The following is a 248,020-nucleotide window of genomic DNA, read 5'->3' as shown; positions in this document are numbered from 1 at the left end:
CATGTCTCTTAAGAAATGGTTCCCAAAAAAATTCAAATGCAAAAGCTAAAAAGGTTTGAATTGAAAAATTCAAGGTCACTAATCTTCAAAGACCCAAAAAGATATGGGTACCTAAATCAACTTGAATTTTATTTTGTAGGGTTTAAAGAAGGATAAGTGGTTCTTGGATAGTTGATACTCAAGACACATGACCAGGGATGAATCCAAGTTTGTTTTCCTTACAAAGAGAAAGAGAGAATATGTCACATTTGGAGACAATGCAAAAGGAAGAATCATTGGCCAAGGCAACATTGGTAATGACACATCCTCTCTTATTGAAAGTGTTTTATTAGTGAATGCTTTAAAACATAACCTTTTAAGCATTAGTCAACTTTGTGACAAAGGCTTTAAAGTGATTTTTGAAGCATCTCATTGCATCATCAAGGATATTCAAAATGATAAAACCATCTTCATGGGCCATAGATGTGATAATGTTTATGCTATAAATATTTCAAAATATGATGGTCATGATAGATGTTTTTCAAGCACGCATGATCAAAGTTGGTTGTGGCATAGGAGGTTCAGACATGCTAACATGGACCTCATTTCCCAACTCAACAAAGATGAACTTGTTAGAGGTCTTCCCAAAATAAATTTTCAAAAAGACAAAGTTTGTGAAGCTTGTCAAATGAGAAAGCAAATCAAAAACTCTTTCAAAAACAAAAATTTCATTTCAACAACTAGGCCTCTTAAGTTGTTGCATATGGATTTATTTGGTCCCTCTAGGACACCAAGCCTTGGAGGAAAATCTTATGCATATGTTATTGTGGATGACTTCTCTAAATACACATGGATTTTGTTTTTAAGTCAAAAGAATGAAGCCTTTTATGAGTTTTCAAAGTTTTGCAATAAGGCTCAAAATAAAAAAGGTTTTACAATTACTTGTATAAGAAATGATCATAAGAGAGAATTTGAAAATATTGATTTTGAAGAATATTGCAATGAGCATGGTATTAACCATAATTTTTCGGCTCCTAGAACTCCTCAACAAAATAGAGTAGTTGAAAGGAAAAATAGAACTCTTCAAGAAATGGCTAGAACCATGCTAAATGAAAACAATTTACCAAAATATTTTTGGGCCGAAGTGATTAACACTTCTTGTTATGTTTAAATAGAATATTATTGAGGTTCATTCTTAAGAAAACTCCTTATGAGCTTTGGAAAAACAAAAAACTCAACATTAGTTATTTCAAAGTTTTTGAGTGCAAATGTTTTATATTAAACACTAAAGACAATCTTCGAAAATTTGATGCAAAATCGGATGTTGTAATTTTTCTTGGTTACTCAACTCCAAGTAAAGCCTTTAGAGTTTTTAACAAAAGAACCATGGTTGTAGAGGAGTCCATCCATGTTATTTTTTATGAATCTAACAATTCTCTTCAAGAAAGAAAGAGTTTTGATGATGATTTAGGTTTGGAGACATCCATGGGAAAATTACAAATTGAAGATAGAAGGCAACAAGAAAAAATTGGAGAGGATCCCAAGAAAAAAGAATCACCATTGGCACTACTTCCTCCTCAACAAGAAAAAGGTGAATCAAGCTAAGACCTTCCTAAAGATTGAAAGTTTGTCATCAACCACCCACAATATCAAATTATAAGTAATCCATCTAATAGGGTAAGAACTAAATCATCTCTTAGAAATATTTGCAATAATCTTGCTTTTATCTCTCAAATTGAACCTAAAAATATAAATGACGCTCTAGTTGATGAAAATTGGATGATTGTTATGCAAGAAGAGTTAAATCAATTTGAAAGAAATGAAGTATGAGAATTAGTGTCAAAACCTTCAAATCAAAGTGTTATTAGAACTAGATGGGTCTTTAGAAATAAAATGGATGAAAATGACATAATTGTTAGAAATAAAGCAAGATTGGTAGCCCAAGGTTTTAATCAAGAAGAAGGGATAGATTATGAAGAAACCTTTGCCCCCGTAACTAGATTGGAAGCCATTAGGATGCTACTTGCTTTTGCATGTTTTAAAGACTTTATTTTATATCAAATGGATGTGAAAAGTGTTTTCTTAAATGGCTTTATAAATGAAGAAGTATATGTTGAACAATCACCCGATTTTCAAAGTTTTAACTTTCCTAACCATGTTTTTAAACTTAAAAAGACACGTTATGGTTTGAAACAAGCACCTAGAGCATGGTATGAAAGGTTGAGTAAATTTCTTTTGAAAAAGGGTTTTAAAATGGGAAAAATTGACACAACTCTTTTCATAAAGACCAAAGAAAATGACATGCTCTTAGTGCAAATATATATTGATGATATTATTTTTGGAGCTACTAATGCCTCTATTTGTGAAGAATTTTCTAAGTACATGCATAGTGAGTTTGAAATGAGCATGACGGGAGAACTCAACTTCTTCCTTGGACTTTAAATCAAACAACTAAAAGAAGGAACTTTCATCAATCAAGCAAAATATATAAGAGATCTTCTCAAAAGATTCAACATGGAAGAAGCCAAAACAATGAAGACTCCAATGAGTTCATCCATCAAGCTTGATAAGGATGAGAAAGGTAAATCCATTTACTCAACTATGTATAGAGGCATGATAGGTTCTTTGCTATATTTGACCGCTAGTAGACCCGACATCATGTATAGTGTATGCTTGTGTGCTAGATTTCAATCTTGTCATAAAGAATCTCAGTTAAGTGTCGTAAAACAAATTCTTAGATACTTGAAAGGGACAATGGACATAGGCTTATGGTATCCCAAGAGTGATAACTTTGAATTAATTAGATTTTCGAATGCCGATTTTGCCGATTGTAAGGTTGAAAGAAAAAACATTAGTGACACTTGTCATTTCCTAGGACACTCATTTATTTCATGGCATAGTAAGAAGCAAAATTCGGTAGCTTTATCAATGGCAGAAGCCGAATACATAGTAGCCAGTTTATGTTGTGCACAAATTCTTTGGATGAAACAAACACTTAGTAATTTTAATTTGTCTTTTGAGCATATTCCTATTAAATGTGATAACACTAGTGCCATAAATATTTCAAAAAATCTCGTGCAACACTCTAGGACTAAGCATATAGAGATTAGATATCATTTTCTTAGAGACCATGCACAAAAGGGTGACATTACACTTCAATTTGTAAGCACAAAAGATCAACTTGCCGATATATTTACAAAACCTCTAAGTGAAGAACAATTTGTTGATATTAGAAGACAACTAGGAGTGATTTCTTTATGATCTAATGATTACTTAATGAATTCTTGATGAATATACCTTCTGATTGCATGAATTTCACGTCATATGCATCATATAGACATATACTTAGATAAATGGTCAATTTTTGACCAAAAATCAAAATTCCCTTGGCATTGAGCATAAAAAATTAGGGATTTCAACTGAAAAGGGTAGGGGAGAATCACGAGACAAGAAAATGCACAAAAGGAGAAAAGTCAAATTGCATTGATCGTTGACCAAGCGGTCAACCAGATCAGGACCGGTCGACTGGTTTATCGGGGCTAGGAATTTAAAAAGCCCCTCACTCTTCGTTTTCTCCATTGTTCTCCTCCATTTCTTAAGAGCTCTTCACATTTCTGCTTCCAAAGACTAGTTTGAGCAAGTTTTTAGACCGATTGCAGGCCTTGTAGTGGATTTTTGGGACGATTGGAGGCTAGGGTTTCGGCTTTGGAGTGTTTTCACGCTTCACAGTCCACTTTTTTTCCATTTTCGCACACCTAGGGCTTTTGATTGGGTTCGTTTTCTCTTCATTATGCTTGTATCTTTCTCTACCAGCCTCGTCTCCTTCATTTTGATTCTTCTGATGGCTCATATGAGAGAGACGGTTGTCTCTAGGGCATAGGGCAAGCGCCCTACTGAGCCGTCTTAACCTGCTTAGAATGAGGCTCGTTGAAAGGTGAGGTTTAACACGACTCTCTTCAATTCCGTATAGGATTATCGAAGGTTCAAGCAGAAGTTCGTTGAGAAGAAAGTGGTTTCAGGGAGAAGTATCAATTTCTCTCAACTGCAGCATTTCAGGTTTGAGGGCCTCTTTAGTCGGATGGGTTGGCTGCCAATAGTGACGATTTCGGAGTCAATTTTCCCCACTTTAGTGTGTGCTTTCTATTCAAGAGTGACATATGGATTTGGTGGACCTATTATTTCCACCATTAAAGGTGTTGAGATCCAACTGGACCCGGAAAGCATCTACCGCATTTTCGACATTGCTCCAATTGGACTCAGGGTGTATGAGTCCAAGGCTTGGCCCACTGTGGCGGGTTTCGAGCCTAGAGAGGCTATTCAAAGGATGTGTGGACTTGCAGACGCCTAGGAGATAGGCAAACCATCGGCACATAGTCTGACCGTGATCAGTCGAGTCCTTCACCACATGATCTGCTCCATCCTGCTGCCACGAGGCGGGCACCGAGATGAGGTCTCCTACCTTGAGGCATTCCTTGTGGACTCTATTCTGACGGGGAAACGGATTCACGTGGGATATCTGATGATGATGCACATGATTTCATGATGCGAGAGCTCAACCCACGTACTCCCCTATGGCCGCTTCCTCATCAGATAATTCAAGGATGTCAGGGTCGATTTGAGCAGGGAGACAGATTTTGAGGCCTCTAGTATTTATGACACTTATGATGAGCAGTCCTTGGGGCGGATGAAATTTGAGAAGGCCCCCGATGGCTCTTGGATTAGAAGAGTAGAGCGACCACCAGCACTGGTCGGGGACAGGGGCAGGTGCATCCCAGAGTAGAGAATGAGACCGAGATCCAAAAGATGGAGGGTGGGTTAGACCCTCAGAGAGGCTTTGAGTAGAAAGAGCCCGAGCTTGACATTCCTCCACTCCTGTATGAGGGTGTTTAGATTGAGGCCACATTCCCTAAGTCGATAATGTTTGAGCTGGCTTACACAGTGGGACCATCTTCTTAGCCATCCTTCACCGAGCCTTCTCACACCGAGACAGCACCTCATTAGGCACCTCACACTCCTGATCATGCGTCTTGGATGGATTTATCTACTCAGATTAGCTCACTTGGCACTCGCATGGAGGAGCTTGCAGTAGTCAGTGAAACTTGATTCTACTCTATGGAGGATTGCATGGATCAGTATCAAACTAACTTCACTTCTCAGTTTGAGTATCTGCAGTAGAGATTTGAGCGTATGGAGGATCGCATAGATCAGCAGCAAGCTGCATTTGATCATCTCCAGTAGAGGATTGAACGCATTGAGAGTCGTTAGGAGAGTCAGCATGAGGAGATGATGGCTTACCTCCGCTCTGTGTTTCCACCTTCACCTCCTCAGCCTTGATTTCATTGAGACCCCCTTCATTTATTTTTTATGTTGCCAAAGAGCGAGAGATATCTAGGATCTAGGAGACCTACATGCATATCATTGTCATATCTATTTGGTTAGCTTATATGTTTATGTATTTGACTTTACTATATATATATATATATATATATATATATATGATATGCTATTTTCATGATTTACATTGTTTCCTATTGAAAATTCGCATGTCTTGATTATCTTGGTTTTACATTCATAAATTTTGATTGATTGATCCATGATTGGTTTGAGGGGGATATTTTTCTTCTCCTAGATAACCAAGGTCTGTCATCATCAAAAAGTGGGAGATTGTTAGCCCAAAAGTTCTCCTAATCAGGTTTTGATGATAACAAATCATGGTTAAGTGACTAATTGGTTTGATTGGTAAAGAATTTCAGGTATAAATTCGAAAATTCATTAAAAGACCAAATGGATACAAGATCGAGACTTTCGGAAGACTTTTAATCATAGGAAACAAATGTAAGATGAATGCATGGGTGTACTTAGGGTTTACATATCTTTTTATGCATCTTTGGAAATTTCGGTTTGTTCTTTAAAGTTGCAATTTCATTAAAACCCGAGTTTTATCAAATGTACCTTAGGTAAAACGTTTCAAAATTGACATATTAATTTACCTAAAGACCTTGCTTAAATGTTAGAAAAGAAAAAAAATGAAAAAAAAATAGGTTTTCAAGGCTAAAAGGCTTAACTAGTTGAGGGTCTAGGCAACCGGCTCAACCGGTTGAGGAATCGGTCGACCGATTGCCCTTGTCCGGTCGAGAAGTGTCAAAAACACTCTCTCTCATTCAATAGCTTTCCTTTCCAGGTTGAGGTTCCCTATTTCCTGGTTGAGGTCCGGTCGAGGCAATAATAACCTGCCAAAACATTAAATACTCCAACGGCTAATAAACCGATCAACCCCCAGCTCGACCAGTTGAGGCTGTCTTTTTCTTTTCTTGGCTCCTGAGCTTAGAAACCTATAAATTGAGAGCTCCACTTCATTTATGACATAAAGAACACTTGTTCTTGCCTTAAAAGCTTTCATTTCCTTCTTTGTGCATTCAATCTTTACTTGCATATCCTTTAGTGCACCCTTGTGAGTCATCCTAACTTTGTTTTGTATTTGAACTATCATTGAGTTAGGTTGAGGGATTCATTTTTGTAAAAACTAAGTGTTAAAGCCTTTAAGAGGTTTGAATCTTGAAGAGATTGTGTAAGAGTCCATTGGAACCAAAATTCAAGTGTAAGAAAATTAGAAGCTTAGTTGAAGCTTCAAGTTAGTGAAACACTCACTCGGTTAGAAGATTGAGGAGAGTGGACGTAGGTAAAAAATTGTCGAACCACTTAAATTTGTTGTGTTAAAAAAGTTTTTGAAAAACCCAATTCACCCCCCTTGGGTGTTTTTCGCATTTAAGCATAACTTTTATTTTCTCAATAACAATATTTCGAAAAATATTTTTCAATTAATCTTTCCTTCATCAACTATTTCAATAAATGCATTTGTTAACATAAATTAGTTAAAACAATGACAACATAGAATTAGTTTCTACATAACTATATGCACAAATCATGTGTATTAAAAATATGTGAAGATATATATAAGTAAATCAATTTTAAAGTAGAACCCAAAAGAAAGGGAAAAAAATGAACAAAACCATTTTTAGGGCAAATTAAAAGTGATAAAATGAGAAGTAAAAAGCCCACATAAGATTTTGTATTTATTTTAATAGTTATTAAAATTCTAAAAGTTAAAAAAAAAAAAAAAAAAATTTAAGGGTCGGAATAGGATGGATATAAGAATTTCCAAATGCAACTTTTGATTGGGATGTTTTTTAATTTTCTTCCTGGACATATCCATATAGCCAAACACATCAAATTTGGAGTTATTTTAGAACCCACTGTATATCTAGATTAAAAAAAAAAAAAAAATAGTTAGTTAGTGCAAAAGTCTATTTTTTCCCTTCGCAGATAGAGACGTCTACCGTTGGAATCATCTACTTTCATGGAGTCATAGAATGGTCCCGGACTCGAAAGGGCTACTCGTTGCATCTCGTTCACAGATACGCTGAGGCGACACGAGTCACAAGGTGATAAGTTGAAGTCGATGAAAATTAGATCAACAACATTACAATGGCCTTTGCGTGTGAAGCATCAAAACCCTAGACCCACTCCCCCTGATTTTTTTTTTTTTTTTAATTAAGCTCTGATAAATGGTAGATAAAGACGCGACCCCCTTGCGTACAATATTAAAATTGACAGATTATCTGCTAGGCGGTGGGGCCTTCTCGCACGTTCGGCTCAGCATAAATCGGGAAAGCTGATCATGCTGGATTTTTATCCAAACCATACAATCTTTTTCTCGAATAGGTAACCTGCAGAACATTTTTTTTTAGTTCGATGATTTCTTCGACTTGATATAACGCAAAAATTGTTAGATAAAGTAGTTGATTAACTGTCTTTTTCGTATCAGAGACTTGAAGAACCGAGCTTGATCAGGAATTCTTACAATGGGTCGCATCTTCTGGTCTTTTTGATGGAGATCAACCCACATAACGTGTGGCCCTGTGGGCACTCAGTTTTGTATTTAAGAGGGATGGTTCATAGACCACCATGTGAAGAACCAGGAGCATAGTGTCATGGGTGATAATATAATTCTGACTTTCATAATATCTTGCTTCAATGATTTGTGCAGGGAAGAAGATTTTCCTTATGAAAATGATTTAAGTGGTGCATATTCGTATCAAAAACTGAATATTCCATTAGGCTTTATTATGCGAACTAATAGTCTGATAGAGTTTGACAGTTTGACTAGCTGTTGGATCTTACTTCCTAGTTATCAACACTGGAAATGTATAATTTGTGAATCCTCGTCTGGTTTTACTATTGTTCATCTTCTTACAAATGGGTGAACCAGTTTGATATGTACAGATGAGTTGTTGGATGATATAAATGCTCTACGAAATCATCTTGTGCCTTCACTGAGATGGTTATTGGTGTCTCTTCATTTGCTTGGAGTGGTGTAGCCAAAGGGGTCTACCGCAAATGTAAGTGAAAACCCAGTACGTATATTCGGATCAAAAACGAATATTCATCCTGCGTTTGGCATATAAAGCTTTCGGAGCTGGGATTTTACAATTCTGTGGAGGGTTGATGTTTGGAGGCTGGATTAAATATTGAATTGAGAGAAGGAGATGGGAATTGGATGGAACTATGCTGGTTTTGTTCTTCTTGTGGTTTTTCTCTTGGATGCTGGAGACTTTTGTGATGGTGGGGTGACAAGTAGTTTTGTTAGAACAAAAAACATATCTGCTGATATGCCATTAGACAGCGATGTGTTCCAAGTGCCTCCTGGTTATAATGCCCCTCAACAGGTGTGTTTTCGGTGCCATGAATTTGTTTCAAAATTATGTTTTCTTATCATTTGATTTTGGACACGGTTGATCTTAAACTGCAGAAACACTTTAGGCACGACCCCTAATTCAAAAAATAAATAAATAAACAAAGAAAATGAATGCTAGACTGTTCTGATTTCAAAAGAAACAAGAAGCTGAAATTGAAGGCAATTTGTTGTTTGTTTGTTTCTCCTCTCTCATCTCTCTCTACCTTTTTTAGTTTGTAATGGAACTAGGCCCTTCATTGCTAGAGGTTAACAAAAATTTTGAGATTAAAAGCTTTAATATGTTTTTCACTAACCAACAGAGCTTCAAGGTTTTTTTTTGGTCATGTTTGCTGTGTTTTTCACTTTCATAACCTCACTGGGATGCCGCAGTTTGTAATTTTTATGGTTTTCCTCTTTGATGCGGTAGATGTATGCTTGTTTTCTGACTTCTTAATGTTGCTTTTGAAGGTTCACATAACACAAGGGGATTATGAGGGGAATGCCGTGCTTGTGTCTTGGACCACTCCAGATGAGCCAGGTTCAAGTACTGTTCTTTACTGGGCTGAAAATAGCAAGACCAAGAGTCATGCCAAGGGCATTGTTCTTACCTACAAGTACTTCAATTACACTTCTGGATACATACATCACTGCACCATCAAGAACTTGACGGTGTGTGCAGATTGTCATCTTACAGCCTTAATATATTTTCACATGATCAATTTAATTTCATAGTTTGCAGTTTTTAGTTAAAAAAAAAAAAATTAATTTGCAGTTTGACACAAAATATTACTATGAGGTTGGAATTGGGAATTCTACACGACAATTCTGGTTTGTAACTCCTCCCAGAGCTGGCCCTGATGTTCCCTACACTTTTGGTCTCATAGGTATTTTTTTTTTCCCATAAATTTGTTGTATATGTATATTTGATATGATCATTGTAGTTTGTGACTGTATTTTGCTTTCAAATAAAGGTAGTTCATGGTTATACAAACTCTTCCCATTTTGGATTTACTAAAATCATTATTTGGATACAACTTTGGTCCTAAAATGCCATCAGATATGCTAGATTGCAGAATTTAACCAGGCAAATGCATGTTTTCCAAGAGAATTTTACAATTACACACTCTTTCGTTTGAACACATGTGCACTATATTTGTGTTTTATGACCTTACCATGATCTCATTCTATGTGGCATTGTGAGCAGGGGATCTTGGTCAAACTTACCATTCAAATAGAACACTTACTCACTATGAGTTAAGCCCAATTAAAGGACAGACAGTATTGTATGTTGGGGACCTGTCGTATGCTGATGACTATCCATTCCATGACAACGTCAGATGGGATACATGGGGAAGATTTACAGAGAGAAGTGCTGCTTATCAACCTTGGATTTGGACTGCAGGAAATCACGAAATAGATTTTGCTCCTGATCTTGTAAGCATTGTGTCTCCCGTTCCCTATTGTTAAGCAGTATTTCTTTTTTCTGTGCTTTTGACTTGAAAGCTTTTCTAATTGTGACCTTGGTGCTTTCGGATTGTCTTCAATCAACAAGCTTTACCATGGTTCTGATTTGAACTCCCATGTCAATTATAAAATATATGCTTGCAAGAGTCCAGCCATGATTATATTTGTGTATACCCCCTGTATACATGCGGCTTTTTAGCCTTTTCTAATATATTCTGATCGTTTATCTATCAAAAAAAAAAAAAAAAAGAGTCCAGCCATGATTATACCTTTCAAATTTACCAAATCTTGGTGATTTTTGCAGGGTGAATCCAAGCCATTTAAGCCTTATACAAACCGTTACCATGTGCCATTTTTAGCATCAGCTAGTACATCTCCATTATGGTACTCAATCAAGAGAGCTTCAGCATATATCATTGTCATGTCATCTTACTCTGCATATGGTAAGAATTTGTAGATTTCAATTGTCTGCCTTACATGGTATAAATCACATGGCAAGGAAAGTAGTTAGTGCACCAGAATGTGCATGAAATGAGATACAATTCTGAAGTGGTTTGTGTGTTATAAATGTCAAAGCAGCAAGACAGTCATGATGATTGAGATTAGTGATCACAATCATATTTGCTACTGCTACATGTCAAGGGAAGTGCTCCATGTGAAGCACTAACTAGAAGATTTTTTTGTGGTGCTTAATGACTTGTTTTGATTGGAAAGATGCTATTGGGAATTAAATAATATTTTAGTAACTTGAATATGTTATGGATCGCACTCTTTAGCAAATTAGCTTTGGGAAAAATGTTTCTTGCCGAACATCAACGCATCAGAGTCCATAAGTCAAAAGCACATGTAGGAAGCTGTAGAAACATTACTTGCTTGTTTATTGTGGTTAACATGAAAGTATGAAAATATGCTGAAAATCTACTTGATTCTTTTACTTGCAGACAAATACACTCCTCAATACAAATGGCTTGCAAATGAGCTACTCAAAGTGAACAGGACTGAAACACCATGGCTTATTGTTCTTATTCATTGTCCAATATATAATAGCTACATACATCATTATATGGAAGGGGAAACCATGAGAGTGATGTATGAGGCATGGTTTGTGGAATACAAAATTGATGTTGTCTTTGCTGGTCATGTTCATGCCTACGAACGATCGGTAAGTGTGTATTCTCTTGGAAACTAACTTTGTTGGATTCAAAGCAAGAGTTTCTTTGGTTAATATAAAATTTTGAACCTTAATCTCTAGTTTCTCTAATGGATCTAAATGTTAGTGTCTTATTAGCTTTTGAAGTTCATATTCACTTCTCTCTAATGATCCAGCCATCCAGGTTCATAGTTCTTGTTGTCTACTCTGTCTTCCTCTCTCTCCTCTATGTTGCCCTTCTCTACAGGGACTGGGGACTGGTCAGGAATGCTTATTTTCTGTATTTCTAGCCATGCTAAAAACATGATCCACATGATATTAGCATTTGGCAACCCCATGTGCTTCCTAGTTGAAAATTATATGTCGAGTTTCTGGGCTCCAAATAATAGATTTGACTTACAGCTCTATTTAGTGGCTTAAGTTTGGGTTTATAGGTTAGTCCTGTCTTGCTTGAGCATTTTACTGCTTTTACATAGTTCTCTGCACATCTTTGGGGATAGAAGTGAGAATTCTCCTAACATTCTTCAACTAACCAAAATACCTTTCCATTATCTTAAATTCATAATTCCATAGCTATACACTTGTCATTGTCCTTGAAGCAGCTTCCTAGACTGTCTTAGCAATTCTTCAACAAGCACATTATCCTATATGTTCATCATTTTGCCTTGAAGCAGCTTCATAACACTACCCTGTGCTGGGTGAACATTGCATTTTTATTTTTTTGCAAAAGGGTTTTCAACTGAGGTTTGAACCGCAAATTGTACAGACAAACTGTGATTTTGTTAATGAGGCAATCTAGTTCAAGCATTAACCTTCCATGAGAAAATGACTTCTATTGAAACACAAGGTGCCCAAGTGTTTTGAGTTGCTCGAAACAATATATAATCATATACTCATAGTACTATTATTTATTTATATCCAAATGATTTTGCATCTCAGGAACGCATATCCAACATTGCTTACGATATCGTAAATGGGAACTGCACTCCCATACCTAACGAATCTGCTCCTGTTTACATAACCATTGGAGATGGAGGAAATCAGGAAGGATTGGCGACTGGGTACCACCTATTAGTCCTTGTTGCTTTTATCTGCTCCACTAGTTGAAACCATGATATAAATTCTCTAATTTTGAGGTATTGAAATTTCCAACTGCTAACTGGCTCTTATTTTGCAGCATGACAGAGCCGCAGCCAAGCTACTCAGCTTATCGTGAAGCCAGTTTTGGTCATGGCATTCTGGATATTAAAAACAGAACCCATGCTTATTTTGGTTGGAATCGTAATCAGGACGCATATGCTGTAGAAGCTGATTCAGTATGGCTTCAAAACAGATACTGGACCTCTTCAGAAAAATCCTCTATAGCCTCATCATGATCAAGAACAAGTCAGTTAACTCATATGGAAAATTCTTGCTTCCATCTCAAATCAAATGTTCACTGTCCCATTTGGTATCTTCCCATTGTATCTGCAATTCCTCAAATGTCTCTTGCATTCATTCTAAAGAAAGGAAGAATTTTGTATGGGTTCAATCTAGTGAATATATCGGCCAATTCTGAACTCCACTATAGAGGAAAAAAAATCAATGTGGGCCGAAGTCCAAATCATCATTTCTACACCACAGTCTAAGTAGAGATCAGTGGATTCATGATAAGTTCTTTGCACCAAAATAAACAAATCTACAAACAACCAATAAATTATTGTTTAATTATTCCCCTGCTAATCGAAGGAGCTACAAACTTTGAGTTGAAGTAATGATATAATTGAATTATCAGAACTACTTCCCTTTAAGAATTCCTTAAACAAATCAGCCACCCATTTTTTAGAACAGCTTCCATCTTTCCCCATCTTTTTTTAAATCATCTTAGGACCTCTCCTTACTATTTTTTAGACATGAAAAACGAAAAGAAAAGACAATGTTATATATCCAAAACCTCAGTTATGATATCCCTTCTCTCCCCGTTCACACCCACCTCATTGATCACTACGTGGCCATTTGGGGGGCTTTAGGCAGTATCTCGAAACAAAGCTTTACTGTAGCTGTCCCTCGAGAGTTTTTTTATTATTATAAAAAAACCCTGGAGAGGTTTATTTGGTTTACCCTTCAAAACTTTATGGCTGCAGCCGAATTCAATCACAAGGGAGGGAGAGAGAGAGAGAGAGAGAGAGAGAGAGAGAGGAATATGAAGCAAGAAGGAATTAAGTAAACGATCCGACATACTTGGAGGTAGCGATCCCACGTTGTGCTGGAGTGGAGTAAATGATGATGCCCACGTTTTATTGCAGAACAATACTCCAAAGTGGAAAGCGTAATTGATGATTGGGGGGCAATTGACACAACACCCACAGAGAAAGCACCGGAAGTTTGGCTCCCAACTTTTATACTTGTACGGTTCTAACTGTCAGTCCTGGTAACATATATGATGTGATACTGTTGCTCATGCCCTTCAATGATTGGAACAAGATAAACCTCCCAAGAAGCATCCTGCATCAACGATCAGTGAATAAAAGCATTCTCATGAAAACGATTTAAGCCGGGTACGGATCCGGACTAGAAAATGAGAATATTCCGTGAGTCTGCATTAACACGAAGGCATGGTATCAAGCAGTTGACATTTTGACTAGTTGTTGGATCTTCGTTATAAATACTGAAAAGATATAGTTTCTGAATTCTTATCTGTCTACTATTGTTCCCTTCTGTCCTCATAAATAGTTAACCAGTCTGACATGTATATTCTATAGATGTGATGTTTGGATGATGCTTTATACAGTCATCTTTTACCTTGAAACCAACTAATGATATTTCTTCCATTTCTTGGAGCAGGGTGGAGGTTGAAGGACAAGTCGGTGGATTTATTGATATCAAAGACGAATACTCATCTTGCCTTTGGTATATAAAGTTTTCGGAGCTGGGATTCTTTATGTTGTCTTGGATGATTGGTGTTTGGAGGCTGAATTGAACATTGGATTTACAGATAGAGATGGGAATAAGATGGTATTGTGCTGGTTTTTTTCTTCTTGTGGTCGTCGCCTTGGATGCGGGATACTTTTGTGATGGTGGGGTAACAAGTAGTTTTGCTAGAACCAATAACATATCTGCTGATATGCCATTAGACAGTGATGTGTTCCGAGTGCCTCCTGGTTATAATGCCCCACAACAGGTTTGGTTTCAGTGCCATGAATTTGTTTCAAAATGATCTGTTCCTTATCGTTTTGATTTTGAGTATGTTCAAGTTCACGAACTGCCAAAAAAAAACCTTAGGTAGACCCCTTTGATTGATACAACTCAAAAAAGATAGCTTAACTTTTTCTGATTTTCAAAAAGGCAACCCATCTTAAGCCAACAAAATTGGTTTTCTTTTCACTATCAGAGAGAAAAAAAAAACAAGGGATTTTCTTTTTCTTTCTGTTTTTCTATGTAATTGAAGCATCTTCATTGGGACCCAAGCTTACCATAATTCCATATATGATAAGACGTACCAGATGAAGATAAACTTAGTTGTAAGCCAAATAGCCAACTTGGAGTTGGGTAGAGGTCAGAGAAAAATTTGAGATTCTAAGTTTCAATATGTTTTTTCTTTACATACTATCACTTACCAAAAGGCCTTCAGGGATTTTTATCTTATTTTTTGTCCCATTTAGTTACTAATGTTGTGCTGCATTTGTCATTTTCATAATAGTACTTCATGCCATGGTCTGTAATTTTTCTTATTTTCCTCTCAAATTTGGTAGATCTATGTTGTCCTCTGAGTCCTGAATGTTGCCTTTTGAAGGTTCACATAACACAAGGAGATTATGAGGGGAATGCCGTGATCATATCTTGGATCACTCCAGATGAACCGGGTTCAAATACTGTTCTCTACTGGGCTGAAAATGGCAAACACAAGAGTCATGCCAATGGCATTGTTCTTACCTACAAGTACTTCAAGTACACTTCTGGATATATACATCACTGTACCATCAGGAATTTGGTAGTACGTGCATCTTTTTATCTCACAACCTTTAATAAATTTTCATGGTTTGTCGGTTCTCACTTAAAATTTAACCGTATGGAACTTAACAACTGAATTACTATCAATGCAGTTCGATACAAAATATTACTATGAGGTTGGGATTGGGAATACTACACGACAGTTCTGGTTTGTAACTCCTCCCAGAGCTGGCCCTGATGTTCCTTATACTTTTGGTCTCATAGGTACTTTTCTTTTTCATCAATTTGTTCTGCCTGTATATTTGATCATTGTAGTCTAGAGTTAAATTTCGGTTCCTAAAAAAAAATAATTTAACCAGGAAAGGACAGGTTTCTAAGAAAGTTTTATAATTTCACTCTTTGGCTGAACTCATGTGGACTATATTTGTATTTTCCTTTTGTTGGTTTTATCATGATCTCACTCTATATGGTTTTGTGAGCAGGGGATCTTGGACAAACCTATGATTCAAATAGAACACTTACTCACTATGAGTTAAGCACAATTAAAGGACAGGCGCTATTGTATGTTGGGGACCTCTCTTATGCTGATGACTATCCGTTCCATGACAATATCAGATGGGATACATGGGGAAGATTTATAGAGAGGAGTTGTGCTTATCAACCTTGGATTTGGACTGTAGGAAATCACGAAATTGATTTTGCTCCTGATATTGTAAGGATTATGTCTTCTATTCTCCATTGTAAGGCAATATTCATGTATCCTGCCCTATGAATATCTCCTGTTGGGTTAATCTATTTTGCATCCAATTGATAATTTCCTCCTTGAAGATCTAGTGTTGAAAGGTGCTTTACATATGGAATGATACTGTTTTCATGACCCAGCATTGAGAAATTAATTTTCATTTGAAACTTGAATCAAGTTTTCATCTATACCTGATAGCGTATAAACACAATTGAATTCAATTTCTGTGCTTTTGGTTTGAAAGCTTTGCTAATTGTGAGCTTGGTGCTTGTTGATTGTCTTCAATCTACTTGTTCTTTTGTTTATGGTTCTGATTTGTACTCTCTGCATCAGTTATAACATGTATGCTTGGAAGACTCCACATTGATGACTATACCTTTTGAATTTACCATATATTGGTGATTTTTTGCAGGGTGAAACCAAACCCTTTAAGCCTTATGAATATCGATACCAGGTGCCGTTTGAAGCATCAAAAAGTACATCCCCATTATGGTACTCAATCAAGAGAGCTTCAGCATATATCATTGTCATGTCATCTTACTCTGCATTTGGTAAGGGTCCGCAGTTTTCAATCATTCACTTTCACTAGTATAAATCACATGCCAATGCATGTACTTACATGCATCAGAATGTATATGAAAATGAGGGAGAATTTTGAAGTGGTTTATTTGTTCTAAATGTAAACCAGCAAGACAATATATCAAGATGATTGAGATGTTAATTTATGGTCATGTTTGCTACACTAACTAGAAGCATTTCCGAATGGTGCTTAATGACTTTTTTTTTTATTGGAAAGGTTCCCTAGCTCTAGCACATTAAATGCGTTAGTAACTTGAACGTTTCAGGAACCATCTTAAGCATATTAGCTTTGGTTAAAATGTCTCTCTAAAAACCAATGTCACCTGTGGTCATGATCCATATTTGCTCTATAGAGGCATCATAGCTCGTAAGTCAAAAGCACATGTGGGAAGTTGCAGTAAATACTGCTCTCTTCTAAATAGGCTAAAATTCTACTTAAATCTTTTATTTGTAGGTAAATCCACTCCTCAATACAAATGGCTTTCATATGAGCTACCCAAAGTGAACAGGACTGAAACGCCATGGCTGATTGTCCTTATGCATTGTCCCATGTATAATAGCTACATACATCATTATATGGAAGGAGAAAGCATGAGGGTTATATATGAGCCATGGTTTGTGGAGTACAAAGTTGATGTTGTTTTTGCTGGTCACGTTCATGCCTATGAACGATCTGTAAGTATGCAATTCTCCTCTAAATTACATCGTTGAGTTTGAAGCAAGAGTTCTTTAGTTCATGTAGAATTCTGTACTTTTTAAATCTTATTGGTTTCTCTTTTAAGTCCATATACACTTTTCTTCAATGATCCAAGTTCTTTACTTGGTCTTCTTATCTGTCCCCTGGTTTACCATTATCATCTAGTGGTCAAGCCGGTGGTTTAAGAGGAATGGTTATACTCTATTTCTAGACTTGCCAAAAAACATGGTACACAAATATGTTAGTAGTTGAAAATCACTTAGGCTTCCTAGTCAAAATTCTGTACTGAATCTCAGGTTTTGGAATATGAACTAGACTTGTAACTCTATTTAGTTGTTACTACTTGAGTTTGGGATTATAGGTTGTCTTTGTTTCCTTGGCGGATATATCATACACTAATGTCACAGGTATTTCGTAAGCAATTATGTGAGACATTTGAAGTTCCTAAGTCACTTTTTCCTGTACTTAGTTTACACAACCCCGAAGCTAAAGTCAGAGTGTGACCGGATACAAGCTAGAATTCTCCTAACAATTAAGCAAGATATTGTCTCATAAGCTTAAACTCATTGTTCCAAGAAGTATGGCTCCATGACCACCAAAGTAACCTTTAAACTCATGAGTCACTTTCCTTTGAAGCTTCTCCTTAACACTGCCTTAGCGGTTCTATGCTGTCTCTCGAGGCACTGGTTCATTACAGTGGTGTAATCAATTCCCTGGGAAAAATAGTGGTCCAAACTTACTACTCCTGTGATTCACTGCCCTCCTTACATGCTTCACACAATGGGAAAAACAATTTCTCCAGATTTTTGAACATCTTTGGTTCTAAGAAAAATTTAGAACCCAACATATTCTAAATGCATGAACATAGAGTAGGGTCATTAACGAGACCATCAAGTTAAAATACAACTTTTGTGAGAAAATGGCTTGTGTTGAAACACAAGCGATCCCACATGTTTAAGAAAATTAAAATGCGATCAAATACATTATACCGTTACTTTAAAGTCCAATATTTCCATGCATCTCAGGAACGAGTATCAAACATTGCCTACAACATTGTAAATGGGAAGTGCACTCCCATACATGATGAATCTGCCCCTGTTTACATAACCATTGGAGATGGAGGAAATCAAAAAGGATTGGCAACCGGGTATTCTGAATATTGTTCGTTGATATATGCTTTTACCTGCTCCATTAATTAAGTTGAAACCCAGCAAAAATTTTCAACTCTTTAATTGATTCTCTCTAATAATTTGCAGCATGACAGAGCCACAGCCAAGTTACTCAGCCTATCGGGAAGCCAGTTTTGGTCATGGCATTCTGGATATTAGGAACCGGACTCACGCTTATTTCGGTTGGAATCGTAATCAAGACGCGTATGCTGTAGAAGCTGATTCTGTATGGCTTCACAACAGATACTGGACCTCTACACAAGAGCACTCCTCCATAGCTGCATCATGATGACACGGCCATTTATTTGATCTACAAAGTTCCGTCTTTCCTATCAAATATGGTTTATGGTTAACGGTTTACGGTTTACGGTTGCATCAGGCATCCCCCCAGCGCCTCTACGCTTGGTGATCAGGCGATACGTTTATTCCATGGATTAGTACAAAGTTCCCAGGTTATAAATAAATAAAGTATCGCGTGTGGGTTCCACCTGCGGTGTCGGCTTCGATGCTGAGCGTACGACACGATGTCCGCAAGACTCGGATCCATGCCCATAACTCTTCGTCGAAAACCCAAAAATTGAAGACGTTGTTCGTTGGAGACGTTGTTCGTTGGAGACAACGTCGTCAACCGAAACTATACGCACGAAGTCTTATCAGATAGCGTATCTCCTTTATCTTATACACCCTAAGAGAGGAGCTTCAGCACATGCCACTGTCTTCTCTTTGTCTCTCACTATCTCCTTTATGTATTTAAGATTGATATAGCAATCTAATCAGCACATACCATCATCTTCTCTTCCACCCCTTGTAAAAATTTGTGGTTCCTACTCGCATGATTTCATGCATATGAATTGAGATGCTAGCTAATATGACACATGAATATATGTATATATGTGAATATCAAACAGGCAACGTCATGATCATGATAATCGGGGACAGTTTAATTTAATTAAGTCATGTTTGATGGAGCTTCGGATAGCTTCAAAAATCTGAACGGAAGCTTGGTGGTTCATGTTAATTGAGAAGTGGCATATGTACATGAGGGAGAAAACGATGAATAAGGGTAAAGTGGATGGGTCCAAAGACCTTCAACCAAAGGCCAACGTCATCTTCGTCAGCATCCACAGCTGCCACAGACAGGACATAACCACAGAAATGGGATTTTGTTGAACGTACCATGTATGTGACATATATATATACGTTGAATATGAAATTTATTTCAGAAAAAAAAAAAAAAAAAGGGACATGTGAAAAGGAGCACACAGTTTATACACATCCATTTATTCATACATACATATAGACACCCCACATGTTTTATGCATGCAATAGCCATGACAAACGAGGTCAAAAAAACCCAAGCGATGTCATGGCTGTTAGTGTACATACAGTCTACAGAGAGCATATGTATAGTTCCATCCATCCATATTCATACCTGACACATAGACATCATGACATAGACATACACACAAACACATATAGCATAGAGGCATAAGCGTAGAGGCATAGCCGGGAGTTTTTATGTATATTATTCCAGGAAGATTAAATCACGTGCGCCAGGGAGACTGCAACATTTCCCAGCTGTTTCCATCGACGAGGTTGCTCCCGAAAATTTCAGTATCATCGAAGGCAGGGAAATCCATTGACATCAGAGTCTCAGTCCATAAAGAGTCGTCAACCTTAGGCAAGGTCACGTTCATGTTTGCCCAAACACCCTCCATTCCATCATCATTTTCCCCGTTTTTCTCGTTGATAGCGGTTGGTTTGGCATGGGGCGGAACCTCTTGGGTAGCAGGAGAGGGGACCACTGAGTACTTGTGATATGGCGGTGTTTGGATGTTAGGCCGGGGTAGAGGGGTAAGAGATGGAGGTGTGATATTTGGATTGGGAGGGATTTGGTTATGGGTGAATTGAGTGTTGGCAGGAGGCTGAGCGCATAGTTCAGGCAAATTAAGCTTTGCCTCGGGGCCGTAGAGTTTACGGGCGGCAGCATCATAAGCGATGGCAGCTTCATAGGAGGTGTCGAAGGTCCCTAACCAGAGACGAGCACCGCGATTGGGTTCGCGAATTTCGGCCACCCATTTGCCCCATGTTCTCTGGCGAACTCCTTTGTAAGTGCACATAGCATTCTCTGGACCACCTTTGCCTCTCATGCACCCTTTTCTGGAACTGGCTTGTGCGGTTTTCTTCGCTTGTTTTCTCTCTCCGACGCCCATGCTTGGTGATTTCAACATTGTGGAGAGGGAGGGGAGGGGGGGAGCTGATTGATTTTAGTGATAGGCACAGCCCCCCCTTAAGGTCTCTAGTATTTATATTGCATGAGCTTGAGAGAAAGAGAGCTGTACTGAAACGTGTCTGAACTGGTAGGCTCGGACTGATACTTGGCATGATGAACGTGTCTGATCGTGTCATTGCTAAACCACACTGGGCTTCTCTCTTGGACAACACTTGGCTTAGGCGTTTTTTTTGTTTTTGTTTCTTGTACAAAAGCTCTGGTGGCTGACTAGAAGAAAGAGGTTTTGAAGGGTTTTGTTTAAATAGCAATTTAGCATTTATTTTTGGGCTGGGGGCAATCGGTTGTGGATAAGCCCATGTTGGGAATCCCAAATATAGCACATGACTAATTGGTATGGCTGCTTGATACGTGTGACTGCTCCCATGCGGTGGTGAGGCCTGCATGCCATTCAGCTGCACGCTCGGCAGCCACTTGGGATTTCATGCAAACCCCTTGGGCCCCACTTTTCCCAGTTTTCCTTCTCCGCTATTTACTTCACACTCTCATACTGAATCTTCACGGTTCAGCCTCGCGGCCTCAGGCCTAGCGTCTTCACCGCAGGCTTGCATTTCCAACGCAAGGCTGAGCCCAGGCCCAGCCTTACAGGTAAGACAGGACAATTTGGGGTACAATTCATCGAGGCTTCCAAACTATGTTAAGCCCAGGCCAACCCTGTATTTCTACGCCTCAAGGGTGTAAATGGGCCCGCCCAGACTCGGCCCTGAAAATTATAGGCCCAATCAAGGGTTCAGGGTAAACTTGTGTGGCTGGAGCCTCGAGCCAGCGGAGGTGGGTGGGGAGAGCCGGAGAGGTACAGGGCAAGTGACAGACATCGTGCTAAAACTTTAGATACTTGACTACATTGGTTAATCCAAATACAACTGAGAATTGTTATTAAGATAAAGATAAAATCCAAACATGACCTAATCATTAAACAGATAACGCACCATATAACCATTCAATAATCACATCATGTTTAATACAAGTCAAGATTGCACTTAATCGAATCCATATAATTAACCTTTCAATATGACATGTTCACGATTCAATTAACCTAAAGCCAAACTCATGAAAACGGCGTAAGATTAGAATCATATTAATGAATCATATCAAACTTTACCGCCCCAAAGTAAAATGCTTAAAATCAAGAATCTCTATTATTTTGGCCTCCAGTAATTCACTCACAACCACCTATAAATGCCCGTATGCAGTCGCAGTTATACATGCTACTTGTTAAACACAAATTGCTTGCATAGCCATTTCACATAAGAAATATAACTGGAACAAAACTAAGAAAGTGTAAGATGCAAGACCATGTGAGAAGCCTAAGGATCCTTTACTGAGGATTCCAAGGTGTGAGAAACATTAAAAATGTGGGGAGCCATGGGGAGGACAGGTTAAGCAACTGAGTATTGTATACAATTTTCAGCATAGGATTAAAATCGTGCCCAAGATGTTGCACTTCGGATGCATACTGTAGCTTTAAATGGCAAGGCGCGGACAAAGTTTCAGGGGTTTATGCATTTGAGCCCAAATTTTTGTTAGCACCACATTCAAAAGCTGGTGACTTGATCAGGTCAGTTCAGTGTCAAGATAATTCACAGCTTCCAGACCATCATGGTCTCATGCTTGGTTTCAATTATCCATTGGCATCTTGGCACTTCCTTAAAGCTGCCCTTATCTCCTTCAACATCTCATTTACCCTTATGCCTTTCCTGAAAGAAAAAAAAAAGCAATACAAAAGAAACACTTAGAATGGTGAAACAATCACAATGATATCAAAAAACTTGTTGAAGCCAAATCTTACTATTCTTGGAAATCAATTGAAATTTGAAAACAAATCTAATTTATCAAAAGCGAGGTCAGAGATAGGGCCAGAAGCCTTGGGAGAGGTTTTTTGTTATTATAAAAGAATGCCGGAGAGGCTAATGGAGTTTAGCCTTCAAAATTTAAAGACACGCTCCAATGTTTCTGCTGCTCATAGTGGGAATGAAATTTGATTGGGAGAGAGAAAGAGAGAGAGGAAGGCATATCAAGCAAGGAGAAGATATTTTCCTCAATGAACAAAGACTTCCTACCAAACCGCTGTAGAATACACACAGGAAGCACAATGCCAAAAATGTTTTTTAACACCAAGGCACCCCACTCTAGCTAAATAATGACCATTTAAGTGCCCCCATAGGAATCCAAGAAAACCAGTCAGTTCTTTCAAGAATATCCTTTTGCTAATTCATTTTTAATGATACTTTTGAGCAATCTCCATTTTTGGCCTTGTTAGCTACAAATGATCAAAAGGTCAGATAGAAACAATCAGATAAGCATATAAGACAAAGCTTAGTAAGTAGCTGATGAACTTACAAAACACTGACACCAACAACAGCAAGGGGCCATGGGTAGTCCTCAATTTCTTTATCCTTCCTATCTTTATCAGGAAAATCCAAAGAAAGAACATTTGCACCTTCACTGTCAGAAGGCAATGACTGAATTGCATCTTCAGTGCCGTTTTGAGACGAGGAAGGTATCTGCTCACTTCCAATTTTCATTATTTCTTGAGTCAAAGATGGAAGTCTATCCATTGCCTGGAACAGCAAGCAATATATATATATCTCAATCAGGACGGTAATACCACAAAACATGATTCACTGGCAGAAAAATAAAACCAATTTATTAACAAGATTCCACCAAAATTAAAAAATTTCAGCTCCATGCCTTAGGAATGTCAATTTTATTTAACACCACAACGTATGGCCGTTCAAGGTAATTAGGATTGTACATCCGCAGTTCCTGCAAAATCAGAAAACCTGTTGTTTTAATAAATATAAGCGGGGAGAATAAAAAATAAAAGATTCAGCATCTGATTCATTATAAGTACTGGAGTTTGTAGCTCAGATTAACCATGCCAATCATACTTGAAATATCTCATAGTTCAAAATAGTCCAGAGCCAGAAATAAAAAATTAAAATAAGAAAAGCTAATCACAGAGAAAAGAACTAATCATCATTATCTTCAAAATACTTTCCTTACAGGCTCCTTTATGAAGGAGCAATCTCTAGCCCTGCAATCTGACCACCATCAAAACTTGCATACTCAACTCAGCTTTGTCCCTCCAATTTGGGGTTAGTATCATAAGTCCTTTTTCACCATTATACTCTCGCAGGAACCATATTATTAACTAATACACCACTAGAAAACCCTTCTTTACAACCCAACTCAGATCCTTTTTTCCATCCTCTTGTCTTGGCAAAATCTTCCACTCAACCATACTGCTCCTCAATGATGAAATAGATACATAATGAAAAAAAAAAAAAACACAATTTATTTGCCACTATTGCTCTAAACATGCAATAGGGTCAATGTGCGAGTGGTCAAATTGTTTGAGACAGCCATAAGCCTTGTAGCCCAAAGTAGTATCTGGGTACTCATCTCATCTCTTAATGACAAGTTCAAACTTGCTGAGTTAGCTCTTATAGTCGGCACAGAAGATAAAGCTTTGCACATGATTTTCATTTCAATTCAAATGATTAGGATCAAAGAGAGAGCACCTGGAATTTTCAGTACTGAGTCAGTCCTCAGGTTTTGAGTATAAGATGGTGCTAAATGCTTTGAATAGCTGAATAATGGAATGAATAGAAACCTTTGGCTTTATATATTTGATACATGCAAAATCTAAGATAACAATTTTATTAGGGGAAAAAAAGAACATCTTATGCGACATATATAATGTAAATAGGTCTTTGTAACAATTATTACTCAAATAGGGTCTTCATATCCAATTACAATGGAACCCAACAATATAGACCTGAATTCTCTAACTTATATCCAGCCAGGGTCCACCTTACTCATAAATATTTCAGATTGATTCGTTAATGGCAATAATATTAATCAGGCCCAAAATCTAAACATGAAAGTCAAGTGAACAAGGAACTCTAGAGAAGAAATGATGAAGCAAGACAAAATATGAGATTCAAGATATACTTCTTTGACAGTTCTGTAGTCCTTCACAGGGTCCTCAGCAGCAGCATCAACAACATGGACCAAAAGCCGTGTCCTCCTCAAGTGTCTCAAGAAATTGCGACCTAAACCCTACAAGATGACAAGGCTTCAAGTTTAACAACTTTGACCTTTAGAATAAGCTGTTGAACAAGATGCAACAAGTGAAATACCTTCCCTAGATGAGCACCTTCAATAAGACCAGGTAGATCTGCTAATGTTGCTTCTGATGAATACTTCCCTGCCCCTAAACTGGGGTCACCATCAAGGCGTCCAAGGTTTGGCATTAATGTGGTGAAAGGATAATCAGCAATATCAGGTTTTGCAAGTGTAATAGCAGCCAATAGGGTAGATTTTCCAGCATTTGGAAGTCCCTAAGAACAAGAGCAAGTAAATTTCTAGCAATTTGAAAACTACTCTACTTGCTATATGTAATATTAACCTATAATCTAGTACTCTTATCACATGCTTAGACAAATGAGCCAATTTAATCAAAATGGACCAATACCCAGGTTGAGAATAAAGCTTATTAGAAATTTCAACCATGAAAATAATGAACAACTTTGCTGATATTTTTCATTTCATTATCATTCTCCATTGTTATTCTCTCCAGTAAAACTCTTGCTATTCAATTTAAGCTAACAATTATTATTATTATTATTATTATTATTATTATTTAAACTCCAAAATGCAAAATCCTCAAAATGGTTCCCATAATCCCCTGCTGCAATGGATATTATTTAAAGTTCCCAAAATAAATTCTTTTGCAACAACTGAAGTCCAAAACACTGAAAAATTAAGAACCCATTTGATTCATTCACAATAAGAAAATTTTCACACCACCTATATTATCATTGTCATCCAAATCAGATTCTTCATTTAGAAAGGATCCCAACCATTCAAATAGTCCTATAGTTAAGTAGGTAAGATACAATGAATGTGGTGCATATTCTTTTCCCTAAATTTAAAGACAGGTTATTCACATGTTTATGGATTATGACCAATTGGTTGGGTTCATACAGGTTCAAGTTAGGTTTATTCAGACAGACCAAACTTCGAAATAAGTCAACTTGTTTGTATCAAAAAATAGTCTTAAAACGTCATAATATGGATAACACTTCAAAATATTTTTCTTTTAGAGAAATAACAATATAGATGGCTGCTGGTTAATTCAGTGTGGAAGCTAACCAAAAAATGATTGGATGGAGAAAGTCCACAAAATCAAGTTTGATTTATCAGTGCTAGATAAGTGAAGTACCAAGGTTAGGAATTTCTATAAGCCACTCATTTTTTATATATAGTCATCGTTGAGTCATGGATGTTTTACTACAGAAAGGGCTTTGTCAGCTATGACACCATGAGAACCCAGTTACTCAAGAAACCACAGATGTGTGAATGTTCAAGAGTGATAAAAGCAAAAGGGGAACCAAAAGCAATACTTACAACAAGACCAACATCAGCCACTACCCGTAGTATCAACTCCAAACTAACCTCCTCCCCAGGCTGACCAAGGACTAAAACCTGCAATTAATTGAAACCAACAAATACATTTGTAAGATAGGAAGGCAAATCACCTACAAACATTAGCTAGCCATAAATAGTAGTATTATTGACATGCATTACCTCATTTCAAAACATATCAATGTATAAGATTTCTTCTTGATCAAGTGAAAACATAGCATGCATGCTTAAAAGTTGCCTAGTGAAGTGTTTAACCTAGTTCATGTGTGCATTCCTGTTGAACACAAGGGAGGGGGCCCCACTGACATGGTACAGATTTTATTTTATTTGGAATTTGATTATTATCTAGAAACACAAGGGCAAGGCTTTACCATCCTTACAATCAGGATGGTTAAGGTTTGATGATCTATTAGAGAAACTATTTGGAATCTACTGGACCATGACATGCATTCATGATAAACTATATAAATGTCAAGTCAAGATGGCTGATATTTGGAATATATTGGATCATGGAAATGCATTCATGATCAAATATATAAATCTTGATGTTGCCTATAAAAAAATTAAAACAAAAAAAGATCAAACATATAAATGCAAACATATGATAATTAGGTTTCCAAAATGACTAAAAAATATTCCATCAACCTGATGCTTGCGCAAAATAGTACTGGCATATTAAATTTGTCAAATTATGATGCTTTTATAACTAGCTCACTGCATGCAAATTACAGCGCTAACTTTCAGTAAACTTCTTTCATTTCCCTAGCTTTGGTTGATAAACTACAAAGGTTACCATTTCACAGGCCTACCACTTTTACTTCAGTAACTAGCTCATTGCATGTAATTCACGGGCCCAACTTTCAATAAACTTATTTTACCCTCCAAGCTTTGATTGTTAAAATATCAAGGTTACCATTTATAGCTTTGTATCCACTCCATATTCCTGCTATGTTTGGAAGCTCTAATTTAGTTGCATTTCAACACATCAAGAACAATACTGAAATTAGAATAGACAAATTTAGAAATGCCTGCCCAAAAGGATGAATAAATAAATTAATAGATACCCATTCAGAGAAAACAAGATTAGTGCATGCTCTAACACAATTTGGAACAACGTTAGAGAGACCGTGTCTGATTTATATGGTTATGAGGAATTCCATTTACAAAAAAAAAAATAGAACGCAAGACAGGAGCTAGTCAAGCCAAAATGGTTGCATGAGAATACGTTATATGATTAGATCCACTTGCAAGGCTGCATGAAGCTTAAATGAGATGTTTTTGAAGAAATATGAATTAATCATTAAAAAGAAAACATAATGTGCAATCTTCCTCTTTACCTTATCATTGTCATCTCTCATCACATTTGTGGTTAAAGCCATCAATTTTTTCCTTTTATGCTCTGGCATTTCTATCAAGCTAATCTGCCACAAACAAAAGATAAGGCATATTACTGATCAAGATGGAGTATGCAGGTTCAAGTGCGTTAACAATAACATCAGATGAATAGATACCGGTGAGGTGTATGTGCAGAAGAAACCTAAAAAATAAACCAAAATAACCTTCTCAGTTCAACTAAATCTTATTTTTCAAAATCCAGTAAACTAAAACTTTCAAGAATACCATTCAATCAATTACAAGAACTGATATTTCATGGAAAATCAAGAAGGAAAGATCATCAGTGTAGCCAAATGCATCAACCTCAATATTGAGTACCACAGATACAAGATGCTGGAAAAAAAAAAAGGGATGGCTCACCCCTCCTTGCCCACCCCTTGCCACGAGAATTTCATCGCCTGGTTGTGCTAGATCTGCCAGAAGCTTCCCTCGCTTACGCTTTACAACTGTGCCTGTTGCATAAGCAAAATTAATAAAAGAATTTACATGAAAATGTACAACCTTGTTTAAGATATTAACCATATCATATGCTTTTCATTTGTCGGATCCTCTCTCTGATGATTCCCATTCCATTACTAGCATAAAGGCATGAAAATCTACCACAAGTCTTAATAAAATCAACAATGCAGGTAACATACAAACCTACAGGCACAGGAATACGCAGTGTCGGTGCAGCAAGTCCATCATGCAATTGGGATGTTAAAACACCCATGGCATCAACATTTCCCCCACGCTTTGCATTGTGCCGGCTCTTCTTGTGAAACTCCAGTAATGAATCTTCTCCCTCATCTGCATAAATTATCACACCCCCTCCATGTCCACCCATAGGAAGGATAAGTGAACCATCAAAATCCCTCTTATACGAACTTTTCTTCCTCATCTTATCCTTATCATGTTTTCCTTGTGGCTTTGAAGGAGCTCTCTGGTTAGGCATGCTAAGAATTGCACCATGGCCTCCATCTCCAGAACGAACGGTAATAAGTACCTGATCGAAGTATTTGTGAGGTTCCCTTATCAATGAAGAAGGACCCGGGGAGGGAGATTCCTTGGTCCTCAGGGAAGGAGATTCTTTTTCCCTGGTAAGTCTGCACTTAAGTGTGTACTGGCCACTACTTCTAAAACTGCATCTTTGTTGATTAAACCTATAAATGAAAAAGGCAATAGGAATAATTATTGAAATAAAACGAGCAGGAAAAAAGGGTAAAGTTGGAGCCGCCTAGCCATTCTGTGAACAGAGTATTCTAACCAAAAAATAAAGAAATAAAACATAAATTCCAGAACATGCTAAGAGTATAAAATGCGTCTGTAGAATATTTCCAAGAGATATGAAAACATAATATTGTATTCATGAATTCATAAGAAATGCAATTTCTAATTGGAGGGAATTCTATAACAAGCAATGCGTAGTTACAGTGCATCGTAGACATAAATGGACAATTGTGCATATATGGTGTAAAATATGAGTTCTAGATGTTCGATGAAATGCCAATTAGCCTCTTTTTTCTTTCCCCTCATTTTGCTAGAGCTTTCGTGCAAGATAATTCAATGCACTGATAAAATTTGCACAGCTACTACACAGAGTCTAGAGATATGAGAACACCACAAAAGAGAGTAAATAAATAGGAAAAAAAAAACACCATAAAATATATTCTGTTTGGTCGCAGAGAAAATGCAGGGAAAGTGCATCACATACTTACCTAGTAAAGTTTTCATTATCTGATACAGTAGACTGACCCTAGTAAAACCATTCGGCCAAATTGAGGTGAGGGAAACCAAGTGAACATAAAACAAAATTCAAAATTTTCATTTTTTCATTTTTTTTTTCTCAGTGGTAGGCGTCCCGATGGTCAGTTCAAATTAGAGTTTGTCGATTCTTTTGTTTAAATAAAGAGAAAAATTGAAGAAAAACGAGTTGAAAATAAAATTTGGGAGAAGAATTAGCAGAAGACCTTTTTGGGAGAAGACGATCCGGAAAGAAGAAGGAGATGAGCGTATCGGTGCCGAAATGCAAGTTGGAAGACTGTAGAGAAACAAGAGGTAGCATTTCTGAAGTAAGCGAACGTACACCCTACACAGGGAACAGGATGATGGCTTACACGGGACTGAAGAGATATTTCCAGGGAAAATGACGTTTTATCAAACGGATAAAACTAGACGGAAGGGCGAAAACGGTTAATCTAATCTGGAAAACTCGCCGTTTCGATACTCGGAGAAAGTCAAAACAAAGGCAGGAGAGAGGCTGCCGGCCAAGCTCCTTCAGGATAAAAGAGAGAAACACCGCAAAAATAAAAATATCAAATATTTGAAAAATATTTAGTTGAAATAAACACAAACATATTGTACTTAGATTTTATGAAAATATTAAAAATATTAACAAAAAATATCAAGAGATATATTAAAAAAAAAAAATTAAAATAATAAAATAAAATATAAATATATATATATTAAAGTTATTTTGTGTAAGTGTAATTATTTATCTTAAATGTTTTAATATATTTGTATTTATTTATTTTAAAAATTAAAAAATAGTTTGATTAGAAAAAAAAAAAATTATTTTAAATAAAAAATTAAATTAAATTATATAAAATATTTTATTTAAGATTTAATTTTTAAAATTTTATTATAATGGTGACAATTTTTTCTATTAATATTAATTTATTTAAATAATTAAAATTATTAATAATTTATCTTATTAAATTAATTTTAATTTATAAAATATTATGACTTCATTAATTTTTATATGTTGTAGTAATTTTTTAGCAAAATTGTATTTTTAGTATTTTAAAATAAAAACATTTAAAATTAAAAGGATAAATAAAAAAAATTAATAATGAAGTGAGGGTAATTTTTTAAAATAGGATTAATAAGATAAATATGAAAAGTAGCTAAAAATAAAATGATAATAATAAAATGGTAATATAAATTTAAAATAAAAGATAAATTAAAAATAAATAATTAAAAAATAAAAAAGATTAATACATATATTTAAAAAAAAATCAAAAAATGGTCGATTATTTTGAAAAAAATCACCTTTTTATCATCGATTTATTTCAAAAAAAAAATTGTCGATTTATTACCGGTTATTTCAAAAAAAAATTATAGATAAATCAATAAATTTTTTAGATCACCCTACGCCACAAGTGCGTCACTCATACACCCGGTTTTTCTCTGACCATAAAGCATTTCCCTGTCAAATACCAAGACGGGAAAGGGATCCATGCTGGACAGATGTGATGTGGGCATTCCCACATATATATATATGATAAAACTTGTAACATTTATATATTAATATTTAAAAATATATTTAATAATAAAATGATGATACATCTAATTTGAATATTTAAATATGTAAAAAAAAAATTATGACATATGTACAAATATTTTTTTATTTAAAAATATTTAAAATTTTATATTTCTCTTATATTTAATTATTATATAAAAGATATAAAAGAGATTTTTTATCATAGTAGTAGTAAACAATTTTTTGATTTCTATTCAAATACTAATTAATTCTTGTAAAAGGGCTATGAACAGAAATATTATATCTTAAAAGCGCTTTTAGAATAATGACTCCTAAATTAATCACTTCACCAACTTCGCCCACTCCCTAATTGTTCTCTTCATTATGACTTCACCAACTTCACCCATTCCTTATCTCCCAAGCCTTTACATGATCCTTAAGCACTTAACAAAATACTCACTGGGTGTTACCATCAATTCGAACAGAACGCGTTGTACCAGAAACATCTCTGTCCAAAACGACTATATCCACAAGGTTGGTTTACTACTATCAGAAGACTGTATATGTGGTGGTCATTGGACTAGACTCTCTTTATAATCCAAAACCTGCTGCTACACACATTGTGCTCAACCAATAGAAGAAGAAGAAGAAGAAGAAGCATCATAATATCTGTCATGGAGCATAAGTATATCTATCTTCCATCTCTTTTATTTTTCTTCTTACATGTGTCAAGAGTTTTATTAGGCACTGATCTTTTCTTCCTATGTAACTCTGTGGCGTTCAAGGGCAACAAGAACTGAAATGCTAGCCGTTTACAAGAAAGTATTAGACAACATTATTAATGTGAACGCGCTCTTCACATCAGCGGTCTTCATCGGATTACCATTTTCCTTTAGAACTGAAACTCTCAAGACCAGAGTAGAATGTAAGCCAGATGCAGGGATCGCAAAGAGGCTGGTGGTATTTGAAATTTTATCATTCAGTTTCTTCCTTCTGTCCACCCTGCTAGCCAAGACACTGAAGCTTCACTTCTATGTCATTAAGAATAAGCACAACACCAATTTTGTACTAAAGACCAGCTGCTTGATGTTGATAATTGCTGCAGTAGGTACTATTGCAGGTTGTGTCTTACTAACGTTGTCAATGATCCATATGGTTCAGATTAGGTTAGGAAAGTTAACATGCACTGGGAGCTCATGGATTGTGACTGGATCTCTGGTGGCAATTTTCGGTCTTGCTTTGATCTTATGGCTACCCACGCTTTTAATTTCTCAGCGCATTGCGTGGCAACTGAGCTAACCCAGGGAACAAAAAGGAGGTGATTGTGCTTCACATTCATAGAATACCCTAAACAGTGATAACCCAGCAGCTGTTAGTCCTGAACAAAAAGACCAAACATATAAATGTAGACATGAACAATTAGAATTCCAAAATGACCAAAAAATATTCCATCAACCTGATGCTTGAGCAAGATAGCACCTGCTAATTAAATTTGTCAAACTGTGATGCTTTTATAACTAGCTCATTGCATGCAAATTACAGCCTAACTTTCTGTAAACTTATTTCATTTCCCTAGCTTTGATTGATAAACTACCAAGGTCACCAATTTACTGTCCTACCATTTTTACTTTCAGTAACTAGTTCATTCCATGCAATTTATGGCCCCAACTTTCAGTAAACTTCTTTTATTCTCCAAATTTTGATTGATAAAATACCAAGGTTACCATTTATAGCTTTGTAACCACTCCATATTCCTTCCATGTTTGGAAGCTCTAATTTAGTCACATGTCAACACATCAAGAGCAACACTGAAATTGGAATAAACACATTTACAAATGTCTGTTGAAAAGGATGAATAGATAATTTGATTATATACCTATTCAGGGTAAACAAGATTAATGAACGCTCTAACACAATTTGAAACAACATTAGAAAGATCCTGTCTCATTGATACGGTTATGAGGAATTCAGTTTACAAAAAAAAAATACAACACAAGACAGGAGCTAATCAAGCAAATATGGTTGCATAAGAATGTGCTATATAATTAGAGTCACTTGCAGAGTTGAGGCTGCATGTGGCTTAAATGAGATGTTTTCGAAGAAATAAGAATTAATCATTAAAAAGAAAACATAGTGTGCAATCTTTCTCTTTACCTTATCGCTGTCATCTCTCATTACAATTGTGGTTAAAGCCATCAATTTTTTCCTTCCATGTTCTGGCATTTCTACCAAGCTAATTTGGCACAAACAAAAAATAAAGCATATTACAGATCAAGATGGAGTATGCAGGTTCAAGTGCATTAACAATAACATCAGATGAATAGATACCAGTGAGGTGTATGTGCAGAAGAAACATAAAAAATAAACCAAAATAATCTTCTCACCTCAACTAAAGATCTTATTTTCCAAAATCCAGTAAATTAAAACCTTCCAGAATGCCATTCAATCAACTACAAGAACTGATATTTCATGGAAAATCAAGAAAGGAAGATCATCAGTGTAGCTAACTGCATCAAACTCAATATTGAGAACCACAGATACAAGACGCTGGAAAAAGAAAACGGATGGCTCACCCTCCTTGCCTACCCCTTGCCATGAGAATTTCATTGCCTGGTTCTGCTAGATCTGCCGGAAGCTTCCCTCGCTTACGCTTCACAACTGTGCCTATTGCATGAGCAAAAGTAGTAAGAGTACTTACATGAAAATGTACAACCTTGTTTAAGATATTAACCATATCATATGCTTTTCCTTTGTTGGATCCTATCTCTGATGATTCCCATTCCGTTACAAGCATAAAGGCATGAAAATCTGCCACAAGTCTTAATAAAATCAAGAATGCAGGTAACATACAAACCTACAGGCACAGGATTACGCAATGTCGGTGCAGCAAGTCCATCATGCAACTCGGATGTTAAAACGCCCATGGCATCAACATTTCCCCCACGCTTTGCATTGTACCGACTCTTGTGAAACTCCAGTAATGAATCTTCTCCCTCATCTGCATAAATTATCACATCCCCCCATGTCCACCCATAGGAAGGATAAGTGAACCTTCAAAATCCCTCTTAAGCAAACTTTTCTTCCTCATTTTACCCTTATCATGTCTTCCTTGTGGCCTTGAAGGAGCTCTCTGGTTAAGCATGCTAAGAATTGCACCATGGCCTCCATTTCCAGAACAAACAGTAATGATTACCTGATCGAAGTATTTCTGAGGTTCCCTTATCAATGAAGAAGGTCCTGGGGAGGGAGATTCTTTTGCTCTGGTAAGTCTGCACTTAAAGTGTGTACTGCCCACCATGTCCAAAACTGCTTCTTTGTTGATTAAACCTATAAATCAAAAGGCTAAAAGAATAATCATCGAAATCAAATGAGTAAGAAAAAAGGGTAAAGTTAGAACCACCTAGTCATTCAGTGACAGATTATTCTAAACAATAAATAGATAAAGCATAAATTCCAGTACATGCCAAGGGTATAAAATGCGTCTGCAGAATATTTCCAAGTGATATCAAAGCATAATATTGTATTCATGAATTCTAAGAAAGAGGGAATTCAATAACAAGCAATGCGTGGTTACAGTTACATCATAGACATAAATGAACAATTGTGCGTGTATGGTGTAAAATATGTGTTCTAGATGTTCGATGAAATGCCAATTAGCCTCTCTTATTCTTTTCCCTCATTTTGTAGAACCCTCGTGCAAGATACTTCAATGCACTAATATAATTTGCACAGCTACTACACATAGAGATATGGGAACACTACATAAGAGTATAAATAAACACGAAAAAGAAAAGACACAACATAAGAAAATGCTCTGTTTGGTCGCGGAGAAAACGCACGGAAAGTGCATCGCGTACTTAACTAGTAAAGTTTTCATTATCTGACACCGTCGACTAACCCTAGTAAAACTATTTGACCTAGTTGAGGTGAGGGAAACCAAGACAACATAAAACAAAATTCAAATTTTCATTTTCTTTCCGTTTATTTTTCAGTGCTAGTCATTTCAAATTAGAGTCCGTTGATTGTTTTGTTTGGACAAAGAGAAAAATTAAAGAAAAACAAGTTGAAAATAAAATTTGGGAGAAGAATTAGCAGAAGACCTCTTTGGGAGAAGAGTATCCGGAAATCAGGAGACGAGTGTATCAGTGCCGAAATGCAAGTTGGAAGACTGTACAGAAACAAGAGAGCATTTTTGCAGTAAGCGAACATCCACACACAGAAACAAGACGATGCGTGGGGTGTTTTGTGAATCAACTTAGTTATTATTTATTAATGACTTAATTTATATTCATCTTTTTTTTCTTTTTTTTGTTAAAATAACTACATCTTAAAACTAAAAATGATTTTAAATATTAAATCCAAATATTAATTTTTCCTTACTTAAATCTAAAATTATATTTAAAAAGATTAAAATTGATATAAATTAAGTTATTAAATAACTAAATCATTGATTTACCAATCACCTTAATGATGCTTTATTTAAAATATTTAAAATTTTATTCATAAGTTAACATTAATCTTATATTTAATTATTATATGAAAGATATAAAAGAGATTTATTATCATGAAAGTTTTTACGGTTTGAATAATTAATTAATTAGTACCTGAGAATAATTAAAATTAAAAAGCAAGGTATAATATATGGTAAAATATCTTCAGACTCTGGCTTGTGGGCAACAAGCCACATATTCCAAGTTGGGACTTCTTTAATTTTTATGAAACTTTAAAATGAATAGGGTAGCTGATGAACAAGATAACAGGAGAAAAATGAGATTATCCAGATCAAATCCCATTAAAAATATTTTTTGATGTTTTTTTATATTAAAAATGTTTTCTAAAAACACTATCAGTAAAAACGTTTTTTAAAAGTATTATCAAACCAATTCTAAATTTCCAAAAGATCTTAAATTTGATTTTTATGCTGCACCACCTTTTCCTCTGCTTTTCTTTTTGCTTCACAGCCGTCCGATTAAAAGACATTTTAATCGCTGGTCATGATCTGTGATATTTCTTGGCGTATTTGCTTTAAAAAAAATAAAAAATAAATAAAAATAAAAATAAAACAGAGAAGAAGGCTTTATTTTGAACAAGAATACCCTCTATCAAATCCAACTCCATTCTCTTTCTTAACAGTTGTTAAAACTCGTAAAATTTCAGAAAATATGCTTTCAATTTCTATAAATTTATTGAATAATTAAGGATGCAGACACTTACTTTTATAAGCAAACTTATTAACTAAAGCATCACATTCAACCCCAACATCTTAACCTTCAATTTTTTGGCCAGCTTGTGATGTTGGACCATGGCAGGTCAGTGCAAACCATTTTAAAAACAAAGCAGACGGTGAAAGTAAATCTAGCGACATTCATAGTGATCATTTATCAAAAAATGACTCTGGTTATCAAATGATTGAACAACCAAAAGCAATTTACTTACGATACTTAGTTAACATTCATAAAAAGTATCTAATGAATTATAAGTTCAATACATCCTGTTTAGCAGAAAGATAGATATTCCTTGATCATTATCAGACAATCACTTATTCACAAACCTCGTGTGGGGCTAATAGTTTTCATTTCCCATCTCATGGAAAACCCTTTTCGCTCCGCTTACCCCTATCCCCCTCTAAGGGTATTTTAGTGATAGGTTCTATAGGAACTGAACGATCCTATTTGGTCAAATACCTAGCGACAAACTTCTATGTTCCTTTCATTACGGTATTTCTGATCAAGTTCCAGGATAACAAGCCTATTTCTTTTTTATGATATCGATATTGATGCTAGTGACGATATTGATCATGACCTTGATACGGAGCTGGAGCTGGAGCTGCCTAGGTGGGAAACACATGGTGGCCCCTATCTAGACCCAAATTAATTTGCAGACCGCTCCATACAAGGAGAACCAAGCACAAAAAGTGTTCTTGTTAGCCTCCTGTCAATCCTCCATACAGAATTTTACTTAGATTATTCAACATTTCTCTAACAGTTTTCTATCTTTCGTGAGGCAGCTTCCTATTTTAATCAATCAGGGAGTGTTATTAAGAGATAGAAAGACTGGAAGAGATAATTCTGACTAGCATTTGCAAACCTTTGGTAGAAAGGATCAACCTCTCCGCATGAGGTTTATGGACTAAAGGTGCTCTTCTATGATAATGGTGTTCTGCCATTTCCATGGTGGGCATGCTTCATTATTGAAATATCGTAAATTTACCAGTCATGGCAAATAGCAATCTATCATTTAAATAAAATAACTGGACTTCCTAGGTTATGACAAATCAAAACCTGACATATGATAACAAAATACCTGAATTTCTAACATCATAAATTGAGCAAGCAAACATATACAAGCCACACAATGGATCAACTAAACCACCTATGGAGACAAACCAATTTGCTCAGAGTTGAACCAAATCACTTTTTTTTCTTTTTTCAAGAAAAGGGGCATATCTCACCAAATGCAGAAATCAGATGCATCAGACAGCCTGCTCGGGAACTTCTACCGACACACAAGCAATGATAGTTTCTTGATAGCCATGATCAAACCTCACACCAAATCATGTTGCAGTAGGATGTGAAGTAAAACTGAATATGCCTCAAATGGCCCCCCTGACAAACTTAGCTCTTGAGAAAATCCTTCAAAGAAAAAGGTGGAGGAGGATCCTGCAAAGCCACAAGTAAAAAAAGTCTAAGGCATTCATCCTTCAGCCATCATTTGAGGCCATTCACATTTCATATATCCTTAACCAAGCAGATCGGACCAACTACTGTGTTCTAATTGGCTTCCTTGTTCATCCAGCAATATTTCTAGCCACAACTTAAGTCAGATGAGAAACATATCATAAAGGGCAAGTAGAAAAGTGACTTCCAACAATAGCTTCTGATTAAATTTGTAATGAATGTGAACATCTAAAATTTTGCATTTCTAGATCATATTCCAGCTTAACAACATGAAGCAAGTTTGGCATTGAGCCAGTACAAATGATCCTGGGAGAAATAGAATGTGACCTGTTACACTTAAAAATGTAAGCATTCAATTGAAATTACATTATAAACAATATATTTTGTTTTCTGTCTCTCTTTCTAGGTAAAGCATAGGTTATTATTTTTTTCTTTCTGTCTCTCTTTCTGGGTAAAACATGGGTTATTAGATTTCTTCCTTGATTGAAAGTAATTATTTTTAGAAAGCATAGTAATTACTCCCATTCATAATCTCCCCCTAATGGAATATACACAAGAAATGAAAGGATGACACAAACAATTGACAGTTGAAGTCATGGACTAAAAAAACAATTCAATCCTAGGATTACAATAAGAGAGAACAACTTGAGATGTCAATTAAAAATAATCCAACATGAGCAGGCCTCCAAGAATCCCAATAAAACACACCAACACACACACACACGCACGCGCGCACAAAGGAAAAATAACAAATAGAAGATTACCTTGCTAAGCTCTTGATTTAAGCATTGTCTAACTACTGTTGTCTGTTGTATCAGCCTTTCCATTGCTGAACAGCTAGGGAGGTTGGCATGTGCTGATATACACCATGAACCACAAGCCAAGAGTGAATCAAACAGTTTAGAGCATTATTAAAAAGAATAATGGAATCAGAAAATGAATTTTGCATAAAAAGCATATATGTGTACAACATCCTACAACCAGATATAGCATACAGAAGCAAGTAGGAACCAGTGGAAACACACCAAGAAGTGCTCTGTTCAAACTATCTGCAACTTGCTGCCGATATTCCAGGCTTAGCAGATGAAACATTGGGGATTTTTCTGGCTCCTCATAAGCTAGCAGAGTCATGAAGTCCTGCAGCAGGAGCAATTTGTCTTTAGTTCTGATGAAGAACAAAATAATTGAGTAGAAATGTTTAAGATGGTTTGCCTCAGAAAAAGACATACTTCAAGCTTCTCAACATAATTTTGCACTTTTCCAAAAGGGGTCAACTTTGTCTGAGCAAATTCCAGAGCTTCTGTGCTGTCACCAAAATGTAAAACTAAGATACCATGGTTGTGGAACTTATGAATTTGGAGAAAGAATTGTTATTTTACACACCATTTCCTGGAGCATACAAGCTTAACAAAGTGAAGGCTAAGAAGATCAAAATGCAAATCCTTATTTTTCTCTAGTAAATCATCTGCCAGCTGTTCTGTCAGTTCAATGGCCTTTAGTGCATTGCCCTCCAAAGCAAAATGAAATATTCCTGAGAAAAAAAAAAGAAAAAGAAAAAAAGAAAATTCCAGCACCACAATCAATCGAATAGTCCAAGTCCAGAAGTAAACATAAAAATAATAATAATAAAAATAAAAATAAAATCTCTGTTGAGGTATTGACCAGCCATCTGCAGCCAGTTGTTTACATGAAATTATGAAATCAAGTTTCAATTTTGGTATCCAATATGAAAATCAGCTAGTCAGCCACGAATCCAGCTAAATTATCTTTTTCTTTATTCTCCATCATTAGTTATATTAAATAATGACATAACCTTCATCTTGCATATGAATTTCTATAAAATAAGATGATGCAATAAAAGATCTGCATAGCAACCACATTGTTATAGATGGAATTTCATCCATAACAAATGGGTTTAATGCTTAATGCATGTCCTTGATACAGAAATTTGCCATTGCAAAGTCCATCAGATCCAAACTGTTAAATTTTCATATAACTGGAAGATGCTATCTGTAAGCAACCTTGAAGTTGTGAATCCTACTTTCCTGAAGAAGAGGAAAAAAAAAATTCACCTACGTTTTCTTTTCTCCATGTCCTCCTGATAATCAGCAGGCTGCTTCATCCCAGTACAAGAAATAAATGATTCCACAGTCTCTTTAAAACAATTATGCACAAGATATGATAGGACAATGTTGTGGATGTCACTGTCATTGATAGCCTGTTAAAGATGTATGAAGAATTATAAAAAATAAAAACAAAATCAAGCATGGTAGAGAAACTTCATAAAGAATTATACATCAATTAAAATCTTAACTGTGGTGCTTTATTGTAGAAAAAAGGAAAAGAAATATTCTAGGATTGTAGGATCGTAGAATCATAAATCCTGGTGGGGAGAAAACCAAAAGAAACACTTCAAGTACAGGAATGAGAAGCCAAAAGTGCCCATACATCTCTTAAGGTCAGTATGTTTCAACTTAAACAAAATCAAGGAAACAAGAAATGCATCTTTATAATTGTAATATTGGTATGTTATCTAAGAGAAATCTTTGCATAATATTGGACTTTCATCTCTGATGACACTTTTTTAGTCAGGGATAGCAATGGGTGGAGTTATTCCAAATGAGACAAGTATCTCCTGCCTATTCCCAAAAGGGCCAAAAGGATCATTCCAAACCACTATCAGTCTTCTAGTGTTGCAAAACTTGATAGCAGAGCGAGTTTTGCAGCCATGACTTAAAACTTCCAAATGAAGGCCATTGAATTTTCTTAGTTATGAATCAAATTCATCATTAGGGAATTATGCTGATACCAACTGAGAGGATTGCAACAATGAATCTTGATTGTAGGCAACTGTATTAGGAGAAATTGTGCCATTTAACTGAAATTCAAGGTGTAATGTAAACATTCACAACACAAGAGGAATTTCTCTTATCATTATCTTTTGAATGATTTCTAGTTCCTCTTTCAAGTTGAGCAAAGCACCCATAACCCAACACACGCTAGGAAATCTTAAACAGGTTTGACCAGCAGTCTCCCAAGGAAGTAAGCATTAAGGAACTTCATGATGAAGTTAGACAGTATAGGAAAGAGATTAAGGAGTTAAGACAATTCATAGGTTTAGGTCTCTTTGATCTCTAAGGGCAAATTAATAGAATTGTCAATTAGGGAAACATTGTGGATATACCAGAATCTTCTCATGTTAATGATAATGAGACAAATGTTTTTTTGAATACTGTTAGTAGGGTTATCTTCCAGAGATGGGAGGTCTCCCTTACTATAGTAGTCAAAGATAAATTTGTCTTTGATATTATTGCTTTGATTGACTCAGGTGCAACTGAGAATTGCCTTCAAGAAGGTCTTGTACCTATTCCCTTATGTGAAGAGACTAGTGAGTCTCTATTTGGAGCCAATGGCAAAAGGCTTGCCATTAAGTATAAATTAACAGATGTTCATATCCGTAACCATGACATCTGTATTAAGCAAACCTTCATTCTTGTTAAGGACCTTAAGGAGAAAGCCCTCCTAGGAATCCCCTTCTTAAGCTCTATTTATCCTATGTGGGTAGATAACCAAGGTATAAGAACAAAGCTCTTTGATAAGGAAATTCTTTTTGAATTTGCTAATCCTGTTGTAAACATCACTTCTTGTGATCAAGAAATTAATCTTGTTGGATTAGATGTTCCATCTAAGATTTTAGGTATCCAACTTATTCATAATTTTATTATAATTGATATTTTAAGCATTCCTTTATGCATTTCAAAATTTCAAAGTGATATTTTGAATCAAAGATTTTTAAAAGTTGTTTTCACATCTGAGAAAACAATCAAGTATATAGCTTTTAAGTATGATTCAACTCATTGGATTATTTTAAACCCTAATTTTCAAATTAAGTTTATTAAAGGAGAAAATTTCATTCCTAATTACTCAACTCGTGGAATTTGCAGGGTTCACGAGACCATGGCCCCTAAAAAGAATACCCAAGCTCCTAACCAGAAAACCCAATCCAGTCAAGCTCCTTCTCCCTATAAAATGCTATGAAGCCAACAAGTTGAAGAAGAAGAAGCAAGGCTTCATTCTTCTAACCCTATGCCTAATAAGATGATGACCTTGTACTATGATCATTCTGATCCAGCTAATCCAGTCAAGGCCACCCAATACCCAACCATTTCAGGGTCTCAGACCTTCAAGCAAGTTACTAAGGCTAATCCCTCTCAAAAGGAATTAGCATCAAGCTCCTTTTTTTCAAATAAGCAAATTGTGATGGTTGTCAAGCCCACACCTCTTTCAACAAAATCAAGATACTGGCAAAATGATTTAAACCAACCTCTTTTGGTTATTGAAAGAGAATTTTTCTCTGAAAACCTCAGAGAGATTACTGCAAAAGCTTTTCAAGAAAATTTTCATTATCTCTCTGGTGATCTTTTAAAAACAAGAGAGTTTTATGAAGCAGCCCTTGCAGAAACTGATTCTGTTAAAATTAAGCATAACGCTGATAAGTTCAGCAATATGGGCTTGACATTCTCCACCTGCCATATCTATAAGATTCTTACTATCAAGCACTGGGGTGGAAATCCCAATCTTTCAAGGGAATTCTCTGAGCCATCAAAACCAAGATTTTTCAATTATTGGGATTATTAGAGAGCATGGTTCAATGCTTTTCTGATCCAGAATAGGGACTTCCATCATTCATGGATGTTCTATTTTCCATCTAAGAATCAGCTTTCCCCTTTCCCATTTTAGTTCCACAGTTGGTGGACTTATTTTGGTCCGTCTATTAAGATTCTTCCTAAGCCCATCTTGGATGGCTTTGAGTTATTCAATAGTTCTTTTGTTATCCCCAGAGAACTTTCAGCTTTTCCCCTTTTGTTATTCTTTTTCAGTAAATTTGGTCTTACTTGGATAGTCCAGTGGGACTACATTATCATTGCAGATGAATCAGCAGCATTTCCAACTCTTGGAAGGACCTTTAAAACTAAATGGTGGGATGCCTTGAAAAATGATGCATCTATTGATGCAGTTAAGCAATATTTCCTCAAAAACCCCACACAAGCCTCTGCCAGTGATGATATGTCACAATTTCTCCTCAAGAAACAACAGTTACAAGTCATGCTCGCAGCAGCAAAGACCCCTCAAGATTTTCAGAAAATCCTTGAAGAAGGAAGCTCAAGTTTTTCCCAAGAAAACTCTTATGCAGAGTCTGATGATTCAACAAGCCTGCAAGCATGGCTTGTAACTGTTGTTTCTTGAGGAGAAATTGTGACATATCATCACTGGCAGAGGCTTGTGTGGGGTTTTTGAGGAAATATTGTTTAACTGCATCAATAGATGCATCATTTTTCAAGGCGTCCCACCATTTAGTTTTAAAGGTCCTTCCAAGAGTTGGAAAGGCTGCTGATTCATCTGCAATGATAATGTAGTCCCACTAGACTATCCAAGCAAGGCCAAATTTATTGAAAAAGAATAACAAAAGGGGAAAAGCTGAAAGTTCTCTGGGGATAACAAAAGAACTATTGAATAGCTCAAAGCCATCCAAGATGGGCTTAGGAAGAATCTTAATAGACGAACCAAAATAAGTCCACCAACTGTGGAACCAAAATGGGAAAGAGGAAAACTGATTCTTAGATGGAAAATAGAACATCCATGAATGATGGAAGTCCCTATTCTGGATCAGAAAAGCATTGAACCATGCTCTCTGATAATCCCAATAATTGAAAAATCTTGGTTTTGATGGTTCAGAGAATTCCCTTGAAAGATTGGGATTTCCACCCCATTGCTTGATAGTAAGAATCTTATAGATATGGCAGGTGGAGAATGTCAAGCTCATATTGCTGAACTTATCAGCGTTATGCTTAATTTTAACAGAACTAGTTTCTGCAAGGGCTGCTTCATAAAACTCTCTTGTTTTTAAAAGATCACCAGAGGAATAATGAAAATTTTCTTGAAAAGCTTTTGCAGCAATCTCTCTGAGGTTTTCAGAGAAAAATTCTCTTTCAATAATCAAAAGAGGTTGGTTTAAATCATTTTGTCAGTATCTTGATTTTGTTGAAAGAGGTGTGGGCTTGGCAACCACCACAATTTGCTTGTTTGAAAAAAAGGAGTTTGATGCTAATTCCTTTTGAGAGGGATTAACCTTAGTAACTTGCTTGAAGGTCTGAGACCCTGAAATGGTTGGGTATTGGGTGGCCTTGACTGGATTAGCTGGATCAGAATGATCATAGTACAAGGTCATCATCTTATTAGGCATAGGGTTAGAAGAATGAAGCTTTGCTTCTTCTTCTTCAACTTGTTGGCTCCATAGCATTTTATAGGGAGAAGGAGCTTGACTAGATTGGGTTTTCTGGTTAGGAGCTTGGGTATTCTTTTTAGGGGTCATGGTCTCGTGAACCCTGCAAATTCCACGAGTTGAGTAATTAGGAATGGAATTTTCTCCTTTAATAAACTTAATTTGAAAATTAGGATTTAAAATAATCCAATCAGTTGAATCATGCTTAAAAGCTATATACTTGATTGTTTTCTCAGATGTGAAAACGACTTTTTAAAATCCTTGATTCAAAATATCAATTTGAAATTTTGAAATGCATAAATGAATGCTTAAAATATCAATTATAATAAGATTATGAATGAGTTGGATACCTAAAATCTTAGATGGAACATCTAATCCAATAAGATTAATTTCTTGATCACAAGAAGTGATGTTTACAACAGGATTAGCAAATTCAAAAAGAATTTCCTTATCAAAGAGCTTTGTTCTTACACCTTGGTTATCTACCCACATAGGATAAATAGAGCTTAAGAAGGGGATTCCTAGGAGGGCTTTCTCCAGGAGGGCTTTCTCCTTAAGGTCCTTAACAAGAATGAAGGTTTGCTTAATACAGATGTCATGGTTACGGATATGAACATCTGTTAATTTATACTTAATGGCAAGCCTTTTGCCATTGGCTCCAAATAGAGACTCACTAGTCTCTTCACATAAGGGAATAGGTACAAGACCTTCTTGAAGGCAATTCTTAGTTGCACCTGAATCAATCAAAGCAATAATATCAAAGACAAATTTATCTTTGACTACTATAGTAAGGGAGACCTCCCACCTCTGGAAGATAACCCTACTAACAGTATTCAAAAAAACATTTGTCTCATTATCATTAACATGAGAAGATTCTGGTATATCCACAATGTTTCCCTAATTGACAATTCTATTAATTTGTCCTTAGAGATCAAAGAGACCTAAACCTATGAATTGTCTTAACTCCTTAATCTCTTTCCTATACTGTCTAACTTCATCATGAAGTTCCTTAATGTTTACTTCCTTGGGAGACTGCTGGTCAAACCTGTTTAAGATTTCATTAAGGTTATAAGGATTTACAGTCAATAAGGATTTCATCAAGGCTCTGATACCATAGACACCCAGGACAAGGTCATATGCAATAAAAACAGGAATTATGCCATGATTCAAAACAAAGAAGAGGAGTTAGAAAATAAACAAGATAAATAACCAAAGAAATTTAAAAAGAGAAGGAATCACAAACTTTTAATTACATAAATTTAAAACCATCCATGATAGGAGGTAAACTGGAAACATAAAACAAACTTGAAAATTTACATAGCTTAAAAACCATCCATCATAGGAGGTATAACATAAAACATAGATACATAAGGAGATGAATATCTTACAATGGGAGAAGGGAGGAAAGCTTTGAAGAAAGCTTGGGGCTTGGAAGGCTTACATGTTGAGAGAGAAAGAAGAGAGAAGGGAGAGCATAAGCTTGGAAAAGAAAAATGAAAAATTAAAGGATGCTTACAAATGAGGATCAAGCCTCCTTAAATAGCCAAAAAGAGGGGATAAAGAACTGTTTGCTTTTTGACTAATTGCTGTGAATAGTAATCCCGTGTATGACTAGTGAATAGTGAAAAAGTGAATAGTAAAAGTCACTTTCTACTGTAGTACTTTAGACATTTTCACCGGGAATCTTACTTTCGGCTGAGAAGACAGCTGTTTAAGATTTCATTGAGGTTATAAGGATTTACAGTCTTTTTAGCTTCTGGCTTAACAATTGATTTCTTAAAAACTTCATAAAGATCTTGCTTAGTTTTTTCATCTTCAATTTTCTTTAAGATATCTAAGACAAGTTCCTGATCTTGGCTTATGACATTTATAGTCTTAGGACGGCAGTTACAATTACCCTTAATACAATCTGCTTGGTCACTAAAAGATTGGCTAGAAACATCACCACTACTGTCTAGTTGATTAATATCATCTTCATTATCTGAATCAGTTCTTGATTTCAGCCAAAAAACAAACACCACCTAAATATATGACCTATAAAATAAGGTAAACATGCCCACCATAAATCCACTCTCTCCAACTATCAAGATATTGGCATTGATGTATTTCTTAAAATATTGTGTAAATAAAAAAGAATTCTTTTTTTTTCCTTATTTTTTATTGACGGACAAACACAACAGAGGATGTTTTGTCTCAACGAGAGAGGATCCCAATTCTCTGAAAGCACCAACTAGCACAAATCATGTGTCATATCATAAACTACAAGACACACTCAACTTGAGAAAGGTTATTAGTAGAATGTTCAGCCGCCAAAATTAACGCATAACTTATTGTTCGAATAAGCTTAAACAAGTGAATTCTAAAGTGCTTAGAAAAGCCCATGCATGTGTTCACAAACATATGCATAGGTGGGATTCGGTAAAACTAAAAACTTAATACTTAACAACTCAAGATAGCTTAATATGATCTTGCTAAATTTATTAACTTAAAATTTATGATTTAATTCTTATTTAAGTATTAAGGTTATTTTCGGTAAAACTAACTTAAAAACTTTTTGAAATGATTTAATCTGATATATTTATCCTTATTAATATTATATAATGAGCCTATGAGAGAGAAAAATGGAGGAAATAACTGATATTTGTGGCCAACTCTTGATAGGAAGTTAGGAGTTTTTGGCCATGAGAGTTTTAACATACTACTTTAAATCAATTTTAACTTTAACTAATGTTATTAAGTTATTTTATTGAACAAGCTTAATGACTATAGGTCATTGGTTTGGATAAATATCCGGGTATCATGGGTACATGGACTTGAAGTTCAAGTACAATGTAGAGGCAAGAACCTTATCTCTACTACCGCATCCTATCCCTGCTGGTTTAGAGTAAGCCTAAATGATCCTTGTATCCTGACTTGACCCAAATTTCTTGAAGTGTTCTTGTCAAAACTTCATTTCACCCAATCGAAAGGGTACTTCTTACAGATGTGCAGTAAGGAAGTATATCTCTAGAAAGCACTGCTCTCAGTTATCTCATTATGGACCAAAGTGGAACCCCATAAAATATTTTGTTAATGGACATCCAAAGAGAGCTGGTTATCTTGTTGCTCCTTTTATATGACACAAGTATTCAGGGGAAGAGGTTTCTTGATCTTCTAATTTGATGCATGTCATTGGAATAAACTTTATTATGAGCCACTAGCAAGGCCAAAACCCATAATCTTGCAAAAGACCTTGGCCTTGAAAATGATTTTGGAGGGCAATAAATCTGTTTTTCAGTCCTTGCTGCATGAGGTATCATGAATCACATAACTAAAGTGCTCACTAAACCTAGGATTATAATGGGCAATAAATCTGTTTTTCAGTTCTTGCTAAATGAAGTATCATGAATCATATTGCTCAAGCGCTCACTAAAAACAATAGTAACTACTTATGATACCCGAATCCTTCAATTTCAACCAACATACCCATATCGACATGAAATGACATGGGTGTGGGTATGGGATCCTTGTTGGACACTCATATGTTACTTTGGGTGTGTCTGTTTGATTTTTTTATTGATATCCTTTTATTCTTTCAACTTTCTTAGTAACAATTAAGTCAGGGAAAAAGAATAGTTAGTTGAAAAGTGAATTTTTTTAAGAATATTTAAGACTAAGAAGGAAAAAAAGCATTAGAGAGAAAAGATTGGAGCTTTTAAAAAGTATATCATTACTTCCAATTTATTTTCAATTGATTTTTCTTTTATCATGTTGCATCACAATGCCCATACCAGTTTTTTGGATCAGTTTTAGTATAGTACTTATAACCTAAAATTTGAGTAGTGATAGATCAAACACTTAAACACATACACAAATCAAATACTCGTACCCAACCCCATGCAACATAGGTAACACCTATATACAATGCAAAAACTTTTTAAAAGTTACCTTAAAAAGAAAATATCTTTTAAAAACTATTTAAAAAAAATGACAAATTAAATTTTTTTATGACCTTAAATTTTAAAAGTAATTTTTAAGAATATAAGATAAGTTCATACCTTTTATATAAGAATTATTGTATTTTCTATACACGGTATTAATATTTTCTATTTTTAAAAAAATAGAAAACAAGAAGTATATCCAAGCAAGCACTAAGTTATAATTTTACGATCAATAAATTAAGCAAAATCTAAATTAAGAATTAAATAACAAGTGTAAAGTCAATAAGTTAAGCCAAATCTAGATTAAATTATCTTAAGGCATTAAGTACTAATTTTTCAATTTTACCAAACCTCACCTAAATTATTAAGGCCTTACTTGGATCAAGAAGCCAAAAACTCTTTTTTTAAGGTCAATAAGCATTTTTATATCAGTTTAGCTAATTCTGTTCAAAAAGCTTATGGCTTCAAAAAAAAATTAATATGGAAATCAGCAAAATCCTGTTTCATGTAGAAGTTCTTTTTTGGCTTATATGAGAACTTTTTTCATATTCAATATAACTTTTACAATATCAATATTACCCTTTAAAATTTGTGACTTTAGCTTTAACTTCCTTCTAAAGCAAAAAACAGGAAGCTATCCAGACGAGGCATGAGTTTGTTTACTAACTTTCCCCCTCTTAGTGTCATTTTAGTATGCCATAAACAATTTCAAGATGACCATAAAGCAACTCAATCAGGTAATGCCGATGCGGTCATAATTCATTCTCTATCATCAGAATTCCATCTCCTCTATCTATCTGTAACTACCCCCATTGAGCACATGCAACTGGTCTAGTTTTGATCACCTTCAATCCTCCAGAAAACCATCCATCTATTCTTAAGGTTTACATCCAAATTTTGTATATTTAACACAATCATGTACAGAGTCATCCCTCCCAAAAATTTAAATAAAAAGGGGAAAACAATAAACTTTCAGCCCTGATTGATATCCAAAACCGCAACTACTTCATCAAATTAGTGAGAAGAGCACAAACCAAGTAAATAAAATAATTAAAAATTCAAACTGAGACAAGAAGACAAAAGCCTAGGGTTTCAATCATTAATTCTGAAAAAGGTCAACATTTGAAATCAATGCAATTAAACGGATACCAAAACCGATCGAAAAGACCAAATCCAATTCACCTGAAATCATCCAATTCAATCACATACGAAACATAAATTAAAAAACAATAATTGACCCCGAAAAAATAAAGAACTTACAGCATTTTCGTATTGACGCGGATCTACGTCCATCATTCGCCACTTATGTATAATTTTATTAAGAATTTTTCTAACTTCTGAGGGTTTCAGAAGGCGTCTGATATATCTTCGTGGTTCGTTTGAGTCTCTGCAAGTGCGTAGGGACGCATGTTCTGCCTTTGAGACTACTCACTCAATCTGTCTCTCTCTCTCTCTCTCTCCTCCTCTCTCTTTCATCAGGACACTGGGATCCCCCCTGTGAGATATCTAACGCCTACACGTGCCTTCCATTATCCCTATCGCTAAAGATTACAAAGACGGAAATATCTTTAGACCCACCACTAAGATCCCGCCGTGTCAGCATCAATGGAAATGAGCGAATGTAAAACCGTTCGTACATTGTGATTTTAGATGGATCCTTGGCATGGACGGTCCAGGTTTGCCCATTTCCTAGATTTGATTGCTGGTGCGGCACATGAGAAACGAGCTGGGCTCAATGGGCTTGTCACACAGGATTCTGCCCGTCTTTTTTTCTTTTTCTTTTTCTTTTCCTAAAAATATATATATATATATATAAAACCACTTTTAAAAAGCGTTTTTTCTTAAAAAAAAAAAAAAAAAAAGAATTTTTACTATAAATATTTTCCTAAGAACTTAAAAAAATTTATTTTTCAAATATTAAAAATATTATGATTACTTTCTAAAATTACTATCAAATTAAGTGTATTTGGTAATAATTCTTAAAAATATTTAATTTGATAATGATTTTTGAAAGTGTTTCTAATTCTTTTAATATTTAAAAAATAAATATATTAGTATTAGAAATACTAAAAACACGTCCTAAAATGATTGTTTAATATACTCTAAGAATCCGTATTTGAGTGATTATAAGAATCGCTTATAATATTTTTAATACTTTAAATTTTTTATTATTCGAGTATTAGAATGGTTAAAAACGTTGTTAAAAATAGTTATCAAGCACACTCTAAAAATGTTTATTTAAAAAAACTATAAATAATTTTTTAAAATTTTAAAAGTATTTTTTGTGAAGCACCTAATTAAAAAAAAACATTCTTAAGTCAAAAATATATTTTTTAAATCATTATCAAAAGAACTTTTAAAATGCGTTTGTCAACCATTCTAAAAAATATTTTTAATTTTTTTAACATTTAAATGATAAAACTTTTTAAGTATTAAAAATATTAAAAGTTTTTTCTAAAATCATTTCTATACGAGCTCTTAATAGTATTATATATACAAAAATATAACACTTAATAGATATATCATTCTGCCTTTTCTTTACATTAAAATCATCTTTTTTTAAAAAAAAATTATTTTTTAGCAAAATAATAAATTCACTTTTTTATAAATAAAAAATAAATCTTATTTTTCATTTAAATCAAGCTTGACACATGCTTGTGAAATTAATTTTTATATACAAAAAGTCTCCGCCCTTTCAAATCCCAAAATCCCCAACATGTCATCTTATTTTACTATCTTGATTTATTGCATTGGTTTTTTTTTTTTTTTTTTACTTACCTTAAGGAGCGTATTTACTTGAAATGTTTTTAGTGAAATATTTTTTTCTATTTTTAGAAAAATCACTCATAAAATTTTTTCCCAAAAAATATTACAAATAATTTTTCAATATTATCATTGATTTAAAAATTTTTAAAAGTATTTTATATTTTTTTTTAAATTCTTAGAACCACTGTTTCATAATAATTTTACTAAAACGGTTTATAATATTTTTAATACTTGAATATTAAAATTTTTTATGTTAAAAATATTAGAAGCGTTTCCCAAAATTAATATCAAATAAGCTAATATATTTTTTTTAAAACACTTTTTACATTAAAGTCATTTCTTAAAATTATCATCAAACAAATTATAAATTACATGTGCAACCAACTAGGCAACTATAACAAGTGGTCACTTAATTATGCTATTTGAATTTTGTTTTAAATTTAAAATTTATAAATTAAAAAATTACATTAATTAATCTACAAATATCAATGGTATCGTAAAATTCCAAAATTACCTTTCATAAAAAAACAAAATATAATTAACCTCCCCGAATTAAACTTCCCTTTCACACGGTCACACTTTCCTCCACATTTTTCATCACGGAATGAATCTTTATTTTTTTTGCCCCTTCAATTAATAGTAAATTCTATTTAAAAATAAAAAATAAAAAAATAAAAATTCTTCATTTTCTCACTTTATTCTTTTTATTATTTTCATTTTCTCCCAACCTCTTGTTAAAATCTGTCATTAGATTTTCAACTATGGTATTAAATTGAAAATGTTTTCAGAAAATGATTGTAAAAAATATCCTTCTAAAAGTTACGAGCGTGAGAAATAATTTGTTAAATAATCATCAACACGTTGTAAGCGTAATGGACCGTATACAAGTATCCTTCCCCCACAATCATTACCGCTTGCCAAGCCATATCCGCTAGGAAGCTGCCTTCTTCTCGACCTTTCCGAATTTTTTAATTCCATGACGTGGCGGTGTATGTCTTGCATACCAAATCTGATCATTAGGATTGGATTTAGGATTAAAGTTAGGAAGTAAATTAGGATTAAAATTTTGTTTTTTAATCCGAGGAGTAAATAGTAAATACAACAATAAAAAAATGACGAGAAAGTAACCACTTTAATAGATGGCATTGCAGGGCACGTGAAGGGTTCATTGGGTTCGCTTGGTAGCCAAAGTCACGCTTTATGAACAAAATTATTGCTTTCCGGAACCGGAATGGTAAAGCTAGAGCTAGGATCCACTGCAGAGCGAGGGAACCCACCTACCAGGTTGACCATACGAAATGACGCCGTGTGTCCTGTTGTCTGACGTGGCAGATTGGCGTTGATTGGTGGAAGGTTTTGAGTTTGGAAACCACCACACGCTACTTTTTAGCCGGTCAAGCATTTCTCCTTTGGGGCAGTACTACAATCGAGACAGCCCAAGTTTGAGAAGCTGGTTGGGTCGCAGAATTGCTGCAACATGGGGAGTTGGTTATGGGCAGTTTCGATTCTCATTCTCGCGGTTCATTCTTCCGTTTCTGAAGCTTCATCCACAGCAGATCTCTTCGAAGCTTGGTGCGAGCAGTATGGCAAGACGTACTCTTCAGAAGAAGAGAAGGCGTCGAGGCTCAAGGTGTTTGAAGAAAATCATGCGTTTGTTACTCAGCACAATAGTATGGCTAATGCTTCCTACACACTAGCTCTCAACGCCTTCGCTGATCTCACGCATCACGAGTTCAAGGCCTCTCGCTTGGGCTTCTCCCCCGGGAGGGCCCAATCGATTCGGTCCGTTGGTACACCGGTTCAAGAGCTCCATGTTCCGCCCGCGGTGGATTGGAGGAAGAGTGGAGCGGTCACAGGTGTGAAAGATCAGGGGAATTGTGGTATGTAAGTGTAAGTTTTTTTTTTTTGCTCCAAAAAAGAAAAATTAATTTGTTGTTATTGAATTTGCAACATGTTGTTTTCTCCGCTTATCAGTCTCATTATCGTGGATGAATTTTCTCTTTAATGCATCGATTGTTTAATGCTTCATTTGATAGGGAAAGCGATGATGTGTTGTTGTGTTTTTTGGAGAATTGATTGTTTTAAATTTAATAAGTGTCATACAGTTTGCTAGACTTTTTAGACTCGGTTTAGTTTTCTGGTATTTTCAACTCCTAAAGCAACCAAAAGGGTGATTTGGGATCTGATTCTATTAGTGAATATAGGGGGACTTATGCATTTCAGCTTTGCTGGTTCTGGTAGTAGGAACATGAATAAGATAGAAACGTACAGGGCCTACACACTTTCAATTCCAAATGAGAAAGAAAATGAAGATTTAGGGTTAAGCGCTTAGTGCTTCCTTGGGGACTTTTGATAATGGACTCAATGAATGAGCCAGATTGAAGATATGAAAAGGCTTTGATAGTTTGTGAGGGAAAGGCTGAGGATAAGCTCGAACAAGTTGGAATAACCTGTGTCTTTATTTTGGAGGTATGCAATGGTTGTAATTGCAGAAAGGTTGGATCTATTCTTTGGACGGGCTTAACCTTTTTTTTTATCTTATGGTATTAAGATGAATTCTGAATACCAAATTGCAGTGATATGAGAAACCACTTGAAGAATTGTATGCTTGAATTAAATTTGTGCTGATTAATATATGACACGAGGTTTGTGAACGAACAAATGTATCCATTTAATTTCCTTTGCTCATTAATATATGAGGGGAGGTTTGTGAATGGACAATCATATCCAGTTAATTTCCTGCAAAGGATTTTTTTTTCCTCTCCTCTTGCATGCCCTCAAGTTCTTGTCATTTTAACTTTTATTCAAATTTAAAGCTCTGAATTTGGTTTTTGAGCCTTTTGGTTTTTTGTCCCCTTTTTGTTGCTATGGGAATATTGACATCTAGTGTTTGCTCATATATCTTCTATAGTTGGATCTTGCTTTGCTTTACCATCAATCCCACTTGGGTAGGGTATAGGCTTTTCGCCTGTCCTGTAAGACAGTGGAAACCCAACCCCAAGCCCTCAAAACTTTTCAAGCTGGTTTTCCTTGGTCTAGGCCACTCATCATAGTGCTTCAGTTCTCAGATGTATGTGCACTTGCACCTTTCTACATCCTAACCCCTTTAGCTTAACCTCCACCTGACCTAGTCGGTTCTAAGCAGTCTTCTTTAATTTAGTCCAGACGACAATAACATTTTCGCCATATTACCAGATAATGTTTAAAACATTAATTTGATTCTTTTTTTTGGAAAAAAATTGTTACTTGTTAGTAGGGCAGTGTTAGTTGTTAGTAGGGCAAGTACAACATTGTAATGGACAATAATTTAATGTCGTAATGCCGTCTGCAATCGTTCACAAAATTGTTTTCTGTTGAGAGAGATTTTTCCTTCCTTGTATGGAAGATAAAAGCATGCTTTCATTTGCACTGCTTTTCAAATTCTTTTTCTCTATTGTCTTCCTAATTGGTTGCCTGTCAGACATCTTTATTGCGTATCTTTTGTTAACATAAGCATGCTTGATGGAGGTTTTGTTCAGCTGATGAACTTTGGAGGCCAAAATTTGCATAAAATCTATTACACAGACATTTTCTTTGAGGGCATAGAATCAACTATAAGAACAATGTTCATGGAACTCGCATGCTTCAGCTGTGGAAAATTCTTTTCACTGCTTTTATCTCTGATCTAATATCGGAATTGTCATCATTGTTTGATGCTGTATAGAATTCTTGTTCAAGTATCTGTTTCACTTGAGGTTTTGAATTATCAATTTTGTTTGCATGGCTGGTGTCCAACATATGGAAGATGGTAATATGAAAAGGTTGAGTCGCTGCTTTTAAATCATGGGAAGGCCATAGCATGTCTTCCCTTAGCTTTAATATTTTTAACCCAAAAAAAGAAAAGAGAATTGAAATCCATATTCACTAAGAATCATTTGTCAACACCACGCAACGGCCATTCCTAACTGCATTATTGAGCTTCACTTGAAACTTGTAGTATTATTGCAACAATATGGGAATATCATATTTGTTACAACAACTATTTCTTCAGCAGCTACTATTTTGATGACTCAGAAATAAATATTGTCATGCAGGTGGTTGTTGGTCATTCTCAACCACGGGAGCTATTGAAGGCATTAATAAGATTGTAACTGGATCTCTTGTTAGCCTATCTGAACAAGAGTTAGTGGATTGTGACAGATCTTACAATAGTGGCTGTGAGGGTGGACTCATGGACTATGCATATCAGTTTGTTATAAAAAACCAGGGGATTGACAGCGAGGCAGATTACCCATATGTAGGTATGGACAAGCCCTGCAATAAAGAAAAGGTAACAGTTTCTCCCCTCTCTGCATGCATGTCCTCGCAGATGTATATATGTTTGCACATTATATTTTCTTCTCTTCTCTATCTGTCTATTCCTCCTATATTTACATTTTATATTTTCATCTACCCTTTTTACTTGTTTCTATATTTTTTATTAGGGATTTCTTTCTTATTGGTGTTGGTTTTTGGTTAAATTTGCATTTTGTATTTTCCTCAAGTTTGTGATAGATTTACAATGCAGTTGAAGAAGCATATTGTAACCATTGATGGTTACACAGACATACCCCCAAATGATGAGAAACAGCTACTACAAGTAGTGGCTAAACAACCTGTAAGTGTAGGCATATGTGGCAGTGAGAAAACATTTCAACTCTATTCAAAGGTTTGTTCCAATAGTCTTATCTTCAATGACATTATAGTTCCGTGAAGGACTAAAGAATTATGGTCTTGATAGTTTTGGTGTGCTCGAGTAACAGGGGGTCTACACTGGGCCATGTTCAAGTACTCTGGATCATGCTGTATTGATTGTGGGTTATGGTACGGAAGATGGTGTTGATTTTTGGATTGTAAAGAATTCATGGGGAGAACATTGGGGAATGCGTGGTTATATTCACATGCTACGTAACAATGGTACAGCAGAAGGCATCTGTGGTATCAACATGTTAGCTTCATATCCAGCCAAGACTAGCCCAAATCCACCTCCACCTCCCACCCCAGGTCCCACTAAATGTGATTTTTTTAGCTCTTGTTCAGAAGGTGAAACCTGCTGTTGTAGCTGGCGTTTTATTGGGGTATGCTTATCATGGAACTGTTGTACGGCGAAATCTGCTGTGTGTTGTGATAACAATAATTACTGCTGCCCTGCTAGTCATCCAATTTGCGATACAAAAAGGAATCGGTGCCTCAAGGTTTGTATCAAGTTCTCTTCTGTCCCTTCAGTTTTAAGTCCCATAGCTGTGGGCAAATAGAATATTGCTGATTTTATTCCTTGGTGGGCGGTAGGATGTCCATTTATTCCATTATATGCTGCATAGTACTTGAACTAAGTTGTTTTTACTTCTTTTTTTTCTGGTAGGGTAATGGTTCCATTTTAAACCAACGACTTGTGTTTAAATCATAGTCTACCAAAGACCTGGAAACTAGTTTCTTATTCTAAGCCCCAGAAGCTTTGTTTATTCACAAATATGGTGAATGCATAGAAAATAAATTCAGAATGTTGTAAAGTTCTGGGGTGAAACTTGAAAACAAATAAGAAATAGTGCCACCAAAGTTAAAAAATCACGAGGAGTATCAACTGCAAAAATCCCAATACATATTTGATATGCCACTCCATATCAGAGTATTCTTTACTGTTTGGATGGCCCCGGATTTGATTTATGTTTCTTGTAATATTTCCTGTGATTCATGTTTCAGATACGATATGAAACACAATTGATTTTTCCCTTGTCACTGGATTTACAGACTCAGAATATTTTGTTTGTATTTAGTGTTTCTGAGTTTTTAAAAAACAATTGGTTATAATGTGATTGCAGCCAGCAGGGAATGGCACCGGAGTGGAAGTGCTGAAGAGAAGAGGCTCTTCTGTGAAGTTTGGTGGCTGGAGTTCCATTAATGATGCGTGGAATCTATAAAAGAAGATACTGTCATTTGTGCTAGTGAGGTGATTTGTCTCACCACATTAACCCTATATTAGTTCTATGTTCTATCACAAAAGGAATATACTTATGGACGTGGAGAATTTTTTTTTTTTTTTTCTTTTTGGTTACACATAAAATAAGGACATTGATTGATGTATTATTGGTTTTCAATAATTGTAGCTTTGTAATGTTGCGCACCCTTTGAATAATTTAATAAAACAACTAACCGTCTTGATCATGGGTCTGAGTTGGAGTCGTATGAACCATAAATCACTTGATATCGAGAAAAGACTCGGGGACGAGCGTCCACTGTGTAGCTCAATGGTCATCTGTGAGGCCTTTTTCAAAGGGCTCCTTTCCACTAAGGGTCTAAGTACTGAGTTGAGCCTCTGCTCTTGACCAACTAAATTAGTTTCATGAATTTGGGCTATCATCAACTAAGCTGGCATACAAGCTTCCTCTTTTCGAAGCAGAGTTTCCTATTTTTCTCTTCAATTTTTTTTTTCTATTTAATTGGATTGGAGAAGCATTTGAATAGCGGACCCAAACGCTACTCTCTATTGGCCATGTAACATTCGAAATTGTAAAATGAATTTTTTAACAAGCATGCATGGAGGCGCTCAAAATAGCCTTCCAGGACCTTATATCGTAGTAATTGAATACAAGCGCATATGGAGGGACGGTTGTTTGCTTTCAGAAAAACAGGGAAAATGGTGTTTTCATCTGGTACCATGAATCAAATCATGATGACTGCAGGCTGTTTTGAGTGACCTACAGGCTAAAAGGTGTCCAAGTAAACTGGACAGATTGGACGGGCAGATATCATCTTTCACCTAACACGTTGCTGTATTGTGCATTCTCGGCCACAAAAATATTGGGATATCTGGGAACATTTTCAAAAGCAAGTTCTGAAAAATAGATTCTAATTATTTTAAGAATAAATTTTTATTTAAAAACTCAAATATAAAAAATAATTTTTAAAATCTATTTTTCATCAAAACATCATACACTTATATATAATACAAATATTTTTCATATTCTTAATTATTATTATTCAAAACACTAAACAAAATATATTCCAAATCACCTAAAATTTATTCTTAAAAATAACCGATTTTCAAAAAAAAAAATCTTAAAAAATTATTTTCTTTTTTCTGAGTTAAAAATTATTTTTCTATTTTAAAAAATAAACAATTATTTCTAAACTTTTTTCTAACGGGATCATAGTTATTTCTAAACAATTATTTTCTTCTTTTTTTTCCTATCTTATAAGATAGAAAGGCGCATAATGACATTGCGACTTAAGGTTAACTTCTTTAAAAAAAACAAAAAAAAAAACACCTGTCGCCTATCATGCTTAATTTTATTATTATTATATCTGGACCCCGAAACTTCAAAATGAAGAAGTCGAATTGTGTATACAAGGGATATACCAGGCATATTGAAATTGGATGGGATCGCCTAAGATAATTGTCATAAAATAGGAGGACAAGCTAAATACAGGCTCAGTTTTCTTTAACCGATAGCAAGCTATCCAAGTATTCAGACCTTATTGCTTCAATCAGGCTTAGTAAAGAACCTTTCTAATAACCCTTCAATCCTAACTCGGCAGAAAAGCACACCATTCTGTTGTTCCCAACTTGGACATGAAGCTACTCCTAGGGCTTTAACTTATGTTCCAACAAAACAGCAAACCAGTGCAAATGAAAACCAACTTAAAGTGCAAAAAGAAAGGCAGGCAAAGGAGGGCATGATTCTAGGATTCTATATCACCGGGTAGGCATCTGTGCTGCAACATGCTTAAATTAAGGTGCAAGCAATGACAATCTACATAGACAATTGGCAGAAATTCCTCTTAACACAGCCATCTGATTGACATCCACTGGATCACAAAGGGCAGTTGCCTCTTTGTGAGTACATCTTAAAAAAGGGGAAACTGAAATTTAAACATCAATAAAGACATCTTTCAGAAACACCCCACTGTTTGAACACCAATAAATTAAAAAGGGGCATGAGTGCTGTGGTGACCCAACAAGTTATGTATTTTATATACACCATACTATTGTCCCATCCATGGGAAAGGGGAAAAAAAGGGAGAGGTTGCTGCACAAGCGAGTGTGGAGCTGAGTATCATGCTATGATCACAGAATTACTGATCAGTGATCTCATTATGGGTTTTTCTTTTTCTTTGCTCACACTATGCGTCACTATAAGACACTCCTTGATTGATTTTTCAAATTCACTACTACATGTTTGCTTTGATAAGCTGGAGAAAGTTTTAGCTAATAGATTTCTTGTCATGTAAAGTCCTCTATATATGCCTTTATTTTATTGTAATTTAGCAATACAAAATTGGATTGAAAATTCCTAATGAACCCAATTCCAAGAAAAGCTAATTGATATACCCCTTAGATTTGCTCTGATATCCCAGGGCTGGGGAGATAGAAAGACTAAAAACTGTTGTTTCTCAAAGAAACCAAAGAAAGAACCGTTAACTAAGCAAGAAATATAAACATATATGAACAGTAATATCTCAGGGTATATGACTAAGAAACTAGAGTATGCATATAGGATTAGACATCAAAATTTACAGGTTCATAATCCTTGGGTTGCAATAAGCAAAGAGTATGCAATGGTACCTATATTTTAACATTGCCTTCCCTCTGTGTCCTCAATCAACAAAGAACCCTCTTCCACCTTTGCCCAATTCACCCCTTCACGAAGATGCAAACACGTCTTTCACCGCCGATGCTGCCGTCAAGTAATTCAGGGTATTCCTCAAGGTTTCCTTCTCCCTTTTCAACCTCGCAGATGTATCCTCCAATTCCAGTAATGCCTGCTGCTCCCTCGGCGCGCCTTCGAACGTGCTACCAACAAAGAACGAGAACGGCGTCGGGAACAAGTTCCGGCGCAAATCTTGGGTCTCCTTTTCCGGCTTCCCATTCAATCGATTCGATAATCGAATTACGTCTTTCATATAGGTTTCGACCTCATTTGCCAACGCCTCCAAGTCCTCATCGCCGTCGCCGGAGGGCCGATCCTCCAACCACGTCACCTCTGCCACCAAATAGGGTTTGGTCCGAACCAAGTTCGTGACGCGGAACCGCTCCTGCCCTTTGCAAATGAGGAAGAACCGGTCATCGACGAGGCGCTCGTGCTTCACAACCTCGCCGACGCACCCTACATCGGCGGTGCCGGTAGTGGCGTCGGAGTAGATGACGCCGAATCGGAGATCCGTCTGTAAGAGAGTGTGCATCATCATCCGATATCGGAACTCAAAGATCTGCAATGGGAGGATGGCCCCGGGAAATAGAACCAACGGAAGAGGAAAGAGAGGGAGTTCGACGACGTCATCGGACTTGGGGGAGCCGGTGTGGTGCTTCTCGGAGAAGGAGGATGCGGAGCAGCGGAGGGAATTCTCTTTCCGGCGACGGTGGTGACGGTGACGTGCAAGAGAAGGGACTGGAATGACAGAAGATGATGGGGAAAAAAATCTACAGTTAGGGTTTAAGAAGAGTTTGCGAGAGAGAGAAGAAGAAGGAGGAGAAGGAATGAGCTGAGGAAGAGCCATTGGAATCTTTGGGAGGTTAGGAGGGGGAACAGTCTAGAGAGGGAAAAGGGAATTAGATAGAGAAAGTGCCATTGTGGAGAGCAGAAGCGCAGGGCATTGATGGATTTGATACAGTGCCAGATGTGTTAATATTGAGAGTTGGAGAGTATCTGGTGGCTTAGAGGGTTCGAATAAGAGACCCAAAAATCAGAATGGCCTCTCTCTGTCTGTGTGGATAATACAGCAGGAATTTTATTTCTGTGATGGACCGATGCTGCTGGATGTGGCTTCCGACTTCCCACGTGTTTCTCTCTTATCTCCTGCTCAACTCTCACGTGCTTCATTTCTCTATTGCCCTACTTTGACTGTTAAAACTTAAAACAGAATATTAATAAATATATCTCCTAAAACAATCAATAATTTATTTTTGTTAAATAATTAATTGCCCAATATAAATAGTCATTTTTTTATTAGATAAACTAAAATTAATTTTAAAAAAACTATGAATATAAATGAATAAATATTATAAAAAAGCAACTTGACTTTTATAAATTAATTTTATTTTCATCCATTTAAAAATATTTTAAAATTCATACATTTTTTCAAAAGTAAGAACTAATTTGAGATCAATAAAATAAAAAAAAATAAAAAATAAAAATATAATTAAAATTTAAAACTTTAAAACTAAAAAGATAAAAATAAAATATTATTTTTCACTTTGTTGAATCACACTAATGATAGAAAATATAGATTTGAGAAAGATTTGAAAATATAATAAGAGTGATATTTTATTTTGTATTTAATTTTTAATTTTTTTGGTTTTAATTGTATTTTAATTTTTAAGTATTTTAGTTTTAACTGTATTTTAAATTTTCTTATTTTATTATTGATGTCAACTAACAAAATTTTTATTCAATTTAATTTTTTTAATGAAGATGAGTGGATTTATATAATATAAGATATAAAATCATTATTAATTAGAAAAATATAAATATTTTATTTATCATTTGAGGATGTTGGAGTTTTTTTTTACATATCTTATATTATATAATAAAAAATAATAATATATTCATTTGTAAGGTGCTTTTATCAATGATAAATTAATTTTATTTAATATTATCAAATAAAATGATATTTTAGTAAATAATTATTTGAGTTTTGAAAAAGTGCATATACTTTTAAATGTTTTTAAATTAATAAAGATAAAATTGATTTATAAAAGTTAAGGTTACTTTTTCAAATAAAAATGGATATAACATAATTTGATATCTAACTAAGGAAAATTTAAGTCATAAAATATTTAATTCTAATTTTATGATTATTTACCTTCTAACGTTCAACTCAACTGCATATAATTCACGCGGCATAATTTAAATGGAAAGATTTTCTTATGTTTTCCATATTAATAAATTTCTAATTCAATACCTTTGTAACAAATATTTTAAAACACTTTCATTTTGTAAATATCATTTAATACATATAAGTTTTCATTAGATAAATAAAAATTATTCAAAAAAATCAACTATAAAGATATATGAAATAAATTTGAAAATAACCTCTAACAACAATAATAAATCATGAAAAAATTGTTAAGTCGTGGATATCTCTAATTGGCGGGATAAAATAGGATATGTATATATTAAGATATCATATCCTATTGGATAATCCTAAAATATGATATCCTTGTATATGCATATGCTAGGAACAAAATATTATATTATATCATTTATGAGATATGCTATATTATATTATATTTATATTTAATTTACAAATAAATAAAAAATAATATAAAATATATATTATTTTTAATATTTAAAATGAAAATTATAACACATTCAAATATTTTCTATTTTAAAAAATAAAATTTCATTTATGTTTAACAATATTCATGCATAAAATATTTAAAGTTACAATTTTTTTATTATGTTATTTAATGTATAAAAATAATTTATATATCATATATTAATATTATTTTATAAATATTTTTTTTAAGTTTTTCTTTTTTATACCATAAATTTAATTTATAATAAAAAATATTATTTTGTAAAATGAGCATATTAAAAAGTAAAAAATTGATAAAAATTAAATTTTTGATAAATGGAATATCTCATATCTTATCATTGGATTAACATCTTTCATGTGAAAAGACATAAGTTGATTTAGGTGCAACGATTTATAGTGAAAATAGATTTAATGTGGTTTGACAAATTGCCTATATCAACGGGACAAGAAAGAAGACTTTCACTATGTATCAAATTGAGGTTACATAAAAAGGGTATTTATACTAATCTTTAGGTAGTGAAATTCCAAAAATATCCTTAAATCGTAATACAAAGGCGTTGCCCTTCGCACTCTGCCTACTTCGCTCTGACATTTGGCCTTTATATATATATATATATGTGTGTGTGTGTGTTTCATTAAATATGAGTCACATACTACAACAAGATAAAAAAAAAAAAAAAAAAAGTGAATAATATATATTATCATTTTATTATATTTATATCTCATGTTTGGTTAAATATAAGATAAGATAAGTGATTGATAATTTATCTTATTTCATCATCAATTAAACATGAGATATAATATAATATTTCATCTTTTGATCTTATCATATGCTATATTCGACCAATCAAATATTGTTTGAAATGATTTTTTTCATAAAATAACCCTTTGTGGACATTATTACCCTATTTTTCCCAAAAAAAAAATGACATTTATCTCCCTTTCCCTTTTCATTTCCCTCTTATTTTTCAATTTCTAATTTTGATAACAAGTTCTTTCCATACTTCCTCCTTTCTTGGATAAAATTTTCAATTAAGATAAAATCCATAACAAAGATCAAGGAATAAAAATCAACATCGAGTCTCTTCTTCAAGATCCTTCATCTTTTTCTTTATTTTTTGTTAGAGTTTCTCTATTTCTTATGCAATTTTTTATTTTTATTTATTTTTATTTTTTTATTATTTAATTTAAAACAACAAACAAGAATGGCCTCCTTTGTATTACATTAGTATAATTTTGAAGTAAATAAAAATAAATAAAAGAAAATAAATAAAAATCTTGAAGTAAGTATTTAATACTTCCTTTGTATTACATTAGTATAATTGTTTTTGTTCAATAACTCATTTATATATATATAAGAAAAGGCTTAAAATGGAATATTAATAAATATACCTTCTTTTTTCAAAAAAACTTCCCATTAATTCAAAAGAAAAAAAAAAACTATGAATGTGGGTGAAGAAAAATTAAGTTATTTTTCAAATGGCTCTTTCATGAAAAATTGGTTCAAAAAATAAAAAGGATATAACATAATTTTAGATCTAAATATAGTTAAAATAACATATATAACTTGATTTTAGTAAGTAATTAAATAATTTTTAATTATTAAATATTTATTTTTGAATATTTATTTTATTTTATTTTATTTTTATCCTTTAAATATTCAAATAGCTAGGACTCATGTAAGGTAATTCATGTCATTATTTGCTAAAAGATAAAAAATAGAAAAAAATATTTTAAATTGATATTATTTATTTCAAAGTTTCCTTAAATTACTAGTTATAATGAGATAACAAATTGCCTTTTCATCTTTTTTTTTTTAAATTATTTCCAAAGCAACATTCTTTTAGTAATTCCCAAATATAAGCTTTTTAATTATTATGTTTCAAAGGATTCATCCACTTTCACTAATAAAAACATATTTTGTTATAAAATTATAGTATCATTCATGCCTTGGAAACTTCAAATCAATTTATGAATGTTAAAATTATTTCATGTTGAGGTTGAAGATTGTTGTTAGGATTAAAACACTCTAATCCTATTTTCCGAAAGCGATAATAAATCAATACAAAAAATAAAGCATAACAAATTTACAAAATTTATAGTGGTTCACTCTCAATAATAGTGTCACATCCACTTGTAGCCGAGTTTTCACTATGATGATGCCCAAAAAAAATAAAACTCTCTCATAAAGTGGGATACCATAAACATAATATAAATAAGGTACCTAAATCACATGTGTAAAATTCTAAAATACCCTAACTTAGAAATTGATGAAAAAAAAGTAAAAATAAAATGAAAATTATTTGCAAGACATTAATTCCACTTTTGTTTTTATAATAAGAATGGTAAATTTTTTATAATAAAAATAGTAAAATTAATTTTTAAAATTCCTTTTCGTGACTTGTTTTTATTTTCTACTTTCAAAATTTGATAATAAATTTTTTTTTAAAAAAAATAAAGGGATTAAATATTTTTCTTATTCCCAAGATTTTTTTCAATTTAAATATATACCTAAGATGGATGAATTGGGTGATAAACATTTTTCACAAATAATCAATTTTAAAGAAGTTAAGAAAAGAACAATGAATAATCAAAGAATAATAATAAGAGATTGAAAGAAGAAGATTGTAAACTCTTTTATACTGTTTTGACAAACCGCCCACATTCACTCTTTTCAAACTCTTAATTGAGCAAGGTTTCTACAATCTTCAAGACTTGAACGCCAAGCCTTCAATGCATGTACTTGGATTCTAAAGTTTCAATGGACTTTTACAAACTCTTTAGGTAATCTATTTTATTTGAGCAACTTCTCTCACAAGAGTAAAGGAAGGTGAATTTATGAACTCCAATTGTAGTGGCAAGTTAGACTCCCAATACAAGAAAAATTAAGGACTCGAAGGTGCATGAGAGAAAATTGACATGTCTTGGATTGAATGCACTTGGAAGAGTTTTAAATGAAAAGAAAAATGGTTTTTCAATTAAATGCAGTTCTTATCTTTATAAATGTTCTAAAACACTTTAATTCATAGTTTATTATCTCGAGGATGCCAAAACCTTCAAAAAGGGCTTAATTGGTTGAGTAATATGTTTTACTGATCAAGCAATCAATTTTATCAGTTCATGAGTTGTTGTGCATTTAATGCACTAATAGATGATTGTTGGGGGTTAGACCCTAATTGTTTGAGCAATTGATCCTTGATTGGTTGAGGCAAACTATTAGATGAGAGAGTGTGTGCAAAGTGCACCTTGATCAGCTGAGTTTGATTGACTCAATCGATTCTTTCCTACCTCAAGCATTTGTATTATAAAAAAGCTCGATTTGAGGCTTGAAACCTCTAACAACTTATGTTCAACTTCTTAAAACTTTTAAAATAAGTTTACAAAGAATTAGGCTTAGATTTTTAATTGAAAACAATAAAGAATTTATTTTTTAATGAAATTTGATATTTTAAAGTTCAAAGACAGATATTTTTAAAATGTTAAGTGTATGAAAAATTTTAGACTCAAGTGCACTAACAAGTAATAATCTTACAAGTCTTGGGTCACTTTAAGTCATCAAAGCAACCAAATTCCTTCAAGTATTGATCTTTTTCATGATTGCTTAAGTTTTCTTTAAATTTTTGAAAGTGAACTTAATTAAAAAGATTAATTTGATTTAAACCTTTAGTAATCTTAACTTTGTTTAATGATCATCAAAACTTGATGAGGAGAATTATTAGGTAAATAGAAATCCACACATAACTTGTTACATTTATTCTTCTTTACCAAACTAATAATATAGGTATCTTACATATGACAAATCAATAAAAGAATTTAAAAATTATATAAAATATATAAAAATTTATTATTGTCATTACATAATTATTAAACAAGCTTTTGCTTTTTGTTTCTAAAATGAATGTTATATCTTTTTTTATTTTAAGTATGACTGAAAATAAAGCTTCCGAGTTACCTTCTAAAATGCCTAAGAATCTTTATTAGTTATTTTGTTAACTAATTTTCTCGCCTCAAGTCGTTAATAGAACTATGAATACGAGAGTCACTCTTCCATAAAATCATTTTTTTTGTTTCTTGCTTGGATATGAAATATGAGACAACTTCACAAAAAAAAAGAAAAAGAATGAGAAGTTTTTTAGAATTTGAGAATGAAAGAAGGGGTGAGAGAAATTATCTAGGGCTTGTGAAGGAGAGGCAAGAACACCTAAAAGAGAATGAAGCAAAATAAGTGTTGGATGGAAATAAAACAAAAGGGGCATTTTTGTCCTACTCTAAGTCATTTTTTATGTTTTTTGAGGGATGTATTACTTTTGCAAATACTCGTGTTATTTTAACCCATTTAACCAAGTAATCCTTTGAAATGTATTTTCTCTTTGCCCACTTCAAGGGGGATCTTGTCCGTTTCCATTTTTTTTTATTATTGTCCACTTCAAGTTCATCCAAGGTAGTGGATGGACTTTCCACCTGTTTTTTGGAACTTTGTTTTTTTGTTTTTTTAAAAAAGGGAATGTGTTTTTTTAACCATAGCCAGGGAACATTTTTTTTTTTGTTTTATTTATTTTATTTTTCAAAAATTGGGTTTTTTTGAACCACATCAAGAAAACATATTTATTTTGTTTGTTTATCTTTTCATAAACTTATATTTTTTGGCATCAAAGCCAAAAAATGATTTATTTATTTATTTGTTTTCTTGAAACTACATCCATAAAAAGTTTACTATTATTATTATTATTTTCAGAAATTCCACTATGATAAATAGAGAAAACAAACAAAAATAAAAGTTAGAAAACAACTTAGGACTTTGATACCAATGACAAAAAATAAGGCTTTTGAATTATTTTTTAACGTACTTGAGAGTTTCCATTAGTTGTTTTATTGATTATTTTTCTCACCTTAAGTCATAGATGAAACTATATGAAAATCACTCTATTCCCAAAAAAGATCAGTACTTATGTTTTTTAGAAATATGAATTATGTTTCTTTCGGAGAAAAAAATGACTTGTTTTTTAGAAATAAGAATTATGTTTCTTTCAGAAAAAAAGGGAGAATCTTACTAAAAAAAAAGAGAATTATTTATTATTTATTTATTTTAATAATGATAGTTTTTGGGCAATTTTAAAACTGGCAAAAATGATTCCCCTCATTTTCTATTTTGTTGGGTCGGATGTTGAATCAATTCACTTAGGCACACAAACCCAACTCTAACAAAGTATATCCCCTACTATTCATTTGATTAAAAAACAAACTTAATTCAACAAGATGTACATCCATCCATCACAATAAAAATCATTTATTATAATCAAATAATAATATTTTTTATATTTAAATTTATATATTCTCATTTAATATTTGATTCTAATTTTACCATTTTACTTAAGATGATAAAAAATAGCATTTAATCACTATGATGTAGTATCTAAATGGTCAAATATAATATTTTGATAAAAAAAAAAATGAAATGCTAATTATTTAAAATTTATATTTTATAAACTTGAATTACCATTTTATAATTTTTTTTTCATATGAATGTATCAAAAATCATTTTTTCTTCTTAATTTTCAAACCCCCATATTCTACACACTAAATTTAAAAATATTAAAATCTGAAATATACTTCCTGTTTCTATTCTTAAAATATACATTATTTGTAGAAACTAAAGAAATAATTAAAAAGAATCCACAAGCGTTTCGAGATCTTAATTTAGAAAAAAACGTTTGCGTTTTTTTTTCAAGGGAAAAAGGCAACATCCATGTGAGAGAGTTGTCTATTTCGCTGACAAAAATGGACCCTGCGGAAAAAATTCATGTCGGTAGACACAGGTGAGTGAAACACAGACACCTTTGTGGATCCTTTGAGGACACGTGTATAAATTTCAAAACAAATAAATTTATTTATTTATTAGTGGACGTGGAAGATGTATTCATTTTTATTTGAAGATTGGAAATGTTTATTTTTATTTATATATATAAATATAAAGTAAATTTTATTTTCAAGAAATTTAGAATAGAATATGAGAGAAATTAAATAAAAAAAAAGAAATAAAATTTAAAATCAATAAATTATTTTTATATATTATTATAAATTCATTTAATTTATTTTAAATTATTTTATACAAATATTAAATAATTTTAAAATATATAAATTTTTTAATAGTTTTAATTATAATTAATTTCGTTTATTTTTAAGTCAATTTTTTTTTATTCGGACTAATGTCTGAAATTCATATTTAAATTTTAAATGGAAATGTATTAGGAATTTAGAAAAAAAAAAGGAACATGCTAGAACAATCGGGATGTCAATTTGGGCGCACGGAATTGAAGAAGTGGTAGGGCGCGATAGAAAGACTGATGGTGAGATATGCCCATACGTCAGAAGCAACGTTTTCGAATTTGCATGAAAGCGGACCCGCCTTTTCACATGATGCATTCCCGTAATAAACGCAAGACTGGTTGGTTCTTGTTTATCTATATATAGAGGGCGAGCAGAAATCTAAACTTCAGAGGAGAGGTATCCGAAATTTAGAGGAAAAATCTTGCTGTAACTTTGGGGGAACGAGCCTTGTGAGAGAGAATTGAGAAATGGCGGAAGAGGGACAAGTTGTCGGTTGCCACAGTGTGGAATCGTGGAAGGAGCAATTCCAGCATGGAATAGAGTCCAAGAAACTGGTATTTTTTTTTTTTTTTGGTATTTTGCATTTTGATTTTTGACGTCTACCGATTTTTGGTGTAATCCTGTTGTGATTTTTTGTCAATGTGATTTCTCCTTATTTCGTGATGGGGTTTCTTGCTTTGAGACGATGGGAGTGAAATTATTTTGGGTCTGTTTGTTCTTTTTATTGGTCTCTTTTTTAGGTTTTCAGTATAGATCTATGTGATACTCTCTGTTTTTTGTTCTTCTACCTGTTTTCATTAATTCATGCTTTCAAATGGTGGGAACTAAATGGTTTAGGATTATATTTTTGGGAGTATGTGTGGATTGGGTGGCAGATGAGGAGACTGCTATTGGGAAATAAAGTTGGGGGATGTAGGAAGAATCTGCAAATTTTGGGATGTATCTGGGGTGGGAAAAGCATTGAACTTGCCCGGAAATTTTGCAAACAATGCGGTTATTATTCATAAATCTATAATATTGGGTTGTATCCTGCTAGAAGTACTTCCAAAGCGGCAACTCACTTACCGGGGATGTAGGGATCAGAGGGTGGAGAGAGTTCTTGTCAGATTCCTATCCTCTTGACCCTATTTGTTTTTCTGTTATTGTATGAACCTCTTGAGATATTCTTATAAAACCCTCCCAATAATTGTTTGTAACTGTAAACTTCTTACCAACTCACTCATATTTTCTATTCAGACAGCTAGTTTGAAGATTTCCAGCATTGATGATTTGAAGTTACATGGGTAAAATATATTTGATGTTCATCTCATGTTTGTTGGGGATCTGAAGTTACCTGAAGGATGAAATATACTTGAAATAAGTTGCACTGTAAAGACCCTAAAGCATCTACTGTTCATTATTTTGGAAAAAATTGAAAACATATTAGTTTTGTTCAACCTAGGAAAAACACCAATCTGGTAAAAGATAACAAGATCTTCTCACCCTTGGTCTTGATACCTCGATGGTCATGAGACGGGTCATATGCTTGAGTACTAGTTGAGTTGCTATAATTCATATACTTAAGTCTTTTATAGCCTAGATGCTTAAACCTCGCTGGATCCTACCTAAAAGAAACTCTCTCCTCCCAAGCTGGGAAAACTTATAATTCCTTTCTTGACTTCTGTTTAGTATCTCCCTGTTTATGTAACTTTGCATAATTTACCTGTTTGATGTATTTGCCTTTTATAGTTGGCTAAGAATTTACCCTGAGATTTGTTAATTCCATTCCTTTTGGGCCTTACTGCTTGTAATAGTAAATTCCCACAATAAGGATTTGCTTCCTTTGTTCTTTACTGAACCTTCTCAGTTTCCTTTTTTTTATTGAAAATTGAAAACCACCCAAAACTCTCCATCACTACATGGAATTAAGAACTTGAGTGGGCTTGTGACTTGCAAGTTCTTGATGCCATACAGACATGGGATTCCAACAACGCCTTGATTTTATCACAACTTCAACTACATTTGCGATAATTACCACTATAGTTTTGGTTTCTTGTGAAGTATGCTCTTCTTCAGTTGGTTAAGAAAGGGAGTGTAAATAGCATTACAGATGCGTCAAATTTGTGGGCTGTGTCAAGAGTGGTAAAATGTCTAACTAGACAGTATTTTCATGATTATGGATGCATATGTGCAGTAATCTTTGTTTACTGTGGAAGGCTGGAAGCTTTAGGATCGTATTCACACCTATATGGTTTAAGGCGAATATGAGCAAACAAGTATTATTTTTTTGTTCTTCTGTTTTCTATTTGTTTTAAAGTGCATTTTGCAGTATTAATATACTTTGCTTTAAAGAAATTTTGTTGTTTCAAGCAGGTTTTTAAATTTCTTTTCCTGGAATGGTAGAATGACCTTGGTGCTCCGATGATCTTGAATCTTTTGAAACAATAATTATCATATCTGACTGTGTACTTGCATATGAGGTCTTTCAGCTGAGGATTTTCTTTCATCCATTTTGGCATGAGTTATTACCCTTATACCACTTTTCTTTGTTTTTGTTTAATAATAGGTGGTGGTGGATTTCACTGCTTCATGGTGTGGGCCATGTCGTGTCATTAGCCCATTTCTGGCAGAGCTTGCCAAGAAGATGCCTAATGTCATATTTCTCAAGGTGGATGTGGATGAATTGGAGGTAAATATATCTGGATGCTAGTCTATATAAAAAAATGTTGATCTTAGGGATTACGTCATTGAATAGCATGGAATTTCTATCCTATAATTCCTTTCCTAAATACATTAGCATGTTTGTCCACAGACTGTTGCTAAGGAGTGGGAAGTGGAGGCCATGCCAACCTTTCTGTTCCTGAAAGAAGGAAACGTAGTGGACAAGGTTGTGGGTGCAAAAAGAGAAGAACTGGTGCAGAAGACAGAGAAGCATGCAACTGCTTGACTTGCAATTTGGAGATATGAACCTTCACTGCAAAATGCCACATTTATAATGGTCATTGTAACTATGCAAGTACTTGTTTGCCTGTTATTTTGAATAAGTGGTGTTTGTCATAAATTGATAATACAATATGTGTGTTATTTATGGTTGCTTTCTTATGTTGCGTGGTTGATGCCTGTGAGTTTCCAACCTTCCATTACCACAAAACATTATTAGCAAACAGAAGAAGGTACAGAGGGAAATGTGAATGAACCTAGCCTTGGGCCCTTGGCTGAGGAGAAGCACGTTGCTAATGTGCACAAAACTTTTATGCCACTGTCTGGAAGTTTTGGTCCAGTTTGCCCCTAAAAGGATCAGCAACAGGACTTGGCATGATGTACTTAACTACAAATATTGATCTCGCTTCAGATGTCATCTTAGCAATTTAATAATGCAAAAGAACCTCAGTAGGGCAGGGCCTACCCAATATTTTGGAGCCAAAGATGACTGCAAAATTGAATGGGTTCGTACGAACATAGATTGGATTACATACCACCAAATTTTGCAATTCAATATAGCCAACAATGAAGAACATAGCCGACAAAATCTAATATTTCTTTATCCTAGAGAAATACCTACTGCAGAAAACATTGGTAACAATGAAAACAAGGTAAATATTCATCTGGAATTCAATAGAGAGCCCTTGCTCTGGTGTCTTTCATCAATCACACCTCCAGAAGCAATAATTTAGACCCCACCTTCATTGCGCCCAAAGAATATTCACTCAAATTATTCGCATTATCTTCAACACACATTATTCTCGGGGCTCCATTTCTAGTCAAAACTAATAATTTACTGACCTATCTTGTAAATATGAATATGAATCACACCAATGTAGTTGAAGGACCTTTGCCTGTAATTTCACCCCCTTTATTCCATGTGCTTCTTGCTCCACGGCTTGCTGTAGTGTATAAATAACCATAATTACACCAGGAAGTTGCTTGAATCCTTCTTTTGCAGACATCTCATCTTGAATCAGGTTGAGTGGTTGTTGTTACCGTAGGGGAACAAGCAGCTTCGACAGATAACCGTTTTAGTACATTAGGACATGGGTCAGCCCCAAAGTAACTGTTGGATATGGGGACCGAGCATTTCTCTTGCCCTATGCAATTCTGCAACATAATGATTTGAAAGATATACATTAGTACAAATTTTTTCATGCATGAATTCACAATTTAAGTTTTTCATACATTGCCATAGATCTATGTGATACTCTCTGTTTTTTATTCTTCTACCTGCTTTCATTAATTCATGCTTTCAAATGGTGGGAACTAAATGGTTTAGGATTATATTTGTGGGAGTATGTGTGGATTGGGTGGCAGATGAGGAGACTGCTATTGGGAAATAAAGTTGGGGGATGTAGGAAGAATCTGCAAATTTTGGGATGTATCTGGGGTGGGAAAATCATTGAACTTGTCCGGAAATTTTGCAAACAATGCGGTTATTATTCATAAATCTATAATATTGGGTTGTATCCTGCTAGAAGTGCTTCCAAAGCGGCAACTCACTTACGGGGGATGTTGGGATCAGAGGGTGGAGAGAGTTCTTGTCAGATTCCTATCCTCTTGACCCTATTTGTTTTTCTGTTATTGTATGAACCTCTTGAGATATTCTTATAAAACCCTCCCAATAATTGTTTGTAACTGTAAACTTCTTACCAACTCACTCATATTTTCTATTCAGACAGCTAGTTTGAAGATTTCCAGCATTGATGATTTGAAATTACAGGGGTAAAATATATTTGATGTTCATCTCATGTTTGTTGGGGATCAGAAGTTACCTGAAGGATGAAATATATTTGAAATAAGTTGCAATGTAAAGACCCTAAAGCATCTTCTGTTCATTATTTTGGAAAAAATTGAAAACATATTAGTTTTGTTCAACCTAGGAAAAACACCAATCTGGTAAAAGATAACAAGATCTTCTCACCCTTGGTCTTGATACCTTGATGGTCATGAGACGGGTCATATGCTTGAGTACTAGTTGAGTTGCTATAATTCATATGCTTAAGTCTTTTATAGCCTAGATGCTTAAACCTCGCCGGATCCTACCTAAAAGAAACTCTCTCCTCCCAAGCTGGGAAAACTTATAATTCCTTTCTTGACTTCTGTTTAGTATCTCCCTGTTTATGTAACTTTGCATAATTTACCTGTTTGATGTATTTGCCTTTTATAGTTGGCTAAGAATTTACCCTGAGATTTGTTAATTCCATTCCTTTTGGGCCTTACTGCTTGTAATAGTAAATTCCCACAATAAGGATATGCTTCCTTTGTTCTTTACTGAACCTTCTCAGTTTCCGTTTTTTTATTGAAAATTGAAAACCACCCAAAACTCTCCATCACTACATGGAATTAAGAACTTGAGTGGACTTGTGACTTGCAAGTTCTGGATGCCATACAGACATGGGATTCCAACAATGCCTTGATTTTATCACAACTTCAACTACATTTGCGATAATTACCACTATAGTTTTGGTTTCTTGTGCTAGAAGATTAGGAGGAGCTTAGTGAGAAGTGTGCTCTTCTTCATTTGGTTGAGAAAGGGAGTGTAAATAGCATTACAGATGTGTCAAATTTGTGGGCTGTGTCAAGAGTGGTAAAATGTCTAACTAGACAGTATTTTCATGATTATGGATGCATATGTGCAGTAATCTTTGTTTACTGTGGAAGGCTGGAAGCTTTAGGATCGTATTCACACCTATATGGTTTAAGGCGAATATGAGCAAACAAGTATTATTTTTTTGTTCTTCTGTTTTCTATTTGTTTTAAAGTGCATTTTGCAGTATTAATATACTTTGCTTTAAAGAAATTTTGTACTGTTTCAAGCAGGTTTTTAAATTTCTTTTCCTGGAATGGTAGAATGACCTTGGTGCTCCGATGATCTTGAATCTTTTGAAACAATAATTATCATATCTGACTGTGTACTTGCATATGAGGTCTTTCAGCTGAGGATTTTCTTTCATCCATTTTGGCATGGGTTATTACCCTTATACCACTTTTCTTTGTTTTTGTTTAATAATAGGTGGTGGTGGATTTCACTGCTTCATGGTGTGGGCCATGTCGTGTCATTAGCCCATTTCTGGCAGAGCTTGCCAAGAAGATGCCTAATGTCATATTTCTCAAGGTGGATGTGGATGAATTGGAGGTAAATATATCTGGATGCTAGTCTATATAAAAAAAATGTTAATCTTAGGGATTACGTCATTGAATAGCATGGAATTTCTATCCTATAATTCCTTTCCTAAATACATTAGCATGTTTGTCCACAGACTGTTGCTAAGGAGTGGGAAGTGGAGGCCATGCCAACCTTTCTGTTCCTGAAAGAAGGAAACGTAGTGGACAAGGTTGTGGGTGCAAAAAGAGAAGAACTGGTGCAGAAGACAGAGAAGCATGCAACTGCTTGACTTGTAATTTGGAGATATGAACCTTCACTGCAAAATGCCACATTTATTATGGTCATTGTAACTATGCAAGCACTTGTTTGCCTGTTACTTTGAGGCCCTGAGAGCCTCAGGGCTCTCTTAAGATAAGTGGTGTTTGTCATAAATTGATAATACAATATGTGTTATTTACGGTTGCTTTCTTATGTTGCGTGGTTGATGCCTGTGAGTTTCCAACCTTCCATTACCACAAAACATTATTAGCAAACAGAAGAAGGTACAGAGGGAAATGTGAATGAACCTAGCCTTAGGCCCTTGGCTGAGGAGAAGCACGTTGCTAATGTGCAGAAAACTTTTATGCCAGTGTCTGGAAGTTTTGGTCCAGTTTGCCCCTAAAAGGATCAGCAACAGGACTTGGCATGATGTACTTAACCACAAATATTGATCTCGCTTCAGATGTCATCTTAGCAATTTAATAATGCAAAAGAACCTCAGTAGGGCAGGGCCTACCCTACATTTTGGAGCCAAAGATGACTGCAAAATTGAATGGGTTCGTACGAACATAGATTGGATTACATACCACCAAATTTTGCAATTCAATATAGCCAACAACGAAGAACATATAACATTTCTTTATCCTAGAGAAATACCTACTGCAGAAAACGTTGGTAACAATGAAAACAAGGTAAATATTCATCTGGAATTCAATAGAGAGCCCTTGCTCTGGTGTCTTTCATCAGTCACACCTCCAGAAGCAATAATTTAGACCCCACCTTCATTGCGCCCAAAGAATATTTCACTCAAATTATTCGCATTATCTTCAACACACATTATTCTCGGGGCTCCATTTCTAGTCAAAACTAATAATTTACTGACCTATCTTGTAAATATGAATATGAATCACACCAATGTAGTTGAAGGACCTTTGCCTGTAATTTCACCCCCTTTATTCCATGTGCTTCTTGCTCCACGGCTTGCTGTAGTGTATAAATAACCATAATTACACCAGGAAGTTGCTTGAATCCTTCTTTTGCAGACATCTCATCTTGAATCAGGTTGAGTGGTTGTTGTTACCGTAGGGGAACAAGCAGCTTCGACAGATAACCGTTTTAGTACATTAGGACATGGGTCAGCCCCAAAGTAACTGTTGGATATGGGGACCGAGCATTTCTCTTGCCCTATGCAATTCTGCAACATAATGATTTGAAAGATATACATTAGTACAAATTTTTTCATGCATGAATTCACAATTTAAGTTTTCGATAATGCAAGTATGCATATGTATAGAACTGGTTGAAGTTGGGAATAAGTACCTTCTCTAAGATGGCTTGAGAGTTTGGTGCATGGCAGGTTCCTTTCTGGAAACTTCCACAGGTTCCAGAAGGAGTTCCAAAACTTGCAAACATAATGGTTGATATGGACTGCCCTGGGGCACATTGCAGGTGCACACTGGCCTCATGAAGTTCTTCTGATTCGCTAGGGCTTTCAGTATGCCAATTCTCTAGAGTTGGGTGGTGTTCATTAGCATCGGCACAAACACTCTTCATTGCTCTCTTCATAAGAGCTATCTTTGATGCATCACCACCAAGTTCTTCAAAAATTATCAACAAATTTTGTGTTGGCTTCAACCAAGACCTTGGAACATGATACCTGAAAATTCCAAAAGTTAAATAAACAAGCTACAAGTACAAAATGTTTGATAGATCAAGCCTGTTCTATATTCTTATCCCAGCTTCATTTTGGTGGGTTTGATCTGAAGACCAAAGGCTGATGTTGAGAAGTTAGTTTATTACCATCTTTGGGTTGGATGACCGCAACCATGCTGACACTTTGGGGGTCGGTATGTTCCAGAGTAGCTACAAACATTGCAGTCACCTTTTGCGTAAGCCATCCAATATCTTCCAATGCTCTGCCCATTGATCCAAACTTGACCCTTTCCCATGCTCCGCATGTCCAAAGCCAATGGCTCATCTCCTTCAGGTGCATTGAAATAAGCCTACAAGTTTCCAGTTGACAAATAACATAAATGCCTGAACCAATTAAACTCTGATTCTGCTACTGAATCCATTGCCCACTTCTATTCTTACCTTATACCATTTTAAAGGCTGCTGACCTTGGGCAGCAAGTGACCCTCGAACCCACTCAACTGCTGAGACTCCATTTGGGGAGACCAGATTCATTGCCTCTCCTTTCAGGCCAACCTGTTTAAGAAAAGATGCAGTGAGACATATAACAGACAAAACCAACAACTTGTACAAATATACAATCTACAACAACTTTTTTTTTTTTTTTCCAGACCTGGTAAGACCACTTCTGCCATGATAAATCCCTCTTTCCTTGGTCAATACCATGAAGCAAAACTGGACCTAGGATTCCTGTCTTCCATGTCTCAAAATGCAATCCAACATTCTTGAACAATAATACAAGAATTTTCAGTCAGTAACTGAAACAATATTTTTGTTACATCATTTAAAGCATAAATTTTTAAATGATTCAATTGACTTGGCTTAGGTTTGGCTTCTGGTTGCCCAGTCTGATGAAACCAAAGAGTCAGGCAATGGCCCCTGCAAGTTGTGTTTTCATGAAAGTTATGGCAACTACACTAGCATTCAGGTGCTGCATGGTGGAAACAGAACTAACCGGTAGTCCAACAGCTATGCTAAGCAGGGCAATTCTATTTGTTCCTGCATGTAGATTGGCTGCTCCGGTATATGTGAATTTCCTGTTCTCCCTGGTTCCGTATGCTGATCCTGCAATTAGAAGATAATTCTCAATAAAAAGTTCTAGAAATCATGAAAATCATTTTGTGACATAAGAAAGACAACAAGCTTCATTCTGCAGATGAACTCGCAAAACATGCACCCATTCCATGTCATCTTCTATAGGAAAACATAATTTAGTAACACACCTGAATACTGTCCATTGATAAAGACATGAACAGCGTGGCCTTTAGATTGCACAGTGAGGGTTGGAGTTTGACCTCTTCGTAGAAATGATTCCGATGAGTCAATGTTGACACTGAAATAAAATACAATTCAGAAAATTCATGACTACAACACCAAAAAGGAAGATACCTGTACCGTGAATAATCTGTTTGGTTTGAAAACAGATGTGTCTAGGATTTGATTGTGCCCACAGCTCTTAGCAGTAAACTATGATAATTTTCTCTTGAAAGACAACAGTAAACCATGCTTACTTACCAGTGGCAGTGGGCAAAAGGAGGCTAGAGAGGGACCACCTTGAATATTTATTTACAAGTCCCAGGCAGGTTTTACCATTTTGAATGTCACCTGTCTCTTGCCCCTCTAAACTCCTAATGGAGCCCATCTAATCCACATCTATGGTAGTAGAGAGTTTAGAGAAATGATTTTCTTCACTTGTCTGAACTAGGGATGTTATCCCTAAATATTGATAATCATCACTTAGTAACTCAGCCTCTTCTTGGACAAAAGACAACACAATGGAAGCAAGAGCTGGATGGCATCTTTGAACAAAATAAGGCAATATTCCAATAAAATTTATGTGCAAACAAATAAGTTTCCAACCTGAGACAATTTCTAGGGACACCTCTGGTTTTATTTGTTCAAGAAAATGTAATTTTCTAAGCAAATAGCTGATAAAATATGGCATATTTAAGCTGCATTGAAGTGCAATAAGAAAAATGAGGAGATAAGCATTCCAGAATAACATAATCCAAGCTCACCTGGTCATGTACCACAGATAGTCAGTGGAATCTCTGGTGATATTTATCTGCTCCAGGAGTCCGCCAGCAGTCATTGTTCCACTGCTCCCCAGAGAAGAAATGTCTTCACCATAAGTTTCCCAAGAGTGCAACTTAGAGTTGGTTGGAAACATTCGCATATGTGAAGTTTGAACTCCAACCTAGATGAGCACAGGACAATAGTATAAGAACTTAGCTAAATTTACAGTGCAAGAGAAAGTAACAAAAGATGTATACTATCCAACAGCATACTGATATGGTCGTCTGTGATTAGTTTATTCAATGATTTGAAAAAAAAATAATGAAAAAAAAAAAAAAAAAGTAATTGTGGGGATACAACCCAGGCTCCAGGACAAAGAGTGAAGCAGCAAAGGGACCTACTAGAACTTTACTTACTCTTGCAGTATTAAAGACTACGGTTCTGCAATCAGGAAGGATGCTAATGGACCAAGCCGGCAAATCATAGTGCACATTATTGAAAATCACCCTTGCAGATGACTTGGGATTGTAGTTGGAGAGAAAAGCTGCACAGTTGCCTCGCCCTGAAGAGAATACATGGGCCTGGAAAATGATAACAATCAAGTTAACCATCTGTATAGGAAGATTGATTTGTTATCAAATTAACCCAATTGACAGAAGAAAATAAGGCTCTGATCAGAAAAGTTAGACCTGTTGATAGCTTCCCAATGAGATAACAGTAGGGTCCGCAGAAACTACAGCGTGTTCACATAACTTAATTGCTTTATGGAGCTCCTTCAAATGACCATATTTTGGTTGTCTGATCAAACCTAAATACAGAGATGTCGTAAGTTACATATGTAAGAGTCTAAAGTTTTAACTAACATAACCATAATGCCAGGTAACTTGATAATACACAAAAAAATTCAGTCTTAAAAGCAAATTTACTACTATTTTTGGAATAATACAAGAAAAAAATTTGAGTTTAGGGAAACATATCAATGTCAGAAGAAAATTATTGGCATTCAAGAATTATCAGGTCTAATTCAGAAATCTTGCAAAACATACGCGAAATTCATGACTGATAACCTATGGTTAGGCATGCTTGCAACTGTGTACACTCCATAACTTTCTAAATATCAGAAGAATTTCATTGTTGTACAGGCTTAGATGTCTCACCATATTCATCAATTGGAGCATCATAATCATAACTGGTTGTAATGAAAGGGCCTCCAGCAGAGCGTCCAAAATTGGTTCCTCCATGGTACTGCCACAAGCAACAAGCATAAGAACTCAACTGTACTTGCATAAACTCTTGCAGGTTATAGCTTTCAATATCATACAAGGTAACTGACCATATAGTAATTAACAAATGAGCCACCATTTTGTATGAAACGAGCAACCCCAAATGCCAAATCTTGAACTGGTCGCCGGTGAATTGTGCCACCAAACTCTGTAAACCTTCTCACAACAGGAAAAAATTGAATAGACATGAATGAATGAAAGAAATAAATTTGCATCTTGCACAATCATTTGAAAGATAATGTTACCAGCCACTCCAAGCCTCTGTCCATATTCTGGGCTTGTAAGGTTTGTTTGGAGAGAAAGCATCACAGTAAAAGCCATTACATGCATTTATCTGTTAAATAGATTTGGAGCAAGAGTTTAGAATTTACAATAATTGGAGGTAAATCTGTCAACTGAAAATTGTTGGAATTTGGTTAGAAATTCAGGAAATATTTTTTGATAGCATGAAATTTTTTACAAATAGTCAACTTTAAGATAAACACTGGACAACTACAGGATCCCAACAAGGAAGTACCATAAAAGCAGTGAAAAGAATATAGAAGGCCCATTATCTTCTACGATATTAAAAAATAAATGAAAAGCAAATGTGATAGGTACTGTGAGCAAAGAGAATGAGATCTTTTACCACAGGATCTGGGGCATCATCTTCTTTGCACATCACCCATGGGACTCCTGTGTCCAATCCAACAGCCATTTTTGCAGCCCAGTTGATGTATGCATGACCAGCAGCTCCTAATTCCCTACTCTCTGGTCCGTACTCATTCTCAATCTACACAAACAAATTAAATGGGAAAAAAAAAAAAGGTTTTGCTGGTTAGTTGAAAAGTAGAGGGCAGCTAACACATTGAATGCCCAAATCATCCTTGAAGCATTTGCTTTAGGAAGATGACATTTGAGTTCAAAGGCATAATAATTCAAATGAGAGAAAACAAAGCCAAATACCAACAATTCATACCTGAGAAAGGATGATGGGCCCACCCTGTGATGCAAACAGGTTTTCACTCTTCATCATGTGGACAATCTTCTGAGTGAACCCTTGCATTGCCATCTTCAAAAAGGGAGAAATGAGAATGAAAAAGGAAGGAAAGTTAAAGAGTAATATTTATTCTAGAAAAGGAAAATGCTTTGAAGGTAAAATTCTCCATTAGTCATGTTATTCCCCATTATTTGCCTCTTCAATTTTCTTTTTTTCTTTTTTTCCTCCTGTTTAAGTACAGAGTCTGCATAATTTCAGGAATTGAGAAAAAGGTAGATACCTTGAAAGGTTCATTATTTGTTCTGAAGCTGATACCAGGAACAAACTTCAACCAAACAGGAAATCCCCTGCACCAAAGAGAGGTTCAAACTAAGCATTGATTATATGAAAAACAGAACAAAAAACATCCCAAATGAACAAAAACCCATGTCGTATCAAGCAATTTACTCTGCACCAAAAAAAAAAAAAAAATGTTAAAGCTAGTACCCGAAGTTCCATTCTGCACAAACATAGGGTCCAATCCGGAGATGAACATAGAGCCCTACTTTCTGCACAGTCTTAATGAACCGTACCAGATCGTATCTCCCCTCAAAATTATACTGAAATTAAGCCACAAGAAAGAACAAGCTTAAAATCTGATAATCTAGAGTTAAACAACAAAAAGTGAGCAGCGTGCATTGTAGTATCAAGAAGAGGAAATGGAGATCTGAAACACTACATTCCCAGGAGAAGGCTCATGAACATTCCAGAAAATATAGGTGTCGATGACATCTAAGCCTCCATCTTTAGCCTTCCGTATAAGATCTTCCCACATCTACAACAAACCCATTTCAGAACAACATGAAAATATCACAAAAATCCACAAAAATATCCGCAAATTTACAGGGAAAAAAACTAAAGAAGGGGAAGTACATCAGGGGTGCTTCTGGGGTAGTGTATAGAGCCGGAGATGAGGATTCTCCTTTGCCCATTGATGACAATGGCCTTCTTATCGTAGGTAACGCTACATTGGATCAGCTGAGAATGCAGAAACATCAATGGCACGAAGAAGAAGATGAACAGCTTGGAGACTGAGCTAGTCTCCATTTCTCCTCTACTTTCTCTCTAGGTGTTTTTAACTTGGAACAAGATGACTGAACCGAAATGTATGGAGAAAGCGAGAGAAGGAGCTGTGAGTATGTGATTTACAGCTCTGAAGAAAAAGCAAGCATTGCTCTTGGATTCTTATAATAACAGAAGTGGCCAACCATATATGAACTGCTTCATACAGCTAAAGAAGACCGACTTCTGAATGAAGATAGAGAAAATAAAATAAAATAAAATAAAATAATTTACCACAGCCTCTTGTAATTTGGCAGATAGCTAACAAAAGCCTGTAATTACTCCTTCACCCCCAAAAAAGCTTTTATTTCTGCTACCACCAGTAAATTAAATTTTCAAATTCTCTTTTTAGCTTTTTGACTAAAGAAAAAGCTATTGGAATTTTGGAACTATACCTCTCCCTCCAATTCTTTCAAAAAAAATTTCTCCTCTTCCCATTTGGATTTTTTATTTATTTAATTTTTTGCTTTTATAAATGTGATATGCTACATTGAAGGAGAAATTTTCCCGTATTATATAAGTATAGGTCATTTTTAATCCTATAAATGTGTTTTTAAAATCGTGAGAGTGTCGTTAACTCTAAAACGAATAATATTTATACAATTTGTGATATCATAGTTGATTTTCGAGTTTGTTTGATTCTTTAAAAAGTGTTTATCTATTTGATTTCATGATCTCATAAGATACAAACCATAAGAATCTTTTAGGTTTAGAACAAATAATATTTACACGGTTTAAAAAAAAAATATTTGACAACTTATGAATAAAAAATATTTTTTATTTACTCTTATGTTTTGAAACTATTTTAAAAAATAATTATAAAAATATAAAGAATAATTAAAAAAAATTATGAGTAAAAAATTATTTTTTAAAAATATTTTAAGTTATTAAATCAACTTTTATCAACAAATATAATAATTTTTTAAAATAAAATCATTATTTTTCTTTCCCACTATCAAAAGCTTAGCATTTTAGATTTAAGAATGACAGTTTTTAAACTTTATCATCTTCAGAAGTGGTAGAAGAATATATATGGGGTACACTCCAAATTCTTGAGGACAAGGTGACAATGAAAGCGTCATGATTATAGAATGAGTTGGAAAGCCACAACCAATGCAGCCTTGGTAAATACTTCTAGGGTGGCACAATCCTTAACCAAGCTGGCCTACCTTTGACCATGCTCACTCTTAAGTCTTAAACCATAAATCTTATTTTGAATATTTTCTGCATTTCTAATTTCACTGAGATTTCCTCAGAGTAAAAATAAAATTAAAAAGAGGAAAAGGCCCACACCTTATCATCGACAACGACCTTCTCTATGATTGGCATGGTGACAAATGGTATCCTTGGTGTCCCCTCTTTGCCGCACAAAAGTCTACTCCGTATGGGCGATGGGCCTGCTCCCATGTGATTCCTCTTCCTATTAAAATTTTGATTTATTCTCTGGCCTCCACTCTCCACCATATTTTCTAAACCATTTTCCTTTTTCTCATGAATCATTATCATTTTGTCTCTTAGCGTCCGGTTCACTCATCATTTAACATTTTACCTCGACCCCCCTGCGTTTCATCGGCCATGGAAGAGAACTTGTGCAACTGATGGTATGAACTCGATCACGGGGGGGCCTTCGATCTCGATAAGCGAGTCACAGAAATTATGAATTCTCTTTGTAAGAATCAAAGTGGTCATGTACGTCACGTGACCAGCGGATCCACTTAGGACTGAGGATTCAGCCATTTCCAGAATGACACGAAAAATATTGAAGAATGGGTCTAGAGCTATGTCCATGTGAAGCGCTTTTTATTTATTTTTATTTATTTTATTTTTTAAAAAAAAATAGTCAGAGCCCAACCCAAAAACACCGGGCCTACTCGTATCATGTGAATTCATTGACAGTAGTCCACTGCTTACAATCCTACCTTCGAAGTTAAGGCATCCTCAATACTAATTAGGAGCATAATACAAACACAACCACAACTGACCACACTCCTTTTTGTTAGCTAATACGATTGGAGGTGGTCGGAAAGAAGCACCGCCAAGGTAGGTGTACTTTATTCATACTCCACTTTCACTTAAATTTAAAAAGTTAAAAAAAGAAAAAAAGAAAAAAAATGGGTGGTGTGATTGGGCTCGAGTCCTCCCTCAACTAATGCTTGTTGTTATCCTACATTTTCTTTCCCTTATCACCCATCCGCCATCACAATCACAAAATAATTGAAGTCTATCAACTTTAGAAGACAAGTAAGAGGACTGACTTGGATTAAGAAATGAGTGGAGGATGAGATCTGAGTTGAGAAGGGGTGTCGGTGCTGTTATTAATGGTTTTTAATTGGTTGGTAATGAACTTTAATTTTTGTCTTCATTTAACAGCAGGGTGGATTAGAGATAAAAAACAAAGGGAGTAAGAAGTAGATAGCACATGATGCATCATTAATTTATTCATATCAAATCCCAGATGTCTCATTCAATGTGAAGGAAGTAGACACCGTTCATCCGCCGATTGTTACGTTTCGTGCTGTGTGCTGTATCATTTAAATCCGTCCCTCCGCAGCTAGATCTCCGTTCCGTTTACGTCGGTCGAGCTCTTCTGTTTCCTCGATGTGGGCTTTTTCACTTATGCCAATTTTCAACCAATTTCCCAATAAATACCTGTTAAAATGGTACTAAGAAAATAATTTATGACAGTTAGTACAAGTAAAATTTAATTTAATTTAAAAAAAAAAAAAAAAAAAAAAAAGTGGGGTGGGACCGTGGGACCAAAGTGTGGGGTACTTAATCCGAGATTGTGCGGGGGGCCATGGTCTTTAGGTGACGAGGGGTGAGTGTACTGGGTAGAGAGCGCAGTCTGAAAGTGGAATAGCGGATATTAACGGGGTTGAGGTGGTTGAATTTCTGATTCACATGCGTCTTGGACTTAGAGATTCGTGAATGGTGACTTGTGAGCTCAATACCACATCTAGTACGTTCCGTTTTTTGGTATCTTATCCGAAACAACTATTAATGGGTCTCCAAAGTCCAGACCTACCCAGCCTTCCACAGTACCAAAAGCATTCAATTCGATTGCCTTTGGGCCTATGTGTTTGTGCTAGAGCTACAATTTCAAATGTAGTAACAATAATACAATAATAATATATGTGCTTCTCATGGTAGATGAGGGATATGGATTTTTCGTTCAATGGGTTAGCCTTGGAAAGTAGAATTTTTTAAATAAATATTGTAAATAATTATATCACTTCGATTTATTTTTGCACACATTTTAGGAATAAACAATTTAATTGAACATTGATTTTATAAGTTTTTTTTTTAATCAAGTACATTGAACATGATTTAGGTATATGGAGGATATATACAAGGTACAAACTTTAACATCCGTAAGACTTGATAAGTTATTTATAAATTGTTCATGAATTTTGACAATTTAGTAAAAGTTGTAATATATCCAATTCTTTTTTAGGAGAATGACTCATCGAAATGATTAGAATTAGATTATGAGATGATCGAATGTACTAGTCTATTTGTGTTATACATTGAATATGACCTATTGAAATACGTATCATTTAATGTTATCAAATGAATACGTAAGTTCTGGAAGCTACAATGTTGAATATGTTCTTAATCTTGAAAAAAAAATACTAAACTAATGTTTGAATTAATAATCGTTTTAATTTTATAAATAAGTGAGATCTTAAAGTGATTATATGTTCTTGCTAAATCGGGTGACTAATAATTCAACATTAAACAAAATATGACTTCAATATGGATATTGTGTATCTTCCTATAAGAGACAATAATATCCCTTTGAGTAATATTAAGATTAATAATGAAAATTAATCCATGACTATGGTAACGCCACTAAACTAGAATTTGATATTTTTCCTTGTGGATATAAATATATTAATTGATCATATAGTTAAAGTAAATTTGTAACTTAAGAAATAAAGATATTATTCAAATGGTTTATAGCAATTTCCAATTGGATTATGGATATTAGTTTTTGAGGACCCTTTTGCAATGGTATAGTAGGTCAAGGAATCAAGTATTTTATTTTATAATAATCATAGAGTACCATAATGCAATTTATCTTCTTTAGCGGAGTGAAGATTAATTATAGAATATTTTGAAAAAAATAAATTATGCTGGTTTATTTTGAGTCATAGTGATCTTGACTTGAGGTATTCAATTTGCATGTACAATTATTTTATTAAGCGATTGGAATATTGGAGTGTGCCATGTGGTTTTGGGTGCATTATGAGCGTCATAGCTAAAACTAGTATATTAAGGGTAGTGTGGTCTTTTTACCCTATCCTAAACTCCTTATATATATATAGGTCTTTACATAGAAAAAAAAAAAAAAGATTAACTAATATGTAAGAATCATTTTCTAGAGCCTATAAATATGTGAATCTTAAAAAAGACTTAGGTGGTGTTTGTTTTTTTACTTAATTCTAAATAGAACCTTAATACTTAATAGTATTAAATATTAAGTTGTTTGTTTTTGTAATATTTTATTTCTATTAAGTATTAAAAGGTAAAAAAAAACCATGGTGTTATTTTTTCTATTTAGAAAAAGCCACATATTTTGGCTTTTTCTATTTAGTAAAAAGTTTATAATAAGTCATGAAAAAGTAAAAAAACAAACAACCTAAATTCTAAAACTAAATGGTTTTTAGCAAAAAGTCAAAAAAATAAACACCACCTTAGTTGCATAATACCCAAGGTTATTGTGGCCACAAGTGATGAGTGTAAAAAGTAGTACCATGAGTATGATTTGAATCAGCCAAGTAACTGGCCTCACTTTAAGAAATCACCAATAAGCAACAACAAACTCAAGCCATCCAATGGAACCATAGAAATAACGTTTTTCAAATTGAACACCCATTGGTCCAAGGTTTTCTAAAAATTATGTCAGTTTTAAGATTTTCATTGACTAACATTGATTGTCATAGCTTGAGGAGGACTCTATTAAATAAAATAGAAACAAATATTATGTTTATCATAGAGTGGATGGTTATACCATTGAAGGGTATGGGAATTTAATGAGCATTGATAAGATACATTTAAAGAAATAAGAACTATGCTAATTTCTACCTAAGAAAGGAGGAGTGATTTAAGAAACTCACAAGTTAGAAAAGTTATGAGAGAAAACATTAAACTAGAACTTAAGACGACTCATTTATGATATACATGGAGGCAACCAAAGGATTCAGATAGTTAATATAGAACAAGTTAATCAAGTTGGGATCAAAATTTGCATTGTCATTATCTGTTAACTTGGTCATAGGGATTTTGTATTTAAGAAAACTCAAAAGGAGGAAGCTACTCACATTGACAATGATGCTTTGATGGTCAATTTGTTGATAGCAAATTGTAAAGTTCAAAGGATGTTGATCAATTTAAGGAGCTCAACCGATATTTTATTCCTTACTGCTTAATAAAGACTAGGAATTCCTATAAGCTAGATAGTCACAAGCAATAGTTTACTAGTAGGACTTAATGGAGAATCTGTTCTAATAAAGGGTAATGACTTTGTCTGTTAATGTAGGGCTTGTGATAGTTATGTTAAAGGTTTTTGTGGTGGATGTGCCTTCACCTTACAACATAATTTTGGGTAAGATTTGGACACCTAAAATGAAGTTTGTACCCTTTACTTGCCATGAGAAGATGATGTTCCCTATAGTGTAACAGAGATTTCAATGGTCAACTAAGCATAAGAAGTTGTGTAGTATTGAAGGGTGTTTTTAAAAGGATAAGTATTAGGACATAAGAGTTATAATAATTGCTATTAAGTGGTAAAAAGGATAGAGATTCTTTCTTAGTCCTAGAGAATATTGAACAAATAAGCTTAGTAGATTATCCCTTAAGAAAAGAGGTTTATCATGGGAAAAATTTTGATGTCAAAAGAAAAGGATTTGGTCACTTTATTAAAGCTTCTCAATTTGTATTCACTTAGAATGTTAAAGATATAAATGGAATAGACCTAAAGTTAGTGGTTCATTGTCTCAATGTAGATTTGTAATTTACTCTAGTAGAACAAAGAATAAAGAAGTCTACCCTTAAGAAAAGGCAAAGAGTGAATCCAAAAGTGTTAAAAATCTTAGAAGCATGATTTGTAAGGGAAGTGCAATACTTAATATACTTGGCCAACACTGTTATAGTCTTAAAAAAGAATGGGAAGTGGTGAGTTAGCTTACATTATATGAATCTAACTAAAGTATACCATAAGGATTGTTCTTCTTTACCTTGTGTTGATAAGTTATTGCATACAATAGTTGGTTGCTATCAATTATTTTTTATGTATGCATACTTTGGGTACAACTAGATTAAGATGGAACCAAAAGAAGTGGAAAATTCTTTTATTACTAGAAAGGGGATATTATGTTATTTGGTTATGGCTTTTGGGTTGAGAAATGTGGGTTCAACTTATAAGTGGATGGTTCCTCAAATGTTTTCTAAGTTATTAGGGAAATGGAAGTACACATTAATAACATGTTTGTGAAAACCAACGAAAGGTCACAATGCATTGATTTGAAAGTAAGTTTTAATGTCATTATCAAATATGGATGAAGTTAAACCTTAAGAAATGTGTATTTTGTGTAGAAAACTAGTGAGGAATAGATGTAAATTTGCCTTAGATAAAAGCATTGGTGGATATGTCATCCTCGAGAAACACTATAGTGATGCATGTCAAAGCCACGTCCCATTCCTATGTCAACTTGTGAAAAACTTAAAAGACTTTTATTAGTTCGGTCATTTGCTTAATAGGACATTGATATTGTGGGACTTATATAATGCCAATATTGCTTTTGAAAAATTGTAGCTTTGGCTTCAACTTCAACTTCAACTAAAACTAAAACTAAAAATAAAAAGTTATCTCGAACCAACCATATATATTGTATAATCTCCAAAGAAAAAATAAGCCACAATTTACGCAATTGGTTTACTCAATGTTATTTGGTTTTCAACATGTTTTTGAGTAAATATAAATTTTCTATAGAAATAAGAGGGAAAAAATGAATAAAAACAAACCTTATTTTAGTCATATATGATTTTTTTATGATAATTTTATTAATTTATAATATATCCCTTGTTCATCCAACTTACACAAAATTAAGGTAATTTGAAAAGGGAAAAAAGAAAAACATAAAATAAAAACAACAAACTTATCTTTAAAAAGTGACAAAATTAAAAAGAAAAATATCGAAGTCCTAAATTTCCATTTATATATAATTTATTCAAAGTTTCTTTCATTAAACTTTTGTCACTTGAAAATTTGAGGTTACCATCATTTATTAAAGAATGTGAAAATGGGACAAAAATGGACCTTCTTGTTGGAAATCGATCATTTCACTTTAAATATGTTTTGATGCATGTAAAATGAATTTTAAAGATGATATTTCCTAATATGATTTTTTTTTAAGCATTATATACTATTGCATGAGCCACCGTAAATTATTCATAGTTAAGGTTTTATAATAAATTAATAATTAAAAAAATGAACTCAAATTATATCTCTATCATTTTAGTGTATACACATTTCTTATATGTCATAACCATTTTTATTTTTTATTTTTTTGTTGAGAGTTAAAACCTTTTTATAACTGTTTTTTAAAACAATTTTTTATTTTCTATAAAAAAAAAATATTTTTTACAACCATCTATACAAATGTTTTCCAACCATTTTTTATTTTCATTTATTTTAAAAAATAATAAATAGCATATAAAATAAAATATAAAAATCATTTTAAAATTTATTTAAAAATATGTTACGTTTTCCTAAAACTACCTTCGAACAAATTTTGAAAATAATTATTATAGGCTTTTAAGCATCCTCTATCCCATAACGACCGAGGATGCAAAAATTTTGAACTTGGTTGTAGGGGCCGCGCGAACGCAGGCCCCCGCTGTCACAAATTATGACGTACACTCTCCCACTTGGGGAGATGTTAGGCTGGCGCATCTCCTGAGTGCAATGGAGACCGCCTACCTAGGCCATGATCCTTCATGATCGACCATAGACCCCGTCCAGGTAAGTATGTTTTCCATAACATCGTGTCCCTTTTTTATATGACCAGCTCCCCTCCTCTTTTTTCACCCGCCCGATGTGGGATTCAGAACATACCTACCCTCTTACCAGCCACTCATTTTGGACGACTCTATCCATCCTCGGCTGACGTGGGAAGCTTCAGAGTGGTGGAAGATAAACACACCAGGAACAAGCATGAGCATTTTCCTGCCTTCGTTGATGACCTTGGTTTCCAACTGAAAACAAAAACACAAGAGAAAGGGGAAAAACTTTTTCAACAATGGAAAATTTAATCCTCCCCTGCAAATCAAGACCCCCTTTAGCAACTCCCTCCAAGCAAGGAACCTCATTCGAGTGTTCATCAAGAATCATTCAACCCAGAGTTTCTTTTACCAAAATCCACCAACCATTGACACCAAAACTAAAACCAAAAGTTACAGACGCCCATTTGAATCACCTCTGCAAAAATGGACGGCTCGCCGATGCCATAGCCTGTCTTGACGCCATTGCACAGGGTGGGTCAAACGTAAAACCCAATACTTACATGCAGTTACTACAGTCTTGCATTGATCAGGGTTCAGCCGAGCTAGGTCGTAAGCTACATGCTCGAATTGGTTTGCTTGAGGAGATGAATCCATTTGTTGAGACTAAATTAGTGAGCATGTATGCGAAATGTGGGAGTTTGGGAGAAGCGAGAAAGGTGTTCGGGGAAATGCGTGAGAGAAATTTGTATGCGTGGTCAGCAATGATTGGTGCGTATTCTAGAGAGCAAATGTGGAGAGAAGTTGTGCAGCATTTCTTTTTTATGATGGAAGATGGTATCGTTCCTGACGAGTTTCTGCTCCCGAAGATACTTCAAGCTTGTGGGAATTGTGGGGATGCTGAGACTGGGAAATTGATACATTCGCTGGTAATTCGGTGTGGCATGAATTTCAATATCCGTGTTAGTAATTCAATTTTGGCCGTTTATGCGAAATGTGGTAGGCTGAGTTGTGCAAGAAGGTTTTTTGAGAACATGGATTACAGGGATAGAGTGTCTTGGAATTCGATCATAACTGGATATTGTCAAAAAGGTGAGCTTGAAAAATCCCACCAACTGTTTGAGAAGATGCAAGAAGAAGGGATTGAACCAGGATTGGTGACTTGGAACATATTAATAAATAGTTATAGCCAGTCTGGGAAATGTGATGATGCAATGGAACTGATGAAGAAGATGGAGAGTTTCAGAATAGTTCCTGATGTCTTTACATGGACGTCTATGATTTCGGGGTTTGCTCAAAACAATAGGAGAAGTCAGGCATTGGAACTGTTCCGGGAGATGCTTTTGGCAGGGATTGAACCAAATGGGGTTACAGTTACGAGTGGAATCTCAGCATGTGCATCTCTCAAAGCTCTAAAGAAAGGGATGGAACTCCATTCTGTTGCAGTTAAGATAGGTTGTGTTGAAGATCTATTGGTGGGAAATTCACTAATCGACATGTATTCCAAGTCTGGGGAGCTTGAGGATGCTAGGCGGGTCTTTGATATGATCTTAAAAAAAGATGTTTACACTTGGAATTCAATGATTGGAGGGTACTGCCAAGCTGGCTATTGTGGGAAAGCCTATGATCTCTTTATTAAGATGCATGAATCTGATGTACCACCTAATGTCGTAACGTGGAATGCAATGATCTCAGGCTATATACAGAATGGAGATGAGGATCAAGCTATGGATCTTTTCCATAGGATGGAAAAAGATGGGCTAATTAAGCGGGACACAGCATCATGGAATTCTCTTATTGCAGGTTACCTGCAGAATGGACACAAAAACAAGGCATTGGGGATATTTCGACAAATGCAGTCTTTCTGTATTAGACCCAATTCAGTCACCATGCTGAGTATCTTACCTGCATGTGCTAATTTAGTAGCAGCCAAAAAGGTAAAGGAGATCCATGGTTGTATATTGCGAAGAAATTTAGGGTCTGAACTATCTGTTGCCAATTGTCTCATAGACACTTATGCCAAATCAGGGAATATTGTTTATGCACAAACTATATTTCAAGGCATTTCATCCAAAGATATCATCAGCTGGAACTCGCTAATTGCTGGTTATGTTTTGCATGGTTGTTCAGATTCTGCACTTGATCTCTTTGATCAGATGACAAAGATGGGAGTTAAACCAAGCAGAGGTACTTTTTTGAGTATCATCTATGCATTCAGTCTCTCTGGAATGGTGGACAAGGGGAAGCAAGTTTTCTCTAGCATGATGGAAGACTATCAAATTTTACCAGGTTTGGAACATCATTCAGCTATGATAGATTTATTGGGCCGCTCAGGTAAGCTTGGAGAAGCAATTGAATTCATTGAAGATATGGCCATAGAACCAGACTCCTGCATCTGGGCTGCCTTACTAACTGCCAGTAAAATTCATGGGAATATTGGGCTGGCAATCCGTGCAGGGGAATGTTTGCTAGAATTGGAACCATCGAATTTTTCAATTCACCAGCAAATTTTACAGATGTATGCTTTATCTGGAAAGTTTGAGGATGTTTCAAAATTAAGAAAGAGTGAAAAAAGGAGTGAGACCAAACAACCTCTTGGGTGTAGCTGGATTGAAGCTAAAAACATAGTGCACACTTTTGTTGCTGATGACCGGTCTAGACCATATTTTGACTTTCTACATTCTTGGATAGAAAATGTGGCAAGAAAAGTGAAGGCACCTGATCAGCACGATCGACTATTCATTGAGGAAGAAGAAAAGGAAGAGATTGGTGGGGTCCACAGTGAAAAACTTGCATTAGCTTTTGCCCTAATTGACCCTTCTTGTGCACCCCGAAGTGTTCGGATTGTGAAGAACCTGAGAATGTGTGGAGATTGCCATGGGACAGCCAAATTTCTCTCCATGTTGTATAGCTGTGAAATATACCTGAGTGATTCAAAGTGCTTGCACTGGTTTAAAAATGGACGTTGTTCTTGTGGCGATTATTGGTAACAGAAAAAAAAAATAATGATAGCAATTTCATATGATTGGTTTGGAGAAAAGCTGTGAGAGACTCAAAATTTTGCATTTTGCTTTCTTTCATTTTGCACCAAGCCAACTCATCCAAAAACTTAGACTCTCCACCATTGTTGCCAGAGCAGAGATTCCAGCATGGTTACACCTGGCAGTTGCTGATGACATGATATGTGTCTATCCTATACGAGTTCATTATGTTGCCAGGTATAGTATTTGTTCTTTTTTAAAAAAAAAATTGTAATTGAGGGAGCAGACCTAAAAGGCTTTTATATTGTTGATACTACTATGAGCATTATCTCTTGAAAAAGTTATTGATTTAGATGAACATTTGATTGCCTCCTTTTCTTTTGGTTGTTTGATTGACGAAACAACCAACACGGCACAAATGATATTATTTGGCATGTGGCAGTCCATAAGACAAAAACTAATGTTGCCATAGGAAAGAAGCATGTCAGAAAAAACAAATATTCTTTTTTCTGTTAAGACATACATGATATAACAAACCTTCAATATAGAGGAAGTTGCATCTGTTTATAGTTCTAATATACTTTCACACACTTTCACTTTTGGTCTTGATTTCTCTCTCTCTATTTTCTCCTACTTTTCTTTTTTCCAGTGTTTTATTATATCACTATTTTCATTTTTTTATTCATACATAAGAAACATCAAGAAAACAAAACCAGGATGTCCAATACCAACCCCACTTCTTTACCATCTGAGAGAAGCCTAGGGCCTTTTTTTCTTACTAAATGCTATTTCTATAGCTTGGACATCCTTGAAGGTAAATTTAACTAGCTAATTTCTTTCACTTTCACTCTATATCCTGAGAATGATTAACGACTTTGCAATTGCACATACTTCTCTTCTAATATATGAGAAAGCCAATTAGCTCTGCTTTGCAGGATGGGGAAAAACCTCAAGTACATGGCCCCTCAATGTACCAATAAATCTTAGGGACCTGATCCAGGATGTGGAAGCACCTTCCTTTTGACCTTACAATGATACACCAAGCCCAAGACTTATTTTTGAAGCAAATTTCATTTTATGCTGTGAAATTCTAGATATTCTTAAAGTAAGTCCTCAAAGGCATTTTGGTATGTTTCTTCCAGATAAGATGACCTGCTTGGTGAATGAACCAGGTCATTATCTGCGTTATGTCTTACATTACATAGGAGTATAACAGATGTTCTGAAATGACAAGACTTTCTGTACCCTAAAGCTTCAACCATATGACAATTGCATTTCCAGTTGAGATACATTTCTCATGACTTCTTAGTGCTTCTGCTTGCTCTTTTCTCTATTAGATCAAGTCTTCTGTCATTTGTGTTCCCCTAATATGTAATTGTTCTAACCGCAAGTTGACAGGAGATGGACATGTCTATTTCCATCCTATGGGATTTCTCTTTATTAATTAGGAATGTAGGTCAAAGTTAATCTTTCACTTCTTGGGTCAAAACTATATTACTGACACCATTAGGTCCATTGCACTTAGCTGTTTGCTATAGTTTGATACCTTCACCGAGATGTTTCTTTCAAATAATTTTATTTTAAATCGAAGTAGTTCTCTCTCTCTCTTTCTCTCTCATTAACAATTTAATCTTTTTTTTTTCTCTTTTCATTTTGTAGATTGCCGAAGGGTATGTTTTGGTGCATACTCGGATCACCTGTAAAGATAGAGTCATATTCTGAGACAAACTAGAAACTAGTTTGGTAAGATGCCCCATCCTACCTTGGCCTCAGCCTTCACATTATCTTCAAAATTTATTTTGTTGCTTGTGTCAATTTGTCCAGATCATATTCCCAGCCCCTTTCAAGTAGCTTTCAAATTAGTCAGTAGAAGTTGTCTCCATACTTCAATGCCCCTCACTTGCAGGATGGATGTTCAATTTATGCTTAATATGTGTGTGTGTGCCTTCACACACACATAATGTGACAACAAAATAGAAATGCCCTTCTAAACATCCAAGCAGACAAAGTGGAAGGATAGGCTAAAAATTAATAGATATTTCACCCACCATTTAGGATGTGTTTGGTATGTGGGAATAGGAAAAGAAATAGAATAGGAATGGAGGTAAATCATGAGTAAGAGTGGGATTTGGTTTTCCTAAAAAATGAATTTTTGATTTCTATTCTCATTCTCTATTCTAGCATTTGACACATGCTTAGGGAACTATTAATATTTTACTTCCTGTAAATTAATATTCATCTGAGACCCCTTTTTTTTCTTTTGGTTATACTCATCCACACTTGTAAATTTTAACATATGGGGGCAGTTGACATGAAAGTGGGAACCCACTTCTCACACCCAGCCTCCAATGGCAAGACTGTCATATTCCATGAAAGTCACCAATCTCCTATTCAAAACCTCCAAAAGTTCATCCATCTAAGAAAATTTCCAACTGGCAAGAGCTGAACCTGAAATCATCAGAAACCCATGTTTATGGACCTTAGGTTCGTAATGGTGGAACTCTATTTGATGATGAGGTCTTTGCAAGTGTTAGGGCCATTCATGTTTCATGCAATGTAGGAGTTACTTCCATCAAAGTTTGCTATCATTGGACAATGTATTGAGGTTCCAATGGTCATTCTTTCTTGGGATTAAGCAAGATAATTCTTTCCTTGAAAATATTAACTCACTTTTGGATATTGCTTGAACAGGTAGATTTTTGTTATGCCTCAAAGGCCTCAACTCCGTACAACCGCAGGTAGTTTTTGTCATACCTCAAAGGTCTCAACCCATAGAATCGGCTTTATGAATCAACAACTTTCATGGGACCTGCATCATAAAATCCATCATTGCACACCATAAAGAAGTGTGGACACATTCAGACATGAAGAAGGGATATCCTTCTCATTGGTGTCAAAAGAAGAGGTGGTGGCTGCATTTAAATTCAAGGGTGGTTTGTCGAAAGCATTAGGGTTCATGCAACGTTGGGAAAGTTTGCAAATCTCAGGCTGAATGATCTTCGATTCTTCATAAACTTCAAGATCAAATGAGCATGGAACTATCAACGTCTGACAACCAACTTCCAGTGAGCTGAAAAATGGATGAGAGTTTCCATAACCCTATCCATTACACTTGATGAATTTGAAGATGTATTAGTTTCTGAGAGTGGTTTGAGTAGCAGATATTTCCATCCAAATTGACACCAGATGGCATTTGTATTAGTAGTACTTTCCCTTCTTTTTTTCTTTTTTCTTTTTGTCTTTTTCCCTGAATGGTTCACACAAATCAATACTCAAATCTCAGGTTGAATTTGGATGGTTTTCCATGCATTGAAAATGGATTCCAGAACATTCATATGATTCAAGTGCAGAAAAGCAAAAGAAATGCTAGATAAAGTAAGGCGAGAATGAAACAAGGTGCATGTCACCTCTCGCAGACTTGCTTGAGAACAAAGAAGACGAATCATGCACAAATTCCATGGAATAAGATCTGCCCCTCGCAAAATAAAACGTGCGGTGAAAAAAAAATGGGACAATTGTGTTTTGGACTTATTTAGACCTAAAAATTAAGCTTGATCCATATAAATTTACTATTTAAATCCAAGACTCATGGAAAGTGTGAAAATTAAAAAACATGGTATGAATTTTTTATCTTTTTAGAAATAATATTTGCTCATTATGAAAAAAAAAATATTAATTTAAATTTTATTCATTTTATAAATTTTAATAAAATATAATATAATTTAATGATTTGAAAAAAAAAACACCATTTTCCAAAAAAATAAAAATAAATTATTATTATTATTATTTAAAAATCAAACATCTTGGAATATATATATATTTAAAATTATGTATATAAAAAATAACTAAAAATATGTCAAATTTATTTTTTTTAAATGATATATATTTTAGAATACATTTAAAATAATAATAATTTTCTAAAAATAATAAATTTTTAGAATAATTATTAAAAAAAATTAAAGATAAAAAAAAGTTAATCAAACATTATGGTAGAAAATGGTTTTGAATGATATATTTATCTTTTTATATTTTATATAATCTTTATCAGTTATACAAGTTATATTGATCATAGCTTAACCTGTTCAAAACATAATTCTCCATTAAAAAAAAATTATAAAGATAGAAAATACATTTGACCGTTGTAAATGCATGGAATTTTTCAGGAAACGCCAAAGGTCCTTTTGGAAGCACTTATTGGGAGATCAGGGGATCGAATTCCCTTTCTTTGGAAAGTTTCCCTGATAGTGGAAACCCGAATAGCTTCTTCTTCCACATACTAGTGAATCTCTGATAATGTTTTCCAGGCAATCCTATGAACACTCACTTTTTTGCTGCATAAATTCCTCTCATATCTTTCCTCTAACTCAGCGTAAAACGGATCCACCCCATCACGCATTCGTTCTCTCGACCTCTCATCTCTGTTTGATCCCTGCAAAAAATGGTAACCAGTAGTTACAGTTAATTGGTTTTAATACACTCCATACTAGTTTTTGTTAATTGACTAACAGGCTTGGGTTAAATGATCGTGTGACAGAGTTTCGACAACCCCATATCAGTTGGGCCATGGGGAGGTCAAGATGGATTGCGCTGGGACGATGGGGTGTACTCTACAGTTAGGCAGTTGGTGATAGCTCATGGAGTTGGTATCGACTCCATCTTGATTGAATATGATAAGAACGGAAGCTCGGTGTGGTCGGAAAAGCATGGTGGAAGTGGAGGCACTAGAACCAACAGGGTTGGTCTGCGAATTTGGTTGAGTTTTGCCATATATTTTCATCACAAGTCATCAATAATCACTGAAGTTGCTAAGCTGTAATTGCATTTTGCAGGTCAAGCTTGATAGCCCGGATGAGTTTCTAACTTCAATTCATGGACACTATGGTAGCTTACTTGAAAGGGGGCCAGTCTTTGTTCGATCACTTACTTTGGAGAGCAACAAGAGAACATATGGTCCATTTGGCATTGAACAAGGAATATATTTCTCTTTACCAACGACTGGGGGCAAGATCATTGGGTTCCATGGCAAGTCGGGCTGGTATCTTGATGCAATTGGAGTTCATTTGAAGCCTCATAAGCCAAGTCCCTTTAAATCAAGTGTTCAGACGCAAAATTATTTTTCTACTGGTACTGATAGAGTTGCGTACTCAGTAGTACAAGGAGGTGTAAGCAGAGGCTATGATGTTATTGTTGCTTTTAGACAGAAGGATGACTACAACAGCAATGGTTCAGCATACAATTTCCCAAACCAAACTTGTTATTCTGGAGAATCCAGTGATTCAGAAAAGGGCAAGGTGAGAAATCCCTGAATATATAGTAGTACCCTTTTACAGGTTGTTTTTGTATATGATACCCCTTACTTGTACATTATTAATCTTCAGAAAGCTTCATTTCAGGTGGGTGGTGTGAAAAAATTGTCATACAGCAATGTTTCACCACAGAATCTCTCAAGGCAAACTTCTAGGTCTGGAGAGTCCAGTGATGCTGAAACCAAAGGCAAGGTAACAATTAATCCCCAGAGCAAGTAGTTTCTTTTGAGTGTGTTACATATTCTATGTCTGTCCACCTCACTAGTTGCTCACTCTGAAAAGCTTCCCTTTCAGATTATTGGTGCTGTAGAGAGAGTGCCCTCAAAAGTTAGAGGCGCAGTGACATATGGACCTTGGGGTGGTAAGGGTGGTTTTGTGTTTGATGATGGAGTCTCCACAGGTGTTCGGCAAATCAATCTATCGCGCAACATTGGAATTGTGTCAATAAAAGTTTTGTATGACCAGAATGGGCAAGCTGTATGGGGAAGCAAAAATGGCGGAACAGGAGGATTTAGAAATGACAAGGTGAATCAAAATTTCACAGTTACACTTGTTATTAATCTGGAGCCACAAAAGTTTCATATTTGTGCTGTGTGATTTGCAGATAGTAATCGATTATCCATACGAAGTCCTAACGCATATAACAGGCTACTATGCGCCTACAATGGTCATGGGACCTAACATCATCAAGTCACTCACCTTCCACACAACAAAAACCAAATATGGGCCATTTGGAGAAGAACAAGGAACTCCTTTTTCCTCCAACATAAAGGAAGGGGTGATCGTCGGATTCCATGGGAGAACAGGGTTGTTCATAGATGCTATAGGTGTTCATATGATCGAAGGGAAAGCGAGACCGCCAACACGTCCTCCCTCCAACAAACAACTCAACCAAAACCAAAGCCAAATCCAAGTACTGGACAACGCTGCTGAAGTGGATAGGCCACTATGGTACTCGAATAAGTCAGTACCAACCAAGGGAGGACCATTTGAAGAGGTACTGCTTAAGAATTTTACTACATACGAATACAAAAATATTAAACTTATGGGAAAATTGAAGTGTGAAGTGATTGCCTTTCTCAGGTTGGCAGTGGAGTGGTCAAAGAACCAGCCCCATGTGGACCAGGTCCATGGGGTGGGGATGGAGGGCGGCCATGGGACGATGGAGTATTTTCCGGGATTAAGCAGATCTATCTGACAAGAGCAGAAGCCATTTGCTCGATACAGATTGAGTATGCTAGGAATGGACAGTCTATTTGGTCCACAAAACATGGAGGAGACTACGGAACCACCACACATAGGGTAATTAAGAAAGGTCTTACTTCCATCTTCTATTACAGTATACTCAGCAATCTTCATCATTTTTCTTACTTGTTTCTCTTCATTGAAGGTGAAATTGGAGTACCCACATGAAGTAGTGAGTTGTATATGTGGGTATTATGGTCCCATCAGCATAAACGAGCCGTGGAACGCTATCAAGTCACTGACTTTTTATACCAGCCGAGGAAAGTATGGGCCGTTTGGTGAGGAAATAGGAACCTATTTTACTTCAACGAGGACAGAAGGAAAGGTGGTTGGCTTCCATGGAAGGAGCAGCCTGTACTTGGATGCCATTGGAGTGCACATGCAACACTGGTTAGGAGATCAAAGGACCCTGAAGCCCAATCTCTTCAAAATTTTCTACTGATCATCATTTCAACCTAAGATATGATCTGATTTTTCTACATTTGATGAACCAATAAAGCCATAGCTGGATGTCTGTATTAAACGCATATGCTTTGTTCTAAATAATCAGCTGTTGAAATAAAAGTTTTCAGAATCGATTCTCAGTCTCTACTTTTGCAAGTCTTGAGTAAATAGATGAACCCAAATAACAATTGGGTTAAAAACAATAAATTCAAATACTACATAATTAATAGGTCATGACTGTGTGACCTTTCCGATTCCCCCTTTTGGGTCGGCTATTAATTGGACCAGTATTGAACGCTTGGGCCGGGCGTTTCTGGGAGAACCGAACGGTTCAACACCCCCAGCCTTTTTTAACTAAGCGGACCATTGCCTCACGGCCCAACAATAATGGCCTATCCCTCTTTTTGACAATGGGCTTCTCCATGGCCCAATGACTGTGTGACCTTTCCGATTCCCCTTTTGGGTCGGCTATTAATTGGACCAGTATTGAACGCTTGGGCCGGGCTTTTCTGGGAGAACCGAACGGTTCAACACCCCCAGCCTTTTTTAACTAAGCGGGCCATTGCCTCACGGCCCAACAATAATGGCCTATCCCTCTTTTTGACAATGGGCTTCCCCATGGCCCAACATTAAAATACCCCTCCTGCAAAACGGGATCATCTTACAAAAGTACTGTGCAAAACGGGATCATCTTACAAAAGTACTGTGCCACAAGGCCCACTAGCTACCAGACGGTGGAAAGAGGTTTATAAAGCAATCTATTTTTCCTCTTGCTTCTGATGTGGGATAAGGATTTAAAAGCAAAAATAAACCTTGCTCCAGACTGATGGTTCGAACCGCGGACCACAAGCTCAAAAGGATCATAACCTCTCCGTTGCGCTGCATTTTTTTTGTGTACTAAAATTTAACAAAAAATAAATACATAGGCTATTTCAAAAAATAATATATATATATATGTAAATCACATTTTTTTTTTCATTTTCAATTTGTTTTCATATTTAAATACGATTTTCTTTTACCATTTTGAATATATTTTCATATTTAAATATTGTATATATTTTGTTTAATAAATTTAAACCATTAATAATTTAATACATTTATATAAAAATGAATAAATAATATTATAAATATCATTTAATTTTTAATTATATATTTTAAATATTTTATCATTATTTTAAATTTTAATAAAAATATAAAATATATTTATGATATCACCGATTCGACCACCGATCTGACTAATGAACCGTAAACAGATAACTTTTTTGGCTCAATATCCAGTCCGATTATGAAAATATTGGGTAAACATAAACATGCTTTATGACCCAGACCAAAACCCAACCATGGGACTTGGAACGGATAAAAGGCCTAAAACCAATAAATGGGTGGGTTTGGATTTTCTGCCATCCCAGCTGTTCTCCGAAAATGTTGAGAAGGCCGGCCCAAGAGACGGACACATAAGATTTTTGAATTGATTTTGTTTTGTAAGTTTCGATTCAAAGCTTGGGATATCTTAAGCAACTTACATAAGCAGGACTGCAGGAATATATATATATATATATATAAAAGGACAGATAGCATCTATTATAGGCTCCCACAGGCATAGGCTATTAGTGTTGCTGACGTCCAAGGACAATCCAAATTCGAGGCTAATCTTTCCAGGATCTTTCCTCTTTTCCTTTTATTGCTTCTTTCTTTCCTTTTTTGGTACATCAAACATCTTATCAAACAAAATCCTTACTAAACCAATATAAAGTCATGAGCAAGTTGCCAAGGTGATGTGTTTTTTAGCAAGTTTCCTGCAGTGTGTAGAACTTAAAATTGGCAATACCTCCGGAGGGGGTGGGTATAAGGGTAGTAGCCGATGGAAGATCAAGTAGTGTTTGAAAACTTACGTAGCGTACAACTTTTCCTTTCTTTTCGTCACTTTCTTTTCTCAGGAAACAAAAAAATTAGAAGCTTATCTAAGTGGGTGAGGCTCAATAATAGACAAATTACAGCAGAATAATAAGTCAAAATTGAGCTGTGATTTGAAGGATTCTGCTAAATTGTGTTGACAATGAGGGAGCAATTGATTGAAGTAACAGCTCATATAGTGTGGACATTGTGTCTACACCCTCCATGTGAATCAGAAAACATGAAGCCTCCCCTTGATGGATCACTCTACCAAGAACCACGTTGATTTTTCTTCATGATTTTGGGAAGGACACCACTTCTCGACTCGATTATTAGGACCATCCAGGCTTAAATTCAAATATTCCATTATTGCTAATTTATGTGTTTTAGAAGACAAGTTGTCAAAATTATGAGGGTACACCTTAAATAATTATGATTAAGTGCATGTTTACGACAGAAATGGTACATGAGGGGGGGATTGGGGTCACGGGCCCCATCACGGGCCGTAATGATGTGGGAGTCGATGGATTTGGTACTATTTATACCCCAATTATGAATTCGAGATTTTATGCTAGATTTTATTCCGTCTGGCCTACCATTTTGCATGGAGAGAGACACAGCACATTCAAATGCCTTTTTATTTATTTATTTTTCTCCCTTTTTCCTTTATTATTATTATTTTTTTAAAATTTTTGGGGGTGTTAGATGGCCATTTGGACCGGAAATAGACATGTCATAAACATGTCCACATAAAACAACTTTGTACGTGATTGCAACAATAATCAACATTTTGAAACATTGTGCATAGGCTACCCTCTGCATTTACACACTATGTAGTCATGTTGGGTTTTGCTTTAAGGGCCATGTCATCTTTCACTATCATTTTTCTTTTTGGTTTTTTTTTTGTTTTTTTTTTCCACACATTGTTATCTATTACAGTCATAGACATTGTATAATGCCAATAAGCTGTTACCCAACAATTAATCTGAAAAATAAAAATAAAAATGGTGGGCTGTCCAAACAAGCCTAGGTCAATAAGTCATAGTAAGTGAACTCAAATTGCCAGAGACTCACATGTGCAGGCACCAGGCTGGGGCTGACCCTCCTAGTCCTTGGCCTTACTTTTGAATTATGGGTATGGCCACATTTTCTAATATCTCACACGTATGTTTAGCTTCACAATATTGATTCAATTTGTTGGATGATTTTTCTTTTTAACAAATTAATTAATAAGAAAATTAATGTCAAAATGGTTTAATTGTACAGGATGTTCCACTAGGTAACATACAAGCACATGAATCCAAGATGCTTGCATATATATATAAGCTAGATATGAATGAATACACGGTAAAGCAAAAAAGAGAGGAGTAGGAGAGGGGGAAAGGTGAAAAAGAAGCCCATAATGATAATGAAAACAATTGGGATTGAGCTGTAATCTCAGGGAAAGCAACCTTTTTTCTTCTCCTTCTCACATTCCATGCACTGCCCCCTTTTTCCAAAGGCTATTGGAAACTTTATGCGACTAGGGGGATTTTAATTCATCGTCACCCCACCGTATAAACTGGAAACCAAAAAAGAAGAAATCAAATCCAAGGAATAATGGGTGTCAGGGGGAAAAAGAGCTAATTCTCCCTTGTACACTAACACAAAAGTAGCTGTTTTTGCTTCCTAGGCGGCTTTGTCCACAAAGTGACAGTTGTGTAGGTCCATCCGCCAATTGCTTTGCACCTTGTGAGGGAGAGAGAAGGAGATGACTAGGGTTGGAAAGACGAGTTTTAACTCAAAAGAAAGACAAAATGATTCAATGATCAAAAGTAAAGAGGAAAGAGCAGGAATCAATGAAATTTTTTGAAGGAGAGGGAGGCACCCGGTATGTGAAGTGGGGAACCCTCAACCTTATTGTTTAAAGTGAAGACCGACCAAACCCAAGATTCATGGTGAATGTTTTGTTTTATCGGAATCGTAGAACTACAAGGGGGGAGCCAAAGTCAAGCCCCCCATAAGTTCCTAACGACACATCCTCTCCCCCTAAACAGCTGGCTACATACCCCTCCCTCCCTCTGTCTCCATAATATCCATTCAATGAATGTTTGATGAATGACACTCAACCCCCCTCCCCCATTGTTTACTTCTCTTGTGTACGGCCTGACCTTGGGGATTAGATTTCAGTGTTCACTGTAGCTCTCTCAGGCAGATCTGATAAGCATGGGACACATATCTGTACCTTTCTTTCTCACAATTTGCCCCCACCATCTTATGTTATGGTAAGGAGCTCTCAATCCCTTTCTGTTCCAAACGTGGGCCAGCAGTGCTGGGTGTGACCTAGAGGTCCTGTTAGTGTTAAAAACAATGCGGGTGAATATGGGCGAGGCCCGTGAGGGCTGGAAGGGTATCAAGAAAGGAGGAGGGCCATAACGAAATTCAAATTTATTAATCATTATAATTGAATACGCCATTGAAATTTCTAGGAAGATTCTATTGGTTTTGGCTACTAATGCATTGTTTAATTGGACAAATGCATGCATTACATGTGATACACTTTTTTTCTTTTTTCTTTGGGTGGTTTCTCGAAGCTGAATTAGGCCCTTGTAGTACCAATTTGTTTATACACTACAAAAGCGAAAAAATACATTTTAAGTAATGGGCCATGGCTTGTTCATTGGATAGATCTTCCATGTATGTATTTCTAAAGTACCACCACCATTTGGACGACTTGATCGAGCTTATGAAAAATCAATGAACTGTAGCTGATTGTATGGTTGTTGTCCTCACTAATTAATCCAAAATCACACTGCCCACTTGATAGATAACCAATAAAATTATTGGTACATAACAATCGCCCTCTGATGGCAGCCTGTGCAAGTAACTAAACAAATTAAATGATATGCATCTGGATTTTCAAAATCCAGCAATATTAATTTCTTAATGAATTGAATATACATGTTGTATTTTATATCATCAGAAAACAAAGCATGCAGGAGAAAGATAGACTCAAACTGCACTGCTTTGGGACTTTGGGACCGCAGGCAATTATTTCTTGTAATCATAGATGTTGGTTGTGACCATGTTAGACATTGGTTAAGAAGCCAAGCTCAGAAACTGTTCATGGAGGTATAAGAAAGAAAAGTGTCGTAATCAGCTAAGACAATATGTGTTTGTGACAGTTTTTTATTAGATTAATTAATTTAAATATAAGACCGGCTATCACATATTAAGATAGAGAGAAAATCAATGTTGGATGCTTCATTAGAATATGAAATTGGGTCACTGTCCATCAAACTTCATTCGGTGTCGCCAGTTTGAATTATAAGAAAGGAGGCGTGGAGGGGGTTACTAGGCCTCCATCATATGAAATGACCAAACTTGGTATATGCTTTCATACAAAAGACGAAGCCATGGAACATCCTGTACGTCGCTGGACGGCATGCCTTCTTCTGCGCATGGGCTGCCGAGCACCGCCCAGCCCAGCAGCCCCATGCCTTTGTTTTGTATGCCGTAGCAACAACAGAAATTGATGTGAAAGGTAAAATCTTTAGGCTGCAGAGCTATGTCTACACATCAGGGCAGCATGTGATAAATAGATTTTCTATGAGGCCCCGCGGCAGCGGTTCGTAATTCCCAATTTCCCAGCAAATAATATTCTAATTTGGTCGTTGAAGTGTCGAAGAGATACAGAAATCAACATGGGTGTGCGTGGACTGATGACTTGTCCTTTATTTAATTTAGATATTTATATATTTATATATTTATTTGTAACAAAAGGAGACTTAAACAAGTCCAAGTCCAAGTCCAAGTGGGTTCCCTTCCCCCCTCAATTGCCTTTGGAAAAATGAACGCTGGGTTACTAATTTACAAACAAGGGGACGTAATAATGTAGGTTCACGTGACTTTGTTGGGAATTTCCGAGAAGGGTAAAGGGAAATTGCAGTGTAGAATCTCTCTTGTCATTGTGAAGAAACAATTATAAAATAAAAATAAAAATAAAAAGTGCTTTTCGCTCATTTAAAACATTGATTTGACTAATGAACATCCGGCAAATGAGTTAGACATTCTAACCCAGTCCTGACAAAGCATGGAAGGAAATTGATTTGTGTTGGTTGAGGATTCATGGCTTTCACACCCAGTCCGAAAACGCCAATATGCGGAACGTGGGTCTGTTTCTTGGAATTAAATGCCATGACTCGGGGGTCAGGTCAATCTCGACTGTACCAACCCCTCCACCCCCACAAGTCTTTCTTTCGCTACTAAAAATTTATGCTTAGCCCACCTGATGGGGCCAACCAAACTCCTGAACCCTCTAATTTGACAACTGTGTTGCGTTTAGCTTTCAATATTATCAAACATGTATCCCAAAATTAATGGAAAGGGTGGTTCGTGTGAGACTCACAATTATTGATACATAGTAATTTCAACCATCTAAAATTACGTTTGAGAGTAAAACCTTCTCTAAGCTTTTACTACCAAATCTTTGAAGGAGTTATGGGACAGTGATTGGTCTCGTTGCAGCCAAACAGACCCTCAAAAGCTAGACAAGCATTTGTTTGTATACCCACAAAGTGTACAAGGGTGAGTTTGAAGATACGGTCAATTGCCTGTTAAATTATTTTTTTTTTTTTGAAAGAAAAAGGAAAAAAATGCATGCAAGTCAAGTTGTAATTTTCTTGGAACTATTTGAGTCAAGTAAACCAAAAACTTGTCACCAAACGCACCCACTTGGAAGGTAGAGTTAAGCAAGATGTGGTGCCACTCAGCGCTATTAGTCTATTGCATATTAAAAAATGTGATCTAAAGTTAGATTTATTGACATAGTTGTGGGAGTTCCAAAAATGATAATAATAGGGATGAGGTATGATAGAGGGATGATGAGGGATGGATTAGGAAATGGGTGGCGTTTAAAAAAGGAAAAGGCGTGGGAACGTTGGCTCGGATGAATGGAAAAGATAGAGAAAGAGAGAGAGGGAAAGAGAGAGAGGGGAGGGGGGAGGGGGGAGAGAATCTTTATTGGTTGCGAAGCATAATAACATCGGCCCCTCTCTGCACCCACGTGAACGTTTCCTAGGGGTCGTCCCCACACAGATCCTCCGTATCCACACTGGACCCCATCCACTGCCCACAACCCCCTCACCAAAGGTCCCACTGCTGTTCACTCCTCATCCTCACACGTGTCTCCGTGCTCCTCGCACGTGAACAGCCACGTGTCCCTCCACTCCCTCCCTCCCCATGTCCTATAAATTGAGAACCTGTATCTTATATCCTAGACACAAAGAAAAAGAAGAGGAGAGAGTCAGTGGTATGGTGTATTCTCTGTATTCCCCGTGTGTTTTGTGTGTGTGTGCGCATATACATAAATAGAAGAGATAGAAAGTCATCTCCTGTTCTCCTTCTCTCCTTTGCTCCCTCTCCTCCATTCCTCTTGCTCTCCATTTTTATCTGATAATGTGAAAAAAGCAGAGGGAGAGAAGAAGCGAATCTGTGCATGTTGCGTGGAAAATCTTTAAAGCGGAATCCGGCTTACGTTTGCTCCACGACTCCCCACGACGCTGCCACAAGATTTTGTTCCCTTCCCACCACCACCCGCACCCAAATTCCGTCCGCCCGGTGTGCGCAGTTTTCGTATCCTTCACCTTCCATTTCCCTATAAATTTCTCTCCAACAGCTACACTTCACACAGCCTAATCCTTAATAAAAAAGAAAAAAATACACAAACCAAAGAAGCAGAGGAGAAAGGAAACACATGGCGCCGAAGCTTCTGCTGACGTTTGTTATATACCGTTTAATCTCCACCGTCGGGTTGACCTTAGACCCCACCGACCTCCTTCGACTAGAAGTCGACGGTCACTTGAGCGTCGACCCCTCCGACGTGAAAACGGCTTCCGTGGACTTCGGAATGATGAACCGAGCGGAGCCATTGGCGGTTCTTCACCCGAGTTCAGCGGAGGATGTAGCTCGACTCGTCGGAGCGGCTTACGGGTCGGCTCATGGGTTGAGTGTGTCGGCGAGAGGGCATGGGCATTCCATTAATGGGCAGGCGCAGACGAGTAGCGGAGTGGTGATTGAGATGAGTGCGTCAAAGGGTGTGAGGCAGTGGGGTTTGCCTCGTGTTTCAGAGCAGTCGAGGTATGTGGACGCGTGGGGTGGAGAGCTGTGGATAGATGTGCTGAAGACCACACTAGAGCACGGGCTTGCACCAAAATCATGGACTGATTACTTGTATCTCTCCGTGGGTGGAACCCTTTCGAATGCTGGGATTAGCGGACAAGCTTTCAATCATGGACCGCAGATTAGCAATGTCTATGAACTCGATGTTGTCACAGGTGCATAGGTCTTTTCTTTTCTTCTTTTTTTTTCTTTTAATTTTTGCAGGTTCTTAGCACATCCATCTCTGGTTTTCTTGGTCACAAATATTTTAGATACTTCCGAACATGGGTGATTTGGATAATTTTGTTTTGCTGAGTAGTTTAGTTTTTAAAATTCTCTTTTCTCTACATGATTTCAAATGGGTCATAACTGGCGGTGTTCCTGCCTAACTTTGATGTTTTGGGTATTCTTGTAGCTTATGGTCACCTTTTGCTGCATGCGCGCAGTATAGTTTCACATGGGTTCCTTTGGTCTATGTCTGGTCCGCTAATAATATATAGAGTGCCAGAGCATAGTTTATTATTATTTTAAGCTTTTGATTTACCTGGTGTATATATATATATTTCTCATTAAATGATCTTGATTCCTTACCAAATTTGTCTCAGCTGTTTCATTCATGGATATACTTTGGTCTCTCTGACATGGGAATGTAATCACCTTTTTCTGGGTAGCAGGCAAAGGCGAGCTCTTGACATGCTCAGAAGAACAAAACTCAGAACTGTTCCATGCTGTTCTAGGTGGTCTGGGGCAATTTGGGATTATCACCAGAGCAAGAATAGGTCTGGAACCAGCTCCTCAGAGGGTAGCTTTCTCTCCTTTTTTTTTTTTGTTTGAACTATTGTTATTTACTAGTTGGAAGTGGGGTTTGGTTCTGTTTCAAGGTGGGACACATATCCTTGCAAAAATTTCCTAGTATTAGTTAATTGACAAGGCCTATAAAGCGAAATACAATGACCTAAAAGAAAGGGTCGGCCCCGGTTAAGCTTTTTAACCCATTCAAACGGCTGTTCTAAAGCTGGCAATGTTGTTGACATGTCCTTGGCCCTCTAACGTGTTCTCCTTCTATCGTTTTTTCTGGACTTTGTTTTTATTGCAGGTGAGGTGGATCCGAGTACTGTACTCCAATTTTTCGACATTTACCAAGGACCAAGAGTATCTCATATCCCTGCATGGACAGCCACCTAACCAGAAATTCGACTATGTTGAGGGCTTTGTTATAGTTGATGAAGGCCTTATCAACAACTGGAGGTCCTCCTTTTTCTCCCCTCGCAACCCTGTTAAAATCTCCTCTTTTGGAACTAACGGGGGTGTGCTCTACTGCTTAGAGGTCACCAAGAACTACCATGAATCCACTGCCGATACTATTGACCAGGTATATACACCCTTATACCTTCATTTAGAATTACCAATTATATTTAATTATTTATTTTTGTACTTATCATTAGAATTTCTAGGGACTACACCACGTGCCATGAACGTGAATAAAAGCTGCCACAGACGTAATTGAAGTGATATCAATTATGCAATCATCCTTCGTCGATAAAAACAAAATAAAAGTTATTATTATTATTGAAAAGTTAGTGGCTAGGCATGCAGGACAATCTTGGTAGGCGACTTGTAGCGGTCCAGTCTTTCAAAAGCTGTTACTGTTTTGGATATTTGATATTTCCAACTTGTGTTTGATTCACTAGCATTTTCTGGCCTTTTAACTAAATGACTTTTCAATGCTTTCTATACCACCAACCTCCCCACCCAAAAAAAAAAGAAAAGGTTGATTTCTTGAACAGGCATCTTCTTGGGGTTTCAAAAAATTAACCTCTAGCAGTTGGCACCATTTACAACAGCTTCATGCAACAGAACTACATGACCTTTACCTTTTCCTCTGTTAAGAATCATTTTCATCCTTTAAGTTAGAACCTTCTACTTGCATCGCTGTCCTTATTTGTACTTTTGTACATCTCCAAATGGTTTTTGGTGTTTTTTTATTATCTTTTTAAATTCATGGCCTTCATGGGTGCTCCATTATTCCTAAGATCATATGATTGAGATAACTATCAATGTAATTATTTAATACATACCAGAATAATATTGTACTATAAGATGCAACATACAACATATACAAGAAAACATGAAAGATCTTCTGTAATCTGTCATCCCATCTGATCTTAAGATTGAGCACCATTTTTTTTTTAATATTCTGGTTAAAATATTGATAGATCTAAGCCGCCCAGCACCAAATTATTCCATGGTAATTAATGAGTGATTAAAAATGGATTAGAATCCATGTTATCCTGACAAAAGGGTCTGCTTGGGACCACCTTTTTCTTTTGATGTACTTTGGATTATTATTTTAATGATTAATGAATGAAAAAGAAAAAAAACACAAAGGGTGGGGGGAGTTGTTAATTGTGGGTTGGGGTTTTGTGCAGGATGTAGAGGCTCTGCTGAAGAGACTAGATTTTATTCCGTCATCGGTCTTCACAACGGATCTTCCATATGTGGATTTCCTGGACCGGGTTCACAAGGCGGAGCTGAAGCTCCGGTCGAAGGGTTTGTGGGACGTGCCGCACCCTTGGCTCAACCTTTTTGTCCCCAGATCAAGGATTGCTGACTTCGATGAAGGCGTATTCAAGGGCATTTTGGGGAATAAGACAAGTGGCCCCATCCTCATCTACCCTATGAACAAAAACAAGTAAGCCCCCTGAGACCCACATCATCATTCCCCACCCTCCTCTCCTTTTATAACATGGACGCATCTGCATGCATGCAAAGTATTATATATATCTATATATATAAATTTATATGTGTATTATTTGGGCTCACATAAACCTCTTAAAATCACAGCTGCACATGCCCTGGCCCCACCACCGTCCCAAGTGTTAAAAAAAAATACTAGAAACATTAATGCGGTTAAATTGGATAATAAGTTTGTGCAAACGAAGCTAGTGTAGATGTCCTATCAAACACTTTCAATGATGACTATGAAAACAACTGGCGATAACCATAAATCCATGAATTAAAACTAAAAGTAAAATCCATCCGCTACTGGACATAGAAGGGGGGGCTGTCTTTGATGTTATGGTGTGCGGCTGGAGTGGAAATGGAGGGCCACATTCACAAGGAGGCGCAGCCAGTGAGGCTACAGCCAAATTTGGAGGGCCTTACCCAGTTAAGTTTTGGTGGGATAGTGAGGGCGGGTGGAATGTAGAATATGAAGGAACACGTGGCTAGAAAAGGGGAGAGGAATAATGTTGTACATAATTAAAGAGGCCAGCTAGGAAATAAGGTACGCTTTTATGCTTACTTTTGTTGACCGGAATACAACAATCGGACGGCAATGATGAAGGAAGGGGAAAGATTCTGGTGTCAGGAGATCTTGTAGATGGGACCCACTTTCCATGTCCTGTGCAAATGTGGTTCCAGAAACATTGCCGTTAGTACAAGTAACGACCCATCACCAATTATGGGGCCCAACCGATTCGTTCAAACCATCAAATCCCAACTACCATTTCATTATAAACATCCAAATCCAAGAATCAAACATTTAATGCTGCCGCTGCTGCTGCTTCTGCTGCTGTTGTTGTAGGTGGGACGACCGCACATCGGTGGTTACGCCAGAGGAGGACGTGTTTTACCTTGTGGCGCTGCTGCGGTCAGCTTTGGATTCCGGAGACGAGGCCCAGAGTTTGGAGTATCTCAGCAATCAGAACCGTCAGATCCTCAGATTCTGTGACGATGCTGGGATCAAGGTGAAGCAGTATCTGCCTCACTACACCACGCAAGAGGACTGGGTGGACCACTTTGGTGATGACAAGTGGACTTTGTTTTCCAAGAGAAAGATGGACTTCGACCCCCGGCGTATTCTAGCCACCGGCCAGCGCATTTTTAAACCCATGGCGGCTTCTTCTTGGTGAATCAATCACCCTCGCCCCATCCTTATACTACTCCTGACTTTTGAAATGTTTTTAATTTTGTACATAAACCTAAAAAGAAATGCAATTAGTGTGAATTAAAATAGAAATATTTTGGGGTTTCCTTTCTTTGTGGAAATTTATAAGAAATATTTTAAGTATTATAATTATATTTGAATAATTTCCAATTTACATTCTCTGGAGATTTTTATTTTTATTTTTAAAAAAGGAAAAAGAATAAGAAAAGACAAATAGCAAAGCAAAATAAGTGAAGAGTAAAAATTGATGGATGAAGCAGCAATTTTCAGTTTTGTTTTCATCGAGTATAGTGGGGTGAGGGCGGTTGAGATGTAATTGTCAAGGGCATTAAATATCTGACGGTGGAGTGAGTAAGAAAGAGGGTGGCCCCAATGGTCAAAGCTATGCACATGCAATGCTGTTGCAGCGCCCGTGATCCCCACCGTCCGACCGCTTCCCCTTTGTATTTTGTCTAATGCTTCATCACTCTCATTCTTCCCCAATTCCCTTTCTATTTTTACTGTTTTATCCCAGCATAATTTGATGAGGATAATGGAGGAAATACAATCATTTTCCTCTCATACTTTTTATTTGATTCCTTAGGAATCAAGTAAAATGTCATTATTTTTCTAAAGACTTCAAATAAATTTTATCAAAATTCAATTCATCACCTACTTTTTTTTTATTTCTCTGAAAGCGTTACCTTGGTTCTAATAAGAATAAGTTAAGTTGCATGAAAGCCGTTGCTGGCACCTTCTCCGCCCAACACTGTCTTTGACAAGCCATGTGATACAATAAATCTTAATACAATGCAAGCAACTTAATTCGGTGGACGACTGAAAGTAGGTTGCAGCTATGAAACTAGACATATTGACTTGTAACTTAATTACAAAAAGTAGTACTACTAGTAGTGCAGAATCCCCACCAAGAATTCATGTGCCTTGCCCCGAGGCCTTTAATGAGTTGAGATCCAAAACGATGCACCAAAAGAGATCGGTATTCTTCCATATCCTCCTATCACTGATATAAGGCTTCATACCATTAAAACCAGAGGGGGTTATTGGTTCCCATTCCTCTTGGAGGGATCGTATACTCGATAGATGAATCCATATCTAACCCAGAAAAACAAATCCATGGAACCTACTTTTCCTGTTAATTTGGAACATCCAAGAAGATTATATGAGAAATTATCACGCACTACCAACTGTGGAGATATGATTTGATTGTAGAACCGAGATTGTAATATAATGAAGGCCATGGGAAACGCTCAACGAGAATATACTTGAAAATATCTTATCTTATCCTTGCAGATTAGAGATTACAAAGTGAGTCGTGGCATATTGTTGGGATTTTATGTAGATCTTGAATCCATCATTTGCAACTGGGCTGCGGTCCGTTTGGGCCCCAAGATGACATTCTTCAAGTTGGAATGAGGGTCCATCGATTGATATGGTCATAACTCATAAATGTACGACCGGTGACCACACAAAGGGGTTTGATTCAGATCACTGTCTTTAAAAGGCAAAAGGGTGTGTCAGTGGGCACCAGGCCCCATATATGCCACGATTCTGTGTCTTTTGGACATACTGCTTCGATGGTGGAGATTACAGTTGCAATCCATTGATTGTTGGTCCTTTCATCTTTCAAGTGGTGGCCGTCAGCGAGTCCTTGCTCATGGAGATTGGAGACTTGCTCTAGGACGGACTTTCAACTTTGAATTGGGCTTTCAAGGCCTTTAAAATCTTGATGGCCTGAACCCTAAGGATTCATTTGAAGTGACTTGGGCTGAGCCCCAGCAGTCCGAACTCTTTCACAGGCTCGAGTCGCCCAATGTCAAGCCACGATGAGCTTGGCCGACACACAGTATTTTGAGCGAAATTGACGAATATGAACTTACGGTATGGAACATGGATATCTACTCGGGTGTGGAAAAGTACCAATATCAGCTGTATCATCTGTACTTTTTTTTTTTGGAAATGTAAATCAGACAAATAATAAGGCTACATATACCTAGTTCCTGAAAATTTGAAAAATATAAGGAAAAGAATATAGGAAAAATAAATAAATAAAAATTCAAAATTAACAAATTATTTTGATTTCTTCATTTAAACTCATTTTATCTCATTTTTCTTCTTCTCTATAAATATTAAATAATTTAAAACACATAAAATTTTAATTAAATTTTAATATTTTTTTTCATAATTAAAAAAATAAATTTTAATATATATATATATATATATATTAGTATTTTCTAAAAACCAAACATGCACTAAAAGTTTTGATTTTAAAAAAGAAACAATACTTAGCTAACCAAAATGTCAAGTAACTTTCATCTACCCATTCTCTTATGTGATATTCCATGTAGGAGAATGAGTTTTTGGTCTCATATATGAATGAGTTTTTGTTAATTATGTAAACGTGTTTTAAAATCTAGATGACCTATTAACCTAATGCAAAAAAGTAAGTTGTTACACCTAACCCTAATTATCATATAAGAGATTAAGAAAAAGGGAACAAACCTTGTTTGTAGAGATAAAAAGTAATCTCTCTTCTTGTCGATTTTCTTGAGGATGCGAATGAATAGAAAATATCTTATCACCGTAAATCTAGATCACAAACCATCAACAACTTAATCATGTTAGGTGAACCTAGCTCAAGTACAACACTAAAGTTGGAAGACATGCAAGAAACAACGGATTGGTGAGTGAAAGGGAATCCTCAAGACAATTTGGAACTGATAGTAATGGAATGTGATTTTGTTGCAGTTGTTGGTTTTAGAATTGTGATCCTCGTTATAGGGAGCAAGACATGTTTCTACTCATCTATCTACCTCATACAAAAAGTGTGAAACATTTGAAGTCTCAAAGTTTTTTAGAACTTTCGTGGACACCAATAGGAAGTGAGAAATTATAAGAAAAAAAACAATGAGCACTACTACAAAAAAACAAAAACGACGACACTATTTTTCTCAGCGCTTTAGAAAAAGTGTCATTATTTAGTTTCTTATGAATAAATGTTGGCGCTTGTTAACCATGGCACTTCTACAAGTGTCATTGAACGGGTAATATTGGAAATCTTGGCACTTAAAATTAAGCATCATCATATACATACATTTTTGGCATTATTAGTACTTTTAAAAAGTGTCGTTATCTTGTATAGTATATATATTTACCTAAAATTTTCATTCCCTTCCACACGATTTCCCACCCATCTAAACATGATTTCCCTCCACAAGCCTTGCAATCTCACAGTGGTAAGATATCAAAGCAACAAAAACTCTAAGCTTTCACTCACGATGACATACCAGTGGTCAATAACTGCAACTATTTGGCATTCTTCTCATGAAGTAACAAGCAGAAAGCCAAGATTTAAGGTTTTTCATTTCAAAAGTTCAGAGATTCGATCAATGTAGTCTAGATTGGAGAACCAGTCGAATAAAGGAGTCCCCCAATTAGAAGAGGGTAAGTGTTGCACAAGCACAGATTCAGATGGGTTTCTTTTTCTTCCAAGCTAAACCCTAATTTGTTTTTTTTCTCTGATCTACCTTTTGGTCAAACCCTATTTTCTTTGACGAAGGGAGGAAACCCTTAATTGCTACTTATTGATGGACTTTTTTTTCAGAGGAGGTTATGATTTTTCAATATCCTCAAGCGAGATCGTGTAAAGCGTTGCAAATTTTCAGCGGAATGCAAGGTGCGATGGATTTCTCTTTTACTTGATTATTCTCAAGTGGGTTTTTTAGAGTTTGCAAAGTGCTAGTGCTCCGATGACTATGGGTTTATCCATTAGTCTATTTACCAAGAACTTTTTTAAACCTTCCAAAGCATGAAACCCATTAAATGGTTCTGATGTGTACATGCTAGTGGATAGCATGTGACGCATGGAGAGGAGGGTCCATGAAGATGGGTGTTGATATCGTATTTGCTCTCTTATCATTAAATCTAGATAATTTGGATTGTGTATTTTTCAATGCTAAAACAAGTAACTTGATCATAATTTTTCATATAGATTTTTGTTAGAAAATGATAATAGTTCTTGAGAAAAAAGAAAAAAAATAGAGAAAGCTTCTTTGGCTAGCCGGTGAGGTGCTAGAATGTGGGTTCTTCCATGCTAGACAATCATCTCATCCAAGATGCTATAAAATAAAACTTTTGAAGTGTTGACATATGATTTCAATCATTCCCCTGCCAAGGCACTAACAGTAAGTTCATAGACATAATGGTAACTTTCACATTAAATAGCAGAATTTTCTATCCATCTTCATCATTATCTTCTTTAGTATTTTTATTCTTTTTAGAGAATCTCCCTTAACAATTGCTCTGATATCAATTACTACTGACTAATTAAACCTTTCAAGTCAAGTTAAAAGAAACTCCTATGATTTAATTAAATTCTATAGCAATTTCTTTGAGTTTTAAATGTTAAATTCCATATTTAGTTTGATCTTTATTTGAGAATTATAATTGTCGTGGTTTTTTTAATTATCCTTTTGCTAGATTTTGAGAGTGTAATATTTATTTGATTTAATTAAAATAAATTTAAAGCTTAGCTATCATGGAACCAATAGGCTGCATTCCCCTTGACATTGTCTAGTGTACATGTTATAAGGTTCATTGGCATATAGAAGGTGATGTTTGCTTTGGACTCAAATTGCTTTATTTCTTTTAAGATTATTTTTTGATGAAGAAATTAATTTTAATGGAAAATTGTAGATAGTAAACTTCTCTTAAAATTGAACCATGTCCTATGGCTCAGTGGTTCCTTTGTGTGGTTGTTATTCCAGTTAAACTGTAGCTCCCTGAAGATGTTGGCATATGGAAAGGTAGAATACTCCAAACCCTTTGTGATATTGTTTAATGTCTACTTTTAGCATTTGGGATACTTCCCTAAATGGGGGTTTTCTATCCAAGTATTTGTTTATCTTGATAGATGAATTTTTATTTAATGTAAAATGTATTTTCTTTTCCTTTAATTGAAAATGCATGGAAAGCATGTCAATGTGTTGGGATATGGTGGCAATGAGTAAGGATAAATTAAAGTAGATTCTAGTATTCTTGTTATTCTTGGTCACGTGTCAGTAGGTTTTGATGCATAGGCTCATTTAACTTGAATCCAAGTTTTCTTATATAAATCTCTATTGTATAAAAGGAAAAGAAATATATTTACAAAATCACATGTCCCAATATACATATTAGGTGAAGCTAGAACATATAGTGGCCCAATATAAAAAAATTAAAAAAAAAAAAGTCATTTTCTACTTACTACATTTCATATTTGGTTATCCTGGGTGGCAAATATATGTAATATTTTTAAATAATTGTTTGTTTGTCTAATTCATGGGATTTAAACAAATCTTAATAGATATCAAGGTTTATAAAAGGTAAAAAGGGAATATAATATAATCAAGTTGTGAAACCAAAGTTTGGTTAATCTTGATTTTGATGATAACAAAACAAGGTTTAGAACTAATGATTATATTTCAAGTGTGATTAGGTAAGACGATTTCCAAAGTGACAATCACAAAGACAAATCAAGTCAGGGAGAAATCATGAAGAAGAAGATCACCTCAAAGAGAAGTGTTTTTCAAGATCCAAGCTTCATAAGATCTCTTTGTAAGGTTGTTGGTGCACTAGGATTTTCATGCATTACATTATTTACTTATGCACCAAAATCATCCAAGAGTTATTTTGTTTTAAATATTTTAAGAATTGGATGATTTCATGTTTTCAACTAAAACCTTGTGTTAAATGTCTTTCAAACTTGTTTTAAAAGGTTTTAAGTCGAAAAAGTTGGTTGTTGAGCCAAAAAACGGCTCAACCAGTTGAACCGGGTAAGGAACCGGTCGACCGTAAGCTCAACCGGTCGACCGCAAGCTCAACCGGTCGACTGCAAGCTCAACCGGTCGACCGCAAGCACAACCGGTCGACCGCAAGCTCAATAGGTCGAGGTCCGGGTCGACCCACAACTCAACTGGTCGAGGCCCGGGTAGACCCCCAGCTCAACCTATCGAGGGTGCAAAAAACTTTCTCTTTCTTCCAGAACAGTTGTTCAACCGGTTGAGGTTCGGTCGAGGTCCGACGGTCACTCGCCAAGCATTAATTGCTAACGGCTAGTTAACCGGTCGACCCCTAGCTCGACCAATCGAACTCCAAAACGGCTAGTTTGGTTTTTCTCTTCTATAAAAAGGCTTCAATCTTCATTGTTTAAAAAGCTTAACCTTCCCAAATCTTTCTTGATTATATTTGTGTCTTGGAATAGTGTTTTTTAGTGCACCATTGTTTTAAAACTTGCATATCCTTAGTGCACCTTTCAATCCTAGTTTTCTTGTATCAATTGAGCTTAAAGTTCTTGTGTTAAGATTTTTGTGAGATCTTTTATTTGTAAATCCTTGAGAAAAAGTTGTTCAAGAGTGGGATATCTCTTGAGAAGTGTAAAGGGTGCTTGGAGCCAAAAGTCCAAGATGGTGAATTGGAACCATAATCCAATTGTATTGCTTGAAGGCTTGGTTTGGAAGCCTTGAATTAGTGGAACCTTAAGCTCGAGAGTGAAGCTAAAGGAGAGTGGATGTAGGTCGGGTTACGCCGATCCACTATAAACTTTTGTGTTTGAATTCTCTCTTCTCTACTCTTTAATTTATATGGAATTGTCTATATATTGTTTATTATATACTTGCATATAATTGTCTCTTACATTCACTTGTTTATATTTGCGAAAAGAGACCATCACCCTATTCACCCCCCCTCTAAGGTGAGTACCATAGGTTGGATTAGCCTAATATTCCTAATACAAGTAAATGTCTTAATGGCTTTAAACAAAAACGAAAAAGAATTTCCACTTGTTTTTTTTTCAATAAGGAGAAAATATTATAGCATTTCTCTTCTTTGTTTTTTTTTGGCATGCTCCTCTAATATCATTCCTTCTTTATAAAGAGAACAAAGAATTTAAAAATATAGTAGTATTAGATAATTTTATTATATTCCATTTTTTCTTTCTTAATTTCTATGGAGAACCAAATAAAAGAATATTGTATTCCTTGCTATTCTTTTCCTTTCTCTAGTACCTTCTAAGATCTAAATGGAATCTTATTGTATTAAAAAAAAAGTGAGGAATTCCAAGCTATTAAAATTAGTTGCACAAACATTTCTAAATTAGTTAAATTCCCCGATAAAAATAAGTATGTGAAATGAATTTTCCTTCTCTGTGCAAGAACACTTTCATATTTGATATTAACTTAAATTACTCTTAGTAACTAGGAGTTTTCAAATTCATGATTATAGTCATTGATCTCTTATATGTAAATTATCATGACTATAGTTAAATGCTTTGAGAAAATGCTTCTTATAAATTGTTTTCGTGTAGTTTAGATATAATTTTTAATTTTCATCCTATGGACGTCTATAACATCTAGTCCTTTGCTTAGGTACCTGAAATCATTTACTTCTTAAGCCAAGTTTCATGCATGGCAAACCATTATCCCAAACTTGGAACATAGTTTAGATTGTTGGCTCTCTATTGTCTGCATAAGGAAACAATATTACTGCTACTATCATTATCCCTAATATATTGTTCTTGGATATGGTCTTGAACACATTTCTAGAGGGTTCATTATTCCAATTCTGTTATCATAATCACATAATCCAATTCTGTAAACATTTTTTATATGATTGATGACACCTACCAACTTGGTTAAGTTTTGGGGTTTGTAAAATGGATTCGGCTTCAGGTTTCCAAACCTTCACCTAGATTAGTTGTTTCTTCTCCTTGCTAGAGATATTAAAAGAGTGGAAAATGAATGTTGCTATAGGAATTTGTTATAGGTTCTAGAGATATTTTGACAATGTTATTTATTAAAATTTAAATATTATTGATATTCTTATCGTATTGTATCTATTTATTTATTTCAGTTTTTCTACTAAACATTATTTTCCTCTTATTGAAGTTCTAGAACAACAAAATTCTTACTAAGAACTGCATCCTATGTGACTCTATACTTACATAATTTGCATGATCTTAGTGACTCAAACAACTGACTTATAGTTAAAATCATTTATTTCTTCTCTTGAGGTTGAAGAAGTTTGTTAAGTTTGCAAATTGGCATATTCGGTTTTCCCTTTGAGATCTTAGAAATCTCATGCTTTATTAGTGTCTATGTCTTTGTTGCAAAGTCACCATTTTTATTATACAATCCTCTATGCCAAGCATTCTCAACTGCTAACCTAATGTTATTTTTTTATGTCAATCTAGTGGTGTTGATCAATTTAAGTGATAGTCTGCCCATCTTGAAGAGCATTATGGTAAAGGTGAAAGAAGCACTCCACTCCAAGGATAACATGCTTCCTTGCCTAGGTAAGGCATTGGACACTCATGCACAAGGGACACTGATTCGATTTAGAAGGGATATCTCATAATAAGCTTTAATGTGTATTTATTCACTCTACCTAGTGTCTATGAGTTTATTAAATATTTAATTTAACTGTTAATTTATAATAAAGATGCAATATGTTATCTCATAAAACTAGAATTTATTTATTCTATTTTGTTGAATAAAAAAAAACTTTTTTAAAAAAAAATTAAGTATATTTTTCCTTATTTTAGGAAAAACATAGTATGTTAGTTGGAACTATAGTTCAAATATTTTGGTGATAAAGTAGGATTTATTTATTTAGTTTCAACTCTTAGGTCTCCTCAATGAAATATTTTGTATGGCTTGTTTTACTTTGATAAATTCTATCTAGGGTCATTTTTTGAAGTATTGCTCTAAAGGTGCAACATAGAGTTGGCAATGGAGAGTTTTTTTTTTTTCTACATTAAAATAATTTGTTATATTTTATTTCAAAAACACTTTGTAGTGTAATTTTTTTTCTTGTAATGAATTGAAAGGAACACAACCCATGCATGTAAGAGACTAAGGGGATTCATTTAAGCAAATTTCAATAACCTAAATTAATTTTGTGAAGGTTATAATTTCATTTATACTTATTAGTTATTGTATACATAATTAAGAGATTATTTATTCTTCCTATTTTTATTTACAGGTTGCAAAGGATACTTGTTTGCTAAAAGAAGAGATCAAAATCATTGTGTTAAAGAAGGCGATGCCAAAATCATGAAGATTACATCAATGAACTCATTAGGAAGTTGAATTATGCTTTTAAAGATTATGATTTACTTTAGTAGTCTTGGTACCAATGTTTGTTCTTATGTTGAAAGAATTAGAAATTCTTGTTGAAATATTTTGATATAATTAACAAGTTTATGTGTCATTAATGTATATAGGTAGTTACATTAATTGTTTTGTTTAGACTAGTTTAATGTATATCAATATTTTGAGATATTTTAATTTATAAAATTAAATTTTATTTTATTGGTTGTTATTGTTTTTTTATTAATTACATAAGAAATCAATTATCTTATTAATATGATAAAAATATTATTTTTAATAGAAAATTTTCAATAAATTAATCAACGATGACACTTGTATAAGTGTCAAGATTGGTAATTTTATAAAAATTATTTCAATAAAAAACTATCCAAAGATGATGCTTCCACAAGTGTCATTGTTAATATTATTCAAGGATGACACTTTTTAAAGTGCCATTGAAAGCATTAATAAGAATGACACTCCTGAAAGTGTCATTGTTGACTATAACATATAATGACAAGCTAAAAGATGACGCTTTGGGGAAGCGTCATCTTTTACCTTTCTCGACGCTTAAAAAGCGTCATTGTCTCACTTTTTTCTAGTAGTGGAGATTGGAAATAAATATCAATCTTAATCATGCTACGAGGTTAAGGTTATGAAAATAAGCATCATCTTTTACCTTTCTCGACGCTTAAAAAGCGTCATTTTTTCACTTTTTTCTAGTAGTGGAGATTGGAAATAAATATCAATCTTAATCATGCTACGAGGTTAAGGTTATGAAAATTACTTAAGAAAGATCTTCACTTTGCATAAAGAATATAATAAAGAAATTTAAACCAATTCATTGTATATGTATTATAAGTTGAAACAATGTGTAAAAGGCATGAGAAGTATTGATTGACAAGTGTATTATAGCACCACACTTATGATAATTTCAAAATTGAGTTTGGGTACACTTCCTAGCTGGTGACTGAAGCAACCAAGGATTATCATCATTTCAAGAAATAACTTGATACTCATTGAAAAGTAGGAAAAACCTACAATTGAATACAGGAAGGACATTTAGGATAATCATCAACTATGGGAAGAGCATTGTAGCAAGCTTACTTATATCGTAATAAGGCTTTAAGAGTAGGGTGTAATCTAATTTGACGTCTACAATGATTAAAGTTAGAAGATCATCACTTCATCAATTAGGTGAGGATTCAAATTTGAATTGAATACATTTTAGCTGGTGGTTATTACAACCAAATGCTATCATAATTTTAGGAAATGACTTAACACTTAGAAATAGGAAAAACCTACAACTAGATAAAGGAATGACATATAATATGATCCTCAAGACCTCAACTAAGGGAGAATAATGTGGCAAGTCTACTCTCATAACACATCTCAAGGATAAGGTATAATCTAGTATGATGTCCACAATGATCAAAGTTAAAGATTATATTTCCATCAATTAAGTGAAAATTTTAGTCTTCGAGAACTTGAAAGGGAGAACCACGAGTTTGTATAGAGCGAGAGAGAGTTTCACATTGGTAAAGTCACATTCACATTGTTCTATTATAAATAAGAGAAATATTAGAACCAAAATGACACATCATGGACTCCTACAATGCAATATATTAATTAAATGATTTTATTAAAAGTATAAAATAAATTAGTTTATAAAAAAATGACTAATTTATAAATTTTGGTGGCTCCTAATTATTCTATTTCATAAATAATAATTTTTTAGCATTATGATAGTAAAAGTGATTAAATTTTAATTATTAGTGCTTTAAAATGAGGGGAAAAAAAGGGGGGTTAATGACTATTATTTTTAATATACGAATAATGAAATATATAAATAATTCTTAAAATGGAAAATAAAATCACAGAATTCCCAAATAATTTCACCTTGACACGTGTAATAAAAAAACCTCTAAATGTAAGAAAATTATGATTTATGGCATTGAGTCTATGAGAGTACGGGGAACTTTGTTTTAATAACGACTTTGACTCTACATGAATTTATTTTATTTTGCTTCTGCTCAAAGCTTTGGCACTTTTGAGTTTTGAGACAGGAGAAATAAAATAATTAAATATAAATAAATAAAAATATAAAAATGCACATAAATATTTAAGCGGAGGGTGGAGACACCAAAACAACTCCCAATTGACTGTCTCTGCCCATCCTCGTCTGCTCTCTCTCCTCGAAGAAACAATGACTAGTTCATCTGCCCCTTCTCGCAAGGTGCTCTCTTTCTCTCACTAAAGCCCTAAATTCCCTTTTTTTTTTTTTGTGTTTTCATTTGCGTTCCTGATATTAAATTTCTCCTCTGATGTTGCGTAGGTGTTAAGCAAGATCGCCTGCAATCGCCTCCAGAAAGAGCTGGTGGAATGGCAGGTCAACCCTCCTGCGGGATTCAAGCATAAAGTCACAGATAATCTACAGAGGTTTCGTTTTCGATTGATTTTGTTTTTTATTTTGATTTGTTTTTTATTTTTTTATTTTTTAAAAATGGATTGTTTTGATTTAAAGATGGGTGATCGAAGTCAACGGAGCTCCGGGAACTCTGTACGCCAACGAATCGTACCAGCTTCAAGTGGATTTTCCCGAGAATTACCCCATGGAAGCACCGCAGGTGTGTATAATAGATCCGATTTTGTCTGATGCTCTATGTTTGTTTGTTTGCCGAGAAAATTGTGGAAAATGGAAAAGAAAAGAACTTTGGAGTGTTATCACATGCGCCATTTGTTTTCCAAGTCAAATAGTTGCATCGGGTTCAGTTAACTGGAGGTTTTTAATTTTTTAGGGTTTGTGATGTTAAAGAAACAAATGTGTAAAAAGTGTTATTGAAACTTTTCTTGCACGTATTGTGATTTTAATTTCGTTATTCTGGTATTGGTTGAATAGGTTGTTTTTGTCCCGCCAGCTCCTCTGCATCCTCACATATACAGCAATGGGCATATCTGTTTAGGTAATTCCATAATTCCAGCACATGTTTATAGATTTTGTTTCTGATTGGACATGAATTCATGTCTGTTTTAATTATTTCATGATGATTTTATGTGATTCTGTATGCGGGTCTTCCTCCATAAAATGTTGTAGGATGAGTAATTAGTTTTATAACATAGACTTTGTTTTCCAAAAATGATGAAATGATGTCGGACTTCATTGAGGGGACTTCGGCCTTTTTTTCTTGCGGCAACTGGATGATATTATCTGTTCTTAAACTATTAGTTCAACCCTGAGGGCTCCAGTTGCAGGGTGTGGTCATTTGTGAATTTGCTTGATACATCCATTTTATGGAGAACTCAAATATGTAATAGATGAAATTGGACAAACATTCTTAGAAAATATGTGTCTCATATAGATGATCATGTAGGTGCTTAATTTAATACAGTATGCAATTATTTTGAAGAGCTTGAAAGTGTGAAAAATAGCTTATTTACTGTATAGTATTGAAAGTGGATCAAGTAACAATACTTCAGTTCATTCTCGGCAACAAATAAATTGGAGATGTTTAGGAATAGGACTAATTATCTGGTTTGGTGTTTTTGATAATGTGTTGTTCATTCTTCCTCTTATCCACTATGATGACTGTAGTCTTTGAGTTTGGTCGCTAAAAAAGGTGCTCAGTTTGACAAAGTCTTTACCAAACAACTCTGTCTCTATTGTATCAAATCCCTTTTCTCCATTAGCCTCTATTAAATCATAAGCTGTGGTGCATTCCTTCACATCCTTGAATAGTGTTCTTACTTCTCAACCTTGATCTAGTAGTTTGCATAAAAAATCTTAAGTGTAAACCTAAAAATATTCAGGCGTTGTTCCAGCTCTTGCACAGATATATAATTTTCCTTGTGGTTTGATGGTCATGGACACTATACCGTTTGCCAGTGATGAAGTTTGTGAGAAATCCCTTGGAAACTTTGATTTTGAAAGTGAATTAAATCCTACAAAGCTAGATGTCATGCCAGAAGAAATTGAGTTAGTCTCTGTTTAAAATAGCCTGTCGCCTACATGTTGTATTGCCATTAAGTGTTCAGCCATTTCTCTGAAATTTTCTTTGATGTGACTATATGTTTCTATTAATAAAGTTGGAAGTTGATCCTTCATGTTTTCATCTTGAAAAATAGCTTATTGTTATAGAGTTTAATGCATTAGATTGAGACAATGGGAAAAACCATATTACCTTTATTTTAGATAATTTAAATTGGATTGCATCATATGAAAGACAAAATTTACTGATGCAGGCAAGAGTTATACATCAGTGGACTCTCCAGGATGCATTACAATTGCAAATTCCAATACTGGTCACCTTTTAAAATCCTATGAACTTGATATCAGCTGAAGTAAAAATCCAGGGCCTTTTTGGCAATGTTTTGGAAAACGATTCTTAAAAAACAGTTTTTGATAATAATTTTTAAAAACAGTTCTCAATTGTTTTTAGGAACAAAACACTATTTCAAAACTCAAACATGAATACAGCTTTTTTGGCTTACTCTCCTTAAAGGTACTGTATACTTAAGTATAATATAAATTTTTAAAAGTGTTTATAATCTTTGATTTGAACATTTACAAAAAACAGTTGAAAACACCTCAGATTTGTTCTAAAAAAACAGTATGTTTCATAGCAATTTCCAAAAAAGACTGTTTTTTTGTCAAAAGTTTGTCAAACATTTTTTTTTTCTAAGTTAGAAAACCTTTTTATGTTGTAAAGAACAGAAAACCGTTTTTAAAAACGGATACCAAACAGGGTATTAGTCTTTCTTTTTCTTTTTCTTTTATATTGGATTTTGGAAGTTCTGACTCTTCTTCTTTCATGTGTCTTATGGAAGGGACTAAGGTACAATTCTTCAGGCTAACATACTATTTGCCATCATTCATGTCAATCCACTGCATATAGTAGCAATAAAACTTGAAGACAAAAAAAATTACATTGAAGCTTGTAAAGCCTGAACTGGAAGATATGAAATAAAATACTTCAAGAGAGGAGATGATTTGTTGGTGTATAAATATTCATTTTCTTTGCACATATGCCTAATCAGGGTTGCATTTTTCTTTTTGATGCTACCTGTTATAATGTATTTATTCATTTTTTATAGGTAAAAAAAAGGAAAATATATCAAAAGTGCCTTAAAGGAGGCACTCTAAGATACACAATGGATACACCCTATTCTAATTTATTATAAACAGCTGTACTAAAATGATAAGATGCAACAGCCTAAAAGCAGGCACTCCAACACACACAATGGATACACCCTATTCTAATTTATTATAAACAGCTGTACTAAATGATAAGATGCAACCTTTCAAGGTCCAGGATTGCCGCAATCCCAGACTTTGCAATTCTCTTTACGCATAGTGAAGAAAATCAAAATTGCCTTTAATTGCTAATCAAGCAACAAACTCACTAGTGGATTCGAATGATTTCTGACCCCAGCAACTCTGTACTCCACCCACAAGGACCTACTTCTCAAAAGCAATATTATGTAGATCTAGGAATTCTAGATACTGAGGTACATTCTTAGCAAAAATACTTGATAGGCAAACAATACATGAAAAAGAAAGGGAGCAAAACTGGATGGTTCTTATTTCAATCCCATTATTTTATCAACTGATTCTCTGTGGTTGATTGTCCATCAACACACTGACATCTAATATCATAGCTTATTTGTTTTCACAGATATTCTATATGATTCATGGTCCCCAGCCATGACAGTTAGTTCAATCTGTATCAGCATACTCTCCATGTTATCGAGCTCAACTGTGAAGGTTTGGTTCAAATTGTCAAAGTTTTAAGTTTTTTAAACCCCTCCTTTCTTCTTAATTTTGCTTTTATCTTTTTCCAGCCTATTTTAGTGTGAGAGCATTACTCATGAGTTTTTTCATTGTGCAGCAACGCCCTGCAGATAATGACCGCTATGTGAAAAATTGTCGGAATGGCAGATCTCCCAAGGAGACTAGATGGTGGTTCCATGATGATAAAGTGTAATAGAAGAATGAGCAATTTATCCAAAGATTGGAAACATGATGTCATGGGTTGAGAATGGACAAAAACCGTTTCCCTTTTTTCTTTTTTTTCTTTTTTTCCTTTTTTCCCCCAAGAAGAAATGTAGGACCCAAGAAGAAGAAGAAGAAGAAGAAGAAGAAGAAGAGAATTCCCAATTTGAATGCCTGCCACAAAGTTTGGGTAGGGATTATTGCTATAAGGCATAAGCATTCATGTAAAGCAGTAATAGTTGTGCTATAGGGAATGTGTAAACCAGATCCAACTGGCCTTTCATGTTACTCCTGAGTAAGCTATAACATGTGCACTCTTTAAGTTTTCATGCTTATGAATCATGTTAGGTGGTGAAAATTTTCATTTCTCTAATTCACTCTGTATGAGCTGATAATTTGTCTTCTCAGGTGGCTAGTTGAAGATAGCTCATGTCTGGTTGCGGGTAGTACCGGAAGGGATGACTGTTGAAACCCCTTTGATTCTTTGAAATAAAAAATGTATGTCACGTCTGGTTTTCAAGTCTGGTCTTTTTTATTTTACTTTTTGTTTTTTTAAAAAGGAAAATATTTAGCCGTTCTAAATTTTTGAATCCGTTGATCAATCAAATGTTCTTTGTGTCTTTTTCCATTCATCTTCAGTTCAAAAGAAATGTGAACATTGCCCTTGCAGGTTGACTCAAGTGCTAAAGGGAATGATAAGGGTTAGAGAAGGGTTGTGGGATTTTTTTGGTCCAAGTCCTGAATAAGAACAAAATTTGACCTAGAAAAAAAAAATAAAGAAATTTGCATATTGAGCTCAAGAGACATTGATTCCAAATCATAGAAAGATTAAGAGACAAAATTAAAGTTCATTGATTTGATGAAAACTTCCTACACTCGCAAATTCCTCCATATTGTACCTAATCACCATCATACTCTGTTAGAATGCTTCCCGTTGCTCATGATCTTCTTTCTCACATGCAAAATACTTATCAGTGGGTTTGTTGGATGCATCATAAGAAATTTGTACCCATCTTTGTAATTAATCTCATTCAAAATCTTGATGACAGAAAATTGTATAGCCAATGCTAAGGAAATATCAACAACATCGTTATGTATTCAAATCATGTTGTTTGCTCATTTTCTAACTTCCAAATGATCGTCTTTTACTAGTCAAAGAACTTCAAAAATAAAAATAAATAAATAAATAAATATTCTAATGGATACGGAATTAAAGAAGAATCAAAAGCATCGGTTTCCTAGTCTAGAAAGGTCCCGCAACTACTTTATTGAGGTTGATTTCAACATATAAAATGTTGTTTGAATATAGGAAAAAACACTGAAAAACCATATTTTTTATTAATTTGAGTAAAAAACAATAGGGAAAATCTTGGAAGTATAAAACCATAAAAATTATGGCTTTTAGATTTACTAAAAATTAGGTTAATTGATGTGTTCTACTTTGACACTAACATCGAGTTGATGAGCCAAGCAATGTCCATCGAGTTTATTGCCATGTCTTCACCTCGTCGGTTAGATGGCCAAGTTTTCCTTCCTTGCCAAGCACCAACTTCATGCAGTGGCCCATTTTAAGTCATTTTTATCATTCAGTTTGTGAACAGTTTAATTGAAGAGAAGAGTTTAGATTGTTGGAATCGAAATTTTGGATTGATGATGAGGACATTTTGAATATTGTCCTTTATCTACCCTAGATGGAGCCGACTTCCTGGATTCTTGATAAATATAATGCAATTAAAAAAAAAAAATTTAAAATATCATAGTTTGGAAAATAATTCCAATTCTACGGCACTTTTGAACACGTAGGATGAGATATGAAAACCCATTCCCCCTTTCCATTTTCCTTCCCGTTTTTCTTCTCTTCCCTTCCCGTTTTTCTTCTCTGCATCAAAACTCCTCTGCCCGAAAATCCACTATCCCGCACGCTGATCATGAGGTGGAGATCCTTGCTTCAACACGGAAGGAAGTGAAGTGCAGATCTGAGAAACCATTGCCCTCGGTGTTTTCTGTAAGTTTTGTGGTTATATTTGATGGTGTGGTTGTGTTTGGTTACCAAGAAAGTGTGGGAAAGTTGTAAAAAAAATAAAGTTTTTGTTTTTTTTTACAATGAAATTGAGTAGACTAAAAATAATGGAGAAAGTTTTAATTTTTTTTGTGGTTCGGCTTGTTGTGATTCTGTTTGGTTGCCAAGAAAGTGTGGGAAAGTTGAAAAAAAAAAAATTTCCCAATATTTCCTACCAGTCCAACCCGCGCACAGGGTATCTGTCGAATTTTTTTTAATAAAAAAACATAAGCTATTTGGTAATTTGATCATGATTTGAGGGGAAGGGTGATCATGATTTGAGGGAAAGGTTGTGTTTTTCAACGTGGCTCAAAAATCATGGATTTAGGGTTTGTGAAATTTAAATCTAATGGCACAAAAGCAAAGAGACCCCTGGACAGATCCAGAAAGCATGGAGCAAAAAAAAAACATTTTTTTGTTTGTTTTTTTAGGGGGTTTTGCATGGACTTTCCCGGAAAGCAAATGGGGGATGGATTTTCTTGGGAATCAAATGGGGATTGCACAAACTTGGGAATCAAACGGGGGTTGCAACAAAATAAAAAAATAATAACCTGATTAGATTAGTACCTACAATAATTGAAATTGAAATTGAAATTGAAATTTTGTTTTTTTAGGGGGTTTTGCATGGATTTTCCCGGAAAGCAAATGGGGGATGGATTTTCTTGGGAATCAAACGGGGATTGCACAAACTTGGGAATCAAACGGGGGTTGCAACAAAATAAAAAAATAATAACCTGATTAAATTAGTACCTACAATAATTGAAATTGAAATTGAAATTCAAATTTAAATTCAAGGAGATTCTTCACTTTTTATTTGTTAAAATAAAAAATAAAAAATAAAAAATACTATCTTTTTTTTTTGTTAAAATTAAAAACAAATAAGAAATATTTTTATTTGTTTCATTGCTCTCAACTGTTGCAAGAAGGTATGTTGATCTTTAGTAGGCAATCCACATACATCAGTTGAAGAAATATTTTTATTTCTATATGAATCCGATTAGATTGATATCATACGGAGTGAAAATTAGACTAAACTCCAAGGTAAACGGAATCAGTTAATACGATGAATAAAATTATGATATATTTTTATTAATTGAAAATTTTTCATTCAATTATAAAATAGTTATAATTAATTTGTTATTTAAAGTGTTTTTTTAATATTGTATTTATATCCTAACTTTTGATATATATTTCTTTAGTGCATATCATTTATCATGGGACAAGTTTGTCCTAGTGGAGCTGGGATATATGTTGAACCTTTTGTTGGGGGTTCGAATCCCCAAACAGTGGAAAAAAAAAATTCAATTTTGTATGCATAAAAACTATAAATTTGATAAGTGTACATTGATTATTAAATGATATAAAATATTATTTGATTATAATAATGTGAAATGTGATTATAACATGTTTAATTTTAAAATTTATTTAATATTAAAAAATTATTATATATTATAAAATAAATTATGATAAATATATAAATTTTTAATATATTAATAATATTAAAAACACTATGAATAAAATTATAATATATTTTTACTAATCAATTAAATGAAAATTTTTCATTCAATTATAAAATAGTTATAATTAATTTTTTTATTTAAAGTGTTTTTTTAATATTGTATTTATATTCTAACTTTTGATATATATTTCTTTAGTGCATATTTTTATGTCATGGGGCAAGTTTGCCCTAGTGGAGTTGGGGATGCATCTTGAACTTTTTGTTGGGGGTTCGAATCCCCCCAAGAGGCAAAAAAAAGCTTGTGTATGGACATTTTATAAGTGTACATTCATTATACAAAATATTATTTGATGATAATATTGTGAAATATTATTATAACATGTTTAATTTTAAAATCTATTTAAAAAAATTATGATATATTATAAAATAAATTATGATAAATATATAAAATTTTAATATATTAATAATATTAAAAACACTATGAATAAAATTATGATATATTTTTACTAATCAATTAAATGAAAAATTTTCATTCAATTATAAAATAGTTATAATTAATTTTTTATTTAAAGTGTTTTTTTAATATTGTATTTATATTCTTACTTTTGATATATATTTCTTTAGTACATATTATATATCATGGGTCAAGTTTACCCTAGTGGAACTAAGGGATGCATGTTGAACCCTTTGTTGGGGGTTCGAATCCCCCCAAGTGGCAAAAAAAAAGCTCAATTTTGTATATACATGTTAATAAAAACTATAAATTTGATAAGTGAATATTGATTATATAAAATATTATTTGATGATAATATTGTGAAATGTGATTATAGTTTAATTTTAAAATATATTTAATATTAAAAAATTATGATATATTATATGATGATAAATATATAAAATTTTAATATATTAATAATAGTAAAAACACTATGAATAAAATTATGATATATTTTTACTAATCAATTAAATGAAAAATTTTCATTCAATTATAAAATAGTTATAATTAATTTTTTATTTAAAGTGTTTTTTTAATATTGTATTTATATTCTAACTTTTGATATATATTTCTTTAGTGCATCTTATATGTCATGGGGCAAGTTTGCCCTAGTGGAGCTATGGATGCATTAAAATAAATTTAATTTGATTTAGTCTTATATATCTTTTATTTGATTCTTTTTAGGTACATCAATGGAAATTTTGCTTACAATTGTGTGTTATAAGGATGGTGAAATAATTGATGGGCCAAATGGGGTGTGTTACAGTTGTCCTCCTAAAAAAGGTGTCTTAGTGAACAATTTGATCAAATATGATGAGTTGGAGGATAAGTTGTGTCATGTTATGTCGATCGATCGCACTCATACCATGTTATCCATGATATTTCGGTATCCAATTCTTATGTCGATTGGAAATGGAAACATTAACTATATACAATTACCAATTAAAGATGATGATGATGTAAGGTTAATGTTTCATGTTGTAGCACAAATCCCACCATCGAATACTATTGAAATGTATTTGCAGACACGTCCAAGGGATCATTCATCTGAGTTAAGTCCATCATTTGATCAAGAAATTATGGGTCATGATGTGGAAATACCTGCAAAGGGGAATTCGGCAGTGCAGATTGATGAAATGGATGAGAATTTAGCACACAATGACGAAATGGGGGGGAATTTGGCATTAGTAACTCAGTCAGTCATGGGAGCGACAAACAATTATGTTGACATCCCATTTACAAATGAAAATGATGATGTGGAATTTTATGATGAGGACGAGATTAATGAGATGCATTATGATGATGAACCTCCGACAAATAAGGTTTCTTCATATGATGGTGAGCATATTATGCCTTCCCCAATGTTCAAACAATTGAATTGGGATGCAATAAATAGCATGACTGCTGAGCCTCTCACACCACGTACTGGATTGTGGAATGAATCCAATGAGTTGTTTAAAGGATTGAGATTTGAGAGTAAAGAAGACTTGCAATATGCTGTAAAACGTTATGCAATATGTCGGAATCAACATTTGGTGGTTTGTGAATCAGAACCACAATTGTGGGCAGTGAGATGTAAGAAGTGGCAGGAATGATGTAATTGGAGGCTTCGTGCATGTCGTCGTAAAAGCCATGGAATGTTTGAGATAACCAAGTACGCAGGTCCTCATACTTGTGTTTACCCTAAATTATCACAAGACCACTCTCTATTGGACTCTACATTGATTGCAAGAGAGATCCAAAATGTAGTTCAGAGGGATCACACTACCTCTATTGCTACATTACACTACAGGATATTGCCATGTTGATTGGACTACCAGTAGATGGAGATGTAGTTACTGGTAGCACATGTTTAGATTGGAGGCGTGTATGTTATTCTCTATTAGGACTCACTCCTGGAGATACAGACATAGATGGCCAGCGCCTTCATCTTACATGGTTGAGTCAGAGCTTCCCTACTTTGGCACCAGATGCTGATGAGGAGTCTATTCAGCGTTATACTAGGGCTTATATCTTACAGCTCATTGGAGGTTTTCTATTTTCAGGGAAGTCTAGCGATAAGGTGCATCTTATGTTTTTACCCCTTCTAGAGGATTTTGAGGTTGCTGGTAGGTATAGTTGGGGTAGTGCCTGTTTAGCCTGGCTTTATCGACGATTGTGTCGAGCCTCTCATATTGATGCACATGATATATCTGGCCCACTGATTTTGCTCCAGTTATGGGTATGGGAGAGGTTCCCATTTATTGCACCTCATCGTTTACGTATAGCTCCACATGATGACCAGTTGCCTCCACCTCCATTGGTCATTCGGTATATATTATAAAATTACGACAAATTTTACTATTATGAGGATACATGCATAAACTTGAATTCTAACATTTTTTATTTATTTAACTATGCTTTGTTATTTTAATTTTATAGGTGGAGAGATGAGTTTCGGACTACTTCGATTAGCATGCACGTCTTAGCTCAGTATAGGCACCATCTTGATCGACTTACAACATATCAGGTGATAAAAGTGTGATTCATTTCTTATACTTGTTTCTCTAAACAAATTCTAAACCATTGATTATATCTAACGTTTCTTGGGTACAAATTATATGGCAGCCTTATGTTGATGACATGAATGTTGGTCTTCCTGATTATTGTACTGCTGGGAAAGATATATGGTGCACTATCTCACCTTTGATATGTTTCCACATAATTGAATGGCATAGACCTGATCGAGTATTGCGGCAGCTTGGTTTTCGTCAAGGGATTCCTCAACCATGTGATAATGAGTCAATCTTACACAAATGTGATTTGAGAGGTAGACATGATGTTGATTGGACTACTCGACATGGAGACTACATTCGACGTTAGAGCTCTAGGCGTGAGCATATTGCTAGAGGCGAGATGGCTATAGGTTCATTAGGGTATCATGATCCATACATGGAGTGGTATCGCTCCATTACTATTCGGTTTCTTACTCGGACTAGGTCCTTCCACGAGCTATTGGTAATTTTCATGTTTTATCTTTTTATTAAAGTTTATTTTATTTTTATTAGAATTTAATTTAACTTTTATTTGACTTACAGACTACCAGCATACACCAGATATATGATATTGCACCTCCAGATGATTTTCGCATTCCCAGGCTATGTACTACTGTATTAGAGGCCATACATGAGATGGATCGCTTAGATGCTCCATTTAGTGTTGATGCTACTACACAGCTCCAGCCTCCATCAGGAGATGTACGACCTACACGACAAGGGCCTCATACGAGGGAGATTAGGCATACACCAGTTGTTGCCCGAGTGCGACCATCGACTGACATTAGTCCACCACCTCATCAACAGCCTACATCATCCATTACTCGATCAGGAGGTGTACGGACTAGAGGGGGAGGGCCTCATACGAGGAGTAGTCCACCACCTCATCAGCAGCCGATATCATCCATCACTCGATCAGGAGGTGTACGGACTAGGGAAGGAGGGCCTCATACGAGGAGTAGTCCACCACCTCATCAGCAGCCGATATCACCCATTACTCGATCAGGAGGTGTACGGACTAGGGGAGGAGGGCCTCATACGAGGAGTAGTCCACCACCTCATCAGCAGTCGATATCACCCATTACTCGATCAGGAGGTGTACGGACTAGAGGCCGAGGGGCTCATACGAGAGGGACTAGGCATACGTCTGTTCTTAGACATGCACCATCGACTGACATTAGGCTGCCACCTATTCAGGAGACTCCCATTACACCTATGGAGGTGCCATCCACTCCACCTGTAGTACCACTTGTTGCATCATCACCACCATCGATAGAGACTACATTGGTTCATGAGGAGTTAGTTCATATAGCAAATGATGATCAACAAGGACAAAAGACTAATCGTGGTCGAGGATGTGGTAGGAGACGTGGTCGTGGAGCTCATGGAGGGTTACATGTTAGCCCCATAGAGCCAATAGTGAAGCATGCACATCATAGACGTCCACTACGGAAGAAGAAGGCTCCTTCGTGCGGTACACACTGAGGATGTTGCTACATATGACTTATATTTTGGATACTATTAGTATTTTGCATATCATTATTTTGGACAAATACTCAAGATGTATGTTTTTACTTGTTATATTTTGGATTAACTAACTTTTTATTAACGTAAGTTCTATAGTATTCTATCTATTTTGAACTTATTTTACACAAAATAGTATTGTTACTATTTTGGAAAGGTGCTGATTTTGACATTTGGTTTACTTGTTTTCATTGGTTTTGGATTGAATGTCAAAATACTGATTATAATGTATACAGGTGATAAACTTTAATCATTTGGTTGTACAGTAGGTAATACTAATTAAGAGATAGAATTTTTTTTTCTTTTGTGGAAGAGACACCTTCAGCATAAATTCAAAATTTTCTACTGTGTATGGAAATTGTGGAAAGTGTCTCTTGAAGAGACACTTTTAGTATAAAGCGAAATTTTTTAACAAATAATGAAAATTGTGGAAAGTGTCTCTTGAAGAGACACCTTTAGTATAATTTTATTTTTTGGAAATTGTAGAATGTTCCTTTTCCAAATTCGAAATTTTCACTGAAAAATTGTTGAAAGTGTCTCTTCAAGAGACACTTTCAGTATAAACCCAATTTTTTAAAAATCATGAAAGGCGTCCGAATATAATTCCATTTTTTTGTAATTATGGAAGGTGTCTCTTGAAGAGACACCTTCAGCATAAATTCAAAATTGTTCACTGTTTGAATGGAAATTGTGGAAAGTGTCTTTTGAACAAGCACTTTCAGTATAAACCCAATATTTTTAAAATTGTGGAAGGTATCAAGAGACACATTTCACAATTCCCAAAAAATTGAATTATATTGAAGGTGTCTCTTGAAGAGACACCTTCTATTATTTTAAAAAAATTGGGTTTATACTGAAAGTGTCTCTTGAAGAGACACTTTCCACAATTTTCATACATTAAAGAGAGACATCTTTAGCTTTAAAATCATTTCCACAAATAAAATACATATTGGATTTTGTGGAATTGTGTAAAGTGTCTTTCCAAGAGACACATTTAGTATAAGTCTAATTTTTTGGAATTCTCAAAGGTGTCTCTTTAAGAGACACCTTTGGTATAAATTAAAATTTTTAGGAATTGTAGAAGGTGTCTCTTCAAGAGACATCTTTAGCTTTAAAATCAAATTCATAAGACATTTAAATTTGTCAAATTGTGGAAAGTGTCTTTTCAAGAGACACCTTTAATGCATATTGGATTTTTTGCCATTTGGAAAGTGTTTTTTCAAGAGACACCTTTAATATAAATCAAATTTTCTGAAATTGTAGAAGGTGTCTCTTCAAGAGACACCTTTAGCTTAAATTCAATTCTTTCATGATTTTAAAATTTGTGGAAGGTGTCTCTTCAAAAGACACCTTCCACGTGACCAAAACTGCCGTAAATCTATCAATATTTTCAAAACTATCATTTTTTAATTATAATTTTTTAAAATTGCCGCAAAAGTTAAAAAAGCCCCCGACCTCCTGGTGGCTCCGATCATGGCAACCTTTGCTATAAAAAAATAATTCTGATCAAGTCTCAAACTGCTTGTTTAAATTTATCAACGGCTTCCAAAACCACGCCTCTTTCACTAAGCCGCACGCATATTCAGAGTTCCTAGCGGCTAAAATATTCTAAATTTAAAATATAAATTCAAATTAGAAAAACTGCTTGGGTTTTTAAAAAATATAGGAAATATTATAAATAAATTTAGTTGATAATGGTATCAAAGCGATAAACAAACTAATGAAGTGTAAGGTATAAAATAAAATTGTGAGGAAAGAATGGGAGAGAGCTTAAAAAGATTTTCTTGCTAATAAATGATGGGTCTTTTTTATTTCAAAGGGTTGTTGCAGTAAATAGTTATGTATAAGTGATAGATAATTTAATTTGCAATATAATAGAAATTTATGATAATTTAAATCCATCGCAAAAGCAGATGTAAATGGGTCTGCAATACTTTTTTTTTTTTTGTAGTGAACACTCCCTCTTAGATGTCCATTATAATAAAAAAAAAATGTCTTATTAAAACCTTGTTGGTGAAAAACTTTATTGGAAAAACTTAGCAAAAAAATAATAATATAATATTCTTATAATTATTTAAGTTGCTCTTAGTCACTCAAAACTGTCTTGTTAAAAACTTTATCAATAAAACTCAATTAGACAAAATCTGGACAAAGAGAAAAAAAAAAGTACAGTATACTAATATCCTTTTATAAACATATACTTTTCGTCATGTTGATATCCCTAATGATGCATTCTAATCTTGTATATTAACTTCTTGAATGTTAAGGTTGATAATGACCGTGTAAGTAAATATATTAGATTATTACTTAAGCATATTTGTTGAACATTAATTTCACTATTCTTTTGAAGTTCATGTGTATAAAATTTTTTTTGGTGAAATGTATTTAGTTTTATCTCCTTTAATATAATCTCTTTTTATATGTACGATGTATATAATATTATCTTCAAATGATATTATTGAGTTACCTTTGATAGAGGAGAGTTAACATCATTCTTGGATATGTTAGATCATACATCTTAACCATATACATTCACAACTTGCTCTATGAATTGCAAGTATTTTTTAATGAATTGATGATATGATCATCATTGTTTATTTGACAAATCTTCATGAAATAAATAATAATACCATTACAATTAAACAACATATATTGTTTGTGACCTAACTTTATATGAATCTAAAAGGTATCTTGCATCTGCACATCCAAACAATTTATAACTTTGGTTCCCTTAAGTAAAATATATTCATATCAATAGTTCCGTGAAGATAGCGTAATATATATTTGATACAATTTCAATATTTTTGAGTTGAAGCGGAACTATATATTGCTTATAAATTGACATAAAAAACAATGTTTGGGCATGTACAATTAGCAATATACATAAGTGTACCAATAACATTAAGAGGACTAAATAATTTTTCACATTTTTTGCAAGTATGAAATAAGTCTTTTTTCACGTCAAGCTATAGGACAACCATTAAAGAACTTAAAGAATACCCTTTATCCATATAAAAATGCTTCAAAATTTTTAAAATCTATGTTAATTGATGTACTAAAACTTCATTTGAAAAATGTTCGATTTGCAAGCTGAGACAAAATTTTGTTTTTCCAAGATTTTTCATTCTTAATTCATTTTTTCAAATAATTTGTTGTTCTTATGAGTTTTTCCTCTCAAATTCCTTTGTTGTTCCTTTTTAAATTACGTGTAGTTTGAAAGTTTTTAAAAAATGAAAAAAACCAAATACATTAAACTATGTGTACGGATATAATTATTATTTTATTTATTTCTTCATTCTCATTTCTATTGTTACCTAGCATTGAAATAAAAATAAATAATCATTTCAATCGTATATTTGTAGGTGCATTCAAATGTAAGAATTGATATAATCAAATTCATTCATATTAAAAAAGAAATATGAAATGAAACAAAAGATTCATTCTCGTTCTCATATACCAAACATGGCATAAGGGAATAAAGAGTGAGAATAAACATCTCATTTTTTTTCTCATCTATTCCTATATTTGGATTACTTAAATGACAATGAGAATGAAATAAAATATCATATTTATTAGAATAAATTCACTCATAAATGAGATTTCAATTGATTCCTAAGATGAGGTGTTTTGATCCCCTTGACAAGAGAATAATACATAATATTTTTAAAATTACCTTTCTACCCCTACATTTTGGTTAGTTTTTTATTTTATAATTTTTTATGATTAATTTTTATTTACTAAGTAAATACTATTTTTTTAATCTTATTATTTAGCCAAAAATATGATCATTACCAAATGATTAAATAAAATAATACATATAAAAATTATATTTACACTAAACTTTATACTTTAAAGTGTGAAAGAAATTAAATAAAATCTATTACATAATATTTTAAACTAAAACCAACTTTTAAAACTTACTTTTGAAAGTTCTTTATTTTATAAAATTTATATATTTTGTTGATTAAAAATGAACGAAATGAGTTTCTTTCATTATACTTCAAATTTCTGAATTTTTAGCCGTTAGAAGTTCCAAATAGTAGCGTGGTTTTGGTGCGACGTCGGTTTGATGGGCTTCTATTTAAAACGCCGTCGTTTACTCATCTGTCTGTACATTAGGCTACGCCAATGATCTTGCGTGCGTGAGAGAGAGCGAGAGAGAACGCTACGTTGATTCGTATACTTCCATCAATGGCGATGTCTCCGGCCACAACTCTTCAGCGGCGGTGGAGACTTCCCAACTTCACTCCAACTATAACGGCCTTAACATCTCTGAAATCGATCTCCTTTTCTCCTCCTCTTAAACCTAAACATGGCGCCCTCTCCTGTTCCACGGATTCTATCAACCACAGTCCCCAAGAATCGTCAAAAGGAGTAAGATGAACTTTCCAGATCCGTTGTCCTTTATTTTATTTATTAATCTGTTTGGCTACTGAGAAATTGCAAGAAAAGAAAAAAGAAAAAGGATAACCCAAACCTTTTACGTATTCTCCTTTCGTTTTGTTCCCAAGAAAAGCTGAAAGTTACCTGGACTAAATCTTGTGCTGACTTATTTCTGTTTTTGTTCCTTTTGGCTTCCTAATTCGTTGGCTGATGGGAACTGAAAGAAAAATAATATAGAAAAGGCAAGAAGGGGAAATGGAAAGTACCCTTGTTTGCTTTCGAGAAATTGAAAAAATCATCTGATTAAATCTTGTGCATTTCTTTTTTTTTTCTTCAGAGTCCGTTTGGTTGCTAAGAAAATTGAAACAAAAGAAAAGGAATTTCGGAAATTTCTATGGATTTCCTCATGGTTTGGTTCCCAAGAAAATGAAAATTCCCCTTGATTAAATCTTGTGCAAAATTTTGTTTTGTCTTTCTTTCTCTTAGGGTTTGGTTCTTGCAAAATTATTTGCTTTCAAGAAATTGAAAAAATCACCTGGACTAACTCTTGTGTGGTTTTTTTTTTTTTCGGTTGCTAAGAAAGCTGAAACAAAACAAAGGAAAGGAAAATAGCAACACTCTTTCCTGATGCTTTGGTTCCCAAGAAAATGAAAATTCCCCATGATGAAATCTTTTGCAAAAATTTGTTTTGCCTTTCTTTCTCGTGAGTTTTGGTTATTGGAAAGTAATACTCAATGATGAACATACTTTTTTCTTTTTGTTGTTTGGATGGATTTAAAAGTATATTAGAGTGCTTCAGCAATGTTGTTCCTGTTAAATTCTTATTCCTCGCATTAACATTCAGGTGGTGCCAAGGTGGCATCCTAATTTTCTTTCACTCGGGACTGACAATTAACACGGAGAAAATACTTCTTGTGGCCTTTTATTTTCTGGCAGTGGTAGGAATCCAATTTTTAAAATGCATCTTCTGAAGTCATTTTTGTTTTCCCTGCACAATTGTTTCAGGGCCATCTGAAACCTGGCTTGTATTTGGTTGGAACACCAATTGGGAATCTGGAAGACATCACTTTTCGGTACTTGTGAAATTTGACAAATTATTTCCATCTTTTTTGGATTCTGTTCACAATGCTTAAAATTCCACTTGCCCATGTGTTGCTATTTGTTATTTATTTCATTCTTTCATGGTGGAGTCAAGAACCAAACATTTTTTTTAATTTTTTTTATTTCATTGTTTCATGTTTAGATGGAAAACAAAAGAAATAGATAATTTAATATATAAAATTCTGGATTAACTAAGCCTTTTGATGATTGATCATGTTCTTTTGGTTTCCTTTTTCTGATCATGTTCGTTTGAGTTCCTTTTTCTATCATACTTTTTTCATTGCACACAAACTATTTTGGAGTGTGTAGTGGAAAATTTGCTTCGAATAAATTTAACTCTATTTCAAACCTTTTTTTCCATGGTTTTCATGGCCTTATTAAGAGAACTTTGCTTCTTACTAATTCAATAGTGTGAAAAGGTGTGTTTTGGCAAAAGTAGGATTGCAAGGCATTTGGCCATTTTATAATGAATGGTTGGGTTAACAACCTAGGATATTCTAGAACATCTTGAATATATATCAGTGCTCTACCAACTTTAAAATAGTTGTTTGATGGGTGAGATTGTAACTAGTCCATGAAATCAATTATGAAGCTCTGAAATTAGAAAAGATTAATAACATGTCATCTATATTTCATAATAGAAACAATTTGTAAGTTAGAATACAGAGGAATGTCATATAATGTTTTCTTTTCTTTTTGTCTTTGGCAAAACTAAGATGTTTCGATTGAGAAGCCATTTAGCGAAAATGTTTGGAGAACCAAGTGTTAACACAGACTTCATGCCCAAAATATGTGGATTAAATTTGCTTAATTAAATTAATAAGGATTCAAATTTCTATCAATAGGTGTGGATTGAGGATTTAAAAGAAGTTCAATCTTGTAGTAAAAAACTTTTGAAGATGTTTGGTTTTACAAACTTGATCTTAAGTTATTATTCTCTTGTAACAAGTGGTGTAGATTGTAATTCTTTTCAATATAATAATTTTTTGTTGACTAATTTGATTGAAGATACCAAGAAATGAACTTCCTATTTTCCAAGATTTTATTAAAATATTAAGGAATTAATTCTTTTATTTCTAGAATTCATGATGGTATAATTCTCTTATTTCCAAAATTGTATAGTTATATATATTTCCCTTTTTTTTTCTTGATTTGTAAGGTAGAGGATTTCTAGGAATTAGTCAACTTTCTTGGTGTAATTTAGCTTTCCTACTTTGTTGGATTATACACTACATATAGGCTTTAAGGACATCATGGCATAATCATCGAGCCAATGTCAAGATCTAAAAAGATCAAATAAAACGATACATAGACAAGTAAATCCCTTATGAATTCTAAGGTATTCCTTTAATTTTTAATTTAAGTTTATGAGGATTCATCATTCGAAGGGAAGTAGACTACTCAATAATATTTCATTTATGTTGTAATTGAGTAAAGAATTTAGAAAATCTAAATAATAAGGAAGAATGGATCAATGAAATGTTGCTTGGTCTTCACTAGGTAAGGAGTAGTTGTTTTGAGGATTCTTTAGAATTTGAAAGAATACTATTGTAATCCCTCCATTTTGTCCTTGTAGCACATGCTTTGATTACACTTTGTACCTCTTGTTTTGTGCCGTTGCATAGTATGTGTGTAGGCGCCCCCTTTTGTATGGTTGTTTTTGTACTCCTTCATTATTCATTTGCTACTCAATTTTCACATTGGTTTTTGAGCCACTTTTGGAGACCTTTTAGAGGAGGTTTTGGATCCACACTTTGACTTCAGTGGCACCCTAGGAGCCCCCAAAGTTTTGGCACATTTAGAGCTCGGACAGGGTTTCATTAGCACAAATTGTGCCCTTTTGGCCTTAATCGGTCTAGGTAATTGGTTCAGCTGATTTCAACGTGTCTAGGAAACCAGTTGAGTAGGTCGAGCTACTTGAAAAACCCATGTTTTGATCCTTTTTTATGCCCTTTTCTTTGTTAGACTTTTTTAACCTTTTTGGTAGTTTCTTAGGTTGGTTTTAGAGAGTTTTTGTGGGCCTTAACCCGGGGTTTTGGGTCTTTATAGTTGAGTTTTGATTTAAGAGAGTTTGGAAGAGAATTTGAACTTGGGTGAAGATGATGACATGTGTCAAAATCTCTACCCTCCCTTGGCTTATAAATATGAGCCTTGCAACTCATTTTCAAAGGGCTCTTTGATTTCTAAGGGGTAACTCTACCCATTTCTAGAGACAGAAGAAAGAGAAGAGAAGACTTGAAGTTTGAAGGTGAGTTTGGCTTAGGGAATAAGATTTTTGCATACTAAAAGGCTAAGTATCATACTTAGGGAGAAGTTTCTTTGGTAAGTCTTTCTTAATTCTGAGCAGTGTTTTAAAAGGTTATTGAGGCTTACACCTTGAGGCTTGTCTCTAGAAATTAGCCTTGAGGCTTAAGCCTCACCCTATCAAGGCTTATAGCTTTGACGCTATAGCCTCAAGGTTGTTGAGGCTTAAGCTTCAAATATCCAAAGAGTTTTTGACCTTTATGGGCTTTCGGTATATATTTTATAAGTGACTTAAGTCTTAATATTCAATGAGTTTTAATGAGTTCTATCATCTATGCTTTTGTGGACTTTTGATATTGGTTAAACCTTTTACAAAATAAGGCTTAGTTGACTTCCAATTAACTTTTTAAATAGAAGGGAAAAAGAGAGATTGAGAGGAATAAGAGAAGTGGTAACTATCTTAGTGATTGATTTCATATAAAATCTAATTATTGATAGATAAATAAAAAAAGATACCACTACAATTGGTGGACAAAAGAATGATGGATGGATGGATATTAACACCAATGTGCCACACTCAACTCCAAATGACCCTCCCCTTGAGCCTATATATGGGGCAAGAAGCTTTTGGAACCTCTTGAAGACATTCACTAGTGGAGAAGTGTGGAAGGTTTTAGAGAAGCCTAAGAGATCTAAAGACATCATGTAAATACTTGTACATAAGCTTGTACATAGTCTTTATCTAGAATATTTTAGGGAATTCTTGATTTGTAAGGAACCCTCCAAGGTTCCAGAGAGTTCCTAAGGTGCCTATAAACCAAGACATCAAACAAGCGAGCTTTCAAAGTATTGTAAAACATCATTTGAGCGATAAAGCTTTCTTTCCTTAAAGCTTAACTTAGCTTGGCTAGCTAAGTACGATGGGAAGGTTGACTTAGCAATGCCAAGAGTCTTGAGTTGTCTAAGTGCTGCACGTGAGCTTAGGAGAAAGCCTAAGTCCGTGATAATTGGTATCAGAACATGACTATGAAGCAGGCATTACGGGCTCCAACATTGAGGAGATTAGTGAGCAAACCCGTGGGAGGGAGCCCAAGCCTATTGCACGTGGTAGGGGAAAGAAGGATAAGTCTTGTGATGCCTTTGCCAACATGGAGGCATGGCTAGCCAAGGTGGAGTTAGCCATGACAGACACCTGAAAGGGGATGGACTTGATTTAGCAAGGCATGGATAAGGGGTTAGAAGATCTAAGGGTGCAAATCCAAGACCTTCGTGAGAGGGTGCTAGTCTCACAAGTTCAACTTGTGTCACACGAGGAGTTCATGTCCTTCCAAGACAATGTCATAAGCATGCTTGCTAGCATGGAGTCAAGGATGGAGGCCTTGGTTATTCACATGGAGACCTCGGACTAGGAAGTTAGACAAGAGCTGGCCATCTACAAGACTGCTATGTTAGCACGGGTCATGGCCACTCACGAGACACCAAGGGTGGAGGTGCCAAAGCCACATGTCTTTAGTGGCAAGAGAGATGCTAAGGATCTAGATAACTTTTTGTGGCACATGGAGCGTTACTTCGAGGCTATTGCATTGACTGATGAAGCCACTAAGGTGCACACTGTGACCCTATACCTCACCAATAATGCTACTCTATGGTGACATAAGAGGTTTGCCAATATAGAAAAAGACATGTGCACCATAGATACTTGGGATGCCCTTCAAGAGGGAAATCAAAAGGCAATTCTATCCTGAGGACATTGCTTACTTGGCTAGGAAGAACATGAAGTGCCACAAGCACATAGGCTCAATTTGTGAATACATCAAAGAATTCTCTACATCTATGCTTGAGATACCTAACATGACCAAGGATGAGTTACTGTTCAACTTCATGGACAACCTACAAAACTAGGTTGAGCAAGAGTTTAAGGTGACATGGTGTCCAAGACCTAGCCACAACCATGGCGGTAGCGGAGTCCTTAGTGGAGTAAAAGAGGAGAGACTCCTCTAAACCCAAGCCACCATCCAAGGGTAATCATGCTAAAAGTGGGAGAGACAAGGGGTCGAAAGGCTATACCACACCCAAGGAAGGGTTAAGCAAGGGCCCTAGTGGCAAGGACAACAAAGGCAAGGACAAGAAAAAGGAGTTCATGCCTAGCACTAACTACTTCCTATGCGACAGTCCACACTGGGCACATGATTGCCCTAAGAGGAAGACCCAAAATGCTATGATCAAGGAAAAAGAAAAGAAGGGTGATGCTCATGTCGGGTCGATGCAACTCCTAAACACCATCAAGGCTAAGTCGGTGCCTGAGGCACCTCAAAGCAAAGGGTCGATGTACCTAGAGGCCCTTGTAAATGGGAAGCCCACCAAGGCCTTAGTGGGCATTTGGTGGCACTCATAACTTTGTCTCTGAGGATGAGGCAAAAAGACTTGAGCTCTAAGCATCCAAGGAAGGTGAATGGCTCGAGGCAGTCAACTTTGCCACTAAGCTGCTACACACTATAGCACATGGGGTGGCTATATGCATAAGTATGTAGGAAGGCACGTGGGAAGGCAAGATCGACTTCATGGTGGCACCCGTGGATGATTTCAAGATTGTATTGGGGATGGACTTCTTACGGAAGGTCAAGGTCATGCCATTGCCCTTTCTACGCTCAATGGCTAGCCTAGAGGAAGAAACGCCATGCGTAGTCTCTATAGTCACGGAAGGTTCACCTTAGATCCCCTTGCTATCAGCCATGCAAGTGAAGAAGGGGTTGAAAAATAAGCAAGTGACTTACATGGCCACCCTCAAGGAGGAGAAGGAAGATGGTTCGGGAGAACCCATGCCTAAGGTCATCAAGGGAGTCCTTGACGAGTTCAATGACATGATGCTGCCAAAACTGCCTAAGAGACTCCCACCTAGAAGGAAGGAAAATCATAAGATTGAATTGGAGCCAGGAGCTAAACCCCCTGCCATGGGGCTATATAGGATGGCATTGCCCAAACTGAAGGAACTAAAGAGGCAACTTAAAAAGTTGCTAGATGCAGGGTTCATCCAACCATCCAAGGCTCCATATGGTGCACTAGTCTTGTTTTAGAAGAAGCATGATGGATCCCTTAGGATGTGCATAGACTATCGGGCACTCAACACGGTGACGGTAAAGAACAAGTACCCCATCTCACTCATTGTTGACTTGTTTGATCAACTTGGTAGAGCAAAGTACTTCACAAAGCTAAACTTAGGCTACTACCAAGTAACGATAGCGGAGAGGGATGAGCCAAAGACTACGTGTGTGACCTGATATGACTCATACAAGTTCTTAGTGATGCCCTTTAGTCTCACCAATGCACTAGTGATGTTTTGCATGCTGATGAACAAGATCTCTCATCCATATCTAGATAAGTTTGTGGTGGTTAGGAACATAGGTCATAGTTCAACTGCAAAGCTCCTACACCTTCTTAACCCTAAAATGAATAGGGAATTAAGTTCACAAAAAGCACGGAATGCCTAATTACACTCGGATTTAGGAAAATAAGTTGAAATGCACATAACAACATTCATAAAGGGACATTACTCTCATGTGAATTCAAAGTATGTGTGCCAAGCCAAGTGGCAACCATTAATAACCATAAAGTAGCCATGGATTCAATCCTTTATGATCATGGAATGATATTCACAGGAGCTGAAAAATGACTCCAAAAAATCAGTTTTGAAAATCTTTGCTAAATGACCAAGAAAAAAAAAAAAACAACTAGTTATGTTTTCAAGCAAAATGGCTAGGCTAAAAGCCCATAAATATGGACCTAACCTTTGGCCACGAGATTGGTCATCAAAGTGAGTTTGAAATTCAATCAAAAATATGTTGAAATCAGGAGTTAGAATATTAGAAAAAACACCTGTAGGTCTTAATCTTCTTTTTCAAAATTAGTTAAAAACATTTCCAAAAATTAGTAAGATGAGAAAATTGAAATCCATAGGAGATAAACAAAAAAAAAAACAAGTAGGTCACAAGTCAAGACAAAGTCTATCATGCTCCTAAACTCAATGGGATCCAAAAAGGAAAATCAGTCCAAGAATCGGATAAAACAAAGTCAAGAAATGTTTAAACAACATCTAAGCACTAATTAGACATATATACTAACATCTAATAAGCATCCAAACCAAAAAGAAAAAAGAAAATCAAATTTAGATCCGAAGATGAAGAGAAACAACATAAAGCCAACCAAATGATCTTCCAATATCCATGGTTATGTATGGATTACCAAAAATGACCGAAAACAAATTGAATCTCGGAATCATGAATGACTTATCGAAGAAACTCCTTCCTATGTACAATACTTGGCTTCTAGTATGCAAAAGCGCCCTCTCCCAAGCTAAGCTTGCTTCCGAATCTTCAAGTCTTCTTTTCTTCTTTTTATCTCTCTCAAAATGGGTAAAGTTTCCCTTTAGAAATTAGAGAGAGCTCCTCAAAATGAGCCCCAAGGCTCATATTTACAAGCTAAGGGAGGGTGGGGATTTTGTCATATGTCATCATCTCCACCTAAGCTCAAATCTCTCTTCAAAACTCTCTCAAATTAAAATCTAATCAAAGAGACCCTAAAGCTCCTAGGTTAACACCCACAAATGCTCCCAAGAACTCCTTAGAAAAGGGGAAAAAGGTCAAGAGAGGAAGAGGGGAACCAAAAAGGGGCAAAAAACGTCATTTTTGAGCAATCAATTGCCTAGACCACCTGAACTGGTTTTCTACATCCCCTGAACCGAGTACCTAGACTGATTGAGGCCAAAAAAGGCCCATTTCACACAAATGAAACCAAAGTCACGTTGTAGATCCAAAACTCCCTCTAAAAGGTCTTCAAGAGTGGCTAAAAAATTAGTATCGAAGCCAAGTAGTAGATGGATCACCAACGAGTGTAAGAACAATCATGCAAATGGGGGATCCTACACGCGTACTACACAAGGGTGCAAAGTGAGAGGAACTAAGTATGTGATCAAACATGTGCTAGGAAGACAAAATAAAGGGTCTACAACTATATCATTTTGTCAAAAATGTAATAAATAAAATCATTCTTTTTCATAATTATATTCATTTCTACTTACATATTTTATGCACAAAAATATGTGTTGCCATATTTCTGACATGTATGATGGGGCATGTGGCATTATGTTCATTTAAGGAGGCTCATGAAATGTGGTAGTTTCGAATTGGCCAATTGGCTATAATTTAACTAGTTATTTATGGACATTTTTTATTTTATTTTAACCATATTTGACTTTATGGCAAACCACAAAAGGTTGAATTTCCCCTCTTAAACCTAGCATTATTATTTTCAAAAATGAGAAGAATATCAGTAATTTAACAAGAGAAAGCAATGCCTTATTTTTTACTATTAATTTCTTATTTCCAATCCATCAGCGCTCTTCGTGTTTTAAGATCAGCCAATGTGATACTTTCAGAAGACACAAGGCATTCAGGAAAGTTGCTACAACATTATGATATTAAAACTCCCCTTGTAAGTTCCTCAAGGTCTCTCATTATCATTTTTTATTTTGATTTCATTCTTTCCTATCCTTGCTAAATGTATGCTCTATATTTTTTCAGTTGAGTTATCACAAATTCAATGAATCTCGAAGAGAACAGACAGTACTAAAAAGATTAAGAGAGGGGGATATTGTGGCACTTATCAGTGATGCAGGGACACCAGGCATCAGTGACCCTGGTATGGAATTGGTGAGTTTGTTATATGTTCTGCTTGCAGTATCTTTGTTTGGTTTTTTAATCATGGTACAGAGGAGTTATTTATACTACATTTTAAGGTTGTGTTATGTGTCAATGTTTTTGCTCAACATGGAACCTATATTGCCCTTGGCTATAAACTATCTAGAAGAACTAATGTGTCATTTTTCAGAAGGCATTGAATCAAATCACCTACTCCAAAACTGTTGTCTGATAGATGGGCTAGTATGCACATGCATGCACAGGACCATATGAAGATTAGATTATTAGGTAATATTATGTGCTCCAAAACTGTTGTCTGATGGATGAGGTTGTGTGCCCGTGCATGCACAGGACCACATGTATAAAGATTCGATGATTTGCGCCAGGCAGTTTCTGTTGATTGAAGCGTCTTTAGACACAATTATAATATGACAGTACTATATCCAGGGGGTGGTTATGTATATATCCAGGAGGTATTTGTTTGCTAATTTAGTAGATAATTAAATATAATGGGTTATGTGAGCTGTTAGTGATTACCCTCTTTTTTCTTCTTTTAATTTTACTTTTTTCATTTTATTTTATTAGCTATGTTTTGCTTCTTTATACGAAAGGAAAGAGCATATCACTCGTTTTGTACCAAACTAAGCCTCTCAAGTTATCATAACTCCAAAAGAAATGCAGTTCTCCTTTTATGCTTGACTGCTTAGTGGACTCTAATTTCACCTTCTTCATTTTCTTCTCCTCTATTAATTTCATCTGCAATGTTTTGTTTGTCCATACAAATGGAAAGAGCATTATAATCCCTTTTCACGAACTGTCTCTCTAATTGTACGAACTCAAGATGAAATATAATTTTCCTTTTATGTTTTACTGCATAGTGGACCTTAAATGGTGGGAATTTTGGCATTGTTGAGTGGTGTTTACTGCATTTGATATAATGATTTATTGTTATTGTTGGTGGTTTTATGGAAGGGGGAAGAGCTTATGAGGTGCTATCCACAGTGTGAATTAATTATGTTTTGTTGTTACTTTAAAATTGTGAGTTAAAAAATGAAAGCAACTGATAGGACAATTTCTTTTCTGAAGGGGTATACTCAGTGCTACTCCAAATATTGCCTAACTGTTGTGAAAGTGTTTGGCTTAAACCCTGTTGTGCTTGGAATTTTCTGGAGAACTGCCAGTCCTCTGTCCCCTTTAAGGTTTTAAATGAACTTTAGTTTTAGTGAATAGCAAAAATACAATTGAGCCTATTGCTGAATATTTTTATTATAAAAATTGTGATCAATGAGAAATTCGGATTCTTGATGCAGGCAAAATTATGTGTGGATGAAAATATTCCAGTTATACCCATCCCTGGTCCTTCTGCTTTGGTAGCTGCTCTTTCTGCCTCAGGCTTGGCCACCAATGAATTTACTTTTGGTATTTTCTCATGATTTAGCACTTATATTGCTAACTAACAAAAGAATTCATTGTCAGCACCATTGGGATTTTGGGGCTTAATAATTACATGAACTGGTGCTAGTTGGATTTCTCCCTAAACATGCTGGATCAAGGAGAGAGAGGCTAACAGTTTCTGCAAATGAAGCAGCAACACAGGTATTCTTTGTTCCTCCACACAAGCTTCATCAGTTTCTTGAGGAAACTTCTTCACTCTTCGGTGACACGAGGTAATTTTTTGTGGAAGTTACTAGTATTTCCCAGTATCAACATGGAATATCGTACATGTATCTGCATGTTTTGGGAGGATCTTTTAGACATTATCATTATCATTGTTGTTTGTGTTGTTTTTTTTTTTTTTTTAACACAAATGTGGTTTTTAGGTTTTTCAACCAATATGACACAGAACTTTGGTGGCCTAAATTTTGTTTACATATATATTATTGACTTGAGTTATGTACCTTACAAGGTAATGTTTTGGAAATTTGACTAGTTTAGGGTCTAATTGGGAATGTTTTCAAAAACTGTTTTTGAGAATGTTTTTCAAAACTATTCTCTTTTTTTTTTTTCTAGAACAAAAGTCTATTTGAGAACCTGAAATGTTCTCAATTTGTTTTCTATGTTTTTAAATATTTCCTAAAAAGGAACTTTTATCCATAATGCTTTATTTTTTATTATTCCCCATATTTGTACAATTATTTTAAAAAAAACACCCTAAAAAACAAGTGAAAACAATTAAAATATTATCATAAAACACCATATTTTCATAAAATTGTTTTTTGTTAAAAAAAAATACCAAATGTGTTTTTGAGTTTGGAAAATAGGGGTATGCTTGGATGTTTTTAAAAATAGGTTTCTATTTTTAAGAATAAAAAAATAGGAAAACATGTTTGGGAACTGAAAAATAGAAAACAGTTTTTTGCCCTTAACAATTTAAATTAGAGTGTTTTTACAAACATATTCTAGTTGTTATTAGTTATTTTCACTTATTTTATGATGACTGTTTTAAAAAATAAATTGTACAAATATGGAGAGTGATTGATAATATAGTACAATAGATAAAAGTAATTTTTAAAAAATATTCAAAAACATAGAAAGTAGGTTAAGAACATTTCAAATTTCCAAATAGATTTTTGCTTTGTAAAACATTGGAGAACGGTTTTCAAAAATTATTTTTTACAAATATGGAGAGTGATTGATAATATAGTACAATAGATAAAAGTAATTTTTAAAAAATATTCAAAAACATAGAAAGTAGGTTAAGAACATTTCAAATTTCCAAATAGATTTTTGCTTTGTAAAACATTGGAGAACGGTTTTCAAAAATTATTTTTTATAATTATTTTTGAAAATGCTTTCCAAATAAAGTCGAGTTTTCTACTTTTAAGACTAGAAAATTGTTTTTAAAAATAATTCCCAAAAAGGCTTTTATTAATCAGTGATTTCTATGTATTGTTTATGTTCATATGATATAAGTTGCATGGTGAGAAGTCACTGATAGATACTAATGATAGAAGAACTATTCTAATAGAATTAATTAATTACTGTTTTAATGGAATTGCTCTCTATGATATGATAACTATAGAACTTCTATTTAATTACAGAACATAAAAAGTCATATTCAAGTTAAACAACATGTTTAACCCTTAGATGATGATGATATTGATGGCTAGCCATATAGATGCATCAATTTACTTGTAAATTAGTTACCATCTACTCTAATCATACATGCATTGCAGATTAGTTTGGTACTTTCTCTTATGAACCAATGAAATGCCTTTAGTTTGATTCATAATAAATTGTCATTGATTCCCCCGAGAGGCCACAATTACCATAAGCAAACATATTAATGACCATGGTGCATATTCTAGGTTTTAAAAGTTTACAAAGATGGGATATTACATTTATTTTTATAGGTAAAAAAGAATATATTAAAAGCGCCAATCAAAAAAGGGGCACACATCTAGTACACACGAAGTATACACTTAAAAGCAAAAAGAAAAAATCAATAATAACAACCACATTCTAATTAGTTACAACACAACCATTGAATGAAGTCTATTAAGGACGGAAAATAAGCTTGAACATCATCTTGAAGAGACCCTCAATACCACAAGTATAGTTTACAAATAAAGGAATCTTGAGAGATTGGTCTGAGCCTTGCACCTAAAGGTTCTTCGATTACATTCTTGTGATAGGATATTACTACATTTGGCTTCTGGTAATTTATAGTGTTTTGGAAAGTGTAGTTATGGAGATGCTATCATGTCTCTTCCTTTTATTTTCTTTTGCTATACAAGATACAATTCCACTAATGGATTGTAACAGTTTATTTGAATGCATTGCAGACGATGTGTCATAGCCCGCGAAATGACAAAAATACATGAAGAGGTAAATCTATGTTTACTTTGTAACCAATAACGTTTACTTATAGAGTCATGCTTATGCATGCCTGAGTACTTAGTTGCACAACCTTATTTAGAATATACTCAGGGGCTTGTTACTTTTAATGGTCTTTAAAGATGCCAAATCATGTTCTGACAAGCATTATTTACTTTAGAATTATTGACAATGCTTCTGATATCATTTCTATGTGTTGAATTGTTCTGATGTGATATTTTTATCAACTAATATAAATGATGCCTTATTTTTTTTTAATGTGTTATATGAGGAAAGTAAAAGAAATGTTTTTTACTGAAAAATTTAGTCAACTAATAAGATCTTTTAATTTTCCAATCAGTACTTAGAACTCCAAAATGTCTGTCTAAGGCTTAAACTGTCTACATTTCATGGAGTCATCAAAGTTGGGGAAAGACCTCATGGAGCTGAACTTGGTCAGTAGAATGTTCTTGCTCTGTTATGAACAATCTTAAAATCATTTGATCTAGTAATTTTCAAAAAGTCTTAGTCAACAACTAAAATCTTTTTAGTTTCGATATCAACAAAACTTTAGAACTCTGAAACGTTGTCCAAGAGTTTTTCATTAAGCATCAGTTCCTTTATGATAAAATTATTGTGTGTCAGGTATATTGGCACTTCCCCATTTGTTTTTAAAGGTTTTTTCTCATTGCCCGCTTAATTTTTTGGATGATAGGGGGATCCACAAGGTTGAAGTAGAGAAACTCATATATGAAAGAGTTTTAGCATTTAAAAACATACATAGAAAATAGAAGGGGGGAAAACAAAAAACTGAATAAATTGCATAAAACTTTACCATTGTGGAAAGATTACTATATTTGATATGTAGCAAGTTTGTCAAATAAGAAGTAACCAGGCCCATTACCCATAAAAGGTCAATTCTTGCTAACTTGGAATGGGTTCATTTAGTTGATAAGTTCGTTTGGTTGATAACCGTGTCTTTTGAATGTTATAAAACCGTAATGATATTAAAGCCTCCTTTGGAGCAAAAGAAGGCTCTACTTTTATTGGTGCATATATATTCTTTTGAACAAAAGTAATTCTTTTCACTAATAGTGCTTATGATATCAATTAATCTATTAGATTGTTCTCATGTGATCCTTGATTTACTAATATAAGATGATGATGTCCCTTTAGTTTTGGCGCGGTACACTGGGGAAAGCAAAAGAAGCATTTTCAAATCACCATCCTAAGGGAGAAATTACACTCTTGATTGAAGGAAAGGAAAGTTGTGTGGTTGAAAATCCATCAGAGTTTCAACTCGAAAACAAATTGGGAGATTTGATCTCCAAAGGGCATAGTCTTTCTATGGTAATTGACTTTTCATACTTGGTAGTTTTTTCTTTTTAGTTTGTACATGTATTTTGCAAAATATATATGTTAAACAATGTCCAATGGCATAAAACCTCTTTTAATTTGAAACCTAGGAATTCTTGTTCAGATTTTTTCTGATTTATGGAGTTCTTTTTCTACTAAATTTTAGTTTATGCATACACATGTATATATATAAAATAATTGTGGGTACCAGATTTTAAAGTTTTTCTATTCAATCCAACTACATAAAGCTATTTTAAATTGAAATATCGGACCATTCTCAGTAGGCTAGATGAGTTCAAGCTTTCCTTATTTAAATTATAACTGCTCAAAACTCTTTTAAATTGAAACCAGGCTATTAAGCTAGATGAGTTTGGGATTTCCTTATTTACAAGTTTTTTTCTACCAAAAAAAATAGTTAAGGAATTCTTGGTACAATAGTTGAAAGTTTTGATATCTCATTCAATTGCATATAGCTCTTTTGTTTAAAACCATGGCATTATCGGTAGTCTATATGCATTCTAAGTTTGTGCAACACTGTTTTCATTCATGAATGAATGGAAAAATAAGACATAATTGCTATAAAATAGTGAAAATTTAATGATTTGATATAGACAAATCATAGTTTAGTTTGGATATCCTCTAGTACTCAGCTTGTTGCAACTTTGTATTGATTTTACGTCTTTGTTTTTTGAGGCCTTAGCTGCCTTGTATACTTCCTGTATGCTTTGCGGCGTTTTGCCTTTTTAATGCATATCCTTTACTTATCAAAAAAAAAAAAAAACTTTGTATTGATTTTACTAAATTATTGTGTTGCTGATTATTAATTCCCATCTTATAGGAATAAACATAAAAGATTATCATTTAACGTGATAATTTGGATGTACATTTTTAGGCAGTTAAACTAGTGGCTGAAGGAACATCGATGAGAAGAAAAACAATATATTCGCTTGCATTGAGGAAATTTGGAAAGCAACTTGAGGCAGAGGATGATTCAAATTAACGCAAATCATACTGTGAGTGATATTTTGTGGTTTTTGCTTCACTGTTTTTTTTTTTCTGTTTCTTTTTTTCTCTCTCTCTCTCTCTTTAGTTCTTTTTTAACCATGATTAGTACTTCCTTCATTGACAAGCAACACTTCTAGAACTAATGTCTTAACATGCTCAAGCAAAATAGGTGTTTCTTAGTTGATGGAAGGAGGATGGGGTTGGTTTGGAGTTAGAGTCAAAATCCTTCAAAATAAGGGTGGTAGGCAAGGTTCTGAAGAGGGGGCGAGGTTTCTCGAATTGGATTAGGTTTGGTGAGAAGAATCTTGTGCCTCTAGTTGAAGGGGTGGAAGAATGTTACCTAAAGTAGGCAGGGAAGCTCTTTAGGTATGGAAGGTAGGTGAAAGGGTTTATAAGCTGGCTCTTTGCAACAATGGCAATGGCCATTTCCTATTGTGCTCTTTAGGTATGAAGCTTCCATTGACACAATAAGTTTTGCATTAGAGCCCAAATTGAAGATTTCTAGAATTCCCATGAAGAATATCCAAAATTGAAGATAATATATGTGCAATTTCAGCATGAAGATGGTACATGAGATTTAGAATTCATGATACCTTAATTTTTTTTTTAAACAGTGCATTAGGGCTGAAGTTGAAGATTTACGGAATTCCTGAGGAGAATATCCAAAATTCAAGATAATATATGTGCGATTTGAGCGTGAAGACATGATACCTTAATTTTTTTTTTAAACAGTTTTTAAAAATTATTATCTTTTAAAGATAAGTCTCTAAAAGTTCATACATTTTAGGTAGGATTTACTACTATTTTTTGTTTAGCCAAACAAAACCTTAGTTTCTTATTAATAATCATGAAACGAAAAAAAGTTTGTTAATTTCATTTTCTTTAAATAACAATATAAAAGTAACTCGTTTTATATATTTCTCTTTATCTATCAAAAAAAAAAAAACAATATAAAAGTAACCCTCTTGCATTAAGTTTTAAGCAGAAAATTTGAAACTAAGTGAAACAATTTTATCTTTTTTTTTTCCTTTTAATGCTTATTCAATTTATATAAAAATGATACTTGTTTTGTTCTAAATTTAATTTTTTATTATTATTTATTCCTCAATCAAATTGTAAATATTATATACTTGTAATTATTTTTATTTATCAATTAGATAGTCAACTTTCTATCTATTGGAATTCTTAGGAAAGTAAGAGGGTGTAATCTCTTTTAGAAATCTTCAACTTTGGTTTTGATACCACTTGTTATATCTATGGAAGCTTCAATTTTACATGTTAGTGTAATAACATAAAAATAAAAATAAATTTACACACGAAGTACACAAGATTTTAACGTGATTTGATCAATTACACGGAGAAATTGTAGTTAGAAGAGGAAAAATGGTTACAGGTCTTAAGCCTTGAAAAATCCCTTGCTCCTAGTATTTAAACCTTGGATCGTTGCAAACTTTGTTTCGTTGAGTGCCTCCCACTCTTCCCCACATCTCTACTTGTCATGCATAGTTTTTACAAGTTTATCTCAATGCTATAACTTTTTCCTATTTATGACCTAAAATATTTATGAAGTTCTTATTCTACAAGACCGTAATTTTATCAGAAAAATATGATGATATTAAATATTTTATATGATATTCATTATCAAATAGAGATTTGAAATACTTTACAATACCATCCTTTTTACTGAGTACTAGAACCCATAGAAAAGAAGCATGTCGGGAACATGACTTTACAATAACATTCCATTCTCACAAGCCTTTTCTCCTAAGATCTAAGCTTCCACCAATCCAGGTGACCAAGGGTTGAACATCACTCTAGGTGTTTTTTTCATTCTATCTCCAAGAAAATAATGCCCATATTGTTTTGATCAGAAACAAAGATAAATTTTTATTGATAAAAGAAAGAGAATAATGAGGGGTCCTTCACTCAAAATACAAAACCTTATCAAAGTAAGAGTATACTTCATAGCCAAAATTGCATAAAGGAAAGAAAAAGAAAAAAGTTAGTTAAGGAATTTGAGTCTACTGTAAAAGTGATTCTCTGCCCAGAAAAGGTACCAACAATAGCTATATTGAAGACAAAGACCTCATAAAAAACAAACTAAATTCAAAGACAAAACCCCCTTTATACTCAAACCTTTCTCAAGAAAGAGATAAGAAACCATTTGTGACAATCTCTTTTCTACTTTTTTCCTCCAATAGAGAAAAAAGAAAAAAAAAAAAAGGAAAGAAAAAATGACCACACATACACAAAAGGCCATGCGATTTTCTTATGAAAACACTTGTTATCACCATTGGAAGCACCATGTTTGATTTCTATTTTGCTCTCTTCAAACCCTAACGTTCCTTTTCTCAATCTAGATTTTAGAGAGAAAAGCTCTCTCCAAACTTGGATTTGCTAGATGCTTCTTTAGAACTTTGAGAGGCCACCTTTGTGCTTTGATTGTCGTATTCAACTCCATATGTGCCAAGGCTAAAATGGTAATTAAGAGATGATACACTAAACATAAATTGGTCAGACATTTATTTGGAGTAAATATATGGGGACGACGTAAGTGTGAGATACATCACTAATGATCCTATGACACTTTCCTTTGTGGGGCACAATGACCTACCATGGGATTTTGATGTTATCATCATTCATCTCCCTTGCTATTTGCCACCTCAGGCAATTGAACATATGTTACCCTCAATTTTTAGATGTTCTTGAGTAATTGTTAGAATGGGACTTCCACACAAGTTATAGGGATTGCAGTAGGTGGACAAAAGCATGGGTTAAGAGAAGTAAGGGAATGAATATAATCCATGAGTATGAAAGATTTAACCATGAGACATTATAGCCTGGAACCTTTCATATGGAAAATATATGGAGTATTTAAGTTTCTGATATATTGCTAAATATTCCTGTGAGGGGATAATGGCCTACAATTAGAGTGTGATGTTATCATCATCCTTGCTATCAGTCACTTTAGACAGAGGATCATATGTTACCCTTGATTTTATGGAATTTCCAGCCAAGATTTACGCGTCCCAACAAACAGAAACAATAAAAGACCAAAAAAAAAAAAAAAAAAAACCTAAGAATAAGAAACCAAAACCTAAGAAGCACTCACTTTTCAAGGTCATTTAGATGAGACTCACCATCACATTGCTACTTGAGTCTCTAACCCCTCCTTTTGTATCACTCATGAGTGTTTTTTTTGCTTATCTAAGGCTGAGGCAAGAGTTGCAAACCTATACGTTGTTTATAGCTTGAGTCCAATAGATTTGTGTCAAAAGCTTGTGATTCAAAAACATACTCCACTCGTAACTGCAACCAGCAGGGCCTCTTTGATTGGTGGAATGTGAAATTATTCCTGGATTTGAAAATTTGTTCCTGGAATATGGGATAATTATAGTGTGTCCCTAGGGGTAAAAAGAATACAAAGATATCATAAAATCTGTACGAATTGGATTAAAAAAATAACTAAGAACTCGACAAACTTGAATTTGTTTTTGTTTTCTGTCTTCTGTCAAGACTGTTACCTGTGAGTTAATCCTCTTTGCAACTGCTATTCTCAACTGGTTTCTCCTATCCCTGATCCTATCTTTCATTCCTCAGTAAATGTCAGAAGCATCAATATCCTTTATTTTGCTTGTGAAATTTGCTGTATTCACACTTTCTGCAATCCAGCCATCGTCACTTGCCATTTGCCAATGCCCTTGTGGTCAAATTTGTTCTTGCTGCAGACACATTGCTTCTGATCTTATTTTCCATCCTGATGGTGGGTGACAGCGTCTCACATGACAACTATAAAAATCACCTGACAGGCGTTGGAGGTGGAGGCGGTGATGGATGGTGGGGGTGGCTGCATGCATTCTATACAATCAGCTGATAGCATAAAGGATGTTTCCTTCTTTTTAGTTATCGCAGTGCAAGCATGCTTGATGGGATATCCAGTTGGAGGGTGAAAAGGCTTCAAGTGGACTTTGTGCCAAATCTTGTTGCAAAGTTCTATGAGACTGTTGTGGTTCATGACGAATGATCTGATATAATTGTCTCGGACCAGGTGCGTTGGAACATATAATGAATCAAAACTATGTTCAGTTAATCACTAGTATCAAAGCCCGCGGAAAGGTGTTACCGTCAGGTAAATCAAGAACTCATGACCTGAAAAAATGTGATTATCATAATTGGGGCGAATTGTGAAACATTAATAAATTATTTACAAAATAAATGTCTTTATTGAATTATTTGTAGCTTTCTTTTTTGTGAGATTTATATAAGGGTGAAAAATTCGTATTGGTGGTTATGTCAAAACTTAGATATATTCTATTACATAAGTATAAACCAAAATACTATTTGATCATTAAATTGGTAAAAAGGAATCCATTTAATAGCCAGGTAAGTCCTATTTAATAATCCAATTGGGTTAGGTTTTATAAAAGTTTATATTAATGTCTCAATCAAATATTTTTATAATTCAATTAATATTTTATTTAAAAACAAATTAAAAATTGGTTAAATATAGATTAAATAATTTAAAATTATAATTAAATTAATTGATAGGATTATTAAATGAGTCAAAGTCATGTTATGTAGATTGATTAAAAAAAACTACTTTCATTGCAGAGCGACATAAAGTTAACTTAAAGTTGATTATATTCTATCAAAACCTATAAAAATGTGTTGAATTTAAGTCCTGTTATCAAAATTTTTCATTCCTAAACCTATGTTTGGGAGTTGGATAATTCCCTGATTGGCTTTCACAAAGGTGGAGGTTAAAATGCACCTTTCTTCTCGTTGATCAAGCCAATATTGCTTGGACACGTGCTAGACAATTAGAGGGTATGTTTGGCCAACGTTTTTTCCCCTTAAAAGTTAGTTTTAAATAATAAATTTTAATTATTTTCAAGAATTAAATTTCATTTGGGGAATTCAAATGTATAAAATAATTTTTTTCTATTTATTTCCATATACAACCTTAAAAAATTTAAAATATTCTAAAAATTTTCAATTTATTTATTTATTTATTTTTTAAGTTAGAAAACATATTCCAAATATAGATATATTCTACTAAGTCAATCAAAACCTGAAATATAAACCAAAATACTACTTGATCATTAAATTGGTAAAAAGAATCCATTTAATAGTCGGATAGTCCTATTTAATAATCCAATTGGGTTAGGTTTCATATAAGTCTATATTAATCTCTCAATCAAATATTTTTTAATTTAATTAATATTTTTATTTAAAAATAAATTTAAAATTAGTTAAATATAAATTAGATAATTTAAAATTATAATTAAATTAATTAATAGGATTATTAAATGAGTCAAAGTCATGTTATATAGATTGATTAAAAAAAACTACTTTCATTGAATGAATTATGCAGACATAAAATTAACTTAAAGTTGATTATATTCAATCTAGGAAAATGTGTTGAATTCAAGTCCTTTTATAAAAAAATTTCATTCCTAATTTATGTTTGGGAGTTGGATACTTTGAAACATGTGCGGGAAGGATCAATTCCCTGATCAGCATTCACAAAGGTGGAGGTTAAAATGCACCTTTCTTCTCGTTGATCAAGCCAATATTACTCAGACACGTGCTAGACAGTTAGAGGGTATGTTTGGCCAACGTTTTTTTTTTTTTTTTTTTTTCCCTTAGAAGTTAGTTTTCAATAATAAATTTTGATTATTTTCAAGAATTAAATTTCATTTGGGGAATTCAACTGCATAAAATAATTTTTTCTATTTATTTCCATAAAGATAATGTGTATGTACAATATAAAAAAAAAAATATTCTTTATATTTTCAAATATATTATTATAAAAAAAATCTAAAAAATTCCAAATTTTTTTTTTTTGTAGTTAGAAAACGGATTCCAAACATGTCAAAGTGACTCAGAACTAAGCCAGTGTAACGAGAAAGTAGTTGGTCGTTTATTCGTTTCCACTGGCAGCCCAGTCATGATTTCCAGTTTCGCGCTAGCGCCATTTCTTTCCCTCTCATTTTTCTGCCTTTATATCCTAATGGCAACAGAGCCTAATAACGGATGCGGTGGCATGGCGTTAAAGCTGTGGAACTAAGAAATCGAAGATGGAACCTCGTCATTAGCCCAATCATTAAATCTATCTTTTAAGGGGCCCCTCCATTGGTAGGAGGTTGGTTAATTTGTATCTTCTTCTACTTGTTTAATATGGTGATTGCCTAACCTAAAGATTGCTTCCAACAACTTTCTCTTATTCTTTAATTTAATTACAACTGCCACCCATTTAAAAATGGTGCAGCTTCTAGAAAATCCGAGATGCTTACGATACTCCCAACTTCAACTTCGTATTCTCTCCCTTTTTAATCATGGGTGCTGCTTATTTGGCAGTACCAAATGCTCTACAATATATTTTAAAGACCGAACCTTGTTTTGCAGCCGGGCCAACAGTATTTGTTAGTTTGTCTTCATTGCTTCGCTCCTTGTTCGTCGAGCTGCCATGGCCCCTTGCCACATGTCCCACAAACAAATCATTTAAACATCTTTAGCTGGAATTGGTTCTGTCCCCATTGTAGCACACAACTGTGAAAAGCGAAATGAGGAAAAAGACACAGGTATTTGATACAAATGGAAGTAGTTACCTTGTGGGCTAAGGAGTTGTAAGTTGTAACTTGTAAGTTGTAGCATTCGAATGATCTCTTTATCTAATACTGTCCTATTAAGAAATGAGGAAAGCTGAGTAATTTAAAGGTAGAAGGCTTATCTAGACAAAAGCAAAAAGCGTAGGACAAGTAAAAGATTTTGGTATATGAATTGTAAAGTATGATTTTATTACTTGTGAATTTAAAATTGATGTTTTTAATGGAGGTCTTAAGGGGGGGGTTTTAGGTCTACCAACTGGTGGTTAGGGTTTGAAGCTCTGAAACAAACACCAACACCAACCACCACGCCGTTCTGTTCACAGCGACTTTAGTTTTCATGGAATTTTGGGGCGGGTCTGCAGTTCGTCCCACGTGAGAAAGGTGGAATAATTTACACCCATTTTATTAGTTTTGTAACCTCCAATTGGTATCAATGTAGTATTTAATAATTGTTTTTTTATTATATTTTTGTTGGTGTCATTGTTCAACGATAAGGAGGTCTTGTTTTGAGATCTCTTGGGATTGGTTTTGTCTCCGTTTTGGGGCTTCACTCGCTCTTGATCTCCTCTGCTCCACTTTAGAGGCGCAAACTTCTGGGGTTTCAGGTATTCCATTTCTTTCTTACTCTTTTCGTTTAGAGGGATTTTTTTTCTTTTTTTTCCTTTTTCATTTTTGATCTTAGGTTTGATTATATTTTGTAATCCTCTTAAATATTGATACTTGACAGTGTTTCTGATGTGGGTTTTAATGCAAGAAGTAATTGCGTGCCTCGGTAGTTTGTTTTTCTTTTGAGATTTTGCAGGTCATCCTTTACTTCTCATTAATGGGTTTTTGTTACTCTTTTTCTTTGTTCTAATTGCTGTTTCAAGTTTCCCTCGCGTTTTGTGTTTTATGGGTTCTGATTCTAGTGTGCCTGTTATGAACTTCAAGCTTGGTTATTTTCTACCTTAGTTTTACTGGACTAAATACATGTTGATGCTGATAGGCAGAAATTGAAGCTTCATGATTTTTTCCTTTGTTTTTTTTTTTTTTTTTATGTTTTTTTTGGTTGCTTAAAAGAACCTGTGAATTCTTTGTGGGTTCTCATGCAGTGTCCCTTAGTTTTGTTTTATGGGGTGTTTGATTGTATTTTTCTGAGCAAATGGTTTTCAATTATTATTCAATTTTTGCTGCATCACACACGAGTTTTTGAAGGATTACTATAATTCATAAGTTCTTACTGTTGATGTGAGATCCTTTTTTGTGATGAAAATAAGAATTGGTTGAAGCTTTTGATGAGTTGAGATTTCTTTGGTGATCGCCATTTTTAGGCAGTACTAAGTTGTGACATGATTGCTTTATTTTAAAGTGCATTCATAATGTTGTATTATTATCTCTCACATTTAGACTGGATGGATCCGAGACAGAAAGTGAAGGATGTCAAACAGTCGAAGAGAAGTCTTGCCAACTTTGAATCTACCGGACCTAAAACTTGCTTCTTATCCTGAACAGCCTCTTCTTCCTGGCAATGTGATGATGTATCCAAACCAGACATCTTCTGCTGGGTCCTACTCAGGGATCTTCATTGGGAGTTCTCCATCTTATCACAACCATGTTGAAGTCCCATCTGCAGGGGTAAGAAATGAGGTGGTATACATTCCACCAACAGGTGATGTCAGTATGCAATCTGTTGGTCTACAGTTAAAAAATGCTACAGGTGCTCCAACTGGCAATTTTGTTACCGGAAATCCTCAGATAGTGCCAAGGACACAGCTAGGCATTCTAGATGCTGAACAGAATTTCCTGCCTCAGCGATTATCTCTCAGCCTCAGCACACAGATACCATCCACAGTTCCACTGGCTTCATTTCAGTACCAGTATGTGAACCCAGGTCTCTCATCACGTTTTGGTTCTTATGTTTCATCTTCAGCGGAGAGAACAATATCTTGTGAAGGTGATGAAAGTTCTCAAGCTAAGGAGTTTAGAAATGATGAATACCTACCATCTAGTTTCCCAGGAACTGATCAGAGTTCTGTCAAAACAGAGGCCTTGTGCAATCCTCGATACTCAGAAATCCCTAAAGTAACTGGTGCTGATCAGTGTCTCTATGAATCTTTTGGTCCTGCAAACACTGTCTTGAACTCCAAATTCCTCAAGTCAGTACAGCAATTGCTTGACGAAGTAGTTAATGTCCGAAAAACTTTGAAGCAGCAGGAGTTTGACAAACACCATAAGTTCCATGGGATTGGTTTAAATGGCTCCAACGAGAATGATGAGAGATCCAATAACCGCACTATACTTTCCTCACCAATTGGGAACTCTTCAGACCCTAATGGGTTGGTTACCAATTCCTCCTGTAAGCTTTCATCCACAGAACGGCAGGATTTGGAGCACAAGAAAGCCAAGCTTTTGTCCATGTTGGATGAGGTGAGTCCAAGTCCTGTGCTAATGATGCAGCTCTTTTTAATCTCTATCTTTGGTTTGGATATGTGTTTCTATTTTTATCCTTGTGATTCAATAAAATGGCCAATGGCATTTTTTTCCTTGTAGTTGCTATGATACTTCTAACTAGTTGCAGATGTAACAAAAGGTTGTAGTTCCTTGATTCTTGGATACTTTGCACCATCTAAGTTTCTTCTGTTTTCATGTCCTATGAATCAGTTTTTAAAACCTAATCCGTGAAGATAAAACCAAGATAATAGCTTTTGAAAATTCACTGGGCTATTTCATGATTAGGAATGGAAGTTTGTGCAACAGCTTATTCTATTGTAGTCTGAAGCACCATAGATGCCTGTCTGAGTTACAACTTGCAAGGAACTACTGAATTTATTTTAGATTCATAATTTTAACAATATCTAGTGCAAGCCTCACTTCCCAAAGGCAATGTTTTAGAACTTATTTCCCTCTCATTATCTCTGATATGGAACACTTGAGTTAGTTGATAAATTGGGGATGTTTCCTCAAATTCTCAAGTGACAGAATTTTTTATTCATAAAGTAATATCATTGTGTCATCCTTTACTGATAAAAAGTAATGAAGTTATGAGAAAAAGGATTTCCAAATAAGATGTTATTTATCTCATAAGTGGAAATTTCTGTGCTTTGGGACAATTTCCTAATCAAAGCAGAGCTTGGGTAAGAGTGAGATCTGGCCAATGGGTTGGATATTAGATGTTTGGTGAACTCTTTCCATCATCTTGTTTAGGAGTCCCTTGGGAGCCTTGGTTAAAAAGTGAAGACCAGACTGAGACATAGCTGTTTAGTGGTTGAAATGCCTTCCTTCCATACATGAGATATGCCCACTTTTGTGTTTTAATGGTGTTCCCTTTACTGAGCTGAACTTAGAAAGTTTTTTTTGTGGCTGTGCTCTTTTTGTAGGTAGATAAAAGATACAAACAGTATTATGATCAGACACAAATTGTGGGATCCTTTTTTGACATGTTAGCTGGGTTTGGGGCGGCAAAAACATACATGGCACTTGCCCTGCAAAGAATTTCCTGCCACTTCCGCTGTTTGCGTGATGCAATCAGTGGCCAGATTCGAATAACCTGCAGAAACCTTGGGGAGCAAGATACTTCACCAAATGGTCTAGGTGGTGGAATGTCTCGTCTTGGCTATGTAGACCAGCAGCTCAGACAACAGAGAGCTCTTCAGCAGTTTGGTGGGATGCGACATGCGTGGAGGCCACAGAGGGGACTGCCTGAAAGTTCTGTTTCAATCCTTCGCACATGGCTGTTTGAGCACTTTCTTCACCCGTATGTTCCTGAACCACTTATTTCCTTTTTTTCCTGTTCATCGCTAAAGAAATTTGTCCCCACTAAGTCTTTCCTGATTTCTTGTTTCATCAGTTATCCAAAGGATTCAGAGAAAATCATGCTAGCTAGGCAGACCGGCTTGACCAGGAGCCAGGTAAATGGAGGGAGTAAGAGTGTGTATCTTAAATATGTATGTCTGGCTGGTGGACCTAAAGTATTCTAAGAATAGCTTCTTAAACTGTGTGAAAGAAACATTGTAGGTTTAATTTATGTTCTCTTTCCTCACTTTCTGTTTTCTTCTGGAACGATAAAGTTGTAGTTGTTCTCTATTCATGTTCATCATGAACTTTTTGTCACTTTGCTTGATTCTTATATCATTTACTCAATCAATGCTTTCAATTTCCTTAAAACAAAATCACAAGTACAATTGGCCCTCTTTTCTTGTTCTTTATTTTTATGTGATATGATCTCTAATCTCATGGTTCAGGTTGCAAACTGGTTTATAAATGCACGGGTGCGTCTTTGGAAGCCCATGGTTGAGGAGATTTATAAAGAAGAGATTGGTGATTCAGAGACAAAGTCTAAATCTTCCCCGGAGAGTCCTCCAAAAGAACCAAGAGATGATTCCTGGGCATCTGAGGATAAGGGAGAAGAGTTGCAAGAAACTATGACATCCACAGCTGCTGCAGGTGGCCACCTGGGTCAATCACATAACATGACGTCTGATTTTATGCGTGATGTGGAAATGAATGGGCCTACGGCAAGAATGAGCTTTCAAAAGGGCGCCCATGGAGATGTGGACACAGATTGTGGGATAATGAAATTACAGGGCGATCAAAGCTCTAATATGGATGACCATAGCCTTTATCTTGATGAGTTTGTTCCAACCAACCAGAATGGTGATGGGAGTCTTATGGCTGCTACATACCACATATCAGAGTTGAGTGACCTAGGAGTTGGCAGTCAGGTGTCACTTGCATTGGGGTTGCGGCATTGTGAAAGCGATGTGCCATCCATTTCTGGGGGGCCCCTTATTAGAGGGGGTGATATTGCTGCTTCTGTGGGCCCTGACACTGCCGAATATAATTGCATGGATTCAGGAAACCAGCGACATAGGTTTGGCAAACCCCATCTCATACATGATTTTGTAGTCTGAAACAAAGCTTGCCCCCAGTTTTATGAGAAAAAATCTACCTTGTCAGAGAAGGGAAAAATCTTTAGAATAAGAAGAAAGAGAAAGGAAACGTAATAACAACCCTTGAAGGGGTGAAGAACACGAGCAATATGAGAATAGATTTGGGTACCCAGTTGTAATATAACAAAGTGATTCGTGGAAGCTTAGGCATTTGTAAATATAGGGTGCATATATGTTCTTGTGTAATATGTGAAATAACGGAAGTTCCACACTTACTCTCTAGTGTGAAATTGTTGGATACTGTCTAGTGGGACATTGATGTATACTTTGTAGTGGGATATATCATCTCATTTGAAATAAATCTGACATAAGAATGAATGGGTCGTGCTGTATTGGTTTGGAGATTCCATGATGATTGCAGTTTTGAAGTGATGACGTGTGACTTTATGCCCTTTTTCCTGCCATTCATATGGGTTGTTTAAAGTTTAATGTCTCTTCCCGGTGATCTTGCAGCCACGTTGTGGCTTTTGCAGAAGCTTTAGGAGCTTGAAGAGCATTCCGTCAGCCCTAAAAGAGAAGCTTAGCTCAACTAAATGCTCCTTTTTTTTAATATCTCCAGTCTTCCTGGATGTGTCTTGGTTTATGGTGATTTCAGAGAATTTGTTTTTTTGGTGCCAATGCCCTCTGGTTACTCATCTTGGTTCCAAATGCATAGCTCAGCACAGAGTCAGTATAGTTTCTATCAAATGTTTCTTTGGGTCCATGAATCTTGTTTTCTATCTCTCTCTAGTATCATTTTCTTTAAATTGTGGTTCATTGTTAGTTCTTTAGCCCACTGTCTTTTATGTCTGCTTTCCTCTTGTCCTGTTCAATCTGCTGGTTGAACCATGCTATCTTACAAATGCCCGGGGGTTTGTCCGTTTGAGAGTGTTTTTAGAAAACACTTCTAACATTAAAGAAAAAATATTTTTGAAGAAAATATTTGACAAAATTTAGAAAGAACTTATAGAAATTTTTTTGGAAAAGTATAATTCTCTCAAGAATGCATTTAGAGAAGACATTTCAAATAGAAACATGCTCCAAAACACAATCTGGTGTATGTTTTTTTTAGCTTCCACAATTGCATTTGTCCCTAATTCCATTTCTCTTCTTGTGTTGCCATTTGAGAAACATTCATTGATAAGCAATATGTTCCTTGATTCCTCAAGATTCAGTGTACATTGTCTAGTAAACACCTCTAAAACATTCATCAGCCCTTGTGGCAATATATAAAACGGTTCCCACATAATTAGACACCTCTTTGATGATTAGTTTCCAGTTACTGGCCCAGAAACCAACTATTTTTCCACACTTTCTGGTAGAAACCTGGATGCATTGTTCCACCAGAGGGCTATTTTTGTTTGAACAGCATCTAATGGAAACAATCTGGACTCTGGGTTGTGGTTGTGAAGTTTGATGATCTTTTGTAGTGACGATGAACCACTACCCTGGAGTCTTGACTCTTGACAAGAGTAACAAATAAATTTCTGTATCAACACTAGTGAAGATGGGAGCAATGTGTTCGGTTATTGTAAAAAGTAGATATGATATTTAACAAAGGAAACCGGGATATATGTTGAAAATGAGATGTCGTAAAAACGTCTAAAATGTCGTTAATAGAAAGGTTATCCAATTCATCCTCGGAAGAAAGTGTGGATTTTGGGAAGGGAAAATGATCTTGCCAAGACAAGATTTGGAGGACAAAGATGGCAGAAATTGGGGATTGAAAATGACGGGTAGTGGGGGGAAAGGTCAGAAAATACAGGAGCAACTTTAATCTTGAGAGGTGGGCCTGTTTCTGGAGCTAATTAAACAAAACCAGGGAATGAGAGAGTGACAACTGGAGGAGGCCAAAGGAACAAAGATGGCAATCATTACTAAAGCATCCAAACATGCCAGCCCAAAACACACACAGAATCAGTCTCATATCAGCACACCAAACCACAGCACCCAGACCCACCTCCCTATCTCTCCCCCTCTCTCTCCCTTCTGCGCGACAACCCATTTTCATTTTTTACACTCTTTCCCTTGAGAGATTGTGATTTCAGTGTCCTTTCAACATCTCTATGTATCACTGCAATACCTAACAGGAAAAAGTTAGATATTCCCATATGGTTTACAGACTCACAAGCAGACAATCTTAAAACTGGGAGTGTGCAAAAGATAGCCCACTTTTTATCTTTCTTTTTACAGATTAACAGCAGCCCCAGTTCTCAGACCAATTCAACATATTGAGCTCTTCCCCACCTCTCCCCCTCTGAACCAACTGCCAACATGAGAAGAGAGAGAGAGATGCAGCGAGTTGCAGTGTTTCAAGCTCAAAGTACTTTTGAGCCTCCCAAAGAAATGTAACCATAGGCATTAAAGCTGAATGGTAGATGCTTTTGCTTGTTGTTTTGTTGTCAGGGGAATGGGGGGACCATCTTTTCCCCGTTACTTTCTGCATTTTTACCTAGCTGATTAGCTTTGCTACTTTGGAGAACTTGCAGAGGCCTATGTTCTAGCTTCTGTAGCTCTGCTGCTTATATGTTTAGACCTGTTGAAAGAAAAAAAGAGTGTGTCATGTGTGTATGGGAGAAGTGCGAACCATTGCTTTCTTCTTTGAATTATTATCTTCCAAGGTATGTTTGTTTGAACTCGCAGACTGGTGTTTGGCTTCCTTTCTTTTTCTTTCGCGTTCATTGCTTAATAAAGCGACTGGATTTCATTTTTATCTTTTTGTGGGTTTCTTCTACTGTATGCTAGTCACTTCAACTCTGTCAAACAGGGTTTGGACTTTGGAGATAGTCATCAAATGTGTCATTAATATATCCATTTGTCTCTGTTTAAGCCCTCAGCCCCTGTACTTTCCCTTCTTTACATGCTTTTGGCACACTGAATTTCTTTGCTTCGTTCCTGCGTGTTAGGCTGGAGGTTTACTCTCTAATGATTTCTACAAAGCTACTTTTTAAGTATGCAGATCTTGCAATTTGATTTTTCACTCTTACACTTAACTGGCTTTCTTTCAGTATACTATTACTTGGTTTTGCTTAGAATCTGGGAACTTTAGGCTGATTATTAACTATTCCTACTGCCTAGCGACTCACTCTCTCTTGTTGGCTCTTGATTTCTGTTTGTTTCAGGTGCAGATTATCATTATTATTATTATAGATTTTCCAGTTCAGAGTTGGGTCGTGCCTTTAGATGGCTTTTTGCATGATAAACCGATGTCTGTCTCCCTGAAATGACTATAGTTTTGAACACATGAAAAACTCAGAAGTCTCGGCCTGTTGCATAAGCCTTTATGATTGTTTGTGGCTTTCAAAGTCTATTCATATGGAATTTTAACTTGTTTGCTTTGACAAGACACGGTTCTAAAATCTCGGGTTTATCATTCCTCAAGCCCCACAAATGAGTGAAATTGGATTCTCATTCTCATGGATTCCCCCTTCAAAATTTAGTTCCCCTCACTGAAATTTCAACCAAAAATCTCTTGAGACGCTTCTCTGATTACCATGGTCTCCCAAGAATCATCCCCCAACCCAACTTCAAGCATTTTGCACCAGTTCATCATCTCTGACTCCTTCACGAGTCCAAACCAATTTGAAAACCATCATTTTGATGCTTATGGATCTCATTTAAGAGGCAGTAACACATTTCCTCAGTCTCTCGGCGTCTTGCCCAGCATTCAGTCTCTCGGAGAAAGAATGTCTAGATCAATAGACCTTGTTCAAGCTCCTGCAGTAGGAGAAGAGTCTGAGATCAGCCACACCAGACACTTCATGGATCTTCTTGGAGCTGCAAATGAGTCCAATCACCAAGCTCACAGGCTCTCGCTCTCCCTAGGCTCTCATGTGCTAATGCCTTCCGTTCATTACAGGCAAAGACCCTTAAACTCAGACTTCGTGAGCTCCAATTACTTATTTTCTGGCGAAGAAGCAAGAGAAGCTTGCAACCCAGGAGTGGAGCGCCTGTGTGATGATTATTCTTATGTGAGTAGCGCCTTTGCTACACCTTCAACCTCGCTCAATCGCTCTTGTTCCACTTCCTATGGAACAGAGTCTTTTGTCAATGCAGTCGGGAACTCAAGATATTTAAGACCAACTCAGTCCCTCCTTGAAGAAGTTGTTAACGCGGGTGGCAAGGCCATTGACTTGAGCAATGAAAAATATATCGGTAGGTTGTCCCGAAGTGGCAGAAGAGGAGCTCTAGGATTTGCTTCTGAGCTAAAAGCAGAATTGTGTGGGAATGGATCATTATCAGCTGAAAAACAAGATATTCAGATAGAAATAGCGAAACTTATTGGCTTGTTGGAGGAGGTGAGTCTAAAACTTCTGTTGTTTGCTGGTAATTTAAATTGACTGCTTTGTATTTCATAATTTGTTTTGGGTTTTCATTGGATCCTCAGGTTGAGAGCAGATATGAGGAGTACTATCATCAAATGGAAGACGTGGTATCCTCCTTCGAGGTGATAGCAGGTGTGGGAGCAGCCAAGTCTTACACTGCTCTTGCCCTTCAGGCCATGTTTAGACATTTTTGCAGCTTGAGAGATGCCATTATATCTCAAATCAATGTGGCAAGAAGAAAGCTTTCCCATGATTTGCCTAAAATCAGCACAGGATTTTCACAACTTAGCTTGTTTGACCAAGAGGGTAGAAACAACCGAATGACTCTTCAACAGCTGGGAATGTTCCAAAGCCACCGGCAAGCATGGCGACCCATAAGAGGATTGCCGGAGACCTCTGTGGCTATCCTTCGGTCATGGCTCTTCGAACACTTTCTCCACCCGTACGTGCTTCGACCCTCTAAACTGAATTAATGTCTATAATTTGATTGATACTGATCAATGATTCTCATGCAGTTACCCAAATGACTCTGAGAAGTTAATGTTGGCATCACAGACAGGCCTGACTAAGAACCAAGTACTCTCTCAACAATCCAGAATCTTGATCTCTGTCCATTATTTTTGCTTTAATGGTTTAGTCTTAACTGATAGCGGTTGTTTCAGGTCTCAAATTGGTTCATAAATGCTCGGGTTAGACTATGGAAGCCTATGATAGAAGAAATGTACAAAGAGGAGTTTGCAGAGTCTTCAGTAGAGTCGGATCCATTAGTAGCGAGCAGTTCCACAAGGGAAGGAGGTGCGAGTGATAATGGAGAGGGATGGAAAGGGTAGCAAAAACCCGACTCAAATGGTCTTGAGCTCACTGCGCAGATTGCTGTTCACTTTGTTCCGAATTTTAAATGTAAAAGAAAGCTTTATTATGAATATAATTCGGAGGAGTTAAAAAAGGATATGGCTTGAACTACCTTACATGGGGCAGGCACAGACTTCTGGTTTGAATGCTTAAGGTGCATTTTGGCCACCGAGGCAATCACAGTGGTGTTGGTTTATTCACCAAATAATAATTGCCCATTTGCCCCCACATATAATAGAATATAAATAACAAAAATATCAATCGGTGGTCAATTCCGTAATTATATTTTTAACTACCTTACTTATTCAGATTCACTTTATTTTTTTATTTTTTTAACTTTGGTCCATAAATTGAAAATCAGATTTGTGATTCAAATAACGTATACGCACAAACAGAAAATAAAAAATAATACGAGATTTTTAATATAGTTCGACTATCGATGTGATCCTTACATCCATAAAGTGCACAAACGTTTAATAATCCATTAATCAAAAGGAACAAGAAAAATTACAATTGTAAAACTCTCAAAAACAGCTATGACACTCTCTCGAAAAAGCAAAACTCTAAAATAAAAAAGAATTAAATATATAATAAGGACAAATTCATCATTCATCTCATTAAAAAGAAAATTTAAAAGACGTTACCCATTTACCCTCGCCAACCAACCAAGTATTTTAACACAATAGAATAGATTCAGATTTCACAGTCTAACACAATTAAATTAATCCTTTTGTGTTTTTCCTATTCTAAAAATTGGAAAGACTTAACAATTCTATGTATGTTTATATAATTTAATTTGAATCAATTACCCAATCCAACCAAACCAAATTAAAACTATTTTAGTTTTATTGAGGAATTGAAGGCGACAAAATGGCTGTATTCTCCTTCAAATTTGATTCGTTTGATTTTCAATGTATCTAAATGAATTTTGTTTGTGGGGCCAAATTTAAAATCTGGATCCACAAAATATCTAGTATTTTAATATATAGTATTTTCATGTTATGAAATTGCGGTTTCCAGAAGAGAGGAGAGGAGCAATGAAGGCCACCGTGAGTTCTTGCTTTTCTTCTATTTCCATCATCCCTCCCTCGTCTCTAGTCCACGACCCTCACTCTCCATTCCCTCCAGTCCGTCTTCGTTCAATTCCTGCTTTTACTCTCAGAACGCACACCACTACTTCTTTCAGACTCGTCAGAGTTCTCCAACGAGGAGTTGGACTCGTGTCTCCCGACGACCTGTCTCTACCGGAGCCCGTGATTGATGTGAAAGAGGAAGAGGTGTTTGCAGTGGTTGATGGAGTCGCAGGAACCAAAGCGGAAGAGAAAACCCTAAAGGCCCCCACTAGAGTTAAGAAGAAGGGAGGTGAAGGAGAGAGTGATGATAATAGGTTCAAGCTGCGTAACGGAAGAGAGGTTCATTTTCTTTACTCTCTGTTTAGGTTTCTGGGAGAGAATTTTGATTGCCCAAATCAAAGTAAAAGAAAAGAGAACTGACTTTTATTGTTTAATTTTCCATTTAGTAGCAAGAATCTATTCCCTTTAAGTGCTCGAAATCAAAGTAAAATAAAAGAAAGTTGAAGTTGTACATTTGACAGGAGTTATTGGAGGAAAACAAAGGAAAAATGGATTTCTGCAAATGCGGAAAACTCAAAAGAAATGGACTTTTAGGGTTTCCATGCATCTGACACATTGTCTTTAGAATTGGATTATTGATCATTCATTTGATTTCTTTCTGAAATTCAACCTTCAATATTACTAATACAACAATCCAGAAAAAAAATCACTCGCCTGCGACATGTGTTATGGTTCCTTTTTCCCCTAAAAAAATTGCTTTTGTCTTGCCAATTGGTCTCTCTTTAAGCTCAGTGTGGATAGAACATGGAAAGGATAAGGAAGGCAGGCAGGGATTAAACTATAAGATAAGTCACTATAGTTTCGTATACAAAAAACCTATAAGCTTAGGGAAGACATATATTTATTACTGTATACAAAAAAAAATCCCAGTAATCATGTAGAAGTTATTACTGCTTTCTATTTTTAAAAACAAAAAATTAGAAGTGCATCCAAAAGAACACTAAGTAAATGGAAATTGAACAGCAATGATTGTGTTTGGGTTGCTGACATTTCAAATCATACAATGATGGGTTGAAGGGGAGTGGCTTTAAAAGAATCTTCTTTTTTTTTTCAAACTGACTTCCTGGCAACTAATTGAAAGCATAGAGGAAAACAACAGTATGTAGATATTTTTCATGCCTGTGTAAAGTAAAATGTGTTGTCAGTGGGAAGAGCACTGATTAAGCAAGTGAGAAGGAGGATGCAGTTCCATCGGAAAGTGATGCAAAGAGAGCAGTAGTACCGATTAAGATTTTTCTTGAGGTTGTGAGAGTTTACGTTTGAACTATGATTTAACATTGTATATAATCCTAGATAAAAATAGAACAGGATTTATGTAGCTGACTCCATTTAATTGGGATAACCCTTTGTTGAATTTAGTTGATTTATAGACTAACTTTTATTAATAAGATCTGAAGCATTATCAGCAGGCCAGCAATATTATCCTGCTCTGTTGGGAATGCTATAATGTTAATTTTTTTTCTAGTTAGTGGGAGAATCAATGAACTTGGATTCATTCCCAAAGAGATGAAGGATGGATATGCCCACAAACAGGGATGAGCAGTTATAGAGTAGTTTATTTATTTATTTAATAATTCAGTAAGCCAATGGAGAAAACCAACTCCCCTTTTCACTTCAGATGATATAATTCCTACAAAATGTACAAAATCTTTGTCTTAACCTTTCATATTTACTCAATATATCAAGCCAAGTTTGAACTAGTACTTAATGTATTATCTTTGCTAAGCTGTTTCTGGTAAAGAATTAATTGGATAGATAATAATATTTTCAGGTTTTTGAGGAAAAAGCATACCTTGTTGCTGTTGAGCTCAAAGGTGACATGGAGTATTCCTTTGGCATAGAAGAATCACTTAAGGAACTGGCCCAGTTAGCTGACACTGCTGGACTTATGGTTGTTGGTTCTACATCTCAAAAGTAAGTATTGCTGAATGTTTGTCTTTCTAAATGCAAGTAAATATATGTTTGTTCAAACAGGTCAAAGTTTTGGATAATGTGACCCATCAAATGTTGCGTTTTATCGCTAAACTATTGATGAATGTCTGTCAAAATGGACATTTATACTTTAAGGAGTATAAGACATTCTCTATGAATGTATAACTGTGCCATTTGTCCTTCTAAAATTTTTTAAAATAGCTAGCCACCTGGCTTAAATTTCTAATGCTACTATCTGATACGAGATAGATTTAACTGCTTGTACATGTAGATTGATGACTTGTTTTCTTATGGTACAGACTTAGTACTCCAAATCGAAGGACATATATTGGATCTGGCAAGGTTGCAGAAATTAAGAGTGCAATCCATGCACTGGATGTTGAGACCGTAATATTTGATGATGAGCTTTCAGCAGGGTAGGTCTGAATGAATTACTTTCTTCACCCACTGATATGTTTACTGTTGATATAGGTTCCAAATTTTGTGATTCAATTTGACTTTTCCAGTTTTTCACTTTTTTCTATTATTCATTGTCATCATCTTTCTCATGATGTAAGTTTTGTGAACTTCCAACCAATAGGAAGAAGGATGTTAGTTACTCAGCACCCTTTATGGGTTGGAAACTTGTATGATTGCATGCTACCTTCTTCTTGATGTAGGACAACCCTAGGGTGGTTGCCTACAATCAAATGAGGTGGGCAAGGTTTCACTTTTTCTTTAGGATTAAGGAGAGGAACGGGGAAATATTAGAGTAGCTGTGAGAGGAAAATGAAAGTGAGAAACAAGAAAGGAAAAAAAGGGGGTAAAAAAGGAAAAAGCAAAACCTTGTCTTACTAGGGCCTTCAAGGAGTCTTGCCTAGAATAGAAACAACAGTCTCACCATTGGAAGTTGGAAAGTATATAGAAAAGTTTGTATTATTCATATTCATTCATGAATGTAGTTTTATACGAACTGGTTTTATTTATGAACTAAAGAAAAGCATCAAAACTGAATAAAAATATAAAAAAAGAAACTTAACTTACACAGTTACTTATTATGACCCTTATTTTGTTCCTTAAGTTCCAAAATCTTTTAAATAATAGAATTAAAAAGAAAATGAAAACTTTCTTTATGGAATTAGAAACTTAAACTTTTTAGAAATTTCTTGTAATAAAAAAGACTTCAGATTCTAAAAAAGGACTCAGATAGAAACTTTAGAAGAAGAGATTTTTTTAGAAAATAGAAAGTTTTAAAACTTCCCTAATTTTAAAATCCTCTGATTCCTTTTCTTCCTTTCTTGCATACATCTTGAAGGGCTCTTTCCCATGAAGCCTGTGCTCGACTCTACATGGTGTTTAGGGCTATGGTTCTTTGTTATGTAGGTTATCACAGCTTTTCTAAGCGCTTTAACCCCCTGTTTTCTTTTCTTTTACTCATCCTCTTGTCCTTGTAATACCATCAGCTTGAATCAAATCGCACCTAACTACTGGTACAGCATTAGTTTTTCTTTAACAGCGTGAAACAATCTAAACCTTCCCCTCTTTAGTTCCTGATTCATGCAACTTCAATTTCTTGTGGGCGCATTTGTTGCTTATCATTTCTCGCAGGTTTCTTATGACCTTGGATCCTCTCTTCCTTTTACCTAGGAAATTTCACAAGTACTGAGATGTGGAGGAGAAGTCCTCTTATATGTGTCACAAACACATGTAACACATGCACATATATTTTTTTATATGAATACATGTTTATCCTATATGAAGTGACTTTAATCTGAGATTTGAAATTCTAGGCAATTGCGTAATTTGGAAAAGGCTTTTGGTGGAGATGTTAGAGTCTGTGACCGCACTGCCCTCATCCTTGATATCTTTAACCAGCGAGCAGCAACACATGAAGCAGCTTTACAGGCAAATGTTTTACTGTGCTTTGAAATAAAATTTTGTGGAAATATTCTATAATTTCATATTGAAAGGAAAAAAATGTCCTTTTAGGTTGCATTGGCACAAATGGAATATCAGTTGCCACGTCTCACGAAGATGTGGACTCACCTTGAGCGTCAAGCAGGAGGCAAGGTGAAAGGAATGGGTGAGAAACAAATTGAAGTGGATAAGCGTATCTTACGCACTCAAGTGAGTTACCTTTCTGGTACTAGTTTGACAGGCTAAATCATATATAGAGACCCCATTCTGATCCTTGAGACTGGCTCAAGTTTGCAGGGGTTGGGTGAGGTGTGGGATGTTCCAAGTTTGTGTCCCAATAATTTGATTTTTTGCATTCTTAGATGTTATTGGAAGTTACATACATGAGTAATATATATATATATTTATTTTTTTAATAATTTTGTGCATTATTATAGTTATCTCATTATAGGACTGTTTGGCATGGTGACCTAGGCCCCCTGATTAGGTGGATCCTTCAGAAAATATATGGAGAAAGACCATGCTCCCTTTTTCCATTTTCTAGATAGGAACAGACAAACAGTCTCAACTATGAGTACACAAGGGCAAAGTTAGTCAATCAAAAAAACTAAAATGATGACCCCATTTCAATGGGGGATAATTAGGGATGCAAATGCTAGCTGTAATTCCTTGTTAAATTTTAGTTTTGCTTATGCTTTTCTCTGAATTTGACTCTTCCTATGGAATTCCTTACATGTTTGCATTGATAGATTGGTGCTCTTAAAAAAGAGCTAGAATCAGTTCGGCAACATCGGAAGCAGTATAGAAACCGGCGTTTCTCTGTGCCCGTTCCTGTTGTATCTTTGGTAAGTAGTACACTCATATGGAGTTATAAAACATTGCAAGTATGATTTTTTTTTTTACTGATCTTTACATGAACATACAACCTATTTTCTGATATCTAAGGTTGGGTACACAAATGCTGGAAAGAGTACACTCCTAAATAGATTAACTGGGTCTAATGTTCTTGCTGAGGATCGGTTATTTGCAACACTTGATCCAACTACAAGAAGGGTGCAGGTCAGTCAAATATATTCATAGAAACTTCTTTCTATGACATTTTTAATATGCTATCTTTTGTCTTAAAAGCTATGTACTGGTGTCTTCCATGCAGTAGCTAATTGGTTCCTGGTTTTTGGAAACATTCCATTCACAGGCTACAAACTCTTGTTATGATTGCCTTGTAGTTGTAAATAAAAATCAAACTGGTTAATAGACAAAACTTGGTGAAATATATGTATATAAATAGTTTTTGCTATTTAATTCCATTTGTTAGGTGGTAATATGAGATGCCTGTTTTACTGGGTTGCTGTCCAGATGAAGAATGGTAGGGAATTTCTTCTCACAGATACAGTTGGATTCATCCAAAAGTTACCAACTATGCTGGTAACGGTCGTCTTTCTTCCCATGGTTTACCTTTCCGTCACTACTTGATGCCCGGGAAATCTTGTACTAATGTCAATTGCTATAGGTTGCGGCCTTCAGAGCAACATTGGAGGAGATATCAGAATCATCACTTTTGGTGCATGTGGTGGACATTAGGTATAATTTGGTAAACTGTGGTTGGGACTTAATTCTATTGAACACTACTATTATCTTATATAATGTATATATATATATTTTGCTGTAATGTTCAGCCATCCACTAGCAGAGCAGCAGATAGATGCTGTGGACAAAGTTCTGTCAGAATTAGATGTGTTGTCAATTCCAAGATTGATGGTCTGGAACAAGGTATAGGGAGAAATTTTCCTTGGAATTTGGGTCAGAAACTAGTTCAGGGAAACAAATGGTTGAATTTTACTATTCAGTATATCAATAACGAACATAGTGGAATCCCTTCTCTTTTCCTTTTGTTTTCTTGATTATGTACCAAGAAGTTTCATATTGATTTTGGTTACTCACCTGATTTTCTTTCCTTCTTTTTTGGTTCCTTTTGAAATTAACTAATTGGTTAGTACACAACAGTTTACCCAGATTCTGGGCACTCCATGCAAGATAAGTTAATTGGAACATTTTAACCATCCAATTGAAGGAATGGTTAAGGTCATGCACATCAAGTTTTTGGTCACATACTTTGCTGGCTGCGAATTGGGATCATTTGATTTTTATTTTTATTTTGTGTCACTAATATCAAGCTTGTTAATGATGTTGATAATTAATTATTCAGTTCATACACCAGCCTCAATTTTTTACTTCTTGCATCGTGAGCTTTTTCTAGCATGCGTAACTTCTTCAGCTGTTTATGGCAGGTTGATAAAGCTAGCAATCCTCAAAAAATCAAATTAGAAGCAGAGAAAAGAGAAGATGTTGTCTGCATATCTGCTTTAAATGGTGATGGATTGAATGAATTCTGCAATGCAGTTCAGGAAAAATTGAAGGTACTAGGATAATAACAGAAATCTCTCATTTAATCCAAAATTGCTAGTGTGTTCATTCTTTTACCAAGAATGCCCTGGAAGGCAAGTCTCTAGGTGGTTTTGCCAGAGATCTTTGATTGTGTCATGCTTCACGATGGAAAGAGCTATCCCTGTTGTGTTGCTCATTTGGACAATTACAGGATACTGAGAGTGCATGTCAACATGATATTTCAAAGACCTTGTTCATCTGTAGTAAAAGGGTGTTATTGATGACAGGATTCTATGGTTTGGGTGGAAGCTTTGGTCCCATTTGACAAAGGGGAACTCCTCAGTACCATTCATCAGGTTGGAATGGTGGAGAGAACTGTGAGTATAATTTTTGTTTTGTATTTATGTGTCTTTATGCACTCACTGATAAAATCATTATGGTAACATACTTCACTAATAAATTGAATTCGTTGATCTCATATAGTCTTCTAACAACATGGCCTCCGGTCTAAGTTTCTCATGCAGTTTTTACCCTCGATTTTAGGAATATACAGAAAACGGGACATTGGTCAAGGCACATGTTCCCCTTCGGTTCGCAAGGCTACTCACCCCCATGAGGCAACTCTGTAAATCATGACCCAATTCTTCTTAGATAACCACTTAATGCTCTAAGTTTGTGGCATAACTCATCATCATCATCTGAGACATTTTTGTATTGTTCGGAAAAAGAGATTCTGATCCCTGTGCTATCGAGCTGTCCTTGTATTATCCTTCTGGCCAATGAAAGGCTTGTGTATATAGCATATACCCAGCTCATAGTGTTCCCTTGGTATAACAAATCTGAAAAAAAATGCGAACAAATGACTTGATGTACTTAAACTGTTTGTAACAACATACAAGTATGGTTATAAAGCTGCCAATAACGCTGTCTTGGCCCTCTGGTTTTATGTAAATGGAATCATCTGTCTGGTCATGCTTTGCCGTTTACTGTTTTCTGCCCCTCCAAGCCTCCACTGCGTGGTGAGCTTGGAATGCATTTGTTTCAAGGCTAAAGAGCAGGGAAAGCACGCAGGTAGGGGGTCGGGTCGGGTCGTATAAAGTTCAACTTAACAAGTTTATCCACATAATCCGTTTAATAACCATGTTATGTTAAGTTGAACTTTATGATTGTGTTTGTTAATAAGAAATGAAAAATAAGAAATGAAAATGAATATTTTGTTTTCATTCGAATTTAGTGATTCTAATTACTGTGTTTGTACGTGTGTATATATATATATATATATATATATATATATATATATATATATATATATATATATAGATATGTAAAATTTAATATTAAGTAAAAATGGAAATAAAAATGAAAAAAAGAAATAAATTATCAATATTATTTGGATAAGATTTTAAATAATTATATATAAAAAAAATCTCATTGTACATAATTTGAAATAATTTTTTATTTCATTTAAATAAAATCCTTGAGAGTTTTTTGGTTCTTTTGGCTAAATAATATAAACCTATTTAGGTGTGTGATTTAAAAATAAAATTGTTTTTAAAAATTTTGATAATTGTCCTTTAGAAACATTTTTTTTTAAAATAAAGTAAAATAGAGAATTGTTCCTTCCATTTTTTTTATTAGAGAAAATAAATGTTAAATCACGTGGAACTTTGTATTGAATTTATTAATAAATTTGATAATTTTAAAAAATAATTTAAAACTCAAAAAATATATATATACATATATAATGATTATAAAAAATAATAAATATAATTAATGTTTAAAATTTTTTAATAAATTTTGTAATTTTTAAGAATAATTTGAAATTTAAAAATTGATTAATTAATTATAAATAAAATAAAATAATTCATAATATCATCTTTGTAATTGAGTGATAAATATATGTATATAATGAAAATTTTAGCTCATTTACACCTTAAAAATTAAAATTTTATTTGTTTTCATATTTATTTAAATTATAATAGTATTAGCAATTATTAATTTTGAATCATTTTTTTATTTTTAACGAAATAAATTAAGTATTCTTTTATAAGAATGTTAATATCCATATTTTTATAATATTTATAAAATCATATAGATGGTATTAAAATTTATCAATTTTGAATTATTATTATTTATTTTTAACAAAATAAATCAATTAATGTTAATATGTATATTTTTATAATATTTATAAAAATATATAATTTATGATTTTATTATATTATTAATATTAATATTTATTAAAAATTATTTATTTGTAACTAAAATTTATTTTTATTTTTAATAAGACATGTATAAAAATTGAAAAAACAATTTGTATTTTTTACAAAATCAATTTTTAAAAAACTTGTATAAAAAGTTATTTGATTTTTTTATTTTTAAAAATAACTTACATTAAAGAATCAAAATACTTTTTATTTCAAATAAATTAAAATCTCACTTATAAATAAATTTTAATTTTCATTTGAATTACTTTTAATTTCATTCTCTATCATCGTTTTTTAAGTTATTCAAACATGGGAATGAAAAGAAAAATGAATCAAATGTCCATTCTAATTCTTCTTTCTTGCATATCAAAGAAGCTCCACTTCTCGTGTAACAAAGACTTCCGATATTAATTGTTAAGTTACAAATAACCTATTAACACGTTTTTAATATGTCAAATTCACTCGTTTTTAATATGATTTTTAACTTTGTAAGTTTATGAAATTCATAATTAAACAAATATTACTAATTTTTTTTATAACTTTTAAATATATAATTTTAAGAAACTTTAGTAGTCAATTCCAAATAAAGTCATTAATTAAACTGGTTATACAGATTCTTATGATCAATGCATGAACAAGATGAATTTGTGGAGAGAATTGATAGAACATTTCTAAAGTGAGGTTTAAATTAAGAAATTCCAATGGAGAGAAAAAGGGTGTACGTTTTGATTTAAAGTCAGCCTACGCTTCACTTGTCCTGGAGCTTGCGTGGCCTTCGGCTTTCTGTGAGCTGGACGCAACTTGCTGAGGACGGAGATTCAGGTGGTGTTTGTTTTTTGACTAAATAGAAAAAGCCAAATATTTTGGCTTTTTCTATTCAACTAAAAGTAACATATTGACATCATCTAACATAGCTAAAATGAACTTATTATCAATAAGTTCAATTTAATTATATTAAATGATGACAAAAAGTTACTTTTAGCTAAATAGAAAAAGCCAAAATATTTGGCTTTTTCTATTCAACCAAAAAACAAACACCACCTCAGTCTTTGGGAATCGTAGACCAGTAAAACATCTGGATTCTAGAGAAAACTGGGGATAATTCACTGAAGAGAGAGAAAAGGCACAATTTTTTTTTTTTGAACAATGAAGTCAACCAGGTCAATATAGGCCACAACAATGTTCATGGAGCAGGTTGTACCAGAAGCACCGTCAAAACCAAACCCCTCATCAACAAATTGACATAGTCATAACCTATCCATTTTAGGAGTCACTTCAGAGGATTTGGTAGGGAAAGTGGTTGGTTATATCACTTGAAATCTACTATAAATATGCTGCAGAAGCCACCCACGTTATTCACTTATTCCTATCTCTGTAACTGCACTCCTAGAATTGGAGCTGTTCACAATGGCTTTCTTCAAAGTTCTCTCTAGCTTTTTCATGCTGACGGCTTTCCATTCTTCCACATTCTCCCTTGCCCACCCTGGTGTTGATTTTGGCTGGGATGGTAGCTTCCATCCCGGAGGAGGGTTTTCTGGTCTCTTTCCAGGCTTCTATCAGTGCTCATGCCCTCAAGCTAACGACATTGTCCTGTCAGTCTTGGAGAAAGCCATTGCAAAAGAGCCCAGGATGGCTGCCTCTCTCCTTAGGCTTCACTTCCATGACTGTTTTGTGCAGGTTGCCAAAAACAATCGTTCTTTTCTTGCTTAAGCTTCATGTAGAAGAGTTGTATCTTTGCTTCTCTTCATTCCAAAAGATGCTTTTCTACTCTCATGTATTTGCTTACGTCTTAATACAATGTAATTCTGGCATTTTGATGGGCATTGTTGCTCAATGGTTTGATTTTTACAGGGCTGTGATGCATCCATCTTGTTGGACGATAGTGCAAGCATAGTCAGCGAAAAGGGGTCAGGGCCGAACAAGAACTCAATTAGAGGATTTGAAGTGATCGATGAGATCAAGGCCAAGTTGGAAGAAGCATGCCCCCAGACTGTTTCTTGTGCAGACATTCTAGCCCTTGCCGCACGTGGCTCCACTGTACTAGTAAGCCGCTTAATTGGAAGCTCAAACTTCATATGATTATGTAGATTGTAGAATACATCAGTCCTGAAATTCACATATACTTTTTCTTGTGCTTTTTTGCTAAGAAAGTTTGGTGGGTTGTGGTGAAACAGAGCGGTGGACCATTTTGGGAGCTTCCACTGGGGAGGAGGGACTCAAAAACAGCAAGTCTTACTGGCTCAAACAACAACATTCCTGCCCCAAACTCCACACTTCAAAACCTCATAACACTCTTCAAACGCCAAGGCCTAGATGAAGTTGACCTTGTTGCCCTCTCTGGTGTGTTCAGTTTGTCTTCTGTTTTTTTTTTTTCATGTTATTACATTTCCTTTCAAACGACAACTCCCTCGACGTTTTCATTTGTTATCTTTTGCAGGAGGGCACACGATTGGAATGGCAAGATGCGTGACCTTCAAGCAGAGGTTGTATAATCAAAATGGAGACAACCAGCCAGATGAGACCCTAGAGAAAGCCTACTACAATGGCTTGAAATCAGTGTGTCCAAAATCAGGGGGTGACAACAACATATCTCCCTTGGACTTTGCCTCACCTGCCAAATTTGATAACACCTACTTCAAGCTCATTCTCTGGGGAAGAGGCCTGCTCACTTCAGACGAAGTGCTTCTCACTGGGAATGTGGACAAGACTGAGGAGCTGGTTAGGAGATTTGCCGAGGATGAAGCCCTCTTTCTCAACCAGTTTGCCACTTCAATGGTGAAGATGGGGAACATCTCTCCGCTCACTGCTCTAAATGGTGAAATTAGGACCAACTGCCACCGCATTAACTAAGCAAGAAGGTTGTTTAATCGGTGTATTTCTTCTATCATGTTAGTAATGTGTTTAAGCTTTCTATTGCCACTCTGTCATTTGTTCCTTGACGATGAAAAAAAAATAACTATAATTTTAAAATTTGTGTCAATTCCGAAAGTGATGTGTAGGAAAGAAATAAAAATAAAAAAATAAAAAAATGAGGAGGGTATTTTTGGCCTTTTAATATTTAAATAGATGAGGTGTAGGGAGTTTTGATGAGATCATTTTTAAATTTACTTGTCGGATAAGTTTAAAATTAACTTACTCCATTGCTATTTGCAACACCATTTTACTAATACAATATTTTACATTCTTAAATTACCATCCCTTATTCCTGTCCCCCTCTCTCTCCTCCCCAATATCACGTCCCAATTGTACTTCTTTTTGGTTTTTTTTTTTTCCCAATCCCCACCCCACATTTTATCATTCTTTTTCTTTTATTTTTATTTTCTTTTTCATCTCTACCCACCCCATGTAATATATCAGCTAAATCTTTGATCTTTGAATCTTTTATGTATGGCAAATGCCATAATCTATCAGCTGTGATGGAAATTCCTCAACAAAATATTCATCCTACAAAATAGATAAAAAATTATATTTATATCATGAAGACAATAACATTACACAAATTATATGAGAATGTACATGACAAAGTTAAAGCATTTAAAAAATTAAAACATGAAGCAATTAGTTAAAATTTGCAAAAATAAAATAAAATAAAATAAAAAAATAAATTAAAATTAAAACAATGAAATTAATTTCGTTGGTAAAAATTGGTAAAAACAAATCTTGTTTAAATTAATGATTTATTTGGCTACTATAATGTTTTCTTACAAAAAATTTACAATTTAGTAAATATTATAAACAAATAAAAGAATTTAAATTTTATAATTATTATAAGCAAAAATTTATGTCATGAAGAATTTTTTAACTATTATAAACAATAAAAAAATCGATTTTTATAATTATTATAAGCAAAAAAAATTTCCCAATGTTACTTGAAAAGAGCTATTAAGTCATCAAAAGACCTATATGTTAAAACATGAGGCCCTTCTTGAATGGATTCCCATATATTTTCTAAAACTTTTTTCTCAGGTTCGTTTATGACATTTGTAAAATTTGCTTTTTTTCTGTCTAACTGTAAAATATATTTCCCTTCTAAACACTTAAACATATTAACCACATGATTAATATGTTCATTTGTAGAATGACTAGGGTCCCTCTTGTAACTCATAAGCGTATCCAAACACGGCTAAGGTCCTCTAGTCCTTAGTACTCTCCTAGTTGTCTTCATTTGTATCATTTTGTACTTGACCAAAATAATTTAATTTAATTTTAATGAGTAACATATACTCATACTTTAATTAAATATTTGAACAAATCAAATTTTAATTAGAAAGACACAATTATTAAAAAAAAAATGTCTTTTATTATCCCTCATATTTTGATTATTATTTTATACACAAATCAACATTCATAATTTCAAATATAACACTAATAAATGGTATTTTATATCATATCAAACTACTTTGGTGGTAATAAGAGACTCTTTTAAAATGATAGACTTAGGTTTAAATTCATGTTGCATTATTATTTCTAACTGTTCTGACAATAAAATTTTATCATTCAAAAGTCTAGAATTTTATTACCTTTTAAATGAAAAATTATATTAATTTATATAAAATATTTTATTTGAGATTTAATTTCTAAAATTTTATTAAAAATATGTGGTAACAACTTTTTTTATTAATATTAATTTATTTAAATAATTAAAATTAATAGATTTAATTTCTAAAATTTTATTAAAAATACGTGATAACAACTTTTTCTATTAATATTAATTTATTTAAATAATTAAAATTATTAATAATTTATTTTATCAATTTAATTTTAATTCATAAAATATCGTTGATAAAAATTGAAATTTCAATCTAGGGTAAAGATTTAATCAAAATATACATGGATAATTAATAATTATTTATTTATACAGAGAGAGGAAAATTGTTCTCATGATTTGTTTTTTTTTTTTTTTTTTTTTCTCTCTACTAAATCTAAAAATCAAAAGGCCACCCACTTCTCTCACCCGCCTGCGTCTAGAAGCCCTTTTCTGAAGTTGCCCTATTTTCCTCTGCCATTCTCAATCCTTGCAGGTACAAATCTAATCATGTTATTATTTAACCCCCGTTTGATTCCCAACAAAATCCATCCCCCATTCTTGTTTGATTTCCGAGAAAATCCCCCAAGGAAAACCAAAAAAATTGCTTTTTTTTTTTTGATCCCTGTGTTTTTTGGATCTGTTTTAGGGGTCTCTTTGCTTTTGTGCCATTCGATTTAAATTTCACGAACCCTAAATCCAAGATTTTTGAGCCAGGAAAAACACAACCTTTGCTTGCAAATCATGATCAGATTACCAAATAGCATCTCATGTTTTTTTAAAAAAAAAAAATTGGACAGATTTTGTATCCTGTGTGCGGCCTGAACTGGTAGGAAATATTGGAAAATTTCCCAAAAAATCGGTAAAAATACCGAAATTTCGGCGATATTTTCGAATCGGTAAAAATAGTGTCTTTCTCAGAAATATCGCAGAACTTTTTCGACATTTCAATCAGATGAGTGAAGTACCTGTTCTGGGAGAGTGGCTAGAGTCTCCTGCAGGGGAGATTGGTTTCGGATACTCCAAAGCTCGCCTGATTCTTTTCTGGTTGATTTCTCTTCTCTCTGATTTCTCCTTCAAAATCCCCACTCAGCTCACTCTCTGTAAAATCTCATTTCACCCGAAAATTCCATCTCCACACCCTCAAAACTCTCTAAAATCCAAGGAAAAGTTGTAATGCCCATCAGACAAGTTTTTGCCTTTAGACAAAGATGGAGCGGGAAATCAAGGTGATCGGCAACTTCCTTTTTTTAAAAAAAAAAAATAAAAATCCAGAGCCAGTTGGACGGTCCGGATTGAACCATCTTCATCCAATGGCCAAATCTGTTTTTTGGGTACTACTACTAATGTCTTTTTGTTCCATTAAATAAGATTTTAGGTCGTTGAAATCAAATTCTTAGTCTTGTTTGGATTTGCGACCACAATAGGTCACATCCCTTGTAAGCTTTTGGACAAGTTCTTCTTCAATTGTTTTGCATTTCATTTAATATATATTTTTTTTTCATAGGAATAATGTATAGAATATTTTATATGTTAGTGTTTTGTTGTAAGAATAGATATAGTTATTGAATAAAAAAAAGTTGTTAAAAATATTTTAGTAGTTATAATGGAAAAAATTATAAAAAAAATTAAATATTTAAAACCTATATACAAATCAGGTTAAAAATATGAAAAATATCTAATAGAATAAGATTCAGAACATAGGCTCCATAAATAAATGATAGTTTTAATAATTTTTTCTTTGTAAATATTGAAATGATATTATATACATGAGTGAAAGGGTTATAGATGTATTGATTGATTATGTTCTATGTTTCACATTAAGTAAGGTACCGAAGTGGTACCGTAGAATTCTCCTCTCCTGGGAGTTTGATGGGATCATTTTTAAATTTGCTTTTGGGATAAGTTTAAAATTAATTTAATGTAGGATGAAAATATATCGACGGATATTTTGGAAAAAAAATTTTGATAGGTAAAAAATTGATCAAAACTCATAAAAATGTAAAAAAAAACTTAATAACAATGTAATTAGAAGTATAATAGATAATTTAAATTTATTCTGTTGAATAATTTGATATATATATTATATGATTTGCGATATTATATGTAATTATATTATATGGGTTAATAAAAAATGTGAATTTTGTAATTACGCATTCATTATCAAGCTTTATAAAAAATTTAATTTTATTAAATACAAATAATTTATATATATTAACTTGATTTCATTAAATACCAATAATTTGTATATATTATCGCATAGCTGTTTGGGTTCACTTTGGATCGTTGGATCACATCCAAATTCACTTTGGACCATCACCATGGAGTCATGATTTGTTTCCTTTTTTTTTTTTTTTATCTCTACTAAATTTTTAAAAAATCAAAAGGCCACACATCCGAAAAGCCCTTTGCTGAAGACCCGCTTCTCTCACTCGGGCATCAAAAAGCCCTTGGCTGAAGCTGCCCTCCGGACGAGAGAATCGCCCCAACTTCCTCTTTCACTCTCAATCCTCGCAGGTTCTAATCTAATCATTTATTACTTTTTTTTTTTTTTTGCAACCCCTGTTTGATTCCCAAGAAAATCCATCCCCCATTCAATTTCCAGGAAAATCCATCCCCCATTCGATTTCCGGGAAAATTCATCCTCGTTTGATTTCCGAGAAAATTCATCCTCGTTTGATTTCCGAGAAAATCCATGCAAAACCCTCAAGGAAAACCAAAAAAATTGCATTTTTTTTTTCCTCCCTGTGTTTTCTGATCTGTTCTAGGGTCGCTTTGCTTTTGTGCCATTGGATTTAAATTTCACGAACCCTAAACCCACGATTTTTGAGCCAGGCTGAAAAACAACCTTTGCCTGCAAGTCATGATCAGATTACCAAGGAACATCTTATGTTTTTTTAAAAAAAAAAAAAAAATTGGACAGATTTTGTATCCTGTGCGCGGCCTGGACTAGTAGGAAATATCGGGAAATTTCCCGAAAAATCGGCGATACAAACCGAAATTTCACCGATTTTTTGCTTGCAGCCATGTTTCGGTGATTTTTTCGCCGATTTTAACAGAAATTTGGCGAAATTTCTCCCGTCGACATTTCGCCCCCCTCTTTCGTATCGCCGGCCACCGAAACCCGAAATTTCGGCGAAATTTCTGTTAAAAAAATGGAAACTTTCATCCTTGTGTACAACTAGGAAATTCTCACTAAATTAGATGTCGAGTAAGTTTAGGAAATTGAGATCCTCCCAGCACGCGAGCGAACGGGGCATTCTTCTAAATCTGCCGCTTAAAACGTCGCCGTTTTAACAACATCTAGGACTCCATTGTTGCAGAGGATCGCAGATCGAAACATGAAACCCTAGAAACGGGAAAATATTTGTCAAGATCAGACATCTAAACCAAATCGATGGCGAAACAGTCGACGTCGTGGTTGACATTTCACAAGAGATGGCCTCTCTTGCTCGTGGCATTGCTTTCAACGTCCACCGTGATAGTCTTGCTCATCAGAGCCGCATCCGATTCCTGCAACACTAATTCCGTCACTACTACTACTACTATTACTACTACTCCCCATTACAGCTATGAGAACACTCGAATTCAGGTAACCTCACAAGTTGAAACCCCATCGAATCCTCTCCGATTCATGAAATCCAAGCTCGTCCTCTTGGTTTCTCATGAGCTTTCTCTTTCTGGTACTGTCTTCTTATCTTTGAACCATTGTGATTCCTTGATTTGATTTGATTTGAGAGAAAAGGCTCCAAAAGGGAACTTATATCAGACAAATAATTGGCATCTTCGTATGTAGGTGGACCTCTGTTACTGATGGAGCTTGCATTTTTGTTAAGAGGTGTGGGTGCGGAAGTTGTCTGGCTTACCATCCAAAAACCCACAGATTCAGATGAGGTCATATACAGTTTGGAGCATAGGATGTTGGACCGCGGAGTCAAGGTAGTAAATCATTACTACATTTTACATTTTGTAGAAATGCGGTTGTTTGCTATTACTCTCATGCTTTGTGCTATTTGGTATTGACGCATTACTTTTGTATTTCTTATCATGACTTTCTCGAAATGGTAGGTGTTCCCTGCAAAGGGTCAAGAAGCTATAGATACGGCTCTTAAAGCTGATTTGGTTGTTTTAAATACTGCTGTGGCTGGGAAGTGGTTGGATTCTGTGGTTAAAGAAAATGTCCCTCGCATTCTTCCAAAGGTGTTGTGGTGGATTCATGAAATGCGAGGGCATTATTTTAAATTGGAGTATGTTAAGCACCTTCCCTATGTTGCTGGTGCCATGATTGATTCACACACAACAGCAGAGTACTGGAAGAACAGAACACGAGAGCGGTTAGGGTATGCTTCAATCATCTATGAGTGTACTGTTTTATTACATGTTCTTCTGAATCTCATCAATATTGCTTTCTATAGCCATGATTTATAAATTTTATACACATAAACCATACTTACATGTTCTCACTGGCAATGTCATTGATATTTTTCAAACATATTTGAACTTATCAATTGGTGTTCTCCTACTACTATCACCAATTTGGGCAATTTGATTTATTAGATTATGTTCTACTCCTTGATGTATTTAGTCCTGTTCATTTCCTACTTCTACATGTCCTAGTTTTTGTCTCATCCATCTCAATTTTCATAAATGCAACACTTGTCTTGTGAAATATGTTTCTTGGTAATGTTGCACTCTTGTTCCTCTGATAGTCAAGTTAAGGTATTGAAAATGGTGATTCAGTTATAACATTCCAGCTATTGCTGCCTTGGAAGGGCCATGTGACATTTGGGATTTTGTTTCTCCAAAATTACAATTACACCTGGGAAAAATGGTCATTCATGTTGTGGCTTAGTATTTATTTATGCTTTATGTTTTTTTTTTTCTTTTATAAAAACTTTTAATTGTTTGCTCTCTGCAGAATTAAGATGCCTGAAACCTATGTTGTGCACCTTGGAAATAGCAAAGAACTGATGGAAATAGCTGAAAACAATGTGGCCAAAAGGGTTCTCCGTGAACATGTACGGGAATCTCTCGGAGTGCGGAATGAAGATTTACTATTTGCCGTAATAAATAGTATGCTCTTCTTATTGATGAGATAATGAGTCTCTAGTTTTCAGTCTTACTGGTGACAACCATGTTACTTTACCTACTTGTTTGCAAGTGCAAAAGGTTCAAACTTTAACTGTTTTAGTTTGATGTGTGGTAATTATTTAGGGTTAAGTCTATCCGAAAAAGGTACCATTTTGAACTTCAAATGTGAATTTGTAGTTTCAACCAAATTTATGTTTCCTGATAGAATTGCCTCCTGCATGCATCCCCATATGCACGTCCTTGATCCACTAGCAAATCAAATTCCTGGTTTTCTTCCTGGTTCAGAAACTGCATTTAACAAAGTGTCTCTCCCCCAAAATCCAGATATCTTACAAACTATCTTGATTCTATATCAGACTCGCTTATCCTGGTTTACCTCATCATTTTTAATTAGTAGCCTTCAGTCCTGAGTTATTCATCTTGAAACTGAATTGCAAGCTTAAATTATTTCAAATGCACCAGAGGTTCTGCTATTGTAAGGAAATTGTTCCTGCTTTTGCCATTTTTATTTTCTCATCCTTAGGTTTTAAGATGGCATCTGCTGCTACCCTGTCTGTCATCTCAATTTGTGGTCAATTTAGTTGTGTTTCTTACTTTGCCCTTTGGATTTACATTCATTATGATTCTCCTTGGCCTTCTTTTCTTTTTTCTATTTTAAAACTGTAGGTGTTTCACGTGGGAAAGGTCAGGATCTATTTCTGCGTTCCTTCTATCAAAGTTTGCAGCTGATCAAAGGGAGGAAACTACAGGTGCCATCAATTCATGCAGTAATAGTGGGAAGTGACATGAATGCTCAAACAAAATTTGAAACCGAACTTCGCAACTTTGTTGTGGAAAACAAAATTCAAGACCAAGTGCATTTCATCAACAAAACCTTGACTGTAGCTCCTTATTTAGCTTCTATTGATGTTCTTGTGCAAAATTCTCAGGTATTGCCCATTCATTTATCATGTCAACTCACATATGAAACCTTATTTATGTATGCTTGTTTGTGCAATCTTATGAAGTGCCATCCAATAGTGGAACCCTCTGAAATATGCTGTTATTGCCAGAGAGAATCAAGAACATTCTTTGATAGTTTATATGTCGATAGACAATTATTTTTCCTTGTCTTTTTCATTCCTTTGTTTTTCTCTTATTATTTTGTAATATATTGGGAAGTTGCAATAAGGCCTTTGATCCACGATCTGGTAGAATCTACTCTCAATTTGGATTTAGCAACTATGAAAGAGAGACTTGAGTTTATCTATCAAATCCACAGATAGAGAAAGGAGGTTCTTGGACAGGTTCCTTATGAGTGCTGAAAATTTTTGCAAAAATCTCTTGCACCAGCGTTGAGTTTGAAAAGGAATTCTATGATTTTTCTACTATGTGAAAACTGTTTTTGAGGACCTGAAGGCAGGCTTTGTGTATATTACATTAGAAGCTTTCATTGGATAACTGATCGAATGCATGTGGTTCATGCTGTACCAGAAAATTTCCTTTTGAAGAGGACTGAGCAAAACTTTGTAAACAAAAAATGAACAATTTTGTAGATGGTCAAGAAGTAAGACATAGTTTTTGTCTTTCAAAGTCTGGTTATCTTGGTTAGGATCATTTTCTGAGCAGGCTGCAGATTAGAATGCGGCAGTTTCATCTCCCTTCATTTATTCCATTTTCCTTCCATTCTATTCCTGGCCTCCTTTCATCTCTGTTTTCCAAGTCCATGGAGCCTGCATCTCATTTACTGTTACTGTTTTAGTTTAAAGCCAACCTCATGGAGCTTACTCTCTATATTCATGCGCAGGCCCGGGGAGAGTGTTTTGGGAGGATAACCATTGAAGCAATGGCCTTTCAGCTGCCTGTACTGGTAAGCTGTTGACCACAAACCAAACTTGGTTTTCTATTTTAACATGCTTTGTGATTGTTCTTGGGGCTGGTTTTTCGTTTTCCCAACAGGGCACGGCAGCTGGAGGAACCACAGAGATTGTGGTAAATGGGACAACAGGTTTGTTGCATAATGTTGGGAAAGAAGGCGTGAAACCTCTTGCAAATAATATTGTGAAGCTGGCAACAAATGTTGAGAGGAGGTTGACAATGGGAAAGAGAGGGTACGAAAGGGTTAAAGAGAGGTTCTTAGAACACCACATGTCTGAGAGAATTGCTTCAGTTCTAAAGGAAGTCTTGAAGAAGGCAGAAAACCACGCATTTTCTTGATTTTCAAGGACACTTGAAACATTTTTCAGTTGAAAATTTTGTTTTGGATTTGGTGTCATCGGTTTGGGATTCTGCTTCCATGTATCATATGTAGAAAAATGAGTACTAATATAGTACATTATTTTTTTCTAAAGAAATATTTTGGCTGTTGAGTCTAGCCGGAGCAGCATCAACTCAAATAATATAATATTATTAACTTGTGACTAACAATATTTAAAGTTAAACAATAAATATTTAAAAATTATTTGATCCTTTAAGCTATGATTGATCCTCGGAAAAAATAAAATAGAAGGAAAGAATAGGTCAAAAAATAAAAAAATAAATTTAAAGTTAATAAATCATTTTTATATTCTTTTTTAAGCTCGTTTAGTTTTTTTTTCAATATATAAAAATTAATTAATTTTAATTGAAAAAATTATTTTGTTTAATAATATTTTTTTCTTTATTATGAACTTAATTAAATTATTAAGTAAATTAAATATATTTAATACAATAACTTAGTATCATAAATTAAAATTATTAATAATTTTAAATATTAAGTCAAAATGGTTAATTTATTTTTATTCATCTTTTGAATATTAAATTTTTTTAGTCTTATTTACTCATATCTAATAAAAATATATTTAATAACTTTGATTTCACATTCGAATTCATCTTTTATATATAAAAAAAAAATTAATTAAAAGTTTTAATAATAAACATTAATTACAACTAAAAAAGATAAGTATATTAATTTAATATCTAAAAATAAATTTTAAAATTTAAGTTAATTTTACTAAACAATCTTAATACTTAAAAATAAAAAATAAATAATAAATTTTAAGTTAATAATTTGAATAATTTAACTTAAAATTAATTTAATTTATTAAATAATAAATATTAAGATTTACAAACCACTTAGAATGTGGAAAAATAGAGTAAATGATGAAATATTCCTAATTAAATAATTGAGCAAGCATTAAAAGATAATAATATTTATAAAAAATAATTACAGGGGTGAGGCATGTAACAAAGCGCATGCTTGGTGTCTTTATTCCTTAATGGGAATGGCGATGTTTTGAATTTTAGAAAGCATAAGGGGCAGTTTAGTAATTACGGCTGTAAAAAAACTCAATAGTAGCGAGCATAGATTTCTCTCTCATTCTTTTTCTTGTTCGTTGCTTTTAGGTTTCCTAACGAAGAAAACCAATCTCTCCCTGTGCGCGACAATGAGCGATGGAGAAGACGCAGTGCGTCGACGTAGTGTGTTGGCGGACTACCGTAAAAAGCTCCTCCACCACAAAGAACTCGATTCTAGAGTCCGATCAGGTACTTTTGTTCTTTTTGTTATTTTTTCCTTATTGTTTGTCCGAGAAATTGGCAATGGGATTTCTTAACTTTCTGTTTCCCTTATTTTCCCCATTTCTCTAAATTTCTCCTGCTTAATTTTTTGAATTTTTTTGGTAATATTTGTGGATTTTTATGGAACACCAAAAGGGCAGTTTGCTTGCAAAGCAATTTAAGGATTTCATAGGAATGTGAATTGCTTCTGAATTCAATTTTCAGAAAAAAAAAAATGCAAGTTTGAGTTGAAACAAGTATTACTCACCGAATAATTGTGATGGTATTGACAAGAGTTGGAATAAAAATATGCAGTGAGGGAGAGTTTACGTGGTGCTAAGAAGGAGTTCAACAAAACGGAGGATGATTTGAAGTCTCTTCAGAGTGTTGGGCAGATCATTGGAGAAGTTCTCCGGCCTCTTGACAATGAACGCTGTAATTACTCGCTTTTTGTATTTCTATATACTTCTTTTCCACTGAAACTTGATCATGATCTTAGTGTGAGAGCCTTCTTTATATATTACATTCTCATTCTCCTCCAATGCAAATTATTTAGTCTAGAGGGTTTGGTATAAAAGCATATCATATTTTGAATGACAGGGATTAAATTTTGTCTCCGCTTATTAGGAAATAGGCCACCAACAAATATCAGGTCCTTTATACATACTGCTTCACATGGAATTGATAAAGAAGAAATAAACAAATTAAGAGGTTTGGACCTAGGAGGCTAGGACCTCCAGGAACCAAACTCAAACACCAGATTAAACTACCATTGGTCTTAAAAGCTTAAGTTATCAGATAATGGACCGAAAATGTATATCAATCAGGCAAACACTTAATACTTAGTAGCATCACATGTGTCGTGTGTGAGGTTGAAGTTTATAGAAAACATTTATTGAATGAATATAGGATTTCTTTTGCTTGAATGCTTTTTTTTTTAACCATTCTTTTTCTTCCACTTGGATAGAATATAATCTATTTGATACAAACATATAGGGCACAGAGTATACTTTATTGTTTTTTCATTGCCTCCTATCGCCCTTCCTTTTTTTTTTTTTTTCACTCTTTCAGTTGAAATGTTCCTAAGAGGTAGCATCAAGCTGGTTTAATACCATTGAATCTAATTGGTTGTGTGTGAAATATTTCAGTGATTGTAAAAGCAAGTAGTGGACCCAGGTATGTAGTTGGCTGTCGCAGTAAAGTGGATAAGGAAAAACTGACTTCTGGAACAAGAGTGGTTCTTGATATGACAACACTCACAATCATGCGAGCTCTTCCACGTGAAGTAAGTTACCATGGTTCTCTATGTGGACTTTGCTGTGTAATACCAACTGGATAACTTAGTGGCATTAGAATTGATGATTACTCCATTTGGTCATGATTATTTTCAACATTTTAGTTAGTGACAATCATAAAAGAAAAAAGAGAGTTTGTGTGGTTCTCCTGATAGACTGTGCTATGATGATGTTTAATAGGTTGATCCAGTTGTTTATAACATGTTGCACGAAGATCCTGGTAATGTCAGCTACTCAGCTGTGGGTGGGTTATCAGATCAAATCCGAGAACTCAGGGAATCAATTGAGCTACCTCTAATGAATCCTGAACTCTTTCTTAGAGTTGGAATTAAACCTCCCAAGGTGATTCATACTTTAATTTGTTAGTTATTCTGTATGGTCTGTTCTGCATTGTCAATTGAGTTAGCCATCCTAGTGGTGGTAACATGAATGGATTTTATTTTTTTCCTTAATTAAAAAGTCTCTTAAATTTTATTTTTTTGCAGGGTGTTCTTCTTTATGGGCCTCCTGGTACTGGGAAGACATTATTAGCTAGAGCAATTGCCAGTAATATAGATGCCAACTTCTTGAAGGTCAGACTTACACTTGGTGTGTTGCATTTTAAGATGTACTTTGATCTGAGAATTTTTCCCTAAATTTAATCTGCAATGCCTTCTTTTTTCCTCTGGTTTGTAGGTTGTTTCAAGTGCAATAATTGATAAATACATTGGGGAAAGTGCAAGGTTAATACGAGAAATGTTTGGATATGCACGTGATCACCAAGTAAGAGCTTGGATTTTGTGAAATATGTGTTCCTTTTTTATAATTTATGTCTATCCAAAGTTAACGTTGATAATGTGCTTTTATTTTTCAAGCCCTGCATTATTTTTATGGATGAGATTGATGCCATCGGTGGACGCCGTTTCAGTGAGGGAACAAGTGCTGACCGTGAAATACAAAGAACACTGATGGAGTTACTTAATCAGCTTGATGGATTTGACCAGCTTGGGAAGGTATTTCTTGGTTCATAACTGAGTCCTTAGTGATGGTGGAAACAACATGCTTAAATCACAGTTTTTTGGTATAAAGAGGATCTTTCCAAACATGTCTGTACTTTTCATCTAAATTGATCATAACCCATTTTTAGACAAGTTTTATTGGCAAGACAGCCTCAATCATAATGCACAATGGGTAATTGAGTGTGATAGGAATTTGGTAACTTTCAACATGGAGGATAGACATGGATGCCTTTTTGGTGAGCAATCTCAATTAGTCATGGAATCTCTTGACATTGCTATTAATAAATGGAATATAAAAGCCCCTCCTCTCTCTCTCTCTCTCTCTCTTTCTCTCTCTCATGGTAGCCATGGACTTCCTTGATTAGTAATGAGATTTAGAAGCCCGCATGCTGCCCCTGACAAACCCCCCACCTCCAGGATGCTTTTTAGGTGGGCAATCTTAATTAGCCATGGAACCCCCTTCAGATTACTATTAATAATTGAAATATAAAAGCCTTTCTCTTCCTCATCCTGTTTGCGTGCAGGTGTATGTGTTATTTCTTTATTCTATATGCATGGATAACTGGGTGAATACATTTTTGGGTTGAGGGGATTGAATGCTGCAACACAATTTTACTTTATATGCATGCATAACTGGATGAATATGTTGTTTTGTCTCTTTCTTGCTCTCTAATTCTTTCTCGGTTGGTGTGCACACATTTATTATGTTGTAGGGATGTGTTAGTTGTTTATTTTATACATATGTGCAGCTGGATGAATATATTTTTGGGTTGAGGATTGAATTCTGCAACACACTTTATTTTATATGCATGCATAACAGATGAATATATTGTTCTGTTGAAACTTAAGAGGAATGAATTCCACAACATGGTGGAACTCCTTCATATCAGTATCATATATTCCATTATTTATGTATTAACTTTGCATTGTTTTACTCCTAACCTTTTTTACCAGCAAGCATAGGAAAAACTGCATAAAGTACTATTGGTGACGTGCTAGCTCATAGTGCAGGTGTTATCTGTGCATTTTTTGCAGCTGACATTTTCATTCATAAGCTTTTCTTAGTAAACTAAAAAAATATTATTTTGAAATTTGTTTGATATAGGTTAAAATGATTATGGCAACAAACCGGCCTGATGTTCTTGACCCTGCACTTCTTCGTCCTGGGCGATTAGACAGAAAGATAGAGATTCCATTGCCAAATGAGCAATCAAGAATGGAAATCCTTAAGATTCATGCGGCTGGGATTGCCAAGCATGGCGAGATTGACTATGAGGCTGTTGTAAAGCTTGCAGAGGTGAGTGAGAGAGGCTTGGGTTTGTTTTAACTATTTGTTGCCGCATCCTTAATGGAAAATGTTCTCTGTTGCAATCTTTTCAGGGATTTAATGGGGCTGATCTTCGTAATGTTTGCACGGAGGCTGGAATGTCTGCAATTCGTGCAGAACGTGATTATGTCATACATGAAGATTTCATGAAGGTGAGCTTTTCTTCGGGGCATTGGCTTCCAGTAATTAATAAGCCTCATCTCTGTATTGAACAATAAATTTTATATCATTCTTCTTGTCAAAAGGGGGAAAATGAAACAATTTGCTTGGTCTTGATGAAGTTGAAATGGCTGATCTTCTGTCTGTTCATTTTTATCTTGTATCATTCCAGGCTGTTCGGAAACTGAATGAAGCAAAGAAACTTGAATCTAGTGCTCACTACAATGCTGATTTTGGGAAAGACTAGAACACATGTTATTCCATTTCAAGAGCCATGGAAGATCGAGGCAGTGCATTTTCTCATTCTATCAAGCAGGGAGCCAACCACAGCATGCATAATTTGGGCATGCTAAAAGTTTTGTGCTTCAATACAGTAAGGCAAATGTTAGCTGAACCTGAAAAATTCAACTGCCATTAAAGAAAGGAAACTTGGGTAGAAAGAGCAAAACAACTATTTCCTTTTATCTTTTTATTTTTGGTATAATTTCTCATACATTTTATTACCTGCTACTTGATTTTATTTTTATTGTAGCCACAATGGTGATAAATTTATGTAGAACAATTCTTCTTTTCTAAACCAAGGTAGTTTACAAATGAAACTGGCACACTTGACCTTAGAAAATCAACTAAACTATAAGGAATGGATTTTCTAAACACACTCGAAAGAGGGAGCCTGTCTGGATCACACGAAAGGTAAATATTTAGTCATTAGTAAAGCCACAATTAACAAGGTAATCCATTGGGTTACAGCATTTCTTACATTGGGTACTAAGAGTTAGTGATGATTTTTAAAAGTGTTTCTACCTCAAAAACATTTTTAAGATAAAAATAAGGTGTTTGACAAATTTTAAAGAACACTTTTAAAAATCTGAAAAAGCGTTTAAAAGTAATTTTTAGAGAACACTTGATAGGTGTTTTTTTTTTTTTAAAAATACTTCAAAAATTTTAAAATATTTCAAAAATACCCCTATGATTCCCGATATTTTCCCTTCCCTCCACTCATACCTCTCTCCATCGCTCACCATCAAAGACTACACAGTAGGAGAGACGATCCTACTGTCGTATCCACATCCAGTCTCCGTCATCTTCACTTCCCTTTCTCGTCAGCTACCACCCTAACTCCTCTCCTTCTCTTTCATACCACTCCTCCCTGTCTTTTCTCTCTCTGGCTTTAAATGCGGGCGTCATTAGCCCTAATTTCAATCCTCTCTTCTAACCTTTTTCCACTGTCTTTCTTCTTCCTCAGATCTCCACACTCTCTCTCTTGGACTTCTCCCATTTTCTCCATCCATATTCCTTCCTTTTCTGCATTTTCGTGTCTATATTGAATTTTACTGTTTAATTTATTTTCTTCATTTCTCGGTGTTTGATCCGTTGAGTATTTGAGGGGTTTGGAGAGTACTGTTAGATCCAGTGTGATTTGGTTATGCGTGGTTACGAGTGTAATCTCTACAAAATCAGGGAATAGAAAGAACTGAAGGCGGTTGAAGTTGTTGAAATGCTCTGTTTTGGAGGTGAAATGGAGGCCAGGATGAAGAAGTACCGGCAAACGAGTCCGAAGATGGCCAAAGTGTGGACGGAGAAGTCTTCCAAGTATCAGCAGAGTAGGAAGGTTCCGGTGGTTTACTATCTCTGCAAAAACAGGCAACTGGAACATCCACACTTCATCGAAGTCCCATTATCTTCACCAGAGGGTCTCTACTTGAGAGGTGAAGTCAAAGCGAGAGCGATTTTGTTAATGATTGATAGGATTTCTGTATGCGTCTGGTAGCTGAGAAATAGAAAAGAATATGAAATTTGGATTGTGGTGATACATGTTGGTATATAATGGTATGGTTTTCAAAAAAGGGCAAAAATAAAAATAAAAAATTGAAACACTACTCCCCTCAAACAATTGTATGTAATTTTTAGTAATTTATTAATATTAAAAGTGTTTTTATACTAATACAACATATTATTTAAAACACTATTAAAATCATTTTTTCTGATTCTCGTAAAAATATTAATATAATCATGGTCCAAAAAAACACTGCAGAAGGAAACAGTTCCAATAAAAACACTTCTACTATAATCACGGTCAAACGGGTTCTAAAAGTCATATTATGTTCCTCAATCAGTAGAGTAACAACATTTGTAAACTGCTCCTGTTCATGAAAGTCTCCTATTTGCACAGCTAAATTGTTGCTAGTAATTAGAATAGTGGACTTAACAGTTGTAAAGTTGGCCATCTATTATAGCAATTTAAACATGTAACTAGTCAGTAGGAGAAGGAACACAGCCAAACAATAAACTTGTACATGACATCCAAACAATAAACTTAGGTACATGACATCCAGACTGTTAGGAGAGAAAGAACATGCTTTTAGGCATTAAAGCCCCGTGTACCTCCACCCCGCAGCCCTAATTTTTGGTGTTCAATAGTAGTACAATTTCGTGAGAACTGAGAGGTGAAGAAGCAATTCGAAGACAACAAAGAGAGGAAGCCTGCTGGAGTTTTTATTACAGTGTGGCCATGTTATAGGCTTGAAGCAACTGCTTTAGATTTAGTCCTCTTAGTCATTTTGTATTTCACCATCCTAGCAATCTTGAAGAACCAGAAAGCGCTGACCAGCTGCAGTCCCAAAGCCATTGCCTGGAGGGAGATAGTATAGAAAGGTACATTAATCTAGCTGAGGAGATTAGCCAACAAATATTAACATCCCTAGTTCAGTGGTTGTTACTAGTTAGTAGTTACTACACCCTTTGCTACTGTACGTGCCACTTTAAACCAGTGAATACAGAAACAAACCTTTATGAGGAGGGGATTGCTGGCAGATAGAGTGACATACACGAGGCATGGACCACATATCATCCTTGCAATTGTGAATATGATTGCAAATAACATCTGTGTGACACCAAAATTAGATCTGTTGATGACTTGACATCAAAGAGAGGTAAGTTTTATATAAGAATTTGTGTCATATTTCTGTACTGACATCAACGATCAAATTAAGATCGGTGTCCCTGTACCCAAGCTCTTTGAGAAGCTCCCTCAAGTGTAAGAAAGGGCTGGATATCTCTGTTATCCATAATGATGCAACCATCTCTGATCCACACTGCATATATCCCCATACTTGACATTAATTCGTCACCAAAATATTTGAGTAAAGTAGTATTAGTTCTTAGTTGTTACCATTTCATAGAAGAGGCCTGCTCCAATACCAACAATGCTAACTAAATGGTGGATCGAATTGTCGAGATTGACACGTTTGTCCTCCAAGAGGCAGCAAATCAGATCATAGATGAGATAAGCCAGGGTCACCGCTAGCGTTTGCATCTGCATTTTCAATATAGTGGTACTCCACATGATTCAAAGAGAAAATCTAAAAGCAAACAAATCTCCATTGCTGAATGAAATACCTGCTTTGGAGATGATTTTGAGGCCAGAGGACAAACTGGGCAACGCCAATCCTCCACAGTGAGTGAGGACAAGGTCACTGCCAGAGTTGCATGAATCGTAGAAACAAGGCGGTTGCAGAAACCGAAAGAGCGCTTGGGGAACATCCTCCTGATTACCATGAAAGTACTCGCCCATGAAATAACTCCCGAAACAACCAATTTTACAATATAATCCTCCATCTGCTTCTTCAAGAAAAAATAAGAGACGAGTGTCGCATGCACAAGGACACAGAGGGAGGGGAAGATAAATAGCTTTCCCAGAAGTTGAACTTGTGAGCTGGAGGCTAAGGTTTTTGTTGTTGAAACTTAAAAGGGCATTAAATATTGTGACAGGTGGAGTTAGGTTGCTCATCTGTATCATAAATTCATAACATGGCCAGGCTTGACTCCAACCCAAAATCATCATTAGAAAGGATGGGGAGTCGATATCAGTTGGCTCCTGAATTTTTTCGAAGTTGGGTTTAATGTGCCGCCTTCTTCTGGTATATTGGAATGGCAGGTGAATGGAATTAGCGGTATTTAATTGTTGATGTGAATACAAAACCGATTGCCCTCACTCAAAGCAGTCATTAGTTAGTGGGGATTGGGTTTCGTGTAGTTTCCATTCCAGGAATTCAGTGGTATCTATTAATCACCAAAGATGGACATAGGGTTAACACTTGTTAATGATTAATACGTGAAAAGGAGAAATGGAAATATTAGTTAAAACTGAAGTAATGAATGTCACCGTATTAATTATAATAAATGTTAATTAAGTATTATTTATGACTTTCATTAATACTCATTAATGAGAATATTAATGAAAGCCATTTGGAAAGCCTATAAAAGGACTTCTCGTCCCTATGTAATATGTATCCTTAAGTAAAAAAAAAAATTCTTATTTTATCTCGTTCTCTTTATTTTTCATTATCTCAATTTTCTTAACTCTCTTCTTTGATTTTTTTTTTTATTATATATTATTATCAAAGTAAGATATATTTTATTTTTACTATTTTAATTTGCATTGTATTTGTCTTTGTCTTACAACAATATTAATTTTTTTTTTTTAAATACGAAAGAATTTGATCATTTTTAATCATTGTATTTGAAAGCATATGCTCGTTCCCGCTCCCCCTTTCCCACGTTTGGAATGGATAAAAGATGAAAGGGTTGTTTACTTGGGCTCAACTTGGCCCAATGGGCCTCAATCACATGGGTATCCAAACTCCAGGTGGATTCAAAAGTCAGGGTCTCGACCCTCACAGTCACACCCTCGCTTACTTTCAAAGCGATCTCAACCGATAACTTTTTCTTTTTGTCGCCCGATCTTTCGGGGAAATGGTCATGTGCCAACTGTCGTGCCAGTTTCTGGCAACTCCTCTCCAAGTCGGCAAAAGTTTACCGACGAGTCTCCATCTTCCAAGATTTCTAAAATCGGAATCGTTTCCAGGAGCCTCGACCGGTGTTCTACGTTGCTCGACCGAGACTGAAGTTTCGGAGTCTCGGAATAGGATGTTCATTCTCGGGATGGGTTTCGTGGGGCAGTTTTTCGCACAAGATCTCAAGAACCACGGATGGTAATCTCTGGGGTTTTCTTTGTTTTCCACTCGTTTATTTATGTTTCCATCGGTAAATGGATTCGATTCGATTTGATGTTTGCTTTCTTTGGTCCCAAACAAATATTTCATTTTCATTTTCTGGTTGAAATTTGAATATCCCAAATCCCCGGAAAATGTTTCCTAATAAAAAGAAAACGAATAAACTTGTAAATATAAAGAGTAACAGAAAGCGTGAATTTTGCTACATTTCATAGTTGAATTGGATTGGATGGAAAATGAGGAAATTAGTAAATTTGGTTTGATCTTTTTGCCACTGTTGTACCTTTTTATCAGTGGATGCATGTAGTTCTATTGCTGTTATACCTGATCTCTTTATTGAATTACAATATCAACGAGGCTATTATAATTTAGTTGGTTGCTACAATTTCTTTGATAGAACATTTAATTGATGCCACATCTATTTTCTATTGAATTTTGTGGAATGTGCTATTAATATTATTGGGAATATCAATATAAAATCTAAGATATTGGACACTGAAATTGTAGGGTTGTCTCTGGGACTTGCACTAGCGCTTTTAAAAAGAAGAAACTCGAAGAGAGGGGATTTAATATCTACCTCTTTGATGCCAATGAGCCAGAGTGAGTTTTTATGCATCTCTATTGTAATTTTTTGTTAATAAGCCCTTTGTGCGCAAATTTAGAAGCAACTGTTGATGAATCTGAACTGAGCTGATGCTCAGAGTTGGTTGAACCTGGTTCTTAAAGATCTCCAGAATATGAATCTCAGGCTCTGTTGATGCCCTATTAATCAAACTCATATTGTCTTGACAGAGTATCAAATGGTACCGGGCAATTTGTAAAAGATAAACGATAATAACAACATTCTTGCAGAAGTTTTATGACTGCCATTTGGGCAGATTGTCCAAATAATAATATTTTTAGGGTTCAAGTCTCTTATAGATGCTGATGAAAGGAAATCACTTAATGTTTCAAACTCCTTTTTTAAACCATTCTTATTTTCATTGCCTTCACAAGTTCTGTTTACTACTGGATTAACTAAGTTATTTATTTTTCAGACTGGGAGTACTAAATGCTTTGAAATATAGTACGCACCTCCTAGTCTCCATCCCTCCTGTTGTGGGTATTGGTGATCCTGTAAGCATAGAGTACTGTTTCTAATATTAATGATGTTTTAATTCATTAGTTGATTTTTGTAATTATCCATCTTGCATGCTCCCTTAGCTTTGTTTTCTTGTGTCTTCTTCAGATTCTTCAGCATGATAAATTTCTTAAAAGCAGGATCATGGATGGAGATCTTCAGTGGCTCTGTTATTTGTCATCAACGAGTATGTCTTCATAATAACTGCTATGAAACAAATATATAACTTTTTCATACCTGCATAAACCAATAAATTCACTTTTTCATACTTGCATGCATAGGCAGACATGCTACGGATTACCTGTCTGTTAAATACCATCAGTGCCATGTGTATTCACTTTTTCTCACTTTCAAAACCCATGATCTGATTTTAACTCCAGATCTGTATTTCATGCCCATGTAAAGCTCCTCAATTTGGTTCTTGTACTTGAGAAATATTCCTTCTAATGTGCAGGCGTATATGGAAATTGTGGTGGTGAATTGGTAGATGAAGAGTATGTGTCAGCGTCTTACAACTCTTAACTAAGCACTTTGCAATGTGAATTGTTGTGCAATAAGTTAACATGTCACAAAAAATATCAATAATCCTATGGCAGCTACCCAGCAAGCCCTGCAAGTGAGTCAGCTAAATTGAGGTTAGCTGCTGAGAAAGGATGGTCAAGTCTGGGCAGTGAGCTTGGACTCTCAACACAAATATTTCGACTTGGAGGTATCTACGGCCCTGGAAGAAGGTCGTCATGAATATTGTAGAGTATCAGTAGGCTTGCAATTGTTTTGGTAATCTGTACTTAATTGTTGGTTTCTCATTCTGACAAAAATGATACAGTTTTTGGCTTGGATCTTGCATATCTAGCATTCAGTATCTGTAACACTCTCCTAATCATGTAGATATTGTCCGCTTTGAGTCCAATGGTTTCTCACATCTTTAGAACGTGTTTACTAATGCGATATCTCACATCAAATAGGTGAAGAAGTTCTTGAGACCATATATATGGTCTGCTTCTTCTAACCATAGAGATGGTTTTTAAAGTAGTAAGGGCTCATTGTATCCAAAGTGGATAATATCTACATGGAATGAAGCAGGTTGTTATAAAATAATATACAAGATCCACCCTGAATTGTCATTTTTGCAATCCAATATGAGCAATTTTCAGTCTGTTTCCACATCTCCTTATTTCGACAGTTAAAAAATCATTTCTGATGGAGCTGAGCTTTGATCCAAATGTGTGATGCTTAAGGCTGACATTCTTATGAATTATATTTGCAGTGCTGTTGACACTATAATTAAGCAGGGGCCTTTGACAGAAGGCCAGAGGAAGAGGATTTCCAGGCAATACACATCCAGGGTTCATGTTGCGGACATTTGCCAAGCCCTTAAGGCTACTATTCAAATACCATCCGTCGGGTAGGTTCTGATTGTCAGCATTACCAAACTCGGATTTTTTTTTTTTTTTTGGTACATTAATCCTATAGATGACATATCCCATTAGGAAACAGTATAGTAGAAAATAAGAGGAAGAAAATAGAAAAGATTGTTTTTCCTGCCTCCTGGTGGAAAGGTTTCCTTAAGTCTCCCATATTTGAAGACCAAGTCACAAGGGGTGCTTGTGCTAAATGAGTCTCCTAAGGTGCAGCCCTTTTTGCCTGATCATTCACAATGGGTAAGAGTTTCATGCCAAATCATAACTTGGCCACTTATGGATAGTCCGGCTAATGATTTTTTTCATAGGGCTCCCAGGCATGGGCATCAGCGAAGAAGAAGAAAATCCTTGTCTAGTCGCTTTCAATTATCTTTTTGAGTGTTTAACCCTCATCTATTCAAAGGAGAATGTAATTCATTCTTTGCTTCCACTTTGTTCAGGAAAATTTACAATATAGTTGATGATGACCCTGCCCCACGGGCACAAGTATTTGCATTTGCACGGGACTTGATTGAGAAGAAGTGGCCAAACCACATCAAAGAGAGTGTATTTCCTGGAAGTGCACGGCAGGCCGAGAAGCGCGTCTCCAATGCTCGTATGAAGAAGGAACTAGGAGTAACCCTTCTTCATCCAACTTACAGGTCGGGACTACAGAGCATTATTGACAATATGGAGAATCCAATTTCAAAGTAGATAGAATGACATGATATTGTCCTTTCACCACTAGTTCATTTAAAGATGTTGGAAGCAGTCATTCTCTTAATGAATTGTGAAATGCCTCGTATTGTAATGATACCGCAAGAAATAGCACATTACATCGAAAGAGCTCATGAAAGGCAGAACATGGGCCCTTTGACTGCAATGTGGAACTTCTCTTTCTCAAAATTCCTATCCATGAATTATGGGCGATATTTGGCAGTCCCTACAAAAGGTTCCTCAAGAAGGAATATCCCAACATCAAGATGATGCCATGAAAGAGCCTAAGAAGATGGGGTTAACAACGGAGACTGAATAAATGGTAAAATCAACTCTCCAATCATCCACTTGAAATCATCTGCCGGGTGTTGCATTCCCTAGAACTTGCCCATGTTATAAAGCACATTTTAATCAATCACAACCCAGAATACCAATTTTCATGCGAGGGCCAATGCTTGGGCTCAAGCTTTCTTGTTATTACTATCAATAATGGGTTAAATAATCCTTTTTTATACAAGTCCTTGTGAAAAGGGTGCAGACTTTATTTACTATACACCCTTTTCTGCATATCTGGTAATTATGGATCAAAGCACTGCATGGTAATTGATTTTTTTGTCTAAAATTATCACAACCCCAATGGGTTCATGACCTGAGAAATGAGAAACGGTGTAGAATGACTGCCTTCATTAGCCCACCAAACGGCCCTAGGTTTTTTCCAAAATAAAACTGATGGCTGTTTGAATAACACATCAAACATGTTGGAGCTAGTACATGTGAAAGTTCTTCAAAAGCCATTTTACCTTATTCCTCACCTCCATAGTGAAGCTTCACAGTCCACTTCCAACCTGGCTGTGACACTAAATGACAGTGAGCTATTGCACCCTTCAAAAAACTTCTTGGGTACTGCAACTTGCTCCTTTCATGTTGAGATCTCCAGGCAACCATTAATGAAATCTGTATCACCAAAGTGCAACTAAATTTTCAGATGGACAATGCATTTAAAGCCCAGGTGTGCAACCAGGCAGGGGAAACACCTCAATGGGATGAGAACTGAAAATTAATACTGTAATAGCTTAAGTTATGTTACCGCTAGAAGAAAATTCCCAAATTGCTAATGCGATATATTGTTATTTCTATGAGATGAGATGGATGGCATGGCTCACCTCTGACCAATTGGATGGTTCAATCCTTGCGATATCTTGCCCAAAACCCCTTTTTCCTAGTAGAGTCGCTGTCTGAAAGAGATCTACTCCACTTAGACCCAAGTGAAAAGTGCCGCCTCAAGAAAGGCTTTGCAAAGGAGCTTCTTACACTGGAACTGGATTCCATTTTTGGAAATTTTCTTTCTTGTTCAGTATGTTTCCGGCGATCACAAACATCAAAACCACCGTCAAGATAACTGTCCACAACCCTGTTTCTGGATATCTTATTGTTCCTTGCCTTTAACTCTGCTTCCACTCTCAAAGCTTTTCTTGACATCTTTGAAACTTGCTTCTCCCCAACCATACATACTGGGCAAGCTGGGTCAAACCTGTCAGCTTCCAGTGTCATAGTCTCCAGACACTCAGCATGGTAAACATGTCCACAAACCAGCACAGCAACCACTGAGAGCTCATTATTAGGAACAATCTTTTGGCTGCTAAATGAAGATCTCTCCGTCAAGAGCTTTGAGCAAGCTCCACAATTTTGCAGATCAATGGAGGGAGAACATGAGAACCTGCTGCTAGACCCACTTATCTTGCCACGACCAGAACCAAAGTGCTCACTGTCAAAAGACCACCTTTCTCTTTGAGAAGAGGCCACAAGCTCGGAAAATGTGCGCATGGACCATCCATCAGAAGAACCACCTTGGGATCCATTTGTTAAGTCATTGCTGCAAGTGGAGAGTACAAAAGATGGTCTCCGGTCAGACATTGAGTTGTTATTTGGCGATTTCAATCCTAGGATTCGACTATCTGAAACTTGTCTCAACAGCTGGTGTCCTGGTGAACAACGAGCCCGCCTTGATGGGGTTGAGTTGGCCGGAATAGGGTGAGTTTGGGAGGACAATGGATCTTCTGTTGGTGTTGAGAAAGATGAAGTTGATGGTATGGAAAATGAAAGCTTTGGTGCAGATAAATCTGCAATCTCTGATGATTCTGTTAAGTTCTTCACCTACAGGATAATCAGAAAGAGGTTAAGATAAACTAATAATCTCAGGTTCATAAAAAAGCTTCTTGCACAACATTCAGTTCCAACAGGTTCAATCTCACCTCCGTATAATGATTACTTTCCATGGACAGATCTGCACCAACATGAAAATGCATCAGATTTAGGAAGGGGAAAGAAAGCACTGTTAAAAAAATATTGCAGTTAAGAAACCTAAATACTTTCAGTAGCGCATAACGAAGTGCAGCAGACTTAAGGAAGCAAGTATGATTGCATTTACAGTTCCAACAGATTACAATATTATACTACGTTTCTAAAGAAATTTTATATTTTAATCACCACAAGAGGTAGATACCTCAAAGGATAGCATTAATCAGCAAAATGATTATTTTATAAGCTTTATGTAGGAGCTTCCTAAAGGATTAAATCCATGTCTGAATCCTAGAGGCAAAGTCTCAATATCTCTGAACAAAACTCCCAAATATGGGCCCACACAAGCACAATGCAGGAAGTATATATGAGTTAATAAAATTTCTAAAAATATCAAACTTAATTTTTAAAAATATTCAACTTACCCTTACTTCTTGTAGAAGTATTTCTAAAACACAGTTCTCAAACACAAAACCAATCTCACAGGATTAGCATCAACAGCAAAAGCTAAAGCTATCCCAAAAGAACACTATATGATTGACATAAATGAATTGCACCAGACTTCAAATTGATTCCTGCAAGAGCTAAATTTTTTATCACTCATGATTCTACCAGTCTTTCTGTTAGAATAAAAACCTAACATACATGTCTTTAATGAGTAAGACCAACCAGAACTTATCCTACCAATTTTTGCCACATGAAAAGTCAGAAATCAGGAAACAAGAGGTCTATCAACATACAAATTCATATAAAAGAAATACTATATATAAAAGAACATGAATAAGGTATTAACAACTCCAAATTGTTAGGAGAGTACAGGAACAAATTAAAATTACAGGTGTATATATGAGCAGAAATTCAGTCCAAAATGGCTATATATTCCACACTATGTTCTTGGAAGAGCTCAACTCTCCATTCCCTCATTATCCTGTCCCCCTACCATTGGCATTAATGACAATGAAAAGATAAAAAGAATCTGTAAAGAGATGCTAGGGAATTCGCAGAAACACAGGAGAGGGAGATTATTCCAGTAATTTGGAGGATCATATAAGTAGGTTAAGTATCTTCTCCAAGTTCTTAATAGGCCCTCTACTATGCAGACGGCTTGATGATACAGAAACAAAGTTGTTATATATCTTAGTAGCCGGCACTCATCAAAAGATCTACAGTGGTACAAGAAGTTAACAAATGGATCTACCGTTCCATCATTTTACACCTCCCTCTAAATAGTTAAAAATGAAAATGTTTGATAGATCACATGTACAACATAAGAGATAAAAATGTAGTGTATAATGATTAAGTAGTTCCCACCCCTTGGACTAATAAAAACCCATTACAAAAAACATCTTAGTAGCTGAGATAGAACCATGAACCAAGACAGACCTATGTGGAGGCCCAAATCATTGAATGAACTCTAACAAGAAGAGAAAAGCTTCGAATCTTTTAAAGCCTGCCTTGAAAATTATGCTCCATGACCAAGACTTTGCTAATCTTAATTTACCATTATAGAAAACATCTTCATAGATGAGATAGAACTATGAACCCAGACAGACCTATGTTGAGGCCCAAATCATTGAATGAACTCCAACAAGAAGAGAAAAGCTTGAATCTTTTAAAGTCTGCCTCAAAAAGTCTGCCTCAAAAATAAAAGCCTTTTTAATTAGTTTCCTATTTCTGTTTCCATCTGTAATAGTGAGTGATAAGTATCAAAGTTTTAATTATCATAATGTCATGTCTTGGATAGCCTCTTTTGCAGCTAACTTCTTCTCGTGCTTTAGTTGTTCAAAGCATACTAGTAATGTATTAGAAGACATGTATAGCATTTAGATGCATGTTAATATCCATAAACACGGACACGTTTATGCAAAAGATATATATTATAAATTTTTATAGATATACATAGACAACAGTGCAATTTTTTGCACCATGCACATGACAGAGTATACATTAAGCTAGCCCCCAAATAGATATATTACTTCTTATCTATCTGGAGAAAAGGTAATAACACTCCTCATCCAAATAGATATGGTACTCTTTTCAAATGATGAGGTAATCATACCACTACCAGGAAGCCTAACCAACCCTACTGAATAGAACATACTTAAAAAAGAAAAATAGACACCCCTTAACCAACAAGAATTACTGCACTAGCAAAACTTGGAACAATTAATCCCACATTTAAAGAAAAGAAACAGAAGGAGCAAAAAGGGCTTCAGGTTAGTGTCACTAGAAAAATTATGTGAATAAACAATACAAAAAAAAAAAACACTGCTACAAAATTTTACCTGAAGGGGTCATCAAGTTTGCAACCGTTCCTTCATGAACTGGAGACTTTTGAGACGTTGGTGTTCCAAAATTATCCAACAAGCTTCCACCATCTGAAAAATTACCTCTTTCGTGACCTAATCTCCCCTTCATTTCCAAGCTAACATTCCTGCTAACTGCATGAGCTGCTCCATATGAAGTATTGTCAACTTCTCCGGCCACACGCCCACGATTATCCCAGTGAAAGCTCCAGGATGGTGAGTATATTACATTCCTATGCAAACTTTCACCTGTGGCTCTGTTGGGCAGGGCTCTCTCCTTTGCAGGAACACAACAAACTGACCCCATCCTCACTCATATACACGAGAGAACAATCCAAATGCTTGCAGATACGATATTTTCTCTAGCGATGCATACTATATTTTTTCCTAAAAATGGAAGGAAAGAGAAAATGCAATACCAATTATTCAACATCCAAATGTTAATTGATAAGACATAGGTTGAGAAGCATGATATAGTTCTTCTAACAGGCAAAAGTATATGATGAAGTATTCAACACCAATTGAATCACCAAAAAAAAAAAAAATCTAACTCAAGCAGCAGTTTGAAGCAGAGAATTGCAGAACTAGTTCTATATTGATAGAAGCAAAAGCAACTATAATATTCATATTATTCCACCACTCACATTTTAAATAAATCAGCAATGCATGTTGAAGCTTGAAACAAAAAGGATCGAAGAAAACAAACAAACAAGCAACTTGGCCACATCTAATTATTGTGATACCTCAATGCCACACTAAAAACAATTAGTTTCTAAAGTAAATCAAATTCTTCCATCTCTTAAACAATTATGGCATGTTTGAGTTCCCCATCAAAAGTGAATCTCCTCTTTTTCATGGGCAATTACATTATATGTCCTAACAAAAAGGGGCACAGCCCAAGCAATCAAGGAGCATACATCAAAAACCAAAGTGCAAAACAAAATACAAGAAGCAACTTCCCAAAAATGAAGAATGGTTCTTCCCCAAGCTAAAATCTAAGACAAATTTTTAGCCCTTTGAAAGCCCTTCAACCAAGAAAGGAGTAAGCAGGAACGCCTTCCAGGCTAATTTAGGCCACTATGAGCTGACAAAGGTTCTCCCATTCCCTACATTCCAAATGAATCAAAAAAGGCAGAATGGGGCTACCCTCTTCCTCTCCAAGCCAATAAACTATTCTACCAACCAACCAATATTTTCCTAATCCAAGGCACTCATAAGAGAGCAAGAGGAATTGACCACAAAAGGGGTTCAAGCATCAGTTTTCTTTTTATAGTGGCTAAGAATACTTTTTTTATTATGGTTCATACTCAAGGTTCATCCTGTTAGTAGTCAGATGAATAGAGTTGTAAACATGAGAGCATAAGAGCTCAATGAGATCAACACCTTATTTGTTTGTCTGATTCAAGGGGGAATGTCACATTGAGTTCTTAACAATTATATTATTTTACTCGTAAAAATGAAAGATAATATTGATCCACTCTTCTGATGTTCCAAAAAACCCCATTTCAATTTTTTTTTTCTCTCATCAAGTTTTTAAAATTAACTTGATGGTAGATTCAGAACACTGGCTCCTTGATAATATCATCAAACCTTTGTGACATATAATATTGATTCCCTCTTCTAACGTTCCAAAAAACCCCATTCCATTTTTTTCCTCATCATGTTTTTTAAAATTAATTTGATAGGTTGATTCAAAACACTGGCTCTTTGATAATATCATTAATCCTTTCAAAGTTTAAATATCATAAAGGTATGGAACAGAAATGTTATTGAAGTTAACACAAATATCATGCTAAATACAAGAAGCCAAGGCACATTATCAATTTGTATGAATATCTAACCTACAAATTAATTGATTGTTTCATAAGCAATCAGCAAGTATATAAACAACACCCTAGAAAATAGGCATACTAAAGTACACGTAGCCTATACAAAAGGTGCCAAGTCCTAAAAATTAATTGATGTTTAAATGAATTGACACACACATCAATTAACAGTTTTGATCATGATACATATTTACAAGTGTGTGCATGAATTTGAAGTCCCATTTATTTATATTATGTAGAAAATCATTATCATTATCCTTTTTTTAAATAAGTAAAGACAATGTATACAAAGCACTAAAGGTGTGAATACACAAAAACAAGTTGCACCCTATGAAGAACCTAACCAATCCACAAAAATCATTATCATTATCATTAATGTGACTATTTAAAAAAATTATAGTTATGAACATAATTTATAGTAAAACCGTGAAATGGCAGCATTTCATGAAACCTTTTTTCTGATAGGCAATTTCATGAAACCTTAAAACCATCAATAGTTATTATGGATCCAAATTTCATGAATTGCCCCAATCTAGATGATGCATTTCTAGCTTCAACTGCTTATATATAAAATATAACATTATTCAATTTGATTGGACAACCAGACTCCAAATACCAAGGATTAAAATTATCAAAAGAAAATTCTGCATTGTCATATAGAACACTAGGAATACAAGCTCCTAGGCATATCAAACTGCACTCAGAAAAACAAATTGAAAGACGAGAAAAGAAACGGAATCAGATTCTTGAATATTACCAATAAGTTTAGAAAAAAACATACACACACAAAAATGAAAACTTTCAAAACCAGTAATGCTTTTGTGAGAATAAAACACACTTAAGCGTGAAAAAAAGAAAAAAAAAAATCCAGAAACCCAAAGACTACTTTTTTTCATGATTCAATTATCCAATAATGGTTAGTATAGTTGCAGGCAAAGCAAGATAACAAAAGTAAATTGAGTACACTTGTAGGTTTTTCCTTATTTGAGAAGAACAACACTGAAAAGGAAAAAATAGGTATCTGAGGTTGAAATTTTTTTGAGGTTTCTCAGCATCAACGCAGGGTATAATTGAAAAATAATAAAAGGAAAAAGGGGGAAAAACCGCCTTTTAAGGTGAGAAAAAGTAATGACAACTTCCTGGATAGATAGAAAGATTCTCTGGTTTAAATACTCATTAAAGCTGAGAACACTCTCTCATTTCACTCGCTCCAAACCCTAAAACAAGGAATCATCCCATTCTTGAAAAGAAAACATTCCGAAAATCGACAGAAACCCTAAAACAGTAAGACGCAAATCGAAACACATGGGTCACCCCACCAGGAATCGACCGAAAACCGTCGATCAACACAAGGTCCTAGGGTTCCCAAAACATACCACAAAGATTACCTTTAGAAAAAAACTAACAAAGAACGAATCGTACCTTCAGAAAATTAGGGTTTCAAAAAGATCCAACTCAGAAGAGATGAGACAGCTCTTGGGCTTGACCGTGGCGTTGCAGAGGGCAAACCGTGTAATATATAATAGGTCGGGGTTTGTTGAATTCGCGGCAGACGGAGGCGGTATCGTTATGACGGAGTTAAAAGGAGGGAGCGATACGCATGGGAAATTGTGCCACGTATGATGTTTTACTACTCTTTTTCTTGAGAGCGTGAGTGGAGGTGGAAGGGGAAAGTGGATGAAAGTCTAAACTTTCCCGTCTATTTTCCCCATTAATTCATCATATTGTGTAAAGGAGTCAATCCCCTGGTCAGCGAGTGGGGGAGTGCGCCACTCAGATTTTGTCATTTCTGTGCCTTTCTTTTGTGTAAAACCGGCGAGGCGGAGCGGCCACCGACGGCTATGGATGCCGGGTCATAGGGGAACAGTGCGGTCAAATTTTTGCTCAAATGGAAGGGGAATTGACGAGCATTATGCATTATTGTCAAAGTCTTTCTCCTAATTTACGTCATTCTTGCCATGTGGCCTATTTCTGATACTCCCCCCATTAACATTTTCTCCTCACCCGGAAAAACATGACCAACAATGCTCGGAAAAATTCAATCCTCTCCTTTTACCTTCCTCTCACCCTCTACTTACCCCCCTCAGAAACAAATAAAATACCAATTATATATAATCTCATCCCATATATTTAATAAAAATTTTGAATATAACATCTCTATGAAGAGCATAGATTGATGAAAATTACAAACTATATTCACGGAGTGTTATTATTTATCATCGGTTTGTGACGGATGTCAATGACTCGAGTCTACTTATTTCCAACTCGTGAACTTAATTGATATAAAATTATATGATAGTGCCCAATTTTTTCGATTTTACAATTCGATCTATAATTTATTATACATGGATGTTAATGGTCCAAGTATTTGTCCATTCTATATTAGGCCGGACAAAGGAAAATAAACAAAGCATGCCTCCTCTAGAGTGGGAGAGGAATCGTCTAATAAGATGAGGGGTGAAGATGGATCGAAGATGGGTGGACCCTGCACGAAAAGCTCCGCCCTACACCCTATGGTTGTCTTTTACATGGTGCTACATTGGTTGTCTTTTACATAGTACTACATGCTATGGTTTTTCTTAGGGATATTCTCTCAAGGGTATGTTTGGTATGAGAAGCAAAATTGACTGTCTTATTTATTTTCTCTTCCACTCATATTTCAATTCATCCATAGGAAAAGATATTTTGATTTCCTAATATAAATTATTTTAAAAACACTTTTGAATAATTAAAAAAATTAATAAACTTTTTAAAAATACTTTTTTTTTTATTTTGTAAAAAATAATTTATAAATTCAATTTATATAATATAAAATAAATTTAATTAAAGTCGTATTAAAAATTAAAAAATTGTAATTTAAAATAAGTAATTTTTAATATAATATAAATAGTAATATTATGATAAAATCATATATTATAATATTTTATAAATATTATAAAAATATGGATATTAGCATTGTATAAAAGTTGCTAATACTATTTTTAAAAATTATTAAACTTTTTATTTTGTTTTTTAAATATTTATAGCAATATTATGATAAAATCGTATCTTATATTTTTTTATAAATAAAATATGGATATTAACATTATATACCTCTAGTTGAAATTCCTCATCTAGAGGAGAATAAATGTACAAAAGGAGATGGAGACGGGGATGGAAAGGTCTCACTGATGTTGTTTTTTATGTCTATATTATATTTTTGAAAAAAATAAAAGTAAATAAAAAATATAAAAAAATTATTTTTTATTTTTTATTTTTAAAATACTGATATTAATAAGAAGTAAATAGAAAAAACTCTAATTTCAAAACTATTAACAAAATAAAAAATATAATTAAAATTATTTTTAAGTACTTAGAGATTTCAAAATGTACCTATAGACTTGTATTTTTCAAGTGCATTATATGGTGAAACTCATTTTTATTTGTGAAATTTTGACTTTTGTTTTAAAAGTACATATTTTTCAATTACTTTATTATTTTTTAGATGGAAAACTAAAAATGAGAAAAAAAAACTTTTTATTTGATAAAAACAAGTTTGAATAAATTCAATAGCAAAAACTAAATACGTATACCTGTTGCCTATAATAAAAGAGTTGAGGGAACTTTGACGTTAATTATTTGATTAAGAGTGCATTAGCCTAAAGAAAGAGGGCTCAAAGTTAAAAGAAAAAAGTGAGTATGAAATTTTAAGTCAAAAGGGGTTTTTATAAAAAAATTTAGGTAACGTTGGTTTAGGTTATTTATTAGAGTTTTGAGGTAAAATAATCCTATTATAGAAAAAAAAATTAATTTTATCAAAATTTCAAATTTACGTTCAAAATGACTCTTTCGTTGTCATGGATGTAGGGGGCTCTCCTGTCTCTTTTCCAACCCGGACACCTTGACCAAGCACAAGTATACAACCTGTCCGAATTATTCTGTTTGAATCACAACCAGTTCCGTCTGACACTAGGATAAGAAGACCCTTTTCCCCTACAGAGCCAGACGACAAGGAGAGACTAGACCCTCCAAACGGGTGGGACTCTTCAATCAAGTTTTCAAGACCCACTGACATGCGTGATCATTCACGCCTGACATGTGAATGGTTGATAAGACCTCTTTTAGCCTTCAAATCCATATCAATTAATTGTTGTACATAGTTCTAGATCATCAACAGGCTGAAAGGATAGACGACTACACAGTCCAAACTCATGGCATGTCAGCTAATGGTATCTACCAGACCCCTAAAACTGTGATGATTATTCAACGGCCTGTAGGACAATCATCATTATAGAAAAAAGTCAAAGTGTCTAGTCAACACTAAAATGACATTCTCATCAGCACTATATAAACCCTCCAAAAACCACAAACACAGTGTGCGTGCACATACGCCTATTCACTTTCTCCCACTAAGTAGCTTGAGTTATTTTTGCTTGACTTGACATTTGGATGGGCATGTCCAGACCATCCATCCGGACATCCTTTTGTGCAAGAAAGTTCACCAAGTTTCATTATTATTAAGCGGGTTCTCTGAGAGGCACAAAGAAGGGAGGAAGGTTGTCCGACTTCTATAAAGTTGGACGGACCTGACTCCAATTGGTTCAGAATCAACAATGAACGAGTTATGTTATTAATTTTTTTTTCTTTTTAATTTAAGTTGAAGCCGACGATTGTCAAATACAATTTTAATTTTCAAATGAAGTCTTCATTATCAAATGCAACTTCGCTGTTGAAATGAAACTTTTGCCAAACACGATTTCATTGTTGAATTGAAACCTTAGTTTTTACAATATACGCGATATGAAAAGGGCTATATTACATGGAAGTTTGAGAATGACTCGTATTGGCCCAAAATTCTACTTGTTACTTGTTGGTACCGTAATTACAAGCCTATAAAAGGGTACAACACGGGCATGTGTGACAGCACCTTACACCTAATATGACCCATGACATGTTAGGGATGTCATGCTTAAACTAGGTGGTGTTGCACCTTGAAAAATACTGCATCTTCTAAAAATTGGGACTGAGGTGGCCATATGCATCGAAGTCGGCTAAGTGGGATGAGTAACAACAAAAGTGTGCGGCCATGGGTAGCAAAAAGAGTGTGTGGCCACGGGTAGAGCACATGGCATTTGTTGCAAGTCCACACAGCACTGTCTGCACGCATTGCGCTGTTTGTGGGGCACGTAGGACAGAAGCAGCATGTAGCCTTTGACAAAATCATACATTTTCCTACTTAAGATAAATCATTTTCAGCTTATCCTAGGATATCATTTACAATATCGAATTTATTATATCATGCTAGTATTTGGTTTGTTAAAGGAGTAAAAATTAGAATGAAATAATAAGTTATTTCTCAAATGAAAAATATCATGTTATAATTAGAATATGATTTGTTTATTATAAATATAGGATTGTTATCCTATCCAGTATTAAGTTAAATCAAATAAAATATTTATTGAGTAAAGTCATAATAATTAATGTATTTAGTCAAAATATCATAATTAAGCTATGAATGAATGTGTGAAATATTAAGAAACTTGCAATTTTATTGGTAAAATCGTTGCTACAAATAGTAACCGAGTTCAATCATAACTCCCGAAATTCACAAGCAAAAGTTTCAACAATTTATGCATTTAAATGTGTGTTTATATAAATCTCGATATTTATAAAATAATGAAAAGAATTCAAGGTACTATTAAAAGAACATAAAAGACTTGTTAAAAGATTCTTAAAAGGAATATCGTAAAGGACTCGGTGCAATTTTCAAAATCATAGAAAATTACATGAACAAAAACAACAAATGAGACATAGGATATTTTACAAAAATTATATAAAGATAATAATCAAGTCAAGCAAGTGAAGTTATAGATATTAGGAAGTGAGTTTGAGTCTTCCTACATGGATGACTCCGAATCAATCTTAGATTATTTTGATTTGGTGCAAACTATATACGAGTTAATGATGAGAAGTTTAATGGTTAGAGATTAGTTGAGAAAGTGGTTGATCTTTAGATGTAAAATTCAAGTTTACTATTGCAATCATCGAAAGGGAAATGATGTTTAGCCTTATAGTAAAATGGCTGACAAGTTCATTGTATTCACTCCAATAATGAATAGATCATAAATCATATATTCTAGTTTAGTGCAAGCTTTTTAAAAGTTTGTTGACTTAGGGTTTCTTAAAATTTATTTTGATAATAATAAAGTCAAATATTATTATTTAGTCCCTTGTTTAATCATGATTGAGCAAGTTATTAAATGCAAATAGTTTTGAAAGGTAAAAAATGAAGACATGACATCACTTTAAACATCAAGAAAGAGCCTCAAGCATGATAGTTTTTATAAATTAATGTATGACGGGTAAAAGTACAAATAAATCAAGTTAATGTGTTATTTTAAGAATCTTGACTCGTCAAAACCACTTCTCACTTCAAAGTGCCTTTTGTGTTATAAAAAAAAAGCGCATTTTAATAAGTGACCTAAAAATTATAAAAAAACCGGATGAAACTCTTTTCAATCGTAAAGATATTGAAACCTAAACTTTCTATAAATACTTCTCAAAGGTAAAAAAGGGTTTGTAAAAATAAAAAACAGTCATATATCGAGCGATCAATTGTCTAACATAGAGATGTGCATTAAAATAAAGACGTTTGACGATGCAAATTAGTTGGACAATAGATTGACATTAGTCTCTCAATGGTCACATGAAACCTTCATTAAATGTTAATGACAAATCATACCAATAATGCAAGAGCAATAAAAGCGTATCCAATAAACAGTTTATGTAAAAATCACTTATTTAAAAGCGGTAAATTTCATTTATGATTCTTTAAATTCTTAAGTATCAATTATACCATTTGAACCTAACTATTTTTCTTTTGGTACTAATTGTTACAAATTTCCATTATAATCTTTAATTCATTTGTGAAGGTCAATTGATACCTCAAAAACAATGTGCACAAATAGAAAGATTCTTTGTATTAGAGTTTATCATACCCTAAAGTCCAAGACTATGGTTTATCTTGATATATGAGAATTATATTAATTAGATGATTATTCGTGTATCTCGGAATATTTTGATTTGTGACTCATTTAAGTGACAAGAGCTTTTACCCATATTATAAAGTCAAACAATATGAAATTTAAAATCTTTAAGATTATTGAAATATTAGTATTAGACATCACGGGATCAAGAATGTAACATGAATGAATTTTAATCCTAGTTATGAGATCGATTATTTCCTCTAAGTACCTAGTTCCGATTCAAATGGGGGCAAATTTCTTTATATGTCCTAATTCCCAATCCAACCCCAACATCTAGGGACGTGACATCCTCCACCCTTGGATTATAAAAGATCTGACGGTCGATATGCACCCTATGAACGTAGAAGGATAGGGCAGACTTTGGAGCCCGATCAGCGTCACTGCGGCTCCTCCAGAATTACCCTTCAAATCTTTTGATTTAAGGTACTTCTCTGAAGCGAGGGTTTCGTTATTTCTATTATATTCTAGATTTTACTGTGTTTCCGTTGTTTCATTTTCCTCGATTTTCTCGGCATCCAAACGGTGATACATTTCTTCTGCTTCCATATTGTGGCGTTTGTATTTGGAATTCATGCTAGTTTCTGCTCGTAGCATCTCTTGTTTGTGTAATAATGCGCTTGTGATTACACATAGTCACAGAAAATGGCCATAATAGCGTTGGGTGAGTCCGTGTGATGGAAAGCGTGAAGATAAATAAGATGAATATTGGGGGTTTTGAACTTTCAAATTCCAAAAACAGTAAGAAAAATGATTAATATGACATAATTTTGGGGTTCGTGTCTTTCGGATTCATTTCCTGCAGAAAATGTTAATGATAGTGAAACCTCTTGGAAGTATAGTTCTCAATTTGAAAGCTCCGTGAAATGCTGTTTCTTGTATTAAAATTTAATAAGGTAGTGGGAGGTATGGAAGTTTTAACAAGATGCTTTATGGTCCATTGATATGATGAATTGCAAGGCACCTTGAGGACTTGGCTTCAGGGCATGTAGATAATTGGTTCTCTTTTCTTGGTCAGGATGATTAAATCAATTGGTGGAGTGAAAGAAATACTGACCATGAATATCATTGAGTTATATTATTCTTATTCATATCTTGTATGTATTTAGAGGGGCAAGTGTTGTTGCAAACTCTTTAGAAGAGAGCACGATACTGATCATGATTATTTTGAAATAGGTTTTACCAAGTCATTTTAAGTGTGTGGAAGGTTTTCTATAGTGTGCTCTAAAAACTTTCAGTAAAGTTCTCATCATGTCTATTTGTTTACCAGTGTGCATCATTTTAATTTTGCTATTTCAACAGAAGAAATCCATGGAGGTTGGACTTGGTGTTGTTATCTTTTATTAGTTAAAATTATTAGAATCAGGAAGCTTAATATTTTCTACACTCTGGACAACTTTAAGAAGATGAATTAAATAAATTAATAACAACAATGAAATAAGGATAAAAGCACTTGTTTATGGTTTTATCAAAAGGGGAATATTTATCTGATTAGACACCATATGGTATGGATTTCTTTTATAATAATACCTTCCTCCATGATTATTTCTATTACAGGTGTAACAATTGTAGAAGTTTTTCTGTTGTGTATGAAATGGATCCAATTTGGAGTAGACTGGTTCATTTTCTTGATCAGAGAGATATTAACTCATCGGTCAAAACAACTCGGTGTACTATTGGTGATCTTGATTGTGTTTAATGTGCTGGACAGCAATTTTAGTTGACAAGTGCAAGGCCCTATAGTTATGTTCTGAGCAGGATTGAGTTCATACTGAAGTCAACTTCCTCTCTTCTTACCTTATCCCTTAAACAGAAGAGTCAGGGCACACACTTTGGTATTCTAATTAATATCATTGAAAATACTGCCTTGTACATTTTTTGTATTTCTTCCTCCTATGCTACACAAATCTTTTAACTTATGAGGTTATATATTTTTTCTTTACCACAAGTATAGGGATCCCTTTTGCTATCTCCTTATGTTGGAGAGCATGATATATATTTTGAATCCAAATCCTATAAGCTTAACCTTTTAAGAAAATTAGTTGTTTAGCATGGTATCACCTCTTCCTTTGGTGGGAGGTCATGTATTTGAACCTCACCATCACATGCTTATTTTCCCAATTTATTAAGCTCCCTTGTAACTCCAAAAAAGGAGGCTACACGTGAAGAAGGATGTTGAAGAGCATGATATACACTGTGAACCCAAATCCTATGAGCTTAAGCTTTAGGAAAATTGGTTGTTCAACAACTTTCTTACTCATTCCTTGATTGTTCTAGAAACCAGGAGCAAGTTTGATTGACTTCTAAAATATGTATGGACCATATGCTGCATGTCTTATTATTTCTTTCTAATAGAAGCCTCATGAATTGATTGTATACATCATTGTTAATGTGAATGATTGCAAAGTGGATTTGGATTGATTGTGATTTGGATGATTTGCTATATAGAAAATGGAAATCTTTGTAGTATTTCTTGTTCCTTGCTTTATATTTAGATGAAACTGGTTAATGGTTGCATTATTGAAAAGCACAAACCTGAAGAATCTTGGTTATTTAGGTTAGTAGTATCCTTGTTAAGATGATCTTTTCTCTTAAATCAGCTTTGTTTTTGGGCCATAATATAGAGAACCTTATGAATTGTGGAAATCCAGTTGCACTGAAATATATATGTATATTGATTGAGAACTCTCAATGGAAGAGTTCTCATGGGAGACGCACGAAGGTTGCTTCTCCCAATGCTTGCTTTTGATTTTGTTTTCTTTCGTCCCCCCCCCCCCATTTTAGATGTGTGTTCTCTCTGCAGTAACCTGTTTCTTACATTCTCCTTATAATGTTGGATCTAAACTAGGTAACTGGATATGATTTTAAATGGAAGTGTCATGACCTCTGGGTGTGCTTTGATGGATTCCAGGGCATGTAAGCCTGTTACTAGTCACCAGGTTTTTGCATGCTTTCCTCATTTGCCTGCCAGGACTGCTTCTTTAAGCATCAGGAGTTCATGGAGACCTTGTCAGGAGCTGAAATCCTGGTCTTTTGGAGGTATAAATATCTTTGTCATGCATTTCATTTTGTTAAAAAGAAACTTGATTCTCAGACAGAAGCTCTAATGATGAGATATTATTATAGGGCAAACAAAAGTATGCCTATAAATCAGTTTCTAAAACTGCCTACTGTATTCTTTCTAGTGCAACTATGTAAGAAGCTTGAGTTTTATAGGCAACCCCTCTCCTCTCTTTCTGGAATGCCTTTTCACTGGGAAAGTAGGCTGGCCATTTACGCCTCATTTATTCTCACATAACATACATCCTTCAATATAGCATATGAACAATATGATCAAGATGTGCATATCATCCAACAGGACTGGAGCATTTAGTTTTTTTGGATAATTTGTCAAAATAAAAAAAGACTGCTAATGGATGTAAAACTAAGTGTTTATCTGGATATACTTCCTGTTTTTTGTTTTTAAAATTAGGAATTAGAAATAATTTTTATATAAAATACAAGAATTTTTAAAGGCTTACATTGAATAAATAATAGTTTTAAAAACTGTTTCTTAAAGTGATTTTTGAAGATATAAGGCAAATATATATTTTTTGTATAAGATGTTCTACTTTTACATGGAAGTTTTTCATTTTAAAAACAAAAAACAAGAAGTGCATCTAAGTGAACACTAAGTTATAAATGTGGTTTGCCTTATAGAATATCAGAGGGAACTTTTGATAAAATAGACTATTAGTGCACCCAAAACTTTTACTGAGTTTACTGAGTTGGAACTCCTTTTAGAATATTGAAACTTATTTGCATGGGTCCAAAATGCTTTGGACTCTTTGGAGCATCTGGAAATCATGTTTACTGATCCTGTACTCATTGTCATGGCAGGAATGCCACTTTCACACCTCTCTGCTGCATCAACCCCACTTTTAAGTGGGGATCAAGGTGGCCTGTCACACACACTCCCCATGCTACCGAGACGGCCAAGATCTCCAACTCCCCTTAGAGCTTCCAAGGATGTTCCATACAGCTTCCGCTACCCTCCAATGACCAAAAAACCACAATGGTGGTGGAGGACTTTAGCATGCCTCCCCTATTTAATGCCCCTCCATGAGACATGGATGTATGCTGAAACAGCCTATCATCTACACCCTTTCTTGGAAGACTTTGAATTCGTGACATATCCTTTTCTTGAATTCATTGGGAGGTTGCCCAGCTGGTCGTTGATGGCATACTTCTTTATTGCATATCTTGGGGTGGTAAGGAAAAAGGAATGGCCTCACTTCTTCAGGTTCCATGTAGTGATGGGCATGTTACTGGAGATTGCTTTGCAGGTGATAGGCACCATTAGTCGGTGGATGCCTCTGGCAGTTTACTGGGGAAAAGTGGGGATGCACTTTTGGACTGCAGTGGCATTCGGATACCTCTTTACTGTTCTCGAGTGCATAAGGTGTGCTCTTGCTGGTATGTACGCTGACATACCTTTTGTCTGTGATGCTGCATATATCCAAATACCATATGATTAAGGAAGGTTAAGCACATGAGGAAAAAAGTTGTTTCCTTTTTGTATTAGATTTTTGTATGGAGAATTTTTTGAACAGAAATGAATGGTTTTAAGTTGAGACGTGTAAATGTTTCCATTGGACTGGATTGGTTTTACCAGATTTAAATCTGGCTTAAATGTTGGTTTCTGAAGTCCATTGCTTAACTGATGATCCGGACAACCAATTGCATTCTGATATGCTCTGCAGGATGCTGCTGTACTTCTCCCTGGGCGTCCTTTTTGCCCTGGATTGATTTCAAATATACCCAGTGTTTTAATCAAATTGCATTCAGTTAGTTTTTGGCAGCCTCTCTCGATTTGGTTTGGTTCAAGTTAAGGAAGTCGTGCATCATCCAATGTGAATGAATTTCTTTTCGTGCATTTTTAGGAACCTAAAACTCGCAACATATTTTCAATTCTTGGAGTGTAGGTGTTGGTTTCAACCATTTATATATGCATGTGTATATGAATTAGATGCGTTGAAAGGGTGAAGGAATAAATTATGCATAACCAAATTCACAAAAGATGGTTCTAATTTCAAGCTTTTAATAGTAGATTAAAATATTTCCAAAAAAAATCCTTTTACGCACACCCCCCTTTTATGATTAATTTCTAATCTTAAATAAACTATTAAAACTACTCAAAGGTGTTTATATATATATAGATGAAGTATGAATGAGATGATGCATATTATATGACTTGCCCCTCACCCTTGGAATGTTGAATATTGTAAGTTTTGACTTTAAATTGTCAATTAATGAAATTGGTGTCAGTAATTTTTTAATTCAATTTTCACAGAACCATACATTGCCACAGGCCCGTCCTCCATTCCAACTTCCACCATTTCTGGGCGGTGACTGGCGTTGAGCTTTTGACAAATAATTAATCATACACACTGTAGCTTACTTCATCTTGTTTCCCTTTCCATTTTTTTTTTCTAAGAATTAACCCATCTCCCCCTGTCCAGGGATGAGTCCTCCCCATTTTTATAATACCATAAGAGTCTCCGACATTTTCTCACCCAACACCATGCCATCACCTTTACCCAAAGATGTTGATACTGTCAGCCTTTTGATTAAGAAAATCAAGTACAAATTTTATAATCTGCAGAAGAAATTCTGAGTGGTAATATGGCCTGAGCTGAGAGTGTTGGAGCTTTCCATATGGCCATATGTCATGGACCACTTTGCGCCCAACCCATTTGTGCCCACTTGATGAAGAGGAAAATTTTTTAGTTGCAGTAAAGTAAAAGTGCATCCAATATTTAGGGCTTTGATTTGGAAGTGAAGTAATGTTTGTAAACAAGGGAACCCAACTTACCATGCCTGTGATTTGATTTTGAGATGATGCAATCACTATCTACCTTATCAATCAACATATTATATAATCTTGGCCTTCAATTATTTTGATTATTTTATGTATTTTTATTTTTTAGGTAGGCATGTCATTTTAATCTCACATCATACTCCCAACATTGTTGTTGCCTTTCATGCTGCAGTCCATCTTCAAAAGCAATTGCTTTTAATACATCAAACCCATCTTGGGTCACCCCATGTTAATTTCTTGTGTTGGGTTCAATTGATCTACCCCATATTTTAAGTAAAATATACCAAGTGCAATATATTCAACTCCCACACTAAAGGAAATAAATATTAATACCTTATTCTATCTTAGAGAAAAAAGTATTATTCATTTCATAGGCTTTCTAAAAATGGTAATTGAGTTAGTTTTAATTTAATATTTTAATGCCTGACAAATAAAATAAAATAAAATGTAAGGTTGTCTCATGAAATTTTTTTTAAAAAGTTTTAATATACTTTATCCTCTCAACTTATAGTGCATTTTGTTCATTACTCTCTTAAGTTTAAAATCGAATATATCGCATTCCAAATTTCTTAAATACCAATATTTTGTCTTTTTTTGTTAGAGGGTGTTAATTTCAATGGATAAAAATGTCATGTCATATATTGTATATGCGATTGAATAAGTAAAAGTAAATTTATAAATTCAATTATCCAAAAACTCTAAACAGAGCTCTCCCCCCCTCATTCTTCTTGTTTGTTCTAAAACCCTAAATCTTTAAAATCGATCCAACATTTCCATCCATTGAAATTAACACTATCCAACAAAAAAAGTTAAAGTATTAGTATTCAAGAAGCTTAAAGTGCAATATATTCAATTTTAAATCTAAGAAGACAATGCGCAAAATACACGATAGACTGAATGAATAAAGCGTATTAAACCTTAAAAAAAATCGCATATCTTGTTCTTAACTATTAAAATTGGTAATAATTTTTTTGGGAAAATATTAAAGTAATGAATTGATATCTACAGAACTTGTTAAATGACGATATGAATAAATAGGGTTATTAAAGGCAAGTATGTGAAATCACCTAATTGATTACGACTTTTTGATATTTATATATATATATAAAAAAAAATATTTGGATACTAAAATATAATCTTTTTTATTTTTATTTTTGGCATTTAATAACTCTACCTAATTCTTATTGCTTTTGTCATCTCATATAATTGGAATGAAGATGGGGGAGGATCTAAATTCAATGATTCGAATCTGAATAACAGGAAGAAATAATGATGAAGGCCTTCCCCACCATACAAATATTAAATGTTGGTTGTGTTTTGCTTTGCGTCTTGATCAAATCAACTCCTTTAGTGTGGCGACAGACAACCCACGACCATACTCTCTTGCAAATATCACTCGCTGCATCATAATGCAGTTTTAAACTACCAACTTCCCACTAAACCAAAACCCAGAAAACGACACCGTTTAAACGTCTTTCGTTTTTTTTCCACTAGTGGCTGCTCTCATCTCATGCTTTCATCATCTTCAACATTACAAACTTTTACGAGCTCTCTCTTTCTAACATGCAATCAAAACTAAAGCATGGAAAGCCATGCATTACACTCACTCCATTCATCATTTTTGCTCGCTCTTTGAGGTGTTGCAGGATTTCTCCAAGTTGTCCACTCATAATTCTCCCACTCCTCTCTCTCTCTTTCTCTTTCGCTCTCTGTGTAAGTGCTCCTTTTTCTCTGTTTTATTTATGGGGCCAAGCATGGAGGTATGGCTCACCTGTTGTAGTTTCGATGAACTGAGCTTTAAGTACATATTCAATATATATATATACATAACCTATTAGTAAGTGGATCACAGCCCCTTTTTTCATGCTCATATGGTACTAACATGGGGGGACTTCAATGGCAGTTCAGCCTCTTTTTTAAATCGTGCAACTGATTGGAGATTAGATATGCCAACCCACAGAGTGGAGCTCATAGGTCAACTTTAATCGAGTGGTTGGGAGGCTGCATTCTGATAGAAACGTGTATAACTTGACCATGAGAAAAATTAAACAAGTGGAATAAAGAAAATGCTAATTAACTTGTTTAGTAGGAGACAGGCAGGTTCTTTTTCCCATGATTTATGGTGGGTAATTGGGCATATCTAAAATGATTGATAGGGAAAGTATCAAAACCCAATTCTGTCCAGTTTGTTCATGAGATGATCCTGAGTGGGTAATGTAGACAATTTGAAGTCCTCAATACTGCAGAAATGACTTTGAAGCATACATCAAAGAGTTGATTGATTTTGTCCGTTTGGCAATGTTAACAGCGCACGCGTGGGAGGAATTTTTCAGTTGGTTTGAATTTGGAACTTGTTTGACAATGATTGTAGGGAATATTTTTAATCGTTTTAGCATTTGAAGGGAGCATGGGATAAATGCATTGAGATCGCATTAGGAGGCCGCTTTAATCGGGAGATCAAGCATGGAATCAGCAGTGGAGGAAGCGCAAATCTCAATGAACATACAATGAACCAAGCCAAAATCATTGGAGTACGTATCAGCACACCTAGCACAACAGCCAAGGCAGGAAAGAAGGCGAGGCACGGATGGAGGGAGTTGTTTATGTTTCTCTTTACTGGTTTGTCTCTCTTGAAATTTAATATAGTTTTCTTTCCAAAACACGAGAATACAAACAAAGAGTGAAAGAATCTATCATGTAGAGAATAACTTAGGCGGACTGAAATTGAAAAGGAGTGTTGGTTGCGGTGCTGCCTTCCATCCCCATTCGTGGGTCAAGCATTTCAAGCACTTTTTCAACGGGCATTAAGCAGCCAACCGCCACAATGGACAGAAGAGAAAAAGAAAACCTCATTTTGCACGCATGTTTGAAATTTGAATTGCTACATGGGATTGGCAGGTTCGTTGTATTAACTTAAGATTTGAATGTGACTGCTTGTTTTTAGTCCCCGTTTGGTCAAAATTTACGAGCTCTCAAAAGGTGACTTTGCCTCCATTTCTATCTGCTGATTATAAAAAACACCATACTTTGATTCAATTTGCTATGGGATTTTTCTACATTCTAACTCTGCCTCTCTTAACTCAAAAGGGTAGAGCTCCAAGCAAGGGTTTAGTCTCTTGTACCCTAAAGAATTTCTTCTTCACCCACCCATCACTATGACACGCAACTGAGGAACAGAGCAGTTAATGCCAAGACAAGTTGCAGTGTTGCTTAAAGAAATAGAAATGTCAATTGGTGTTACGTCTCTCAATTATGCTTTTAAATTATATTGAATGCAAGAGGCTGTGCCTTTCTTGTATTCTACAAAAAGGCCAAAAAAAACAAAAAAAGAGGAAAAGGAAAAAGGAAAGGAAGCGGTTTCTTTCATTACCTCAGTTGCAGGCTTGCAGCAGGCTATTAAATGCAGAGACCCACCATCTATAATAATACCCATAACAATAAATAAGCACCACCAGAAAGTATATATTTGAAGATGGTAAAATACAAATTTATGTGTTGATCACATATGGTCAAACAGAAGGACAGAGATTAAGAGGAGAACATTACGTAAGAAAACCACTACAGTACCAATGAGGAAAGTTGATATATATATATCTTATCATATAAATAGAGAAACAAAATACATCAGCAGCCCTTCAATCCATACCACATATATATATATTATATAGACTGACCCATTTACAAACCAAGTACCCAGTTGCCAGATTAACTACTGGGTATTTTTTTCCATGCCATCCCCTGACTGTCATACTGATTTACCTCCGGTCCTAAACTAATGTAATAATAATAAAATAAAGAGGGGAAAAAAACACCCTTCTTTTTCTTCTTCTCCACTCAGTGGGACCTTGAACAAACACTACCAATAAAGGAACAAGACAAACAATACACTGGACATTTTCAACCATGATGATGATGATGATGACACGAAGGAGGATCAGTATGGAAACATGTCTACAGAAGCAATGATGGGTTGGTTAAGGTAAAGGTAGTTCATTGGGTTCATGAAGGGATCAACAGTGACGGGAAGATCCTCAGTTTCAAAGACGCCATTGCTTGTGTTCATGTAATTGAGGATGTCATTGAGAGACTGATATCTGTGGCTCAGTTCCATAGCCTGAGCCCTCAAAATTGAATTATCAGCCTCAACGGTCAAGTAGCGCTGGTTGGTGATGTTGATGCTTGAAAGGATTTCGTTATTTTCCTTCCTGAGCTGAGCAACTTGGGCCATCAGATCATCCAGGTGCTTCTGTTTTCTCATCCGGGAACGCCTTGCGGATTCCCGATTTGATAGCATTCTCTTCCTTTTTCTTTGATCCATCACATGCTGCAGATCCTCTTCAGAACCAGAGTTCTGAAGCTGAGTTGATCCTGAAGAGTTTCCACTTGAAGAAGCCATCATACTATATTTATACCACAGACACTAACAATCTCAGCAGTACTATAAACTTTGCTAAGAGATCGAGAAGACACAGGACACAGGACCCAAACACTAGTTATTTTTATACAGTACTAATATCTATTTTAAAATCAAGCCAAAATCAGAGACAGTTCATGAAAAAACATAGAACCAGTAGAGGAACACAACAGAGAAAGATTGAACTAAGTGGGTCCTGCGTTTGAGTGAGGAATTTATCATAAACCCGGAGCGGAGGATTTCACTGACAACTGGAGACATGAGTCTCAAACGTTAAGAATAAAACATTCAGCATCAAGATCGGGAGAAAGAAACCACCCCAGATCTAAACAAATGGAAAAATGGGGTTTTGATGGAGAAATCAAAGACCCAGATTCATGAACAAAAACCCCCCCGGAAATCAAAATCAGAGCAAGAGTTGATTTCAGCAGAGGTTCCCCCAGCTTCGGGTCTAGAAACCAGAACCCCAAGATCAAACCTTGGAAAACAGAGGCTGGACACCCTGAAAGAAAACCGGCAGAACCTCAGATCTATGAAGGAGATGTCCTAAGGCAGAACACCCAAGATCTATAGGGGAGGAAGAGAAGAAAAGAGAAGAGGTTGTGGAGGATATTGAGAGGCCAATTTATAGAACAAAAAGGGGACAAGAAAATGCAAGAAAATAAGAGAAAATCATTAATAAAACACAAATAATAATAATAATGGACAGGGAAAAAGGTGTGGAGAGAGTAGTTGAGAAGAGGTGATTGGAGCATGTGGGGTTAGAGTGGACACCAAATTTCCACTATCCTCCAATTACAGCTGGTGAGGTGAGCGGTCAGCAACACCACCCTACAAAATCCAATTCCAAACCCCAAACCCCAAAAAAATTAATAATGGACATCTCTACTGTTTTCTCTTTTCTTCTACATTTTTTACCTATCTTTCACCGCCAGATTTTACCGTTATCGTATGGTTGATATGGTTGTGAAAGCTGACAACTCATTCCCCAGTAGATTCCTGTGGGCGGAGGTGGAGTTACAACTACTGGGATTTGTCAGAATGGGTATTTTGGTCATTTACGACTGTCATGCTTTTGAGTGAGCTTGTTTTGAACTCTGAGAAGTCAGAAAACTTTTTGCCTTTCCCTGAGTGAAAATGCAGGCCAAGTTAAAACCATTGGAAAAAAACTGTTTTCCAAATAATGATATTATTATTATTATTATTATTATTAAAAAACCATGTCATACTTATATTTAATTTATTAAAAAAAGAAGTTCATTATTTTTTAATGTTCCATATTTATTAAAAATAAAAATTATAATTCATCACAATAGTTATTATTAAAAAAGTATAAATTTTTTTACATGTATAATATTATCTTTAAAAAAAAAAAGATAAAAGTTGTTACTATACTCTAAAAACACTTTTATAAATTTTAGTTCTTTTTAGCTATAAATCATATTTGTTAACAAAAGTTTTTTGTTTTCCAAATGAGTGATGTAGAAAATTGAAAAAAATATATGAAAAAAATGTAAATTAAAGAGTAAATTTATTATTCAAGATATTTAGGTATGTTTGGTAACTGTTTTTAAAAATAATTATTGAAAAATATTTTTTGAAAACTTTTTTTTAATGTTTTATACAATAAAAGTTTGTTTAAAAATTTAAAATATTTTAAAATATGTTTTAAAAACAATTTTTATATTTAATGCTTTATTTTTAATTTTCAACATTTTTATATAATTATTATTTTTAAACAATTATAAAAAAAATGAAAATAATAGTAAACAACCAAATTATATTATCTAAAAATATTATATTTTCTATTCTTATAAGAAAAAACAAAAGCAGTTTTTGATTATTAAACATGTTTTCTTAATATTTTGTTTTAAAAAATGGAAAATTGTTCTTTAAAAATAATTCCTATATTTCTCATGTCTCAATTTAATATTATTATATTTTATTTCTTATCCTAAAATATACTATACCAATCAATGAAAGAAGGCTAAAAGGGGAGAAACATTATCCATTCAAGGAATGATTTTATTGTGTGGTTTTGAAAAAAAATGCTCCAAAAAAATCCCCATCTCCCCATCCCCCTTTTGCTTTTGATTTTCAGAGTTTGGTCCCCTTCCCACCAATACCTCTTTGGTGTCAAGTGTTAACAACCCTCAACAGACTGAACCCAAAAATCTTGTGGATGGAGAAATATCTGCTTTCTTTTTTCTCTATTTATCAGCAAAACTTTATTCAAACTGTACTTGCCATGTGCCTTTCACATATATTCAAGGTGAAGATTCATTAATCTCCAAAGCTTATGCTAAAAGATTACTTCATTCAATTATAAACACGGATTAAAGCATATTTGGGAGTGTTTTTATTTAAAATGTTTTTTTTGAAGAATTAATTATCAATTATTTTTTCGTAAATTATTATAAGTGATTTTTCAAAATTTTAAAAATATTTTCTAAATTTTAACTGTATTTCTCGGGTTTCCTTCATTTAAAAAAGAAAAATAGGTAGTTAACTTGTGAATTAAGGAAATAGATACTCCTACTTTTAAAAAAAATGAGACAGAAAATTGTGATTAAAGATTAATTTGCTGAAAGGTGGGTGTTTCTTTCAAAGAGTGCTTTCATTTTCCCACCAAAATAAATGGAGCTTCATGAATATTATGGGCTAAAGACTCTCCAACAACCTTTAAAGCTTTTGATTACAATGATTTGCAGCCTGTGAAATCAGGGTGAGTCCAGAAAAGGTAGAGAGTAGTGTGTGGGTGTGTGAGAGAGAATGACTAAATTGACAGAATGATTCTTTTGATATGTGGGAAAGGAAGAAGGGAAGAGGAGCCGGCTTCTGATATTGTAGGACCCTACTACTTTTATCCCATGTAATTAGGATTTTTCTTTACTTCCCTTTCAACATAAGGAAAAGTTAAGAGGGTGATGGACATCTCATAAGAAAGTGGAAGTGGGACTGGGAAAGACTAGAGTGGACATTAATGATGGCAAGCAATCCCATCTTCATATCCTCCTTTTTGTAACTTGTGACTTGCATTTATACAATGCCCACACACTTTGGCCATTTTAATATTTTTTGAAAATAAATTTTAAAACTAATCATCAATTGTTTCTATATATAAAATTTTATTTCACAACTTAAATATGAAAAATAATTTTTTTAGTTTTTATATGAAAATTTATTCTATTTATTTATATTTTTATACTTTCATCTTATTTGTTTGTATTATGTAATTTATGTGTTTACATTTGAATTTTATATTTGAATTTTGATTGATATCAATCTGGTAACTTAGCATTTTCCAAATCTCATTCATTAGAGAGTGCATCATTGCTCCCCTCTTCAAAATATCTATCACCAACAGAGATGGCAGAAGTGCATATTTGAGATGGATGAGAAAAGGGGACAGAGACATCAAGCTCCTCATCAATAATTGAAGATGCAGTAAAAAGTAGAATTGGTGTTTAGTAGGATGTGATCATGGTGACTGAGGTGACTAATGTTCCAGGACACAGGCAACACAAAATTTAAAAGAGCAGAGATGGGGGAGCATGAAAGATGAGTCCCACTGTTGTCAATTCCGGTGTAAAGCAGGCCCAATGCCAGAGAGGATACGCATTGGTCAGAGAGGGTGATAGGCTAGTGGGTAGTTGTGAAGGGCGATTTTAAGGCACTAACCCCAAAGTTGCCTACTGGAAGAGGGCTCCTCCCGAAAGCATTCTGCTTTTGCTGGGTGTCATTTCAGGCATTTTGGCTATTTGACATGTCCCAAGTTGCTTACCAACAGTGCCTTTCAGTACCATGTGAGCCCCAACACTTTTGCCGTAAACATCAACATTGGGAAATTGGGAATTTGATGCTCTTTTATTTGGTATTTGCATTTCTTCTGTAATAAATGACTGATAAGCTCTGCTCCCTATGTTTGCACAGCAGCACAAGAAAGAAACCTTTTCTTTTCTGTTTTTTTTTATTACAAGTTGGCCTTGGCCTCCTACTCTCAGGAAAAAGTCAAGAGGATGTGGTGAATTTTAACTGGGAAAAGTTAAGTTTAATAACCTATTTGAAATAGGTAAGTAGACAACAAAAAAAATCAGACTTGAGAAAGATTATGGGAATTTGAAATGTTTCATTCAGTACTGTCTCTAGAACTCTAGAAGCCACTGTAACTTGGGTTGGGGTGGCAATAAGTCCACAGCCAACCAAGCCTAAGAATATTCTTAAAGCATCATATGTAAATACTAAATCCCACCTCTTTTCTAAACAAAAATATTAAAATATATCAGGCATCATACGTAAAAACCTTGCAACTTTTTTCTTTTTCTGCCCATTTATGTGATGAAGGCCTGGAAGTAAATATGAATGACCTACCACTTAAACGTGATCATGCATCACTGGTTATGTGTCCAAATCAAAGGACCCCACTACATAAATAGGAAAAGAAAAATCTTTTTCTAGAGTCATAAACTGATGTACATGTGTTACATTACAATTGGGGTTGTTCAGGTTTACACATCACAGATTTTCTCTATTGTTCAAAGTATGAAGAGACCCAGAAGAATTCTGGCCATGGGAGGCTTGACTGGTGCAAGTACTATCACATGTGAAATATGTTATTCTTTTGCATATTCAACCCATGAACACCACCCATCCATTAAAATACTAGACCAAGCTCAGGAAAAATCCAGATTGGGTCAGAGATTCTCCATCGATTCACTAAAACGATCAGTCAAAATTTTGAATTTTTTTTCAGTAGTAACATGGTGTGGAGAAATGAACTAGGGTGGCACCCACTATGCCAGGAAACCTCCATTAAGAAGTGGATTGAATGTTGATCACGTTTAAATCATTTCATTTTGTTTTCAAAGCATTAAGGAATTCTATTTTATCATAGGATTCCAGCGAGTGATTATGGTAGTTTGTTGGTTGAAATGATTATTCACCTGAGGGGAAAATAATGTAAGAAGGAAAATACTTTTCCTGTTGTGTCAATAGCCCACAACAAATACCAGGAGGAAATGGAGTTCAAAAGAAAGAAAAAGTGGAATCATGGGATGGTTGATTTTTCTTAAAAAGAGGTAAATTATTGAAAGGGGAATGAAATGAATGATTTGACAAAACACTAAACTCAGTCTTCACCGAACACTTTGTTAATCCAACCAAAAAGCAAAATGAAAGACAAGAGGGAGCAAAAAAAAGAAAAAACTCTTTGTCTTTACCAAGAGGTGGAAGAAAGGAAGGAATCAATGAAAAAAATGTGCAGGCATCACATGGAAAGAGTTGTGTCCGTGGCCCCAGGCTCCATTAATAAGTGAGACCGAGGCCTGAGGGGCTGGTTGAACATAGAGACGTGGCTAGGTTGCAGTGGTGCCAAACACACACTAGTGAACTGATCACTGATTGAATATCTCACCTGCTCCAAATCAAATGATTTGATCATTTCACAGCCATTGAAATTTGGAAGATTTGGTCTTGACCCAGAGGTACCATTCATAGTTTTTGGTGTAACTAGTTTGGGTACTCTTTTTCTTTTTTTTCTTGTTTCTAAATTTGAAGATTTGTCAGTGTACTTTAATTTATTTATTTATTTTTTGTTTTCAAGTTTACTTCTTCATGGGAGATTTGATGAGTGTGTTTTACGTGTATGTGTGTAACTGAAAAAGAGTGAGCACAAAAAGGGTGGGAAGGTCGGTTTGTAGGGTCACACAAGGGTTTAATTTGTTAGAGACTTTTGAAGAGGGGCCTCAGGGGCAGGCCCCAAGCCATGCAAGTATATTTGCTGATGCTTTATATATTTAAGAATAAACTAATAGATTTCATGTGTTATTTTTGGGGCATGGAACTCCATTTGAGATGTGGGTTGGGGTGGGTCTTTACTCTTTCATTCCTCATAGGCACATAAGTGAAGTATAATAGGCTTCCCTAAAGGGAGCATCATCATCATCATCATCACCATCCTCATTTCCCTTTCTTTCTCTTTAACTTCTTTAGTGCTGCCCTTTTTCCTGTTACCTCCCCAATCCCATGCCATGCCATGATATTTTTCTTCACACCAACTGATTGGCTGCCATGCAATGAACAGATTCAGATCAGAAAACACACTTGGGCTTTCAAACTTCAGACAAAAAACATATATGTAATTCAATTATTACCTCTAATTCTGTCCACTTGATCATAAAAACATAGGCTGCTGAGTGCTGATCAGTGACAAAGTTTCTACAAGGACATGGGGTTGGAGCCAACAAGATCCTGACACAAGATTCGGACCACTAATGCTTCGTTGCTAAATGATCTGCAGAGACAATTGAGAGATTTAGTTGTAAGGCCATGTGGTACACATGGATCCCTTTTTGAGCTAGGTTTCTGTTTATTGATGCCACTACCAGTACCAGTTATGATGATTTTCCCAACTTTTGGTAACCTCACTCTCCTCCTGAACCTCCTCAACTTGCTCCACCCCTCAGTTTTTGGTGGGCTGCCTCTGGAGAAAAAAAAGACACCAAATATCTAGTACACCCATGTGCTGCTTTATTGTCTTTAATCTTCTTTAGACTCAGACACTCAAAAGGAATGGGGGGGTTTCCTCCATCAGAAAACAATGGTGCATTGGTGACTTCTGTGTCAAAGTGAAATCATCAAAGTTATGGTAAGTTTAGTGCTGTCATTCCATCCTGTTCGCTGTGTGTGTACATTATTATACTTTAGGGGTTCCTTATCCCAATTCCCAAGTGATGTAACTTGCCCACTTGCCCTGATCATCTCTAAATTCCAAGCCAACCATGCCCAGATTATCAGAAGAAAAAAAAAACCAGATGTGACCCAGTTCATCAAATCCATCACCCAAAACTTAAAACAGATTTGGATTTGAAATGACTAATCAATCATGGTGTGGAAGGAATAAGAATAAGCGTTTTAAATTCAATTTAAAACAAAAATGATGCTAACCTTTTTTGTAGTTGTCTAGTTAAAAAAATGACAAAAAAAAAATAATGCAGATGGGGAAGATGAAGATTTGCTTTTTGTCAAGGACAGATAAACGAGAACCATATTCTGAATTGTGAGTGGGTGGTGGATTAATATTCCTGATTGCCAACAATGGAGTCCAAAAGCAGGATGGGGAAAGAGGTGATCAAGAGGTAATACTGATACAGATACTCATATATTCAATGGTGGGTAAAGAAAGATGAGTGTAGATAGTAGTGAGTACATTCCCCATGGCATTGAACCTGTCATTCAAGAAAACAGTCTTCCTGAAAAGCAATCCAAACTTGGCTGCTCTGTTCCTAATCGTGTGAACATTTAAGCATGTGACACTTTACAAAAAGAGGGAAAAAGAGGGCGACTCCAGAAGCTGACAAAGAATCCCACAAACTTTACTACTTTAAATCTCAAATCTTATCATAAAATATATATGTATGGATCTCGTTTCTTCTTTCATTTTCCTGGATGCTTCCCGTCTACGGTCTACCCCAAAACCTTGGTTTATTAGGCATTAAACAATGCAATTACATATGTTTGTTTGTATATTTTTTATAATAGACAAATTCGAAGCTCTTTTTTGCTTAGCTGTTTGGAGTATAGTGTAAGGCTATGTTTGGTGCCCCGGGAATGTAAAGAAAAGAAAATAAGAAAAATTAGAATGGAAGAAAAAATAAAGAAATGTTAAAAATAAATTTAATAGTAAAATAAAATATGAGAACTATTTCTTTAGAATTTTTTCATTTTCGTAATACTTTTTTGAAATCGAACATATCATAATAGTAATATTAATTAGATTTTATTATTTCTAAGCAGTCTTTTTTTCTTAACGAATTCAATAAACAAATGCTTTCATTTTCACAAAAATATATAAAAATATGCTATTAAATATATAAAAATATTATTATTGTTATTAATATTATTTTTGTGGAGGGTGTTTGAGATGGCGTGATGGAGGTAACTTAGAGGCCAGCTTTGGTGGAGTGCGACATGTGAGGAAAAAGGAGAAAATGGAAAGGTGGCGAGTTGGATGGTCAGACGGGGTAGGTAAAGGCTGCAAGAGTAAATGTTGAGGGCCGCAAGTTGAGCCACTTGACACCCGCGATTGCGCCTACTTCCCTACTCAAGAGCCTAGGATGCCTGGAGTCCGGATTCGGAGACAATCAAGATGTGGACCCTTCTCTTCATTCTTCCCAACCAGTTTTCACTTAAAATTTCCCTTTCAGGACATTTGGCAGTAGCGTTCTCCGAATTATTTCAGAATTTAGCGTATAAATTTTAGAAAATAAAATAGTAATTATTTAGAAAATATCTACTTCTATAATTCCTTCATGAACATTATGATAAATATATTCATTTCATTATAATTGACCGGTAAGTAGTATACAGTTCAAAATCAATTGATTTAGTGGAAGCATAGATGGGTTCCGTATTGTGCGAACAGGTCCAACCCAACTAGGGGCGTTTGGACCGTACGGGCCAGTGGCAACGCAACCATTAATACATTGGGCTATTATGAAAGCTAAGAGCTAGTGGCAGAAAAGATCATTGGGCTCAAACATGATGGCCGACCCCAAATACCACGGAGTGTTGTATCCAGGTTCTTTAAGCAGCTTCATGTGGGTACCTGCACAAGAAGCATGTCGGAGTGGGCCAAGCTTAGCCCAGACAGAGCCCAATATAAATAGTCAGATGGGTACAACCGTACCTGTTTGCATATCCTCCCATATCGTTGAGCATGGATTGCTAGTTTCAAACATAGGATAAGTCATAAGATTCAAGAGAAACCACAACTCAAGTCTTGCATATGTTACAAGCATGCCAAGCTTGGTTTCATATCTATGAAATTCTTACGGGTAAAGCTAAAACTTAAAAGTACGACCCTCAAACAGGGAAACAGACTTTCTTCAAACTCAATTATGCTAATAGTCTTGTCATAACTCATACATAAAGATAAATAGTAGGGTTAATTTACAAACAAAAAGTCACCAGATGCATATAACAGCACACGTATGTACAAGTCAAGGAGGCCACCTACGGTACAGAGCTCAAGCTCATTAACAAGTTCTTATAACAAAAACCACATGAGATAATTAGTCATAACATGCATTAAGAAGCACAAACTACTAATGCATGTTTCTTCAAGATTTTAAGGAAAAAGAAAAAGGACAACCTTCCTAGGCCGCTATGAAACCAAGGAAGAAAAGGTTACTAACTTGCCTCCCCATTGCTTGTAACAGCTTCAGGATGATAATGGAGCATTTCCTTCCACATCATCTCCCTTATCATCTCTTCCCCTAAATCCTCGTCTATGTCCAGATCAATGGGGACCTGTGCTGGAGGGTTCTTACTGGGATCATACAGTGAGGACATGAAAGGGTGTTGGAGTGCTTCGGTGACACCAATCCTCTTTGAGGGGTCAAAAATTAGCATCTTCTGCAGCAGATCAATTGCCATGGGATGGGCATTTGGGTAAAGACGGGAAAAAGGCGTCCCTGGTGAGAACGGGAGAGACTTGATGTATTTCCTTGCTTTGGGGTTGTCAATGAATTCAATATCAGCCTCCCTCTGGCTCCCAAGGATGTTGATGATCAGTTTGAGCTGGTTAAGACACTCTGTGCCAGGGAATATAGGTTTCCGGCCGAGAAGCTCCGCAAAGATGCATCCAACAGACCACACATCAATGGAGGTTCCATAGTTGTCACAGCAGAGGAGGAGTTCTGGGGCCCTGTACCAGCGAGTGACCACATACTCAGTCATGAACTGGCCCTTGCCAGTGCTAGTTCGAGCTAGCCCAAAATCACATATTTTTAGGTCACAGTTTGCATTGATAAGAAGGTTTCCAGGCTTCAAGTCTCGGTGGAGGATGTTTGCTGAGTGGAGATACTTCAGGCCTCGGAGCAACTACACTAGGACATTTGGATTAGTTCCACAATAAAAAGAGAATTAAGCAAATTCAAGGTTGATAGATCTTTCAACATTTTTACTACAATAGGGTGTGCTAGTATATTTTAGAAATTAGAAACAAACAGTGGATAGCTTGAAATGCCCATTTCACAAAGAATGGTATGCAGACAAATAGGGACAGGAGAACAACAAATAAAACATGAGGAGGAAAAACAAAAAACCAGCAACAACAGATGGATACTACACAGTAATTAGACCCACAGCAGATGTATAAATGTTAAGAATTCATTATTACTAAAGAATACAGAAAGGAATCATATACACTTGGCAACCATGTTGGCAATGTACAAACTTACCAAAGGCTAAGAACATAACTGGAAAAAAGAAGAAGAAGAAGAAGAAGATGATGATGGTGATGAAAGAGAGAAAAAGCAAAACAAAGCATTCAGACATACATACATATATACACATATGTCATGAATCATTAATTTTGGGTTATGGAAATTTTTACAGCTAATGAGTTACAAGACACCTATAACCAAAAGGAAAGGAAAAGCTGACTAGAAGATCTTAAATCTTGATTCGCTCAGCACATTTTGGTATGGGTGACAGTTCTGTTTTCACCCCCTTTTACCTAATGAAGTGCTTCTTAATATAAGCCATGTTAGAACTTAACAACAAGATGGAACTGTTATATGTCCCCATAAATAAGATGACCAAAAAGAATCCTATTTAACAAATGCAAAACTTTTATTACAAAAAAGTTCACCTGCAAACCTTTCATTTCTCATTTTTTCATATGAAAACCATTCACTAGTGTTATTGAAATAATTTGAATAACTATAATCAAAATGCAACAGTTGTATGTTAAAGCAGGGGTTAATGATTATCCTCATTTCTACTGAAATCATATCAAAATGATAATAGGGCTAGTTAACTAAACCTTATATTATATCACTTAACTTTGCTAAATTAAAGAAGCTTTCTAAAATAGGGATTCAATACTAGAGCATAACCCACTTTTTAGAACCATCCAAAATACTGAAATTACTTCACTTGACTAACAACTAACAAGATGATACCTGGAACAGAAAATATTGGCAGTGGTCATTAGTAAGCGCTTGGGAGGACTTAATAATCTGGTGCAAATCCGTATCCATGAGTTCATAAACCAGATAGACATCCTTGAAACTTCTCCTGTGTATAGGCATCATGACATCTTTTAAAGCAATCACATTTTCATGTCGAAGATGCCGAAGAAGTTTAATCTCACGCAAAGTTCTCAGTGCATCAACACGGTTATCAAACGCATTATGTATCTTCTTAATTGCAACTTTCTCATTGGTTTCCTTGTTCACAGAAGAGCACACGATACCGTATGCTCCCCGACCTATTGGCTTGATGGGCACATATTTTGTATCAATCTCAAACAAAGTCTGCCACATTGAATAATAATGTTTTCCTTCGCATCTAGTCCCATTTGGAGGCTCAACTGGAGTTGCCATTTCCCTGAACATCATCATAAAAAAAATTCATTATCCCAGAAAACACAAGAAATCATCAAATCTAAGTACCTCAATCATTTGGGCAAGCCTTAAATAAGCATCTAATCGTTGTTGTACTCATCGGTTTAGGGTTTAATTCAATTCAATTCCAACAAATGCGACAGTATTTGACATCTACCATACAAAAGAAAAGCAAATAAATGGAAACTAACTTTCCAAAACTACTGTTTAAAACAACTTCAGATTTGGAATTGAATTTCACGTGGTAAACCCCAAACCACACAGCAAACACATTCAAATTCCATGAAAACGGAATTTCAAACCAAATCCAATTGCGTTCAACCAAATACAGTACAGTTATAACGAAGAGAATCAAATTTTTTTTTGAAAAAAAAAAAGAGTCAAAAAGAGAAAAGTTACTGATCTTGGAAAAAAGGCAACTACAATTTCAGGAATATATGACAATTAATAATTACGGAAAAAAGAACAAAGTTATTTATTTTTTGAAAAGGAAAAACCTGCTCCTTTGATTCGATCTTCTCCAACCCCTCTTTATTCAAAGCACCAACTTTGACCGTTTCTATGCATTTTCCCGCGACATCGATCACTCGAACCTGTTCATACCATCAGAGAGTACCTTATTCAACCAAATCCTTTTCAAACCCTCAACCAGTTTTGTATCCCACATCAGAATTCATCCCAATTCCCCTAAAGTCTTCCCCAATCCCCCAAATCAAACACAACCCTAACCCTCCTTCGATCCTCCGTCCCCATTTTGCCCCAAAACCGCTAGATTTTTTATCCTTCGATCCTTCTCAAAAGCCCACAAAATTTCCAGAATTCTCTATCCTCCCCTTCACGATTCAGATCTAAATTAGATCTGTGGAAGCACTGGAGGGTTGTTATTTTGTCGCGATCGAGCTGCTAGAGAGCAGTGATCGAAGACTGTGGACGGGGAGATTATTAGAAGGAAAAAAACATGTGAATATTTTTTTGGATTTCATGCATCGCAGCACCAGAACCCGGGTTTGGCTCTCGTGACGACAAGTACGGATATTTTAATTAAATGGTGGGTCCCGTAAGTGGTTCCCCCCATGCGATGCTCAGGTTTTAGGATTAGAGATACTAAACGACGTCGTTGCACAAGGGATGTCGATGTGGATTTATGTCGGTCACTCGGTGGTAATGCAGGTAGTCATGCAACGACGGCGTTTCAATCTGGAAGGGCACCTTCCTGTTGGGGAACACAGAACCTCTTGGGGGGAATAGGATCCCATGTGCCCGTGACTAGGAAAGTTATGTGGTCCCTCGTGCAATCAACTTGAGTCTCACGCCCTTGATGGAGGAGTTCGGGGGTGGGCGAAGGAAGCGGCCAGCGGGGTGCCAGATACTTACCTGAGGTGCGAAGCAGGGGATTGGAAGATGGACCATGAATGCCCGTCATAATGGGACAAAATGTGGTCATTTATTCAAATAAATAATAATTAAGAGGTTTGATATTAATGTCAAAACGTATTCAAATTAATTATTGAAAACATTAGTAAAAAGCATTAAAGAAGTCATATTTCACAGTGTGAAACCAATTAAAAATGAAAATAACGTGCATTATAAATCCAATTTGAAATTTTTTTTAATTAAATATTATTTTAATTCTAGCTCATATATTATAAAATATGATTCTATTTCCAGGTCATTCATCATGGAATGAGGAACTTTGAAATACCCTCCCCCGTCGTCTCTTGTCTCTTGCGCATGTTTTTAAAAGCTCTAATCATTTCTTTTTTCTATATTATTAACTTCAATGATGATGACAACTCATGGCTGTCTTTGAAAGAATATCCTCGGCATTTCTTCTATCTTTTGCTCATGTTTTTCAAAGCTCGAGAGTAGTGTTTCCAACTGTTTTAAAAAATAGTATTGAAAAATAGTTTTTGAATTTTAATTTTTGTAAATAAAAGTCAATATACGTTAAAAATGATTTTTATGTTTAATATTTTATTTTTTATCATTCTATATATTTATATAATTATTTTTTAAAATAATTATTTAAAAATAAATGAAAATAACAATCAATAATTAAATATTGTTATTTGAAAATAACACGTTTTTTATTTTTAAGAATAAAAAACAAAAAACAATTTTTTTGTTATTAAACGTGTTTTTCTATTTTTATTGTTTTAGAGAATAAAAAATTATCCTGAGAAATAATTATCAATCAGCCTAATTTCCCCCCTAAAATATGCCTTTGATATATTTTATTTCATAAAAAATATTTCCAATATAAAAGCTTGGTTAGATGCAAGTATTGGAGATGCTTCATTAAATGCAAGTATTAAATTCCTATTAAGAAAATATCCCCCTTTTGTCTTATATTAAATGCTTTTTTTAATTATTAATTATATTTTTGTTAACATCCACTTAAAGCTTATTTATGAGTGATTTTAAGATGAGTTAAAACTGTTTTTTTTTTTTTTTTTATAAATATTGTGTGACAATTTTTTTAAAATTTTGAATAATCCTTTAAAGTGATTGTCGAACCGTTGATAATTCTTTCAAAAGTTTTTTTTTTTTTTTATATATAATGCATTGCCTAATATATTATTAAAATACTTTTTTATTTTATATTCAAACACTAGTGATTTTTTTTTAAAAAACATTTATAATGAAAATATTATTAATAAATATGTTATAGATAGAAGGTTTAAATTAGAATGATTGTTAAATCTTAATTATTTTTTAGTACAAATAAAAAATGTCTTTGAGCCTATAGTGTGTAACATATTGAGAGTTAACATTCATTCACCCAACACATAAACTTAATATGTAAAAATGAATTAAATTCCCTATTATAATAAGCATAGTGTAAAACATTACTAATTTTATTAATTTATCTTCAACATTTAAATCATTAATATAAATGTGGAATAATATCTAAGAATATTATTTTCCAAATAAGCACCAATCATGTTATAAATGAAGCACCAACATATGCAATCATAAACACAAATCATAAAGCCACCAATAAGTATATTTATTATGACCGTGATACAATAAATCATAGGTAAGAGAAAATTCAAAGAAGAAAAATAATAAGTAGTGGAAGTGTTGGAATGACTCAAATGCAATTCTGAGCGAGGTTGTGTATCATATATATATATATATAATGTTGAGATTATAAGAGATGTACATGTGTACTCTCTTAATAAATGAATGTAATTGTACAAACCAACCTCTAATAAAAATTATTATAACAAACTAATTGAAAGAAATGGTTACAAGAAAATAAATCAATTTATTAAGTTAGCTTAACATCCCCCTCAAATTGAATGGTTTGGGAAGAACAATTAACTTGCATTGAAGATTGGAGAAGCGAGTTAAAGAAAGAGCCTTGGTATAACATCAACTAGTTGGTCTTTAGAAGGTGTATTGAGTTGTAATTGTGCACATAACCCTTTCATGGATAAAATGATAGCATAATTCAACATGCTTTCTCCGAATGTGTAACACAAGATTAGCGCCCAAGTATGTAGCACTAACACAACAAAATTACTGGATAGGGTAGAAACACACAACTCACATGAGATAGATTCAACCCAAGTGACCTCGATAGTGACATTAGTGGGTCCCCTATACTCAAATTTAGCATTGGAGTGAGACATAACCTTCTACTTTGAAGATGGCTAAGAGATTAGATTAAAACCAAGAAAAGTGTTGTATCTACTAGTACTGCACCTGTCATAATGACAACTAACCCAATTGGCATCAACATAACAAAGAATAAATAAATCAATGGAAGCTTGAATAGATAGACCATAGGATACACTTAATTATTTGCCAATGAGTGAGAATTGGAGCATGCACAATTTGACACACTTTGTTCATGGAAAAATAGATGTTAGGCTAGGTGAAAGTGCGATATTGCAAAGCACCAACAATGCTAAGATTCAAAATGGATTACTAAATGGTGTTCTATCTAAAGAGAAAGTGTAGAACCAAAAGCCATTATAGTAGAGTAATGCTTATGGTCCAACATATTAGCACGCTGAGAAGATCCTAAACATATTTAGACTAATGTAAATGAACACTAGAAGAAGTCAACTAAACCTCAAGATTAAGGAAATAAGATAAATGACCCAAGCCCTTGAGTGTAAATTAAGTGTTCAGATCAATGATAAGAGAGTACACCAAAAAAGAGTTACTACTAGTGACGATGATATTGTCCACATAAACTAAAATAATCACCATAACTAATCTAGAAAACTAAATAAACATGGACGACTCAGATCTAGAGCCAATGAACCCAAGTTGTTGAAGATAAGTGTTAAGCTTATTAGATTGGACCTTTGGTGACCACTTAAGACTATATACAACTTTTATAAGTTTGCAATCATGAGTAAGGACACTGGAATCAACAAAACTAGGCAACTACTCCATGCAAACAACAACATCTAAATCATTGTTTAAGAACGAATTGTGGACGGCAAGTTGACAAATAGACCAATTATGAAAGAGAACAAGGAATAACATAATCCTTGTTAGCCCAAGGGTTCTCCTAATCAGGTTTTGATGATAACAAATTATGATTAAGTGACTAATTGGTTTGAATGGTAAAGAATCTCAGGTATAAATTCGAAAATTCATCAAATAACCAAATGGATACAAGATCGAGACTTTTGATAATAGGGAACGAATGTAAGATGAATGCATGGGTGCACTTAGGTTTTTCATACTTTTTCATGCATATTTGAAAACTCAGTTTATTCTTTAAATTTTTTATTTCATTAAACCTCAAGTTTTATCAAATGTACCTTAGGCAAAATGTTTCAAAATTGGTATATTAATTTACCTAAAGACCTTGCCTAGGTGTTAGAAAAGAAAGGAATTGAAAAAGATAGGTTTTTGGGGCCAAAAGGCTGAACCGATCGAGGCTTTGGCCAACGGGCTCAACCGGTTGGGGAACCGATCGACCGGTTGCCTTTGTCCGGTGGAGGTCCGATCGAGGAGTGTCAAAAACACTCTCTCTCATCCAGTAGCTTCCTCTTCCCGATTGAGGTTTCCTCATTCTCGGTCGACCTCCGGTCGAGGTCCGATTGAGGTCCGATCAAGGCAACGGTAACCTACCAAAACATTAAATGCTCAAATGGCTAGTGAATCGGTCAACCCCCAGCTTGACCGGTCGAGGCTGCTTTTTGTTTTTCTTGGCTCCCGAGCTTAGAAACCTATAAATTGAGAGCTCTACTTCATTTATGACATAGAGAACACTTGCAATAGATTGTATACCTACCTGTTCTTGGCTTAAAAGCTCTTATTTCTTTCTTAGTGCATTAAATCATCACTTGCATATCATTTAGTGCACCATTGTGAGTCATCATAGCTTTGTTTTGTATTTGAGCTATCTTTGAGCTATGTTGAGAGATTCTTTCTTGTAAAACTTGAGTGTTAAAGCCTTCAAGAGGTTTGAATCTTGAAGAGATTGTGTAAGAGCCCATTGAAGTCGGAATCCAAGTGTAAAGGATTGGAAGTTTGGTTGAAGCTTTAAGCTAGTGGAACCATCAATCAGTTAGGAGATTGAGGAGAGTAAACGTAGGTAAGGAAGTTCTGAACCACTATAAAATCTGAGTTTGAATTCTCCAACTCTATCTCTTTATTTTTTATTATATTGTGCTTGAATTTTTTGTGTTGAAAAAGTTTTTGAAAAATCCAATTCACCCCCCTCTTGGGTGTTTTTCTCATTTAAGCATAACCTTTATTTTCTTAATCCTTATAGTAGTAGGCTTGACCATAGGGCTTAAGGTTTCAAAGTAATTGAGTCCCAATGTTTGAAGGAAACCTTTAGTCACAAGCCATGCTTTGTATCACTCAATGGAGTCATCAAGTAGAAGTTTAATCATATAAACTCATTTGCAGCCAATAACTTTCTATTTGAGAGGTAAAGAAACAAGAGTCCAAGTCTTATTCTTACTGAAAGCAACAATTTTAGCTTGCATAGTAGCTACTTACTTTGATAATTGCAAGGCTTGTGTGATAGAAGTGGGTTCCATAGCATGTGAAACCATGCTAGTGAGAACTTTAGGTGAAAAAACACTACATTTTGCATGTGCCACCATAACATGAGTGTTGAAGTCCCCAAGTTTCTTATGAATGTGACATCCTGGAAAAGCAAAAGAAAGAACACTTAACAATTTCTGAAACATTAGTAATATCTTGTGAAGTTTGTGTTGTAAGGGAAAGTGAAAGAGATATGGTAGAAGTTGGTGGAAAGAGAGAAAAAGAATATGATGAAGATAGAGGCAAGGATGGGGACGAAAGTGAATATCAAAGTGGAAATAAAGATGAAGAGAATGTTGCTAGGGAAGTTAACGAGATGGGAGAGGGAGGAGGGGAAGAAAATGACTACAATAGAAGGAAGAGAGGAAATAAACTTAGAAGAGGACAAAGAATTAGTTGTAGGAAAAAGTAAAAAGTGAGATTTATTAAAAACAACATGCCTAATAACATAGACTTGACCAGTGAGTTTGTGAAGACATAAAAAATCCTTGTGACTGGAACTATATTCAATGAAAATATATTCAATTGAACGAGACATTCCAATTTGTGTTAATTATAAGGGCGTAAAAATGGATAACAAAGACAATCGAGAGTTTTAAAAAAAATGATATTTTAGTTTTTTTTTTATAAAGTAATTTGTATGGTGTGTTGTTAGAAAGAACATGAGTGAGAAGATAATTGATAAAAATAATACTAGTTTGAAAAGCAGAAGGCTAAAAAGACAAAGAAACATGATAATGAGCAATACGTGTGAGACCCATTTCAATAACATATCGATTTTTCCTTTCAACACGACCATTCTGTTATGGAGTGTAAGGATAGGAAACTTTATGTTTAATATCAAGATCATGTAAATAAGATGAAATAGGCCTATATTCACCCTCCCCTCAAACCCTCACCTCACCCTACCCTAATTACTTTGGAGGGCTTTAATTTTGGAAGAAAATTGTGTTTCAATCATGACTTTGAATTTTAGAAAGGTGGGAAAAGTTTTATCCTTTATTTTGAGTAAATAAAGTCAACTAAATCGAGTATGATCATCAATAATAACAAAAAATAATGGGCATGAATCATAGAGGGTACATGAGAAGCACTGTAAAGATTAAAATGCACTAAATCAAACGATTTTGTTGTTTTTAAAGTTGAATTTTGCAAAAGGTAATCAACGACTCTTAACTAATTGACATGAAGTACAAAAGTCTATAACACTCTTAAATATAAAAAAAAAACTACTATTATAGGAATTCAAAATCAAGGATAGAACTTTAGAAGTCGGGTATCCTAATTTGTTATGCTACAGGTTGGACAACTTACTTTCAAACATAAAAACTTTAACTAATGAAGAAGTTGAAGGGGTAAAAGTGGAACTTGATGGAAGAAGCTTAATAGCATTGTTGAGTTTGTACAATCCATGATCAAGATGACCCTAGAGTAGCACCTTATTCCAATATTGATCTTTCACCAAGAAAATATA

At 34.8% G+C, this 248,020-nt stretch overlaps 27 protein-coding genes, 2 long non-coding RNA genes and 1 other non-coding gene across 60 annotated transcripts; 19 read left to right on the top strand and 11 right to left on the bottom strand.

Annotated features, from left to right (window-relative positions):
• The first annotated feature begins 7,305 nt into the window (after window positions 1-7,305).
• LOC100247127 (purple acid phosphatase 2) lies at window positions 7,306-12,891 on the top strand. The gene is made up of 9 exons (XM_002280837.5): window positions 7,306-7,701; window positions 7,805-8,705; window positions 9,182-9,382; window positions 9,486-9,597; window positions 9,918-10,147; window positions 10,482-10,620; window positions 11,119-11,339; window positions 12,267-12,388; window positions 12,505-12,891. The coding sequence occupies exons 2-9, from the start codon at window positions 8,526-8,528 to the stop codon at window positions 12,701-12,703; spliced, it is 1,404 nt and encodes a 467-aa protein (XP_002280873.1). The 5' UTR covers window positions 7,306-7,701; window positions 7,805-8,525; the 3' UTR covers window positions 12,704-12,891.
• Window positions 12,892-13,372: 481 nt separating this feature from the next.
• On the top strand, window positions 13,373-19,318 carry LOC100241989 (purple acid phosphatase 2). 16 transcript variants are annotated; one of them, XM_010666450.3, is made up of 10 exons: window positions 13,375-13,713; window positions 14,151-14,216; window positions 14,302-14,487; window positions 15,100-15,300; window positions 15,410-15,521; window positions 15,740-15,969; window positions 16,412-16,550; window positions 17,033-17,253; window positions 18,301-18,422; window positions 18,532-19,318. In XM_010666450.3, the coding sequence occupies exons 3-10, from the start codon at window positions 14,308-14,310 to the stop codon at window positions 18,731-18,733; spliced, it is 1,407 nt and encodes a 468-aa protein (XP_010664752.1). In that variant the 5' UTR covers window positions 13,375-13,713; window positions 14,151-14,216; window positions 14,302-14,307; the 3' UTR covers window positions 18,734-19,318. The 16 variants fall into 16 exon arrangements, with proteins under 16 accessions (XP_059590708.1, XP_059590709.1, XP_010664753.1 ...); XM_002280847.5 differs by having other exon boundaries at window positions 13,375-13,864; XM_019216667.2 differs by having other exon boundaries at window positions 13,375-13,897.
• Window positions 19,319-19,690: 372 nt separating this feature from the next.
• Window positions 19,691-20,798, bottom strand: LOC100264271 (dehydration-responsive element-binding protein 2D). The gene has a single exon (XM_002280857.5). It carries the CDS (start codon window positions 20,673-20,675, stop codon window positions 19,989-19,991), a length of 687 nt encoding a protein of 228 aa, XP_002280893.3. The 5' UTR covers window positions 20,676-20,798; the 3' UTR covers window positions 19,691-19,988.
• A 1,048-nt stretch (window positions 20,799-21,846) lies between these two features.
• On the bottom strand, window positions 21,847-29,820 carry LOC100259096 (probable GTP-binding protein OBGC2). Its single transcript, XM_010666439.3, has 10 exons — window positions 29,512-29,820; window positions 28,205-28,704; window positions 27,923-28,014; window positions 27,505-27,588; window positions 26,150-26,227; window positions 24,880-25,080; window positions 24,692-24,799; window positions 23,426-23,500; window positions 23,075-23,295; window positions 21,847-22,431 (listed from the first exon to the last, which is right to left on the bottom strand). The coding sequence occupies exons 1-10, from the start codon at window positions 29,604-29,606 to the stop codon at window positions 22,356-22,358; spliced, it is 1,530 nt and encodes a 509-aa protein (XP_010664741.1). The 5' UTR covers window positions 29,607-29,820; the 3' UTR covers window positions 21,847-22,355.
• A 1,544-nt stretch (window positions 29,821-31,364) lies between these two features.
• On the top strand, window positions 31,365-32,497 carry LOC104882566 (uncharacterized). Its single transcript, XM_010666438.3, has 2 exons — window positions 31,365-31,488; window positions 31,589-32,497. The coding sequence occupies exons 1-2, from the start codon at window positions 31,478-31,480 to the stop codon at window positions 32,100-32,102; spliced, it is 525 nt and encodes a 174-aa protein (XP_010664740.1). The 5' UTR covers window positions 31,365-31,477; the 3' UTR covers window positions 32,103-32,497.
• On the bottom strand, window positions 31,421-33,651 carry LOC132253200 (uncharacterized). 2 transcript variants are annotated; one of them, XR_009464983.1, is made up of 4 exons: window positions 33,390-33,651; window positions 33,188-33,262; window positions 32,958-33,036; window positions 31,421-32,181 (listed from the first exon to the last, which is right to left on the bottom strand). It is a non-coding gene; the product is annotated as an uncharacterized LOC132253200 (long non-coding RNA). The 2 variants fall into 2 exon arrangements; XR_009464982.1 differs by having other exon boundaries at window positions 33,188-33,651.
• Window positions 33,652-36,944: 3,293 nt separating this feature from the next.
• Window positions 36,945-49,221, bottom strand: LOC100260821 (uncharacterized). Of its 2 annotated transcripts, XM_002280422.5 has the most exons (7): window positions 48,944-49,221; window positions 39,557-39,698; window positions 38,864-39,011; window positions 38,710-38,785; window positions 38,506-38,617; window positions 38,245-38,336; window positions 36,945-37,462 (listed from the first exon to the last, which is right to left on the bottom strand). In XM_002280422.5, the coding sequence occupies exons 1-7, from the start codon at window positions 48,977-48,979 to the stop codon at window positions 37,418-37,420; spliced, it is 651 nt and encodes a 216-aa protein (XP_002280458.1). In that variant the 5' UTR covers window positions 48,980-49,221; the 3' UTR covers window positions 36,945-37,417. The 2 variants fall into 2 exon arrangements, with proteins under 2 accessions (XP_002280458.1, XP_059590706.1); XM_059734723.1 differs by lacking the exon at window positions 36,945-37,462 and having other exon boundaries at window positions 37,642-38,336; window positions 48,944-49,196.
• A 2,604-nt stretch (window positions 49,222-51,825) lies between these two features.
• LOC100243729 (zingipain-2) lies at window positions 51,826-56,629 on the top strand. The gene is made up of 5 exons (XM_002280901.5): window positions 51,826-52,329; window positions 54,523-54,758; window positions 54,996-55,136; window positions 55,231-55,662; window positions 56,287-56,629. The coding sequence occupies exons 1-5, from the start codon at window positions 51,927-51,929 to the stop codon at window positions 56,383-56,385; spliced, it is 1,311 nt and encodes a 436-aa protein (XP_002280937.1). The 5' UTR covers window positions 51,826-51,926; the 3' UTR covers window positions 56,386-56,629.
• Window positions 56,630-58,882: 2,253 nt separating this feature from the next.
• Window positions 58,883-60,302, bottom strand: LOC100255748 (uncharacterized). Its single transcript, XM_002280522.5, has one exon. The coding sequence runs from the start codon at window positions 59,960-59,962 to the stop codon at window positions 59,108-59,110; it is 855 nt and encodes a 284-aa protein (XP_002280558.1). The 5' UTR covers window positions 59,963-60,302; the 3' UTR covers window positions 58,883-59,107.
• Window positions 60,303-68,298: 7,996 nt separating this feature from the next.
• Window positions 68,299-70,757, top strand: LOC100250566 (thioredoxin H-type-like). The gene is given in 3 exon segments (NM_001281234.1): window positions 68,299-68,385; window positions 70,377-70,499; window positions 70,623-70,757. Coding segments are annotated over 3 exon segments (345 nt in total).
• Window positions 70,758-73,510: 2,753 nt separating this feature from the next.
• On the top strand, window positions 73,511-74,364 carry LOC100266040 (thioredoxin H-type). Its single transcript, XM_002280911.5, has 3 exons — window positions 73,511-73,522; window positions 73,815-73,937; window positions 74,062-74,364. Exons 1-3 carry the CDS (start codon window positions 73,511-73,513, stop codon window positions 74,194-74,196), a joined length of 270 nt encoding a protein of 89 aa, XP_002280947.1. The 3' UTR covers window positions 74,197-74,364.
• Window positions 74,365-74,703: 339 nt separating this feature from the next.
• On the bottom strand, window positions 74,704-81,390 carry LOC100232901 (beta-galactosidase BG1-like). Of its 2 annotated transcripts, none has more exons than XM_019226713.2 (19): window positions 81,048-81,390; window positions 80,854-80,949; window positions 80,622-80,734; window positions 80,416-80,482; window positions 80,115-80,207; window positions 79,785-79,928; window positions 79,402-79,490; window positions 79,207-79,312; window positions 79,031-79,118; window positions 78,563-78,681; window positions 78,275-78,454; window positions 77,876-78,054; window positions 77,081-77,190; window positions 76,813-76,922; window positions 76,471-76,581; window positions 76,260-76,373; window positions 75,966-76,168; window positions 75,486-75,822; window positions 74,704-75,360 (listed from the first exon to the last, which is right to left on the bottom strand). In XM_019226713.2, the coding sequence occupies exons 1-19, from the start codon at window positions 81,219-81,221 to the stop codon at window positions 75,214-75,216; spliced, it is 2,580 nt and encodes an 859-aa protein (XP_019082258.1). In that variant the 5' UTR covers window positions 81,222-81,390; the 3' UTR covers window positions 74,704-75,213.
• Window positions 81,391-89,109: 7,719 nt separating this feature from the next.
• LOC132253284 (U1 spliceosomal RNA) lies at window positions 89,110-89,270 on the bottom strand. Its single transcript, XR_009465159.1, has one exon. It is a non-coding gene; the product is annotated as a U1 spliceosomal RNA (small nuclear RNA).
• On the top strand, window positions 89,111-99,359 carry LOC100255764 (pentatricopeptide repeat-containing protein At1g19720). The gene is made up of 11 exons (XM_059734470.1): window positions 89,111-92,226; window positions 92,333-92,458; window positions 93,881-93,891; window positions 94,913-94,959; window positions 96,756-96,956; window positions 97,051-97,512; window positions 97,600-97,719; window positions 97,822-98,052; window positions 98,132-98,524; window positions 98,611-98,829; window positions 98,918-99,359. Exons 1-11 carry the CDS (start codon window positions 89,540-89,542, stop codon window positions 99,212-99,214), a joined length of 4,794 nt encoding a protein of 1,597 aa, XP_059590453.1. The 5' UTR covers window positions 89,111-89,539; the 3' UTR covers window positions 99,215-99,359.
• Window positions 99,360-106,357: 6,998 nt separating this feature from the next.
• On the top strand, window positions 106,358-111,350 carry LOC100267760 (cytokinin dehydrogenase 5). The gene is made up of 5 exons (XM_002280761.4): window positions 106,358-107,423; window positions 107,922-108,049; window positions 108,344-108,619; window positions 109,677-109,939; window positions 110,834-111,350. Exons 1-5 carry the CDS (start codon window positions 106,844-106,846, stop codon window positions 111,159-111,161), a joined length of 1,575 nt encoding a protein of 524 aa, XP_002280797.1. The 5' UTR covers window positions 106,358-106,843; the 3' UTR covers window positions 111,162-111,350.
• Window positions 111,351-114,374: 3,024 nt separating this feature from the next.
• On the top strand, window positions 114,375-120,447 carry LOC100852518 (uncharacterized). Of its 3 annotated transcripts, none has more exons than XR_788312.3 (5): window positions 114,375-114,637; window positions 114,798-114,869; window positions 115,960-115,998; window positions 119,421-119,522; window positions 120,212-120,447. It is a non-coding gene; the product is annotated as an uncharacterized LOC100852518 (long non-coding RNA). The 3 variants fall into 3 exon arrangements; XR_009465065.1 differs by having other exon boundaries at window positions 116,661-119,522; XR_002028826.2 differs by lacking the exon at window positions 115,960-115,998.
• A 1,849-nt stretch (window positions 120,448-122,296) lies between these two features.
• LOC100262599 (probable ubiquitin-conjugating enzyme E2 18) lies at window positions 122,297-126,642 on the top strand. 2 transcript variants are annotated; one of them, XM_002280846.4, is made up of 6 exons: window positions 122,297-122,554; window positions 122,654-122,757; window positions 122,843-122,945; window positions 123,218-123,281; window positions 125,991-126,079; window positions 126,204-126,642. In XM_002280846.4, exons 1-6 carry the CDS (start codon window positions 122,525-122,527, stop codon window positions 126,297-126,299), a joined length of 486 nt encoding a protein of 161 aa, XP_002280882.1. In that variant the 5' UTR covers window positions 122,297-122,524; the 3' UTR covers window positions 126,300-126,642. The 2 variants fall into 2 exon arrangements, with proteins under 2 accessions (XP_002280882.1, XP_059590598.1); XM_059734615.1 differs by having other exon boundaries at window positions 124,558-126,642.
• An 11,828-nt stretch (window positions 126,643-138,470) lies between these two features.
• Window positions 138,471-158,206, top strand: LOC100262613 (uncharacterized). Of its 3 annotated transcripts, none has more exons than XM_010666433.3 (10): window positions 138,471-138,750; window positions 139,765-139,832; window positions 147,495-147,591; window positions 147,681-147,809; window positions 149,108-149,216; window positions 149,320-149,464; window positions 151,583-151,625; window positions 152,790-152,963; window positions 153,862-153,982; window positions 157,784-158,206. In XM_010666433.3, the coding sequence occupies exons 1-9, from the start codon at window positions 138,568-138,570 to the stop codon at window positions 153,967-153,969; spliced, it is 1,056 nt and encodes a 351-aa protein (XP_010664735.1). In that variant the 5' UTR covers window positions 138,471-138,567; the 3' UTR covers window positions 153,970-153,982; window positions 157,784-158,206. The 3 variants fall into 3 exon arrangements, with proteins under 3 accessions (XP_010664735.1, XP_010664734.1, XP_002281008.1); XM_010666432.3 differs by having other exon boundaries at window positions 157,749-158,206; XM_002280972.4 differs by having other exon boundaries at window positions 138,472-138,750; window positions 157,703-158,206.
• A 2,665-nt stretch (window positions 158,207-160,871) lies between these two features.
• On the top strand, window positions 160,872-165,831 carry LOC100257488 (BEL1-like homeodomain protein 7). Its single transcript, XM_002280985.5, has 5 exons — window positions 160,872-160,966; window positions 162,077-162,991; window positions 163,942-164,318; window positions 164,412-164,472; window positions 164,806-165,831. Exons 2-5 carry the CDS (start codon window positions 162,098-162,100, stop codon window positions 165,472-165,474), a joined length of 2,001 nt encoding a protein of 666 aa, XP_002281021.3. The 5' UTR covers window positions 160,872-160,966; window positions 162,077-162,097; the 3' UTR covers window positions 165,475-165,831.
• Window positions 165,832-167,423: 1,592 nt separating this feature from the next.
• Window positions 167,424-170,838, top strand: LOC100252354 (BEL1-like homeodomain protein 11). 2 transcript variants are annotated; one of them, XM_002280997.5, is made up of 5 exons: window positions 167,424-168,113; window positions 168,615-169,790; window positions 169,880-170,259; window positions 170,333-170,393; window positions 170,480-170,838. In XM_002280997.5, exons 2-5 carry the CDS (start codon window positions 168,987-168,989, stop codon window positions 170,645-170,647), a joined length of 1,413 nt encoding a protein of 470 aa, XP_002281033.1. In that variant the 5' UTR covers window positions 167,424-168,113; window positions 168,615-168,986; the 3' UTR covers window positions 170,648-170,838. The 2 variants fall into 2 exon arrangements, with proteins under 2 accessions (XP_002281033.1, XP_010664732.1); XM_010666430.3 differs by lacking the exon at window positions 167,424-168,113 and adding an exon at window positions 168,140-168,443.
• Window positions 170,839-171,485: 647 nt separating this feature from the next.
• LOC100247233 (uncharacterized) lies at window positions 171,486-178,967 on the top strand. 2 transcript variants are annotated; one of them, XM_002281006.5, is made up of 13 exons: window positions 171,486-172,081; window positions 173,574-173,716; window positions 174,034-174,150; window positions 175,504-175,618; window positions 175,703-175,840; window positions 176,380-176,475; window positions 176,576-176,689; window positions 176,987-177,055; window positions 177,141-177,211; window positions 177,307-177,400; window positions 177,919-178,047; window positions 178,303-178,392; window positions 178,559-178,967. In XM_002281006.5, the coding sequence occupies exons 1-13, from the start codon at window positions 171,671-171,673 to the stop codon at window positions 178,649-178,651; spliced, it is 1,680 nt and encodes a 559-aa protein (XP_002281042.2). In that variant the 5' UTR covers window positions 171,486-171,670; the 3' UTR covers window positions 178,652-178,967. The 2 variants fall into 2 exon arrangements, with proteins under 2 accessions (XP_002281042.2, XP_019072358.1); XM_019216813.1 differs by lacking the exon at window positions 176,987-177,055 and having other exon boundaries at window positions 171,665-172,081.
• Window positions 178,968-181,568: 2,601 nt separating this feature from the next.
• Window positions 181,569-183,189, top strand: LOC100242093 (peroxidase 9). Its single transcript, XM_002281012.4, has 4 exons — window positions 181,569-181,896; window positions 182,071-182,262; window positions 182,394-182,559; window positions 182,657-183,189. The coding sequence occupies exons 1-4, from the start codon at window positions 181,627-181,629 to the stop codon at window positions 183,067-183,069; spliced, it is 1,041 nt and encodes a 346-aa protein (XP_002281048.1). The 5' UTR covers window positions 181,569-181,626; the 3' UTR covers window positions 183,070-183,189.
• A 1,978-nt stretch (window positions 183,190-185,167) lies between these two features.
• Window positions 185,168-192,188, top strand: LOC100257473 (uncharacterized). Of its 4 annotated transcripts, none has more exons than XM_059734293.1 (8): window positions 185,168-185,240; window positions 188,068-188,427; window positions 188,541-188,683; window positions 188,813-189,084; window positions 189,663-189,817; window positions 190,502-190,764; window positions 191,622-191,684; window positions 191,774-192,188. In XM_059734293.1, the coding sequence occupies exons 2-8, from the start codon at window positions 188,142-188,144 to the stop codon at window positions 192,029-192,031; spliced, it is 1,440 nt and encodes a 479-aa protein (XP_059590276.1). In that variant the 5' UTR covers window positions 185,168-185,240; window positions 188,068-188,141; the 3' UTR covers window positions 192,032-192,188. The 4 variants fall into 4 exon arrangements, with proteins under 4 accessions (XP_059590276.1, XP_059590275.1, XP_010664729.1 ...); XM_010666427.3 differs by lacking the exon at window positions 185,168-185,240 and adding an exon at window positions 186,990-187,261; XM_010666428.3 differs by lacking the exon at window positions 185,168-185,240 and adding an exon at window positions 187,120-187,261 and having other exon boundaries at window positions 187,769-188,427.
• A 952-nt stretch (window positions 192,189-193,140) lies between these two features.
• On the top strand, window positions 193,141-197,707 carry LOC100252341 (26S proteasome regulatory subunit S10B homolog B). Its single transcript, XM_002281071.5, has 10 exons — window positions 193,141-193,339; window positions 193,667-193,786; window positions 194,500-194,636; window positions 194,827-194,988; window positions 195,132-195,218; window positions 195,322-195,408; window positions 195,501-195,638; window positions 196,750-196,941; window positions 197,025-197,123; window positions 197,303-197,707. The coding sequence occupies exons 1-10, from the start codon at window positions 193,240-193,242 to the stop codon at window positions 197,375-197,377; spliced, it is 1,197 nt and encodes a 398-aa protein (XP_002281107.1). The 5' UTR covers window positions 193,141-193,239; the 3' UTR covers window positions 197,378-197,707.
• A 1,634-nt stretch (window positions 197,708-199,341) lies between these two features.
• LOC100259200 (uncharacterized) lies at window positions 199,342-200,843 on the bottom strand. The gene is made up of 5 exons (XM_002281031.5): window positions 200,530-200,843; window positions 200,303-200,446; window positions 200,106-200,225; window positions 199,919-200,014; window positions 199,342-199,762 (listed from the first exon to the last, which is right to left on the bottom strand). Exons 1-5 carry the CDS (start codon window positions 200,746-200,748, stop codon window positions 199,646-199,648), a joined length of 696 nt encoding a protein of 231 aa, XP_002281067.1. The 5' UTR covers window positions 200,749-200,843; the 3' UTR covers window positions 199,342-199,645.
• A 951-nt stretch (window positions 200,844-201,794) lies between these two features.
• On the top strand, window positions 201,795-205,595 carry LOC100247218 (uncharacterized). The gene is made up of 8 exons (XM_002281136.5): window positions 201,795-202,124; window positions 202,653-202,745; window positions 203,183-203,261; window positions 203,374-203,452; window positions 203,720-203,759; window positions 203,862-203,996; window positions 204,533-204,670; window positions 205,127-205,595. Exons 1-8 carry the CDS (start codon window positions 201,886-201,888, stop codon window positions 205,377-205,379), a joined length of 1,056 nt encoding a protein of 351 aa, XP_002281172.1. The 5' UTR covers window positions 201,795-201,885; the 3' UTR covers window positions 205,380-205,595.
• Window positions 205,596-206,039: 444 nt separating this feature from the next.
• On the bottom strand, window positions 206,040-213,890 carry LOC100242078 (uncharacterized). Its single transcript, XM_002281152.5, has 5 exons — window positions 213,235-213,890; window positions 209,966-210,373; window positions 207,635-207,666; window positions 206,546-207,536; window positions 206,040-206,336 (listed from the first exon to the last, which is right to left on the bottom strand). The coding sequence occupies exons 2-4, from the start codon at window positions 210,291-210,293 to the stop codon at window positions 206,565-206,567; spliced, it is 1,332 nt and encodes a 443-aa protein (XP_002281188.1). The 5' UTR covers window positions 210,294-210,373; window positions 213,235-213,890; the 3' UTR covers window positions 206,040-206,336; window positions 206,546-206,564.
• A 5,140-nt stretch (window positions 213,891-219,030) lies between these two features.
• On the top strand, window positions 219,031-223,533 carry LOC100264361 (protein TIC 20-I, chloroplastic). 3 transcript variants are annotated; one of them, XM_002281175.5, is made up of 3 exons: window positions 219,031-219,260; window positions 221,683-221,873; window positions 222,714-223,533. In XM_002281175.5, exons 2-3 carry the CDS (start codon window positions 221,693-221,695, stop codon window positions 223,349-223,351), a joined length of 819 nt encoding a protein of 272 aa, XP_002281211.1. In that variant the 5' UTR covers window positions 219,031-219,260; window positions 221,683-221,692; the 3' UTR covers window positions 223,352-223,533. The 3 variants fall into 3 exon arrangements, with proteins under 3 accessions (XP_002281211.1, XP_010664725.1, XP_019072350.1); XM_010666423.3 differs by having other exon boundaries at window positions 219,160-219,359; XM_019216805.2 differs by lacking the exon at window positions 219,031-219,260 and adding an exon at window positions 219,293-219,575.
• Window positions 223,534-228,264: 4,731 nt separating this feature from the next.
• Window positions 228,265-229,976, bottom strand: LOC100855209 (bZIP transcription factor 11). The gene has a single exon (XM_003634324.4). The coding sequence runs from the start codon at window positions 229,091-229,093 to the stop codon at window positions 228,629-228,631; it is 465 nt and encodes a 154-aa protein (XP_003634372.1). The 5' UTR covers window positions 229,094-229,976; the 3' UTR covers window positions 228,265-228,628.
• An 8,027-nt stretch (window positions 229,977-238,003) lies between these two features.
• LOC100254083 (mitogen-activated protein kinase homolog NTF3) lies at window positions 238,004-241,585 on the bottom strand. Its single transcript, XM_002281039.5, has 3 exons — window positions 241,017-241,585; window positions 240,076-240,502; window positions 238,004-238,990 (listed from the first exon to the last, which is right to left on the bottom strand). The coding sequence occupies exons 2-3, from the start codon at window positions 240,496-240,498 to the stop codon at window positions 238,298-238,300; spliced, it is 1,116 nt and encodes a 371-aa protein (XP_002281075.2). The 5' UTR covers window positions 240,499-240,502; window positions 241,017-241,585; the 3' UTR covers window positions 238,004-238,297.
• Window positions 241,586-248,020: the final 6,435 nt, after the last annotated feature.

The sequence above is a fragment of the Vitis vinifera genome, chromosome 18, assembly GCF_030704535.1.
Source record: "Vitis vinifera cultivar Pinot Noir 40024 chromosome 18, ASM3070453v1".
NCBI classification, from domain to species: Eukaryota; Viridiplantae; Streptophyta; class Magnoliopsida; order Vitales; family Vitaceae; genus Vitis; species Vitis vinifera.
The sequence above is the reverse complement of the archived record's forward strand: the minus strand, read 5'-3'. Positions and strand labels throughout refer to the sequence as shown.

Coding starts and splice junctions, on each gene's coding strand:
- LOC100241989 (XM_010666450.3), top strand. CDS start 14,308: ATGGGAATAAGATGGTATTGTGCTGGTTTTTTTCTTCTTGTGGTCGTC. Junction 15,522..15,739: donor TTATACTTTTGGTCTCATAG/GTACTTTTCTTT, acceptor TTTTGTGAGCAG/GGGATCTTGGACAAACCTAT. Junction 18,423..18,531: donor CAAAAAGGATTGGCAACCGG/GTATTCTGAATA, acceptor AATAATTTGCAG/CATGACAGAGCCACAGCCAA.
- LOC100247127 (XM_002280837.5), top strand. CDS start 8,526: ATGGGAATTGGATGGAACTATGCTGGTTTTGTTCTTCTTGTGGTTTTT. Junction 11,340..12,266: donor TTCATGCCTACGAACGATCG/GTAAGTGTGTAT, acceptor TTTGCATCTCAG/GAACGCATATCCAACATTGC. Junction 12,389..12,504: donor CAGGAAGGATTGGCGACTGG/GTACCACCTATT, acceptor CTTATTTTGCAG/CATGACAGAGCCGCAGCCAA.
- LOC100254083 (XM_002281039.5), bottom strand. CDS start 240,498: ATGGCAACTCCAGTTGAGCCTCCAAATGGGACTAGATGCGAAGGAAAA. Junction 238,991..240,075: donor GCCAATATTTTCTGTTCCAG/GTATCATCTTGT, acceptor GTCCTAGTGTAG/TTGCTCCGAGGCCTGAAGTA.
- LOC100255748 (XM_002280522.5), bottom strand. CDS start 59,962: ATGGCTCTTCCTCAGCTCATTCCTTCTCCTCCTTCTTCTTCTCTCTCT.
- LOC100259200 (XM_002281031.5), bottom strand. CDS start 200,748: ATGGAGGATTATATTGTAAAATTGGTTGTTTCGGGAGTTATTTCATGG. Junction 200,447..200,529: donor CAAAATCATCTCCAAAGCAG/GTATTTCATTCA, acceptor TTGAAAATGCAG/ATGCAAACGCTAGCGGTGAC. Junction 200,015..200,105: donor ATCTTAATTTGATCGTTGAT/GTCAGTACAGAA, acceptor GGTGTCACACAG/ATGTTATTTGCAATCATATT.
- LOC100247233 (XM_002281006.5), top strand. CDS start 171,671: ATGAAATTGCGGTTTCCAGAAGAGAGGAGAGGAGCAATGAAGGCCACC. Junction 172,082..173,573: donor AGCTGCGTAACGGAAGAGAG/GTTCATTTTCTT, acceptor TAATATTTTCAG/GTTTTTGAGGAAAAAGCATA. Junction 177,056..177,140: donor AAAAGTTACCAACTATGCTG/GTAACGGTCGTC, acceptor CAATTGCTATAG/GTTGCGGCCTTCAGAGCAAC.
- LOC100252354 (XM_002280997.5), top strand. CDS start 168,987: ATGGTCTCCCAAGAATCATCCCCCAACCCAACTTCAAGCATTTTGCAC. Junction 169,791..169,879: donor TTATTGGCTTGTTGGAGGAG/GTGAGTCTAAAA, acceptor TTGGATCCTCAG/GTTGAGAGCAGATATGAGGA. Junction 170,260..170,332: donor TTCGAACACTTTCTCCACCC/GTACGTGCTTCG, acceptor ATTCTCATGCAG/TTACCCAAATGACTCTGAGA.
- LOC100855209 (XM_003634324.4), bottom strand. CDS start 229,093: ATGATGGCTTCTTCAAGTGGAAACTCTTCAGGATCAACTCAGCTTCAG.
- LOC100243729 (XM_002280901.5), top strand. CDS start 51,927: ATGGGGAGTTGGTTATGGGCAGTTTCGATTCTCATTCTCGCGGTTCAT. Junction 54,759..54,995: donor AGCCCTGCAATAAAGAAAAG/GTAACAGTTTCT, acceptor TTTACAATGCAG/TTGAAGAAGCATATTGTAAC. Junction 55,663..56,286: donor AAAGGAATCGGTGCCTCAAG/GTTTGTATCAAG, acceptor ATGTGATTGCAG/CCAGCAGGGAATGGCACCGG.
- LOC100262613 (XM_010666433.3), top strand. CDS start 138,568: ATGGCGATGTCTCCGGCCACAACTCTTCAGCGGCGGTGGAGACTTCCC. Junction 139,833..147,494: donor CTGGAAGACATCACTTTTCG/GTACTTGTGAAA, acceptor CCAATCCATCAG/CGCTCTTCGTGTTTTAAGAT. Junction 152,964..153,861: donor AAGGGCATAGTCTTTCTATG/GTAATTGACTTT, acceptor GTACATTTTTAG/GCAGTTAAACTAGTGGCTGA.
- LOC100260821 (XM_059734723.1), bottom strand. CDS start 48,979: ATGATGGACGTAGATCCGCGTCAATACGAAAATGCT. Junction 39,699..48,943: donor CGCGTCAATACGAAAATGCT/GTAAGTTCTTTA, acceptor CATCTTTAACAG/GCTATCAATGACAGTGACAT. Junction 38,337..38,505: donor TTTGAACAGAGCACTTCTTG/GTGTGTTTCCAC, acceptor GGTGTATATCAG/CACATGCCAACCTCCCTAGC.
- LOC100252341 (XM_002281071.5), top strand. CDS start 193,240: ATGAGCGATGGAGAAGACGCAGTGCGTCGACGTAGTGTGTTGGCGGAC. Junction 194,989..195,131: donor TTGGAATTAAACCTCCCAAG/GTGATTCATACT, acceptor ATTTTTTTGCAG/GGTGTTCTTCTTTATGGGCC. Junction 195,409..195,500: donor GATATGCACGTGATCACCAA/GTAAGAGCTTGG, acceptor TTATTTTTCAAG/CCCTGCATTATTTTTATGGA.
- LOC100242093 (XM_002281012.4), top strand. CDS start 181,627: ATGGCTTTCTTCAAAGTTCTCTCTAGCTTTTTCATGCTGACGGCTTTC. Junction 182,263..182,393: donor CACGTGGCTCCACTGTACTA/GTAAGCCGCTTA, acceptor GTGGTGAAACAG/AGCGGTGGACCATTTTGGGA. Junction 182,560..182,656: donor TGACCTTGTTGCCCTCTCTG/GTGTGTTCAGTT, acceptor TATCTTTTGCAG/GAGGGCACACGATTGGAATG.
- LOC100267760 (XM_002280761.4), top strand. CDS start 106,844: ATGGCGCCGAAGCTTCTGCTGACGTTTGTTATATACCGTTTAATCTCC. Junction 108,050..108,343: donor TGGAACCAGCTCCTCAGAGG/GTAGCTTTCTCT, acceptor TTTTTATTGCAG/GTGAGGTGGATCCGAGTACT. Junction 109,940..110,833: donor TACCCTATGAACAAAAACAA/GTAAGCCCCCTG, acceptor CTGTTGTTGTAG/GTGGGACGACCGCACATCGG.
- LOC100257488 (XM_002280985.5), top strand. CDS start 162,098: ATGATGTATCCAAACCAGACATCTTCTGCTGGGTCCTACTCAGGGATC. Junction 164,319..164,411: donor TTTGAGCACTTTCTTCACCC/GTATGTTCCTGA, acceptor TTGTTTCATCAG/TTATCCAAAGGATTCAGAGA. Junction 164,473..164,805: donor CCGGCTTGACCAGGAGCCAG/GTAAATGGAGGG, acceptor CTCATGGTTCAG/GTTGCAAACTGGTTTATAAA.
- LOC100255764 (XM_059734470.1), top strand. CDS start 89,540: ATGGAAAATTTAATCCTCCCCTGCAAATCAAGACCCCCTTTAGCAACT. Junction 94,960..96,755: donor TCAACTCCGTACAACCGCAG/GTAGTTTTTGTC, acceptor ATCGTGTGACAG/AGTTTCGACAACCCCATATC. Junction 98,525..98,610: donor AGGGAGGACCATTTGAAGAG/GTACTGCTTAAG, acceptor TGCCTTTCTCAG/GTTGGCAGTGGAGTGGTCAA.
- LOC100266040 (XM_002280911.5), top strand. Junction 73,938..74,061: donor TGGATGTGGATGAATTGGAG/GTAAATATATCT, acceptor GTTTGTCCACAG/ACTGTTGCTAAGGAGTGGGA.
- LOC100242078 (XM_002281152.5), bottom strand. CDS start 210,293: ATGGGGTCAGTTTGTTGTGTTCCTGCAAAGGAGAGAGCCCTGCCCAAC. Junction 207,667..209,965: donor AAACTTGATGACCCCTTCAG/GTAAAATTTTGT, acceptor ATGTTGGTGCAG/ATCTGTCCATGGAAAGTAAT. Junction 207,537..207,634: donor AAAGTAATCATTATACGGAG/GTGAGATTGAAC, acceptor ATTATCCTGTAG/GTGAAGAACTTAACAGAATC.
- LOC100264361 (XM_002281175.5), top strand. CDS start 221,693: ATGATTTTAAATGGAAGTGTCATGACCTCTGGGTGTGCTTTGATGGAT. Junction 221,874..222,713: donor GAAATCCTGGTCTTTTGGAG/GTATAAATATCT, acceptor TTGTCATGGCAG/GAATGCCACTTTCACACCTC.
- LOC100257473 (XM_059734293.1), top strand. CDS start 188,142: ATGGCGAAACAGTCGACGTCGTGGTTGACATTTCACAAGAGATGGCCT. Junction 188,684..188,812: donor TGTTGGACCGCGGAGTCAAG/GTAGTAAATCAT, acceptor TCGAAATGGTAG/GTGTTCCCTGCAAAGGGTCA. Junction 189,085..189,662: donor AGAACACGAGAGCGGTTAGG/GTATGCTTCAAT, acceptor TGCTCTCTGCAG/AATTAAGATGCCTGAAACCT.
- LOC100264271 (XM_002280857.5), bottom strand. CDS start 20,675: ATGTTGAAATCACCAAGCATGGGCGTCGGAGAGAGAAAACAAGCGAAG.
- LOC100262599 (XM_002280846.4), top strand. CDS start 122,525: ATGACTAGTTCATCTGCCCCTTCTCGCAAG. Junction 122,758..122,842: donor GTCACAGATAATCTACAGAG/GTTTCGTTTTCG, acceptor TTTGATTTAAAG/ATGGGTGATCGAAGTCAACG. Junction 126,080..126,203: donor TATCGAGCTCAACTGTGAAG/GTTTGGTTCAAA, acceptor TTCATTGTGCAG/CAACGCCCTGCAGATAATGA.
- LOC100247218 (XM_002281136.5), top strand. CDS start 201,886: ATGGTCATGTGCCAACTGTCGTGCCAGTTTCTGGCAACTCCTCTCCAA. Junction 203,453..203,719: donor CTGTTATTTGTCATCAACGA/GTATGTCTTCAT, acceptor TCTAATGTGCAG/GCGTATATGGAAATTGTGGT. Junction 204,671..205,126: donor ATTCAAATACCATCCGTCGG/GTAGGTTCTGAT, acceptor CACTTTGTTCAG/GAAAATTTACAATATAGTTG.
- LOC100232901 (XM_019226713.2), bottom strand. CDS start 81,221: ATGGAGACTAGCTCAGTCTCCAAGCTGTTCATCTTCTTCTTCGTGCCA. Junction 79,313..79,401: donor ACAGAGGCTTGGAGTGGCTG/GTAACATTATCT, acceptor TGTTGTGAGAAG/GTTTACAGAGTTTGGTGGCA. Junction 75,361..75,485: donor CTCAAGCCATCTTAGAGAAG/GTACTTATTCCC, acceptor ATTATGTTGCAG/AATTGCATAGGGCAAGAGAA.
- LOC100259096 (XM_010666439.3), bottom strand. CDS start 29,606: ATGCTACCTCTTGTTTCTCTACAGTCTTCCAACTTGCATTTCGGCACC. Junction 28,705..29,511: donor GATCGTCTTCTCCCAAAAAG/GTCTTCTGCTAA, acceptor TTTCATTTATAG/GTTTAATCAACAAAGATGCA. Junction 25,081..26,149: donor TGGCTGATGTTGGTCTTGTT/GTAAGTATTGCT, acceptor TCTTGTTCTTAG/GGACTTCCAAATGCTGGAAA.